Here is a 253623-nt window from a genome sequence, read left to right as displayed (position 1 = left end):
AAACTGCTATTCATGCTCCATCTGACTCTGCACATATCTCTAGTTCACGCCATGTGGTTTATTCTTTAATGCCATGCCAGTGTCACCCATGCCCAGAGAACAAAGCAGGAAAACACATTTAACTGCCGACAGACTGGGTCTATATAGCGTAGTAATTTCTTACTTGTTAATTGTGTTTATTGTTTATCAGATGCATTGTATTTACCCCAGTGAAGAAAATTCCAAATTTTAGAAGATAGTATGCACAAGACCGTAAGCCTCTTACCTGTCCTAATCACCTAAAATGTATTGGCTGATGATTTTGCTGGAGTTGCAATCTTGAGTCACTAAACTCTTAGTTTGAGACATCCTCAGGCTAAGATGTATGCAAGTTTGCAGATTAACTTGAAGCATAGTCAAGAGTTTTGGAAAATGATCTTCAGACATTTCACAACAGTCTGCATGAGCAGTTCATTATGGGTTTGCAATTTGGCTTGGTGCTGTGATTAACTTCGCACTGCTTGACTTTATTAAATAAATGACACTCAAGAACCTGCCATGTTGGTGTGGGGCTGGAGTCACATGTAAGACCAACAGGGTACGGGTGGACTGTTTCCAGCTCTAAAATGTATCAGTGAACCTGTTAGGGTTTTTTTTTGTGACAGTCGGACAGCTTCATGATCACTTCATGATTTCTTTTTTTTGATGGAAATTAATTCTGAAACACTACTGGGATTTGAACTCCTGTTTTCTGGATTATTAATATATAGACTGCGATTGTTCGTCTAATGACAGAACTATGATACTGCTATATCCATGCCTGACATGTTTGTTCTTTGCACTACTTGTTCCTGACTGAATCTCCTTGAGTCTTTACATTGTTCCTCTGGCAAACTACCATCTGATATAATGGGTTAATAGCCCGAATCACTGATTACTCTTTTGTCACTGGATCACAGTTTGGATCACAGCTGAAGGGAGCATGGAAGTAATAGAATTTCATTAATAATTTGTCACAGTTCTGAAACTACAAGGGGACATGGGATAAATGAGTGGGCAAAGATCTAGCAAATGATTAACAGCAAATTTATTTAACCTGATTCTTTCAGAAATTGTGCACTAATTTATTCCATTGATGTCAGGATTCGTTGATTAATTATTTACTTAAGTGAATTATTACTTAAACATTCAATTACAAAGCGCATATGGACCATAGCAAGGAATGGTGGGAGTGGATTGACTGGTTGGTAACTGCTTCTGGATTTTGCCTTTACTCAGCCAAATTTTACAGCACAGAAACGGGCCATTTGGCCCATCTTGTCTTTTGGTGTTTATGCTCCACATGAGATTCTTACTTGGATTACCCTACCAGCATAACCCATTCCATTATTTCATGTGCTTATCTAACTTCCCCTTAAATGTTGTTCACCAATTACTCCCTGTGGTAACACGTTTCACATTCTGGACAATGAGGTTTCTCCTGTATTCCCTACTGGATTTATTATCAACCACCTACATATACCTGGGCCCCTAGCTTTGGACTCTGCCCCCGCAAGTAGAAACAACTTGGCTGATCAAACCCCTTTCAGAATTTTAAAGACCACAATTGGGTTGCACCTCTGTCTTCTCCCTTCTAGAGAAACAATCCCCCAGCCAGTTCGGTATTTCCTGATGGCTAGAACCTCCTGTCATCCTTGAAAGTTGTCTTTGCGTTTTCACTGATGCTTTAGCAATCCGCGTTTTTGTACTGGTGCAGTTGTCTTTGTGAAAGTACTTTGGAGTGGCTGTTGCCTGTATTAGAGGTGCCATTGCCACTAAAGTTGATGGGTTCTGCCAACTTTGGTTTGTGAACATTTTAGCAGTTGTAATATGGTCCTTGTCTGAATTTTCTCCTCATTCATCTGGTTTGTTCATTTGAGTGTGTTCTCGCTGGGTTGAATAACTTCTAACCCAGACCGCAGTTACTGTCTTCATTCTGTCAGTCTCCTGCCTTGCAAACTCCACCAACATAAATAAGCATCTTTTATGTCACCGCCCATAGGCATATTCTGTACAAATTTCTGCTCGCCAGTCATCTCCATCACCGATTCTTCAATTTCGCGATCTTCATTCCTGACTAAAAGGTTCTTCTCTGGTCTCGCGCCCTCCTGCCGTTTGCAATCTATCCTTGCAGCTCTGGTCTACTGACCATTTCCCAGTCTCTTTCTCTTGTTAGCAGGAAGAATCTTTGATATCTCTCCCTGCATTAATTCACCTCCGCTCCATCCTCAAAGGCCTTCCCATAACAAAACTCTTGGACTTCCTCCCCAAGCAGCCCTCCCACTCCTCACTGCCAGCAATGGTTTTGTTACAGTAGGCATTGCTATCCAAATGAAAACTGGTGTGAACCCCATCATTATCCTTTGTTTTTCATTCATTATTTCCCAGAACGTTAAAGCAGTTAAACCACCTATTACGATTTTTAGCACCCATGTCAAATCTTCTCTTGACTGTCCTTATTTGAAGAACATTGACCACACTGTTGCTTTAGTTCCTCTGGATTGTCACTAATCTGGAGCTGGCCAGATTCCCTACCTAACGTCAATTCTGATCTTCGTTGAAAATGTGTCACAAGATAGGCTAGGTGATCAAGAGTTCTTATTGGCAAATAGTTCACTATGACGTTGATCTCTTTACATTCTCGGTGTGAAATTGAAATGCGGGGGAAGCTACATGTGGGAAATATGAAAGAAAAGCCAGAAAAAAAAATACAAGATGTACAAAGAAAAATAGGTTACCATTTTAGGTATCAAATTTTGGCATTTGATACCGAGGGATCTGGGAGCAGACCTGCCTGCAAATAATACATGGGTCGACCTGGAGGGGGCATGGGGGTAGAAGGCAGGGAATAAGTAAATATTGGACTTGTACATGCAGCATAGAAACATTCAGACCATTATGGCTGTGCCGCTTAGCTGAAAGAGTAACCTGGTTAGTTTTACGTTAGATGTACATAGTGCCTGCTGCAACTGAGAAGCAGAATTAAGTTAATTTGATATTTTTGCTTTAGTTTGTATTCATGCAGGTACAGTACTATGAGCCCTCCATATAGATACTGTTCATTTAATCTGCTGTGTACAAGTACTGTGCTATGAACCCTCGATGTACAGATATACTGTTCTGTGACCCCTCTTATGTACAGATACTGTGCTGTGGACCCTCTATGTACAGATACTATTCTGTGACCCCTCCCCCCCCCTATACAGGTACTGTGCTGTGAACCCCCTCTGTACAGGTAGTGTGCTGTGAACCCCCTCTGTACAAGTACTGTTCTGTGAATCCCCTCTTTACAGGTACTGTGCTGTGAACCCTCTCTGTACAGGTACTGTTCTGTGAGCCCAATTGCAATTATTGTGTGCAGATGTGGCCAGTGTCTATCCTTGTGTATATTTGTTTCACCTCAGTCGTGTACATTCTGTAAAGCATGTGTAAAATAAACCTGTTTCTGTAAAATATCTTGTATTTCTGCCTACAGTAAAAACAAAAGTAGGAAAAACTGAGCCATGGGTGTTTGGAGTGTTTAATCCCTCTTGTGGAATGATGTGACCAGATGAAAACTTATGGTGAAGTAGGGTTAGAAGGTAGAAAGTAATTGGCTCAGGGCACAAGGTATTTTAGAACTTATTCTAATTCATACTTCTGTCATTTATATAATACTTTGGTTTTCTTAAGCAGCAGGAAAGCTCATGATGTAGGTGGTAGCATTGTCATGAATAGAAGGTTAGCTGACTAACAGGCTAGCCATAAATGGATCTTTTTCTGGTTGGCAGAATGTAACTAGTATACTGCCAGAGGGTCAGTCCTGGGCCCTTAACTTGAAAGACTTGGATGAAGGGATCGCATGTATGGTTGCTAAATTTATTGATGATCCAAAGAAAGGTAGGAAAACAAGTTGTGATGGGGACATAACGGAAGCAACAAGGAGACATGGGATAAATGAGTGGACAAATGGAAAAAGGTGTGGATAAATGTGGAATTGTGCATTTTGACAGGAAGAACAATAGAGAAGTATATTGTCTAAATGGTGAGGGATGAGTTACAAAAGGTTTGTATGCAAGTAATTAGGAAAGTTAATCGAATTTTATTGTTTTTTGCAAGGAGAATTGAATATATAAATTTGGGGGGTGGGGGGGCAGTTATGATCCAGTGTCCAGGGCACTGGTGCGACCACATCCAGAATACTGTGATAAGTATTGGGGTGGGATTCTCTGTCCCACTGCACCTGTTTTCTGGTATGGCACGCCCCTGCCGGCAGCGGGATTCTCCGTCCCGGCAGCTGGCGAATGGGGTTTCCCATTGTGGGCACCCCCATGCCGTCAAGGTAATCTGTGTGCGTGAGTGCGCTGCCAACGGAGGATCCCGCCGATGGAAATCCATCCTTGGTCTTTATTTAAAGAAGAATGTAAATGCATTGGGAGTAGTTCAGAGAATGTCTACTAAATTAATACCAGGGATGGGTAGGTTATCTTATGCGGAGAGATTGCCTGATTAGATTTGTATCTGGTGGGAGTTTGGAAGAATCATGGGTGACTTGATTGAAACATGTAAAATGATTGTGGAGAGGATGTTTCCATTTCTGGGAGACTTTAAAACTAGGGGTCATTATATAAAAGTAAAGGCTGCCTATTTAAAACCGAAATGGGAATAATTCTTCTCCATAGGGTAGTGAGTCTTTGGAACTTCCTTCCACAAAAGGTGGTGGAATCAAAGTCTTTGAATATTTTCATGGTAGAGGTAGATAGATTCTTGATGGGGGGGGGGGGGGGGGGGCTGGTAGATGGGAGGTTACAGTCCGATCAGCCATGATCTTATTGAATGGTGGAGCAGACTCGAAGGGCTGAGTGGCCTACTCTTGCTCCTAGTTCATCTGCTCATATGGGCTTGTATGCCCTTGAGTTTAGATGGCTGAGAGGATTATTAAGTTGTTTAAAATGACAAAGGATTCAGTGGGTAGATGGAGAAATTATTTCCTCTGGTGGAAATCCAGAACAAGGCAGTAGAATCTTGAATTTAGACCCAGGCTTTGGAAAGGATTATTATACACCAAGAGTCGTAAATGTCTGCAAGTCTTTCTCCCAACCGCCTGTGAATGGCAGGGGGTGGGCAATTGAAACCGTTGAGCCTGAGATGAATAGATGTTTATATTGAGGAATATGAAGCAAAGGAGGGCAAATGTAGTTGAGGAGCAGATTAGCCAGGACCTATTTGAATGACTAAACAGCTGATTGGTCTCATGTAACGGCCATAATGAATGCAGGTTGGGAAGAGTACGGTTGGAGTCAGAGTTGACTTCTTGGTGCTTGATGGGATGTGGTGTCCCTCAGCTGGGGAGTCCAGCTCAAATTGACCATGGTCAATTGCTGGAAAGTGTGTCCATAGAAGCCTGGTGAGAAATGGAACAATGGACTTGGTTATGATTTCCTCCAGATTGAATAGCTCTGATGCCACTAAAGTACAGAATGGATACCTCAGCTGTTGCCCTTGAGGGGTGGATAGAAAAGGAGGAGAAATTTGAGGGGAAAACTGGAAACCGAAACATGAGCATGTTTGCTTCCACTACATCACATTCTCGCTCGCTCTCCTGACGATGGGGCTGAGTCAGGGCTGGTGAGCTTTGATTCACATATCATTCCCCTTTAGTAAATCTATTGGAATTCATAGATTCTTACAGCACAGGAGGCCATTTGGCCTATAAAGCCTGCACCAACCCTTTGAAGGCTATCCCTTTAGAACCATGTCTCCTGTAAATTGTTCCCTTCCAGCATGTATCAAAAGTCCTTTTGAAAGAACTATTAAATCAGCTTCACCACCCTTTAGGCAGTGCACTCCAGATCCAAAGATGTGCAGGTTTGGTGGATTGGCCATGCTAAATTGCCCCTTCGGATGGGGTTGCAGGAATAGTGTGGGGATTGGGCTGAGGTAGGGTGCTCTTTCGAAGGGTTGGTGCAGTCTCGATGGACTGAATAGCCGCCTCCTGCACTCTAATGATGCAGATCAAAACTCTCAATTAATTTTTTTCTCCTAATCTCCCCCAGATTACTTGATCAATTCTCTTCAATCCATGTCCTCTGGTTACTGACCCTCCTGTCACTCGGAACAATTTCTCATTATTTGCTCTACCAAAACCCTTCCTAATTTGAAAGACTATAAAATCATCTCTTAACAGTCTCTGTTCTAATCTAGTTTCTCTAGTCAGTGTAAATGAAGTCGCTCATTCCAGGTGCCATTCTAGTAAAACTATGTCTTATTTCTGTATTTTGGCAAGTGGATCTCAAGCTTACCACTTAACAGCGAGTCCTCTTAAATCAGTGCAATCTGCATAACTGAGCATGTTGGAAAGGGCAAATGAGCTTTCATTGTTAAAGTACCTTTCATAACCTCAACATGCCAGTGAAGTACTTCTTGAAGAACAGTCACGATTGTGATTAATGTATTTGAATTGCAGCAACTGATTTACACACAGTCCAACAAACAGCAATGATCTCATGGCCAGATCTTTTTAAAGGTGTTATTGTCCAGAACACCCTGCTGTTCGAATAATGCCATGGAATCTTTTGCATCCAATTGAAGGAGCAGATTGCTCATTCTTCCCATGAATTTTCAGAACATATCTTTGTTCTTAGGAGTGGTAAGTGGATTTTCAATGTTTCACGATCTCTCCAAACATATCACACCCACGGGGAGAACGTGCAGACTCCACACAGACAGTGACCCATGCCGGGAATCGAACTGGGACCCTGGCGCTGTGAAGCAACAGTGCTAACCACTGTGCTCCCGTGCCGCCCAACATGATGGTGGTTCTATAAAGCGTGCCTTATGAATTCTCATGGCTCATGAATTTTAAATCTGAAAGTTACACCGAACAATGAATAATATGTCAATAAGACAGTTGAGAAATATTTTCACTGAGGGTGGCGAGTCTGTGGAATTCACTTCCCCAGAGAGCAGTGGAGGCAGGATTATTCAGAGATAAATAGATTCTTTACAAATCGGGTAGGTGGTAAAGTGGTACTGAGGTCACAATCAGTTCAGCCATGATTTTATTGAATGGTAAAATCAAAGTGCAATTACAGTGAAGAGTGAGGTTTAAATGTCATTGTGACCTAAGAGTAGACACAGGAAGCAATCTGGGCCACACTACTTTTTAAAAGTACAACTTGAGTCATACTTAACACAACAGGCAGTAGTTACAAGCAGTGAGAGAGGGGCTGCATTCTTCCATGTCTTCACTTTCCAATTGATGCTAAACTCCCAAGGGAAGGTGTGATAGCCTGGTCACTGCAGAGAATTGCAGTCATTGTAAGGGTACTCAACAGGGCTTGTGGAGCATGGATTCAATGCAGAATAAGGTTGCAATCTACACTGTCCCCTTCAAGCGTTCCCCGGACAGGTAAAACACAAAGTTAAATACATAAGCTCCCTCTACACTGTCCCCATCAAACACTCACAGAACAGCGGCAGCACTGGGTTAGATACAGAGTAAAGCTTCCTCTGCACTGTTCCTAACAAACATTCCCAGGACAGGTACAGCACAGGTTTAGGTACAGAGTAAAACTCCCTGTACATATGACTATTTCAATTAGGTTCTCTGGCTAGAGGGGTGATTGTGTTAATGCAAGAAAGAATTGCTCTTTTGTGTTATTTTGGGATGTAAGGGTCCTTCCTGTTTATTCTCTTTTTCTACTTTTATTTACTGTTATCATTTTTGATCCATGGATGATTAATGGACATGTGTCTTTCAGTCAAGCAGCAAAGAAGAGTGAGGAATTCAGAAGTTACAGGAGAGAACACTTAGCTAGTCTCTGCTAGTTTGAACTTTGGGTAGTTGAGGTGAGACCCACGGGGTGAACGTGCAATTTCCAGGCTGACAGTGACGCAGGGTCAAAACCGGGTCCTCAGCGCCATGAGGCAGCAGTGTCAACCACTGCGCCACCGTGCTGCCACAATAAGACCCCATGTTGAAGACCAGAGAGTGAAGACTGCTGGGCAGGCAGAAATTGTGGCTGACGATTATGAGCTAATCCATAAAGTTAACCCTTTGTACCATCACCCCCATAATTTTGAAGAGGATAGGAAATGAGAGTAAAAGGAAGACAGGTAGCCAAGGTAAGAAATGGATAGCTGGGAATTCTCCGCCTGCTCTTCAGACCAGGGAGGAAGGTACTGAGGGTGAAGATGAGCCTTGGAAGCCTAGGTGTTACCATTTTTGTTAAATAAATGTTTTTATTCTCCATTTTCCTTCAAAATTTACACCCCACCCACAGACAGTAAACGGTAAAAAATACAAAATCAATCCCCTTAACAATAACAACGATCCCATCCTCCCACCATCCCAAACAACGGCCCACCTGTCAATACATGCATCCAATAAAATAAACCCTCCCACGGTGGAAACAAAAGACAAAGGAGAAAAAGAAAAGGGAGTCCGGGACTGCCCATGGTCACCATAGAGTCTCCCCCGTCCGTCCCTCTCCCCCCCCCCCCCCCAACACACTCAACAACGTCCAACCTCTGAAAGAGTGCCGTACATGATACCCAAGAGTTGTAAACCCACCCCCACTCCTCCTCAACTCCTCCCGTCCACTGCCTCTTGTAAAATTCCTTCCCCCAACCACTGCCTTAAGCAGTGCGGCCTCCCCTGGTGCTCCAGCCTCCATTTTCCTTGGTGACCCCACGGTGACCTTTCTATTCCCCGACGAACTTTCAGCTGTTTTCACAGCCGTTTTCTTACTGGACCTCGACATATCCCTTCCCTGTGCTTTCTCCTGGCCTTCACTGCCCCTAGGACCGGGCGTCAATCCCCGACAATGCCGTTCCCAAATGAGAGCCCTCCAACGCGCGGCTGCCTCCCGCCCGCCGTCACCGGAAGTCAGCTGTCACCGCTTCTTCAATGGCCTTGGTGAGATATTTTCTCTGCTGCTAGAATTCAGCTTTCATAAAGGCCCTCAAGTCAGCTTGAGGCCTTTAAGCTCGCCCTTCCCCCGCCTGCATGTGGAGGAGGCTTTTATCTTTGCTGCAGCTTCAGCCAAATCTTTCACTGTTTCTGCGGGTCTGATAACCAAGAAGCATACCATTCCTGGGGGGAAAGTACTCCAACATTCACCTACGCCTTTTCCTCAAAATTCCACCCCGAATTGATTAAAAAAGAGCTCTTTTCTGTCACCTTGGGCAGGAGCTGCCTTGTGTGTGACCACTTACTCCATGGTGCACACCGGAAGCCGCCTCGGTGTTACCATTGCAACAAGGCGGGACATGTTTGTTCAGCCTGCTGGAAGTTGCAATGAAAGCCTGTGGAACTTGTGGGGGTTCATAAGGAGGATTCCGAAAAGGGAACAAAAGTGGAGAATACTACAGACCAGACCAGCTTTAACTGGATTTGGGAGGCATAAGGTAAACATTGCCGTGGGAGCAGGTATGAGCGATTGAGGTAGATTAGAGATATGCCGGGTTTGTGTCTAAGGGGAAGGTCACACGATTTTCCTCAACTAATGTGGCCAAACCCATAACTATCTTAAGGGACACGGGTGCTACTCAAACTCTTAGTGGAGAAGGATTTGGTTTTCCCTCCAGAGAGCTCAATAAAAGCTGAGGTATTAGTGAATGGGATAGGTGGAGGTTATACCTTAGTTCCATTGTATAAAGTACAATTGGAGTGCGATTTAGTGTCCTGGTTCAGGAATTCCCAGTGGACGGAGTAGGCTTCGTTTTGGGGAATGATTTGGCAGGAATGAACGTTGTAGCTCGCCCATGACCACAGAGAGTCCAAGGAAAGTACTGCAAATAACATGAGATACCAATGGTAGAGCATGTGGGAGTTAGGAAAACTCATTGGGCAGTAAGTGACTCAAAGAAGGAAATGTTGAAAGATGTTGATCACATATCAAATGACAATGATTATAGTGAATCTGATTCGGTGATATTGATGAAATTATCTCGATGAGAATGATTCCTCATAAAGAATTATCAAAGATGAAATTTAGTCGAGAACCAGACACTGAAAACTCTAAGATCGAAGGTGGCCACAAGCAAGAAGATCCAAAACTATTAGTAATGACCGTGGTGAAGGGTAAGGCAAGGGTATGGAGTTTGATTATGGTTCTGATTTATGAAGTAATGATAAATAGCTGTTCCCAAATATATCTGTCACTACCTGATCTTGAACCAATGGCAAATAATTCTTCCAAAGCTAGGATGGGGACAGCAAATTGGAAGAAAGTGGAATTGGACATTTCTAATAGTAATTTGTCACAGCTTCTTGCAGTAGAGACATTGCTATTCACTTCAGATGCAAATATTTCCCAGAGCATGCCTGCCTTAAAGGAATGTATACATGATAGCATGGCATCAGATGGTCAGGGCGAGGACAGTTATGCAATACTGAGTGAACGGCTGGTTAACCCACATCCATTTCAAGGTCCACAGTGCCTCTTTGAGGTAAAGGATGCAAAAAGCAAAGGAGATGAACTAATCACAAAACAATTTCTTTTAAAAATTAAGAGGGAGGTAGGTAGAGACCATGTGATGGTTCTGCCACCATAACTGTTAACAATAAGCCGACAGTTAATGGCGGCGATAGCATGCTGTCCTCTGATTCTGAAAGTAAAGAGGAACAATTAAAATCTGGAAAACATGAGTTGTTTTAGTCTGTAGCACCAAATGGGGTTAAGGGCTGAAATTATGAAAACTCCAATGAGAAGGTAAAAATTGTAACACAAAGAATGGTGCCTATAAAGTCAACTGATTCTGAGGGGATTGAACCCTCAGATGCCCATGTTGCTGAAGGTAGCCATGTAAAGGACAAGAGGGAATGTAAAACTGGAGGCGTTGAGTGCTTATTGGTTCAAAATGAACCAAATATTTCTCTCCGCATTAACAATGCTAGCAGTTTAGTTTCAGACGATCCTTGAAATTTGGTTAAATATTCATTGGACAATCAGAAGAGACTGATTGCATTACACGAGGTAATGAAAGACTATAGACAGATGTAGGGAAACACCAGGGAGCACTCTATTAGCTACTCATGGTGTAGACGTAAGAAACTCTGATCCACTAAAGCCATTGTGTCTCGGCTAAAATCAGAGAAACTGGCTCTGTTGGATACTGAAATACAATGCACGTTGGACATGTTGCAGAGACAAGTGAAAACACAGTTGTCACAATGTCAAGTAGAGTTTGGAAGATTGACAATCGTGTTGGAGGATGAACCAGTGATGGCCGTCACAGACTTTTTCAGACCATAATTTACTTGCATTTATAGAGATGTTAAAGACCTGGAACGCAAGGTTATTTTGTTGGGGTTTATCAATGCTCTAATTCAGGCATTGTCAAACTCGGGGGCGTGACCCGCGGGCGGGTGTCGGGAGGGTTGCAGAGCTGTGCATCGCGGTGCTCCCGATTGCGCAAATCTGCACGCAGCAGCCGGCTGTTAAAAACGGCGGCTGCAAGCGGCCTTCAAAATGGCCGCAAACATGTAAAAAAAATACGGCCGCACTGCGCATGCATGCCAGATCATCGGCGTGCATGCGGGCCAAAGATCAGGCGTGCATGCGGGCCAAAGATCAGGCAGGCATGCGCAGTGCGGCTGTTTTTTTTTAATGGCCGCAGCTTTTTGTTTCACAAGTTCGGGAGGGTTTGATTCATTTTATTCATTTATTTTATTCATTTTATTTTATTTTTTACAAGTTCGGGGGGGTGGTTTATTTGATAAAACTTTAACGGAAAAAAATGCAGACTTTTGGACAGATGGAGACTCAATACTTTCCGACACCGGAAGGCTTCACCTTCATCTAACAGGTTCCATCGGAGGAGCGTGTACGAGGGCCAAAGGGACCCAAAACCACTTCCTCCATTTTTGTCAGCTGCAAACAAAGTAAGAGAAAATGGTGGGTCGCAAAGGTCAGCCGGCGCGGGTCGCGAAGGTCGGCTGGATTGGGTCCCAAAGGTTGGCCGGTTGGTAAAAATGGGTCCCCGGAAAAGAAGTTTGAAGAACACTGTTCCAATTGTACAAATTCCTGGAAAGGATAATATGATTTGGATGCTTTGTCACATGTTTAAGGACTGACTAGTTACCAATGTAGAGATGAGAAGGGAACTTGTACACCGGGGATGGATATACGTTTGTGATTTTTGTCTTGCATACCTCATAATGAAACGTCCGTCACCTGAAGTCTCATTATTTTAGGGGAGGAGGTATATTAGGGTCCGTCCTGTTCTTCTTTATTCCCTTATTTTCCCTTTTAGTTTTACGATTCCATTTTCGATCCATGGGCGTTTAATGGAAATGTGATTTTAAGGCAAAGAAGCCTCTTTCTTTAATTCAAAAAAAAAAGGATCCAGAAGATTATGCTGTTTTAGACTGGCTGACATGAGTGATGACTCAATTTAATTGATTTGGCTGGTGGCCAATGAATTGGCCCAAAGGGCTGTGCTTTGGTCGGTAACAGGTGATGATTGGATCTGATCCCACAGGAATGTTTTCAAAGTCACACGGTTTCAGTTTCATTTCACTTTTGATTCTGCAGACTGGATGGAGGGTTCCAACTAACTCGCTCACAAAAGATCCAGCTAAACTCTCCATGGGAGTTGACTCTCCCTCCAGCAAGATTGGGTGCCATTCACTCAAGACTGCAAAGGCTGGAAGTTCATCTACGAGCTGAAAGCAAGGTTTGATGTTAAATTATAGTGTCTATACAGAAAGATATAGTCCTGGATGTGGACCTCAAGCTGAAGGCCAACTTCGATAAGAAATCAAGTGTACTCCAGAAAGCCTGCTGCCCGTAAATACTGTATTGAATTAATGAATCAGCAAAGAAGAGGCAGCACAAGTGGTTAGCACTGTGGCGTCACAGCGCCAGGGTCCCATGCTCGATTCCCTGCTGGGTCACTGTCTGTGCGGAGTCTGCACGTTCTCCCTGTGTCTGCGTGGGTTTCCTCCGGGTGCTCCGGTTTCCTCCCACAGTCCAAAGACGTGCAGGTTAGGTGGATTTGCCATGATAAATTGCCCTTAGTGACCAAAAAAGTTTAGGAGGGGTTATTGGGTTGCGGGGATAGGGTGGAAGTGAGGGCTTAAGTGGGTTGGTGCAGACTCGATGGGCCAAATGGCCTCCTTCTGCACTGAATGTTCTATGTTCTAAAGAAGTCCATTACCAGCTGTAAACCAGAGGTTTTGATCAACCAGCGTGCTGTGGGAAACTCATGCTCAGAATCACCACTTTAAGCAAAGACTTATCTTTGACCTCCTTCTTTGTTATTTTTACCCTCCCCCTCCCCCTCCCTTCTGTGTTTGTCTGTCTTATGTGTGTGTCGAGGGTTGGACAGTTAAAAGGGGGTAGTAGGTTAGCTTGTCATTATCCAGTTGCATTTACTATATATTTTATCATCATTCTGGTTATACATAAGCAGTAATTGTGTTTCTACTTACAAACCTGGTGACCGTAATTATTGGGCATCCACGGGCCAAAGACTTTGGAATATTTTATACAAATTATTGGTGAATTCATTTGTGCTGTGAATTCAGGGCCTATGGGGTTGGAATTGACTGTGCATTTCCCCCCGGATTAAAATTGGCGCAGAAAAATGCCAGTTCCTAAAGGCTGGGATGGAGTAAGTTGGACTCCTCGTTAGTAGAGATATCATTTTACCATCTCCAGCTATAGACTGTTTCTGACTCCCAAAAGAATTGCTGAATTGCAGGAACATTATCAGTGATTTGATTATTTAACACAATGCCGATTCAGCTTGTGTCTTTAACATGAACACTAACACCAATCTCGGTACAACTATTGATCATTTCCCAGGTTTCTCTGCTTCAGGATCACTGCAGAACTTTTCAAATCCATCAACCTTATAGAACCCAACTGTTCAGACAGTGTTAGCTTTCTGTAGGTTATCCCTATTGTTGTCTAATCAGAAATTAAAGCACTTTGCTTTGTTGACTTTCAATAGTTAAGAAAAGTAGGTGAATGAAAAATGAAAATGAAATGAAAATCGCTTATTGTCACAAGTAGGCTTCAAATGAAGTTACTGTGAAAAGCCCCTAGTCGCCACATTCCGGCGCCTGTTCGGGGAGGCTGGTACGGGAATTGAACCGTGCTGCTGGCCTGTTTTCAAAGCCAGCTATTTAGGCCAGTGTGCTAAACCAGCCCCTGGCCAACCAGGTCCGTGATGGTCCATCAGTATTTATATATGGGATCCTCAGGGAGCATGTCAGTACTTATAGGAGGTCCACAGGGAGTGTGTCAGTATTTACAGAGGGTCACTGGGGAGTGTATCAGTACTTGTAGGGACTGCAAAGGATTGTGTCAGTATTTACAAGAGTGCACAGGAGTTGTGTCAGTAATTACATGGGGTCCACAGGGATTGTGTCAGTAACTACATCGGGATCCATGGGGATTATGTCAATATTTACAGGGGGCAAGTGGTAATTGCCAGGCTGCCCAAACCCCGAAGGGAAACTTGGACAAGCTATCACAACAATTAGCAATTTGTATTTTTTGTATGCGAAGGTATCTGTATTGAAATCTGAAGCAAGACTTTCAAATTACTTCTGGAGACTTTAAATATTAAAGTTAAGCATTTATTTTTTTTAAACATAAACACGCAATATTACACTCACACAGTTAACAGTAGTACAAGTAGTACAGAGAATTTATGCTCAGTTAAACTCAGCTCAACATTATTTCAGGCAGCAGTCCTCAGATTTTCTCCACAAAAATTCCATTAATATCGCAAACATCCACTGTTGCGACAGAGAAAGTATTCCACAAGCTTTTCTCTCTCACTCGATAATAGAAAACCACAGCTTGTGTCAAAATTTGCAGAAACAACACTTGTCTTCTCTGAGAGTGACCGCTGCTTCTCTCTCCGCAGATCTGTTTCAGCAAAAATACTCTTCAGGATTTCATGGCCATGCTTACCTGTAGAGCCTTCAACTTCTCTTTAGTATGTTTTGTACCTTTCATCGTTAAATTCATTGATTTCACATCCATTTGAGCATTTGTACGGGTCCCTGCTGTTTATTCCCTTATTTCCCATTCTTTTAGTTTTGCCGTTATTATTTGTGATCCTTGGATGATCAGTGGACATGTATCTTTAAGGTAAGCAGCAGAATTCAGAAGTTACCAAAGAGCATACTAGTTCCTGCTGGTTTGAGCAGGAAGCTTCAGACCTGTCAGCACCAGAGAGAGAGATGGGCTGGGACTCAGTTTGATTAACTGGCTGGTTGCCAATGAATGGGCGTAAAAGGCCGTACTCTGCCCGGTAGCATATGGTGATTTGATCCTATCCCGATAGAATACTTTTCAGAGTCTCAAGGAGTTTCAATTTGACTCCTGGCAGCTTAGAGAGAAGATCCTATTCTCTTTCCTCTGTGTTTCCCTCCAGAAAGCCTGTGGGTGCTGTATTTCTAAATCTGCACAGTACCTGAATGAATCTATCTACAGAAAAATCAGTGCAGACCGCAGACCGGAACGTACTACTCTCTCTCTGGAAAGACTGTGACTGCTGCACTTCTGAAGTTTCAGAGAACGTGGATGAATGAATCTACAGAGAAGACCATTACAGGCTGCAGACAGAGACTTTAGCTTGCAAGCTTGCTGTGAAGGAAAGTGTGCTAAAAACAATCATCTGAAATTTGCTTATTATTTTGACCCCTTTCCATCCTTTTGTGTGTCTGTGTATAGAGGGTGGGGGGCAAGTTAAAGTGAGGAGTTAGGAATTAATTAATATTTAGCCAGTTGTATTTACTGCATAATGCATTATGGTTCTTGTGATAAATAAATAGTCATTGTGTTTAATCTTACAAACCTGGTGACTGTAATTATTGGGCAGCCAAGGGCTAAAGACTTCGGGTATTTTTATAAGAATTATTGGTTAATTCACTTGCGTTGGTTCTGGAATTGACCGCACACCTGCTCAAGGTGACGTAGCAAGTTCCCATTCCCAGAATATGCAGAGCTTTCATGTTATTTTATATGGTTACCACTTTGGGGTAAAAATAAATGTAATACTTTGCTTTATTCATTAACGATCTGTGCCAATTGTACATTTTCCTTTTGAAATACAATGGTTAAACTTTAAGTCACTCTTCTTACCTTCCTAATGCAAATTCCCATTCATGCTGCTCACTGGTATCTCGTCTTGGCCCTGCTCCACTTCAAAACACTTGCTTTCACACCTGACCCCTTTTTGACATTTTAACCTTGCAGTCTGATTGTCTTCAGTAAAAACTAAATTACGTACACCCATATACACACAACCAAGCCTGTTTCACAACATACCACAATGATATTAGGATAATATTGAAAATTATGATACCTTGTCACAGCCTCCAGGAATTGTTTCAGTATTTGTAGAGGGATCCCCAGGCATTGTGTCAATATTTACAGTGAAACGATACCCTGGGCGAGTGCACAGTTAGTTCCAACGCCACAGACCCTGGAGTCCCAACAGAACTGAATCAACCAATAATTTATGTTTTCCTGAGATCTTTGACCCCTGACTGCTCCAATGAGTTACAGACACTAGATTTATAAGTAAAACAGTAACAAACTGTTTATTTATAACAAGAGTAAAGTTGAACATATAAAGGAAATAATTGGCACCATGGTCTACTCATCTACCTAATCATAAAACCCCATACCACCCTCCATCCAGACACACAGAAAACGGACATACGGTGAAGAGATAGGAAACGGGTTAGAATAATGGGGATGGAAGGAAAAGGTTTGTGATGAAACGTAGCTGCTGCGGTTATGGCCTCTGTAGGCACCGGTCTTCTCCGATTGCGACCCTCTGAGGATTTGGTTCTTAAGAGATTCAGCTCAGTGCGATTCTGACCTCCGCCCAGCAGACGGCCCAGTCTGCCATGTCCCTGAACTCCCGGGAGCTGTAGTGGCCTCCAAGCCCCCCCCCCCCCCCCCCCCCCCCCCCCCCCCGAATTAACCCCCCACCCCTCCTTTCCCGGTGTGGTCAATACATCTGGTCTCCCTCTGCTGAGAACAGCCATGATTCCCAACGGTGCCAAATCACACCGGCGGGTGGCAACATTGCACGGTAGCATGGTGGTTGGCATAAATGCTTCACAGCTCCAGGGTCCCAGGTTCGGTTCCCGGCTGGGTCACTGTCTGTGCGGAGTCTGCACGTCCTCCCCGTGTGTGCGTGGGTTTCCTCCGGGTGCTCCGGTTTCCTCCCACAGTCCAAAGATGTGCGGGTTAGGTGGATTGGCCATGCTAAATTGCCCGTAGTGTCCTTAAAAGTAAGGTTAAGGGGGTGGGGGGGGTTGTTGGGTTACGGGTGTAGGGTGGATACGTGGGGTTGAGTAGGGTGATCATTGCTCGGCACAACATCGAGGGCCGAAGGGCCTGTTCTGTGCTGTACTGTTCTGTGTTCTATCTCTGGAAGATTTGGCATTAAGCCGATTTTGAATATGAAAATCCATTTAAATGAACGGTAATCAGCTTCATGCTCAGCAAGGGCGTGAACCTGATTACATCTGCCTGGGAGCATCGTGAACTATTTGGTGCCTGCCGCAAATCCCATTTCAGGTCTCTCCTTGGATTTTCCCCACATAGCGGGCGGGATTTGCACTGGGTGCAATGTGACAGGAAACCCGCTCCCATTAATTTAAATCCACCTAAAACTATATCTTATTTCTAATGTTTACTAATGCAAATATAATTCCCTTAAAACTACCTTTGTTTTCCTAACAGACTCCACAGACTGAGACTCTTGCGGGCTTTGACCGCTGATGTGATCCCAAGGCAGGAAAAAGATCAAGCCACAGGCTGGTTGTACCCATTCCTCATGTGAAGAGCTCGGCTGCTGAGAGAGCAGGATCGCCACCTGCAGCTCCTTGTGTGAAACTGCACATCGCTAACCATGGCCAACAAAACTGATTGGTTTAATTGACTCCCTTTTTCAAAACTGCAGGTTCTTTATTTTCGAACCAAAAACTCAGCATCACATAATTGTTAGTTTCAGATTTACCTCTCATCGTTTTTGCCCCTCCAAATCCTTGGTGTTAGATCCAAATCCAGGGCTTTGACCCTGGGTAAAAGTCAGTGATTCTGACACATTGACACAGCCAGGCAAGAATAAAGGAGTTGAGTGAAACCAACTGTGAGAATCCCTTTAATCATTTAGCATTTGTCTCTCACAAAGTCTCCGGTCGCAGGCAGAGGGTCAGGAAGGTTCCGTGGTTTTGTAGGCTCTGAAAGTTATATTTGAAGATAATGAAAAGTTGGTCAGCGAGCAACACCCTGGCCTCGGAGTCAGATTGTTGGGCATGAGCTCACACTGAGTCCAACTGAGTCTAAAATCCAGGCTGACTTTTTCGGTGCGGTTCTGAGGGTGAACTGCACTGTCACAGGTCCCACATTAAACCCAACTGTTCCCTCTGGTAGGCATTCAAGGTCACTTCAAGCCTGTGGCTGGTGAGGATTTGATAATGACTGGCAGTGCCCCAATATCCCCTCCTTTGCCTCACTCAACAGTCCGGGATACACCCTAGCCAAGCCTGTGGATCTATCCACTTTGAAGGCTAATAAACTTGCTAAAACCTACTCTCTATGTTGATTTCCTCTAATATTTCACAGTTCTCCACCCTGATGGCCACACCCGTGCCACCCTTTTCCATTGTGGAAAGTATTCATTGAGAATTGTACCCACGTCTGCCACTGAAGATGCGCTTCCAATGCCTTGATAGATCCTGGAACATTCGGGGGGGGCATCAGGGATACTTTGATACTGCGAACCTTCAGCCAGGCATCCAAGGCATCGATGCTTACTCAAGCCAGTGGTGCTGCCTCCTTTGCAAACCATCATTAACTGAGAGCCCAACACAGAACACCAGTGACACACAATGCCATAGCGTTACACGCCTGTGCAATGTTTGGCACCTATTCAAAGCATCCAGCCAACTCAGCCCATTCAAGTAAAGAATATGTTTATGTCACTTCACAGGAACAGGAAAAGAAAATACAAATTTGCCATCCCTAACACAAACTTCAGAATAATGAATGCAAATAATGTCGCCCATGATTTTGCTGTGCTTAAGGTGCCTTCAACGTATGCCTGTGGGTGCTGCGTCTTAACCCCCCCCCTCTCCGTCACTGGCAGCAGCATTGAGAGGCAGCTGCTGACTTCGCTGTTCTGGTGGCCAGGATGACATTTGTGGTCACCCTCTGGTTGGCAGAGCCTGAGTTAGCAGTGCCTGGAAGGGAGCATCCAGCCCCATGGATGGGCACTCCTCAGTCGCCGCAGAAGCCACTAGCACAATGGTTGAGGAGCTGATGTCCTCGTCTGGAGCACCCTGAGATGAGCCTTCTGAGACAACAGGCAGTGTGTCAGCCAGTGTGCAGTACGTCTGCACCTCCCTGCTCACCAGTGACGGCTGGGTTGCCTCACCTCTCACCCTGGTAGTGACCCCCGATGACCAATGTGTGCACTTTAAAAAAATAAATTTGAAGAGCCCAATTCTTTTTTTTCCCAATTAAGGGGCAATTCAACATGGCCAATTCACCAACTCTGCACATCTTTGGGTTGTGGTAGTGAGATTCACGCAGACACGGGAAGAATGTGCAAACTCCACACGGACAGTCACCCGGGGGCAGGAGCGAACTCGGGTCATCGGCATCATAAACATTGTGCGCGCTTTTGAGTGTGTGTGTGAGTGAGTATCTGTGTGTGTGTGTAAGTTTGTGAGAGTGAGTGTGTATGTGTGAGAGAGTGTTTGTAAGTTTCTGTGTGAAAGTAAGCATGTGTAAATTTGTCTGTGTGAGAGTAAGTGTATGTGTAGGTTTGTGTGTGTCAGAGTGAGCTCATGTGGGTATGTTTGTGTGTGTGGGTGTGTGTGTAAGTTTGTGTGTGAGAGAGTGAGTATGTGCGTGTGCGAGAGTGTGCATGCAAGTTTGTGTGTGCGAGAGTGTGCATGCAAGTTTGTGTGTGCGAGTGTGTGTGTAAGATTGTGTGTATATTTTTGTGAGTGTAAGTTTGTGTGTGTCAGTGTAATAGTGAGTGTGTGTGTGTCAGTAAGTTGCCTGTGCTGCATTCCGTTACAACTGAGTAGCTTTCTCGGCCCTCTGTTCATAGGGCAATGAGGAGCCATTGCTGTGACAATGGAATCCTATTTGCCCAGACCAGGTAAGAACGGCAGATTTCCTTCCCTAAAGGACACTGGGGCCGGGATTCATCGGCCGCATCCGCCCGGCGACCGGAAATTCCCGCCCGAGGTCAACGTCCGTCCGTGGCGACCTTGTGGTGGGCGGGCGAGGCTGAGGAATCCAGCTCCCTTTCTGGCAGCCGGATAGTTTAGTTGTGACTGACATCAGCTTTTTTTATTTACAGATTTTCAAAACTCAATTGAAATTCTCAAAGAGCCAGAGTGGGATTGATGTCTTGATTATCAGCCCATGCCTCTGGTCAGCTTTCCCACGAATATAACCAACCATTTCGGTGAATTCAGAGTGTTAATTACTGCACCTCTGAATCTTGGTTTTGTGAAGATCTTTGCATTAAACAGCAGGTGGTGGTATTGAGGCTGTAAACAAGGATAAGTCACAAAATCAGATCTAAGCTGTTTCCATTGTGTGTTACCTGTAAAAGGTTTGAGGTTTTTGACCCACCCATCCGCTCCCCGGGCATGCTGGCTGTTGTTGAGGTTCAGTTTTATCATCACAGCTGTGAAGAGGAAAATGTCAGTAAGTTATTTGAATGTTAGGGTCTGGGTTTCACCCAAACAGATCCACTTGTGCTTCATTCACATGCTCAAGCTCACAGACCAATTATCAATCAAATTAATTCCTTCTCTAAAGCTAATCTTTTGGGCAGGTTTGTATCGGCTCAGTTACCGATGAGCTGAAATGTGGAATTCCAGGATTCTGAAATTCTAATAGGGGATCAGAACGTTTGATATTGAGTTGTTTCATCACAATTCTTGAGTGTCTCTGCCAAAATGTTTATCTCTGAATATTGTGCACAATCTAAATCTTCAATCAATGAGGTGATTGCAAATCACAGCAAACAGCCAGTACACTAAGATATCAGAACAGAGGAAGTCATGTGATTCATTCACCAACTCACTCACTCTCATACACACACTCACACACACTGCTCTCGTACACATTCACTCATTCACACACTCTCGTACACACACTCTCACACACTGTCGTAGGTACGCACTCTCATATACACAGTATCATACATTCGCTCTTCTACATATTGAGCCTCATACACACTCCTGTACACATTCACTCTCATGCCCACACTCTCATACACATTCACTCTTGTGCACTTTCACTCTCATTCACTCTCGTACACATTCACTTTCGTACACATTCACTCTCTTGCGCACTTTCACACTCGCTCTCATGAACTTTCACAAAGCACAAAGTCACTCTCTCATGCCCTCTCACAAAGTTTAAATATCAAATTGCAAGACTGTTTCGAAAGAGTTAATTGCTCTTTCTACCATTAATTGCTACCGTGGTTAGCACTGTGGCTTCACATGTAGGTTCGATTCCTGGCTTGGGTCACTGTCTGCGCGTAGTCTGCACGTTCTCCCCGTGTCTGCGTGGGTTTCCTCCGGGTGCTCCAGTTTCCTTCCACAGTCCAAAGACGTGCAGGTTAGGTGGATTGGCCATGCTATATTGCCCTTAGTGTCCAAAAACGTTGGGAGGGTTTGTTGGGTTACTGGGATGGGGTGTGGGCTTAGGTGGGATAGTCTTTTCAAGGGTCAGTTCAGACTCGATGGGCCGAATGGCCTCCTTCTGCACTGTAGATTCTATGTTCTGTATGCTACAACCATTTAACTTGAAAATTATACATGCAGCAGGAAGAGTAAAAGTGATCGCAGATGCTTTATCCCGATTCTAAGATATGAGAAGGATAAAAGTTCAAAGTTGGAAAAGAAAGACTGAAATGGATTATACTAATGTTTACATTTGCATGCCTAAATATAATAAATATGTATCTTATAGAGTACTCGTAGTGTTTACTAATGAATAGTGTTTAAAGGTGAAAAGTCTTTTGGAAAAATGAAGCTATCTTTTCATATTGCTCGTTCCTTTTTTTAAGGGTGAAGTGTAATGAATGTAGGAAATTGTTGTATATATTTTACCATATATCTGGCTGAGTGTAGCTCCAACACTCAAGCTTCACTCATCCAACCCACTTGATTGCTCCCCCTTCCACAAACATTCAATCTCCCCATCACCGACGAACAATGGCAGCCATGTGTACCATCTAAAAGGTGCACGGTCGGAACTTGCCAAGGTTCCTTAGACAGCACCTTTCAAACCCACGACCATTACCATCTAGAAGGACAAGAGCAGCAGATACTTGGTAACCCCAAAACCTGGAGGTTCCCTTCCAAGTCACTCACTACCCCAACTTGGAAATATATCGTCGTTCCTTCACTGCCACTGGGTCAGAATCCTGGAACTCCCTCCCTAACAGCACTGTGGGTTTACCTACACCTCAAGGACTGCGGCAGTTCAAGAAGGCAACTCATCATTGTGATGATATGCATAAGCAATCATGTAAATATAATTGTATACGACCTCCAACCACCAGGTGGTAGTAGCGAACTACGTGACTCTATACTTCAAGGAGTTGGGAGATAGTCATGTTAGTGGATAGTCATCCTTGCAGTAACTGTCTGATAATTTATTATCGTTAGTAGTTTGTAATATATTTCTCATAGTTATTTGTACCACAATCTTGTAACAGAATCCCTTCCAGTATCTGATGACAAATCAAGACTGATCAGCGATGAAAAAATCAAAGCTGAAGTCTAACAAAAGATGATAAAATATCTCCAAGATGGATGGCCGAAAAGATCCTGTTCCAACTATTGTAATGTTAGAGCAGAATTAAGTGATGCCAATGGTTTTTTTGCTTCGACAACAGAGAATTCTCATACCGCAATTCTTACGGTCAATGATTCTTTAAAAGATTCTTTTTTTTTAAATTTAGAGTTCCCAATTAATTTTTTCCAATTAAGGGGCAATTTAGCACGGCCAATCCACCTAGCCTGCACATCTTTGGGTTGTGGGGGTGAAACCCACGCAGATACGGGGAGAATGTGCAAACTCCACACGGACAGTGACCCAGAGCCGGGATGGAACCTGGGATCGGCGGCGTGAGGTCTCAGTGCTAACCCACTGCGCCACCATGCTGCTCTCTTTAAAAGATTCATGAATGGCACTTGGGAATAGAAAAGTGCAAGCAAAGAGCCAGGGCAACAGTATATTGGCCAGGCATCAATCGTTCAAGTAATGGTCGATCGATAACTGCGAAACTTGTCAAAAGTTTCAGTGCAAAGAAAGGAAAGAATCAATGCAAATGGGCGAAATCACTACAACTCCATGACAGAAAGTAAGAATGGATCTGTTTGATCTGGAAGGAAAGGACTACCAATAGTAATTGACTACTTCGCCAACTATCCAGAAGTGGCACAACCAGCAAACTCATCTGCTAGGTGTATAATCAAGCATACTAAAGACATCTTTGTGTGCCATGGAATACCCCAAATAGTCATGAGTGACAATGGCCCATGAGTGGACTGTGTTTGCATGTAATTACAATTTCAAACATATCACTTCAAGTCCTCTGTATCCTCAATCTAATAGAAAGGCTGAAAAAGGTGTTCACATTGTGAACCAGCTGCTCAGAAAAGCCATGGCTAACCGAGAAGACACTTAACTGAGTTATCGAGCAGCACCGTTAATCAATGGGCTTTCACCATCGCAGTTGCTGATGAATCGCCAACTCCGAACAGCCTTGTCATGCATTCCAAAGCAAAAACCAGTGAGGAAACTCGTCTTTCAGAAAAAGGACGCAGAAGAGGTATTATGAGAAATCCACAAGAGGGATACAACCATTGCTAAAAGATGACAGTCAAGGTGGAAGATCCAGGTGGCAACGGATGGTTGAAGTGTGCTACGTTTTCTTTTCAGGGACCCATTTCTACCAACTGGCCAACCTTCGGGACCCACGTCGGCCAACATTCGCGATCCATGCTGGTCGACCTTCGCAACCCATGCTGCCCAAACTTCGTGACCCACCATTTTCGCTTATCTTTAATGCGTCAGGTGAGCCTGCTTGGTGCTCACGATCTCCCTTGTTTTGTCATTCAATGTTACATTTCTGTTTGGGTTCTTCATTGTCCTGCTGTGGACTCTCCTGGGCTACTCACTCCATCGGGTTTAGTTTTGAGATCCCAGCCTGTTTGTGTCTCTGGCCCTCTCTCTCTTTCTTATTACAAAACAATCCATTTTAAAATTTCCAATCCAGTTGCAATCGCGCCCAGAGCACGTGACGTCAGTGTTCGAGGCACGTGACCTGCTCTCTGCCTCACTTCAGGCAGGAAGACCGATTGAATTTTAAAAATATCTTCTCCTGACACTGATGTCAGGAGGAGGCGGTGCTTCTCGCTGGGCTCCGGGCATGTGCATGCACGCATGCGCAGGCGCCCGCATTTTTAAAGCCGGTCGCAGCCAGCATTTTAAAAAGCCGGCTGCTGCAACTATTGCGCGTTAATTCCCGTGATCAGTAACGGCGCGATGATTGGCTCCACAACCCTCCCGACACCTGTCCACGATGATCGCGATCCCGACTTTGAAAATGACTGTGCTAAGTTACTGCAACAGGCAGATCCTCATTCTTATCTAATCATCACTGATGATGAAACAGTCTTAAGGAGAAACAGAAGAGCTTTGCTGAAGGTTCAGCAACTTTGTGTTATGGAACCACAAGAGGATATTGTAAGCAATCCACGGACTGTTGGACAAGAGACACCTCAGCTTACAGAGCCAGAACAAAGTGAAAATGCACAAATTCAAGAAAAACAACAAGAATCAGCTGTAACAGCAAATGAAAATAAAGCACTTCACCAGTTCAACCAGTACTCAAAAGGTCGACAAGACAAAGAAGAAAACCTGAGAGACTGAATTTGTGATGGACTGTAAATATTTGAATGATCAAAAGAATTATGCATTTCATGTATATTGTATTGTAAACCAAAGTCATGTATGTAAATAATTTACATTTCCAAAGGAAAAGGGATGTGATGATATGCATAAGCAATCATGTAAAGAGTATTGTATACAACCTCCAACCATCAGGTGTCAGTAGAGAAGTACCACATGAAGTACCACATGACTCTATACTTCGAGGAGTTGGGAGATGGTCGTGTTAGTGGATAGTCATACTTGCAGTCGCTCTAGAATCATTTATTATAGTTAGTTAGTTTGTAATATAGTTATTTGTATTACGCATTAATTTTATAATAAACACTTTAACTAGTCAAGAACTAGACATTCTATTGTGCATAATTTCTACTTGCCACGCACCAGAATTTAACAATCATCGCATTCGGAAGGGCAACTAGGGATGGGCAATAAATGTTGAGCTCACCAACGATGGCCACATCACGTAAATGAATAATCATAACTAAAATAAATCTGTTGCAGTGTTATTTTTTTAAATATTGGTTTAACATATAGGCAGGCAGTGTGTCTGCAAAAATGTAATAACTTGCAGGTTATGCACACACTCACTCTTGCACACACTCACTCTCACACACACACAGGACACATTCACTCTTACGCCCCCATCCTCTTGCATGCACTCTCGTACAGCACACACTCATTCTAACACACACACTCTCGCACGTACTCTCGTAGAGCACTCTCAAACAGCACACATTCACTCTTGCACACATTCACTCTCACACAGCACACACTCTCACACAGCACACACTCTCACACAGCACACACTCTCACACCGCACACACTCTCACACCGCATACTCTCTCGCACATGTGGTGATATGAATCACTGTAGATACATAAGGGGTTAATGTAGATACACTGGGACTAAGCAAACACTCGAGGGAGCACCAGAGAACCATGACACACAGACATTCAATCAATAGGTCAGTAAGATACAACACAAGCAATGGGCAGTCAACACACACCCAGAGGTGACACTACCACAAGGGGGCTACCCATATAAAAGGACAGGGCACACATGCTCTTCCTCTTTCCAAAGGCGACTTTCAGAGAGACAGGGGCAGATCGGAAGCTTCACACCCACGCATGGATTAGAGCAGACTGGTTAGTTAGATTGAGTTACTATAGCAAGATTAGCAGGAGAGTTGAACTCAAGTAGGAGAATTGTTAACTGTTCAATAAATGTGTTAAACCTATCTCCAAGTCTGAACCTTCCTTTGTCAGAGCATACATCAAGGAAGCAGCTTACGCTACGTGAAGAAGCCTAACATATAAGTGTTACGATCCCAGATGAGCCCCCAATTTTATTACGATCCCGGATCAGATGCCAACTGTTGCTAGGATACCGGACAGAAACACCAATATTTTATTTAATTTTTAAGACTGTGAGGAAAGGATACTTCACACCAGGAGCGATTCCATGCACTTATAGAGATATGGTACATTCAAACAAACTTTATTATTAACAGAGGATAACAGTAACTTTAACATTGTTCCAGAAATATCTTACAATTACTAGTTTAAAAATGCTTAACAATAAATTGAAACACTTTAACTTCTAACTGCTATCTTTTTATCTTCAATCAAGCAAGCCCTGCTCTGGTCAAAATCCACTTTTAAATACAGTTGGCAAACCCGGGAATACTTATTGCATAGATATGCCTTGGAGAAACTGCTTTGAGAGACAGAGAGATCCTTCAGGAAACAGCCTGCAGATTCTTGCCTGTGCCAAACTACTGTTTAACTTCCCAGAACGGGACATAAAGCTCCTGTTCTCTTCGTAGCAAGTTATTTTTACTGAAAACTCCATACCTGAGTGCTTCAGCTCATGGCACCTCCCATTAACTTACATTATCTTACTCAGGCTAAGCAACTTGTCTCTAATGATCTACTCCTCAGGGAACCTTCTTTCCATAAATAAAATTCCATTAACCCTATTTAGGTCAACACTATACATGGTTGGATTGATCTTACTTGGTGGTGAAACAGGGCTTGTGCTGTTGACGCAGGATTCTGTGCAGCAGAGGGAACATGATCTTGGACTTGTGGAATTGCTTAACAGTAGGCCGGAAACACTTGCTCGATGGCATCTCCTCTACATTCATGATCATGATGGAGTGAGCACGCGCACATGGAGAGCTCCTATATCACGGTAGCACTGGGGGACAGCACCAGCAATGGTCAGGTCCTTGTACTCCCTGCACTACGTATAATAATAATCATCTTTATTATTGTCACAAGTAGGGTTACATTAACACTGCAATGAAGTTACTGTGAAAAGCCCCTAGTCGCCACATTCCGGCACCTGTTCAGGTACACAGAGGGGGAATTCAGAATGTCCAAATTACCTAACAGCACATCTTTCGAGACTTGTGGGAGGAAACCGGAGCACCGGGAGTAAACCCACCCAGACACGGGAAGAATGTGCAGACTCCGCACAGACAATGACCCAATCGGGAATTGAAGCTGGGACCTTGGATGGGTTTCACTATGAGAGTCATAGCACAGCCAGATACCAAAGTTCTTCACTTTTGAAGGTGACTTCTCAAAAATCAATCCGCACTCAACGATTTCACCAGCAGACTTCTTCAGTTTCTTCATCAGCGAAATTAAGTACCAGAATCGAGACTTAGCGACAATATGATTTGAAGCAAAGATACACATCCGATACAGCATAGGGTCAGGCTCTTTAGTTGAGGGCAGCCACCATCCAATCTCCTTGTATTCTTTAAGGGTGCCCAAAGCCTTCATCTCACCCCTCGATCGCCTGCCACTGACAATGATGATCTTACTTTTACAATGTTTTAATTATCCCTTCTGTAGCCAAAATACTACTGCAGCTGTCACATACACACACTAACCCAGGTTTTTAACCATTACTGCACCAGCTACATATGATGCAATATATAAATGCAATTAGAGTTTCCACAACGGTGCCACAAACAACGCTCAAAACTATGCTGCTTACGGCAGGGGCTTTCTAACCTCGTCGCCACAATGGCCCAGCTAAAAGTTCGTTGACTTTCAGCAGCACTGGACATTTCCAGTGGCAAGAGGGGCTGGAAACCTCCTCCCACCCCCCCCCCCACCCCCACCCCCAATTTACAGTGCAAGTTTTCTATAAAATATGTGTGCATAAACACAAACATAAAATCCTCCGTGAGCGGCGGAGATCTGAATACGACAGAATAATTCCTTCCTTTTCTTTCTCCCAGAGAATACCCCTCGACGGATTCAAGAAGCGGTGACCTGTGCAGGTTTATGACTGCAGCTCAAAATGGGTTCAATCACCAAAAATAAGCAGGGTGTTCGATCCTCGTCCCATGATTTAAAAATTGCTGAAGAGCACTTTAAAGCATTGCAATGAGCCATTTGATAATCCAGTCAGGGTCTTAAAAATATTCACGTGAAAAACCTTTTAAACCATTTCTCCTCGTGCACAAGGGGGAAATGAAGAGCCCTGTAAACCGAGGTTAATTGATGGAACCTCACAATTTACATCTGGATGGATGTCCGGTTTCGTCTGGAATTGGCATCTCGCACCAGCACAAAGGATCGGGAAACCTGAACGGACACAGTCTTGGGTGTGATTCGCGCTTGAGCTGGGCTAGTATTTGTTGGCCATCCCTAATTGAAATGCGTGAATCGCTAGGCCTTTTGAGAGTCAACCATTGCCGTGGGTCTGGAGTCACCTGTGAGCCAGACTCGGTCAGAATGGCAGATTTCCTGCCCGAACGGACCTTAGTGAATGACAATAGGCAATGGTTTCATGGCCGTCATTAAGCTTTTGGGTCCAGATTCTTTTTATTGAATTAAAATTCCAGCATCTGCCCAGGTGAAATTTGAACCCGGATCCCCAAAGCATTGCTCTGGATCTCTACAATACGAGACCATAAATCCATAAGACACAAGAGCAGAAATAGACCACTTGGCCCATCGAGTCTGCTCTATCATTCAGTGAGATCATAACTGATAGGGTACAGTAATCCTCAACTCTCCTTTTCCGCCTTATCCCCAATCAGACCATTAGACGTAGGAGCAGATACTAGTCCAGTGACAATGCCACCACGCCAATGGACGGATCAGGCATCCAATGGTGGGTATTCTGCTGGATTGGGGGGTTTGAAGGCCTGATGATTAAAACCTCCAGGAATAATTCTGACCAGCATTGGCAACCCTGCCCCAATTCCTCAGGAGATTGAGAGATTTCCTGGGTGTGTTCCGTTGGCGGTTTCCCTGACCTCGAGCTGGATTTGGATGAGTGGGCGAGTGAGGCGGAAAGGAAATCAGTGCGTTAAATATAAATTGGAAAGAGGGCGAAGTTTCCTGCAGCAACAGAGAAAGACAGAATGAATCCAGTGACTTGTGTCTTTACAAAGACTGGCCACGAGAAAATGACAGAGGGAGAGGTTTATAATTAGCCCAGACCGGGAATGGAACCATGAGTAAACAAAGACATAATCAGAGGTTAGTGAAAGGTCAGGCGATATAACCCTCAATTGTGGCGTAGTTATAGAGTGACCTCAGAGAAATCATTCTAACTCTTACTTTCTCTGTTTCCAATAGTCAGCAAGATGCTGTCAACATTTTATCTGAATTCTGAATACATGTAAAGTGAAAATGAAATCTATTCTGCAGTGTTTCATATTTGACTGTTAACCCTTCCTTCCCCCTCGCCTCCCCCCCCCCCCCCCCCCCATCACCGCCTCCCCCCACCCCCCAAACCACCATGTGGCCTCTCTGTCTAGTCCTCAGTCCTTCTGGAAGCTAGTTCTGAACCTGCTTCTTGGACCACTGCTGTCCTCATGGTGGAAGTGTTCTTCCCAGGTGTTGTTAGGTAAGGAGTTCCAGGATTCTGGTCCAGAGACACTGATGGAACCAATGTCCGTCCTGACTTGTAGTAAAGAAGTTTGGGGGGAGTCGAGAGGATGTCAGCAGTGCACAACCGCCAGGTTTCATCAGGGGGGCTTTTGAGAGCAGGCATTTTAAGATGTTCCAGTGCTAGGTTGCAGCTGTAATGATGGCCCACATTTACAGTTAGCAACCAAGGGCTGGAGATTAATCACTTTCTCGATTATCGGCAGCATTATTTACTGACATTGAAATCACAGGGAGCAGTCATGGTGGGCGGAGCATCGAACTCGGTGAGTATAAAGTAACTAACCTCGGCGATTCACGGCCTAGTCTCCAGGGAGCAGTCATGGTGGACGGAGCATCGAACTCGGTGAGTATAAATCCGATGAGGAGGATGCGGGGAAGGTAGAGGATCGGCAGGACCTGGGGCCTGGGAGGCCGTATGGCATGTTCACTGACTGGGGGGACGGGAGGGGATGTTGTGTTTGGTCCTTTGTACTTCACAAAGGAATTCCCAAACACTTCGACTTGCCCAAACCAGAATCTTTTATTGAGTCCTACTCTGGCCTTGACCAGGGTCTGCATACTTGCAGCCATGGAGCACAGGGAGTGGACCATCTCCGTCTGGACTGTGCCACATCACTCATTGAGTGTGCCACCCCTTCTGGATTTGTGTCACATCAGCCAGTGACTGCGCCATCTCCCTCTGGGACTAGGCCACATCCCTCTATGTCTGCACCATGTCAGCCAAAACCGCCGATGCTCTCAGTCATGGCCTGCTGTGATAGGCCCACACTCAGAAACACCGCTGCAATGTCTAGGTGGCTCTGGCACATGGCTGCCTGTGAGAGGGCAGCCCTGTCCTGGGATTCGGCCAGCGCCCGCACAGAATGCACCAGGCCTTGGGCATGCTGACCCATAGCCGAAACCCTCACCCCGAATGTCACCACCGCAAACGCTACACGTGCGATGTTGACCTGGGTGGCAGACATGGTCGGCACCAACTCTTGCTCATGATTGGACTCCTCTAACTGCACCTGCAGGTGCTGGATGCTCGCCGACAACCCCGCCTGTAGCCCCTGGCTCTGTGACTGCATCTCCACAATCGATGGGACTGTCCGTTCCAGAAGCCCCAAACCCGCCTAGAGGTCAGCTAGTCCCTGGGGTTGGCCCTCCCTATAACCGTCCGCCCCCTCAGAAGTTCCTACCTCCACCTGCTGTACCGGAGCTGCTGTGTGGTGCGCACCAGAGGGTGTCCCAGGAGCATCTTCACTAAAGTGCCCAACCGAGGTGAGTGTGTCTGGGATGGTGGAAGCTGTTAGAGAAGCTGTGACGGGAAGTCCGTGTCACCCACGGACTCCAGCTCCGGGGTGTCCTGGGTTTCGGGTCGAAGGTCGGCAAATGGGGGGCACCGGCTGTGGAACTGGCTGGGGGTGGGGGCTGCCAGAAGGACCTGTCTATCAACAACAGCTCCTGCAAGATAAGATGCCTGATTTGGCCGTGGGCCAGGAGAGAGTGGGGTTGGGGGGGGGGAGGAGTGTGGGAGTGACGGTGGGGATGAGGGTGAGGGTGGTGTGGGGGGTGGGCGTTGACATGTCAGGGGAACTACAACTAAGTGGGATCTCACTTCCTCGTCCGTGACTGACCTCCACCCTGTTGATTTCCCTTTTTCTGGCCCTGCCGACCACATCAATGGCTCTCTGCTAAGCTACAGTTAGGGGCCGCAGGTCCCCGTCGAGTTTACTCCTGCTCCCGGCGGTTATGGGTGGCCTTCTCCAGTCTGTGTGTATGTGGGTGGGGGGGGGGGGGATTAGAAAACGACAGCGCTGGACGGTCCAGTGTATGCAGCCCAGGGGGTGAGTAGCCGGTGGCCAGGGCACCTGGCCATGGTGGCCGCTACGGGTGCCGGCATGTGGTGCCAGATGGAGGGGTTCAGTCGCTTTCCTGATTTTGGGGTTGGGGGGGGGGGGGGGGGGGGGAGTAATGTCACGGGTGTTGGTGCCCGGGGCAGAGTGCTGGCTGCCCTGAGGAGGTTGTGCAGGTTTTAACGGCACTGCTCGTCGGTCCGGACAATGTTGCTCTTGCCGCTGACCGTCTCTGCCACCTGCGCCCATCCATGGCGAATGGCAGCGGCTGGCAGTCTCCTTCCCAGGCTGGGGTACAAGGTGGCTTGCCTCACCTCCAATGCATCCAGGAGGGTCTCGAGCTCAGTGTCTGTGAAGCGTGGTGCCACAAACATTGCTACCATCTTGTTGTCTGGGATGGTGTGTGTGGGGGGGAAGTGCAGTGTGTGTGTGTGGGGGGGAAGTGCAGTGTGTGTGTGTGGGGTAAGTGCAGTGTGTGTGTGGGGGGAAGTGCAGTGTGTGTGTGGGGGGTAAGTGCAGTGTGTGTGTGGGGGGTAAGTGCAGTGTGTGTGTGGGGGAAGTGCAGTGTGTGTGTGTGGGGGAAGTGCAGTGTGTGTGTGGGGGGGGGGGGGTAGTGCAGTGTGTGTGGGGGGTAAGTGCAGTGTGTGTGTGGGGGGAAGTGCAGTGTGTGTGGGGGAAGTGCAGTGTGTGTGTGTGGGGGAAGTGCAGTGTATGTGTGTGGGGGAAGTGCAGTGTGTGTGTGGGGGGAAGTGCAGTGTGTGTGTGGGGGAAGTGCAGTGTGTGTGTGGGGGGAAGTGCAGTGTATGTGTGTGGGGGAAGTGCAGTGTGTGTGTGGGGGGAAGTGCAGTGTATGTGTGTGGGGGAAGTGCAGTGTGTGTGTGGGGGGAAGTGCAGTGTGTGTGTGGGGGAAGTGCAGTGTGTGTGTGGGGGGAAAGTGCAGTGTGTGTGGGGGGAGGGAAGTGCAGTGTGTGTGGGGGGTAAGTGCAGTGTGTGTGTGGGGGAAGTGCAGTGTGTGTGTGTGGGGGAAGTGCAGTGTGTGTGGGGGGGAAGTGCAGTGTGTGTGTGGGGGGTAAGTGCAGTGTGTGTGTGGGGGAAGTGCAGTGTGTGTGTGTGGGGGAAGTGCAGTGTGTGTGTGGGGGGAAAAGTGCAGTGTGTGTGGGGGGAGGGAAGTGCAGTGTGTGTGGGGGGGAAGTGCAGTGTGTGTGTGGGGGGGGGGGAAGTGCAGTGTGTGGGGGAAGTGCAGTGTGTGTGTGGGGGGTAAGTGCAGTGTGTGTGTGGGGGGGGGAGTGCAGTGTGTGTGTGGGGGAAGTGCAGTGTGTGTGTGTGGGGGAAGTGCAGTGTGTGTGTGGGGGGGACGTGCAGTGTGTGTGTGGGGGGTAAGCGCAGTTTGTATGTGGGGGGGGAAGTGCAGTGTATGTGTGTGGGGGAAGTGCAGTGTGTGTGGGGGGGGAAGTGCAGTGTGCGTGGGGGGTAAGTGCAGTGTGTGTGTGTGGGGGAAGTGCAGTGTATGTGTGTGGGGGAAGTGCAGTGTGTGTGGGGGGAAGTGCAGTGTGTGTGTGTGGGGGAAGTGCAGTGTGTGTGTGTGGGGTAAGTGCAGTGTGTGTGTGTGGGGGGGAAGTGCAGTGTGTGTGGGGGGGGGGAGTGCAGTGTGTGTGTGGGGGGTAAGTGCAGTGTGTGTGTGGGGGAAGTGCCGTGTGTGTGGGGGGGGAGTGCAGTGTGTGTGTGGGGGGTAAGTGCAGTGTATGTGTGTGGGGGAAGTGCAGTGTGTGTGGGGGGGGAGTGTAGTGTGTGTGTGGGGGGTAAGTGCAGTGTGTGTGTGTGGGGGAATTGCAGTGTGTGTGTGTGGGGGAAGTGCAGTGAGTGTGGGGGGGGGGGAAGTGCAGTGTGTGTGGGGGGTAAGTGCAGTGTGTGTGTGTGGGGGAAGTGCAGTGTGTACATGCAGCTGCAGCCTGTCAGCCTCCTGAGTGTGAATTGCGAACCCAGTGAATCCGGCCCCATTTCTCATTAGAATCGATTGTGTTACCAATGGCGGCAATGCTAGCCCCCAAACAGTCGCTGAATTTGTGCAGGTGTGGTGCTGGTTTCACTGTCATGGTCATTCACGAACTGCCCCAGCGGCAACATTTAGGTGCAATCTTCTGGAACGCTGCTGCAGAAAAGCAGCTCGCCGCAGCGCAGCGTGGCCAGTGAAAGCCGGGAGACCCCGCTCCCAGGGTCTACCCGGCTTGCAACACCTCGCGAGATTCAACGCGACCTCACGAGACGTTGCAAGGGGACTCCATCCCACAATGGGCGGATCGCTTTTTAGCAAATCTGCATGTTCCCTGTTCAAGCTCCTTATTCAATGCGGATCACGTTGAATAGTCATGTTTCTCGGCATTGCGGCTACACGCTCGGGAATTTTGCTCGCTTTTTTGGGAAAATCGAGCCCTTCGGCTGAGGAACGGAGAAACCAGCCGACTGTCACTCACACACTATTCCCATTAACTGGGAAAGAAGGAAGGGAACGGCCTGTGCTGCAGCATGTGGTTAGAAAGATGTGGAGAAAGGTTTGTCTCTCCCTACACTGCTCGCTGCCTCATTACTCATGTGAGGAGATCAGCACTCACAGGACCTGATAGGGGTCTGGCCTCAGCACATTAACAATACAAACTCCAGAGAAATCGCTGGGAGGAGGGAAGCAGCCAGGCCGGAGTACCCCTGGGAAATGGGCCCCTTCCCAAGACCTGCATTTTCTTCCAGTCTTTGTGCAACGTCAGAAGTGAAATATGCCCGACCCTCATGACTTGATTGGCTGCGAGGTGCTTTTAATCCGCTGCAAACAATGCAAATGCAAATTTAGGTGCAGATTTCGTAAAAACAAGCCGTGGAGATCAAAGAGCTCCCAGGCTGCGTATAAATTAATGAGTGGCTCACTTCCGGGTGCATTTGTACAATTCAATTAAAATACTTCACTCCTGACCCTCCCACAAGCTGCCTCAGAGCAGCACTGGGCCAGGTGCAGCCTGAGTCACGGTCTCCTGAGGAACTTTATGACACAAATCCTGGCAGGGGAGCAGCTGGTGGTAGGGAGAGGGTAGAGAGAGAGAGAGAGAGGGGGGGGAGGGAGGCCTCTGTGGCATGTGTGGCATGTGTGGAATTCAGAAGAAAATGATACGCAGCACCAGGGAATGCCAGGAGGGGGGTGTGGGAGCGAGCCTGCCACAGGCAGCTGGGGCTGGGGCTGTAGAGTTCATTCGAGCGTAGCCGAGGGCGTCAGCAAGAATTTTTAAAACAGCAGCTGGATTGGATTTGAAGGGCGGAAGACAGATTGGCTTGACAGCGCTTCCAATGACAAACCAATTAGCTCTCATTCAGTGAGCTGGGTTCTGGGGGAGTGGAATCTGTAACCAGCTCACATATCAAAACAAAGTGGAATATTTCTGCTCTTAGTGGAAAGCCAACTTAGTGGAAAGCCAATTCATCTGCTTAGGCAGCGCTGGGAGAGGGAGTGCTGCACTGTCAGAGGGGCCCTAATTTGGGTAACAAGTGAAATACAGATCCTTTCAGCTGGGGGAAGTGCACATATATAGTCCATGATTTGGGGGTGGGCTCTTTCCAGTGGGTCCACCATCCCTCAGCCAACATCACCAACTAAAACACAGAGGATTTGCATTTCTATATGAAATGAAATGAATGAAGTGAAAATCGCTTATTGTCACGAGTAGGCTTCAATGGTTTTACTGTGAAAAGCCCCTAGTCGCCATATTCTGGCACCTGTTCGGGGAGGCTGGTACGGGAATTGAACCGTGCTGCTGGCCTGCCTTGGTCTGCTTTCAAAGCCAGTGATTTAGCCCTGTGCAGCACCTATTGCAGCCCCAGGGCCTCCAAAAGTGCTTTTGCAGCCTGTGAAGTACTTCTGATTAGTAGTCACTTTTGTAACATAGGTGGTGTGGCAGCCAAATCGTGCACAGCAAGCTGCAAGATGATAATGACCAGTTACTGTTACTTTTCAATGACGTTCCTTGAGGGATAAATATTAGTCCAAGTCACAAGTGGGAACCCCCGTTGCTCGTCTTTGAATCCCACCATTAGATCTTTTATATACATCTGAGGGACTCGGTTTAATGTCTCAACCGAAAGACAGCACCTCCGACATTGCAGCATTCTCTCAACTCTCTCTAAATGTTGGAAAGACCAAGGAACTGATCATCGACTTCAGGAAGTGTAGCACGACACACACTCCCGTCTGCATCAATAGCTCCGAAGTGGAGATGGTCGATAGCTTTAAGTTCCTGGGGGTCACCATCACCAACAGTCTGTCCTGGTCCACTCACGTTGATGCAACAGTCAAGAAAGCCCAACAACGTCTCTACTTCCTACGGAAGCTAGAGAAATGCAGCATGCCTGCATCGACTTCACAAACTTCCACAGATGTGCCATAGAGAGCATCGTATCCGGCTGCATCACAGCTTGGTATGGCAACTGCTCGGCCCAAGATCACAAGAAACTGCAGAGTGTGGTGAACTCAGCCCAATGCATCACACAAGCTTGCTATCCTCCCATTGATTCTGTATACACCTCCCGCTGCCTCAGGAAGGCAGACAGCATTGTCAGAGACCCCTCCCACCCAGGCTTGGCCCTCTTCCAGACCCTTCCATCAGGCAGAAGATACAGAAGTCTGAAGACCCGCACATCCAGACATCGGAACAGCTTCTTCCCCACAGTTACTAGACTCATCAACGAATCCCCCTTGGACTGATCTGTTCCCTGTAAGAACACGATTCACGACGCACTATGCTGCTCTTGTTTAGCCCCTTGTTCCGCACTGTAACCAATCGCTATTTGTTGATGTACCATTGTCAATGTACTCTGTTGATTATTCTTTGGTCTACTATGTACGTACTGTGTAAGTTCCCTTGGCTGCAGAAAAATACTTTTCACAGTACTTTGATACATATGAAATAAATATCAATCAATCAAACACTGCAATGGAGTGCCAGTCTGAATTAAGCACACAAATCTTCGAACCCACAACCTCCAGTTAGATGGAAAAATGATACCTACTGAGCTAGGGGAGCCACGCTATGTTAAGGAATTGGACTCAATTCTTACTTCCAATCCATATGGTATGAATGTAGATGCACGTGTTTTACCATTTCTCCTTAGCTTTTTAGTAATTAATAAACTGACTCTACCTTAACTCAAGAAATCCTGTTTAAATTGGCTCCATGAATATTGGATCTGGGAAAGGGAAGCTTCTGGTCCAGTCACGATGGGCCAAATGGCCTCCTTCTGCGCTGTAACAATTATGTACAATATGGGGGTATCCCAGCTGGATGGTGACAGACCGAGGGGTCTCACCAGGATCAACAACGTTTTTAAAAATAAATTTAGAGTACTCTATTCTTTTTCTTCCAATTCAGGGGCAATTTACCATGGCTAATTGACCTACCCTGCACATCTTTGGGTTGTTGGGGGATGGAACCCACGCGGACATGGGGAGAATGTGCAAACTCCAAATGGACATTGACCCGGGGCCGGGATCAAACCCGGGTCCTCGGCACCATGAGGCAGCAGTGCTAACCACTGCACCACCGTCACACCCTCGGATCTCCAGTGTTTGGGGAACCTCGCCTGGGGCTGGTCGTAAAAAACTGGGGGCTCGTCCGGGATATTGGAACCCAATTTGGGGCTCATCGCGCTGATATTGTTCCCACAGAGGGGTAACAAATTTGGGACGGAGAAAGTAGATTGTTCCTTGAAGCTGATTTAAAGAAACTACAAAAAGTCAATTTCCTGAGTCTTCACGAATGTTAAACTGAAACTTTTAAAATGTCCACTTTTGATGCAAGTGCTTTTCTAAAGGATGGAGAGTCAAGAGGATTTAAAGGTTCTAACCCTCAGAGAGTTAAAAGAGCTATCTAGGCACTTAGGAGTAGAGGTGCTCTGGAATGAGATGTGTATTCTTACGGCATATGTTTGGAAAATCAAGTCCGAGACGTAAGGCATGGCTATGAAAAGCAATAGAATTGTTGAGAACACAGGACTCTGAGAATTGGAAAGAGAGGAAGCTTACCAAAGAGAGGGTAGAGAAAGAGAGAGAGTGGAAAGGGAAAGTGAGGAAGCTGACTAAAGAAGTCTGCAGCAAGGCAAAGATCTGGAGAGTGATCAGCGACGCCAGGGAAAGCAACTGAACCAGTGAGGGTGGGAGTTAAGGAACAGCTCCTGGGATTTTAGGAGACCAAGTTTAGGTCTGTACATTTGGCAACAGTCCAGGCGAGGCTGGTGGAAGTTAAGCCAGGCAAAAGGGTGACTGGGAAATTGAGTTTGTTGGTATATTTTTTTCAGTGTTAAATAGGGACCAGGAAAACTCTGAGACAAGTAAGGGGCAGTGAGAGAGGTTGCCTTGCCCAGCTCCAGAGTTAGTGTCACTGGAATTTCAGTGTTGGTTAAAGAGGTCCCAGGGAACCTGCAGTGTTTAAACAGGAGGATAGGAATGGGCCAATGGTCCACGCGGTAGGCAATTTCATGGCAAATTTAAATAGGGACGAGGCGAGTCCCAAAGCTGAGAAGCAGATAGTGAGGATGATGCCTCACCAGGTTGAAAAGCCGCAAGTGAGTACTGCAGGAGCCGGGCGTTCACTTGGAGATGGGAATGTTCTGGGAGGTGTGGAGCAGCTTAAGAGAACACATGTTCCAGGAGAACAGAGGGTGCTAATGACCCAGTGTTCTGTCGAACAATGGTTTCATGGCAAATTTAAGTGGGATACTGGGACATCCCCAAGTAGGCCAAGGAGGAGTGAGGGTGACTCTCCACTTTGTTGAAAAGCCACCTGGCAAAACAGTTAGGCCAGCCCCTCTGAGTGAGTGATTCTGCAAAGAAACAGGATGGAACAGAAACACGGGAAGGTCAGACCCCCCAGGCGGAACCAGTCAACAAACAAAGCCGCCCATATTCCTGCTGGGTGAGCCGGAGGCCCAAATCCAACTTTCCCAATTTGGAGGCAGACTCAGGAGATTCCAAAATAACCCCAGAGCCAGTGAGGAAAATGCCTCCCCCAGTTGAACAGAGAGTGTAGCTGAAGCTGAATGCCCACCAGAGGGCACTGATGTTCCAGAGGACATGTTCCAAAGAAAAATGCTCCGGCCAAGGGGCTGACGATTGATTCTGCTGACCACTTTATGGCAAATTTAAATGCGGAGCGGAATAGTTTCCAAATTGGCCTCGAAAGAGTGTAGGTGATGCCTCACCCAGTTGATAAGCCAATTGAGATAAAGCAAGAATTGAATCTCCACCTGAGAGTCGTAGTGTCCCCAAGTTTATGGCAGGTTAGGGATAGACCTGCCCAAACAATAGAGGAAGAGAGGAGAGTTTACCCGAAGGAAGATGATGGGCGGAAACTTGACAGAATTTTAAAAAAAAATTTAGAGTACCCAATTCATGCTTTCCAATTAAGGAGCTAAATTGCACGGCCAATCCACATTCCCTGCGCATCTTTGGGTTGTAGGGGCGAAACCCATGCAAACATTTAGAGTATCCTATCTGGCTGCATCACAGTGTGGTATGGCAACTGCTCAGCCCAAGATCGCGAGAAACTGCAGAGTGTGGTGAACTCAGCCCAATGCATCACTCAAGCTTGCCACCCGCACATTGATTTTGTATACACCTCCCACTGCCTCAAGAAGGCAGACGGCATTGTCAGAGACGCCTCACACCCAGGCTTTGCCCTCTTCCAGACCCTTCCATCAGGCAAAAGATACAGAAGTCTGAAGACACACACATCCAGACATAGGAACAGCTTCAACCCCTCCAGGTTTAGACTCCTCAACAACATCACTATTTATTGATGCACCGTTTGTCAATGTACTCTGTCAATTATTCTTTGCTGTCTTCTATATACGTACTGTGTACTCTCCCATGGCCGCAGAAAAATACTTTTTACTGTACTTTACAGTGGGAGCCTTCGGCAAACGTCTCGATGGGGCTGGGGCACGAAACCTTGTCAGTGTCCTCTACACGTCCCTGAAGCTTGGAATCTAATGGGACCCCACCCAGGGATCTCACAGTCGGCCCCTGTGCTGAGTGTGTGAATCACCTGCTCCCAGCCACTTTACAGCTGCCACTCTGGAAGGGCAATCTCTCAGCGCTGATATCGCCACAGGAGCAGGAAGGAAGGCACGGGAAGTGCTGCTTACACATCAGCCGCTAGACTCCCTTTAAAACTAGAGGCTCCCAGATATGAAGGTCTGTGAGTGACCCCTCTCCCACCCCCAGATATGCCGATACTGAACCTCTCACCCCTGCCCCAAGTTGAATTAATCGGGGTCCCCTAAGTCCTGTCCGGTGCCCCGTCCGTAACTAGCACCCTGGAAGGTGATTGTGACCTGACCAAAACAGCAGCTGGAGGTGTGCCACACTGAAAAGGATACAGTAACTGAGACAGGGCCCCTGCAAAATAGCCAGCTTTTGCAGGGACATCTACATCTGCATTTTGCAGGGACTGTTTTGTATAACGTTCTATTTATATTTACTAACTATTAGACTCAATTCTATTTCTAATCCATATGAATGTATATGCATATGCTTTACCATTTCTCCTTACCTTTTTAGTGGTTCATCTTAACTTAAGAAAGCAGGACCGGTACTAATGTCCTTGAGGGGGTACGTGCTAGAGTGGTTGGAGGGAAATTATACTAATATGGCAGGGAGATGGGAACCTATGTAAGGATTCAGAACAGGGAAAATCAAGAACAGAAAAGACAGCAAGGAGAATAAGAAAAGTGATGGGCAGATCAATCAAGGGCCTGTATCAGATAATGACACTGTAAAAAATAGCAGGGACGAGACAAGGAATATTAAACGGACTAGCCTTTGTCCCGGAACGCATGATGCAAAATAAAATGGATGAATTAGTTGCGCAGATAGATCTAAAGGGGTATGATATAGTTGGGATTACGGAGACATGGCTCCAAGGTGACCAAGGGTGGGAACTAAACTTTGAGTTTTTAGGAAGGGCAGACAAAAAGGAAAAAGTGGAGTTGCATTGTTGATTAAAGTAGATATTTATACAATATTGAGGAAAGATATTAGCACAGACGATGCAGAATCTGTATGGGCCTAGTTAAGAAACACCTAGGGACAAAAAACATTCGTAGGGGTGGTATACAGAACACCAAACTGCAGTGGTAATGTTGGGAATAGCATTAGACAGGAGATCAGAGATGTATGCGATAAAGGAACATTTGTGATTATGGGTGACTAATCGGCAAATAGATTGGACGAGTCAAATTAGTCACAGTACAATTGAGGGGGAATTTCTGGAGTGTATATGGGAGGTTTTCTGGACCAATACATTGAGGAGCCAACGAGGGAATAGGACTGGATGTTGTGCAATGAGAATGGGTTAGTTGGCAATCTAGTTTGTGAGAGAACACTTGGGAATAAGTGACCATAATATGATAGTATTCTTTATCAAGGCGGATACTGAGGTACTTGATTCTGAGACCAGGGTCTTGAATCTCAGTCAAGGTAACTATGATAGTATGAGGTATGAGTTGGCTATGATGGACTGGGAAACATTACTGAAAGAAAGGACAGTGGACAGGCAATGGCAGGCATTCAAGGAATGAATAGGTGAACTCCAAAAGTTGTTTAATCCTATTTGGCACAAGAGTAGAATGGGAACTGTGGTAAAACCATGGCTTACAATAGAAATTAGAGATAGTATTAGATTCAAAGAAGAAACATCCAAATTAGCAAGAAAAAAAAATCGACCTGAGAATTGGGAACAGTTTAAAATTTAGCAAAGGTGGACCAAGGGATTGATAAAGAAGGGGAAAATACAATATGAAAGTAAGCTAGCAGGGAACATAAAAGCTGACTGTAAAAGTTTATATAGGTACGTAAAGAGAAAAAGATTGATAAAAACGAATGCAGGCACCAGACAGTCAGAAACGGGGGAATTCATAACAGGGACCAAAGAAATGTCTGAGGAACTAAATACTTGCTTCTGTCTTCACAAAGTAAGACATGAATAATGTACCAGAGGTTCTGAGTAACACAAGTTTTAGTGAGGAGCTGAAGGAAATCAGTATTAGTAGATAAATGGTTTTGGAGAAATTAATGGGATTGGAGGAAGGTAAATCTCCAGAGCCTGATAATCTTTATCCCAGAGTACTTAAGGAAGTGACTCTAAAAATAGTAGATCCATTGGTGGTTATTTTTCAAAATTCTTTCGACTCTGGAATGGTTCCTACCGATTGGAGGGTAGCGAATGTCACCCTGCTCTTCAAAAAGGGAGGTAGAAAGAAAATAGGGAACTCTAGACCAGTGAGTCTAATGTCGGCAGTAGGGAAGTTGCTAAAGTCCATTATCAAGGATTTCATAGCACAGCATTTGGAAAGCAGGGCCGGGATTCTCCCCTACCTGGTGGGGCGGGGGGTCCCGGCGTAGCGGAGTGACGCCAACCACTCCGGCATCAGGCCTCCCCAAAGGTGTGGAATTCTCCGCACCTTTGGGGGCTAGGCCCGCACCGGAGTGGTTGGCGCCACGCCGACTGCCGCAAAGACCGGCGCCAACGGCCTTTGATGCCCGCCGCCTGGCATCGGGGCTGGCCAAAAGGCCTTTGCCGGTTCGTGCATGCGCCGGTGCGTCAGCGGCCGCTGACGTCACCACCGTCGCATGCGCGGTAGAGGGTTCTCTTCCGTCTCTGCCATGGTGGAGGCCGTGGCGGCGGTGGAAGAAAAAGAGTGCCCCCACGGCACTGGCCCGCCGGCCGATCGGTGAGCCACGATCGCGGGCCTGGCCACCGTGGGGGCACCCCCCAGGACCCCGAGGGCCCACTTGCGCCGCCAATCCCGCCGCGACCAGAGGTGGTTGAAACCACGGTGGTGGGATTGGCCTCTCAGCGGCGGGACTTCGGCCCATCGCGGGCCGGAGAATCGCCGCAGGGGGCTCGCCGATCGGCGCAACGCGATTCCCATCCCCGCCAATTCCCGGGTGGCGGAGAATTCCGGCCACGGCGGGGGCGGGATTTACGCCAGCCTCGGGCGATTCTCCAACCCTGCGGGGGGTCGGAGAATTTCGCCCCAGTAGTATAATCAGACAAAGTCAGCATCGATTTCTGAAAGGGAAACCATGCTTGACAAATCTACTAGAATTCTTTGACGATGTAACTAGTAGAGTTGACCAGGGAAAACCAATGGATGTGGTTTATTTAGATTTTCAGAAAGCTTTCGGCAAGGTCTCACATAGCAGATTACTATGTAAAGTTAAAGCTCACGGGGTTACAGTTAGTGTCTTGAGATGGATAGAAAGCTAGTTAGCAGACAGAAATCAAAATGTTGGAATAAATGGTTCTTTTTCTGATTGACAGGCAGTGACTAGTGGGGTACCTGAGGGTTCTGTGCTAGGACCCCAACTGGTTTGTTTTGAACCACTAGGTTTGGAGCACAGCTCTTTCCTCAGCTAGTGACTCCAAACAAAACCTGTTGGACTTTAACCTGGTGTTGTAAGACTTCTTACTGTGCTCATCCTAATCCAACGCATCTCCACATCAGGACCCCAACTGTTCACATTATATATTAAGGATTTGGATGAGGGAACTAAATATATTATCTCCAGGTTTGCAGATGATATGAAGTTGGGTAGGAGGGTGAGCTGTGAGGAGGATGCAGAGATGCTTCAGCGGGATTTGGACTGACTGAGTGAGTGGGAATATGCATGGCAAATACAGTATAATGTGGATAAATGTGAGATTATCTGCTTCGGTAGCAAAAATAGGAAGACAGATTATTATTTAAATGTGAGTAAATTGAGCAAGACCTTGGTGTCCTTGTGTACGAGGCACTGAAAGAAAGCACACGGGTAAGCAGGCAGTAAAGAAGGCAAATGGTATATTGGCCTTCATAGTGACAGGATTACAGTATGTGATTGGGAATGTTTTACTGCGATTGTATAGTACATTGGTGAGGCCACGTCTGGATTTTTGTGCACAGTTTTGGTGTCCTTATCTGAGGAAGGATGTTCTTGCTATGGAGGGAGTGCATTCCAGGCTGATTCCTGGAATGGCAATGGGACTGTCATATGAGGAGAGACTAAATTAGGATTATATTCATCGGTTAGAACAGGGGTGGGCAAACTTTTCCGTGCAAGGGCCACATTCAAAAATTCACAATTCACAAAGGGCCGCATAGTATATTAAGTAAAATAATTACTTCACCCAGTTATGATTCTGGGCGCCTCATATAGAACATAGAACAGTACAGCACAGATAGGCCCTTCGGCCCTCGACGTTGTGCCGAGCAATGATCACCCTACTCAAGTCAATGTATCCACCCTATACCAGTAAGTAACCCAACAGCCCGCCTCCATTAACCTTAAAAAAAATTAAAAAAAAAAAAAAAAATTTTAAAAATTTTTTTTTTTTTTTTTTTTTTTTTTAATGACTTGGCGGGCCGCAGAAATACCTTTGGCGGGCCGCATGCGGCCCGCGGGCCGTAGTTTGCCCACCCCTGGGTTAGAAGATTGAGAGGGGATCTCATAGAAACTTATAAAATTCTAACAGGATTAGATAGGATAGATTCAGAAAGAAAGTTCCTGATGGTGGGGGTGTCCAGAACCAGCAGTCACTGTTTGAGATTAGGACTGAGGTGAGGATAAATCTCTTCACCCAGAGACTGGTGACTCTGTGGAATTCGCTACCACAGAAAGTAGTTGAGGCCAAAACGTTGTAAAATTTCAAGAACGAGTTAGATATAGCTCTTGGTAGGGGTGGCCTGGTGATGCAGCGGTTAGCACTGCTGCCTCACGGCACCGAAGGCCCTGGTTCGATCCTGGTCCTTGGACACTGTCGGTGTGGAGTTTGCACATTCTCCCCATGTTTGCGTGGGTCTCACCCCCATAACCCAAAGATGTGCATGTTAGGTAATTTGGCCACGCTAAATTGCCCCTTAATTGTAAAAAAAAATTAGTACTTTAAATTAATAGAGAAAAAAATACACTGCACTGATACTCGGCATTGACACACTGCACTGTCCCACTGCATTGTCACACTGCGTTGTCACTGCACTGTCACACTGCATTGTCACTGCACTGTCCCATTGCATTGTCACATTGCACTGTCACACTGCATTGTCACTGCACTGTCACACTGCATTGTCACTGCACTGTCCCATTGCATTGTCACTGCACTGTCACACTGCATTGTCACTGCACTGTCCCATTGCATTGTCACATTGCACTGTCACACTGCATTGTCACTGCACTGTCACACTGCATTGTCACTGCACTGTCCCATTGCATTGTCACTGCACTGTCACACTGCATTGTCACTGCACTGTCACACTGCATTGTCACTGCACTGTCACACTGCATTGTCACTGCACTGTCACACTGCATTGTCACTGCACTGTCCCATTGCATTGTCACACTGCACTGTCAAACTGCGTTGTCACACTGCACTAATACACTGCACTGTCACACTGCATTGTCACACTGCACTGTCACTGCACTGTCCCATTGCATTGTCACATTGCACTGTCACTGCACTGTCCCATTGCATTGTCACACTGCATTGTCACTGCACTGTCCCATTGCATTGTCACACTGCACTGTCCCATTGCATTGTCAAAGTGCATTGTCACGATGCATTGTCACATTGCGCTGTCACACTGCATTGTCACACTGCATTGTCAAACTGCATTGTCACACTGCATTGTCACACTGCATTGTCAAAGTGCATTGTCACGATGCATTGTCACATTGCGCTGTCACACTGCATTGTCACACTGCATTGTCAAACTGCATTGTCACACTGCATTGTCACACTGCATTGTCACACTGCATTGTCACGATGCATTGTCACACTGCACTGTCACACTGCATTGTCACGATGCATTGTCACACTGCATTGTCACGATGCATTGTCACACTGCATTGTCACACTGCATTGTCAAACTGCATTGTCACACTGCATTGTCACACTGCATTGTCAAACTGCATTGTCACACTGCATTGTCACACTGCATTGTCACACTGCATTGTCACGATGCATTGTCAAAGTGCATTGTCACGATGCATTGTCACATTGCGCTGTCACACTGCATTGTCACACTGCATTGTCAAACTGCATTGTCACACTGCATTGTCACACTGCATTGTCACACTGCATTGTCACACTGCATTGTCACGATGCATTGTCACGATGCATTGTCACACTGCATTGTCACACTGCATTGTCACGATGCATTGTCACATTGCACTGTCACACTGCATTGTCACGATGCATTGTCACACTGCATTGTCACGATGCATTGTCACATTGCACTGTCACACTGCATTGTCGCACTGCATTGTCAAACTGCATTGTCACACTGCATTGTCACACTGCATTGTCGCACTGCATTGTCGCACTGCATTGTCAAACTGCAATGTCACACTGCACTAACACACTGCATTGGCACGCTGCATTAGCACACTCCATTGTGAAATGAAATGAAAATCGCTTATTGTCACGAGTAGGCTTCAATGAAGTTACTGTGAAAAGCCCCTAGTCGCCACATTCCGGCGCCTGTCCGGGGAGGCTGGTACGGGAATCGAACCGTGCTACTGGCCTGCTTGGTCTGCTTTAAAAGCCAGCGATTTAGCTTTGTGAGCTAAACCAGCCCTGTCACACTGCATTGTCAAACACATGGCGATGAAATGTCACCGTGCACCACCATGCCACCCTACCAAGAGCTATATCTAACTCCTTCTTGAAATTTTACAACGTTTTGGCCTCAACTACTTTCTGTGGTAGCGAATTCCACAGATTCACCAGTCTCTGGGTGAAGAAATTTCTCCTCACCTCAGTCCTAATCTCAAACAGTGACTGCTGGTTCTGGACACCCCCACCATCAGGAACTTTCTTTCTGAATCTATCCTATCTAATCCTGTTAGAATTTTATAAGTTTCTATGAGATCCCCTCTCAATCTTCTAACCGATGAAAATAATCCTAACTTAGTCTCTCCTCATATGACAGTCCCATTGCCCTTCCAGGAATCAGCCTTCGCTGCACTCCCTCCATAGCAAGAACATCCTTCCTCAGATAAGGAGACCAAATCTGTACACAATGCTCCAGACGTGGCCTCACCAATTTATTATACCACGTTAGATAAGGGGCTTCAGTGGGGAACATGCGGCCAAGGCCGAACACAGCCCCATTTTGTGCACTTCGAGCTTCACTGGCCGGAGGCATGATCACCAAGTGATCCCAATGCGATCCCATCCCAACCCAACCCCCCCCCCCCCCCTCCAAAATACCCACACAGGACATCCTTGGCCCAATCTCCAGCATACAAAAAAATGCCAGCACATTGTAAGTGCCCCTGCCAGTGCCACCGTGGCACCTTGGCAGTACCAGGCTGGCACCCAGGTTACACTGCCAGGATGCCACCCTGCCCAAAGGGCATGTACCTGGGGGCCTCCAACATTCTGGGCAACTCTCACGTGCGCCGTTCCGTCTGGTTCCCGTTTGTGGAGACCAGCACTGAACAGCGGTTGCCTGAGGTCTCCGGGATAGAGGAGATTGTTCCCAACCCCCCCGGGTATCTCGGGAATCTGCACAGTAAAGTGAGACTAGCTCTCTCGCTTTAATATGCACATATGCTAAAAAGTGTTCTGAGATTTGCATCGCAAAGTCTTGCGAGATCGCGTTAGATCTCACGAGGCGTTGTGAGCCGGGTAGATCCCAGGAGTGGCCACAATGTGCCGTGGCGCGCTGCTTTTTGTGCGCAGCGTAGTCATTCGATCGCACCCAAATGTTCCAACGTTAGGGGGCAGCACGGTGGCTCAGTAGGTTAGCACTGCAGTCTCACGGCGCTGAGGTCCCAGGTTCGATCCCGGCTCTGGGTCACTGTCTGTGTGGAGTTTGCACATTCTCCCCGTGTTTGCGTGGGTTTCGCCCCCACAACCCAAAGATGTGCAAGGTAGGTGGATTGAACACGCTAAATTGCCCCTTAATTGGAAAAAATTAATTGGGTACTCTAAATTTATATTTAGAAAAATGTTCCAACGTTTGACCGGGATTAGAGTGAGTAAACACATGCCAAATATTTACATTGGAGTCGGTTATAAGCCACCTGAGTGAAACAAATAATTGAACCGTCACCAACAACAGACCAAACAATAATTCAAACTGGGAGAAGTTACTCATTCAGCTTCCAAACTACAATGGTTGTTTCGATATATTTGTAACATTGGATCAAGGATAAAGTTTTATGCCCTGCAAGTCAGAACATTGTATTGTAGCAGTGGAGTGTAAACAGGAACAAGCTGTTCATTTTGAACTATTTCAGTTCAGTAATTATTAACTTCAGCTTTGTGCTCAATGCTATCAAAGCTCCTATTCCAGTTCCTGCTGTCTGGTTATGTCTTTCAGTAATCTATGATTTCCTGAGTAGTAAATACTAATATTCAGAACAGAGAATCACATCATCTCACCCTGACGATTGAGCATTGTGGAATATATCGAGTGGCGTGTAGTCTGTGTTCAGTATTTTTGTTTTACTTCCTCCTGTGTGGACTTGTACCTGTGAGCAGCTGAATGCAGGTGGACAATCAGTTATGATTTGAATTTATTGAAATAACGGTGTTTTATTCTTCCATGGGTATGGTTGTTGTTGGCTGGGCCAGTATTTATTGGCCATTCTGCTTACGGTTGCAGCTTTGGACACTGCCAAACTGTTAAAGAATTGCAACAAATATCCAGAATATTAGACACTTTTCTCTATGTTACACACACTTAATGTTGATAAACATAATGTGACATAAATATCATGTTACATTGTTACATCCACGTAATGTTACATACTAATAATTTATCTTTTTTAAAATAAATTTAGTGTACGCAATTAATTTTTTTCCAATTAAGGGGCAATTTAGTGCGCTCAATCCACCTACCTTGCACATCTTTGGGTTGTGGGGGCGAAACCCACGCAAATACGGGGAGAATGTGCAAACTCCACACAGACAGTGACCCAGAGCTGGGATCGAACCTGGGACCTCGGCGCCATGAGGCAGCAGGGCTAACCCACTGCGCCACCGTGCTACCCTATAATTTATCTTAATTATTCATGAGATGCTGGCTGGGCCAGCATTTATTGCCCATCCCTAATTGACCTGAACTAACTGGCTGGCTAGGCCATTTCAGAGGGCATTTAAGAGAGTCAACCACATTTCCTGGATCTGAAGTCACATGTAGATGAGACAAGGTAAGGACAGCAAATTTCCTTACCTAAAGGACATTAGTGAACAAGATGGGGTTTTATGGCAATACACAATGGTTGCATGGTAATCATAGAATCCCAATGGTGCCAGAGGAGCCATTCGGCCCATCGAATCTGCACCAACCCTCTGAATGAGCACCCCACCAATGCCCACCCAGCAGCCCTATGACCCCACCTAACCTCTGGACACTAAAGGGCAATTTAGTACGGCCAATCCACCTAATCTGCGCATCTTTAGATTGTGGGCTGGAGCACCCAGAGGAAACCCCTGCAGACACGGGGGGAACGTGCAAACTCCACACAGTCACCCAAGGTCGGATTTGAACCCAGATCCCTGGCGTTGTGAGGCTTTTAATTCCTGATTTTGAGTTCAAATTTCAACATCTCTGGTGGTGGGATTTGAACCCAGGCCCCCAGAGTATTACACTGGATTACTCGTCCAATGGAAACACCACTACACCATTGCCTTACATATACAAAATGTTACATACACATTATATCTTATACGTATTTCTATACAAGTACACTCTCCCAAAACCGGGATCCTCGGGATCGAGGTTGTGGTGCTTTTTGCTGGATTTTGGGTGGGGCGCAGTGGGCCATGGGTAGCACAGGCCATTCCAGGTTGTGTGGGGTCAAGGGTTACTTGGAGCACAGGAATAGACTGAGGCACAAGCAGTGAAGCAGATAACAGCCTGTAACCTCCTCTTGGGTCAGCGACTTAAATCACTGGTTTGCCGCAGTGTGACGACCTGGAAGTGCGGGTGTATGGGCATGCGCACTGAAAGCGCGCGCTGTTTAAACTTCTGGCTGGCCTTTTTCCCTGCTTGAAGCCATGCGCTGGAACTGCTGAATGAAAAATGCAGCAACAGCGCTAATGTGGACCACTTGCCCTTTTGCCAGCTGAGTTTTTACACCTTTTTATTAGCACTTTTATTTTTCAGTCTAGGATAATCAGGCAGAGGCGGGAGACATTTATTTGGTCGGTTACGTTTTATATTATTAGTGTTTAGCGTTTGTAAATATGTTCTAAATGCAAATAAAGTGAAAGGACGATAGATTTTTCTTAACTTTGGTTTGTCTAGAGGCTGTTAATTCCATTAAAAGGGTACTTTATTGTATAAAGCGAGTTTGGAGTCACAGAACATGAAATAAATAATTTTTAAAACTTTGGTTTGTCATGAGGATATTAATTCCATTAAAGGAACTATAATGGACAAAATGTGGTGATCACTCACCAACGAGTATGATTGTCCACCTAAGATATTCCGTGCTACCGGTCATGAGTTCTGTGGGTCCTTTATGGCTGATGAGCTTGGATCTCCAATCACTCATTTGGTAGAAGTTTCCAAAAGGTGGAATCAGTCCCTGACGCTAGGTCGTGGTATTCCTTTCTCAGGCTCCTTTTCTGAACCTCCTCTAGCCTCCGGGTATTCTTGAAGAATTGTGACCCTTCAATCAGGAGGTTCCTCCAAGTAGGTCTCTTCTGAGCAAAGGTCTCCCAGGCATTGAAGGCGGCTAGAGAGGAAATTGCTGAGGCCTTGACAAAAATCTTTGGATCCTCACTGTCTTCAGGTGATGTCCCGGAGGACTGGAGAATAGCCAATTTAGAACAGTACAGCACAGAACAGGCCCTTCAGCCCTCAATGTTGTGCCGAGCAATGATCACCCTACTCAAACTCACGTATCTACCCTATATCCGTAACCCAACAACTCCCCCTTAACCTTACTTTTTAGGACACTACGGGCAATTTAGCATGGCCAATCCACCTAACCCCACACATCTTTGGATTGTGGGAGGAAACCGGAGCACCCGGAGGAAACCCACGCACACACGGGGAGGACGTGCAGACTCCGCACAGACAGTGACCCAGCCGGGAACCGAACCTGGGACCCTGGAGCTGTGAAGCATTGATGCTAACCACTATGCTACCATGCTGCCTCTGTTGTTCCTTTGTTTAAGAAGCGTAGCCAGGATAATCCAGGGAACTACAGGCTGGTGAGCCTTATGTCAGTGGTAGGGAAATTACTGGAGAGAATTCTTCGAGGCAGGATCTACTCCCATTTGGAAGCAAATGGATGTATTAGTGAGAGGCAGCATGGTTTTGTGAAGGGGAGGTCGTGTCTCACTAACTTGATAGAGTTTTCTGAAGAGGTCACAAAGATGATTGATGCAGGGAGGGCAGTGGATGTTGTCTATATGGACTTCAGTAAGGCCTTTGACAAGATCCCTCATGGTAGACTGGTACAAAAGGTGAAGTCACACAGGATCAGGGGTGAGCTGGCAAGGTGGATACAGAACTGGCTCGGTCATAGAAGACAGAGAGTAGCAATGGAAGGGTGTTTTTCTAATTGGAGGGCTGTGACTAGTGGTGTTGAACAGGGATCAGTGCTGGGACCTTTGCTCTTCGTAGTATATATAAATCATTTGGAGGAAAATGTAACTGGTCTGATTAGTAAGTTTGCAGTCGACACAAAGGTTGGTGGAATTGCGGATAGCGATGAGGACTGTCAGAGGATACAGCAGGATTTAGATCATTTGGAGACTTGGGCGGAGAGATGGCAGATGGAGTTTAATCCGGACAAATGTGAGGTAATGCATTTTGGAAGGTCTAATGCAGGTAGGGAATATACAGTGAATGGTAGAACTCTAAGAGTATTGAAAGTCAGAGATATCTAGGTGTACAGGTCCACAGGTCACTGAAAGGGGCAACACAGGTGGAGAAGGTAGTCAAGAAGGCATACGGCATGCTTGCCTTCATTGGCCGGGGCATTGAGTATAAGAATTGGCAAGTCATGTTGCATCTGTATAGAACCTTAGTTAGGCCACACTTGGAGTATAGTGTTCAATTCTGGTCGCCACTCCACCAGAAGGATGTGGAGGTTTTAGAGAGGGTGCAGAAGAGATTTACCAGGATGTTGCCTGGTATGGAGGGCATTAGCTATGGGGAGTGGTTGAATAAATTTGGTTTGTTCTCACTTGAACAACGGAGGTTGAGGGGCGACCTGATAGAGGTCTACAAAATTACAAGGGGAATAGACAGAGTGGATAGTCAGAGGCTTTTCCCCAGGGTAGAGGGGTCAATTACTAGGGGGCATAGGTTTAAGGTGCGAGGGGCAAGGTTTAGAGTAGATGTACAAGGCAAGTTTTTTACACAGAGGGTAGTGGGTGCCTGGAACTCGCTGCCGGAGGAGGTGGTGGAAGCAGGGATAATAGTGGCATGTAAGGGGCATCTTGACAAATACATGAATAGGATGGGAATAGAGGGATACGGACCCAGGAAGTGTAGAAGATTGTAGTTTAGTCGGGCAGCATGGTCGGCACGGGCTTGGAGGGCCGAAGGGCCTGTTCCTGTGCTGTACTTTTCTTTGTTCTTTGTTCATTGTTCTTTGTTCCATTTCCTGAGGAAAGCCTTAAAGGTGTCTTCGAAGAGCTTCCTTTGTCCTCCTCTTGTTTGGGATCCTTCCTTGAGCTGGATGAAGAAGATTTGCTTTGGCAGTCAGGACTCTGACATCCTCAACATATGGGTGGCCCCACCATGGCCTCACTCTCTCTAACTCTGTAATCTCCTCTCGCCCCCCCAAACCCCCACAGATATCAAAGAGTATCATAGAATTTACAGTGCAGAAGGAGGCCATTCGGCCCATCGAGTCTGCACCGGCTCTTGGAAAGAGCACCCTACCCAAGGTCAACACCTCCACCCTATCCCCATAACCCAGTAACCCCAGCCAACACTAAGGGCAATATCGGCGCTCCTCTCATTCTGACATCTTACGAACGTACGAACATGTGAATTAGGAGCAGGAATCGGCCACTCGACCCCTCGAGCCTGCTCCGCCATTCTGATTGTAACCTCAACACCACATTCCCAACTACCCCGATAATCTTTCACCCCCTTGTTAATTAAGAATCTATCTAGCTCTGCCTTAAAAATATTCAAAGAGTTAGTTTCCACCGCCTTCTGAGGAAGAGAGTTTGAGAGACTCACAACCCTCTGAGAGAAACAAATTCTCCTCATTTTGGTCTGAAAGGAGTGATCACTTATTTTTAAACAGTGACCCTGAGTTCTCAATTCTTCCGTACGACGAAACATCCTCACCATATCCACCCTGTCAATACCACTCAGGATCCAAAAGGTTTTGATCAAGTCGCCTCTTGCTCTTCTAAACTCTTCTAAACACACCTAACCGCCCCAACCTTTCCTCATAAGACAACCTGCCCATTCCTGGTATTATCTAGTAAACAATCTCTGGACTGTTTCTAATACATTTACATCTTTCCTTAAAAAGACCAATACTGTACACAGTATTCCAGCGTCCTCTACAGCTGAAGCGTAATCCCTCTACTTTTGTGTTCAACTCCCCTTATAATAAACAATAATATTCTATCAGCTTTCCTGATTACTTGCAGTAGTGTCTTGTCATTCATACACTAGGACATCCAGATCCCTCTGAATATCAGAGCTCTGTAATCTCTCACCATTCGGATAATATGCTTATTTTTTATTCTACTTGCCAAAATGGACCACTTTGCATTTTCCCATATGATATTCCATTTGCCAGATCTATGCCCACTCGTTTATCTTTGCCCCTTTGCAGCCTCCTACTATCCTCTTCACAACTTACTTTCCTACCTTTCCTTGTGTCATCAGCAAATTTAGCAAGCATGCCTTTGGTTCCTTCATCCAAGTCATTTATATCAATTGTAAACAATTGAAGCCTCAGCACTGATCCCTATGGCACACCACTTGTCACATCTTGCCAGCCTACCAGAAAAAGACCCATGTATGCCAATTCCCTGGTTTCTGTTTGCTAGCCAATGTTCTATCCAAGCCATGAGCTTCTATTCTCTGCAATAGCCTTTGATGTGCACCTTATCAAATGCCTTCTGGAAATCTAAATAGAGTATAGCCACCAGTTCCACTTTATCCACAACACATGTGTCTAGATTCCTTCAAAGAAATCTAGTAAAATGGTTAAACATGATTTCCCTTTCACAAAACCATGTTGACTCTGCCTGCTTGCCTTGAATCTTTCTAAGTGCCCTGCTATAACATCTATAATAATAGGTTCTAATATTTTTGGTGGCATGGTGGCACAGTTAGCACTGCTGCCTCACAGCATCAGGGACCCAGTTTTAATTCTGGCCTTGGTTGACTGTGTGGAGTTTGCATGTTCTCCCCGGGTCTGTGTGGTGTTACTCTGGCTGCTCCGGTTTTCTCCCACAGTCCAAAGATGTGCATGTTAGGTAGATTGACCATGCAAAATTGTCCCTTGGTGTCCAAAGATGTGCAGGTTGGGTGGGTTTATGGGTCCACGGGGAGAGGGCAGGGGAGTGAGACTAGGTTGGGTGCTCTTTTGGAGGGTTGGTGTAGACTCAATGGGCTGAATGGCCTCCTTCTGCATTGTAGGGATTCAATAATTCTATGATTTTCCCTGTGACAGATGTTAGACTTGAGTTATCCTGATTTTTGTCCCTCTCCCTTTTTGAATAAAGGAGTTACATTTGCTATTTGCCAATCTAATGGAACCTTCCCTGAATCAGGGGAATTTTGGACAATTAAATCCAATGCATCAACTATTTCCCCAGCCACTTCTTTCAAGACCAGAGCCTTTGAAACAAAACAGATGAACTGATAGCGAAAATATTAATTAATAAGTACGATCTGATAGCTATTACAGAGATATAGCTTCAGGATGACGTGGATTGGGACTTTAATATTGAGTCGGGAATGTGACAATTAAGAAGTTTAGGTAGTTAAGAACAGGAGGGGTGGTTATGTAATTAATGATGGTATTAGCACACAAAGGAGGAATGACGTGAGTTCAGGAAACCAAGATGTGGAAGCCCTTTGGGTTGAGATGAGAAATAATAACGGCAAGGAGTCACTTGTGGGAGCAGTGTACAGGCTGGCCTAATTGTAATTACATGGTAGGACAGACTATAAGAGAAGAGATAATGGGAGTGTGTCAGAAAGGTATGGTGATAATCATGGGGGATGTAAATCTACATATAGATTGGAAAAATCAAATGGGCAAAGGCAACGTAGATGAGGAGATCATAGAATGTTTTCCGGATAGTTTCTTAGAATAGCACATTCTGGAGCCAACCAGTGAGCAGACCTGGTATTATGCAATGAGATAGGATTAATTGATACTCTCATAGTGAAGGCACTCTGAATTGGCCGCAATCATATGATTGAATTTTACATTCAGTTTGATAGAGAGAGGAGTGTGTCCAAGACTAGTATTTTAAACTTAAGTAAGGGCAATTATGAGGGCATGATAGCAGAGCTAGCTAGAGAGAACTGCAAATGTGCTTAAGGGATAAATCAACAGAGATTCAGGGCAGATGTTTCAAGGGAGATTTCAGAATACACAGAACAGACACATTTGAATGAGAAACAAAAATTCCAAGGTGAGGAGCCATCATCTGTGGTTAACTAAAAACGAAGGTTGACACCTGTTTACGTAGGAAGTCCCGCACCTGCAGATACCTAAATTTGTTTCAGTCGCCAACCCAAACGTCTCTTCCAGTGCCCTCGTACTCGGAAAGCTCCCCTCTATAAACATGTCCCCCATCCTCTCAATCCCTGCTCTCCGCCATATCCGGAACCCCTCCATTCATACTTCCCGGGGCAAACCGGTATTATTACAGATTGGGGACCAGACCGATGCTCCCTCTGATCCCACATGTTTCCCCCATTGGCCCCAGACTCTCAGGGCCGCCACCAGAGGCTGGTGGAATACCGTGCCGGTGGGAACGGCAGAGGCGCAGTTACCAACGCCCCCAGACTGGTGCCCTGCATGAAGCCGCCTCCATTCGCTCCCATGCCGACCCCTCCCCCCCCACCCACTTCCTGATCATGGCTATATTCGTTGCCCAGTAACAGTTACTAAAATTTGGCAGCGGCAGCCTGCCCTCTACCCGACTCCGCTCAAGCATTACCTTCCTTACCCGCGGGGTCTTGCCTGCCTAAACAAAGCCAGTGATCACTTTGCTGACCCGTTTAAAAAAGGACCGCGGAATAAAGATGGGGAGACACTGGAATACAAACAGGAATCTCGGGAGGACCGTCATCTTCACCGTCTGCACCCTCCCAGCTAGAGACAACGAAGCACGTCCCACCTCCGAAAATCGTCCTTCATTTGGTCTACTAGCTGGGCCAGATTTAATTTATGCAACTGGTCCCATTCTCGCGCCACTTGAATGCCTAGGTACCTAAAGCTTCCCCCTACTAATCTAAATGGCAGCTCCCCCAGTCGCCTCTCCTGGACCACAAATATCTCACTTTTCCCCATATTTAGCTTATACCCTGAAAATCTGCCAAATTCCCCTAGAATCCTCATGATTTCTTCCATCCCCTCTATTGGGACCGATACATACAGAAGCAGGTCGTCTGCATAGAGCGAGACTCTGTGCTCCAACACACCCCCCCCCCCCCCCACCCCCCCACCCCCCCACCCCACACCAGCCCCTTCCAGCTCCTTGCGGCTCTCAGAGCAATTGCCAACAGCTCTATAGCTAGCTTGAACAGCAGTGGGGAGAGGGGCATCCCTTTCTCGTCCCTCAAAGTAGTCTAATCTAGTCCAATGTTGTCCTATTCATTCGTACGCTTGCCACAGGAGCCTGATACAGCAACCTGACCCAGTCAATAAAGCCCTGCCCAAATCCGAACCATCCCAGTACCTCCCACAGATAATCCTATTCTACCCGATCAAAAGCCTTTTCTGCATCCATTGCGATCACTACCTCCACCTCCCTACCTTCCAGGGGCATCATGATCACGTTTAACAACCTTCTTACATTGGCCACCAACTGCCTACCCTTAACAAACCCCGTTTGGTCCACCCCAATAACGTCCTGAACACAATCCTCAATCCTGGAGGACAAAATTTTGGCCAGCAGTTTGCCTTCCACATTCAACAGGGATATCAGCCTGGAGGATGCACACAGCTCCGTGTTCTTGTCCCGCTTCAGAATCAGCAAAATCGTGGCCTGTGACATCATCGGGCGCAGCACCCCTCTTTCCCCGCCTCATTGAACATCCTCATCAACACTGAAGATTTTATAGAACTCCACTGGGTACCCGTCCGGCCCCGGGGCTTTACTCGCCTGCATGGCCTTCAGACCCTCCACTATCTCTTCCAACCTGTTTGGGGCCCCCAGCCCTTCTACCAGCTCCCCGTCCACCTTTGGGAAATTCAGCACCCCCCCCCCCCCCAAGAAGTGCCTCATCCCCTCCGGCCCCGTAGGGGGTTCCGACCTATACAGCCTACTGTAAAAATCCCTAAACACCTTATTCACCCCTGCTGAATCTCCAACCAGGTTTCCATCTCCGTCATTTACTTTCCCTATCTCCCTGGCTGCCTCCCTCTTTCTAAGCTGCTGTGCAAGCATTCTGCTGGCCTTGTCTCCATACTCATAGATCCCCCCCCTCACCTTTCGCAGCTGCTCCACCACCCTCCCTGTGGATAACAAGCCAAATTCATCCTGTAGCCTCCGCCGTTCCCTTAAAAGCCCTGCCTCTGGGGTCTCCGCATACCTCCTATCGATCTGTAGTATCTCCTTTGTCAGTCAGTCCGTCTCTGCCCTGCCCACCTTCTCCCTATGGGCCCGTATTGAGATTAGCTCCCCTCTGACCACTGCCTTCAATGCTTCCCAGACCAACGCTGCTGAAATTTCCCCCGTGCCGTTGACCTGCAGGTAGTTCTGAATACATTTCCTCAGCCGCTCGCACACCCCTTCGTCAGCCAAAAGTCCCACATCTAACCTCCATTGCAGGCGCTGGTTACTGTCTTTACTAACCTGCAGGTCAACCCAGTGCGGAGCATGGTCTGAGATTGTGATCACGGAATACCCCGTGTCCACCACCCCTGCCAGTAATGCCATGCTCAAAATAAAGAAATCGATCCGGGAGTATACTTTATGCACGTGTGGGTAGAAGGAGAACTCCTTCACCCTTGGCTGAGCTTGACCGGTCCAAGCCACGGTCAATAACTGTGTTGAAGTCCCCTCCTATGACTGACCTGTGCAAGTCCAGGTCCAGTATCTTGCCCAGCATCCTCTTTATAAACTCCACATCACCCCAGTTTGGCGCATACACATTTACTAATACCACCTGCACCCCTCCAGTTTCCCACTGACCATAATGTACCGACTTCCCACATCCGAGACTATTCTACCCACTTAAAACACCACCCGCTTATTGATCAGGATCGCGACACCTCTAGTATTTGAGTCTAGTCCCAAGTGAAAGATCTGACTGACCCAGCCTTTCCTCAATCTAATCTGGTCAGTTACTCCAAGGTGCGTCTCCTGCAACATTACCATGTCCGCCTTCAGTCCACTAAGATGTGCGAACACACATGCCCTCTTGACCGGCCCATTTAACCCTCGAACATTCCATGCGATCAGCCTAGTTGGGGACCTCATTGCCCCCCTGCTTCGCCAATCAGCCATCCCCTTTTTTGGGCCTGCAGCCCATGCTCCGCGCCTCCACTGGTCCGCCCCCAGGCAGCCTCTGCCGCAACCTCCTCTCTGTCCCTCAGCCCAAGTCCCTCCCTCGTCAGCAGAACATTTACCCCCCTCCCCCCCAGTAACAACCCTCTGTAACCCAACCCCTTGAATAAACCGAACATATGCACACCCCCCACTGCGCCTCCGTGAACTAGCCCACCCAGCTAGCTTGGTGGCCCCCATCCCTGGCGCCTGATAGTCTCCCACTGATTGTTCCCTCCCCACCGCTCATACAAACATACTCCAACATCAAACAATCCCCACACAATTGCCCGACAGAAAAATACCAAGATCTAAACAAGCACATCTCCATCCCCCAACAGTGCAACTGAAAACCTTAACTCACTCAGCTCTACGGCTGGTCCGAAATCAATGCAAAAGGCATTACAAACAGCTTCCACAAAATGAAAAACGAGAACCTTTAAAAAAAAAGAACAGAAAAACAAAAACGTTGCAGCAAAGTTCAAAAGTTCTCAGTCCACCACCAGTCCTTTCCTTTTCGCGAAGTCCAGCGCATCCTCAGGCGACTCGAAATAAAAGTGCTGTTCCTCATGTGTGACCCAGAGACGGGCCGGATACAACAGTCCGAACTTCACCTTTTTCTTAAAATGGATCGACCTAATCTGGTTGAAGCCTGCTCTTCTCCTGGCCACCTCCACACTCAGGTCTTGGTAAACCCGCAGGATACTGTTGTCCCACTTACAGCTCCGTGTCTGCTTGGCCCACTGTAGAATGCGCTCCTTATCCAAGTACCTGTGGAATCTCACCACCATTGCCCTTGGGGGGGGGGTCTTCCATTCACGGCTTCCTCACGAGCGCTCTGTGAGCCCCGTCCACCTCCAAGGGTCGGAAGAATGTCCCCGCCCCCAGCAGCTTCTCAAACATACCCGCTATGTATGCCCCAGCGTCCGCTCCTTCAGACCCCTCCGGGAGCCCAACGATTCTCAGGTTCTGCAAGCGGGACCTGTTCTCTAGGTCCTCCACCTTCTCCAGGAGCCTTTTCTGCTGGTCTCTCAGCATTCCCACCTCCAGCTCCACCGCAGTTTGATGTTCCTCCTGCTCAGCCAGCGCCTTCTCTACTTTCTGGATCGCCCATTCTTGGGTGTCCAATCTAAGCTCCAGCCGCTCAATTGACTCTTTTATCGGGTCGAAGCAGTCCCATTTCTGCTTAGCAAAGCCTTCCTGAATAACTTGCATCAGCTGCTCCATTGACCGCTGGGTCGACAAACCAGAGGTCGCGTCCTCCGCCATGCTGTCTCCCGCTACAGCTTCAGCCCAAGCCTTCTCTGTCTTTCTGTTTCTGCCTTTATGAGCACTTCTAGTCCTTCTCTCCATGCACCGATGTGGGAATTCAGTACACAATTGCCTCTGTCATCAGTTTTACAATCAACTCCGGTAGAAAATTGGGGGAAAAGGTCCAAAAGTCTGACCAGAGCGGGAGCCACCAAATGTGCGACTTAGTCCTTCATAGCCGCCACCGGATGTCCCCCTGCATACCTTTTTGATATATCTCTGAACCTTATTTCCATTTCTATTTTCTATACATTTCTAAGTTTTGCATGCATCTGTGTTGTAAACCCCTCCAGATGTTACCAGAATCTCTATGCATTACATTCTTCCAGAAATTCTGCAATTGACGCAAGACATTTAATTCATTACTCACAGCTTTTCTGCAGTGTTCATCGCATGATGCATTTGGAGTGTTAGAAAAAGTGATACTAAAGTGTGACAGGGAAGTGTTATAGAAACTAAGTGTGATACAGGAAATGTGCACATTATCCAAGATCTTCAGCGTAAGAACTTTAGTATAAAGGACTATGTGACGCTCACTGCCTGGTGCTGTTCTTTGTCTGATTCCTTTTCCAAAACCTGCACTGACCATGCATTGACATAAATCCAATGTGTCCAATTTCAATAAGTAGTCTTACAACACCAGGTTAAAGTCCAACAGGTTTGTTTCAAACACTAGCTTTCGGAGCACTGCTCTTCATACCTCTTCAACATACCTCTTCTTTCACCTGAGGAAGGAGCAGTGCTCCGAAAGCTAGTGTTTGAAACAAACATGTTGGACTTTAACCTGGTGTTGTAAGACTTCTTACTGTGCTCACCCCAGTCCAACGCCGGCATCTCCACATTATGGCTACCATCCAATTCTACCATCCAATTTCAATGACAGTTTGTTGCCCAAACATGAAGCACCTTAAATATCGGATAATGAAATGAAAAGAAATGAAAATTGCCTATTGTCACAAGTGGGTTTCAAATTAAGTTACTGTGAAAAGCCTAGTGGCCACATTCCGGCGCCTGTTCGGGGAGGCTGGTACAGGAATTTAACCGTGCTGCTGCCTTAGTCTGCTTTCCAAGCCAGTGATTTAGCCCTGTGCTAAACTAGCCCCTGCTAAACTAGCCCCTGGATAATAACCAGGACAGAAAACACTAATAATATCAATGAATAGTTGCCAATTCAATATTTTCTTTATGAATTCGTTCATGGGATGTGTGTTGCTGGCTCGACTGGCTTATTCAAAGATGGAGGTGAGCCAGTTTCTTAAACTGCTGCAGTCCCTGAGGTGTAGGTACCACTGTTACAGAGGGAGTTCCAGGATTTTGACCCAGAACAAAATTAAAATTAGAGTCATAGAATCCCTACAGTGCAGACGCAGGTCATTCGGCCCATTAAGTCTATGCCGACCCTTAGAATGAGCACTCTACCATGTCCACTCCGCCCTATCCCCATAAGCCAATAACCTAACCCACACATCTCTGGAGAGGAAAGAGCAATTTAACATGGTCAAGCCACTTGACGCATACATCTTTGGACTGTGGGAGGAAACCAGATCACCCGGAGGAAACCCACACAAGCAAGGGGAGAAGGTACAAACGCCACACAGACCGTGGCCCAAGGTTGGAATTGAACCCAGTACCCTGGCGCGATGAGGCAACAGTGCTAACCACTGTGCCACCGTGCTGATCTACAATTTTGTCCTCCAATTTTCAATTAATAATACTGGCTGGATGGGTGAGTCATATTAACTTGTAGTGAGATAAGCATATAAATAAATGGATAGAGACATTGAACCTTATGCTTCACATTAGTGCTTTGCCAGGGCTCCATGGGCTCACCTCTGGGTTTGAAAGTAATGGGTTCAAGTCCCAATTCAGAGGCTTGAGCGCATGATGTGGGTTGCTGCTGCCCGCGAGCTGCACAGGTGGAGTGTATTGTATTTTGTTTGACATGTTAAAATGGACACTTGGCCACACCCTCAGGTGGACGCACAACATTGACATGATTCAAAGAAGAGCAGGGGAGCTACCCGCAATATTCTGACCAATGGATGGGTTGGCTTAAGAGGCTAACCAGCATTTTCATCCAGCAATTCTGAGTGTGTGTCTTCCAGACAGTGTTACAGTTAACTGATAGTATTTGATACTGAGCCACATAAAAAGACATTAGGCTCAACCATCAAAACCTTAGTCAAGGAGATGGTTTTATGGAACGTATTACAGGAAAGGCAAGAGACAGAAAAAAGGCTGAGGGAGGGAATTGCGGTGCCAAGGGTCTAAGTGCTGAAGATACAGCCGCCAATTACATATATTCATTACATTTCATAGCAGCTACAGTGCAGAAATAAACAGTTAGACCACAGGTCCAGGCCACTCTTTTATTAAAAAAATGTTTTCATTGGGTTTTCACATGTTATATTTCACAACTCATAAGTGGCATATTACAAAACCGCGAAAGAAAGGAAAATAAAAAACTCAAAGAAGACAAAGAGAAATCAGCACATATATTTACAGGCAATTGACTTCTCTCCTCTGTGACTGTGCCCCCCTCCCCCCTTTAGATGGCATACAAAGAACAATGAAAAGTACAGCGCAGGAATAGGCCCGGCGGACCTCCAACCCTGTGTCGACCATGCTGCCCGTCTAACCTATTTTTAAAATAGATTTAGAGCGCCCAATTCTTTTTTTCTAATGAAAGGGCAATTTAGCGTGGCCAATCCATCTACCCTGCACATCTTTTTGGGCAGTGGGCATGAAACCCACGCAGACATGGGGAGAATGTGCAAACTCCACACAGTCAGTGACCCAGGGCTGGGATCGAACCCGGGTCCTCGGCGCCGTGAGGCAGCAGTGCTAACCACTGCGCCACCGTGCCGCCCGACTGACTAACCTAATACCTTCCACACTTCCGAGGTCCGTACCCCTCTATTCCCATCCTATTGATGTATTTGTCAAGACGCCCCTTAAACGTCACTATCGTACCTGTTTCCACCACCTCCTCCGGCAGCGAGTTCCAGGCACATCTCCTCTCAATGTTGCCTGTTATAATCCCCAGTACACCTGGAGCACGCATTCACAAGTGTCTATTTAGTTTAGTTTGGGCTTCAGCTGCCTTCAGACCAGTCCCCTGTGGCTTTGTCCCTTATCCCTTTCATTTTCTTTGCATGCCTTCATCTCCTCCTCCCCTTCCCCTCCTTTTCCTCTTTGTCCCATGGATCATTTGTGCTCCGCCCCCCTCCTCCCCACCACACCTCACCCCATTAGATCGGGAGAGATCTAAACAGGGAAAGGAACCTGGGCAGTATGTCCATTTTGATCATCTGTACTATTTTCCCTGCGAGGAAGAGTGAGAGGGGGCCCCACCTCTGCAGGTCCCTTTTAATTTCCTCCACAAGACTCATCCGATTCCATTTGTGGATCCGTGTCCAGTCGTGGACAATTTGGATCCCCCAGGTAGCAGAATTTGTTTTGTGCTTGCTTGAACGACAGTCCCCCCAGCTCTGTCCCTCCCCCCCCCCCCCTCCTTGCGGGTTCACAGGGAAGATCTCGCTCTTGCTCAGGTTGAGCTTGTAACCCGAGAGGGCGGCACAGTGGTTAGCACTGCTGTCTCACGGCGCCGAGTACCCGGGTTCAATCCCGGTCCCTGGTCACTGTCCGCGTGGAGTTTGCACATTCTCCCTGTGTCTGCGTGGGTCTCACCCCCACAACCCAAAAAGATGTGCAGGGTAGGTCGATTGGCCGCACTGATCTGGGGATTTGAGATGTAGGGGAGCAGGTAATCCATGTAGAGTGAGACTCTATGCTCTCTGTCCCCCCTTTGGATACCTCTCCAGACCTTTGCCGCTCTGAGGGCGATCGCCAGTGGCTCGATTGCCAAAGCAAACAGCAGTGGGGACAGCAGGCATCCCTGTGTCGTGCCTCTGTGCAGCCGGAAGTATTTAGAGCGAGGGGTGTTTGTCTGTATACTCTATGAGGTATTTCCGCTTGACTCTGTCAAAGGTCTTCACTGCGTCCAGGGAGATGATCACTTCTGATGTTCTCCCCCGGATAGGGTCATTATCACGTGCAGATAATGTTCGATGTTAGCTGCCTGCCCTTGACAAAGCCCGTCTGGTCCTCTGCGACTACCTCTGGCACACAGCTCTTCAGCCGCCTTGCCAGGGCCTTCGCCAGGATCTTTGCCTCTGCGTTCAGCAGGGCGATGGGCTTGCAGGACCCATACTCAGTTAGGTCTTTGTCCTTTTTGGGTATCAGTGATATTGAGGCTTGTGCCACTGTTGGTGGCTGGGTGCCCCTTACAAGCAAGTCGGCGAACATTTACTGCAGGTGCGGGGCCAATGGGCACGAATGTTTGTAGAAGTCCGCCAGGAATCCGTCTGGCTCCGGCACCGTCCCTGCCTGCATGGAGTTGATACACTCCATGACCTCCCCTAGTTTTAATGGTGCTTCCAGGCCTCAACACTTTTCTTCCCCGACAACCGGCATGTCCAGTCTGTTGAGGAACAGCTTCTTCCTCACGTCTCCCTCGGGAGCTCGGAGGTGTACAGCCCCCGGTAGAAGGTTGCAAAGGCTTTGTTGACTTTTTCCGGCATGGTGCTACCTGCCGCTACCGTCCCTGACCTGGGCTATTTCCCCCGTGGCTGCCTGCTTTCTCAGCTGGTGAGCCAGCAGACTGCTGGCTTTGTCTCCGTGCTCGTAAAAGGTTCCCCCGTGTCTGGCGGAGCTGTTGCACTGCTTTCCCCATGGAGAGCAGTCAAAGTCTATCTGGACCTTTTTTCTTTCCACTAGTAGTTCCATGGTCGGGATCGAGGAGCACCGCTGATCCACCTCCAGTATGAAGTCGACCAGCTGTTGCCTGTCCGCCTCCCCCTCCTATCTTTGAACACCTTGAATGCAATAATTTCTACTCTTATCATAGCCTTCAGTGCCTCCCAGAACGTGGAGGGTAACAACTCCCCATTCTGGTTCCTGGTAACATACCCGTCTAAGGCCTTTGATATCCGTTCACAGGATGCCTTATTGGCCAAGAGGGTCTTTTCCAGCCTCCACGTGGGGGGAGGCATTGTGCCCGGCCCGTCTCCTGCCTCACTTCCACGTCGTGTGGAGTGTGGTAGGTGATTACGAATGCGGAGGACTCTGCTCCTACTACCCCTGGAAACACTGATATCCCCACTACAAAAATGTTGATCCAAGTATATACCCTGTGTACTTGGGAGAAGAAGGAGAACTCCTCCCTTGGATGTGTGAACCTCCATGGGTCCAATGCCCCCATCAATTCCTTTGCCATGTTTGATTTTTTCCCCCTGATTTTGGGGTTTGAACTGTCTGTCCATGGGACCTCTGCTCAGTCACGGTCCCCCACCCCCATGATGAGTAGGTGTATGTCTATGTCGGGAATATCCGCCATGGTTTCCTTCATGAATTCCGCACCCATCCCAGTTGGGAGCATGCACATTTACAAGGACCACTGGTGACCTTTTGAGGACACCACTAAATATGACAAACCATCCCATAACTATCTTCGTTGGACAGCACGGTAGCACAGTGGTTAGCACTGTTGCTTCACAACTCCAGGGTCCCAGGTTCGATTCACAGCTTGGGTCACTGTCTGTGCAGAGCCTGCACGTTCTTTCCGTGTCTGCGTGGGTTTCCTCCGGGTGCTCCGGTTTCCTCCCACAAATCCCGAAAGATGTGCTGTTAGGTGATTTGGACATTCTGAATTCTCCCTCTGTGTACCCGAACAGGCACCGGAGTGTGGCGACTAGGGGCTTTTCACAGTAACTTCATTGCAGCGTTAATGTAAGCCTATTTGTAACAATAAAGATTATTATTATTGAATGCTGTCCTCTTATGAGCAGTATGGCCACCCCCCGAGCCCACGTCCGTACCTCGAATGGTAAGTTTGTCCCACCCAGCACTTTATTTAAAAAAAAATGTATTTTATTACAAACATGTATCAAAACAGATGACAACACATAAACACCCCGAGAAACATACTTCCCAGCAATCAACTATACAGTCCGTACAAATTTTTTCCCCTTTTTCACCCACCCACCCTCCCTCCACTCACCCACCCCCCTGCGATGAACAGCTCCTCAAACACTGTCACAAACATCTCCCACCTTTTCTTAAACCCCTTTGCAGAACTCCTGAACTCATATTTAATCTTCCCCAACCGCAGGAAGTCGTACAGGTCACCCAACCTAGCCGCTGCCCCTGGTGGCGATGCCGACCGCCACTCCAGGAAAATTCACGGCCGTGCAATCAGAGAGGCGAAGGCCAAGACATCGGCCTTCCTCCTCTCCATGAGCTCCGGCTTCTCTGAAGCCCCAAATATTGCCATCAAAGGGTCCGGGTACACCTCCTCCTCCACCATCCTGGCTAAAACCGCGAACACTCACGCCCACAATCTTCTCAATTTTTCGCAAAACACGTGCAAGTGATTCGCTGGCCCCCCCGCCCACACCTCTCACACTCATCTGCTACTCCCTGAAAGAACCCATTCATTCTCGTCTGAGTCATATATACCCTGTGCACCACCTTGAACGAGTGCCTTACTCCATACTCCCCAGTTGATCTCCCCTCCCAACTCCCCTTCCCATTTCTCTTTGATCTTCACCACCAGCTCTTACCCAACACTTTCTTAGCCATGTTCACTCCTTCTCCCTCAGTTGGGTCTCCTGGAGGAAGACTATGTCCGCTCTCAGACTTTTCAGATGGACGAAGACTCCGGGTTCTGTCGACACCCACCCCCACCCCTCCTGCGAGGTGAGTCAAACTTACCTTGTGGATGCGCCCCTGTACTCCACTGCTTGAAGGGGGAACCAGCACCTCCGCTACCGTCACTTTTACTGTCATCATCATTTCGAGCACTTGGAGCTCCTGTGTTAGGAGGTTCCTCCAATTATTTATGGGGGGATGGGGGGGTGGGGGGGGGGGGGGTAGCCCAGCATACATTCTGGCAGCCCATGCCATTCGGATGTGGCCGGATCCTTGTCACCCCCACGTGTACACCATCGCCTCAATCTTCCTCTCCAGACTTTTACTGACACTGTCGCCTTTTTGGCTCCTCAGGTTGTTGCTTGGCGTGCCACGTTCGTTGAGGTGGTTTCTGAGGAGGGTGGTGAGGGCATTTTTTTCCCGGGTTTAGCGGTCGATTTTTGGATTAAAAGTGCCTAACTTCAAGTTTCCAGGAGGAGAGCCAGATGTTGTACGTCTCCTCAGCACATCCCCATCAGCAGAAACCCCCAGGCCACTCTGCATGCTGCCTCTTTCCACCATTCTTCACCTCCCTGCAGGCAGTGGGTCTGAGAGTCCCTGGTCACACAGCATTGACTCGCCTCCCTAGTCATTGGGCACTGACCCTCCCTGATCAGTGGACACTGCTCCTCCACTGGTCATTGGCACTGATCCACTGCTCAGGAGGCATTGCCTTTCCCACTTCCCAGTGGGTACCGACCCTCCTATTAAGCAGCAGGTGCTGACCCTCCTGGTCAGCAGGCAATGGCCCTCCACTGGTCAGCAGGTACTGAGCCTCCCACTAATATGTGGGCTCTGACCATTCCTGGTCAGTGGGCATTGGCCCTCTGCCTGGTCAACAGACACTAACCCACCCACTTGTCAGCAGGCACCGATTCTCCAATGATCAGTAGACACTGACTAACCCACTGATCAGCAGGCACTAACCTTCCTCCTGGTCAGTGGGCACTGACCCTCTGTCTGGATTGCAGGCACAGTGTTGCTCGTTGTGTTCTCTCTTTAATTGGCTCTGTTTATGGCGGTTAATATGGTCGTCTTCCTTAATTCTAATTACGTTTGCTCAAGAGTCGCAGGTATCTTTCGATACCGCTACAACGTTCAAAACCGAATACTGATCAAAGACTCGATAAACCAGTTAGTAAGTTCGAAATCAATGCTCATTTATTTACACACATAGTCAAATATACTCATGCATAAAACTCTACCAACTAAACTATCACTACTACTAAAGCCTATACTTAGGTTCGGGTGCCCATTCAGTCAGAGGAACAATGGCTGTTGTCCGGTTCTGAGGCTGCTGGGGTTGAGCTGGTACGGAATAGTAGCTAGGAGCGTCTATCCCGTAGCGTGCGTTGACTTTGGACTTACTTGTTCTGGTGCAACTGCTAGGCAGGTCTCTCCTCGCTGAGAGCCAAGGCCAAGAGAGAGAGTCTCTCTTGGGGGATCCTTCTTATATCCAAAAGGGGCTTTGCGCGCTTTTGGGCGGGCCTTGAATTTGGTCCCAATTAATTGGACCGCATCTTGATCATCGGTATCGATTTCCTCCAATAAAGGGGTGGGTGCCCTGATTGCTGGACGGGCCCTAGGTGGCCGTTGGCCTGCTTTGTTCTAGTCTCCTCTGGCGCCGGTTTGTCTGCCTTAGTATCGTTTACCTAAATGATTTGTCCCCGGAGATGGCTCATTAGTATGGTAATGGCTTTGCAGTATCGGTCTTGTCTGGGAGCTGCAAACTCCAATCAACAGACAAACCCTGCACCTGCTTCCTTTCTCAGTATTGTCCATTTTCCCTGCGTTCTTTGCAAAGTGTCCATTTTGTAATCGGGACATGGCCATCCCAGATGGCTACAACAGACACTTCACTCCACTGACCTTCCCCTGGTCAGCGAGCACTGACTCTCACTCTGCTCAGCAGGTACCCTCTCCCTGGTCAGTGGGCAATAACCCTTTGCCTGGTCACCAGGCATTGACCTTCCCGCACGCCAGCAGACACTAACCATCCCCCTCATATGTGGGCACTGAACCATGGCCAGGTCAAGTTGGCGCTGATCCCCTCCCCTGGTCAGTGGGCATTGTGGGTGTGGTTTAGAAAGGGGGGGAAACAATGGGGCGTGGTTTAGATAGGGGCGGGTCATCAATGGGGGCTGATTTGGCTGGGGGCGGGACTGCTGATGGGGGCGAGGTTTGGCTGGGGGCGGGACTGCTGATGGGGGCGTGGTTTGGCTGGGGGCGGGACTGCTGATGGGGGCGTGGTTTGGCTGGGGGCGGGACTGCTGATGGGGGCGAGGTTTGGCTGGGGGCGGGACTGCTGATGGGGGCGAGGTTTGGTTGAGGGCGGGGTGCCGATGGGGCGTAGTTTGGGTGGGGGCGGGGCGCCGATGGGGGCGTGGTTTGGTTGAGGGCGGGGCGCCGATGAGGGCGTGGTTTGGCTGGGGGCGGGGCTGCCGATGGGAACCTGATTTGGGCAGGGGCGTGGCTTGGCTGGGGGCGGGGCTGCAGATGGGGGAGTGGTTCGGATAGGGGCGTGGTTTGGCCGGGGGCGGGGCTTGGTTGGGGCGGGGCCGTGAATCACGGGCCGACGCCCCGCCCTATCTGGCGGCTGCGTGCAGACGCGCTGACGCCACGACGCAGATGGTGCACGGGTCCCGCAGTCAGTGACAGCAGCCCGGAGGCCGGGGAGCGCGAAGTGAGAGACCGGGGAGTGGGCAGCGGGAGGCCGGGGCTCGGCCCCGAAGCCCCGCCATGTCCAAGTCGCTGCGCCGGCGGCGGCACTGGCTGAGCCGGGCCCAGGAGGCGGCCGTGTCCGGGGAGGCGCTGTCGTTGGGCGGCGGGGCCGAGTTCGGGCAGTTCCCGGTCCTTGGATCCCCGCTCGGCGGCTCCGAGATTGGCCCGAGTCCCGGGGACATCCTGCTCGAGGTCAACGGAACCCCAGTCAGCGGCCTGACCCGCCGCGATGTCCGGGCCGTCATCAGGCACTTCCCGCAGCCCGTCCGAGTGCGGACAGTACGGCCAGGTGAGAGGGGGAATAGTGAGGGGAGAGGGGGGGGGAATAGTGAGGGGAGAGGGGGGGGGGGAATAGTGAGGGGAGAGGGGGGGGGGGGGAATAGTGAGGGGAGGGGGTGGGGAATAGTGAGGGGAGAGGGGAGGGGGGAATAGTGAGGGGAGGGGGTGGGGAATAGTGAGGGGAGGGGGGAATAGTGAGGGGAGGGGGGATTAGTGAGGGGAGAGGGGAGGGGAAATAGTGAGGGGAGGGGGGAATAGTGAGGGGAGGGGGGGGGGAATAGTGAGGGGAGAGGGGGGAATAGTGAGGGGAGAGGGGGGGAATAGTGAGGGGAGGGGGGAATAGTGAGGGGAGAGGAGAGGGGGGGAGATAGTGAGGGGAGAGAGGGGGGAGATAGTGAGGGGAGAGGGGGGGGAATAGTGAGGGGACGGGGGGGAATAGTGAGGGGAGGGGGGGGAATAGTGAGGGGAGAGGGGGGGGAATAGTGAGGGGAGAGGGGGGGGAATAGTGAGGGGAGAGGGGGGGAATAGTGAGGGGGGGGAATAGTGAGGGGAGGGGGGGGAATAGTGAGGGGAGAGGGGGGGAATAGTGAGGGGAGAGGGGGGGAATAGCGAGGGGAGAGGGGGGGGGAATAGCGAGGGGAGAGGGGGGGAATAGTGAGGCGAGAGGGGGGGAATAGTGAGGGGAGAGGGGGGGAATAGTGAGGGGAGAGGGGGGGAATAGTGAGGGGAGGAGGGGGGAATAGTGAGGGGAGGAGGGGGGTAGTGAGGGGGGAGTAGTGAGGGGAGGGGGGATAGTGAGGTGGGGGAATAGTGAGGGGGGAATAGTGAGGGGAGGAGGGGGGAATAGTGGGGGGAGAATGAGGAGGGGGGGATAGTGAGGGGAGGAGGGGGGAATAGTGAGGGGAGGAGGGGGGACTAGTGAGGGGGGAAGGGGGGACTAGTGAGGGGGGGAATAGTGAGGGGGGGGATAGTGAGGGGGGAATTGTGAGGGGAGGAGGGGGAATTGTGAGGGGAGGCGGGGGGGATATTGAGCTGGGGGAATAGTGAGGGGAGGAGAGGGGGGAATAGTGAGGGGGGGAATAGTGAGGGGGGGAATAGTGAGGGAGGGAATAGTGAGGGGGGGAATAGTGAGGGGGGAGAGGGGGGAATAGTGAGGGGGGAGAGGGGGGAATAGTGAGGGGAGGAGGGGGGAATAGTGAGGGGAGGAGGGGGGAATAGTGAGGGGAGGAGGGGGGAATAGTGAGGGGAGGAGGGGGGATTAGTGAGGGGAGGAGGGGGGATTAGTGAGGGGAGGAGGGGGGATTAGTGAGGGGAGGAGGGGGGATTAGTGAGGGGAGGAGGGGGGATTAGTGAGGGGAGGAGGGGGGATTAGTGAGGGGAGGAGGGGGGATTAGTGAGGGGAGGAGGGGGGATTAGTGAGGGGAGGAGGGGGGATTAGTGAGGGGAGGAGGGGGGACTAGTGAGGGGAGGAGGGGGGAATAGTGAGGGGAGGAGGGGGGAATAGTGAGGGGAGGAGGGGGGAATAGTGAGGGGAGGAGGGGGGAATAGTGAGGGGAGGAGGGGGGAATAGTGAGGGGAGGAGGGGGGAATAGTGAGGGGAGGAGGGGGGAATAGTGAGGGGAGGAGGGGGGAATAGTGAGGGGAGGAGGGGGGAATAGTGAGGGGAGGAGGGGGAATAGTGAGGGGAGGAGGGGGGAATAGTGAGGGGAGGAGGGGGGAATAGTGAGGGGAGGAGGGGGGAATAGTGAGGGGAGGAGGGGGGAATAGTGAGGGGAGGAGGGGGGAATAGTGAGGGGAGGAGGGGGGAATAGTGAGGGGAGGAGGGGGGAATAGTGAGGGGAGGAGGGGGGAATAGTGAGGGGAGGAGGGGGGAATAGTGAGGGGAGGAGGGGGGAATAGTGAGGGAGGAGGGGGGAATAGTGAGGGGAGGAGGGGGGAATAGTGAGGGGAGGAGGGGGGAATAGTGAGGGGAGGAGGGGGGAATAGTGAGGGGAGGAGGGGGGAATAGTGAGGGGAGGAGGGGGGAATAGTGAGGGGAGGAGGGGGGAATAGTGAGGGGAGGAGGGGGGAATAGTGAGGGGAGGAGGGGGGAATAGTGAGGGGAGGAGGGGGGAATAGTGAGGGGAGGAGGGGGGAATAGTGAGGGGAGGAGGGGGGAATAGTGAGGGGAGGAGGGGGGAATAGTGAGGGGAGGAGGGGGGAATAGTGAGGGGAGGAGGGGGGAATAGTGAGGGGAGGAGGGGGGAATAGTGAGGGGAGGAGGGGGGAATAGTGAAGGGAGGGGAGGGGAATAGTGAAGGGAGGGGAGGGGAATAGTGAAGGGGGGGGAGGGGAGGGGAATAGCGAGGGGAGGAGGGGGGAATAGCGAGGGGAGGAGGGGGAATAGTGAGGGGGGAATAGCGAGGGGAGGAGGGGGTATAGTGAGAGGGGAATAGCGAGGGGAGCGGGGGATAGCGAGGGGAGGATGGGGAATAGCGAGGGGAGGGGGGAATAGCGAGAGGAGGAGGTTGGGAATAGTGAGGGGAGGAGGGGGGAATAGTGAGGGTAGGAGGGGGAATAGTGAGGGTAGGAGGGGGAATAGTGAGGGGAGGAGGGGGGAATAGTGAGGGGAGGAGGGGGGAATAGTGAGGGGAGATGGGGGGAATAGTGAGGGGAGGAGGGGGAATAGTGAGGGGAGGAATAGTGAGGAGAGGAGGGGGAATAGTGAGGAGGGGAGAATAGTGAGGGGAGGAGGGGAGAATAGTGAGGGGAAAAGGGGGGATAGTGGGGAATAGTGAGGGGAGGAGGGGGGAATAGTGTGGGGAGGAGGGGGGAATAGTGTGGGGAGGAGGGGGGAATAGTGGTGGGGAGGAGGGGGGGAATAGTGGTGGGGAGGAGGGGGGGAATAGTGGTGGGGAGGAGGGGGGGAATAGTGGTGGGGAGGAGGGGGGAATAGTGGTGGGGAGGAGGGGGGAATAGTGGTGGGGAGGAGGGGGGAATAGTGGTGGGGAGGAGGGGGGGAATAGTGGTGGGGAGGAGGGGGGAATAGTGGTGGGGAGGAGGGGGGAATAGTGGTGGGGAGGAGGGGGGAATAGTGGTGGGGAGGAGGGGGGAATAGTGGTGGGGAGGAGGGGGGAATAGTGGTGGGAGGAGGGGGGAATAGTGGTGGGGAGGAGGGGGGGAATAGTGGTGGGGAGGAGGGGGGAATAGTGGTGGGGAGGAGGGGGAATAGTGGTGGGGAGGAGGGGGGAATAGTGGTGGGGAGGAGGGGGAATAGTGGTGGGGAGGAGGGGGGAATAGTGGTGGGGAGGAGGGGGGAATAGTGGTGGGGAGGAGGGGGGAATAGTGGTGGGGAGGAGGGGGGAAGTAGTGGTGGGGAGGAGGGGGGAATAGTGGTGGGGAGGAGGGGGGAATAGTGGTGGGGAGGAGGGGGGAATAGTGGTGGGGAGGAGGGGGGAATAGTGGTGGGGAGGAGGGGGGGATAGTGGTGGGGAGGAGGGGGGAATAGTGGTGGGGAGGAGGGGGGAATAGTGGTGGGGAGGAGGGGGAATAGTGGTGGGGAGGAGGGGGGAATAGTGGTGGGGAGGAGGGGGGAATAGTGGTGGGGAGGAGGGGGGAATAGTGGTGGGGAGGAGGGGGGAATAGTGGTGGGGAGGAGGGGGGAATAGTGGTGGGGAGGAGGGGGGAATAGTGGTGGGGAGGAGGGGGGAATAGTGGTGGGGAGGAGGGGGGAATAGTGGTGGGGAGGAGGGGGGAATAATGGTGGGGAGGAGGGGGGAATAGTGGTGGGGAGGAGGGGGGAATAGTGGTGGGGAGGAGGGGGGAATAGTGGTGGGGAGGAGGGGGGAATAGTGTGGGGATAGTGAGGGGAGTAGGAGGGGGGATAGTGAGGGGAGGAGCAGGGGCGAATGGTGAGGGGAGGCGGGGGAATGGTGAGGGGAGGAGGGGGGAAGAAGGAGAGTGAGGGAGCAGGTGGAATAGTGGGGGGGAGGTGAGAGGTGGTAGAGTGAGGGGCAGAGCAAAAGGAGGTGAGAGAGGGTAGGGCGAGTGGGGTCTGAGGGTGCAGAGCGAGTGGGAGTGTGAGAGGGGGCAGAGCAAGTGGGGATCTGTAGGGGTGTGAGGGGGCAGAGCGAGTGGGGGTGAGAGGGGCAGAGGGGGGTGAGGGTCAGTGTGGGGGGGGTGAGAGGGGGAAGGGTGTGGGAGCAGATCGAAAGGGGCGTGCATAGTAAAGCGCAGAGATTGAGGGGATAGTGTCAGAGCAGAGGTAGATTGAGGGGAGAGAGGACAGAACGAGGGGTGTATGATTGAAGGAAGAGGGGGCAGAGCAAGGGGAGGAGATTATGGGGAGGGCACAAAATGAGGGACGAGATTGAAGCATGAGGGGAGGGGCAGAGCGAGGTGGGAAGATTGAAAGTTGAGGGGGCAGAGCCGGGGAGGAAATGGAATGGGCAAGAAAATGGTAACCTTGGAAACAATGATCTGAGATATATCGGGCAAAGTGAATCACTGGGAAATGATAAAGGGATTGGAATCTATAAATGAGGGAGAAAATGGGAGAGAAAGCATGGGAGGGATTCAGTGAGGAGTGACATGGGAGAGTTTGGATAAAGGAAGCTGGGGATTGGAGGAAGAAAGACCAGGGGTTGAGGGAATAACTTGGGAAGAGACACTGATCAAACCATGGTTAGAGTGTCTGGATAATGGCAACTGATTGTTTGCTTCCTTTGCTCTGGGGCTGGTACTGTACGTCTGGAATGGTGGTGGTTTGATATATGTAATTCACACACACACACACGCACACACACACTCTAATCTCAGACAGTATGTTGTGGCACGCTGCTGGATGAAGTATCAGCTACATTTCTGCAGGAAGACCATGCGCGAGGAAAAAGAAGAAAATCACCTAAAACATATTCTGCACTTTATTTCATTGGTCTGTGGTTATACTTCATTGGTCTTTGATTATAGAAAGTTGTAGAGCATCAATAGGGAAATGGTATTCAACCAACTCTTGGAATTGAGGGCAGACAAGTCCCCTACATCCTAGAGTGTTAAAGATCCATTGGTTATGATATTTGAAAATACTATGAACACGGGGAAGGTTCCAGTGGATTGGAAAAATGCTAATGTAACTCACTTATTCAAAGAGGGAGGCAGAATGTGGGAAATTACGGATCAGTTAGTTTAACACCTGTTGTTGGAAAATTGTTAGAATCAATTATCAAGGATGTAATATAAGGACATTTGGACAGCCAAAGCGCTATCTGTCAGAGTCAGCATGGTTTTATGAAGGGCAAATCATGTTTGACTAATTTTCTTGAATTCTTTGAAGATGTAACAAACAAAGTTGATAATGGGGATCCTGTAGATATAGTATATCTGGATTTCTGGAAGGCGTTTTATAAGATGCCGCACAGAAGGTGAGATCACATAGGATATGGGGTAATTTATTAGCTTGGATAGAAGATTGACTGATGGACAGGAGAACACAAGACATCGGAGCAGAATTAGGCCACTCGGCCAATCGAGTCTGCTCCGCCATTCAATCATGGCTGATATTTGACATAGAGTCGGGAAAAATGGGTTTATTGTTTGGATGGCAAGATGTAGCTAGTGGGTTCGGTGTTTAGCCCCTAGGATACAGGGACAGAAGGATCTGTAGCCAAATTTGCAGATGGCACAAAAATAGGTGGGACAGTAAGTTGCAATGAGGAAATAAGAACCATACAAATGGATATAGATACGTTAGGAGAGTGGGCCAAAATGTGGCAGATAGAGTTTAATGTGGATAAGCGTGAGGTCATGCATTTTGGTCGAAAAAATGGAAAGGCAACTTATTATCTAAATGGGGAGAGATGTCGGGATGCTCCAATGCAGAGGGATTTGGGTGTCCTCATGCATGAATTACAAAAAATGAGCATGCAGGTGCAGCAGATAATAAGGAAAGCAAATGAAACGTTGGCATTTATAACAAAAGGAATTGAGTATAAAGGTAAGCAACTATAAAAGCACTGGTAAGACCGCGCCTGGAATAGTGTGCACAGTTTTGGGGAAAGTATTTGAGGAAAGGTGTAGTGGCATTGGAGGCAGTTTAGAGGAGGTTCACTAGATTGATTCCAGAGGTGAGGGGTTTGTCATATGAAGAGAGGTTGAACAGTTTAGGCCTATACTCTGGAGTTTAGAAGAATGAGGGGAGATCTAATTGAGGTACACAAGATGCTAAAAGGTGTGGATAAAGTAGACGTGGAGCTGATGGTGGTTTGCAAAAGGTAGCAAATTTAAAACAGATTTGAGGAAAAACTGCGATTCCCAAAGGGTTGTGAATCTGTGGAATTCGCTACCCCAGAGTGCGGTGGATGCAGGGGCAGTCAGTAAATTTAAGGAGGAGTTAGACAGATTTTGAATTGGTAATGGGTTGAAGCGTTATGGAGAACGGGCAGAACAATGGAGTTGAGGCCAGGATGGGATCAGCCATGATCACATTGAGGGTGTTAGGCTCAAGAGGCTAAATTGCCAACTCCCGCTCCTAGGTCATGTGTTCGAGGGAGGAGATGCTCTGGCTGATTCCGCAATCTACCTCTTAGCCTGTAACATTGTAGGTAGCAGATGAGGAATGATGGAGTAGACTTGATGGGCTGAATGGCCTAATTCTGTTCCTATATTGTATGAAGAAATGAAATATACTATAATTTAGACATTTTTACATTAAAGGCCGATTGTTTGCATTTAATGTTGGAGCTTACTTGGAGCCGAAATTGTACTTTAATTATCAAGTGTTTGTTTAAAAAGCAACTTCTGTTGTGGCCAAGGGTTGATCTGAGGTAAGTTTTATTATCTCAAACATTCCAAGTAAAATGTAAACAATGAGAAAGAGTAGAACGTAGTGGGATAATGGGGTCTTTATGTTATCAGGCTGGAAATTTAGCAGCCATTAGAGTTTCTTCAGTGTAGATGAGATATATACCTTTGGACTGTTCTTCAATCATGTAATTCTATATTTTATTTGTAAGATCACAATGGGATAAATATTCACCCCAGGAGTGGGAATCAATTATTTCTGTTAAGAACCTGCTTTAACTCCAGCCAATACAATGTGGACCGTTTTCATAGATTTAGCTTTCAGCAGAAGCTGAGTTCCTGTGTGTAATAAGTGCTGCCAAAAATCTTCTGGTCTTTGAACTAACTCTCTGATCTCAGGCAGCTCTTTGGAATAAACCATCCTGTCTGTCAGTCCTTTGGCTGCCTCTCTGTAATGAAATGAAAAGGGCATCTTCCCACTTTCTGTGAAGGGCATCTTCTCACTTTCCATCTTCTCATCTACCCTTGCTCTCTCTCTCTCTCTCTCTCTCTCTGATGGGGAGAGACCGGCATTATTTTCTGTATCCACGTTGAGGACATCACAGCTCTCTCTCCTCTACCTCTCCCACAAGATGTGAATGGAGGGGGAGAGGGTACAGGGAAGAAACACTTTCTGTCCGATCACCCCTGTGAATAACTGGTGGGTTATGGTTTGAAGATATTGATGTTGGGCACTGAGTCAGTGATGGATATCAGTTTATGACCTGATCCTGTCTGGATGTTGAGAGACTCCTTTGCAGGGATGTTCAAAGAATTGCCGATGCTGAGTCTGTCAGCAGCACCCACAACTTTGTGGAAATCGCTGCCTTGGCGAGAGGGACAAGAGCAATTATGTAAATTGGGCATGTTCACGCTGGAGAAAAGGTTGAGAGTGTGCACTTATATTTCGGGACATATTTTGGTATCTGAGTAATTTGAGACATGATATGCAGTGAGTGTAACGTGTTCGGGAGAAACAGGTGTCTTTGGACCCATTGTTCCCAAAAGCTCTCCACCTCTGGGGGCTTTACTCAACTCCCGTCTGGCTCTGTTGGTGACTCAATGGAGGTTGATCATTGTGATTAACCAACAACTCCATTCTTGTTTCATGTGACAAATCTGGATGGTAAAGGTGAACTGGATGCACCCTGGTCTGTATTGTCTCTCAGTTCTTAGGCACTTCCGTCTCAAGTGAGCTACTAAGATTGAGTATCGAGGGTTGTATTGATGCTGAGATCCCTAATTAACCCAGTGGAATATTCAGTGTGTTACTGAGACTCGTTTGATGTTAAACATTCAGCATGTATTCAGTTAAGTAGCCTGCAGAACCTTGGAGATGTTAAAAATAATTATATGTGTACCGTTTGTGTGGTGTGCCGGCAACATGAATAATTCTCACCCTTTTCCTCGCCCTCGGCCCTACTCCCCTCTACCCTCTCACTCCCTCTCTCGGCCCCACCGCCCCCCCCTTGCCTGCCGCCAAGCAATTCATGCCCCATCCCTCATCTGCTGTTAGAATCCAGCAAATACGTTTTCTGCTTTTGTTAACAGACTGATGAACACCTCACTGTGGAATTCTGATTATTTTCCCCCTTTTCCATGCTCCCTCAATGTAACAGCAGCAGAATAACCTGCTGTGAATTGCAGATTAACACATGCTATTTGTTTTTAACGGGTTAAAAACTCCAGTAAAAGCCAATGTCTTTGGGAAATTGGTTATTTGCGCAGTGCTTTATAAGAATTGATGAGTATTTATTGACACTATGCAGCGTCACTTGCATTCAACCATGATTCCTACGCCGGAAGAAACCTGGTAATTCTGTGCCCACTGCTGTCTTGGTGAGACAGTTCTCTGTTTTTGTAAAGCTTAGCTTGGGGATGTTACACATGCCGTGAAAGGTAAGTCATCTGACTGCTTACGAAATGTAATATTTTTCTCATGGGCTGACATCCGCACTCAAGATACTTCCTCACTTCTGCCACCTGTCTCTGTCAAATACTGCCAAGGCAGGTGCAGCAAAGAGTTAGATACAGAGTAAAGCTTCCTCTAGACCGTTTTTCAAACTCTTTTTCCCGGGACCCACTTTTGCCAACCGTCTGACCTTTGTAACCCACAGCGGTCGACCTTCGTGACCCACCCAACCTTAATCTACCTTTAATGCAAAAGGGGAGCCTGCTTGCTGTTCACGATCTCACTCCAATCAGGTTCACAGGAGGTGAGGACAATGCGCACATCGGGTGCATACCTCAGCCAGTTCCTTAGTGCCGTCTTCATCTTTGTGAAAATGGAAAATACAACCGCGCACATGTAGGTCGTCATGAAGGGCAAGGGCAACAAAATGCTTACTTTGCTCAGCAGTGGATACTCCTGGGAGATGCTACTCTAGAATGCTGACAGCCTCATGGACTTCTGGTGTGTTTTTAATGTGGTATTACAGGTCAGTTACAGCAGCGTCATCTTTTAATTTGGGGTCAGCTGTAAGTTAATTACTGACTCTGGGGTCTCAACCTCAAAAATAATTTTTCACCCACCACTTCTCTTTCAAAATCTGAAACTTCTACTCTCATTTGGAAGTACTTCCCTGCATATAACACACATGGGCTTTGCATCCTTATTTGCATTGGCACAGTTGACAAAACCATCTTTATACTTCTTTGTTCCGAGTTAAGTTTCTTCTTTCTTAACACGAGCACTGCTCTGTCCTGCCCTTGACTCTCCTGCGCAGCTCTCTGAGCAGATTCAGCTGTAAAACTCTGTGCAGTAGGTACTATGCCTTTGACACCTGCCTGAGACCAACCTGCAGGTCATGACCTGCACTTGGAAAAACCCTTCTCTATACTGTCCCCAAATAACTCTATACTGTCCCCAACAAATACTCCCAGAGCAGGTACAGCACGGGGCTAGATGCGGAGTCGAGCTCCATCTACACTTTCCCCGTCAAACACTCCCAGGACAGGTACAGCATGGGGCTAGATACGGAGTCAAGCTTCATCTACACTGTCCCTGTCAAACACTCCCAGGGCAGTCACCAAAACTCACTTTTTGAGATGTTATATCCCAATTGATTATCTAAAAGTGACCATTGACTGTGGAGCACTTTTCAAAATCTTGCAAGTAGAAAAGGGCACTGTATGAATACAGGCTTTCCTCTTACTGGGTTTCCCTTGGGTGCTCCGGTTTCCTCCCACAGTCCAAAGACATGCAGCTTAGTTGGATTAGCCATGATAAATTGTCCTTAGTGACCAAAACGGTTAGACGTTATTGGGTACAGGGATAGGGTGGAAGTGAAGGCTTAAGTGGGTCGGTGCAGACTTGATGGGCCGAATGGCCTCATGCACTATGTTCTATGTACTAACACCACAGAACCATCAGGAAAATTTATAAACTTTGCTTGGATACCACAGACAATGCCTTGAAATTGTCCATAGATTCTCAACCTCCACGTGAGTTGGTGTATGGGGATAGGAGCAGTTGCGATGACATATATTGCCGGGGGTGAGTGAGCTAAGACCCTTCATACTGTCCTATTTTAGTGTATTTTGGCTGTTGGTGAGCAAGGTCTAGGGAAGTAGGCTTGGTGCTTCCTGTGTGACACTGATGGTTAGGCAGGGCCTGTACAATCTGAGGAATGTTTTGACCTGGCTCTTATCCAAGCTGCCCAACCCCTTGGAATTTGTATCGGAGTCCAGAGTAGTCTGATTGTTTCTCGAATATTTCTGCTGCAATACATTGTTTGAGGAAGCTAACTTTAACCTACATACACCCCTTGTATGCATCATCTTTGTTTCAGTCCCTCCTGTGTCTTGCATGCTGAAGTTAATTTCCCTCTTGCCCCCAATATCCTGCACAGTTTAATTACAGCATCTGATACCTGCCAGCTTTTCTCAAATAGTCACTTGTGGATTAAGAAAGGTTCTCTTCATTTGATTTGGAGAATGTGTTACCGCCTTCAGACATGAAAAGTCCCTACACTCCAATTCTTTGAACTTCCCTGCTTTCCTTGCCCCACCTTGCCTTTAGCTGCTAAAAGCTTAAGCTCTTGGGATTCCCTCCCTAAATCTCTCTCTCTACCTCTTTCCCATTTAAGAACTGTTTAAAATCGACATCTTTGACCAAACCTTCACTTTTATAATCATTAATGGGATGCGTGCATCGCTAGCTAGGCTGGCGTTTATTGCTCATCTCTAGTTGCCCTTGTGAATGCCCATCTCTGCTTGCCCTTGAGAAGGTGCTAGTGAGCTGCCGTCTTGAATCACTGCAGTCGGGGAGGCGGTGGCATAGTGGTATTGTCGCTGGGCTAGTAATCCAGAGACCCTGAATAATGATCTGGGACCTGGGTTCGAATCCCACCATGGCAGGTGATGGAATTTTAACTCAATAAAATATCTGGAATTAAAAGTCTAATGATACCATGAAACTATTGTCGATTGTCATTAAAAATCCATCATGTTGACTATTGTCCTTTTCGGGATAGAAATCTGGCATCCTTACCTGATCCAGCCTACATGTGACTTCAGACCCACAGCAATGTGGTTGATCCATAATGCCAGCAAAACTAAAGAGCTGGTCATTGACCCCTGTCAGCATCAACGGGGCTGAGGTGGAGATGGTTAGCAGTTTCAAATTCCTAGGGGTGTACATCTCCAAAAATCTGTCCTGCTCCACCCACGTCGACGCTACCACAAGAAAGCACAACAGTGCCTATACATCCTCAGGAAACTAAGGAAATTTGGCACGTCCACATTAACCCGTACCAACTTTTACAGATGCACAATAGAAAGCATCCTATCTGGCTGTATCACAGCCTGGTATGGCAATTGCTTGGCCCAGGACCGCAAGAAACTTCAGAGAGTCGTGAACACCGCCCAGTCCATCACACGAACCTCCATTGACTCCATCTACACCTCCCGCTGCCTGGGGAAAGCGGGCAGCATAAACAAAGACCACTCCCACCCGGCTTACTCACACTTCCAACTTCTTCCATCGGGCAGGGGATACCGAAGTCTGAGAACACGCATGAACAGACTCAAAAACAGCTTCTTCCCCACTGTTACCAGACTCCTAAATGACCCTCTTATGGACCGACGTCATTAACACTACACCCCTGTATGCTACATCCGATGCCGGTGCTTGTGTAGTTACACTGTACACCTTATGTTGCCCTATTATGTATTTTCTTTTCTTCCCATACTTAATGATCTGTTGAGCTGCTCGCAGAAAAATACTTTTCACTGTACCTCGATACACGTGACAATAAACAAATCCAATCCAATCCTTAAATGCCCTCTGAAATGACCAAGCAAGCCACTCAGTTGTATTCAACCACTATGAAAACACAAAAAAGGAATGAAACCGGGGAAAAAAATGAATGAACCCGGCATCGACCCAGGCACCGGAAATGACCAGGGCAAACCCAGCCCTGTCGACCCTGCAAAGTCCTTCCTTTTTTTAAAAAATAATTTTTATTGGAATTTTTTACAGAACATATAAAAATATAACAAGTATAGCAAAAAGCAGTAATATGCAACTAACAGCCCCATAACACCCACAATTCCCCCCATACCGTAACATCACATGTATCACACCCCCCCCCAACAAGAAAACTTAACCATAAATTAAAATTAGATAAATCAAATTTAAATAAAATAAGCCAACATAATCAACGTCCCCCCACCCCCCCGGGTTGCTGCTGCTACTGTCCCAGTACCCTATCGTTGAGCCAGAAAGTCGAGGAAAGGTTGCCACCGTTTAAAGAACCCTTGCACCGATCCTCTCAGGGCGAATTTAACCTTCTCAAGCTTAATGAAGCCCGCCATGTCATTGATCCAGGTCTCCACGCTTGGGGGCCTCGCGTCCTTCCACTGTAGCAAAATCCTTCGCCGGGCTACTAGGGACGCAAAGGCCAGCACACCGGCCTCTTTCGCCTCCTGCACTCCCGGCTCTACCCCAACCCCAAAGATCGCGAGTCCCCATCCTGGCTTGACCCTGGATCCCACCACCCTTGACACCGTCCTCGCCACCCCCTTCCAGAACTCCTCCAATGCCGGGCATGCCCAGAACATATGGGCATGGTTCGCTGGACTCCCCGAGCACCTGGCACACCTATCTTCACCCCCAAAGAACCTACTCATCCTCGTCCCAGTCATGTGGGCCCTATGCAGCACCTTGAATTGGATGAGGCTAAGCCGCGCACACGAGGAGGAAGAATTTGCCCTCTCCAGGGCATCAGCCCATGTCCCGTCTTCGATCTGTTCCCCCAGTTCCCCCTCCCACTTCGTTTTCAGCTCCTCTACTGACGCTTCTTCAACCTCCTGCATAAGCTTGTAGATATCGGATATCTTCCCCTCCCCGACCCAGACCCCCGAGAGCACCCTGTCACTCACCCCCTTTGCGGGGAGCGCAGGGAATCCCTCCACCTGCCGTCTAGCAAATGCCTTTACCTGCAGATATCTAAACATGTTTCCCGGCGGGAGCCCAAATTTCTCCTCCAACTCCCCCAGGCTCGCAAACCTTCCGTCAATAAACAGGTCCTTTGCAAAGTCCTTCCTATGAACATCTGGGGGCTTGTGCCAAAGTTGGGAAAGATGTCTCACAGACTAATCAAGCGACATACTCACAGTCATACCTTACTGACAATGTCCCAGATTCCACTATCACCATTCCTGGGTATGTCCTATCTCACCAGCAGGCTGGACGCAGCAGAGGTGGTGGCACAGTGGTATACAGTCGAAAGGAAGTAGCTCTGGGAGTCCTCGGCATCAACTCTAGTGTCACAGCCAGCCGTGAATGGTGATGGATATGATTCACTTCATGTGATATCAAGAAATAGCTGAAGGCTCTGGATACTGCAAACGCCGTGGGCCCTGACAATATTCTAGCAATTGTACTGAAGACTTGTGCTCCAGAACTTACCTCACCCCTAGCTAAGCTGTTCCAATACAGCTGCAACACTGGCAGTTACCTGGCAATGTGGAAAATTGCCCAGGTGTGTCCTGTACACAAGAAACAGGACAAATCCAACCCAGCCAATTACTGTCCTATCAGTCCAGTGTCCATCATCAGCAAAGTGATGGAAGGAGTCATCAACAGTGCTATCAAGGGCAGTATGGTGGCACAGTGGTTAGCACTGCTATCTCATGCTGCTGTGGTCCCAGGTTTCATCCTGGCTCTGGGTCACTGTCCGTGTGGAGTTTGCACATCCTCCCCGTGTTTGTGTAGGTTTCGCCCCACAATCCAAAAGATGTGCAAGGTAGGTGGAATGGCCACGCTAAATTGCCCCTTAATTGGAAAAATGAATTGGGTACTCTTTTTTTAAAAACAAAAGTGCTATCAAGCAGCACTTACTCAGCAATAACCTCCTCACGGCACTCAGTTTGGGTTTCGCCAGGGTCTCACAGTTCCTGACCTCATTACAGCATTAGTTCAAACATGGGCAAAAGAGCTGAATGCCAGAGGTGAGGTGAGAGTGACTGCCTTAACATCAAGGCAGCATTTTGAGGAAATGAATAAATGAATGTGATAAAATTAGGCACTAGGACCCTGAGGGCACTGTGGTCACAGACAGAACAAAGGAAAGCAGAAGTTTCATGGCTCGCGGGGGATGGTAACCTCGTGGTCAGAAGGAATCAAAGATGCTGGGGTTACAATGCAAAGTGACCAATTAGGATATAGGGCCAGGTCAGGAGGTGTATAGAATGACCAATGGGAAGCTTATATGTGAATCTTACTGTGATTTTGAATATATCAGCAGAAGCTTCTTTGTATTCTGTCTCTCTTTATTCTGGGCTCTCAGAAGACAGTGTGTGTGTCCTGAGGTCCTATGGATTAAGTCAGCCTTGCAAGTTGGTTATTATTAAATGATATGATACCTGCAAATCCATCTCAGATTTTATTGAATCTAGACTGACAGCAAATTAACCAGGAATCCACATTTGGTGCCGAAATCCGGATTTCTCGACAATTTTGCCTTTCATCTGCGAAATCAGAATTGGAATGCTCGCAGACGGTGAGAAAGGAAATGGGCCCCACGGTATTTTTATATCGATTTTCCTCTGTCTCGTATTCTGCTAACAGTCTAATCACTCGCATTTGCTCAGGTTCGATTGCCTCGACGAAATCAAAGGTCAGTCTGATGGATTCAAAGATTTTATTTCAGTCACTGCAGGTATGGTTAAGTTTTGGAATGAGGCGAACAGTTCAGTTGGTGTCTGATGGGATGTTGCCTGGTTCCTCAGTTGCATGAGGCGAACAGTTCAGTTGGTGTCTGATGGGATGTTGCCTGGTTCCTCAGTTGTATGAGGCGAACAGTTCAGTTGGAGTCTGATGAGATGTTGCCTGGTTACTCGGTTGCATGTGAGTAGCAAATTAAAAATTGGCTCTATTAAATTATACTTTAATTCGGTTAAGGTCTTTAACGGATTGATGTGATATCGCGCAACAGTTCAGTAAAAGACCGCTGATGGGATGTTGGCGCACACTTCAATTCCGTTCAATTTTAAATTTGATGAAAAAATTGGTTAAGGTCCGTACCGGGTTGATGTGATGTCGCGAAACAGTTCAGTGAAGGAAGGATCGCTGATGGAATGTTTGCGGACAGTTCAATGCCGTTCAACTATAGCTTCGCGAAGATATGGGTTGTTTGAATGAAACAGAATTGGGTTATAAATGACTTGTGTGTTGATGAATGCATGTGTACGGATGTGAATTCCTTTGTCTGAATGGAGATCTCCAATGAATGAATGAGTCTGTTTGATAAGAATGTGATAACCTCTGTTCCTAGTTTTGTGAAATGTTGTGTTTTAGGAGGTATTAAAGTGAGAGTTAAAACGGAGTAAGTATTTGAAAGTTCTTCAGAACCTTAGTAATAATGATGTTAATTAAACATAATTCTCAGGAAGAAAACAAAAATTGAAATCAAACTGTATAAATTGGGATTCGTAAATGATTAGTTGCAACTCGGCATAGTCTTGGCTGGAAAAAAATAAATAAATAAAATGAGGGAGATAAATACAAAAGTTTCAAATCAATTAGAAGTAAAATAAATGGCCGTCAAGGAGCCTTAGTTAAACTTGAGTCAATGAGAATCAGGGGGGAAACTCTCTGCTGGTTGGAGGTATAGGTTGCTAAACTGGTAAATGACTGGAGCAATATTGGGGTTCCAGGTTTGAATCCTACCATGGTAATTAGTTATATTTGAATTCTAAAATACAAACCAGAGGATGTGAAAGACACTCTTTATTCTTTGTTTGTTCCTTGAGTTACTGGATCTCTGGGCAGTAATACTGGTAACAATTGGTAATAGTGCTGAGGTTCAATCATTGATGCTTCCATAATCAAATAGCTGTTATCATTCCATGCAGGCATAGCCTCTTGTGGGAGGTAGTAGAAGGTGGACAATTACATTTGCAGGGCTATGAGGAAAAGGCCGGGCAGTAGGACTAAGTGAGTTGCTCTTGTACAGAGCTGGCATGGGCATGATAAGCCACATGACTCCCATCAATGCTGTAGTCTATGATTCTATGACCAGCGAAACTGTACTCCAACAATGTATTGTCTTCATCTTCAAGAGAATTTCTGGACAAAATTATTCCAAGGGAGAAACTAAGTTTGCAAGTTGATAGTCCACCGACAAGAATGAAATACCAGTGAATGTATGGAAATTCTATATGCTTGTTAGGCAAGCTTAGGTGGCAATTAGTCACAGGAACGGCACAGTATTCAGATCTATAATTAGAAGCTGAGCCAGTTTAACAATGGTGCAAGGGGAGAAGCAGCTTCTAACTGGCAGGCACTCCCATTCTGCAAAGTGCTATTTAGAATGAAAGTTTAATTAGCAAACAGGGATCTAAAGAAGCTCCAGAAAGATTGCGTATGCTGGTGCTCTTAGTTTCCTTCCTTTCCAGAGAAAATAAAGAGGAGTCCTTAAAATTCTTTACGAATTCAACAGAGACCCATAACTCTCCAGAAGAGAATTGAACTTGCAGGTTGTGTGTGTTGCTGGCTAGGCCAGAATTTATTGTGCATCCCGAGTTGCCCTCGAGAAGGTGGTGGTGAGCTGCCTTTTTGAACCGGTGCAATTCACAGTGCTATTGAGGAAATTCCAGGATTATTACCCAGCGCCAGTGAAGGAATGACAATATATTTACAAGTCAGGATGGTGTGTGACTTGGACAAGAAACTTTTTCTGTTGCCCTCCTAAATGTTCATGGTCGTGGGTTTGGAAACTATTAACTAAGGAGCCTGGGTGAGTTACTGCAGTGCATTTTGTAGATGGCATACACGGCTGCCACTGTTTGTCGGTGGTGGAGGGAGTGAATGTTTGTGGATGGGATGCTGACCAAGCCTTATCCTGGATTCTGTTGAGCTTCTTGAGTGTTATTGGAGCTGCACTCATCCAGGCAAGCAAAGAATATCCCATCACACACCTGGCTTACGCCTGAGATGATGGACAGACTTTGGGGAGTCGAGGTGAGTTACTTGCCACAGAATTCCTTAATTTTACCTGCTCTTGTAGCCACAATATTTATATGGTTAGTCCATTTCAGTTTCTGATCAATGGTAACACCCAGGATGTTGAAAGTGGGGTATTCAGTAATGGTAATGCCATTAAATATCAAGGGGCGATGGTTAGATCCTCTCTTGTTGGAGATGGTCATTGCCTGGCACTTGTCTGGCGGAAATGTTATTTGGCACTTGTTGGCCCACGGCTGGATATTGCCCAGGTCTTACTGCATTTGGACATGAGCTGCTTCATTGTCTGAGGAGTTGCGAAAGGTGCTGAGCATTGTGCAGTCATCAGTGAATATCCCCACTTCTGACATCATAGAAGGAAGGTCGTTGATGAAGCAGCTGAAGGTGGTTGGGTTGACGGCACTTCCCTGAGGCAGTCCTGCAATGATGTCTTGGAACTGAGATGATCTCCAACAAAGGCAACCATCTTCCTTTATGCTGGATATAACTCCAACCAGTGGATGATTTTCCCCCTGATTTTCATTGACTCCAGTTTTACTAGGCCTCCTGATGTCACATTCGGTCAAATGCTGCCTTGATGTCATGGGGCAGTCACAATCACCTCACATCTGGAGTTAAGCTCTTTTGTCCATCTTTGAACCAAGACTGTAATGAGGTCAGGAGCTGAGTGACCCTGGCCGATGATCGAGAGTAGACTGATGGGCCAGTAATTGGCTGGGTTGATTTGTCCTGTTTCTTGTGTACCAGGAAATACTTGAGAAATCTTTCACATTGCCTGATAGATGTTAGTGGTAGCTGTACTGGAACAGCTTGGGGAGCGGCATGTTCTGGGGCACAAGTCTTCAGTACTATTGCTGCAATATTGTCAGGGTCCATAGCCTTTACAGTATCCAGTGTTTCCAGCTGTTTCTTGATAGCGCGTGGAGTGAATTGAATTGGATGAAGACTGACATGTGGTGCTGGGGATCTCCAGAGAAAGAGGAAGAGACTGAGATGGGTCATCCAATTGGCAATTTGGCTGACATTTGTTGCAATTGCATTGATGTTTGGGACCTCCCATCATTAAGGATGGGGATATCTGTGGAGCCTCTTCCACCAATTAGTTGTTTAATTGTCCACTACCATTATGGCTGGATGTGGCAGGACTGCAGAGCTTTTACCTGATCCATTGGTTGTGGAATTGCTTAGCCCTGTCAATGTGTTACTTATGCTGTTTGGAACATGTTGTAGTTTTGCCATTTTGACAACTTTTCGGTATGCCTGGTGTTGCTCCTGGCATGTCCACCTGCACTCTTCATTGAACCAGGGTTGATCGGCTTGGTGGTAATAGTAGAGTGGGGTTGAACCATAGGTTACAGATTGTGATTGAGTACAATTCTGCAGCTGCTGATGGCTCACAGTGACTCATGGATACCCAGTCTTGAATTTCTAGATCTGTTTGAAGTTTATCCCATTTGGCACGATGGTAGTTCCATACACAATGGAATGTGAAGAAGGGACTTTGTCTCCACAAGAACTTTGCAGTGGTCATTTCTGCCAACACTATTGTGGACAGTTGCATCTGTGGCAGGCAGCCTGGTGAGGATGAAGTCAAGTATGTTTTTCCCCTTGTTGGTTCGGTCGCCCCAGTCTGGTTTGCCGTTGTCCGGTTTCTTTGTAGTGGTTGGATATAACCGAGTGGCCTGCTAGGCCATTTCAGAGGGCAATTGAGTGTCAACCACATTGCTGTGGGTCTCAAGTCACATGTAGGTCAGACCAGGTAAGGACAGCAGCCCCCCCCTGCACCAAAGACATTAGTGAACCCAGATGGGTTTTTACAACAGTCGACAAGCACCAGGATCCCAGTTTCGATTCCCGCCTTGGTTTTGATGTGGCAGCACGGTGGCACAGTGGTTAGCACTGTTGCTGCCGGGTCCGTTTTCCTGCCACAAGCCCCGAAAGACATGCTGTTAGGTGAGTTGGACATTCTGAATTCTCCCTCCGTGTACCTGAACAGGTGCCGGGGTGTGGCAACTGGGGGGTTTTCACAGTAACTTCATTGCAGTGTTCATATAAGCCTACTTGTGACAATAAAGATTATAAAATGGTTTCATGGTCATCATTAGACTTATTGAATTTTATTAAACTGGCCCTCCAGCGACACCATCAGTGCACCACTGCCCCCTCGACTGTCAGTTGATAGCTGAAAGAATGACATATCAAGATTATACATTTTAAAACTTTTACGATAACATGACTAAAAGCATTGTTGACAAAACAGGTTTTTTGTAAGGGCAGTGTGTACTTTAAATCACACAGCGAGATGTTCCCTTTTTATACTCTTCACCCAGCGTTCTCCCCCCGAATTACAATCCTTCGCAAACAGCCCACGTTTGCCCTGAGCTTCCAGTAGGTTCCCGTATCGCTGTTTTGCTGAGTAAGACCCGTTACCATCTCCCCTGCATCCAGCTGTGGCAGCTTGCAAAGTCGAGCAGGCTTTTTCGCTGCTGACCACACAGAACCTCTGCTAACTGTCTGACCTTAGTTCACTCAAGAAATTAAAAATCTGCACTGATTAAATATTTTAATGCTGTGTGTAATTTGATTGTTTTTGTTGCAAAGACAATTTTAAATTAATATCCAAAATTTGCAAGCGGGTGCACGAAGTGAGGGTGAGCAAGCTTTGTTTGTTTGTTCACTTTCAGCTATTGGACCTATGGCCTGGAATTCATCACATCACTGTAAAGCCTCAATAAAATTGATTTGAAAGTAATGAGTTTGAGGAATTGGTCTCCTTCTGTGCTGTACGTTTCATTCAGCCTATCATGCCGGTACTGGCTCAAGGCAAAAGCAGCCTTTTTTAGTCTCACGTCCCCTTTGTTCATCTGTAAACCTGATCTAAGTTCCTGTCCAACTCCCTTTTAAAATTAGGAATGGGATCATTTCCATCACTTCCAGGTCAAGCGTTCCAGCTCCTGACAACTCTGGTGAAAAAAAAATCACACCTCCATTCCAGATCTTTTGCAAGTGATTTTCAATCTGTGCCTTCTAGCTATTGACCTATTTGCCGGAGGGTAGTTTTTTTTAGATCTGCTATTATGAAAACCTCTTCTCATCTCAAAAACCCCTATTAGGCTACCTCTTGACCTTCTCTGTTACCGGGAGAAAAGTCCTGGGCTGGATTCTCTGCATCCCAACGCCAAATTGGCAGCCGGTGCTGGGGCGGGGAATCCAGTTTCTTGCAGGGAATCGGGACCGGTGCTGGTTCCCCGATTCTACGTGCCCCGAAAGTGCCGCGTATCGCCTGCCTGCGGCCATTGGATGCCCGCCCCGCATTCTCCGACCGGCCGAAGTCCTGAGGGCGTGGATATAACATGGTCCTGTTGGTTGGGGAACTAGCGTGGTGGTTGCGGACTCAGTCCGCAGCCGCCCTGGTTGGGGGCGGGCTGACCGGAGAGCAGCGGGAGCCTTATACGGCAGCGTGATAATTTTGGCCGGGCGGTCCGGGTCGGGCGCGCGGCCGATCGGGGGCCCAGTTCAGCGGTCTGAGTCCGCCATGGAGCATGGTGCGGCTGCTGGAGGCCACCGCCATGCACGTGCGCGGCCTCTGACCCGGAGGTGTGGGGGCCCGTATCTGCAGCAAAAGCTGCCAGTATCCCGCTGATTCACTGCTAGCCCCCTGCAGGGCTAGGCATATGTGGCCCTTTCACACCAGTTTTTCTGGTGTGAATGTCCACAGTTTTTACGATGGCATGGGGACATAGTCCCAATAACGGAGAATCCAGCCCCGCGTCTTTTCTGATGTTTCATCGTAACTGAAGGCACTGGTCCCGAATATCATATTCCCTAGAAAAAGATGAGTTTGCGTAACTTGGTTTAGATGTTCATTCAGGAGAGAAAGCAAGTACTGATTTGCAATTCCTGAGCAACATGTAAATAAAGCTGCATACATCTGTGAACTTGCACTGTGCCCTCTGCGACCTCCTGTCTGATTCCGGATGCGGTGTTGGAGCAGCGCAGTGTGTCAATGGCATTTTAGCAGGTGATGCTTGAAGCTGCTGCGGAGCTTTAATCATTGACCATCAGCCTCCTGGTGTTGCTCTGTCAGCAAAAAAAGGCCTTGCTGTGGGGGTTGGGCACCTATTGAGTGAATCCCTTACGAACATCCCCTTGCATAGCTGAACACTGATCACTGATGGATTTCTTTCTTCAAGAATGCATCAGCCAGTTCGGTGGAGCTGGTTCATCATTGTGCTGAAGGATATACTTTACAGAGTGATAGATTACCGCGTGTACGTGATGTCTGCCTGACTTTGTGTCACTCAACAGGAACACGTGAGTCTTTTATAAAACATAGCATCGTGATCCACTGATGTCTATTTCAGTCTCTGGAAAATTCACTATAAATGGCCTCGCTTTCTATCGAGGCATCAACCCCCTGACTTGTAATTGTAAAGGACATGTTGCAGAAATAAGTGCATTTACCGTGCGCTTCACAGGATTCCATGTGTGGTGCTTTCATGTCTGAAGGTGGAAGTTAGCAAAAAATAAGAAAGCCAGTTCATCTGGAAATGTGCATGGTCTCAGTGCGCAGGGATTGTCAGTTGGATTCCTGCTGCAGTGCTTCTCCAGTCCTTGTTTGATTTCTCTAGCATTTTATCTGTGCATTTCTAAGAGAAGGAAAGAACTTCTAAAGTACTCCTGGTCGCCTCAGGGTACCCTAAAACACTTCAGAGCTAACAATGCACTTTTTGCGTGGCCACTATTGTAATGTAGGGAATGTGGCAGCCGATGTTTGCACAGCAAGATCTCAGAAACTGCAAAATGGCGATGACAGATGACCTGCTTTGCTGATGCTGGTTGAGGGATGGTTGTTGGATCGGAGCCACAAGGAGAACACTGATCTTTGAAACAGTGCCACGGGATCTTTTTGCACCTGCTTCTGGGGGGTTGCCAGGAACTCGAGATTAACGATTAACGTCTCATCCAAAAGCCTGCATTTCCAACAGCACAGTAGTCCCGCAGTTCTGCACTGGGAGTGTCAGCTTAGATTTTCTGCTCCAGTTGTGGAACTTGAGCCACAGCCTCCTGACTCAGACAAGAGTGCTACCCAGTGAGAGACAGCTGACACTGATGTGGGAGCAGTAAACGCTCTGCTTATGCAATGCTGAGCAGAGAGCCAATTTCTATCAATTGGAAGAGTAAATGGATAAGAGGACACCCCCCTGTGATATGAACTTTCTTTCGTATAGATTTTTGAATGAATCCTGAGGATGAAATTGAGCTTTTAATGTGTATTTATATTTCCTGAACCGGATTGTGATGATGATGATGCCCTATTTTGAATTCCTTCGGGTAATATTAGAATAGAATCATAGAATCTTTACAGTGCAGAAGGCGGTCATTCGGCCCATTGAGTCTGCACCGCCCCTTGGAAAGAGTACTTACCTATCCCTGTAACCCAGGAACCCCACCTAACCTTTTGGACACTTACGGGTCAACTTAACGTGGTCAATACACCTAACCTGCACACCTTTGGGCTGTGGGAGCAAACCGGAGCACCTGGAGGAAACCCACGCAGACACTGGGAGAACGTGCATACTCCATACACAGTCACCCATGGCCGGAATTGAACACGGGTCCCTGGTGATGTGAGGCAGCAGTGCTAACCATTGTGCTGCCCGAATACCCCATGATGATTTTTAAAAAATCCTCCCCATGGCATTCCGTGGCATTGCCATCACTCAATCGCTCACTTTCAAGATTCTGGAGGTTACCGTTGACCAGCAACTTAACTGGACCAACCATGTTAATATTGTGGCTACAAGAGCAAGTCATGAGCTGAGAATTATGAGGTGCGTAACTCTCCTCCTGACTACCCAAAGCCTGTCCACCATCAACAAGGCACAAGTCAGCAGTGTAATGGAATACACTCCACTTGCCTGGATGAGTGCAGCTCCAACAGCACTCAAGAAGCTCCACACCATCCAAGACAAAGAAGCCCGCTTGATTGGCACTGCATACACCATCTTGAAGATACACAACCGCCACCACCGATGTACAGTGGCAACCGTGTGTACCATCTACAAGATGCACTGCAGAAACTCATCAAGGATCCTTCGACAGCGCCTTCCAAACACGCAAGCTCTACTGCCTAGAAGGACAAGGGCAGCTGACACATGCAGGGCAACTTGCAGATGGTGGCACTCCCAAATCTCTCACCATCCTGACTTGGAACTGTATCGTTGTCGCTGGGTCAAAATCCTAGAATTAACAGTGCTCCAGGTGTTCCTATATGATGTCTTCAGCAATTCAAGAGGATAGCTCAGCACAACTTTTGAGGGTAATTAGATATGAAAAAGAAATGCTGGTTTTGCCACATCCCTTAAACAAACATAAAAAGTCACTGTCTCCCGGTATGTGCTTTCAAACAGCTTTTCTCCCATTCTGTCGTCGGGTGGTGGTGGTGGTGGTGGGGGGTCCTTTACTCCCAGTTGATGATGCGTTCTTCCAGATTTCTTGATCACTACTTTCTCATCCAAGTCCCCAGGAAGTCTATTTTAGTTTTGGTCATGATAGTGTATTGGGCAGAATTCAGTGAGTTGCATCTTAATAGAGTCATAGAGTTTTAAAGTGCAGAGAGATCTTTATTTTCCCCCTCCTTTCCTCTGGTCCAGGATAAGTCAACCATCTCGATACAGATTGGGAATTCAACCAGGTAAATTGTTGGTGTGTGTTGGTTCCGATGTTCAGATTGCTGAACTCACTGATGCTTATTTAGACTGCCATCTTAAAGTGACACTTCCAGCCCAACTGGTTCTCATTGTCTATTGCTGCTAGCAGACAAGTCTATATTTTTTTATTGTACAGCGCAGAAGGTAGCAAATCAGCCCTTGTGAGCTCTGCTGTCTTATAATGAACAATCCATTTAGCCTCACTGTCCTTACTCCGTTGTTACAATTTCCCTTTTCTGGCTTACACACAATTCGTTGTTGAAAGTGACTATTGGGTCTGCTTTCCTATTGGTCAATACATTCCAGACTATCTGCCCTCTGGTTCTTTGCTAATCACATTAAACCTGTGTTCCCTGGTTACTGACCGTAGTTTATCTTCACTTATGCTATTAAAACCCTCTATAATTTTAAACAGCTCTATCCTTCATTTCTTTACTCGAAGGTGAGAAATCCCAATTTCTCTAACATACTCATCCCTGGAACCATTCTAGTAAATCATCTCTACATTTACTGCAAGCCTTGTCATAGTATCACCCATGTTTCAGCGAGGGGTGCAAATGTTTTTTAGACTGTGGGGATGGAACAGTTGACAGTAATAACTTGCATCAGTAACTAGGTCAAGTTCTACCAGGTATGCAGTGCAATTGGGCATTCCTGCCAAAATAATCAGTTATGTGGCTTATGAGGCACCTCAAAACACTGGAACCATACTATCAACGCTGTCTGCAACATATTTTGCATAGTAAGTGGGAGGACAGACACACCGATATCCGTATCCTCTTGCAAGCAGGCACTGCAACCATCGAGGCTATGATCATCCGCCATCAGCTTTGTTGGGTTGATCATCTACTCGGCTCTCAAGGCAGTCTTCTCCCAGCTCAGTCAGGCAGATGTGCCAGAGGAGGACAGAAGAAGCAGTTCAAGCATGTGCTGAAAGTCAGCATGCAGAAATGCAATATTAACGTTAACTCTTGGGAGACCGAACCAGATGGTGACAAGAGTCCATGGAAAGGATCCCAGCATTTTGAGGCTCTGATGAAATAATGAAGAGGAAAAGTGAAAGTGGCAAAAGGTCCACCATGTCCTGAATTGATGATACACAGCCAGGCATGCCACGAGAAATACCGTACCTGCCATTGCGCATCTCAAATCGGCCTCATCAGCCATGTTTGGTCACGTGGAAGCCAATAATAATCCCTAACCTGCACAGCTTGTATAGTACGAGGGATTTACAGTTTACCCAGCTGCTCACAATCATGGAATGCTGACCAAAATTCTGCTGAAACCTAACTATGACATGAGCAAGATGCAATTTTGTTATGAATACTGAAAGAGTATCACTTTTCCAGAAGTCAGATTTAAACCAATTAGGATGCCATTCCTGTTGTTTGCCTTGGCATGAGATTGGATCTCCTTTAGATTAGAAACCTGGCAATGGGGCACGGGTGAGAGTACAGTACACAAGTGGGCCTGGAATGAAGAGCGGGCAGACCACATTATGGATCAATAGTGGTAATGTGATATTGTGTTTGGATTTTTAAAGCATTACCATTGGAATACAATCTGAATAAGAGAAAAGGAATTGGGATCTAGGGACAGTTCTAGACAATAGAATCTTTTTTTTTGAAGTTGAGGAGAGAGAGTGTAGGAAAAGGTGTTTGAAGCTTGTGTGGGGCTTCCTGAGTTTACAATTATGGTCAGTTGGCAGCACTCTTGCTTTTAATTCAGAAGGTCGGGGTCCCATTCCAGAGACTTGAGCGCATGGTGGCACAGTGGTTAGCACTGCTACCTCACAGCTCCAGGGACCTTGGTTTGATTCCGGCCTTGGGTGACTGTGTGGAGTTTTCACGTTTCTCCCCCTAACGGGAGTCGGCCTGGATAGGGTGCTCTTTCAGCAGGTTGGTGCAGACTTGATGGGCTGAATGGCCTCCTCCTGCACTGTAGGGATTCTATGGATTTATAGCTCTGATGTCCAAGGCGATGTATCGCGTGTAGTACTAATAATATGTAGTACTAGGGGCTGGTTTAGCACAGTGGGCTAAACAGCTGGCTTGTAATGCAGAACAAGGCCAGCAGCGTGGGTTCATTCCCCGAACAGGCGCTGGAATGTGGCGACTAGGAGCTTTTCATAGTAACTTCATTGAAGCCTATTTATGACAAGCTATTAGTATTATTATTATTAATAATCTAATAATCTTTATTAGGTTTACATTAACACTGCAATGAAGTTACTGTGAACTTATTGGAGGAACGTTGCACCGTCTGAGGTACTGTTTCAGATGAGACAATAAAGAGAGGCCCTGCCCAAACTCGTGGGTTTTAGCAGATCCCAAGGCATTATTTTGGAGGAATGCAAGGGAGATTTCCTGTTGTCCTGGCCAATATTTAACCCTTCAGGGCATATGGGGAACTGCTCATTATCATATTGCTGTTTGTGAGAGCTTGCTGTGCACAAATTGGTTGCTTAAGTTACAGCAGTGACTCTATTACAAAAGTACTTAATTGGCTGAACTTGTGACTCGGTGCCTTCAGGGTTGCAACAAATATGTGCACCTTAGACAGAACATTGCTGCTCATGTCCTGGCTCCTATGTTTGTTTGCATCATTTTGCATAGACCCTTTGGACAGTGGCATTGGCAAATGCCATGATTTGGGCAGTGACATCTGTGGTTTCTCATTGTTTGAACTGCTTCCTTCCGTTGTCGTGAATATCTGGAGCGTGGTACGGCTCAGACAGATGTGTGCAGCTGTGCATAGTTCTAATGGATCTCTTGGTGATTGACTCTGGGTGGCAGATGTCGGTTGTTTTAACTTGAGTGCTGAGCAAAGCGCACAAGATTTTCAGCACCAAACCAGCTTTGGTGTGACAGAGTTATAACTTTAAAACCCTGTACATTTCATGTAAACTTGTTTATTGAAAAGATTAGGTGAACATTTTATTATCCGTATTTTCTCTCATCACCCAAAGGCACTTGGGTGACATTGATCTTGGTTTGATTAGAATTCTGGCAGGAGAGTGAATAAAACATTCTAAAAATGAAAAAAGTAAATGCCTTAAAATTACTGGCAGCTTGCAGAGTCATTGTTTAAAGCAGCAGAGAGGGAATTCTTCATAAATTATTCATTCAGAATCTCAACCTGTGTACTTTTGCAAAAGCTCCCATGATCCCAGTGAATTGATTTAACAATCTGCTTTTCACTTTTAATTTCTTCAGTGACCATGTCACATCTTGGGACCCATCTCCGTGTGTGTGCACATACGTTCTTATTTTCACGTGTGTGCATGCACTTTAGAGGCAATAAGTCATTTTTCAAGTATAGCCACTGTTATGATGTAGGAAATACAGCAGCTAATTGGCGCAGAGCCAGCATTCACATGCAAAAATGTGCGAATTACCTGACTTGTCGTTTCTCGTGTTGGTTGCGCCGATAAGTATCGATTGTAACACTGGGAAAAACTCCCCTGTTTTCTGACAATATTGAGACTTTTATGTTACCTGAGGCACAGATGGAGTCTCGTTTTAACAATGCATCTGAAAGAGTGCCCTTAAGTATTTCACTTGAATTGTTGGCCTGGGCTATATGTTTCTTTTGAATTTGTCCATTTTCTTCTATCAAGGCAAAAAGAAGCAGTCTTTTTTCAGTACTTAATGCACCCCTTTTAGACATTGATCAATCTGGAACCACTGGGGTAACATTGAATGAGACTTCGATTTCTCTATTGCTACATGGCTCTTGTAGAGTGCAGAGAATTCTCAGGGGTCGAACTCTCACTGGTTGCTCATCCAAGGAGATCTAATTCTGTATTCATGGTGCGGAAAAATCTCTGCTGCTGAGCTCAGAGTTAATTAAACTGTGGGTGACCTGAGAGACTGCTATTACTAATAGACCTTCAATCTCCTTTTCGCTTTAGCAGTTAAATCTCCAAAGCTGGTACAAACCCAGGAGCTGTGAACTTGGTGCCAGGAATCATTTGTGTCCGAGTGCGCCAATGAGAACATCAGTGCTTTGGTTTAATAACAACTTGTACCCCTATCACAATTTTCATGTTGTAAAAACGTCCTAAGACTCTTCACCGAGGCATTCCAGTGTCCAAAAGCTCAGTCAGAGGTGAGAGCTAGAGGGGATTTGAGAGTACGGATGCCTAAGCAGTTCAAGACGCAGCCACCAAGGATGGAATGCAGAAAATGCACAAAAAGCCAACATTGGAGAAATGCTTAGATGTCGGAGGTCGCAGAGATAGGAAGGATGCGATTTTAAAATGATGGTAACTCCCTGGGCACCATACAGCCAGCTCTAACCCATTCTCATCCTGACCTGGCCACTTATGTTGACTCTGGCTCTCAGGCCAGATCCAGCGTGCTGGTTTCTTTCTCAGTTGGAGAAGGTATTGGTCTGTGCATTGTTGCATAGCCTTGTAGTTAGTGTAACTGGCTGGAATAATGAAAATGATTTTAAGTGCATGAAGTGCAGATCTCTGTGTTTGGAAGGTGTACTGGTGTCTGCAGGCTAAGTTGGGTGTGAGAGGCATATTGGTTTCACTACCTGGAACAGAGAGTCAGGCAAAAACTAAAAACGTAGCATTTCTATTGTGCCTTTCACACCCTCTGTGTCCTAACTTTCTTGACTGCCTGTGAAAAATGTTCGAAGAGTATTCACTGTTGTAATGTAGAAACTAATTTGTGGGGGGCAGACAGGGCCTCAGTTTAACATTTCATCTAAAAAGACTGCACCTCCTGTACTGCAGCACTCCATCAATACTGCACAGGAAGTGTCAGCGACAAGTGGGCAGTGGAATAATTAATAAAGGACAAGTCCTAGCTCCACGATTTGGTTCAGTATTCCCGCTCTTGAGTCTGGGTGTTGTAGGTGCAAGTCACACTCCAGACACTTGAGCACAAAATCTAGGTTGGCACTTCCAGTGCAGTACTGGGAGCTGAACATACAGAGGTGCTATCTTTCAGGCGACATGTTGAGCTACGCTCCCATCTTCCCCCATGGGCAGACACACAAGCCCGTGGCATTATTTGAGCCAATGTGACTTGTTGGGTGCTTGAGTCTCTGGTTCCATCTGGAGTTTCTCAGGTTCCAGGTAGTGCCTCGTTTTCATCACATGGATTTGTCATTTCTCTGGGAATTCTGTAGTATTGAGGGAGGGAATTTTCTACATTCAGTTATTGGTCGTGGATAACATGGCAAGGAAGTAGCTGTGGGTGGATGTTAGCAGCAAAGCCTAAATGTGATCTAGAAATTGAAAGTATTTGTGAGTAAGGTACAGAGCACCAACTCAGCAGGTCTCTTGAAGTTCACTGATATTCATTGGCGTAACTTAATTCCAGAGGTTTGTTGTTCAGATAGTCAGACTGATGCTCCTCAACCAATCAATAATGTGTGTTTCACACTTGTTGAAAACCACCCGCTGTTGTCTTGTGGGCCGTTGTATCTGTTTGGTTAACTTCTGCTGCTAGTGTGTACGTCAACCATCAAACCATCTGCCTTCTCAGCACTTTCTTACCTGATGGCAAAGTGGGAGGGAGACGAATGTGGAGATGCTTTGGGCTAATATGCTCAGTGCTTTGGGACATGCTGTAATTGAAGATTAATAGGTGTGAGAGATTGGTCCTCTCTGCCTGTTATTGCAATTGATTTTTGTCAATTATACTGGAGGTTGTGATCAATATTCCGTTGAATATTGATTCTGGGTGGGTTTAATTGAGTAAACTGTTTACCCTGCAGTATTGGGTAGTTTAGAGCATGTCGGTTTAAAAGATTGGCACAGTTTGTGAACACTGGTATAGTATGCACAATGAATTACAGTGCCCGAGGGCAGTGCCATGGAGTGGGGACATTGTAATTGGACAGAAGAAACAAGATTAATTTTTGGTGAGTTAACTGACACAAATGGTGCAGAGAACTGACTTCAGTTGGTGCTTGATTGTGAGTCAGTGTGCTTTTAAAATTCTAGCTATATTCTGTTTATTTTCAGTCATTTGTTGAAAGAGGAGTAATTAAAAATTGTCGGATTTAGTATTTCCAATTGTGCTTCATTTGACCTCATTCTTCCGAATGCCACCCTGCTGGTTTCTTAAATGAGTTCAGAGTCCTGGCCTCTGCAAACTCCCTGCCAATCTGTTCAACTATTGATTGCGCTTGCTTGTTCTCACTCTCTCGCTTTAGAAATATTTAGTTTTCATTCATAATCATAAACCTGTTCTTCTGGCATATCTGAAACAAATTGTTTTGCATTTAGTTTCTCTGTTATGTCAAGTACGCTGTTACATCACTTGAAAGGCCTCTTTCTTCACCTACGTGCCCCCCCCCCCCCCCCCCCCCCCCCCCCCCCTTTCTCAAGCTGTCTCTCTTTGAAATCCAAAGACCGAGTTGCAGCTCTTGAGGTCGGCTGTGTCAGAGATGATCGTGAGAATCCTGTTCAGATAAGAAATGGTTTTCTGTGGGATGATTGTTCATGAGAACACTGGTTAGCACCTGCTCCATCAAAGTGGAGCTCTCAGACTGTGTGCATACATTTTAGCAGTCAATCAGAGACTTGAACATCCCATCCAAAATTCCCTCTTGACTGTGTAGCGCTTCCACAGTACTGCAGTGGAGTCACACTCAGGATTCTGAACAGTAGTTTGGCAATGCGGATCTTAATGATGAACCTGATTTGGTAGTGTGTGCCATCCACTGAAGAATTATAGGAGTTACAAGAGTTGTTGGTGAAAAGTGCATTTAGTTCTGTTCTGTTTAATGAACGTTAGGCAGGAGTTCTCATTTACTTCCAGGCACAGTGCAGGACTACAGTATCAGGAGAATTATGCCAAGCCATAATGGATTATATTGAGAATTCACTGTATAAGTTAGATTTGTATTCGTTTGAGATTAGAAGGTTGAGGGGTCACTGTCCGTGTGCAGTTTGCAGATTCTCTCCATGTCTGCGTGGATCTCAACCCCCACAGCCCAAAGATGTGCAGGGTGGATGGATTGGCCACGCTAAATTGCCCTTGAATTGGGGAAAAAAGAATTGGGTACTCAAAATGTATTTAAAAAAAAAAGAAATTTGAGGGGTGATTGAATCGAAGTGCTGAAAGCAATTAAGGGCGTTTTACAGGCAGCAACTTGCCAAGGCTCCTTCGGCAGCACCTTCCAAATCTACAACTTCAACCTCCTGGAAATACAAAGGCAGCAGATATACGGGAATTCTACCACCTGCAAGTTCCCCTCCAAATCCTGGCTTGGAACTATATCATCTGTTCCTTCGCTGGCTGGGTGAAAGCTCTGAAACTCCCTATCGGCACTGTGGAGATACCTACATGTCATGGCCTGCAACTGTTTGGGAAGGCAGCTCACCACTGCTTTCTCAAGGGCAGTCAGGGATAGGGGGCAAGTGCTGACCTAGACCAGTGTTCTTCAAACTTTCTTTCCCTGGACCCATTTTTACCAACCGGCCAACCTTCGGGACCCACGCCGGCCGACCTTCGCGACCCACGCCGGCCGACCTTCGCGACCCACGCCAACCGACCTGCGCGGCCCACCATTTTCTCTTACCTTGTTTGCTGCTGACAAAAATGGAGGAAATAGTTTTGGGTCCCTTTGGCCCTCGTACACGCTCCTCCAATGGAACTTGTTGGATGAAGGTGAAGTCTTCCGGTGTCGGAAAGTATGGATTCTCCATCTGTCCAAAGTTCTGAATTTTTTTCCTGTAAAGTTTTATCAAATAAACCCCCTGCCACGAACTTGTAAAAAAAAATAAAATGAGTAAAATAAATTAAAAAAAGAATAAAAACCCCCGAATTTATAAAAACAATAAATAAAATAAATGAAAAAAATGAATAAAACCCCTCTAAACTTGTAAATGAAATAAAATAAATAAAATAAATGAAAAAAAATGAATAAACCCCCCCCCCCCCCAAACATGTAACAAAAAAAATGAATAAAAACCACTACAGAACTTGTAAAACAAAAAGCTGCAACCGTTTAAGAAAAATAGCGGTCGCACTGTGCATGCGTGCCCAATTTGCGCTGCGTGGGGATTTGCGCGATCGGGAGCACCGCGGACAGCGGCCCGCCCGCGACCCATCCGCGGGTCGTGCCCCCGACTTTGAAGAACACTGACCTAGACAGTGATGCTCACATCTCATGAACAAATAAAAGACTGCACTTCAAAAGTAATTAGTTAGCTGTGAAGAGCGTGACAATATCTTGAGGCTATAAATGGTGCTATATAAGTGCACGATCTTTCTTTTGAATGGAGCTGTAAAAGCACGCCACCGTGGATCTATTCTGCAAGCTCCTGCTTTTTAACCTGCAACTAAAGATTGACAATAAAATGTACCTGTAGATGCATTTCTAGGGCTGACACTTCCACCCATCCGACCCCATCTGAGATTCATTACAATGTCATGAAACACTTTTGAAATTTAAAACTTGTTATGCTACTTTTATGTTGTCAAATTAAAAATAATAAATACCTATACCCTCTGGGAAATATTAGCCCGATAAATAGAACCTGTTGCCTTTCATGCCGGGGTCTCCCTTGTCTCCTTCTTCTAGATGGGAGAAGGAAGTCTTGCATTTCTCTAGTGCATTTCACTGTCTCTGAATGTTGCAAAGCACTGATGCAGCCAGTTAAATACTTTGGAAGTGTCACCACTGTTGCATTGTAGCAGCCAATTTGCACACCGTGAACAGCTCACAAATCGATTTTTTTTTTTAACTGTCAATTTAGCAAGGCCAATCCACCTACCCTGCACATCTTTGGGCTGTGGGGGTGAGACCCATGCAGTAAACTCCACAGGACAGTTACCCGGGACTGGAATCTAACCCAGATGCTCGGCGCCATGAGGCAGTAGTGCTAACCACTGTGCCACCCCACCCGGCTCACAGATAAAAAATATGCTAAATGACCAAACAACTGTTTTTTAGTGATGTTCATTAAGGTAACAATGTTGGTTAGCACTCAGTAAAATACTCCTGATCATCTTGGAATAGTAACGTGGAATTATTCATTCATCTCTGGAAGCGGTTGAGGTCTCTGTTCAATATTTCACCCCAAAGACTGGCTATGTACCATTTTATTGCCCTTGCTGCACCATGTGAATGGCATGCGCTACATTTATCGTTTTAAAAAACACATCCACATGCCATACCTATCTTGGCACCAATCTTATCCAATATCCCCTGCTGGGAATAACCCTCCATGCAATCCTCATCCCTGTTCCAGTCATCCATCACCTTGTACAAGCCTCCTTTAGAAATTATGCTCTTGCGATCCAAATCTCTTTAAATTGTATTTTACAACTTGACTGTGTCAGGCGCATAGAAGATCGGTGCAAGAGTCCTCCTTAATTGCCTTCTCCCTGTGGCTAAAGGGCTCCTCCCAATGTCACCATGTGGCTTCCACCCACTAATGGGCACAAAGGACATGATCTGAATTGAATAGCCTCTACGAGAGAAATGCAGGAACAGTACAAACCCCTGTACATGCTCCTCTTTGACCTCGCATGGACCTTCAACACTGTCAACCACGTCAAATTGTGGAGTGTATCCTCCTTTTCGGCTGCCCCTAAAAGTTTGTCACCATCCTCCAAGATGACATTCAAGCCATGACCCTGACTAACTGATCTCCAACAGACCCAATTCATGTTTGGTCAATGGTGAAGCAAGGCTGTGACATGCACCAACGCTCTTCTCAATCTCGCTTGCTGCAATGCTCCATGCCAGGGCTATGATGACACCGTGGTCAGCACTGCTGCCTCACTGCGCCAGGGACCCTAGTTTAATTCCGGTCTCGGGTGATTCTGTGGAGTTGCACGTTCTCCCTGTGTCTGTCTGCATGGGTTTCCTATGGGTGCTCTGGTTTCCTCCAAAGATATGAAGATTAGGTGGATTGGCCATGCTAAATTGCTACAAAAAGATCAGCTGAGGTTACTGGGTTACAGGGATAGGTTAGGGGCGTGGACCTTGGTAGGGTGCAGGGTTTGTGCAGACTCGATGGCTGAATGGCCTCCTTCTGCACTTGGTAATTCTATGATTCTATTGCACCCTCAGCAAGCTCCCCACTGGAGTGGTGTTAACCTACAGAACAAAAGTGACCTGTTCGACTTCAGCCACCTGCAGACCAGATCCAAGGTCATCCCATTCTCTTTCATTGAAGCACAGTGTGCAAACGATGCATACCTCTGTGTACTGAGGCCAAGCTCCAAGCCATTGTCAACATCCTCACCGAGGCGTGTGAAAGCATGGACCTTACACTAAACATCCATAAGGCCCTCTACCAATCTGTCCCTGTCACACAAATCCACCACCCAATCAGTTATCAAAATCCATATTCAGGCCATGGGCAATGTGGACCACTTTCCATACCGTGGGAGCTTACTGTCAATAAGGGCAGATATCGATGACCAGGTTTAACACTGCCTTTAATGTACCAGCCCAGCTTTCGGTCACCTGAAGAAGAGTGTGTTGAGGCCCTCAGACCCAGCACCAAGCTCATGGTCTACAGAGCAGTAGTGATACCTGCCCTTCTACAAGGCTCAGAGATGTGCACTCTGTACAGCAGGCATCTCGAAACCCCAGCATCAAAGCATTGACCGCACTTAATCAACTCTGCTGGACGGGTTCATCATCTGTATGCCTTATACAAGAGTCCTGAAACAAGCATCCTACTTGGAGCTTTGACCAAGCCTCCTTGAAAAAATGCAACACCCTCACCGACACCTGGGAATCCCTGGCCCCTTGAAGTGTAGGAAAAACATCTGGAAAGGAGCTGAACACTTAAGTTTCATTGTGAAGAGTAAACTGAAGCCAAGGGTCGATAGCACTGAGTGCGCGACAACCTGGCCACCCCATTCACCTGCTCCTCCAAGCACCATCTGCCCCACTTGTGACAGAGACTGCAGGTCATGCACTGTACTCCCTCAGTCACCTGAGAAGTCTTTTTTAATGTGGAAGTAAGTCATCCTTGACCATGCGGGATGCCTAAGAAGAAGGTGCACCAAACATTTGAACTGGACGTCCTTTAATGTTTCAGGTATCAAACTGGCCTGGATGCCCCCCATGATTATACTGATACCCTTTCAAGATCAGACTAGGCCATGCTTTTTGGCATTCTTCTTGAAAACACTTGGGTGAGTGGCAATTAGAGCCTTGTAGATTAGAGTTTGCACCTCCAGTGACAAACTGCAAGTTCAAGTGATTTCTTGGTGATGCATTTTGCGCGCAAACAGGAACTTGACATTCTATGTAAATGCATTTTAAAAAAGTCTTCAAACAGGGTGACTTGGCTCACAATGACGAAGTCGAGTTTTGTTTCATGAAATCATAGCATTCAGTGAGCCCATTCCCTGAACACCAATTCTCTTTTAAATACTGCAAATCAGTGGTCACGGAATGAGCAAAGAGAGTCAGGATATAGAGGAAAAATAACTCTGCAACTGATAATGTGATGGGGAAACATACAGCTTTGACCTCCGAGCTTTTGCAGCCAATGAAGTAGCTTGGAAGCAAAACAAATGTTGTTTTGTAGGGATCACAGCAGCAAATTCCCACAAATAGCAACGACCAAGCAATACACTTGCATGAGAAATATTGGGAGAATGTCCCATTTTTCTTCCAAAATGTTGTGCTGTGGGATCTTTTATATTCTCCCACGAGAGTAGATGGGGCCTTGGTTTAATGTCTCATTCATAAGGTGGCACCCTCCACAGTGCAGCACTCCCTCAATACTCCCTCCCACTGAATATTAGGATACATTTAGTGCTCAAGTTCCTGAAATGGAGCTTGAACCCACAAACACCTGACTCAGAGGATAAAGTGTTGAGCCATAAGATAAGCCAATGGCCTCACTCATCTGTACTCTATGATCTAGTCAACTGGGAGATGCATGGCAATTTCTAGACCACCGTTCAGGCAGCTTGTTACAGCTACAGTTTAAGATCCAGTACACAGAGGGTTAAATATAGCATGTCTGTCGAATAGACACCACAGAAAGAGAATCTCAGCTGGTCTAAGCTGCAACGGATTGTTTGACCTCCGTTCACTGAAGCGCGCAGGACAAACCATCCCAGGACAGACCAACGCCTAATACATCAAAGCAAAGTATGTGTCTCTGACAAGAGAGAGGTTCCTGAAGGATAGAACACAGTTAGTCACAGCCAATGTACTCATAACAGCTGCACTGATGACAGGACACTAAACTGATAAAATGGATTATTCAACCTTGCCATGTGTGAATTGGGTGCACATTTGCCTAAATATCAAGTTACTACATTTCAAAGGTTCATCATGGGATGCAGTACACCGTGGGACATTCCAAAGTAATGAATGGTGCAATATTATTTCAAGTTTGTCCTTGTCATTAGGCATGTAGGGAGTCATCTTTGAGATTGAAGAAAAATAGAATTGAGGAATGAGCAGGATCAGATAGTTTGGATGAGATATAGCTTGGTAGGAGCAGGACTTGGCAGAAATTCTCTTGGAAAAACTAGTGCAGGAGGGAGAGCATCAGATCTCGGAGGCATTAGGAGCGGTTCTGGGGCAGATGGGATCCATACCAGATGGATGGGTTACACCGTAACAGGCCCAGGATCAATACCCTCACAGAGATTTGCGAGTGCTATGGGCAGCTTGTCAGGAAGATGGGAGTCTGAAGGTTACGTCAAATTGGAAGGAAGTAAATCTGGTAAAGGGATATAGAAAAGTAGAAAGTGGAACTAGCAGGCAGAATAAACTAAGGCAAACATCAACTACGCTTAAAATGTGCAATAATGTTAAAAAGATAAAGTTAAGGGCAATCTACTTGAACACGCTGGGCTTGCAGCAAGGTAAATGATTTAAAGGCACAAGTAAAGGTAAATGGGTATGATCTAATAGTCATTATGGAAACATGGCCACGTGGGAACTGAATATTCGAAGGATATTCAACATTTAGGAAGGACAGGCAAACTTCAAAAGGAAGTGGCGTTGCACTGATAAGGGATTGGATCAAATCATTTTGTAAAGGAGAATCTCAGATCGGAAGAACAAAATGTGGAATCTGTTTGGGTGGAGCTACGAAACGGTAAGGGCAACAAACATTGGAAGGAGTTGTCTGCAGGCCACCAAACAGTAGTGGTAGTGTGGGGCACAGTATTAATCAGGAGATGACTGAAGCATGGGTATGGGTGACTTCAATCTGCATTTGGAATGGGTAAAGCTAATGTGACTGGAGAATCCACTCTTTAGATCTAGTACTTTGTAATGAGAAAGGGCTAATTAATAATTATGTTGTGAAACAAGGAATGAGTGACCATAATAAAAAATGTTACAATATGTTTGAAAGTGAGTTAGTTCTGAAGCCAGGGTGTGGAATTTGAACAAAGGAAATTGTGGAGGTACGAGGGGCTAATTGCTGAGGTGGATTGTAAAAATGCATTAAAAGGTATGATGGTACACGGGCAATAGATAGCTTTTTAAGAAATTCTTACATAGTTTACAGTAATTATGTATTCAAGGCAAAAAAACCTCAAATCGTGACAAGGTTAAAGGAAAAGACCTATAAAGTTATCAGATATTGTGGTAAACGTGAGGCTTGAGAGGATTTTAGAATGCAACAAGGAGGATCAAGAAACTGATGAGGGAGAATAAAATATGAAAATGAGGGGAACCACTGAGATGAGAATTTGTTTTTACTCTGGAGGTTTGTGAATCTTGGAATTCTTTACCTCAGGGCTGTGAAGCTCAATCATTGAGCATGTTTAAAGCACAGATTGATAGATTTCTAAATACCAATGACATAAAGGGATGTGGGGATAGATACCATAATAGTACAAATGTTTCTTAATTTCAATAAAAGCTGCCATCCTCCCACTGCAGTATGTATTGGCAAATTATTTTATAAGGATGATGAAGCCATTAAGAGGGCACAGAAGCTATTTGACAAGATAGAACGTACTGATTCAACAAGAACGAGACACTTTCATTATGAAGCGATGAAGAAACTGGGGTGATTTTCATTGCACAGTGCAGAAGGGGGCCATTTGGTATTTAGAGCCTGTGCTGGATCACTGAAGGAGCTATTCAATTAATTTTCTTTGCCCTTTCTTTGACTATTTGTTTTGAATATTTATCTACTTCCCTTCTACAAGCTATTGTGAATTCCATAATTTGTTTATGTATTTACATTTAAAAAATAATCATCTGTACTGTGATAAATTATCCCCCCCCCCCCCCCCCCCCCCAACCCCACCCCCACACACACACACACAAATTTCTCAATTTTGAACACCTCTAACAGATCTGTGCAGGGAAATTCTTCTGTAATTACTGTGGCCGGACTTGTCATCTTTCTTGAAGGTGGTCACGATTATGGTGTCAGAGGTCTCCTGGCATATTCACCTCTTTCCAAAATTAGGTCATGTATTCATGGCAATAATGTTTCTCTGCCATGTTTTAGTGATTCAACAAGGATTCTACCTGCTCCTTGTTCTTTAGCTGCCTGATGGCCTTTTCTACCTTATGTTTGGTTGGGATTGTGCTGAGATGGTGGCCACTTGAAATGAAGACGAAGCTCTGTTAAGGCGGTATTCAAATTGCTCCTTCCAGTGGGTGTTGAATGCCTATGTTCTTGATGAGCAACTTTCTGTTCTTGGCCAGGAGTGGGATGGAGCCTTAGGTGGTCTTGACTGCGTTAAAGAAACCTCGTGCATCATGGCTGTTGGCTATCTGCTGGGTCTCCTACTTTCTCCACCCACCATCTGTTCTTTAGATCACAGGTTTTTTTGTTGGCCCTCAGCCTTCATCCACCTGTCGAGCTGCTTACTTGCTCTCGCGTTGACTTGTTTCAGGTTCAGAAAAGCCTTGCGCTTGTGGCTTATGGACTCCTGGATCTCGTGGCCATTCTCATTGAACTAGTCTTGGTGCTTCCTGGTTGAGTGACCAAGCGTCTCTTAGCAGGTGTTGAATATAGGACCTTGAGGCCAGACCAAGCCGATGAACACTGTCTTGGGGTCATCAGGAGTTGTCAGGTTGGCAATCAGGCACTGGTTGAAGAGAGCTCTCTTATCAGGGCCTTTGAGTGCCTCAGTGGTGACTTTCCTGTGACATTGTTTCAGTTACCGTCGCTGCTTGGGGCTACATTGATGTTGATCACAGAGTGGATTATACGGTGGTCCATCCTGCAGTCGTCAACTCCTATCATGGCATAGTTGATGCGCAGGTCCTTGTGGTCCCTTGCTCAGACAATGACGTAGTTGACTCGGTGCCAGCGTTTGGAGTGAGGATGTTCTTGTCTGATGGAACAAGGCGTTGGTAATGACAAGGCCGCGTTCTAGACAATTTGTCAGGAATAGGCTACGGTTGATGTTGGATTTCCCTACCTGCTGTCTGCTGATTGTGTAGAGATCTGTGTTCTTTCCAACTCTGGCATTGAAGTCGCCAAGAAAGATCAAACCAAGGATTGTTTGAGGCTTGAGTAAAATTCCTCTTTGGACCCGTCTGTAGCTTCCAGTGTTGGGGCATGTGTAACTGCCACCTTGTTCCTTGAACTGGTCTTTGCCTTCCCGCCGGGTCTGTCTGTCCTCCAGTGTTGGGGCATATGTAACTGCCACCTTGTTCCTTGAGCTGGCCTCTCCCTGCTCGCTGGATCCAGTTTAAGATGAGGGTAATGTTGCCCTGTTCTGTTGCTTTGGGATTGTCTATGAGAGTCCTGGGCAGTAACAGCAGTACGCCATTCCAGTCTGTCGTTGTTGGGGCTATTCATGAAGACCTTGATGTTCCACATCCTGAACTTTATTTTAAGGGATGGAAGATACCTCTGCGTGTGTCCTTTTAACGTAGGATGGTCGTTGCACACCAGCTACTATTTAGATTTTAAAAAATAAATTTAGAGTACCCAATTATTTTTTTCCAATTAAGGAGCAATTTAGCGTGGCCAATCCACCTAGCCTGCACATCCTTTTGGGTTGTGGGAGTGAAACCCACGCAGACACGGGAAGAACGTGCAAACTCGATGGACAGTGACCTGAGGCTGGGGTCGAACCCGGCTCTTCAGTGCTGTAAGGCAGCAATGCTAGCCACTGTGCCGACCTCCTGTGGAGCCAGTTAGGAGACATTGTCTGGAAAGGGGAACAAGGTAGTTTGGGATATTGAATTTTCCTTCTCTGGTTCTGGATTTGTTCCTCCCAGCCAGGAATGAACTCTGTCCAATGTCCCGGGATGGTATTGAGCAGAAGGGCTTTTGAGAGTTGAAATCTGGCAGATCGTTTATTGAGCTTGCATAATCAAACTAGAGTATCTGTGCAAGCCCTGAAGTGAAGGCCAATTACTGCAACTGTACAATAGGATTCCCTTGGTTAGAGGGTTGGTGGTCTTCCAATTGAGGTCTTAATGATACAAAGGAAAAATATCACAGTTGCTGGAAATCTGTGGGCGGTGAAGGGGAACAAAATTGCTGGAAACACAACAGGTCAGGCAGAATCTGTGGAGAACAAACGGAGTTAATGTCTCCGGTCGAAATGACCTTTCATCAGAACATTGGAACAGATGCTGCCTGAGCTGAGTATTTCAATCATTGTTGATTGTTAGCAGCTTTAATGATAATAGGATGCAACAGGATAGGTGCAGAGAAACTATTTCCTCTAGGAAGTTCAGAACAATGGAGCCAAGCTGTTTAGGGCTGATGTCAGGAAGCAACTCTTCACAAAATAGTGGAAATCTGGAGCTCTTACCTCAAAAGGCTGTGGATGTTGGGGATTCATTGAAATCTTCTTGTGGAAGGATTGCTCTGTATTTGGGTGAATGGTTTTGAGTTTCAGATTGACCATGATCTCATTGGCAAAGCTCACTTGAGGGGCTAAGCGGTCTCTTGATCTTATGAGCTGATGTCAATAATGGCCTTAGTGTGTGCGGCGTCAGCGCACAGGCACGGGCACACACGTGTAATCCACCCACTCTCAACAACTCACAGCCATGTGTTTGGGTACAAGAAGCAGAGTTGAAATGTGACTGGTCAGACGCAGCGGTTTGTAACCTGGATTAGGCTGGTGACCCTAGACTAGCGAGTCTGCCAGGGGAATTTTCCGTGGGGCAGGAGGAGAAAGTGGGCAAAATAAATCTTGCAGCAATATCATTTTTAAATTGTTTCCTTAAGGTGATTATGGAATTAGACTTTTTAAAAATGCCACATTTGTTCCCAACTGGCGAATTGCAGAGCGAAGCATGACCATGGGACACATAATGTCCCAACTTTGCTGCAAAGCCCTCTATCATTGGGATATTTTCTCACTCCATTTTTATATCTTGGGTCAATATTATACAAAGCGCTGGTTGCTGACTTTAATTTGATTGCATAATTCGAGGCTCTGATTTGAATCAATCTGTCGGATTCTAGGTATAGCACGAAGGAGCTTTTGTAATTTTAATAAAATGATTTTACAGGATATGGGCATTGCTGACCAGGCCAGCATTTATTGCCCATCCCTAGTTGTCCTTGAGAAGATAGTGGTGAGTTGCCTTCCTGACTAAAATCCCTGCAGTGCACCCACAGTGCTGTTAGGGAGATAGTCCCAGGATTTTGACCAATGACAGTGAAGGGATGGCAATATATTTCCAAGTCAGAATGGTGAGCGACTTGGAGGGGAACCTTCAGCTGGGGGTATTCCCAGGTATCTGCTGCTCTTGTCGTTCTTGACGATGGTCGTGGATTTGGTAGGTGGTGCCGAAGGAATCTTGGTAAGCTTCTGCTGTGCATCTTCTAGACGGTGCTCACTGCTGCCATTGTTCTTCAATGTTGGAGGGACTGAATGTTTGTAGAAGAGGTATCAATCAAGCGGGCAGTTTGTGTTGTATGGTAGTGAGCTTCTTGTGTGTTGTTGGAACTGCACTCAACTAGGCAAGTGAGGAGTAAGTATTCCTTCACACCCCTGACTTGTGCCTTGTAGATGGTGGGCATGCTTTGGGGATTCACTCTACGCAGGATTCCTAGCCTTTGACCTTCTCATGTAGCCACAGTATTTATATGGCGTGTACAGTTCAGTTTCTGGGCAATGATATTCCCAGAATGTTGATAGTGGGGGATTCAGTGATGGTATCGCTATTGCATGACAAAGGACGATAGTTCGATTCTCTCGTTGGGAGGAATGCTCCTGACAGCTCCTAGTTTTTAGACTGCCGGTTCCCATACAGTAAGAAAAATGTGATAACTGGCATCCGTCTGAATGGCTCAGATTTCAGTTGAAGGTTTTATTTAGCAAATGATGTGAATGGGGATATTGAATCATGGTGCACCTTCTAAACAAAGAGGCAAATGTGGATGAGAGTCTTGATTGTTTTTAGGAAGAACAGAAAAAAACAGTTTTGTTATTTTGTTAAATGAATGTTTTGTTCGGAACGAGAGTGGTGTGTTCACTATGAATGTAGAATATACCAGTGTGTTTCATGAAGAGTTACAGGCTGGAATCTAATCAAAGGGCTCACATTTCACCATAAATCACAAGAACAGTGTGAGATTCAGAAATTGGAACAGTTCCAGAATTGGGAGAGAGAATGTGGCCCTTGTTCAAGAGAGGGTCAGGCTCTGGGGACTGTCTTGCACGGATTTGTTATCTTAATGTTTATCTGAACGTTAGCTGTTGCTGCATTTTATTGTATGGGCAGGACCCAAGAAATAGAGAATGAATTATAAAGAATAGGCATTGGTTTCTTGCTGCTATGTTCAGCTAAACTACAAAGTAGCCAAAACTTCATTGATGGGGAACAGCTGCGGAGGGGTTAAAAATGCTTGGGTTGCACTGGGTCGTGATTCCTAAGTCAACTGAGGCCAAGTGGGTACCACTCAACTGAGTCAGAAGATTGTGGATTCAAGTCCTACTCTGGAGACTTCAGCACACAATCCACATAAACTCGCAGTGCAGTGTTGAGGGAGTGCTGCACTGTTGAAGGTGCCATTTGATATTAAACTGAGGCTCTCTCTGCCCTCTGCCATAGTCCTTAGACTCCCATCAATTAAAAAAAATAAATAAATTTAGAGTACCCAATTCATTTTTTGCAATTAAGGAGCGATTTAGCGTGGCCAATCCACATACCCTGTACATCTTTGGGTTGTGGCAGCGAAACACAGAGAATGTGCAAACTCCACATGGACGGTGACCCAGAGCCGGGATCAAACCTGGGACCTCCGTGCCGTGAGGATGCTGTGCTGTGCTAACCACTGCGCCATCGTGCTGCCCGGCCCCCATCAATCCTTGGTTACCATCTTAAGTCTAGTCCGGGTGTCAGCTGTGACTTGATGGTACTCTCACCTCTTGAACCATAGATTGCGGGTTCATGTCCCACTCCAGTGATTTGAGCCCATGATCCAGGTGACATTGTCTGTGCAGTCCTGAGGGACTGCTGGACTGTCTGAGGCAGTATTACAGATGAGACATTTAAATATGGGCTCCTGTCTGCTCCTTGTTCCATGCTGTGCCCCTCATTGTGGATATATTTTTTTTAAATTTTAAAAATAAATTTAAAGTGCCCAATTCATTTTTTTCCAATTAAGGGGCAATTTAGCATGTTCAATCCACCAACCTTGCACATCTTTTGGGCTGTGGGGGCGAAACCCACGCAAACACTGGGAGAATGTGCAAACTCCACACAGACAGTGACCGACTGCCGGGGTCGAACCTGGGACCTCGCGCCGTGAGGCAGCAATGTTAAATACTGCACCACCGTGCTGCCCCCATTGTTGGATATGTGCTCAACTCCTCTGCCTACATAGAATCTGCATCTCCCTCTCAACATAGGATTCTCTGGGAAGCCAGGGAAGAGATTGCTGAGCCTTTGGCTTTGATTTTTAGGTCATCATTGGCTACAGGAATAGTGCCAGAGGACTGGAGGATAGCAAATGTGGTCCCTTTGTTCAAGAAGGGGAGTAGAGATAACCCCGGTAACTATAGGCCGGTGAGCCTAACGTCTGTGGTGGGTAAGGTCTTGGAGAGGATTATAAAAGATACCATTTCTAATCATCTAGATAGGAATAATATGATTAGGGATAGTCAGCATGGTTTTGTGAAGGGTAGGTCATGCCTCACAAACCTTATCGAGTTCTTTGAGAAGGTGACTGAATAGGTAGACGAGGGTAGAGCAGTTGATGTGGTGTATATGGATTTCAGTAAAGTGTTTGATAAGGTTCCCCACGGTCGGCTATTGCAGAAAATACGGAGGCTGAGGATTGAGGGTGATTTAGAGATGTGGATCAGAAATTGGCTAGTTGAAAGAAGACAGAGAGTGGTAGTTGATGGGAAATGTTCAGAATGGAGTTCAGTTACGAGTGGCGTACCACAAGGATCTGTTCTGGGGCCGTTGCTGTTTGTCATTTTTATAAATGACCTAGAGGAGGGCGCAGAAGGATGGGTGAGTAAATTTGCAGACGACACTAAAGTCGGTGGAGTTGTAGACAGTGCGGAAGGATGTTGCAGGTTACAGAGGGACATAGATAAGCTGCAAGATAAGCTGCAGAGCTGGGCTGAGAGGTGGCAAATGGAGTTTAATGTGGAGAAGTGTGAGGTGATTCACTTTGGAAAGAATAACAGGAATGCGGAATATTTGGCTAATGGTAAAATTCTTGGTAGTGTGGATGAGCAGAGGGATCTCGGTGTCCATGTACATAGATCCCTGAAAGTTGCCACCCAGGTTGATAGGGTTGTGAAGAAGGCCTATGGTGTGTTGGCCTTTATTGGTAGAGGGATTGAGTTCCGGAGCCATGAGGTCATGTTGCAGTTGTACAAAACTCTAGTATGGCCGCACTTGGAGTATTGCGTACAGTTCTGGTCGCCTCATTATAGGAAGGACGTGGAAGCTTTGGAACGGGTGCAGAGGAGATTTACCAGGATGTTGCCTGGTATGGAGGGAAAATCTTATGAGGAAAGGCTGATGGACTTGAGGTTGTTTTCGTTAGAGAGAAGAAGGTTAAGAGGTGACTTAATAGAGGCATACAAAATGATCAGAGGGTTAGATAGGGTGGACAGCGAGAGCCTTCTCCCGCGGATGGAGGTGGCTAGCACGAGGGGACATAGCCTTAAATTGAGGGGTAATAGATATAGGACAGAGGTCAGAGGTGGGTTTTTTACGCAAAGAGTGGTGAGGCCGTGGAATCCCCTACCTGCAACAGTAGTGAACTCGCCAACATTGAGGGCATTTAAAAATTTATTGGATAAGCATATGGATGATAAGGGCATAGTGTAGGTTAGATGGCCTTTAGTTTGTTTCCATGTCGGTGCAACATCGAGGGCCGAAGGGCCTGTACTGCGCTGTATCGTTCTATGTTCTATGTTCTAACACCCTTCAGCTTCCCTCGCAGCTCTCAAATGACCCCCTTGCTTGGGGTCTGCATTTTTTGAAAGACTCTGAGACATTTCTGTTCAGAAAAAGAGTGGTACATAAATGTTAGCTTGTCCCTCATTACCCCTGTCCTTTGTCCACTTGCTCTTTGCTCCTTGTATATCCCTCTTGTCTCTTATTTGTCTGTACTGCTTTCAAGTGCTAAACTGAGCAAAACAATCCGGATTCAATTGATGTTCTGTTTGTCAATTTACATTTCTCTCAGCTGATCTGGCAATGAGAGCAGACAGCTTTTAGAAGTCATGTAATGGCCGTTTGTACCACCCTGTGCTAATCCAAGGTTCACACAATGTGTCTCAAGTACCAAATCATTTCTATGTAATGTCGCCTGTCATATTGATGGGATTAATTCCCACTGGGTTTGCTGGTCAAACTGGTACAGAGTTACCACTTATAGGAATGGTTCTGATGCCTAATGGATTATAAACCTTTCCTTTGGCGTTACCACTACCCTTGATGCACAGCCCAGTATTGCACCCTCGAGTAAACTAAACCATTTCTCAGCCTGGGCAAACTAGTGGAACATCTTGTGAAGAATAAATCTACACGTGGCTTAATGAATGAATGGTATCACTTGTATGTAGCACTAAATAGGGCAGCAACTAATGCTTTGACCCTCGCCCACTCACGCAAAAATGGTGAGGGTGGAACTTGGGTAAAGGTGGAGAGAGAGAAGGCAATTTGATTGGAAGGTGAGAAATACCTGAGCAATGATGGGTCTGTTTGCTTTCCAATTGATGCAGGTGGCCATGCATTGCTCGGGGGGGGAGAAAAAAAAGGAAAACTTGCCTTTAGATATGCTCTTCATGACCACTGGAGACCCCAAAGTGCTTTACAGCCAAGTACGGACACTTCTAATGTAAGAAATACAAGCTCCAATAAACAGTATTCACCAGATCATCTGTTCTTTCTGATGTAGATTGAGGGATAAACATTGGCCTGAACACAGGGGATGTTATCAACTGAGCAATGGCTGACTGAGGATGGATGTGTCGGATGGCCACTGGCAGGGGGAGTTGGCAGGAGACCTTGTAATGAAATCAACTGGAATGCAATTAAACACATTAGGTGACCCTGTATTGTACAGCAAGGCATGCAGCTCTCCCATGCAGTTTACTCCTTTGCTCTTGGTTTAATGCTGTAATTTTTGGGGCAATTGTCTGATTAGCATTATGTTGCTCATATTGCAGGATGAGCAGAGTTTTCCATTGTGTTGCCTGGTCCAGTTTAAAAGCACGCTAATTACCGAAAGCGCTGGCAGATGCGTTGCAGATGGAGATAATTCAGCTTCTCCCCGTGGTAATGTCATGAGTAAGTAGAGAAAAATCAGTGGTATTCAAAAGAATAAACTGGGATGAGGGAGCAAAGAGAATTTAATTAACAGGCACAACAAAATATATGATTTGCTAATGAAAGGCATCTTTTCTTCCCATCGATGTAGTTGGGGATGGGTAGTGAAGGGTGGGGATGTGTCAGATGGCCAGTGGTGGGAGAGTGCGGCTGAGTGCATTTGTAGGTAACATAGTTTAGCTATCCTGCTGGATCGGTAGAATGTGGGTTTTCAGCATCATGCCCATATCGTTGGAATTCCATCCTGCCTACTCTCAGTTTCTGGGTGTTTTTCTGTTATCTTTTGAGTAATAATTCCATTATATTTCCTCCAACCATTAAGCTAATTGGTTTGTAGTTCCCTGAATGTGTTCTCTCTCCATTTCTTTTAGTGGCAATTACATTAGTTGTTCACCAGTTCTTTGGCACTATTCCCTTTTCTAATTAATTTTTTTATATACGTGATGGTGCCTCTGCTAATTCTTATGAACTTTTCATATGATTGGGTACAATCTCTAGACCAGGGTTTTATCCTCTTTGATTAGTTTCTCAATTCTCTCCTACTGTTCCAACATAAATGTCTTTAAATCCTTTTAATCTCTTCTAATGTCACGTCCACCTAGTTAATTTCCCTGGAAAATGCTGAAACGAAGTAATGATTCAATGTTTCTACTTTTTGCTGCCATTACTGTTTTGTTCATCCCTTAGTGACCTTTCAATTCATTCACTAGATGTGAGCGTCACTGACCAAGCCGGCATTTGTTGCCTTCCCCTCATTGTCCTTGAAAGTGGTGGTGAACCAAATTCTTGAAGCTGCATTCTTAAACAGTCCCGTTAAGTGTGGGTACAGTCTGAGTGTTATTAGGACGAGGTTCCAAGAATTTGACCCAGTGACAGTGAAGGAACAGCAATATAGTTAGAAGTTGCGGGGTATGGCTTGGAGGGGAGCTTGCAGGTGGTGGAAGGTGTTATTGAAAGAACATGTATGTAGAAATTTTTTTCACAAACTATCACACACAATAGCTGCCTAACACCGTTAAAGGTTCATGTAATGGTTTTGCATTCTAAGAATGCAGTCATATCTATGCAATGTCATCTGCTGGAGTATCGGCATTAATTCTTGTTGGCTTAAATGACCAGTTCTTGGTGGTGAACAAGTAGAAAGTTGGAGCTGATGGGAATAGTTCAGATACTCGATGGATTGCAAACATTTTTAATGCACAGCCCATTGTCCCACCTGTCCAGTAAATTCAATCCTCTCACACACAGTCTCAGCAACTAGTGAGTGGGTTTATCTCTTTGTGGGAAATTGGAGGCTCTGTAAATGAATAGGAGCAGGAGTAGATCACTTGGCCCCTCGAGCATGGCTTCCCCCATTCAGTAAGATGATGGCTGACCTGCTTTACCACTTGGTTCCTTCAGTATGCAAAAACCTATCCGTCTTTGACTTCAGCATACTCATGAAATGTCTTGCCTCTAACACTAAATAGGGTAACGCTTAATGACTTAATCCCCATACTACCTTGAAAAACAGTTGAGTGGGGAGATGAGACTTGGGCGGCACGGTAGCACAGTGGTTAACACAGTTGCTTCATAGCTCCAGGGTCCCATGTTCAATTCCCGGCTTGGGTCACTGTCTGCGCGGAGTCTGCACGTTCTCCCTGTGTCTGCATGAGTTTCCTCCGGGTGCTCCGGTTTCCTCCCACAGTCCAAAGATGTGCAGGCTAGGTGGAGTGGCCATGCTAAATTGCCCTTGGTGTCCAAAGAAAAGGTTGGGTTGGGGACTGGGTTACGGGGATAGGGTGGAAATGTGGGCTTAGGGTACTCTTTCCTAGGGCCGGTGCAGACTCGATGGGCCGAATGGTGGCCTCCTGCACTAAATTCTATGAAAGGTAGAGTGAAAATTTGAGTGTTGGTCTTCTATCTAACTCCCATAAACCCAGCCCAATGTAGCTGAAGGCTGTGGCTCATTCCTTTTCCTGGAGTGTTCAGGGATTGGAGATTTCTGTCCTGGCAATTTTATGAGCAAGTAGAGAAAAATCAGTGGTGTTCAAAAGAATAAACTGGGATGATGGAGCGAAGAGAATGCATGGCATTAAGGGTAAAGTAGTAGCATGGAAAGAGGATTGGTTAATTAATAGAAAGCAAAGAGTTGGGATAAATGGGTGTTTCTCTGGTTAGCAATCAGTAGCTGTGGTGTCCCTCAGGGATCCGTGTTGGGCCCACAATTGTTCACAATTTACATAGATGATTTGGAGTTGGGGACCAAGGGCAATGTGTCCAAGTTTGCAGACGACACTAAGATGAGTGGTAAAGCGAAAAGTGCAGAGGATACTGGAAGTCTGCAGAGGGATTTGGATAGGTGAAGTGAATGGGCTAGGGTCTGGCAGATGGAATACAATGTTGACAAATGTGAGGTTATCCATTTTGGTAGGAATAACAGCAAACGGGATTATTATTTAAACAATAAAATATTAAAGCATGCCGCTGTTCAGAGAGACTTGGGTGTGCTAGTGCATGAGTCACAGAAGGTTGGTTTACAAGTGCAACAGGTGATTAAGAAGGCAAATGGAATTTTGTCCTTCATTGCTAGAGGGATGGAGTTTAAGACTAGGGAGGTTATGTTGCAATTGTATATGGTGTTAGTGCGGCCACACCTGGAGTATTGTGTTCAGTTTTGGTCTCCTTACTTGAGAAAGGACGTACTGGCGCTGGAGGGTGTGCAGAGGAGTATTCACTAGGTTAATCCCAGAGCTGAAGGGGTTGGATTATGAGGAGAGGTTGAGTAGACTGGTTTTGTACTCGTTGGAATTTAGAAGGATGAGGGGGGATCTTATAGAAACATTTAAAATTATGAAGGGAATAGATAGGATAGATGCGGGCAGGTTGTTTCCACTGGCGGGTGACAGCAGAACTAGGCGACATAGCCTCAAAATAAGGGGAAGTAGATTTAGGACTGAGATTAGGAGGAACTTCTTCACCCAAAGGGTTGTGAATCTATGGAATTCCTTGCCCAGTGAAGCAGTTGAGGCTCCTTCATTAAATATTTTTACGGTAAAGATAGATAGTTTTCTGAAGAATAAAGGGATTAAGGGTTATGGTGTTCGGGCCGGAAAGTGGAGCTGAGTCCACAAAAGATCAGCCATGATCTCATTGAATGGCGGAGCAGGCTCGAGGGGCCAGATGGCCTACTCCTGCTCCTAGTTCTTATGTTCTTATGTAATTAACAGGCACAAAAAAATGTGATTTGCTAATGAAAGGCATCTTTTCTTCCCATCGATGTAGGTGGGGCTGGGTAGTGAAGGGTGGGGATGTGTCAGATGGCCAGTGGTGGGAGAGTGCGGCTGAGTGCATTTGTAGGTAACATAGTCAACACATTTAGTGACCCTGAGGTTTGAGGCGGATATTTTAACTTGCAGGACAAGGAATTCTGCTTTCCCATGCAGTTGACCCCTTTGGTCACAGCTCCTGATTCAATTTAGCAGACATTTGTCAGATTAGCACTGTGTTCTCCATGTTGCTGGATAAGCAGGGTTTCCCACTGTGCTGTGTGGTGCAGTTTAAAGGCGCACTAATTATCAGAACAACAGGCAGATTGAGATAATTCAACTTCTCCCAGTGGGTGCTTCCTTTTAATCATCAAGATGGGGTTTTTTAAACCCTACAAACAGGATTTGAGCACGTGGCCATCTGACACATCCCCACCCTTCACTACCCATCCCCACCTACACTGATGGGAAGAAAAGACATCTTTCGTTAGTAAATCATATTTGCTTTCTTGCTGTTAGTGAGATCTTGCTGTGTGTAAATTGACCTTGCTGACTTGTCTCTCCAACGTCAAAAGAATTTGATTGTGCCTGGAGCAACAAGCTTGTGAAATGGGGCGTCTTGCAGCTGCTGGCCTCTACCTCTCTTTATTTCTCCCTGCCTAGTGGTGATGGTATTTTTGAGGAAAATGGATTGCCTTTCGCTCTGGACAGTAGGCTCTTCTTATGATAGCCCCATTTCCTTTTGAAGACCATTGCCTGACTGAGACCCCGTTCTGTGATTATAGTACGGTGATCTAACACACATTCAAAGTATTCGATAAGTAAGTGTAGAAGTAATGTTTCCACTTTTGGAAAGTAGGGTCATCGATATAAGACAGCCACTAATAAAATCCAGACGGGAATGCGAGAGAATTCTTTTCAGCCAGAGAGTGGTGAGAATGTGGAACTCACTACCAAAGGAAGTCGTTCTGGCGAATTGCAAAGATGTATTGATGGGGAATCTAGATGACTACACGAACGAGAAAGGAATAGAATATCTTGCTGTACTATACTGTAATCAGATGGTATAGGGTGGGGGAGGCTCTTGGGAAGTATAAACACAAGTTGGACCGCACGGTTGTGCTGCATTTCTGAGCTGATGGCTGCTTATTGGAATGTGCTGTCATTTTATAATTGTACATTCCACACACTCCCCACCCTCCTGGATGGGATGACTTTTTATTTCTAAGTTTAATAAAATTACATCCTCAGATTTTCCGGGCATTTCTGTCAATGCTCTGCTGCTCCGCTCCAGTGTATTTAACATCGATTTTCTTGGAGTCCATTTCCTTCTCACAGCTGCTGTAAACAGTTATGTTGGCCGGTGTCCGATCTGGGTAATTTTTGTTTTAGTGCGGGGCTGGCCAAAGAGAAGGTGGAGTTGGATTCCTCACTCCTGAGAATATGGAAGGTGGGTATGTAAGGTAAAACATGAAAGATTCTGGAGCGATGAAAATTGCACCCAGCCTTAGGTGACTGTCTGGAGTTTGCATTTTCTCCCCGTGTCTGCATGGCTTTCCTCCAGGTGCTCCGGTTTCCTCCCACCGTCCAAAGATGTGCAGGTTAGGTGGATTGGCCATTCTAAATTGCCTCTTAGTATCCTAAGATGTGCAGGTTGTTGGGGCTTACTGGGTTAGGGCGGGAGAGTGGGCCTGGGTAGGGTGTTCTTTCAGGGGGTCAGTGCAGACGCAATGGGCTGAATGGCCTCTTTCTGCACTGTAGGAATTCTGTGGTTCTATGTGCCATTTAAGGTGTTGCCTTGTGACTTGCTGTTATTCCATACAACTTGAAACGTGGTTGTGCATTGTGAAGTGCTATCCTGTGTTTGCATCTGCCTTTGTAGCAGATACCCACCAACAGTGGTGCCTATCATTCTATTTTGTTGACTTCTGCATGAGAGGGGGGGGGGGGGGGGGGGGGGGGGGGTGGGGGGGGGGGGGGGTTTCTCTGAGCCCCGCGTCGGGGCGCGATTCTCTGCGGTGCGGAGAGTCGGCGCCATTTGCGCCGGCGCGTTTGACGCGGCGGCGGCCGTGGGCTACTGGAATCGGCGGGCCCCCCAATTCTCCGGCCCGGATGGGCCGAGCGGATACGACAGAGTCCCGCCGACGCCGTTCACCCCTGGTCGCTGCCAGCAGGGACTCTGCGCGAACGGTCGGGGGGTGGGGGGGGGGGGGGGGGGGGGGGGGGGGGGTGCGGGGGGGGGTTAGTTCAGATGAGGCAAACCGAGGCGCAGTCTTGCCCTCGAGTGGTGCGGGAAAAATATCCCATGAAACCATTTGAAAAGCAGCAAGTGGGGTGTTCTCTGTTCCTTGCCTAATTTCCCCTCAACCATCATAACTAAATCTGGTCATGTCGTTATCCAATTTCTGTTTGTGAAACCTGACTGTGCATAAATTGGTGACTGCTAAAGTACATTATTGGTTGTGAAGTACATTGGGATGCATTGAGGTCATGAACGGAGTTGTTAAATATAAATGTAGGCTCATTGTCCTGTTTATTTTCAACCTTCCAAAGCTGCACATTTCCTGACCGGTGAGTCTCTGACCAGCCCTGTACATTGAGATTTGTTCGTGGTGAAGACTTGCAGATGGTTACTTCAGACGTTAATATAAGCAACACCGTCACCATGGCAACGAACATGTTGCACATTTCATTTGAGGTCTCAAGCCATTTGTTGGTCGTCTTGAGGGTTCCCTGGCTACTGGTGCATCAAGTTCATGCAACACCTAATGTGTGTGTAGCACACAGAGTCTCTAATTCTAAAATGTACCGCTTCATCACCGATTCTAATGCCTTTTTGAACTGAAATACGCCAAGCGAGACTTCAAACATTCAAAGTGTAAGCGTTAAGGCAGTCTAGATTGATGAAAAATATTTGGGGTTAGACTTTGAACTGGTTTAAGACTGGTGCCTCATGCTAGTGTGGTTGCTGGCACTCGGGCCCATTTATGCAAAGCAGCTGCTGTTGCTGAAGCCTTGAATTGCTGCCATACTCAAGGTCTGCCATTCTGACCGGAGCCTGCAGTATATGAGAAGATAATGTTAGGGAGGTGGGTGTGCATGATGTGTCTCAGACATGCCCTGTCACCTAAGCAATCTTGCTGTCCCTGGAATGCCGCAAGGGTTTTTTCCCAACAGGCTCATCTTGCAAGGGATGGCAGAGATAATTTCTGCTATGTAGATCCAGTACATTTAGATATTCCTTTGAGCTCCTCTGTTCCATATGCTGTTCTGAGATGCCAGGGCCAGCCATTTTGCACTTCTAACTCAGATTCTGAAATGTGTGAAGTACTCAGTAATTGGAACATTAACCTTTCTCAACAGTCCAATGTTGTCAGGGCACTGACATGTTTTGGGACACGGTTTCAAAAAAGACTTGCATTGCTGTAGCACCTTTTATCAACTTGGGATGCCCCACAGTGCTCTACTGAAGTGTATTCGCTATTGTAATGTAAGAAATGCAGCAACTAATTTACGCATATCAAGGTCCATATGCAGCAATTCTGATGGTGATCAGATAATTTTGGCACTGTTGTCTGAGGGATAAACATTTGCCAGCGCACCAGGGAAGAGCTTCCCATACATGGTTGAAATTGGGTCAAGGGATCTTGTATGTCCAAAGGCCTTATCTGAAAGATGGTGCAGTGCAGCATTCCCTCCGTGCTGCATGACCTGGATTTTGTGCTTGGATAAATATACTGAAGTGGGGTTTGAACCCACAACCTTTTATCTCTCAGGGGGAAGTACTGATCTGTAGTGGACAGCTATTGAGTCTGCTCTGCTGATTCTGTTGGGACATTTTGCTTTTTTCTGTGTCTAACTTGAAATGTTGATGTTCACAGACCAACGATTGCATTTGGAAAGCAAAAGGTCTGATTTTACCCTGCATACAAGACAAATTCTCATTTTGCGAGCAGCTGTGTGACTGATGCATGGAAATGCTAGGTTTGGCTGTGGCTTACTGCGGTGAACACAGAAACCTATAATTTATGTGTATTTTAAAGCTGCCACTTAGTGATTTGATGACTGGTATTTTTGTTGAGGTGTGCGTACTTGAATCAGTTCTTCTGGCTTGTCTGCAGTTCTTTCTATCAAAAGAACCCTCTTCCCTCCCTGATTTTTAAAAACATCGTTTCAAGCTTCCTAGGGGAAATTGATCTCAATACACGAGTAAAATACTGTGGATGCTGGAAATCTGAAATAGAAACAAAAATTGCTGGAAACACCTGAGCAAATCAGGCAGGTCTATGGAGAGAATCACAGTTAATGTTTCAGGTCAATGACCCTTCCTCAGAACTGCAGCATAAATACTGACAAAATGGGGACAAATATTTTTTCTTTTAATTTAGAGCACCCAATTCATTTTTTTTCCAATTAAGCGGCAATTTAGCATGGCCAATCCACCTAACCTGCACATCTTTGGGTTGTGGGGGTGAAACTCGCGCAAACACGGGGAGAATGTGCAAATTCCGCACGGACAGTGACCCAGAGCCGGGATCGAAACTGGGACCTCGGCGGCGCTGAGGCGCAGCAGTGCTAACCACTGTGCCACCGTGCTGCCCTGGGACAAATATTTTGATTATTGAACCTGTCCACTCTGAATTTCAGAGTTCTGTGCAAGGTTTTTAAAAAATCCTGTTTGGGCTGTGGTGTTTATGTGACATATTGTATGGAAATTATCTCACCTTTTGGTTTACTCTGCAATTAATGTGATACAGAGGCTTCTGGTTCAACACATCCAGACAGATGCCTAGCAAACAGCTCCTGTGAAAGTTTCATCATGTAAACAATGAAAGCTGGAAAGCATGTTGTGTTTGTGAAGGATTGATAAGTTTGGTATCCTGGGCCAATTAGTAAAATAAATGTTGCTCATTGGATCCACTGCACAGATCCTGAGGTTTCTAGTCTTAATGTAAAAAAAAAAGCAAGAAGACCTGATTTCAGAAAGTGTCTGGGTGAGAGGGGGTGACTGGAGGTCAGTTGATTGATTGAGCAATTCACACAAGAGCTTTTAGTAACCATATACCAGACCAACCGGTTACGTATCTCCGTGGAATACATTTCTTGCATTGTCCTCTTTGTCATTGGAAGGCGTGTCACTAGCACATGACCTCTGTTTACAGAAATAAATCCTAGTAACTAGTTTTCTTTAGGTGCTCTGTGTACTTTGCTGGTGACAGACCTGATACTGTGACAACTCGAGCTGTGATTGTGCCCTGGTGGGTGCGCACACCTCTACATCCAGCAGGGGGCGGTCACTCACCTCGATGTGGGGTATGTATGGGTAATTATAATGGGGAAGAGCTCCATATCCATGGCAATCCACCTGCGGCATTTCACACACACAGTGGGTCGGGATCCAACACGGCCTGTCTATGGCATTCCCACTGTAACCTAGCAGTTCTGATTTAAATGTTGAGGGCACTGCCTTTCAGGTTAAATGTCAAATCAAGTTTGCTCTTAAGGCGAATGCAAAAGCCAAGAGAAGACTGGTCTTCTCTCCATATTTGTACATTACCCCCTCGAGCGCTGCAACTGGTGCAGCTTTTTATCTGTGGACCGTAAATCAAACTGCATCTGCACGACCTCCTTACCAGCCAGGAGCTCTGAGGTGACATCACTAAAGTACCTACAGGTTGAGCATCCCAATCCCCAAAATTCCAAAATCTGCACTTTTTTTTGAGCATCGATGTGAACATCATGAGTGGGAAATCACACAAGGCTCACGCGTGCCGCACAGGTGCAGTTCCCAACACGCGGCGCGCTCGCCACTCCCAGCACGAGCCACTCCCCGCGCGTGCCGCACATGCGCATCCAAAAGAAAGTCCAAAATCTGATGCATACTCGGCCCCAAGCATTTTGGATAAGGGCTTTTCAACCTGTACCATCTACCGCCAAGATCTCATCCACCAATCTTTGTTGTTCTTACCTTGCCTCCTTATTTATCTTAGATTAGATTTAGATTTATTGTCATGTGTACCAAGGTCCAGTGAAAAGTATTGTTCTGCATACAGTCCAGGCAGATCACTCCATACATGAAAACAGAAATACATGAGGATATATAATGAAAATACATAAACATAGTCAGCGGGTGAAGTATACGGTATGTGCTACATGAGTAGAGAGATCAGTTTAGACCTTAGGAGGGTCATTCAGGAGTCTGGGAACAGCAGGGAAGAAGCTGTTTTTGAATTTATTGGTGCATGTTCTCAAACTTTTGTATCTTCTGCCTGAAGGAAGAGGTTGCAGGAGAGAATAACCCGGGTGGGAGGGGGTCTTTTATTATGCTCCCACTTTGCCAAGGCGGTGGGAAGTGTAGACAGTCAATGGATGGGAGGTGGCCTTGCTCGATGGACTGGGCTGTGTTCACAACTCTATTTTCTTATGGTTTTGGACTGAACAGTTGCCATACCAAACTGCGCATATGCAGGCTTTCCTCCCCCCTCACCACTGCCGAATGGCAAAACCTCCCCATTCTTATTAAACTTCACATACTCATCGATTGCCCTTGATATAGGAGAGTGGCCAAAGAAGTGGCAGATGGAATACAATGTGGAAAAGTGTGAGGTTATGCACTTTGGAAGGAGGAATGAAGGCATAGACTATATTGTAAATGGGGAAATGCTTAGGAAATCAGAAGCACAAAGGGACTTCAGAGTCCTTGTTCAAGCTTCTCTTAAGGTTAACGTGGAGGTTCAATCGGCAGTTAGGAAGGCAAATGCAATTTTAGCATTCATGTTGAGAGGACTAGAATACAAGACCAGAGATGTACTTCTGAGGCTGTAAAAGGCCCTGGTCAGACCCCATTTGGAGCATTGTGAGCAGTTTTGGACTCTGTATCAAAGGAAAGATGTGCTGGCTTGGAAAGAGTCCAGAGGAGGTTCACAAGAATGATCCCTGAAATGAAGAGCTTGTTGTATGAGGAACAGTTGAGGACTCTGGATCTGTACTTGGAGTTTAGAAGGATGAGGGGGGATCTTATTGAAACTTACAGGATACTGTGAGACCTGGATAGAGTGGACGTGTAGAGGATGTTTCCACTGGAGGAAAAACTAGAAGAGGACCCAGTCTCAGACTAATGGGACGATCCTTTAAAACTGAGATGAAGAGGAATTTCTTCAGCCAGAGGGTGGTGAATCTCTGGAACTCTTTGCCACAGAAGGCTGTGGAGGACAAATCACTCTGTCAATACCCTTGCTACCCCCAAAGGAGCCAATGACTTTGGCTTAGACCTCTAACATGGGATTCAAAACACAGTCCCCCCCCCCCCCCCCCACACACACACACACACACACACACACACACACACACACACAAAATGAGAGAAAATTCTCGCTCGCTTCACTGCCCAACCCACTCTCTGCATATTCCCCATGACCAATCTAATCGGGGATCTCTTTCCCACCCTTCAAGTCTGCCGTTTCCACTGAGAGGGATTATCCCCTCCATCTCCCAGACACCTGATACTAGGTCCCACTTGAGGTGGAACCGAGCCCCACCCACTGGATGAGACAACCAGTCAATCTCCCCTATCCCAGAAATCCCCCAACACCTTTCTCTCAAACCATTATCTCTCCTCACCATCCCCTTCCCCCACCCCCCAACATTCACACCTTCTAGGCTCATCAAAACGTGCCTAAACAGCGCCTCCACACACCTCGCTCCCGTTTACTAGCCACGTCTGCCTGTTAGTGAGGTAGCCCAGGGCCCACATCAAAAGAGTAACAGACAAGAACCAAAACTCCCACGCACCCTCGCTAACCCACAAAATATCCGAAACCCAACCCCATCCTCCATTTGGGCCCACAAGCTACCCTGATTCTTTCCTTATTCCATATCCCAACTCTTTCCCCCCCCCCACTTCCAAAAACATATACTCCCTCAATACAGAATCATAAATTACAATTAACCATATTATATACAAAAAGCAGAAACAGTGTTCCCCAAACAGTCCCATACCAACCACCATCAAAGTCCCATTCAAACCCCCTCGGCTCAGTCCAAATCCTTGTGCTTTAACAAAAGCCTCCACTTCCTCTGCCATTTCGAAGAGATGAACCCTGGAATTGTGCATGACTCTCCGACTTGGTGGGTACACCACACCAAAACACTCTTATATAGCGCTGACTTTGGCCCGTTGATGGCCGCATGCCACTTTGTCAGCTCTGCCGCAACATCTTGGTGGTATATTCAAATACTGCTGACTTTGCACCGCACTGCTCTATTTTCTTTGACCCATTACAGGACCCTCTCCTTTGTTTGATAGCTATGAAAGCGCGCTATCACCGCCCGTGATGGCTCTCGGGGGGGGGGGGGGGGGGGGGGGGGACGGACAGCTGATCATCCTCCCTCAACAACTTTGCGAACATCGCAACAAATTATTCAGTCCGCTTCGGGCCCTCCAACCCCTCCAGAAACCTCATGATCCTGTGGTTCTGCATCCTCGACTTTAGTCCTTATACCGTTGTTCCTGTCCCCCACCATCAGCAGCTCCACTTCCAATAAGGCTATCAGGTTGCTGTGTCACGTCAGTGTCGCCTCAACCCCTTCAGCACCTCACTATGCTCCTACACTGTCTCCGAGGTCTTCCCCAATGCCTCCTTTATCGGGCACAAGGCATCCTCCACCAATTATTTGAGGGTCTCCATCACCTCCCTCGCCTACCTCTCAAAATGCTTGCCAAATTGTCTTTCAACTTTGGCCACCATTACCTCAGCCAGCTTATCCACCGTGATAGGTGCAGCCCCACCCAACGAGTTTGCCTCCGCCATATTTGCCTCAACGGACTCTGCACCTTTTCCAGTACCACTGAACGGCTATCGCTCATAATCTTCCTGCCAGTATTCTTTTTGTGTTCTTTGACATCTTCTTATAATGGGATGGACCTGTGCACAAATTACCCCCAGGAACTCGGCTAAAATGACTAAAAACCGAGGAATCTGGCGGGAGATACCTTGCGTGCGACCTTCTACATGCTGCCACTGGAAGTTCAGTGTCCCAGGATTTTGAACTAGTGACAGTGAAGGAACAGTTGATTATTTGACCAAATTAGATATTGTGCAACTGAAGAGGGGATGATGCTGCTGTATCTGAGGTGGTGGAGGTTGCATTTTGGAAGGTGGTGTTGAAACCATGATGAGTTGCTGCGGTATCTGTGGCCCATGTGAGCCACAATGACTGTGAGTGGGTGAACTTCTTGGTGCACCCGCTATAACTTTGTGAATGATTTCAGGAAGTTTATCCCTGTGGTGAGGAGGAAGGATTGTGTCAGCCGTGATTCAATGGGCAGCATACTTGTTTCTGAATCAGAAGCTTGTGTATTAACGACTCCAGAGACCTGAACACAAATGCAGGTTGACATTCGAGTGTAGTACTGAGGGAATCATACACTTTCACAGATGCTGTCATTTGGGTCACACATTAAAACAAGGGAATATCTGCTGTCAAATTCGTAGAATCAGAAAATTTACAGTGCTGAAGGAGACCATTCGGTCCATCGAGTCTGCACCAGCCCTTGTAAAGAGCACCCTACCTAAGCCCACACCTCCACCCTATCTCCGTAACCCAATAACCCCACCTAACCTTTTTGGACACGTAAGGGCAATTTAGCATGGCCAATCTACCTAACTGCACATCTTTGGACTGTTGGGGGAAACCCATGTCGACCCGCAGGGAAAACTTGCATACTCTGCCCAGACTGACCCAAGCCATGGATCCTGGAGCTATGAAGCAACAGTGCTAACCACTGTGCTACCGTGCCGTCCATACCCACGCCCCTAGAATGGGACGAGAAATCACCAGGCTTAAACAAGTCAATGAAACTCACTTCTTGAGTCTGATTGATCTAAGAAAAACCTCCTATGGCATTATTTGAAGATGAGGAGCAGATGTTCTCACTGACTACCAATATTTATCCCTCAACCAACATTGCCAAAACAGACTCTCTGGTTTTTATCACTTTGCAGTTTGTGGGAGCTTGCTGTGTTCAATTTGGCTGCTATGTTTCTTATATTAGAACACTTGACTGCATTTTAAAACATCATTGGCTATAAAGTGCTTTGGGATGTCATAAGGTTGTGAAAGGTGCTATAGAAATGCAAATCTCTTTCTTTGATATGGCCAGTATGTTTGGACTTGCTCAAATTCGTGGCACTCGGAGAGTGATGGGGCGGGCATTCATTATTGGGCTACAGAATCTGAAACAGCGTGAAGGTGACCAGCAAAATAGTTTGCTTTACAATATACAAATGTTTGGTGATTCTCTCGACCTGGGTTTGAGTGTGTATCTTGTGTTTCTGCTGTTGAAACATGAAGCAAACACGTGGGCAAGATCCAATACTTGGGTTCATTATGCCTGCACATCTTTCTTCAGTTAAGAATTATTCCCAACAATGCTGATTTCCTCTCCCCTCATCTACCCCCCTTCCTAACGCTTTTAAGTTCTTGTGTAGTGGTTTTGTTCCAAGGACGTCTCCTCAGAATACCTCTGAAAATCTGCAGGAAGTTGAATCCCCGCGGTTGACCGACCAAGCAATCCCTTTGAAAGCTTCAGAATTCACCAGACAAGGCCGCTCCTGTGTCTGCACAGAGTCTTTGAGCTTGTTGAGAACCAGTTCCTGTAGCAGAGCCAGAGAGAGAAGCAGGCTGAGACATCCCTGGACACAGCACAAAACACCCTGCATCACCCACCCCTCGATTGTGCTCTCACAGGCATTCACACTGGTGAGGAAGGAATGATTTGTATTTGGAGCGAAGCTAGAGAGGAACATGCAGATTTAGGGGCTTCACAGCGGCTTCATTGCAGTGTTAATGTAAGCCTACTTGTGACAATAATAAAGATAATAATAATTTCGATTTAATGGACCAGTAGAAAAAGTAATTTTAAAGGCTACTGGGATGTTACTTTTTGCCTTGGAGGTTGGAATGAAATGGGGTGAAGTTGTGTAAAGCTCAGGTTATACTGCGTCTGGGCTATTGGTCTGGATTCCAACCCCGAGTGTCTTGGAATGGTCTTAACTGTATCCCAGGTTGTGCCCTGGAGGCAATTTTCCATGATAAATGGTTCGTTCATCTTTACTCCCTGGCTGTCTTGGTTTTTAGTTGACTTGTGCGTTTGCTGGTCACCTCCCTATTCAGAACGTTTTTGAGGACGATTGCATTTGCACCACCATCTGGAAACTCCAAAGAATCCTGCGCAATGGTTACTGTGGAGAAGGAGGAGAGAGATGAGAACACAAATTGGGGAGGAATCATGGTAGCACTGTTACTTCACAGTGCCAGGGACTCTGGTTCGATTCCGGCTTGGATCTCTGTGCGGAGTCTGCACATTCTCCCTGTGTCTGCGTGGGTTTCCTCCGGGTGCTCCGGTTTCCTCCCTCAAGTCCCGAAAGATGTGCTTGTTAGGTGGATTGGACATTCTGAATTCTCCCTCTGTGTACCCAAACAGGTGCCGGAGTGAGGAGACTAGGGGATTTTCACAGTAACTTCATTGCAGTGTTAATGTAAGCCTACTTGTGACACTAATAAAGATTATTATTATTAGAAAACACGAGCTGAAAGGAGTTAGCCTGTGAAGTGTTGTATAATACATTCTACTCTTTTTGCTGAAGCTAAACTCGGAGTGGAATTTGTAAGCCAGTGAATTGAATTAGGATTGGTTTTGGTCTTATTTACCTTTAGCTTGCTGTGCATTGTAAAAAGTCAAAAAGATATAATGGTAACACCTATTGACAAGTCAAAGAAAATTACTCTTGTTGCATTTGAGGTTTCAGAAATATACTTTAAACATATTCTTGAGTTTTCTGTTAGGTAGTGGTCCTTTGATTTGCATGTTATTTATTTTGCTAAATAAACATGACTAATGTGTAATAACGATAAACAGTGGCAAGTATCGTGGGAAAATCTCCAGGAAGAGGTGAAACCAGAGCTGGCAACCCAAGTACTTTTTTCATTCATTAGTAGAATGTGAGCATTGTTATCAAGACTGGCATTTATTGTCCATCACTTTGTTGGTGGTAGTGATGAGTTGCCTTCTGGAATCACTGCAGTCGTATGCATCATGGTTTTTTTTGTATCCCTTTTTGACACTTACAAGGCTATTTCAGAAGGCAGCAAACTTTCACCTACATTGGGCCAGGAGTCATATGTAGGCCAGAAGAGGGTGGCAGGTTTTCTTCAGTCGTTGCAGAGTCATCATTACTGATGCTAGCTTTGTTCCGATTTATTTAATTAAAAGGATTTGAATTTCCTAACTACTATGGTGGGATTTGATTCCCCACCTCTGGATTATTACCAGAACCGTTCTGCACATTCAGTTCTGGGCACTGCACCTCGGGTTGGATATTTAATAATCTTTATTGTTGTTGCAAGTAGGCTTACATTAACACTGCAGTTAAGTTACTGTGAAAACCCCAAATCACCACACTCCGGCGCCTGTTCGGGTACACAGAGGGAGAATTCAGAATGTCCAATTCACCTAACAAACATGTATTTCGGGACTTGCGGGAGGAAACCGGAGCACCCGGAGGAAACCCACGCAGACACGAGGAGAACGTGCAGGATCCGCACAGACTGTGACCCAAGCCGGGGATCGAACCCGGGATCCTGCTGCTGTGAAGCAACAATGCGAACCACTGTGCTACCGTGCCACCCCTCGGTCTTGGAGGGGGATCGGGGCAGATTCACCAGCTAGGACTGAGATGGGTAAGTTGTGAGGACATGGTTGCATAGGCTAGGTTTGTATTCCCTTGTGTTCAGAAGATTAAGTCTTCCCAAGTGATATCGGCCTATGGGGCAGGAGGAGGAGTAGGTTTTCCCCATCACTGCTTGTTATTGTGGTTGAATTACAATCATGGTAACATTCTGTCAGCAGCAGCATGGGAGAAACTTAAATATCAACCCCTAATTCAAAAGGTAGAAAGAAGGAACAAGGTAAGGAATAAGGTGGAAGCAAAACACCCCCCAGTAGTTTGAGTCAGTGTATGAAGGCTTGCTTTATCATTCAGTTTGGTTCACTACTCGAAGGGATTATCTGTGGCACTGTATTTTGAGTGGGATGGAATTTTAAACTAGTTCAGTGCCACCAGGTGGAGTAGTGTTACTGACTGCGTTTGAATCATTGAGCTCCTACCCAATGGGGACTTTGAAAAAAATTATCACTGTGAGTGAGAGTGGCTGATGGCCAGGACTGTGAAATCCTCATGGCTTTCACTATATTGCTGGCTGACGGTGCTGCACACCGGCAGCTGGCCGACTCATTGGGGATCTCCAGTCTTGCATGTTTGCTTGATGTATAATGTAATCTGAGGCTTACAGAGAAATAAGATTAGAAAATGCTATGAGCAGCCTTCCACTACTGGAGAACACTTAGCTCAAGGAGGCTCCAGAATTGATTTCTGATGGCTTTGTGTTTGCTTGGCTCAGCCAACTCAAAATCAGACTCTAGATTAAGGCAACCTCTGGTCTGTCATGAAGATAGATGGTTGCATTGGCAGGGAGAAATCTCTGCAAGAGCGAGCTTTTCAATAGTACTTTTAAGTGCATTGGATACCCTTAACCTGCCAGATGATACTAAGATTGGTGGAGTTGCAGATAGTGAGGAGGACTATCAGAGAATACAGCAAAATATAGATAGATTGGAGAGTTGGGCAGAGAAATTGCAGATGGAGTTCAATCCAGGCAAATGCGAGGTGATGCATTTTGGAAGATCTAATTCAAGAGCGGACTATACGGTCAATGGAAGAGTCCTGGGGAAAATTGATGTACCGAGAGATCTGGGAGTTCGGGTCCATTGTACCCTGAAGATGGCAACGCAGGTCGATAGAGTGGTCAAGAAGGCATACAGCATACTTGCCTTCATTGGACGGGGTATTGAGTGCAAGAGTCAGCAGGTTATGTTACAGTTGTATATGACTCTGGTTAGGCCACATTTGGAATACTGTGTGCAGTTCTGGTCGCCACATTACCAGAAGGATGTGGATGCTTTAGAGAGGGTGCAGAGGAGGTTCACCAGGATGTTGCCTGGTATGGCGGGTGCTAGCTATGAAGAAAGGTTGAGTAGATTAGGATTGTTTTTGTTGGAAAGACAGAGGCTGAGGGGGGACCTGATTGAGGTCTACAAAATTGAGGTATGGACAGGGTGGATAGCAACAAGCTTTTTCCAAGAGTGGGGGTGTCAATTACAAGGGGTCACGATTTCAAGGTGAGAGGGGGAAATTTTAAGGGAGATGTGCGTGGGAAGTTTTTTACGCAGAGGGTGGTGGGTGCCTGGAACGCTTTGCCAGCGGAGGTGGTCGAGGTGGGCACGATAGCATCATTTAAGATGCATCTAGACAGATATATGAACGGGCGGGGAACAGAGGGAAGTAGATCCTTGGAAAATAGGCGACAGGTTTAGATAAAGGATCTGGATGGGTGAAGGCTGGGAGGGCCGAAGGGCCTGTTCCTGTGCTGTAATTTTTTTTGTTCTTTGTTCATTTGCCCCAGTGCAGCTCCTACTGTTAGTGTCTGTATTTTTGGGAGAAGGGTCCTTTGCAGGACATTAACATCCTGAAATTTGGAGGGACGATTGACATGTAAAAGGGGTGCTGTACCAAACCCAAAAGCACGATGAGCCAATCCTCTGTTTCATCCTCTGATGTTGCTGCGTGAACCTTTCTGTTAATGACTAGCTTTATCATCCAGTTTGGTTCACTACTTGAATTTCCCATTGTTCAAGTTCTGAATGTACCTTATTTCTTTAAACTCCAGCAGTTTGGATGTGGGAGAGGCGGAAGAGGGTTTTCGGAACCATGCCAAGTATTGTGGTGGTGGTGGTGGGGTTGAAATTTGTACGCTTAATTTCCTGCACTATGTTGGAGTCTTGATATGAAGAGTGCTGCAGTGATAGCAAACAGTGCTACCTCTGTGGCACTTCTCACTGTAGTCACCGAGCACGGAGAGAGGCAGTCACTCAAAATCTTACAGAGCAAAATGAGGCCACTTATTCTGGACAGCATTGTTGGTGTACCTTTATCACGTGGAGTTCAGTGGGTCAAGAAGAATATCGACCACGACCTCAAAGCTCAGGGGCATCTTGGAATGGGCAATAAATGCTGGCCTTGCCGTGACAGTCACATCTTGAGGGGGAAACGGGCACATTTCCCAGCATGCCTGATCCTGAACTGTTGAGCCTGGTGTGCACTGTGCAGAGAGACCTGTCCCTAACTCTATAATCTCATGGCTCCAAGCAGCATGTTGGTGGGCCAGGAAGCCGCTTAGTACACTATCTCTAAATGGAGTCACAGATGTGTCATGAAATGATAGTGGAACAGACTCGAGAGGCAGAATGGCCACCCCTTGCTGCTATATTCCTATGAACTGGTAGCACATGGCTTGCAATACAAGAGAGTGTGGAGTTAGGAAAGAAAAGTACTTTCATGTAAACAAACTAATGTAGAGAAAAAGTTTTGTGGTGTTTCACAAGTGTTAAGATAGATGCTGAGCCTAAGGAAATGTGAGGAGTTTAAACTTGATAGGTTTGAAGGAACACTTTTTCAAAAAAGTGTTGAATACCCAATTGTTTTTTCCAATTAAGGGGCAATTTAGTGTGGCCAATTCACCTACCCTGCCCACGTTTAGGTTTTGGGCTGAGACCCACGCACATGGGAGAATGAAGAAGATGGAACACTTGGATCAGCACAACTTTCTAATGAGCAAGATCTAGAGAACAATTAAAAAGTTGGGCAATGTAGCAGCAGGCCCTGGGATTGGAGAAATTGAGTTCGGGGGGTGTGGGGGTGTGTGTGGGCGGGGGGGGGGGGGGGGGGGTGTGGGGGGGGGGGGCGGGTGTGGGGGGGGGGTGGTTCTGGGGCAAGGGGTAGTTAGAGATCTGATGGGGTGCTGCCACAGGGCAGTTTAAGCACAAGATGAGAAATCCCTATTTGAGGATCGGGCTGGTGGACACTGATACCATATCAAACATGTCCCTTTGCCACTCCTCCCCTCTAACAGCTGATATTTCTATCTAAGTGTACGGGCTGTTTCGAGAGTTAATGTGTGTAACTGAATGTCTGATTACTGCTCCAGGGGACGTCTGGTCGGTCCTCTGTGTAATCGAATCCCATTACAGCAATTCTCTTGCTGCATCACAACCTGGCAGAGCTCAGTTTGACTTCTGTTCAATCCAGTGACATTATAGTGGAAGTATTTATTGCTTTTAGAAGCTGTGTAATGTTATAAATGGAATCGTTTGTTCAATATGTGAGATAAATCCAATGACCCTGGTGACGGGTGATTTCTGCGCTGAAGCAAACGACCGTTGTCCTTGCTGCAAATTGTCCTTTCTGTGCCTGCTGTTGCTCCTTTTCACAGGGTGTGCTGATGGATGAGGTTGTAAAAAAAAATAAAAAAATTAAACCATTGATTGCTTTTCTTTACAGGCAGAATAATAAACAAGGAGCTTCGCCACTACCTCAGTCTTCAATTCCAGAAGGGATCGGTGGACCACCAGCTACAACAGGTGATCCGGGACAATCTCTATCTGAGAACAATCCCATGTAAGTGCAGTCTGTCATGTAACTAAATGTGTGCGCGTGCGTGTCCATTGCTTGCAGTCCAGTAACATCACGGCGACACAGCTGAGTGAAGTTCAGCTTTCTGAGATGTGGCTGGAAAAAGAAAGATTGGTTTTCCAACAAGCAATTCTGGCCATGAGTGCGAACCCCAGGGCTATAAACATAAGACAGTCACTAATAAATGCAAAGGCTCGTGCTCCGCAAGGAGTAATTGTGAATAGTGTGGATGCATTTAAGGGGAAGCTAGATAAACATAAGGGAGAAAGCAATAGAAGTTATCCTGATCGAGGTGGATGAAAAGTGGTGGAAGGAGATTCAAGTGGAACATCACCAGCATGGGCCAATTGGAGCGAATGGTCTGTTTCTCTGCTGTAAACTCAATGGACTAGCTTCATGAGTAAGTTCATTGGTATGCGGGCGGCATGCAGTGCAGTGGTTAGCACTGGGACTGCGGCGCTGAGGATCTGGGTTCGAATCCCAGCCTTGGGTCACTGACCGTGTGGAGTTTGCACAATCTCCCCATGTCTGCGTGGGTTTCACCCCCACAACCCAAAGATGTGCAGGGTAGGTGGATTGGCCACGCTAAATTGCCCCTTAATTGGAAACAAAAAATAATTGGCTACTCTAAAAATTAAAAAAATAATAATTTAATTGGTATTGTCTTGAACCTGAGACACCAGGAGGGTTAGGTGATTTTGTGGGGCACCATTGACCTTTGTACCCCTGGGTTAAAAGGTGTAAAATTTAGGGGGATGCGGGGGTGGTTCCCGACAACAGTCTGAGGATCTTTGATGGAGAGTGCACATGCGTGACTGATATTTCAGGACAGCGTAGGATTGATTTCACTGGTGGTTTCCTCTGCTCAAACGGCCCAATGTTAGTTTTGGTGTAGGTGCCCACCGGAAAGGTTGGGTATTTACTGAGCTGTTCTAGGGCCACTGTTGCCTGTGAAACCTTTCATACTGGCTGTTAACTGTTCAGGAATCAAACAAACAAAAGAAAGTCATGGATTTATATAGCACCTTCGAGGGGCTGAGGGTATATCAAAGGTCATTCACTACTGTGATGTAGGAAATGCAGCAATCAATTTCTGCACAGCAGGATCCCACAAACAGCAACATGATAGTGACCAGATAATCTGTTTGGTACGGTTAGTTGAGAAAGAAATACTGGGCTGGGCCCCAGGAGGAACCTTCCTTGCCTCCCTTCAAAATAGTGCGGTGGCATCTTTTACATTGATCTGAGGGAGCAGATGTCTCTTGCACCTATAACATTGCAACGCTCCCTCAGTATTGCGCTGGAGTCTTCGTCCAGTTTCAATTTAACGCTCTGGAGTGCAACTTGAACTCTCAACATCCAGAGGTTAGCGTGTTATCCATTGAGGCAGGAATAAAGAATTGGCCAGTGTGGAGGTGCTGGTTATAGAGTTGTTCCTCAAATAGATTTTCCTGGCAACATGTTCGCAGGAACTTGCTCACCTGATGGGTGCTTTGAATTGACTCCTGGTTAGAGAAAGCCAGACTGATACCAATGGTGAGAAATGGCCAGATCGAGTCCCAAAAACAGGAGCTCACCGTTGATTACAGAATTAGCAGCACAACTGGAGTTCTCAGCTCCAATCCTTGTTAATTCATCACATCCTGTCTCAGCCAGTGCTTCGTGGCTAGCACTCCAGTCTCCTGAGTTAGAAGGACATGCGTTCATGCCCTTGCTTGAGCACAAGATTCGATTGATACTCAGTGCTGTTAGTGGTACCGTATTCCAGATGAAATTGAGACCCTGCCTGCTCTCCCATACGAGCTTCTCACCAGTGTCCCTGTCAATATTCAGTCTTCAACCAGCAACTAAATATAGATCACCTTGTCATCATCGCCTTGCTGTTTTTAGGGAACTTACTGTGCAGAATTTGCTGACACATTTTCCAAGGTTGCAACAGTAATTACACATCACAAGTGTTTAATTGCTCTAAATCCACAAAAGGTGCTATATTAATGCAAGTCTGTCTTTATCTGTTTTTAAAATTATTGATCCAACTCTTTTAATATTCTAACCTCTGTCTTATCAATCCTCTGTGGAAATGTTTTTCTTTGACTCTGTTAGTGATTACCCTGCGCCTTTGCTTCCTCAACACTGAATTATTTTTCTGCTCTGCAAACAGACAAACGCCTACTGAATCGCGGCAATATTGAACCTGAGCCCTTTCACTGCTTAAATGTCTTTTTGGCTGTTTGTGTCCTCAGGCACTACAAGGCCACCCCGGGAAGGTGAAGTGCCAGGGGTTGATTATAACTTCATTTCCCTGGAGGAATTTAAAGCACTCGAGGAGAGTGGAGCCCTTTTGGAGAGCGGAACGTTCGACGGTGAGTTTAAATCATCCTCCTCACTTCACCCGCCTCCTGTTCCAGAGCTGCTGTCCTCTGGAAAGCTCTAAGGTAAATGAGCACTCACACTGATACTCTAACTCCAAAGGTCACTTCTGCACAACTCACCCAAAACTCTTTGAAGTCACTAAAAGCAACTTGCATGCACATCACTTTTTATCATTTTAGGACATCCCAAGACACATCACAAGAGTCAAACAAAATTTGACACTTGAGTTATTGTCCAAAAGCTTGGTCAAAATGTAAGTCAGCATAATTGGTGCAGTACCCTTTACAAAGCTGCAGCGGTATTTGAATACGCAAAGAGATGAATATGTTTTACTTTACGTTATAAAAAATGTACTGTTAACTGGCATATAAATTGACCCAGTGTATAATACTACCCTGTTTATCTGGTGCCAAGATGCATGTTTAGGTCTATACTTGGTGTATAAGGTGTGTGTGTGTGTGTGTGAGTCCCTGATCTTCAGATACTAAATGCATGTTTAGGGCTCTACCTTTATTTGAAGTTGGCCTTGAATTTTCAGCTCAGACGTACATGTTTAGGGTTATACTTGTAAGTCGGTGCATGGGTCAGGCGGGTGTTACAGGCCAAGAGGGTGCACAGGATTTTAAGATGCCTCTACATAGCAAACCATGCATGGTGACTGACAAAAATGGGTCATCTTGCACCAACGCTGGTAGATCACATTTTATACTCTGGATAAAGTCAATCCCATTAATGGAAGGATTCTTCTGAAGCTTGAGGTTTAGTTAAACAGCACGATCTCTGGATGAGAGAATGATTTCTACCTGACTGTTAGTCTGCCTGGAATAACACAGCATTCCGTCTTACAACCAGGTTCCCTTAGTGCATGAAATGGAGATTGCACTCCATTAGTGAGATGGTTAAGTTTTTTAATCTGCTTCAAGTACTGTCTACTTATTCTGGTTATAGTGCTCTGGTCCAGTTACGACAGCTTATTATGGCAAATGTTGTCTAGTCGCTTTAGAATCCTAAATAAAGGCAGTCATATTACACCTCAACGTTATTATTCCTCGTCAAATTTTTCCGGCCTCAAATCATTATGGTTGTTCTGGTCTGTCCCCTTTCATTAACTGCAATATCCTCTCTGTGCTAAGGTGTCCAAAACGGTACACAATATTCTATGTACTGTCGCACCAATAATTTATAAAGTAGGAAAATCACCTCACTATTTCAGCGCAGTACTGACCTTCTAATGCATCTCAATATTTGATGACTCGCTGCCCTTGAGCTTTGTAACTAGTTAGTCGATCAGAGCCATCATCTTTCATTTTCTATGCATATTGTTCTCTTTCCATTTTAAGTAATCTCCCCTCTCTAGATCTGTAATTTCCTTCAGTCCTCAGGCACAAAGTGTCTAGTTACACCTCCATAACATTGAACTACATCCCTGCATCAGCTTATTGGCCACGAAGCCCATATCCAATTCCTGCCTCTAATCTTGACTATTCCAACACAGTCCTGACTGGCCTTCCCAAGTTCAATTTGCTGTCAACTTCAGGCCATCCAAAACTCAATTTCCTGTGTCCCAACTGGCCTTCACGCACGGTTCACATGCTTAGATGTACGTGGGCTCTCATAAGATAGGTGGCAGAAGGTGTAGAGGTGACTTGTGGAAGAACGTTTTTGTGCAGAGGGCAGTGGGAGTCTGGAATTTGCTGCCGAGTTGGTGAAGAAGGCAGAGTACCTAAACACTTTTAAAAGGGTTAACCTGTACCTTAAGCGCTCTAAGCTACAGGGCTATGTACCAGGTGCAGGAAGGAGGCATTAGAAAGGGCACCTCGGTGTCCTAGGGTTGGCATGGACTAGGTGGGCCGAATGGCCTCATTCTGTGCTGTACCCTTTCTATGATAAGAAATAGGAACAAGAGTAGACCATCTGGCCCATCAAGCCAGCTCTGCCATTCAATGAGATTGTGGCTAATCTGATTGTGACCGTACCTCAATTGTCCTGCCTGCCCCTCCCCATAATCCTTGACTGCCATATTGATTAAAAATCTATCTAACTCAGCCTTGAATATATTCAGTGACCCTATCTCCACTACTCTGTTGAAGAGGATTCCAAAGGCTAATTACCCTTCAAGACAAAAGTTCTCTTCATCTCCGTCTTAAATGGGAGATCCCGTATCTTTAAATCGTCCAGCTGGCCTCGGGTGTTTTTGCTTCACACAAGCCTTTTCCCGCCCATCCTCATCTCGTATCCAATCAGCATATCCTTCTGTATTTTTCTCCTTCATGCACTTCTCTATCTTAATTGTAGCTACACTATTCACCTCACCACTTCCTATGGTAGCGAATTCCACTTTTTGGGTAAAGAAATTCTCCTGAATTTCCTATTCCATTTATTAATTAATGTCTTACTTTTATGGCTCCCAGTTTTGAAGTCCCCTACACGAAACATTTTTCTGCGTATACACTAGCAAGCACTCTAACAACAACCCGCAAATGCCCACGCTTACTGATGACGTGCATATACATCTTTGTGTGCACACTATAACATTTCTCCCCCCCCCCCCCCCTTAATTTTGATCCCCCTTTTACATTCTGTAATCCAAACATTCATACATAATGACTCTCATGTCTCAGCTGCACTCAGTCTTTCAGGAGCTTTGCAACTACACTGTCACCTGCGAGTACCCCTGGTGTCTCCATTGACATTGGTGAGTCTTGCCCTAATGGAGCTGCGTTTGAGGGCGCAGGAGTGGGTTGGTGTCTGTGAATGAATGTCCCTAACCCTCCTGGGGCAGAAACCACTAGATGCCCCTGTTCATCAGGCACCATTTTCTGTTGGGTTTCTACAGTAGCATTCCCTTTTGCCCGTGTGGTCTGGAAGCTTGGTTGTTCACCTTGGCACTGACGAATGCGATCGTGGCGCCTGTGGATGACTCTTCCATAAATTACTCCAGGCAGCCAGCATTGGTTACTGCCGAAACTTCTCTTACAGATGCAGTTATTTGATTTGAAATCTCTCTCCCCATGATTTGTGGTCATGTCTCTCTTTCTGCATTTCCTGTCTCCTCCCCACTCTCACTTTGACATCCGGATGAAGCAGCTCCAGGTGAGATTTTGGACAGGCCCCTTCGCCTGTCATCCTTTTTTCAATGTCTGCACAGCTCTCTCTGCTAAACCATTTGAGGTGGGATGAAAAGGAGCAGTGCGCACCTTGCGTTTTCCATTTCTCTGCACAATCTCCTGGAACAAGTCACTTGTAAACGTTGTGCCATAATCGGAGATGAGGGAATCCGGTAAGCAATGAGTGGCAAAAACTTGGCGCAGTTTCTCTATCATAGTAGGAGCATGTTGGGTGCTTCCAGTGCTTCCAACCACTTAAGAGGGTGTGTACATTCACCCTGTCTGCGTGGGTTTCACCACCACAACCCAAAAGATGTGTAGGTTAAGTGGATTGGCCACACTAAATTGGAAAAAACAAATTATCGCGTACTCTAAATTGAAAAAAAAGAGGGCGCTCCAGAATTATTAGAAACATCCAACCCATGAAAGGCCCTGCAATGTCCATGTGAAGCCTGGACCAGGGACGGTCAGGGCACTCCCATGGATGTAGTTATGCCGGTGGCGCCATCTTTTGGTCAATCTGACACAGAACAGGATTTTACCTTTTTCTCAAAGTCCTGATCCATGCTGGGCCATCAGACATATGACGTTTGATCCGGGAGGCACTGGGGTGAGCCTTATGATCTCATCCAAGACCTGTGAATGCCCAAGGGGTGGGACGACCACTCTGGACCCCAAAGAATGCACACTTAGTTCAGCTTTCCGTCTTGCAAATGGTCTCAGATCGTCATCCGCTATAACAGGAGGCCAATCCTGCATAATGAATCTTTTCAGCTGAGACGTGACGGGGTCGTGGTCTGTCCACTATTTGATTTGCTTTGCATTCACAGGAGAATTTGAAAGTCTCGAGCAAGAAAATTCCCGTTGGAGGAAACAGTGTTGTGGTGGGCATTCTGGTAACGGAAAATGACTCAGTGGGTCTACGTTTGCATTGTCCTTCGTGGCATAAGGCACTGTCCTAAGTTTGAAAAAGCGAGGTATAGCCTGAAGGTGTACAAACACCTTCACTGTAGTGCCCCACAATTTGCCCAGTTCGTCTTTGAAAACCTCCGGAAATTTCTAAATAACATCCTCTGTCACCCGTGTGTGCTTTTTATCACCGCAGTTTAACTAGATTTTACTGAGCCAGTCATGCCCTACCAGACTAGGCCCATTCCCTTCTACTACCAGCAGCCGTGTTCTTGCTTATTTATTGTTGTATGCTATGTCCCAAGAAATAAATAATAAATGGTATGTACTCTCTGGTGTACCTCCATAGTTTGATCTCTGTCTGAGTGAGGGTGGGTACTTGCTTAGAGTACCAAGTTTTTCTGTAGATCTCCTCACTACTGACAGATACAGAGGCTTCCATGTCCACCTCCATCTTTTTTTCCACCGACCTCCACTGTAGTATAGATTGGCTCGCACATGCCTCACTCACATTGATCATGTTGTAGGAGCACTCCTCTTCCTGCCCTGTGCTACCCAGGTGGTGCGCAGCTGACTGAGACTTCTTTGAACTTGAGTTTGCCTGCGCAGCCTTTCACTTGCTCTCAGCACCCCTGCACTTTCTATCCAAATTTCCCTTTTTGTCGCAATTGTGACAGACAGCATCAGGAATTTGCAGTTATTTGCATAGTATGCTCCTCACACCTGAAACAATACACCCATTAGTTTGCTGTCTCCTTGCTCATTTGATGCACTGCAGCCCCCTGTGCCCCACCATTTTGAATATCTTTGGCATTGTTTGCAGCCATTTCCATTCCTTGAGAAATTTCCAGGGATTTCTTGAAAGTCAGTGTGGCTTCTCCGAGCAGGCGGCGCTGTATGCTGCCCTCAATGCCACAGACTTATCTGCCCGGATTATGTTCTTTAACACGACCCCAACTCTCAGTGCTGAGAGAGTTGACATAATTCAGCAGCAAAGTTAGCTACTGACTTTCCTGCCTTACAAAAATGACTATGGAATTTAAAACTTTGGACAATCACTGAGGGTTTAGGATTGTGGTGACCCTGAGCGAATGCAACTAAATCCCCAAATGAAATGCCCGCCCAGTTTCTGTGGTATTGCTAAATTCCCAGTTTCTGTGGTATTGCTAAATTCCTCATTAGCTGATCAGTTTGTGCACACACACACACACACACACACACACACACACACACACGAGAATTGATCACTGTTTATCTTCATCTGAAGTCCATTCGCCAAGTTCAGTCCAGTCCTCGGCCCCTCCACAAACTCACTGACCGATCTCGAGCATAGCCATGGTGCCGCTGACTTATTTTTCATTGGCTTACTTTCATAGCTGTGGGTCAGCGCCCACTTCACTGCCGCACACGTGACAAACCAGCTCAAACTAACTGTATAAAATATACAGTGCAGCAGGTGCGCACAATCTGGCAGCAGTGATGAACAGGTCCTTCAACCAGCCTTCATGAACTACAACAGCAACTTGGGCATTACCGTGCTTACTGATGATGTCACGCTTTTACTAATGACGTCAGATACCTTTATATACATATTAGTGGACACAGTATAACAGGTTAGCGTTACTTTGTGCAGTGTATGCTCTGGTTGATTTTGAACTTCTGTAGCTCCTCTTACTGAGATCGAACTCTGCATAGACCCAGGATCACACTGAGCAATCTGGCTGCCGAGCTGAAGGGAAGCTTTAGCTTTGAGGAATTTTTAATATGTGGGAAATGTGTAATTGAATCTTATTTATTTATTGAATATAAATTTCAAAAATGTGAAAAGTGTGATATAACTGAGAAGCTCACCTGGTCTTCGTGTCCCTCCTTATCCCTCCTGATATTTGACAGGTAATTTCTATGGAACGCCAAAGCCTCCCGCAGAGCCCGGTCCCTTTCAGCAGGATGTAGTGGATCAGGTTGTTCTGGACGATGGCTCAGAAGAGGCACAAAGGAAACGAACAACATCTGTGAGCATGATGCAGCGAGTTGACACCATGGTCCCAGATGAAGAGGAAGATGACGAAAGGCCCACTGCCAATGGGACCGGTTGCCCAGGTGAGGGAGAGTGGAATCACAGATGTACTTTCACATCGTTTTGGCTCCGCCCAGTCTGTATCATTTGCTCTGCTCGCACTCTTGTTTGGAATGTTATGCAGTAATCCATCTCTAAGGGAACTAAAACTGATGCTCATCTTTTGCCAGGGTTTCCTTTAAGAACAAAGCAAGGTGAGAAAAGCAATTAGTTAAAGTAGCTGCAGTCACCATATCCTGCAGCCAGAACTGAAGGCATTATTCCACATGAGCTGATCTAAGATCTTGTACAAAGCCACTCCATCATCCTTTTTGTTTTATATTGCCCCAGCTTCGCATCCTAGTATTTCATTGTGCATTTACAGATAATGGCCTGAACAGACTTGGATTATCTGTCTGTCTGGATTAGCAAAAATCTATTATGGTCAAATGAAAATACTCAGACTTGTACAAATTGTCCCACATGGTTTTCACTTACTGATATAAATAATGTAATAGGGTTAACTGATTCTACAGGACCAGGGCCCAGCCACACGGATGCGGTGGCAGAATTCAGGTACTTGGATCCGGTTACCAGGGAAGATTTGGTCGAGCCGTTGCCAAGCAATTGGGAGATGGCCTACACTGACAGTGGGATGATTTACTTCATCGAGTGAGTATCCATCTCCAAACATGTAGGGTTGTTTGTAAAACTGAAAAATAAATTGTCTTGTTTTCCCCAGCATTCAGCAACAACAGCTTGCATTTGTCTAGCATCTTTAACATAGAAAGACATTCAAACTATTTCACAGGAGCGCCATCAGAAGACAATTGAACTGAACCACATTAGGAGATGTTAGGACAGGAAACGTTTCAAGAAGATGAGGGAGGGAATTCAGACTGAGGTGATGGGTTCTGAAATTCATAGTGAACACAATTCCATTTCACAAGGTTTTCTTAAATAAGTCTGTTTGTAGCACTCACAAAATTACCTGGGCAGCACAGTGGTGCAGTGATTAGCACTGCTGCCTCACGGCGCCGAGGTCCCAGGTTCAGCCCCAGCTCTGGGTCACTGTCCCTGTGGAGTTTGCACACTCTCCCTGTGTTTGCGTGGGTTTTGCCCCCACAGCCCAAAAGATGTGCAGGGTAGGTGGATTGGCCACACTAAATTGCCCCTTAATTGGAAAAAATGAATTGAGTACTCTAAATTTATTTTAAAACACCCTAAAAAGGATAGGAAAGAACTTGTGTTAATATAGTGGCTTTCACTGCCTCAGGGCACCACAAAATATAGCAAATCATTACTGTAGTGTAGTGACTGTTGTGGGAAATGCGGCAGCCCATTTGTGCACTGCAAGCTCCCAAGTTCAGTTGCACCCAATGTACCCAAGGAGTGGGGTGAAAACCAGACTTGACCATCATTGAAAATGTGCCAAAGGTGCCCAGCCTTTTCCGAGTTCTAGTGTTTGCACCGCCGTATCATCGCTATGCCGCCGCCGCCGCCCCCCACCCCCTCCAGCCCTCAGTCCTATACCATCATTATATCTTGCAGTAATCTTAACCTTTCTTTCCCCAATCCTGCCCCATTTCATTCCTCTGCCACCAACCCACTCACCTCCTGTAGTACCTTGTTATCTTTTGTATTGTAGTAATCGTTCTTTCCTTTCACAGTCACAATACTAAGACAACTACATGGCTGGACCCTCGTCTCGCTAAGAAAGCGAAACCCCCAGAGGAATGTGGCGAAGGTGGTAAGTAGTAATGCCACAATTTTCTCTTTCAAAATAAGTATTTTCAACCAAAGATGCAAATGTGTTTCCACTTAGTTAATGTGCAGTTCAGTGCAATTTGGCACCCGGGATCACACACTATCTCAATGCAGTGCAGAGTGAAAGATACATGTGTGGTGGCCCCACCCCACTCACCTTTTCAGACTATCCAAAATGGTGTAACCTGTTGGTTTGGGATGAGGGGAGGTGTGGGAAGTATGAATAATGGTCAGTGTTTCTATGTTCTATGTTGTGCGTGTGGCCTGCTTTGGTAACCTGCTGCAGCTGTGTTACAAGTGTGCATTTACAGGTGTTTACACAGAAATCCCTCGATGTAACAGGAAACTGAAAAAACTGAATACTGTAAACCTGACATTCAGACTAGAATGCTGAATGTACAGAGCAGGCCTGTCAGCATCTGTAGTAGTGCTGAGATTGGTTATCACTAGTGTGTAACTTTATCAGAAGAGCAGCACAAAGGTTGTAGCCTACACCGTCCAAAGGTGTGTGGAGAAGTTAGCTTTTGGATGGGTTAAATTTTCTGAAGCCTGAAGTTCTAAATGTGTCATCGTGGTTAAGGCAGATCAATTGAAGCAATCACAATTGGAAGCTCTATCTTATTAACCTTTTGCTTTATGTCAGATTCTGCAGGTAATTTATTGAATATTGCTTTAAAAATCTGAATGTAGGCAGCTCTGTTCTATTGTTATTGACCAACAACACCTCACTTTACATGCCGTAGATCAGTTGGCCCAAGTGGCCTTTATCCATGCTATTTATAGTACCAGGATAGGAAGAGAAGCCAATGACAGATGCTCAGACTACAATTGGACAACTAAGTGTATGAAAATTCCTCATTTTAAAGTAAAAGACATGAAGGGTTTGAACCACCTGCTCTGTGGAGAGAAGTGAAATGGGGAGTGGCTATGTAGCTTGGAGGGGGCTGGCTGTTCTTTTAGAGCATGGAAGTGGTCCACATCATGAGATGGGGTTTGTCTATACCCAGCAAAGAATAACCTTGCCATGAGTTTATGACAACATGTGCTCATTTTGATCGATGCCATATCCTTTGTGTCCATTGGTCTCAGCTTGTATCCTTCAGAAAACATTGTCTCACGCAGGCTGTTTGCAAGTTTATCTGCAGCTGGCAGACTGCAAAACCCTCTCTTGTGCAGACCTCTACTCAAGTTAACAAACAGAACCTCTGTTGCCCGGAAAGTCTGATATTAGCTGAGAGCATCAGCGGCAGTCATTTGATTGAGGGGTTCTAACAGCACCCCATACCAGCAGAGGGAAACCTGGGTCTAGAGAATTCTGGATGCCCTGGGACACTGTCTTGTCCCTTCTCATTTTGTATTGGCTTCCAAATACACGTAAAATATAACCCATGACTTGGTTAGAGGTGTCGCAATAACATTCTGACCGTGCGTCAGCGGCTATTTTGCTGCTGAATGAGACAGTTGTACGATTGGCACAAGGTGTCATGTCGAGAATCATGGATATGTGTAATGTTTACACGGTGAGATTTCACTGAGGCACCTGAAACCAGGCTCCCAAGTCACGAGGGTAAAGTTCAAGCAGCTAATGACCTGCGGGTGAACACTGAGATTACATCACAGCCTGAAGCTGCTCCCTCGTATCTATTTTCTTCCTTTTCCCACCAGTTTTCTCTCTTCCTTTCCTGAAGGAGCTGACTCCTTGCTGGAGCAAGGTTCCACGGGCACCGGTTGCCCTCCAGTACCTCGCCCAAGTGGCCAGTCTACATCCATGAGCCTATACGGTGAGTGTCGGCAGCCTTTTCAACTCTAGAGTCTTTGTAGACCAGTCCATCCTGATTTTGTCCCAACACCCGCCCTAGGTTGCGGGGTGGGGCTGGTGCACGGTGGTGGTGCGACCATCTGGGAGGTGAGAGCTACCTGGGCACAGTGTGGGATATCGAACCAACAGATTTCCTGGTCTGAATTTGCTACCTTGATATCAAATGGCCAATATATATATATCTATAACTTTATTTCTGGTAATGACATTCTATAGCACTTTTCATAACATTAGGTCATCCTGTAGTGCTTTGCAGTTAAGTAGTTCTGAAATGCTGTCACTGTTATAATGGTAAAGAAATATAGTTTTAAGTTGAGGTATTTGCAGTGACTAATGGACCCAGTTTCTTCTTTTGATTTTTTTTTTTATTGATTCATTTATGGGATATGGCCTTGAGGCTGGGCCAGCATTTCTTACCCATCTCTACTTGCCCTTGAGAAGGTGGTGGTGAGCTGCCTCCTTGAACCGCTGCAGTCCTTGTGGTGTAGGTACACCCACAGTGCTGTCAGGGAGGGAGTTCCAGGAATTTGATTCACAGACAGTGAAGGAACGGCTATATATTTACAAATCAGCGATGGTAATGCCACTGAAAATTAAGGGGTGATTTAGATTTTCTCTTGTTGTAGATGGTCATTGCCTGGTTCTTGTGCGGCACAAAATGTTACTTGTGACTTGTCAGCCCAAGTCTGGGTATTGTCCAGGTCTTGTTGAATTTGGGTATGGACTACTTCAGTATCTGACGAATCGCGATTGAATATTGAATATTGTTCAATCGTCAGTGATCATCCCCACTTCTGACCTTATGATGGAAGGAAGGTCATTGATGGAATAGCTGAAGATGGTTGGGAGGAGAACACTTCCCTGAGGCACTCCTGCAATGATGTCCTGGAACTGAGTCGACAACTGACATGGCACTCAAACTGGAATGTAGATGACAGAGAGTTTAGGGATTGGGAGTGGAAATTGCAAGAAGTTAATCCAAGTCATTGTAAATGAGCAGAGAATATTCTATGTGTGAAATCTGTAATACACCAGAATGGCAGAAGTGTTATGAATTGAAAGAATGAAAGAAGTTATGTTTGTATAACCTTTCACGATTTTGAGACATCCTGGTTCAGTTGAATTTTCAAGACTCCACTCAATAGATTTTTGTTGGGTAAATTTATTGAGGAACGTAGGGAGAAGGCGGTAATTTAAGTTGAGGTATTGATTAGCCAGTACCAAATAGAAGGAAGAAGTCTTACAACACCAGGTTAAAGTCCAACAGGTTTGTTTGGAGTCACTAGCTTTCGGAGCGCAGCTCCTTCATCAGGTGAGTACCTGTGCTCCGAAAGCTAGTGACTCCAAACAAACCTGTTGGACTTTAACCTGGTGTAAGACTTCTTACTGTGCCCACCCCAGTCCAACGCCGACATCTCCACATCATGGCTATCATAAATAGAATGATGGAATAGGCTTGGGGCAGATAGTTACTGTTGAGGCATAGTTACTTATGTAGAGAGATGCAGCAAACAGTACAAAATACTCAAAGGGTTATACAGTATCAGCGCAGATAGGATGTTTCCAGGGGGGCACTTTCAAAATAAAGGGGATGCTACTTGGGACTGAGATGAGATTTTTTATTCTGCATGTTGTGAATCTTTTGAACTCTCCATCTCAGAGGACTGTGGATGCTCAGTCATTCAGTATGGTTAAAGCAAAGATTGACAGATTTCTAAATGCCATCGATCTAAAGGAATATGGCGATGGTGTAGGCAAAAGGCATTGAAGCAGATGATTATCCATGATTGTATTGAATGGCGGAGCAGATTCGATGGGTTAAAAGGCCTACTCCTCCCCCTATGTTCCAATTTGCAGAAAAATATTCCATAAACCGCAACGGGATAAATTGCCAGTTAATCTGTTTTTTGCGCTGTTGGTTGAAGGATAAATAGTGGGCAGCACGATAGCACAGTGGTTAGCACTGTTGCTTCACTGCTCCAGGGTCCCGGGTACGATTCCCGCCTAGGGTCATTGTCTGCGCGGAGTCTGCACGTGTTTGCATGGGTTTCCTCCGGGTGCTCCGGTTTCCTCCTGCAAGTCCCGAAAGACGTGCTGTTAGGTAATTTGGACATTCTGAATTCTCCCTCAGTATACCCAACCAGGCGTCGGAATGTGGCGCCTAGGGGATTTTCGCAAGTAACTTCATTGCAGTGTTAATCTAAGCCTACTTGTGGCAATAAAGATTATTATTATTATTAGTGGTCAGGACACTGGCAAGAACTCCCTTGCTCTTCAGGTAGTGTTATGGAATCTTTCATCCTACTTTGAACATTCAGGCGAGGTCTCTGTTTAACATCCCTTGAAAGAGATTGAACCTCTGACAGTGCAGTACTCCCTCAGTACTGTGATGATATCTCGGCCTTGATAATGCACCAAAACCTCGGCGTGAACCCATGACCTGGTTCAAGTGACGGTGGCATCTCTTGTATAACCTGGATAAGTACAGAGCAGCACAAACTTTCATGACCTTGTTACAGAGATTACAGGAATACAGTCGTCACACCCTGCAGGACTAAATTCAGTATGTTGGGTGCAGGGGATTCAGCAAGAATGAAGTAATAAAAAAAAATGTACACTTAGCACTTCTTGCTGAAAGCTTTTAGAGTGCTTGAAATAATTAATTTTACAGTGACAGGATAAAAGCAAATGCAAACTCTCTATGCCAGTAAACTTCAATGAGATGAATGAGCAGTCAATTTATTTTTGTTTTTGTGTTTTGAGTGAAGTGTTGGCTCATACACCAGGAGCACTCCACGCTCTTTAAGTAGACTGCCATGGGATCTTTGGCATCTATCTGGGCTTCCAAAAAGTTGGGACCTTAGTTTCACATCTCCTGTCGGAACACTAATGTTCGTTATCCAATCCATAGACCGTCCTTCCCCCGAGAATAGAGTAATGTCAATTGAGCCAAGCTGGGATTGAGGAGAGGTGACTGTGTTCAAAATAATTTGGAAATTCAAGAAGCTGAACTGATGCAGACACCAGATGAAATAGTTTAGATTGAGCTATGCTGGTGAGGGCTGAATGGTAGTGGACAGTCAAACAACTCACTGGAGGAGCCAGCTCCACAAATATCCCTATCCGAAATGCTAGGGTGCCCAGGATATCAGTGCAAAAGATCAGGTTCATGCATTTGCGACACTCTTCAGCCAGAACTGCTGAGTGGATGATCCATTTTGTCCTCCTCTCGACCCTAGCATCGCAGATGTCAATCGTCAGTCAATTCGATTTGCTTCACGGATCTGTGCTCCAGGACTGCTTCGTCCTGAGCCAAACTGTTCCAGTACAGTTATAACACTGACATCCACCTGCCAATGTGGAAAATTGACCCGGTATGTCCTATACGCAAAAAGCAGTCCACTCTCAATCATCAGTAAAGTGATGGAAGGGATGATTTTTAAAAAATAAAGAAATTTAGAGTACCCAATAATTTTTTTTCCAATTAAGGGGCAATTTAGCGTATCCAATCCACTTAACCTGCTCATCTTTGGGTTGTGGAGGTGAAACCCACCCAGACACGGGGAGAATGTGCAAACTCCACACGGACAGTGACCCAGGGCCGGGATTCAAACCCGGATACTCAGCACCTTAGGCAGCCGTGCTAACCACTGCACCACATGCCTCCCTTGTGCTGGAAGGGATCATGATAGACTTCATCCTATGGTCTTAAAAGAAGTGGCTAATAAGAGGGTTGTTGCAGCAGTTACATTTTCCAAAATTCACTAGATTCCGGGAAGGTCCCGTTAGATTGGAAGATGCAAATGTAACTCCGTTATTCAGGAAGAGGGAGAGACAGCACGTGGGAAACTGTAGGTCAATTACCTTTACATCTGTTAAAGTGATAATGTGAGCAGCTATTAAAGAAGCTATAACAGGGCACTGGATAAGTTCACGGTAATCAGGCACAGTCAATATGGTTTTGTGAAAGGAAAATCATGTTTAGCCAAATTATTGCAGTTCTTTGAGGAAATACCATGATGTGGATAAAGGGAAACCAGTGGGTTTAGATTTCCTGAAGGCTGTTAATAAAGTGCCACATCAAAGGTTATTATGGAAAATAAAAGCTCATGGTATGGGGGTAACATATTGACATGGATAGAAGTTTGGTAGCTAAGAGGAAGCAGAGAATTGGCATAAATGAGTCTTTTTTTGAAGAGATGTAATGAGTGGTGTGCCATAGCAATCAGTGCTAGGACCTCAACTGTTTACAGTTGATATAAATGACTTGGATGAAGAGATGGGCAGGATGGTTGCCAAGTTTGCTGATGCGACAAAGATAGGTAGGATAGTAAATTGTGAAGAAGACATAAGGAGGCTACAAAAAGATATAGACAGGTTAAATGAGTGGGCAAAGATTTGGCTAGCAAAGTATAATGTGGGAAATTATGAATTGATCCATTTTGGCAGGAAGAATAAAAGAAGCATATCTAAATGGTGAGAGATTGCAGAACTCGGAGGTGCAGATGGATCTGGGTGTTTTAGTGCATGAATCACAAAAAACTAGTGTGCCAATGCAACAAGTAATTAGAAAAGAAAGTAAAATGTTATCATGTAATGCGAGGGTGGTTTAGAACATAGAACATTACAGTGCAGTACGGGCCCTTCGGCCCTCGATGTTGCGCCGACCTGTGAAACCATCTGAAGCCTATCTGACCTACACTATTCCATTTTCATCCATATGTCTATCCAGTGACCACTTAAATGCCCTTAAAGTTGGCGAGTCTACTACTGTTGCAGGCAGGGCGTTCCACACCCCTACTACTCTCTGAGTAAAGAAACTGCCTCTGACATCTGTCCTATATCTACCACCCCTCAATTTAAAGCTATGTCCCCTCGTGTTGGTCATCACCATCCGAGGAAAAAGACTCTCACTGTCCACCCTATCTAACCCTCTGGCTATCTTATATGTCTCTATTAAGTCACCTCTCAGCCTTCTCCTCTCTAACGAAAACAACCTCAAGTCCCTGAGCCTTTCCTTGTAAGACCTTCCCTCCATACCAGGCAACATCCTAGTAAATCTCCTCTGAACCTTTTCCAAAGCTTCCACATCCTTCCTATAATGTGGTTTATTGTGAGGGAGGTTATCCTTCAGCTCTGCAGGGCACAAGTGAGACCACATTTGGAGTACTGTGTACAATATTGCTCGCTTTATTTAAGGAAGCAGTTCAGAAAAGGTTTATACCAGACTACTACCCCCCAAACCACGTTCATATGTTTTGGGAGGTGATTTCAAAGGTGGTACATGTGAGAATAATTTCAAAGGTGGTACATATTCGGGGTATTGGATCGGCTGGGGTTAGAAGCGGGTGCAGAGCCAGATGTTTTAGCCTTCGCCTTGCTGATCACCTGAAGGCAGATCCTGTTGGGGTGGAGGTCAGTTTCTCCACCCTGTGCCGTGGCGGGGGGGGATCTGTGGGAGTTTTTAACATTTGAGAAGGTGAAGTTTGAATTGAGGGGAAGGATGGAAGGGTTCTACAATTCATGGGCTTTGTTTATTATGCACTTTCAAGCTTTCAATGACATCAAACATTAGGGGACAGGGGCGTTGGAGTGGTGTGGTGTTGGGGGGGGGGGGGGACGGGGGACGGTTTGGACTGTGTATGTTGTTTGTGACTATGTATGGGTGGATCGTGGATTCCTGAATCCTTTTCTTTGATTGTATTTAAAATGTTGAGAGTTGTTTGGGGGTTGGTGGGTGTAAACTTGGATGAAAATGTGCAAAAGGAGAATAAACTTTTTTTTAAAAAAGTCGGGTTTTCAAGAGCATCTTTAAAAAAGGAAGAAGCAGGTAGAGAATATAGGCAGCTGAAGGCAGTTGCCAGTAGTTGAATAATTAAAATTGGGTCTGCTTAAGAGGCTATAATTGGAGGAGTTCTCTGTTGTAGGGCATGAAATTACAAAGAGATGGAAGAGAAAGGCCATGAAATCAAGGATGAGAATTTAAAAAGCAAGATTGTGCTTAACTGGGAGACAGTGTGGATCTGTGAGCACAAGGGTGTTGATGGATCAGTGGGAAGACTGGATGGGATGCGCACAGCAGAATTTCGGATGAGCTCGAGTTTACAGAGAGTAGAATGTGGGAGGCTGGCCAGAAGCCCATTGGGATAGTCAAATCAAAAGGTAACAAAGAACACGGATGATGGTTTCACTAACTGGGCCCGATTCTTTATATACTGATATTCAAAGGGGATCGGTTGGCTTAGTTGGCTGGACGGCTGGTTCGTGATGCGGAGCGACGCCAACAGCGTGCGTTAATTTCTTGTATCGGCTGAGATTATCTATGAAGGCCCCCGCCTACTCAACCTTGCCCCTCACGTGAGGTGTGGTGACCCTCCGGATAAATCACCGCCAGTCAGTTCTCAAAAGGGAGAGCAACCTATGGTCCTCTGGGACTGTGGCGACATTTACATTTTTACATTTATCCTGAGATTCTGAAGGAGATAAGGCTTTGGAGCTGTGCAAGCAAACATGTATAGTCTCTGAATTTAAAAGAGGGACAAGTCTGTCCCAGACAACTAAAGGTCCATTAGCCTAAATATCTATAGCCTGAATAGATGAATATTGGAAACTAAACTAGGTACCACATTGGAGGTTAACGTGTAGAGTACTAACTAGTGGTCAGAACTGAGTTACAAGCAGAACATTTTGCTTAACAAGCCTTGCCATCTTTGTCAATATTACAGATTGTGTCACCCCCTATAAATAGTGAAAGAGCTTGCATTAATATAGTGTGTTTCATGTCCTCAGGATGTTCCGCACGCATAAGCTGTTTTTAAGTATGGTTACTGTTCTGTATGCAATTATAACAGCCAATTTGTACACACAACGTCCCACAAATAGCAGTGGGATTACTAATCGGATTATCAATCTCTGGTGATGAAAGGGTGCAGGTTATTCTTGGCACTAGGGACAACTTCTCCCAATAGTACCATAGAATCTCCTCCATTCATCTAAACAGACGGGTCTCCGTTTCACATCCCATCCAGAAGATAGCACCTCTGACAATGTAACATTCAGAACTGCATTGGAGATTTAGCTTGGATTTTTTTGTACTGAAGTGAGACTTGAAACCAAATGAGCCGGTTATCACTGAACCAAGCTGGAACCTGGTACAATATACTTCATTTGGAATTTCAGAAATGTATTGAAATGTTCTAATCAAACTGAAAGCCTGCAGAATGGTGCTTTTTGAGGCAAATAATGAAGGTATCTTAGAGAAGTCACACTAATGAAGAGGTGTTAATAAATTCTGAGATCAAAAGAGCTCTGCTAACTAAGATCAGGAAGAGAGTTGGATTTTTTTGTGCACTTAAATCAGAAATAATGATTTTGGAAAGTCTGATGCTGATGGGAAAGATTGACGGTAAAAGAGGTTGAAGTAGACTGGAGCCTCACAAACTGGATGAAGATAACCCATGCCTTCATAGGCGATTAACATGGTCGGCAACGCCTTCATAGAGTCCGGTATCTGAAGAGCGGGAGAAAAGCCACAGAAATCTGGCGTGGGTGGTTCCACAGACCTGATAATCTTTATTAGTGTCACAAGTAGGCTTACATTAGCACTGCAATGCAGTTACTGTGAAAATCCCCTAGTCGCCACACCCTGGCGCCTGTTCGGGTACACAGAGGGAGAATTCAGAATGTCCAATGAGGAAACTCACGCAGACACGGCGAGAGCGTGCAGAGTCCACACAGACAGTGACCCAAGCCGGGATTGAACCCAGGTCCCGGCCGCTGTGAAGCAACAGTGCTACCATGCCGCTGATTATAAAGAATGGAGTGTACCTGCCTGATCAAGAGGTGTTGGAGCCCAACAGGCAGGCTGTGCTTGGTCCTCCATTTCTATCTTGCCTACCGTTCTCAAGGATTAGAGACCGCAAGCTTGGCAACTGGGAAAGTAAGTATTAAAGGATTGTGGAGGCCTTGTCACGTTCTCTTCTTTGGTACTGGTGGATTTCCCTAATGAACTGCTTACTGTTAGTCAAGGTCATTATTTCTCACCATTTCAGAGTCTATAACTGTACTGTGCAATGTGTTGGCTATCCGTAGCTCTGTGTCTCAAGGCCTTGAGGTGTAATTGCTGTGCTTTCCTCAAGTCTTTGAGGCTGATTGATGGGTTTTGGCATCAGTAAGAGATTTTCAGAATTTGTTCTCTGGAAGCAGGTGATTTTGGCAAGGCTGCATTTATTGTACATCACTAGACAGCTGTTAAATGTGAGATCTGATTCGCATATCGGCCAGACAAGATAGGGGTGCAATTTTACTTTCTTGAAGGACATCAGGGAACCATTTAGGTTTTTACAAATTGAGATTTATTGAATCCAGTTAGAATTCAGTGAACTCCATCTCTGGGTTTCTCGGGCTAGAACCAGATCATCAGTCTGCTTATTTTATCACCATAGGTGTGACAGATTTGGAAATATGCTTAGCTCCTGACATCATTACAGCCTTGTTCAAACATGGACAAAGGAGCTGAACTCCAGAGGTGAGGTGAGAGTGACTGCCCTTGACATAAAGGAGCCTGAGCAAAACTGGAGTCAATGGGAATCGGGGCGGGGGGTGACTCTTCACTGGTTAGAGTCATACCTAGCACAAAGGAAGATGGTTATGTTTTTTTGGAGATCAGTCATCTTAGTCCTGGGACATCTCTGCAGAAATTCCTCCGGGTAGTGTCCTATGCCCAACCATCTTCAGCTGCTTCACCTGTGACCTTCCTTTCAAGGTGAAGCCAGATGTGGAGATGTTTGCTGATGATTGCACAATGGTCACCATTTGCGGCGTCTGAAGCACTGAAGCAGTTCCAATGCAAATGCAGCAAGACCTGGACAATATCCAGGCTTGGTCTCACAAGTGGCAAGTAACATTTGCGCCACACAAGTGCCAAGCAATGGCCATCTCCAGTGAGAGAAACCATCGCCTCTTCAATGTCCAATTACCACTATCAACATCCTGTGGGCTTACCGTTATCAGAAACTGAACTGGACTAGCTGTAAATATCATGGCAACAAGAGGTCGGATGCTGGGAATCCTACGCCGGGTAACTGGCCTTCTGACTCCCTAAAGTCTGTCCTACAAGGCACAAGACATTAATGCGATGGAATACTCCCAACTTGCCTGGATGAATGCAGCTCCAACACTCAAGGAGCTCAATACAATCTTACGACGAAACAGTCCGCTTGATTGGCACTCCTTCCACACAAACATTCACTCCCTTCACCACCGACTCACAGTAGAAGCAGTGTGCACCATCTAAAAAATGCATTACAGGAACTCACCAAGGCTCCTTAGGCAGCACATACCAAACCCATGACCATTACCATCTAGAAGGACAAGAGCAGTAGATACCTGGGAACCCCACCGCCTGGAAGTTGCCCTCCAAGTCACTCACCATCCTGACTTGGAAATATATTGCCGTTCCTTCACTGTCGCTGGGGCAAAATCCTGGAACTACACCACATGGACTCCAGCAGTTCAAGAAGGTAACTCGCCCCAACCTTCTCAAGGGCAATTAAGAATGGACAGCAAATGCTGACTTAGCCAGCACATGGCCGTAAAAATGAATAAGAAAAAAAGTAACATCTGAAGTTTGACAAATGCATGCTTACATTTTCAAAAATGCTCAAGACCACTCATCTACCAGTGTGGGCGGCACAGTGGTTAGCACTGTTGCTTCACAGCTCTGGGTCCCATGTTCGATTCCCGGCTTGGGTCACTGTCCGTGCAGAGTCTGTACGTTCTCCCTGTGCCTGCGTGGGTTTCCTCCGGGTGCTCCGGTTTCCCCCCACAAGTCCCGAAAGATGTGCTGTTAGATGAATTGGACATTTTGAATTCTCCCTCCGTGTACCTGAACACGCGCCAGAATTTGGCAACTAGGGGCTTTTCACAGTAACTTCATTGCAGTGTTAATGTAAGCCTACTTGTGACAATATAGATTATTATAGTATTACCTACAGCAACCTTTCCCCTCTCAATGGTTCCAGCACAGAGGAGGCCATTCAGCCCATCAAGTCTGTGCTGGGTCTCTGCGAGAGCAATTTAAGCTCACCCCACTCTCCTGCTTTCTCACTGTAAATCTGCATTTTTTCCCCTTCCAGTCCTTATCCAGTTTCCTTTAGAAAACTGCAATTGAATCCATCTTTTCCACCCTTTTTAAGCAGTGCATTCCAGACTGTAATCATCGCTACATGAAGTTTTCCCTTATGTTGCCTTTGATTTTTCTCCAATCACAATTGTAGGAGCGTTTTGCAAGGCCTGAATATTGAGCCAGCCTTTACGTGGGGTTCCTCCCTCATTGTTCGGCCGTAGCTTAATAAACAGAGCAGACGCACAACCTGGCTAAAATGGCTTTATTACCCCAAGATTGATTTCGTGTACACGAGAGATGGACCTGGATAATGCCAAGATCGATCTACTAACCACTGATAAAAACACATCAATTTTACGATTTCCAAAAATCAATAGCCCACCCCAGTTGGACTCGATCCAATCCTTGAAGCTGTCATGTTCAAACTATCCAGTAAAATTGTGACCAGCCCATGATTTAACCCCACCCTGTCACCTGTTGTTTACGAAGAACCTGTGCCTGTTTTAAGTTTTTCCCAGACATTCCCATCCTGGTATCGCAGTCAGACCCTGAGGATTGCAGAATCCTGCAGATTGTTCTTGGCACTGGGGCCAACTTCTCCCAATAGTACCATAGAATCTCCTCCATTCATCTAAACAGGCAGACGGGGTCTCCGTTTCACATCCCATCCAGAAGATAGCACCTCTGACAATGTAACATTCAGTCAGATCCTGAGTCAGAGGAAATGGGCGAAGTACTAAATGAATACTTTGCATCAGTATTCCAAAGAGAAGGAATTGGTGGATGTTGAGTCTGGAGACGGGTGTGTAGATAGCCTGGATCACATTGAGATCCAAAAAGACGAGGTGTTGGGCGTCTTGAAAAATATTAAGGTAGATAAGTCCCCAGGGCCGGATGGGATCTACCCCAGAATACTGAAGGAGGCTAGAGAGGAAATTGCTGAGGCCTTGACAGAAATCTTTGGATCGTCACTGTCTTCAGGTGATGTCCCGGAGGACTGGAGAATAGCCAATGTTGTTCCTTTGTTTAAGAAGGGTAGCAAGGATAATCCAGGGAGCTACAGGCTGGTGAACCTTACGTCAGTGGTAGGGAAATTACTGGAGAGAATTCTTCGAGACAGGATCTACTCCCAGTGGGAAGCAAATGGACGTATTAGTGAGAGGCAGCATGGTTTTGTGAAGAGGAGGTCGTGTCTCACTAACTTGATAGAGTTTTCCGAAGAGGTCACAAAGATGATTGATGCAGGGAGGGCAGTGGATGCTGTCTATATGGACTTCAGTAAGGCCTTTGACAAGGTCCCTCATGGTAGACTGGTACAAAAGGTGAAGTCACACGGGATCAGGGGTGAGCTGGCAAGGTGGATACAGAACTGGCTAGGTCATAGAAGGCAGAGAGTAGCAATGGAAGGGTGCTTTTCTAATTGGAGGGCTGACTAGTGGTTTTCTGCAGGGATCAGTGCTGGGACCTTTGCTGTTCGTAGTATATATAAATGATTTGGAGAAAATGTAACTGGTCTGATTAGTAAGTTTGCAGACGACACAAAGGTAGGTGGAATTGCGGATAGCGATGAGGACTGTCAGAGGATACAGCAGGACTTAGATCGTTTGGAGACTTGGGCGGAAAGATAGCAGATGGAGTTTAATCCGCACAAATGTGAGGTTATGCAGGTAGGGAATATACAGTGAATGGTAGAACCCTCAAGAGTATTGAAAGACAGAGAGATCTAGGTGTACAGGTCCACAGGTCACTGAAAGGGGCAACACAGGTGGAGGAGGTAGTCAAGAAGGCATATGGCATGCTTGCCTTCATTGGCCGGGGCATTGAGTATAAGAATTGGCAAGTCATGTTGCAGCTGCATAGAACCTTAGTTAGGCCACACTTGGAGTATAGTGTTCAATTCTGGTTGCCACACTACCAGAAGGATGTGAAGGCTTTAGAGAAGGTGCAGAAGAGATTTACCAGGATGTTGCCTGGTATGGCGGGCATTAGCTATGAGGAGCAGTTGAATAAACTGTTTGTTCTCACTGGAACGACGGAGGTTGAGGGGCGACCTGGTAGAGGTCTACAAAATTATATGGGGCATAGACAGAGTGGATAGTCAGAGGCTTTTCCCCAGGATAGAGGGGTCAATTACTAGGGGGCATAGGTTTACGGTGCGAGGGGCAAGGTTTAGAGGAGATGTACGAGGTAAGTCTTTTTACACAGAGGGTAGTGGGTGCCTGGAACTCGCTGCCGGAGGAGGTGGTGGAAGCAGGGACGATAGTGACATTTAAGGGGCATCTTGACAAATACATGAAGAGGATGGAAATAGAGGGATACGGACCCAGGAAGTGTAGAAGATTTTAGTTTAGACGGGCAGCGTGGTCGGCACGGGCTTGGAGGGCCGAAGGGCCTGTTCCTGCGCTGTACTTTTCTTTGTTCTTTGTTCACTCATTGTCCATCCAGGGGCAGGATTCCAGAACTGGCTTCCACTTTTACTCCATGGATTGTTTCAGAGGATATTGGGGCCACTGTGTAATCTGACCATACATCTCGTGTGTCTCAAAAACATGGGCAAGTTAGCTAGCCTAAATCCCATCATGCATTGTGGCCACTGCTTGTAGCCAGAGCCTACATGATTGTCACTGCTATGTCCTAAAATACAGGTTTAATGATTACTGGGTCTACTTTCTATGATTAATCTCAATCCTTAATAAACTAACTTTTGTAGAACTACTCTAGTGTCATCCTAACTATTCAGTTTTAAGAGGTCTCATCTCTGGACACCACTTCAACAACCATTTCAATTGCAATGTCCGCATATTATAATTTGAACTGCTTGTGTAAACTTGCCACTCCTGCCAGTCCAATCCTCTTGCCAATGCATGAACAGAGGCGTCATAGCAGTAATTAGCAGTAATTATGATATAACAATTTGCATAAGCATTTTGAATTGTAAATAAGGATGGTGGCACAGTGGTTAGCATTGTTGTTGCACAGCTCTAGGGACCTGGGTTCAATTCTGGTCTTGGGTGATTGTGTGGAGTTTGCATTTTCCACCCATGTCTGTTCTGTAGGGATTTCTATGATTCTATTGAAGTTCATAATGGAAATATAAAGGCACAGCAGAATGGATGACTTGAAAATGGGGACTGAATATGTGCACTGGCCCAATTGTTATCGGAACAGGAGTAGGGCATTAAGCCAGAATAATCTGTTCGTTCACCGATTATTAGTATATATGGTGAAAGGTTGAGGCAACACACCTGTCATATCCTGTCCGTCAGAGAACATTCATTGCCCTTATCTTTGATATAAAAGCAAAATACTGTGGATGCTGAAAATCTGAAACAAAAACAGAAAATGCTGGAAAAATCCACGTCTGGCAGCATCTCTGGAGAGCGAAACGGAGTTGACGTTTCAAGTCCGTATGATTTCTTCAGAACCCTTAACTTTAATCTTTGTCTCTCACGTCCAAACTGAATTACGGTCCATCTCATAGGCTTGCTCCCAATTCCATGAGTTCGCATTCTTGCAACTAATCTCTTATGTGGAATTTTTATTAAGTGCCTTTCAGAAGTCCAACCAATCAACATCCATAATCACTTCCCCAACTGAGCATATAAGTGACCTCAATGATTCTGCTATATTAGTCTTTGCTTCCACAAGCTGACTCTTTGATCAAATGTTACCTATTCAAGAACCCCAGCATGTTAATCCAGGACTGGAAGAGCAGTGTAAATGAAAAGCCATTTCCCATCAGACAGAAGGCCTGGTCTGTGTGCTTGCTGTGTGCTGTAGTATGTTGCTATTGTCTATACTTAATGCAGAGTTTACTCGTCAGTTGTGGTATTGATCAGAATGTTTTTCGTTTTTCAAATTATAGAGCTTCCGTATGGTTGGGAAAAGATCAGTGATCCAGTCTATGGTTTCTACTACATTGAGTAAGTATCCCCCACAAGAAAAGGTAAAACTAGATCAGTTCGCAGCTGGGTTTGTCCCCGTGTTTTACACATCAAATTTTCTGCTGGAGTTTTCCTCTACTTATGCAATCATTGCTGCTTGTTGCAAGGGATGAATGTGGCATTTACCCAAGTTGGTCAATAAATGGCTGCTGATTTTCTCCAGTTCAGTAATTTACGTCCATCCCTCGGGTTTTTATGTTTAGATAATAAATCGTCCTGTTGAATTGCATTTGTTGCATCATATGTCCTCTGCCTATAAACAGAAACCCCTTCTGTTTCAGGAAAAACATCTTCCCCCTTCTCCTTTTCCCCTTGTCGCACCCTCTATAATTCCAATTTGTCCATTGCACATACCCTTCCCCGCATCCCTTACTCACACCCTAAAGTAGCTCGCACACATATGATTCTACCACCCTGAGCCACCACCTGGCAATTTGCCCAACTGACCAAGCAGCCTGTTTGGTGAAAGGCGGATAAACATTTGGTTGATGCTGGTTGGTTGCAACTTAATCCAGAATAATTTAATCCCATTACAAGCCATCCAGTTACCTGAGTCCCTGACTCATTATGGGTGGGATTTTTCTTTATTCTTTCGTGGGATATGGGCATCGTAGACAAGGCCAGCATTTGTCCCTAATTGCCCTCGAACTGAATGGCATTTTAAGAGTCCACCACATTGCTGTGGATCTGGAGTCACATGGAGGCCAGACCAGGTAAGGATGGCAGATTTCTTTCCTTAAAAGACATTAGTGAATCAGATGGATTTTTACTACAATCTATTCATGGTCATCATTAGACTTTTAATTGTTTTCATTGAGTTTTTACTGAATTCAAATTTCACCATCTGCTGTGGTGGGATTCGAACCTGGGTGCCCAGAGCATGAATCTGGGTCTCTGGATTATTAGTCCAGTGACAATACCACGATGCCACCTCCTCCTGTAATGGTGGGGGAGGAATGTCGTGCACAATGCTGCTCAGAACTGAGTTAACTTCCCCTCTCTCCTGTCCACCTCTTTCTTGTTTGCCTACAGCCACATAAACCAGAGGACCCAGTTCGAGAATCCTGTTATTGAAGCAAAGCGGAAAAAGCAGCTGATTCTTCAGCGGGACAGTCAGCGAGGGGTGCATGGAGATCAACGACCAGGTACAGGAACCCACATTCAAAAAGAGAGAACTTGCATTTCGACACATTGCTTCATCACCTCAGGACATCCCAAAGCACTTCACAGCCGAAGAAGTTCTTAGCATATAACCGCTTTTGTAAAGTAGGAAACACAGTCAATTGACACACAACAAAACTTTCACAAATAGCAATGAGATAAATCACCAGAGGTTTTGTCTTGGTTGGGGGAAACCAGGCAGAGCATCAGACTTCAGAATCCTCCCCAGTATCCTGGCCGGTATTTGTCCCTCAACGAACAGTTGGAAATTAATGACAATACATCAGGGGCTCGATTCTCCGCCGGCGGGGTACTCTGTTTTGCCGGCAGCCCGGGGGTTTCCCGATGGCGTGGGGCTGCACCACAATGGGAAACCCCATTGAGCAGCCGGCGTAACGGAGCAGCCCGCTGGCAGGGTGTAACAGAAATGTGGTGCGGCGGGGCAGAGAAACCAGCCCCAGATCTCTTGGTTGCTTATATTACTCTGTTGGCTTCAGATTGACTCGGTGCAGATTTCATAGCTTTCTGAAATGAAATGAAAATCGCTTATTGTCACAAGTAGGCTTCAAATGAAGTTACTGTGAAAAGCCCCTAGTCGCCACATTCCGGCGCCTGTTCGGGGAGGCTGGTACGGGAATTGAACCTTGCTGCTGGCCTGCCTTGGTCTGCTTTCAAAGCCAGCGATTTAGCCCTGTGCTAAACCAGCCCCTCCTATAGTGGGATTTGAATACACCATCTCTGGGTCGTTCTAACCCAACACCAGAACCAATTCACAACTGCAGCCAACATCAACTGCTCAGAGCAAGCATATTTCCTCCGTGTTTAAAGCTACAACTTGCCTGCAAAAAACTGAAGTTAAACATCAACTTACTGCTGATACCACATCTGTTATTCTCACATTCCTCTGAACTGGAAATCTAGAGAGAGCACGTATAGAACATAGAATGCTCGGCACAACATCTAGGGCTGAAGGGCCTGTTCTGTGCTGTACTGTTCTCCATTCAGCTAATCTCTCTCCCATTTCTGTCCTATTTTTTCCCAAAGTAGCTCATAGAATGGACCTGGGAGTATGGCAATGCAGTGTAATATCTCATGTTTCCTTCTCTCTTCCCTTTACAAATGTGTTATTTGCTTACACCTGCGTCTGTACACACGTAGTAATGACTTCCCCGCCCCCAATGCCTGTGTGTTATATGTAACCTTGCCCTATTTACAACCAAAGAGCCCTTGCTGTACAAACAGAAACTGCAGTGAGGCATGCAGGTACATGAGGTATCAGGTCCACGGTGGTTTTGTAAACATTTAAGGGCCCCGAGCGATCTCTGATATTTCAGGCGGAACAAATGAGTGATACTGGCAAATATTTGTTTTAAATTAACCACTTAACTGCTAATCCAGGAAGTAGATTGCCACCCTGAGCTACCTTTACACTCACCCCCTCTCTCCCTCTCGAATATCCTCTTTCGTCTCTCACCACACCCTGCCATTGTAACTCTCCTGCTCCAACCCATCAAACCTGTTCCACCATTCAGTTAGATTGTGATCTGTGTCTCTGCTCCATTTTACCAGCCTTACCTAATAAATCTGTCCATCACCAGTTGAGCCCTGGCATTTATAGAGAGTGTTCCAGATTTCCACTGTCCTTTATATGAAGAAGCTTTTTCTGATTTCACCCCTGGACAGCCTGGCTCTCATTTTAAGGCTATGCCACCTTGTCCCAGATCACCAAAAATAAGAGGAAATAATTCATCTCTCCACCCTATCCAATCCCCGAAACCTCGACCGTCTAAACTTGTCGCAATACAAGCAGAGTTTACTTTAAAACTTCCAGTGTCTTTGAACATCCCGGACACTATGGCCGATAGATTGGAAGTTTTGATGGATCAAGCCACCATTTTTTTATTGTTTCTCTATTCTGCCTCCCTCCCCACTTCAGAGAGGCCTATGTTTACTCGGGACCCCTCCCATCTTCAGGGGATGCTCATCAGGACCACATTGCAGAAGAGCACCATGGGGTTTGGATTCACAATCATCGGAGGGGACAGCCCAGATGAGTTCCTGCAAGTGAAGAATGTGATTCAGGATGGACCTGCAGCTCAGGATGGGAACATGTTAGCAGGCAAGTGATATGTTTCCTATTGAAAGCTACTGGACGTTTACAGACTTAGCACTATCAAAGAATGTCCCCCCACAATAGCACATCAGGTGCAGGGTAGAAGGTGCTAGGGTGAGTGAGACTGGGGAATAATAAACCACGGGGGAATGGTGGCAGGTGCTGGTACTGGAGCTTGCTTCAGTGAGATGAATGTCCTGAGACCCCTTTGGGTAGGTGCAGTTGGATGTGGTAATGGGGCAAAGAACTGCTTGGAGTATCTCTGGAAACTGGTGCCAGTGGGTGGGCAGGTGCCTGGGGCAAACATCACATTTGGTTTCCACAGATTCAGAATCACCATGGTATTTATTGTAGTGGAGATAATGTTCTGGCATTGCCTTGAATGCAGCCATAGCAAATTCAAAGTTAGGTATGTGTGGTTCTGGTTGTGTACTCAAATGGTTAATGTGCGCGCTGTGTAATCTTATCTACAGGTGATGTAATAGTATATGTGAACAGCACCTGCGTCCTTGGACAGACTCACGCTGATGTCGTGCAGCTTTTCCAGTCCGTTCCTATTAACCAGACAGTGAAGCTGATTCTGTGTCGCGGTTACCCACTTCCCACCGACACCCAGGTGCCAGCTATCGACGTAGTTACTGCTACTCCCATCCTGGACGGACTGCCCATAGTAGGGAAACAAGCTGCCACTAGCCAGAGTCTGCAGACAGTTCCAGGGCCTCCAGAACACAACGGCAACGAGGTCCCTGGCAGTGGCGGTGTTGAGCGTTTAAATGGACCTTACTTGGGTTTGACCGAGGATCGATCCTCAATGACCTCGTCGGCTGGTTCGCAGCCAGAGGTGCTGACCATCCCTCTGCTGAAGGGGCCGAAGGGTTTTGGCTTTGCCATCGCGGACTCGCCAACCGGACAGAAAGTCAAGATGATCCTGGACAGTCAGTGGTGCAAAGGTCTACAGAAAGGTGATGTTATCAAGGAGATAAATCAACAGAGTATGCAACAACTGAACCACACCCAGGTGGTGGAGATCCTAAAGGACTGGCCTGTGGGGAGCGAAATATCGCTGCTGGTACAGAGAGGAGGTTTGTCACCTATACATTAATTATTTTCATCTCTCTGTCTCTGTGTACTCTTGGCCTTTTATTTTACAAAGGATGTTCAGGCACTGGAAAGTGCAAATAAAATCCGTAAGGCTGATAGCAGAACTGAGAAGAGAGGTTCCAACTACCAGGAAAAACTAAACAGGCTGGGATTCTTTACCAAAAAGCAGGCTGAGAAATGACTTGATGGAATCTTATGATTATGAAAGGCTTTGTTCGGGTCGGACTTGGAGAAAATGGTTTTCAGGCGGCACAGTGGCCCAGAGATTTTCACAGTAACTTCATTGCAGTGTTAATAATAATTTGTAAGCCTACTTGTAATGCTAATAAAGATTAGCCCTGCTGCCTCACGGCGCTGAGGTCCCAGGTTTGGTCCCGGCTCTGGTCACTGTCTGTGTGGAGTTTGCACATTCGCCCTGTGTCTGCGTGGGTCTCGCCCCACAACCCAAAGATGTGCTGGGTAGGTGGATTGGCCACACTAAATTGCCCCTTAAATGGATTTTTTTTTTAAAAAAGCAAATGGTTTCCACTTGTTACAAGACCAATATCAGTGCTCATAAAAATGCAAGTAACTAATAAATCCAAAAGGGAATTCAGCAAGAAGCATCTTATCCAGTGGGTGAGAATGTGAAATCGTTACTATAGGATGTAGTTGAGAAAAATAGTGTAGCTGCATTTAAGCGGAAGTTGGATGAGCAGGAGGAGGTTGGAATAGAAGGTTATGCTGTTCAGATGAGATGATGGGTGGGAGGAAGCTTTGAGGGCAGCACAGTGTTTTGCACTGTTGCTTCACAGCGCCAGGGACCCAGGTTCAATTCCTAGCTTGGGTCACTGCCTGTGTGGTGTCTGCACGTTCTCCCGGTGTCTGCACGTTCTCCCTGTGTCTGTGTGGGTTTCCTCTGGGCGCTCTGGTTTTCTCCCATAAAGTCCTGAAAGACATGCTTGTTAGGCAAATTGGACAATCTGAATTCTCCCTCTGTGTACCCGAACAGGCGCTGAAGTGTGGCGACTAAGAGATTTTCACAGTAACTTCATTGCAGTGTTAATAATTTGTAAGCCTACTTGTAACGCTAATAAAGATTATTATTATTGTGTGGAGCACTAACACCACCATGGACCAGTTGGATCAAATGGCCTGCTTCTGCGCTGTGAATTCTACACATTTGCTCTGAGCTCCAATTGCAGTTCTCAGTCTTTCCTCTTCTGTTATATTGCAAATCTGACCTTTTCAGCCAACACGTGTCCAAAGAGGGAAAACATCTTGGAGCCCAGTGACATACAACATTGAATGAAATTATGTTGGCAGTGTTGGGAGATAGTATTGTAGATCCACTGTTGCCTTTCTAACTTTGAACCACTGACCCCACTGCGTAAAGCCGCCCATATTAGTGTGTTGCTGAAAGCTGTGCTGCATAGAACTGAACTTAGAGTGGAATCGTAGAGGTTTTATGGCACAGAAAGAGGCCACTTGGCCCATTGTCTCTGAAATGGCCAAAAAAAATCAGCTATCAGTCTAATCCCACTTTCCAGTATTTGGTCTGTAGCCCTGAAGGTTACAGCACTTGAGATGCATATCCAGACACTTTTTAAAATGAGTTGAAGCTTTCTAACTCCATTACCGTTTCAAGCAGTAAGTTGCGGACACCTACAGTCCTGTGGTGAAACATAATTTTCTCATCTACCCCTCCAGACCTTCTGTCAATAGTTTTAAATATATGCCCCTAGTCACTGACCCCTCTGCTAACATTAATAGGCCATTCTCATCTCCTCTATCAGGCCCCTCACAATTTTTTACATCTCGTTCAAATCTCCCCTCAGATGTCTCTGTTCCAAGGAGAACAGCCCAGCCTATCCGCTGCAATTTTCCAATCCTGGCAACATCCTCTTAAATCTCCTCTGTACCCTCTTTAGTACAATTAACTCAAGTACTCACTAGTGTTCTATATAGTTCCAGCATAACCTCCATGCTCTTGTATTCTGTGTCTCGGCTAATAAAGAGAAGAATTCCATTTGCTTTCTTAACCACCTTATCCATCTGTCCTCCTACCTTCAGGGATCTGTGGCCATTCACTCCAAGGTTCCTCACTTCCTCTGCACTTCTCAAAATCCTCCTATAGAACCATAGAACCCCTACAGTGCAGAAGGAGGCCATTCGGCCCATCGAGCCTGCACCGACCCTCTGAAAGGACGCCCTATCTGACCCGCTCTCCGCCCTCTTTGTAACCTTTGCCTTGTTTGACTTCCCAAATCATCACCTCGCACTTCTGTGGGCTGAATTCCATTTGCCATTTTTCTGCCACGTGACGCCCGCTCTTTCCTGGATGGCAATTAATTTTCTTTGCGTTTTTTTTTACACAGGTCCTCCTTCACCTGCTAAAGTTATAAAAACGGTAAGTTTTCCTTTTCTTTTGTTAACACTGGGAGGGAGAGCAAAGGTTTTTTTTTAGTGTTTATACATGTTCTTTCCAGTAGAAGGAACTGGACTGTTAGTGCAGTTTTGGATGCACAGCATCCCACAATCTAACCAAAACCCTTCTAGAATGTGAAATGTGAGCCATAGTTGCATCAACTAACACAGGTTTAAAGTGCTAGTTGTGTTCTTGCCTCTCAGTTGTAAAGTTGTGCGTTCAGGCTTCACTCCTGAAATTGAGAACTAGATAAATACTGAGAATCTTGACGAGGATCCATGGGGTGAAACTGAGAAAAAACAAATTTCTCATCAGATCAGGTTTAGGTTGCTTAGTGGAGGCAGAAACCATGGAGCGATTCCATCTACAATGGGACGCAGGGACACTACATCTTTCTGAACTACGAACGTCAGTGGTAGGCAAATGGATGTGATAACAGGACACTTTGAAAATAATGGTAGAATTTTCAAAGTCAACATGAATTGATGAAAGGGAAATCATGTTTAGCAAACACATTGATAAGGGGCACCCAGTGGATGAGGTGTATTTGGATCTTCGGAAGGCTTTTGATAAGGTCCCACATAGGTTAGTAAGCAAAATCAAAACACATGAGATTGGGGATCATATATTGGCATGGATTGAAAATTAGTTAATGGACAGAAAGCAGTAGGGAAAAATGGGTCATTTTCAGGTTGGCAGGCTGTGACTTATGAGTACCGCAAGAATCAGTGCTTGGTCCCCAGCTATTCACAACTTAGATGTGGGTGGCAAATGTAATATTTCCAAGTTTGCTGATAACACAACACTAGGTGGGAATGAGTTGTGAGAAACATGCAAAAAGGCTTCAAGGGGGCAAGCGAGTGGCCAAGAACGGAATATCATGTGAAAAAATGTAGTCATCCACTTCGGTAGGAAAAACAGAAATGCAGAGTATTTTTTTTAATGGTGGGAGCTTGGGAAGTATTGATGTCCAACATGTAGGTGCAGCAAGCATTTAGGAAGGAAAATGGTGTGTTGGCCCTAGTTGCAAGAGGATTTGAGTATATAAATAAAGATGTCTTGCTGCAATTGTGTTCAACCTTGGTGAGACTACACCTGAAGAATTGCGTGCAGAGTTGGCCTCCTTACCTATTAGAGAGCATATATTTGCTATAAAGAGAGCGCAACAAAGGTTCACCATACTGATTGCTGGGGTGGCGATTTGTCCTATGAGGAGGCTCGAGTTTAGAAAAATGAGCTGATCTCATTGAAACATGCATAATTCTCACGGCACCCTATAAAGTAGATGTGGGGGTTGGTGGGAGGATATTTTAGGTCGATGAGCTATCGTCAGAATTAACAGAGCAGGGAGAGAACAAAGGGGAAGGTACCTGTGCTCAGGTTACAGGCAGGAGTGATGACACCAGGGATTCTGGTGCAAGGCAAAACAGGATGCTACTGGGGCATTAACCCCTTGGATCGAGAGGGGGTGTATACGGTCACTGCCAAATAGCGGAGGGCGAGGGCAGCGTGAAAAAGCTGTCAAAAAGAAGACTTGCATGGCTTGGGAATGTGATGGTTTTAGGTCACATTCTACCTGCAAAGGTCGTGGGAGTTGATTCCAGAAATAATTGTCAAAGTGAGTTGGGCAGGTAATTGAGGTTGATAAACTGTCAGGGTTATGGACAAAAGGCCAGGGAGGTGGGACGATGTATTAACTGCGCTTTCAAAAGAGCCAGTACAGATGTGACTGTCTGAATGGCCTCCTTCGACGCTGTAAGATTGCAGAAGATAGGGAAACTCCAAGATGTGAACTTGCAATTACTGTCTGGTATTAATGCTTTCTACATTATTCCCTTGCATTTTGTAGAATTTTTAATAATCTCTTTTCCGTCCCCCGCCCTGACTTGTTTTCCTAGACTTTAGAGCAAGAGGACAGTCAAGCAAGTTCTCAGAACCTCTCCCCTGGCATCCCCATCCCTCAACCCATGCCCTTCCCTCCGAATGCTATGAGACCCTCATCCCCCAAACGTGACCCAACCGAGGTGTACGTACAATCCAAGACTATATTCGACAACAAACGTAAGTGAAGTGCGGAGACACTGTGAACTAAATAGTAAATGGTGGTGTTGTTGGAAATCCTTTACTTCTCTGTATCAGTGTTGTGGGATTGTGGTTGGAAACTGTCACCTGGGGAAATGTGATGGGATCTTGTTCAGTTCCATATTTATAATGGACCTGGCTAACGGGAATGAAAATAGACCTTTACAGTGTCTCGTGTTGGGAAGCAGCAAGGTCAATTGAACAACCGATCACTGGAATTGAAAAGGGATTGCGTGTGAGGGTTGATTGTTGGTTACAAGATGTTGCTAAAACTCACTCTTATTGCCCTAGGTGCCCTAAGATGTTAGTGTTGGGTGCTCTTCTTGAGATCATTGTGTTACAAGCTGGTCATTTTACATATCTGCCCATACTGAACTCATTGGGTTGGAGTGACAGGTTCTTTCCCTCCCCTCTAATGATGTTGGTGAATCAGTTTATGACAATCTGGCAGTTTTAATGGTTGTATGACTGCTGCCACATAACAGCAGGAATTTATTACATTTCAGAACTTGACCTGGTGGGATTTGAACTTACGACCTTAACAGTTGTTAGTCCAGCACCCAAGCCATAAGAATCCTGTGCCCAATAACTCGAGCTGCCAGAGTTCACTGACTGGATGTCCTGTCTGATTCATCTTTATTCATGTTTAGAATTAAATGCTCTCCCTAAGAATATGGGTGGCAAAGTGGTTAGCACTGTTGCCTCACAGCGCTACAGACCCGGGTTCAAATCCTGCCTTGGGTGAGTGTCTTTGTGAAGTTTGCATGTTCTCCCCGGGTTTCATAGAACATAGAACAGTACAGCACAGAACAGGCCCTTTGGCCCTCGATGTTGTGCCGAGCAATGATCACCCTACCCAAACCCACGTATCCACCCTATACCCGTAACCCACCCCCTCAACCTTACTTTTTTGTTAGGACACTACGGGCAATTTAGCATGGCCAATCCACCTAACCCGCACATCTTTGGACTGGTTTCCTCTGGTTTCCTCCCACAGTCCAAAGATGTGCAGGTTGGGTGGATTAGCCATACTAAAAATTGTCCTTTAGTGTCCAAAAGATGCGGTCGGGTGAGATAAAGGGGTTATAGGGATAGGGCGGGGGAGTGGGCCTAGGTCGGGTGCTCTTTCAGAGGGTCGATGCAGACTTGATGGGCCGAATGGCCTCCTGTACAGTAGGAATTCTGTAATTCTGTCTTGTTTTTCTGAAGCCTCAGTATCTATGCTGCGCAGACCCAAGGAAAGTTGCAGCTTTCACCCCTAGATGATGCTGAGCTCTCCTGTCTAACAGAACACCAGTGGTTTTCTGCAATTGATCTGAATGCCCTTGGGGATAGAGAAGAGGACATCAGTTTAGAGCGCCTGATCACAATCCATTGACTGATGATGGTGTCAAAAAAAATGCTGACACTGCCATCCGAGGTCGATATTTGGACAACTAATGTGTCTACATAGTGAGGACAGACGGTAAAAGAGGGGGGTAGAGAACAGCAATCATTGTGAGTTAATCAACAAACAGTCCCATCTATTGATCGCCTCTGCTAAAACAAGTTAAGTTTTAAATGGGCTTTTCCCGCACAGTTGTGTGCCTGACCTCGGGGAGTTGACCATAATTGGAGGTCAGTGTCGCACAGAACAGTGCCTGGTCATCCTGCGGGCCTGCAGATACTGAGGAACAGGGAAGCTAGGCAGTTGCCTGATCATTCTGTGGGTTGCGGACTGAGTAGCTTGCCGTCTAAAGCTGAGCCTTATACAGTCTGTTTCTGGATGTGCTGAGGCAGGCTGTTTCAGGCTTTACTCTGAATCCAGGCTGTAAATGCAGGACTATCTGTCATTCTGTGCTGTGCGCTAGCAGATGAATTCGAGGAGGCAAAAGGAAATTCTTGTTTGGCCGTACTGTATAAATATTGATTGCTTTGCAATTTAGTCTGGCCACTGCATCACCTCTGACCCTCTTCCTGTTTATCATCCTTTAGCCCTGAATACAAAGGATATTGACATCTTTCTGCGAAAGCTGGAGAGTGGTTTTGGATTCAGGGTACTGGGCGGAGATGGGCCGGACACACCTGTAAGTTCCCTTTAACTCTTGAGCTCTTGCTCTTGATTTCACATTGCTTTCTCTTGCAAACTCAGTGGTGACAGGAAGGGGAGGGTGGGGTGTGACAGATTGTTATTTGTGCTGGATGCTGAGTGGACACTTTGCTGTGATGCTATTGCATTCAGTTGATCCTGCTTGTGAAAGTAACTGCAAAGTGTAATCATGCTGCTATGATCACCTAGTGTGAGTGATTCATAAGAACATTAGAAATAGGAGCAGGAGTAGACTATACAGTCTGTGGCGCCTACTGCACTATTCAATACCTTGGGCTTCAATTCCATTTTCCTGCCGCTCATATCCATTAATTCTTTGAGAGACCAAATTTCTTTCTATCTCAATCTTAAATATTGAAATATTGAGCATCCACAACCCTATTGGGTAGAGAATGCCTAAGATTCACAACACTTTGAGTGAAGAAATTTCTCCTCGTCTCCGATCTAAATGGTTGCCCCTTATCCTGAGATTATGCAGCTGTATTATAGATTCTCTGTAGCAAAAACTCTTTATCCTTGTGCTCCAATCTCCTTCAGTAAAGGCCAATATGCCAAGATAAACATCCTCTCAGTATCTACCCTATCAAGCCCCCTGTCAAGTCCCCTCAGAATCTTCTGTTTCAGCAAGATGATCTCTCGTTCTTCTAAATAGTAATGGGTATAGGCCCAACCTGCTCAACCTTTCCTCAAAATAAGACAACCTCTTGATCCCAGGAGTCAGCCGTTGTGAACCTTTCCTGAACTGCTTCCATTGAAAGTATAGCTCTCCTCAAGTCAGGAGATCAAAACGTTATACGGTACTCTAGCACTTTCACCAATGCTTTTTATGATTGCAGCATGACTTCCCTACTTTTATAGTCCGCCACCTCCCTTGCTGTAATGGCCAGCATTCTATTTCCCATCCTAATTTAATTGACCGATGATGGCCGACTGGAGCTCCAAGGTGTTAGGAAACACTTCTTCACACAGAGGATTGGAAACCTAGAATTCTCTCCCTCTAAAAGCTGGGGGCCAGTTGAAAATTTCAATGCGGAGTTTGATGGATTTTTATTGGATAAGGCAATTTGGCGATTAAGGAGCCTAGGTGTTCAGACAGAGTTAAGATACAGGTTGGCAACCCACCAAAGAGAGAGAGGAGACCAAGTTCACCGAGCTCAGTGGCCTCCTCCTGTTCCTATGTGTTAGTCAATGGATCCAATAGTCAGTTATTGCATTAGTCACTTTTTATGTAACCTGGATGCTGTTCATCCAGTGACAACAGTTCCTGGGTAAGGATTGCGTGATTTAAGTGACAGAGTAACAGACACAAGGGACTAGAGACTTGAAGGCTGCGTGACTGCTACCATAGTAATCAGCAACCTGTTTTGATGTTACAGAATTTCACAGCACATGCTGCAGTCTGTTTACATCCATGGGGGAGAAAAAAGCTAACGTTTCGAGTCCGATGACTCTTTGACAAAGCATCATCGGACTCGAAACATTAGCTCTTTTCTCTCCCTACAGATGCTGCCAGACTTGCTGAGATTTTCCAGCATTTTCTCTTTTTGTTTCAGATTCCAGCATCCGCAATAATTTTCTTTTTATCCACTGTTTACATCCATCCCTGTTTAATAATAATTACCCCATGAAAAAGTTTGGTTGGAGTGATAGAAATGTTGCAAATCATGTAGACTTGGGATTAAAGTGACCTCTTATTCCTACCCCTCATATCAGGTTCTCATTGGAGCGATAATCCCACTGGGGGCTGCTGAGCGAGATGGCCGGCTTCGTGTGGCTGATGAGCTGCTTTGTGTTGATGGGGTCTCAGTTAAGGCGAGGTCTCATCGCTTTGTGCTGGATTTGATGCAAAACGCGACTCGAAATGGCCAGGTGATGCTCTCGGTGAGGAGGAAAGTCCTGCCAACCGGTGAGTGTGACAGCTCGCCAGAATGTGTGGGCAGGACCTGTTCAAACCTTCACTGCTTCCGAGAGAGGAAGATGTCCCTGTTTCGATGGTCAATTGAGGCTTTCATTGTGCAGAATGAGTCTCTACTTTTAGCGACTTCAGTCCTGCATAGATGCTTAAAGTTTAGAGGGCTAGAAGCATGGTGATGTGCAGTACAAAAGGAGTCCTTTCGGCCCATTGCATCTATGCCAGCTGTTAAGAAAATCCACCTGGTCCCACTTCCCGTCCATCCACTATACTCCTCTAAATTAATAGAATTGTTTTAGTCTCCTGAATTCCCCTATTATCTCACATGTCATCCCAACTTTTTTTTTATTCGTTTATGGGATGTGGGTATCGCAGACTATGCCAGCATTTATTGGCCATCCCAAATTGCCCTTGAGGGGCAGTTACAAGTCAACAACATTGCTGTGGGTCTGGAGTCACATGTAGGCATGACCAGGTAAGGACGGCAGATTTCCTTCACTAAAGGACATTAGTGAGCCAGATGGATTTTTCCGACAATAGTTTCATGGTCATCATTAGACTTTTTAATTCCAGATATTTTATTGCGGTTAAATTCCATCACCTGCCGTGGTGGGATTCGAACCCAGGTACCCAGATCATTATCCTGAGTCTCTGGATTACTAGTCCAGCCACAATACCACTATGCCACCGTCTCCCCCACTTGGAAACATATCAGCTGTGTCCTCGGTGTCGCTGGGTCAAAGTTTTGGAACTCTCTCCCTAACAGCACTGTGGGAGCAGCTTCAAAGCATGGTTGACCACACCAGCTTTTCAAGGTAAGTAAGGCTGAGTATTAGAGAGAAGCAGATTCAATAATAGCTTTTAAAAGGAATTTGGATAAATACTTGAATGGGAAGTGATTACGCGGCTTTGGGGGAAAGAGCAGGGGAGGTGGAATACTCTTTCAAAGAGCCAACATGTACTATTCTCTACTGTGTGATTCTATCAAATGTGGATGTCCATATCCTGAGAGAAAATGATAGAAATAAAATACTTTAATCTACATGTGAGCTCACTATGAGGATGCAGGCTGCTTCATGTTAGGCAGGATCCACACACGACTCACTCCCCATCCTATCTCCATGTGATGAGTCCATCCTCTCAGTAACGCTCCTGTTTTCCTACAATAGAGGATCAGCATGACACAGGCCAAGAGGAGAGTTCTGAAGCTGCGGAGAATGGTTCTTCTGGGCTAAATCACACGGATCTCATGAATAAACCACAGCAAGCTGTCAACACAGCTGAGTCCGCACAGTCATACGACATTGTCCTGCAGCGAAAAGAGACGGAGGGATTCGGCTTTGTCATCATCACCTCAAAGAACAGGCCGCCCACTGTGGGTGAGTAAATAGGTGGTTGCAGTGGGAAATGGGCTATAAGGATGACACAGGCTGAGACAAATCAACTCAGAGCAAATGTGATCAGCAACACCGGTACTGCACCTCACTGAGGTGCAGGCTTCACACACTGACTCCCACTGAGGTACGGATCCCACACACACACTGACTTCCACTGGGGTTGTCCTGGGGTACGGGTCCCACACACACTGATTCTCACTGGGGTATCGATCCCACAGACACTGATTCCCACTGGGGTACCGATCCCACATACACTGCCTTTCACTGGGGTGCAGGCTCCACACACACTGATTCTCACTGGGGCACGGGTTCCCCACACACTGACTCTCACTGGGGTGTGGGTTCCACACACTGATTCTCACTGGGGTGTGGGCTCCACATGCTGATTCTCACTGGGGTGTGAGCTCCACATGCTGATTCTCACTGGGGCACGGGTTCCACACACACTGACTCTCACTGGGGTGCAGGCTCCACACACACCGATTCCCACTGGGGTGTGGGCTCCACGTGCTGATTTTCACTGAGATGCAGGCTCTATAACAGCCTCTTTCACTTGGGTACGGATTCCACACACTGACTCTCACTGGGGTACGGGTTGCACACACACACACTGATTCTGACTGGGTTGTGGACTCCACATGCTGATTCTCACTGGGGTGCAGGCTCCATAGACACTGCCTCTCTCACTGGGGTACGGGTTCCACTCACACTGACTCTCACTGGGGTACGGGTTCCACGCACAGTGACTCACTAAGAACGGAGATTGCAGAGCGACCTGATTAGAGGTTAACAAAATTGAGGTTCATGGACAGATGCTTTTTTCCCAGGGTGGAAAAGTCAATTACGAGGGAGCATAGGCTTAAGTTGTGAGGGGGAAAGTTTAGAGGAGATGTGCGAGGAAAGTTTTTTTTTAAACACAGAGGGTGATGACTGTCTGGAATGTGCTGCCTAAGGAGGCGATGGAAGCGGATATGATAGCAACGTTAAAGAGGCATCTTGACAAATACATGAATAGGATGGGAATAGAAGGATACGAACCCGGAAGTGCAGAAGGTTTTAGCTTAAACAGGCATCATGATCGGCGCAGGCTTTGGAGGTCCGAAAGGCCTGTCCTGTGCTGTACTGTTCTTTGAGATTCCAGCACTTTCTCAGTATCTGATTTCAGACTAACTGGCCTGTAGCTCCCTGTTTTCTCTCCCCCACCTTTCCTGAATAATGGTGTTATATTTTCTAGCTTCCAGAACATAGGCAATTTTAGAAAATCATAGTTAACTGCAGGGATGGTGGAGACACTATCGCTTTTCAAATCCTAGGATATAAGAACATAAGAACTAGGAGCAGGAGTAGGCCATCTGGCCCCTCGAGCCTGCTCCGCCATTCAATTAGATCATGGCTGATCTTTTGTGGACTCAGCTCCACTTTCTGGCCCGAACACCATAACCCTTAATCCCTTTATTCTTCAAAAAACTATCTATCTTTACCTTAAAAACATGTAATGAAGGAGCCTCAACTGCTTCACTGGGCAAGGAATTCCATAGATTCACAACCCTTTGGGTGAAGAAGTTCCTCCTAAACTCAGTCCTAAATCTACTTCCCCTTATTTTGAGGCTATGTCCCCTAGTTCTGCTGTCACCCGCCAGTGGAAACAACCTGCCCGCATCTATCCTATCTATTCCCTTCATAATTTTAAATGTTTCTATAAGATCCCCCCTCATCCTTCTAAATTCCAACGAGTACAGTCCCAGTCTACTCAACCTCTCCTCATAATCCAACCCCTTCAGCTCTTGGATTAACCTAGTGAATCTCCTCTGCACACCCTCCAGCGCCAGTACGTCCTTTCTCAAGTAAGGAGACCAAAACTGAACACAATACTCCAGGTGTGGCCGCACTAACACCATATACAATTGCAACATAACTTCCCTAGTCTTAAACTCCATCCCTCTAGCAATGAAGGACAAAATTCCATTTGCCTTCTTAATCACCTGTTGCACTTGTAAACCAACCTTCTGTGACTCATGCACTAGCACACCCAAGTCTCTCTGAACAGCGGCATGCTTTAATATTTTATTGTTTAAATAATAATCCCGTTTGCTGTTATTCCAACCAAAATGGATAACCTCACATTTTATGTACATTGTATTCCATCTGCCAGACCCTAGCCCATTCACTTCACCTATCCAAATCCCTCTGCAGACTTCCAGTATCCTCTGCACTTTTCGCTTTACCACTCATCTTAGTGTCGTCTGCAAACTTGGACACATTGCCCTTGGTCCCCAACTCCAAATCATCTATGTAAATTGTGAACAATTGTGGGCCCAACACGGATCCCTGAGGGACACCACAGCTATTGATTGCCAACCAGAGAAACACCCATTTATGCCAACTCTTTGCTTTCTATTAATTAACCAATCCTCTATCCATGCTACTACTTTACCCTTAATGCCATGCATCTTTATCTTATGCAGCAACCTTTTCTGTGGCACCTTGTCAAAGGCTTTCTGGAAATCCAGATATACCACATCCATCGGCTCCCCGTTATCTACTGCACTGGTAATGTCCTCAAAAAATTCCACTAAATTAGTTTGGCAGGACCTGCCCTTTACGAACCCATGCTGCGTCTGCCCAATGGGACAATTTCTATCCAGATGCCTCGCAATTTCTTCCTTGATGATAGATTCCAGCATCTTCCCTATTACCGAAGTTAAGCTCACTGGCCTATAATTTCCTGCTTTCTGCCTACCTCCTTTTTTAAACAGTGGCGTCACGTTTGCTAATTTCCAATCCACCGGGACCACCCCAGAGTCTAGTGAATTTCGGTAAATTATCACTAGTGCATCTGCAATTTCCCTAGCCATCTCTTTTAGCACTCTGGGATGCATTCCATCAGGGCCAGGAGACTTGTCTACCTTTAGCCCCATTAGCTTGCCCATCACTCCCTCCTTAGTGATAACAATCCTCTCAAGGTCCTCACCTGTCATAGCCTCATTTCTATCAGTCGCTGGCATGTTATTTGTGTCTTCCACTGTGAAGACCGACCCAAAAAACCTGTTCAATTCCTCAGCCATTTCCTCAGCCATTTCCTCATTTCCCATTATTAAAACTCCCTTCTCATCCTCTAAAGGACCAATATTTACCTTAGCCACTCTTTTTTGTCTTATATATTTGTAAAAACTTTTACTGTCTGTTTTTATATTCTGAGCAAGTTTACTCTCATACTCTATCTTACTCTTCTTTATAGCTTTTTTAGTAGCTTTCTGTTGCCCCCTAAAGATTTCCCAGTCCTCTAATCTCCCAGCAATCTTTGCCACTTTATATGCTTTTTCCTTCAATTTGATACTCTCCCTTATTTCCTTGGATATCCACGGTCGATTTTCCCTCTATCTTCCGTCCTTCCTTTTTGTTGGTATAAACCTTTGCTGAGCACTGTGAAAAATCGCTTGGAAGGTTCTCCACTGTTCCTCAACTGTTCCACCATAAAGTCTTAGCTCCCAGTCTACCTTAGCTAGTTCTTCTCTCATCCCCTTGTAATCTCCTTTGTTTAAACACAAAACACTAGTATTTGACCATATAGACCATCAAGTCCTGGGGATTTGTCGGACTTTAGTCTGAGATTTTCCAGTACCGTTTCTCTGCTGCTATTAATTACCTTAATTTCCTCAGTCTTATTAGCCCCCAGTTTAACCTCTATTTCTGGTACATATCTTGTGCCTTTACTTTTTTTTAAAATTTAGAGTACCCAATTTGACAATTGGACATTCTTAATTCTCCCTCTGTGTACCCAAACAGGCGATGGAATGTGGCGACTAGGGACTTTTCTCAGTAACTTCATTGCAGTGTTAATGTGAGCCTACTTGTGACAACAAAGATTATTATTATTATTATTATTATTATTATTTCACTTTTTCCAATTGAGGGGCAACTTAGTGTGGCCAATCCACCTACCCTGCACATCTTTGGGTTGTGGGGACAAAACCCACACAAACACGGGGAGAACGTGCAAACTCCACACGGACAGTGACTCAGGATCGGGATCGAACCTGGGACCTCGGTGCCTTGAGGCAGCAGTGCTAACCACTGTGCCACCGTGCTGCCCCAACTTGTGCCTTTACTATGATATATGTATTTATCATACTAAATTTTTGTTTAGTTTCTAAATTGATGTGTATCGATTCCCCATTACCAGAGGTTGGATTAACATCGTGAGAAGGGCGCTGGGGAAAGGGGTTCGTGAGCGACGGTGTGAGAGAGCTGAAAGAACAACAGCTTCTTTCCATATAGCACCTTTGACATAATGAAACATCCCTAAATCACAGGAGCTTATAAAACAAAGCATGACACCAAACAACACACGGTCAGATGACCAAAAGCTTGGTCAAAGTGTTTTGTTTGAAGCTTATAGGAGGAAAGCGAGGTAGGGGTGTGTTGGGAGGAAATTCCAGAGCTTAATGCCGAGACCATTGAAGCACAGCCAGCAATGGTGGAGAAGTTTAATTGGGAGTGTACAGGAATTGAAGCAACAGAGATAGATGTCTTGGAGGGTTTGTGGGATTGGAGATTGCAGAAATCAGAAGGGTCAAGACCATAGTGGGATTTGAAAACAAGGATGTGTTTTTTTTTTCAAATGAGGCATTGTCAGGCCGAGAACCAGTGTAGGCCACAAAGAACAGGGCTGATGGGTGAATGGGATGTTCTGCGAGTTAAGATATGGGTGGTAGAGTTTTGGATGACCCCGAGTTTACGGAGGGTACAATGGAGGAGACACCAAGGAGTGTTGGAATAGTTGAGCCTAGAGGTAACTGAAGCTTCAATAGGGCCGAATTGGCATCAATAGAGATGCACTCTGTAACGCTAAGCTAAGTTTACACTTAAGTCAGGTACTGTTGAGTTCCATCAATCCTCACAATGAATTCTATTCTGTTCTATTTTGGTTTGGGTTCAGTGAACTGCTTCTAATTACTCCAAACCTGACATTTCTTTACTCTGTGCATTGTTTGTTGCTCGTTCACTCCCGGTCTTTATAGGGGTTTCTAGCTGCATTTAGGAAAGTTAGGAAACTAATTTTGTCTTGGGTTAACTTATTTCAAGTCTTTTCCATTCTCTGAAGAGTTCCAGTGCAGCCTGCTATCGAATGGTCAGGGGGCAAGACTTGCCTATTGTGTTCCAAACACCCTCCATGAGTAGGGAGTGGCAATAATGAATTTCTTGCCCCTCATCCTTCCCTCCCCGCTCAACAACATCCCCCACCCCAGGGTGTTGTGATGGTCAAACCCAAGAAAAGCTGAAGGGTGAAACAATTCTAAAAGGAAAGTGGGGGGGTGCAGGGAAATCCCTACCTGAGGAATAATCTCCTCTTCTCATTGACCATGACATGAAAAAGATACCATCCAGCCCCTTGAGCCTGTTCCACCATCCAGTTAGATCATGGCTTATCTGTACATTAATTAGGTTTACCCACCTTGTTTCCAAGAAGTGCTCCTGGCATCACTCCTGACCAGCTCCACTCTAATTGCTCCCTTTTTCTGGACTCCCATCACCAGAGGAAGTAGTTTCTCTCTCTTTCTACTTTTAGCAAATCTTTTAATCATCTTGAATGACTCAATTCGACCACCCATAATATTCAGGGGTACAAGCCTAGTCTGCACATTCTGACCTCAGAGTTGAGTTTCGGTATCATTCTGGTGAATCTGTATGTACCCTCTCAAAGGCAAAAATATCCTCTGAGGTGTGGTGCACAGGACTGAACAGTTATTCCAGGTATAGTTTGATCTTCACAATTGTAGTGTAACTTTCCTTTCGTAATCAAGACTCTTTGGTATAAAGTCGAACATCCCATCAGCCCTTTTAACTGTTTTTGAACCTGTCTACTAGCGTTTAATGATTTCTGTACTCTGATCCCTAAATCTCTTCGCATTGAATCTGATTAATCCTTGCCCGTTGCTTGTTTCTCCACAGCGGTGCCACACAAAATTGGCCGCATCATTGAGGGGAGCCCGGCCGATCGCTGTGGGAAACTGAAGGTGACTGACCGTATCTCAGCAGTGAATGGCCAGTCCATTGTCCAGATGCCCCATCACGATATTGTCCAGCTGATTAAGGATGCGGGTCAGACGGTCACTCTCACAGTCACTCCTGAGGAAGGTACTCAAAAAAAAAAAAAAAAAAAAAACTCGTTTGACTCGGGACACGCTGTGATCTTCATGGTTTGTGCAAGCGATAACTTTGAGAACTGCAACTAAAGTGTAAATCCCAGGTTTGGGCTAATTGCAGATATCGCCTATTGCTGATACTAACACATCTTGGGTTCTGATTTAGGAATTATCCACCAGTTAGCCACAGCACCAAGTATAGTCCATTTTCCATGTAATTGAAGCTGGGCAAATCAGTGAGTGAGAAATGTCTGGATAAATGCTCCGAAGTAGAGTCTGGCCAGGTTTGTGTGTTTATCAAGGTCATTAGGGATGAGCTATAGATGCTATCCCAGTCCCAATACCCACGTCCCATGGACAAATAATTTTTTAGAAAATCACTGTGATGGAAAAAACTGTTCCAACCTGGACACAGCTCATTGCCCAGTCATAGAACTCCTACAGTGTAAAAGGAGGTCATTCGGCCCATTGAGTATGCACCGACCCACTGAAAAAGCATCCTATTCTGCCCTATCCCTGTAACCTAACCTGTACATCTCTAGACCCTAAGGGACAATTTAGCATGGCCAATCCCTCTAACCGCCCATCTTTGGACTGTGGGAAGAAATCGGAGCTCCCGGAGGAAACCCACACAGACACGGGGAGAAAGTGCAAACTCCACACTCACCCAAGGCTGGAATTGAACTCGGGTCCCTGGCAGTGTGAGGCAGCAGTGCTGACCACAGTGCCGCCCAGTCATGGCTGGGTGCGGCCTGCAACTTTCACTATGCTAGCTTCAGCCCTTTAGAGAGAGAATTACTGAGACATTGTGACCTGACTCTCTCTCTCTCAGTCTAAATGTTGCTGTTCCAAAGCTATCTTTTTACTTACTGTACTCTTCAGGGTTTAAGGGGCCTTGATGCTGGGAAATGGGACACTTTCAGACAGCCGGGAGTTTCAAAGTTAGCAAAACCAGAGGCAAGGGCAGGACATTCCCAAACACCCTCAGGACATTCCCAAACACTTGACAGCCAATGAAGTACTTTTCAAGTACAGATCACTGCTGTGATGTAGGAAACATGGCAGCTAATTTGTGCACAGCAAGCTCTCACAAACAGCATGCAACAAGCACCTGATAACCTGTCTTTGTGATGTTGGTTAACGGATAAATAATGGCCTGGACACTGGGGAGAACTCCCTGCTCTCCTTCAAAATATTGCTGTGGGATTGATTCCGACTGCCTGAGAAGGCGTCTGTCTAAAGTGTCTTTTTCAAAAGACAGCATTAAATGCTGGCCTAGCCAGCAAAGCCCACATACCTTGAATTAATTTTAAAAAACCCTACAACATTGCAGCATCCCCTCAAAACTGCTCTGAAGTGTTGACCTGGATAACGTACCCAAATTTTTGACCGGAGAAAAACTCCCTAACGAGCAGCCTCAGCCCTGATACCCACCACAAATGCAGCAGTGTTCCCACTTCACACATTAACCACCGTTGGGTCTGTCTCTTCAGGGTTTAAGGGGCCTCAGAAATGTTTTTCATTTTCTGTGTATCAGTCTTTGCTCTATTAGATTGTTGTCGCAGTCTCATGCCAGGAGGAACTGTATTGAGATGTTTCATACTCATTCTCCATGGCACCCTTGGAGCCAGACAGACAGATGCCACCCATCGGTCTCGGCTAGGTGTGAACAGGTCCCAGAGGTGACAAACTGTTGCCTTAAACCCAATCAAAGATAGTCCAGTGAGCCAGTAGAATGAAGCATGGCCCTGCTGTGCGGAGCAGGATGCTAGGAATTGGCATCCTGCAGTCTAACCCAGTCTCGGACTGGGGCTTGGGGCAGGCGCTGCTCACTGATGAGCATCTCACCGTGGCTTGTTGTTGTGTCGGATCCCCACATTGTGACACCTGCAATTGTGGAGCACGGAGTCTCGAATAGAATCCCTCTGATCATAGGAGCACCATGCAGTGGATGACGTCTGTCTTTTAACTTGTTTGTTTCCTTTCTTTGAGATGTGACTGGCCCCCCGTCAGGGGACAGCTCAGCGAGACAGAGCCCGGCCCTGCAGCACAAACCCATTGGACGGACACCAGTATTGAACGTTCCATTGGCTGACAACAGGTGAGAGCATGTAGCTGTGAGGGATCAACTGGGTGGTTAGAACATAGAACATAGAACATAGAACAGTACAGCACAGAACAGGCCCTTCGGCCCTCGATGTTGTGCCGAGCAATGATCACCCTACTTAAACCCACGTAACCCGTATACCCGTAACCCAACAATCCCCCCCTTAACCTTACACTACGGGCAATTTATCATGGCCAATCCACCTAACCCGCACATCTTTGGACTGTGGGAGGAAACCGGAGCACCCGGAGGAAACCCACGCACACACGGGGAGGACGTGCAGACTCCACACAGACAGTGACCCAGACGGGAATCGAACCTGGGACCTTGGAGCTGTGAAGCATTGATGCTAACCACCATGCTACCGTGAGGCCCCTATTGTGTGGGAGGAGGGAATGGACATTGTGAGAGTGGCCGGGGTGGGGGGAATGGATGATGTGTGGGCGGTAGGAACAGATGGTATGTGGGCGGGGAGAAGGGGAATGGATAGGGAGGGAGAAACGGGCTGTGTGGACAGAGAGAACAGATGGTGTGAGTGGGGGACAGATGAGGGCGTGGCAGTGATGGGAGAAAGAGCATACTCCATTTTACTGCCGCTGGTTTTGGGTAAATAGGGCTCTGCACAGGTATTGATGGTTGGCCGGCAATTGTGTTTTTGATTTCCCTGGTGGTGAAGTGCTCATTGTGACTGGGGTTGAGGGGATGGGGGAAGCTGGTGAGGTTTGGGGGCCGGGGGGGGGGGGGGATGATGATGTGCAGGGAAGGAATGAGCAACAGAACTCACGTAAGCTTTCTGTTTAACAGTAAGACTGACGGAGATGAAAGGAGCAGTGGGCAGTCTCCAGTATGTGATTACGCGAAACCACCATCTTTAGACTACAGACAGCCTCCATCTGAACAGTACGTTCAGCCAGCTCCTGACAGAGAGACGTGGACCGCAGGCAGCAGAGTCTCCCAGGTATGCGGAAACTGGATTTTTCCACAGTATGATGTACATGAACAGCAGAGGAGTTGAGTTCAGTGTTTGAGGCCCACTGAGATTGAAACATTTTCTTCCAAATTTCATTCTTTCGGTATCCTCTCCAAATCCAAGCGCTCTGCTGTATGTGATTTGACGCCACAAACAAATCTAGCTTCAACCCTCCGAATATCCTAGCCCAAAAATCCTGTTTTCTTCCGTGAGTGATTCTTCAGTAAAATGGTCCAGGAAAAGATACAGAATCAAGGAAATTATTTTCATTTTTCTAAATCTCTGGTAAGGCCTCAGCTGGAGGATAGTGTTCAGTTCTGGGCCCAACGCTGCAGGAAGGATATCTAGGTCTTCGAGAGGGTGCGAAAGAGATGTATTCAAATGGTGCCAGGGATAAGGTGAGAAGCTGTTATTTTCCTCAGAGCAGCAAAGGTGAAGGGGAGATTTAACAGAGCGTGTTCAAAACCATGAATGGATTTAATAGAGTAAATATAGAGGAAGTGTTTCCACTCGTGGGAGGGTTGGTAAGTAGATGAAATATAAGGGAATTGGCAAAAAAAAATGCTTTTATGCAGCAGGTTGTGATCTGGAATATGCTATGGGTGGTATTAGAAAGCTCAGTGGTAGTTTTCAAAAGGGAATTGGATACATTCTTGAAGGGAAAATAAATTTCAAGATTAAGGAAAGAGCCGCAACCTAGCCCCAGGCACGATGGGCTGAATGGATGTCTCCTGTGCTCTGCTCTTCATAGAATTTACAGTGCAGAAGGAGGCTATTCGGCCCATCGAGTCTGCTCCTGCCCTTGGAAAGAGCACTCTACTTAAGCCCACGTCTTCATCCTATCCACGTAACTCCACCTAATCTTTTTTGGACACTAAGGGCAATTTAGCATGGCCAATCCACCTAACCTGCACATCTTTGGACTGTGGGAGGAAACCGGAGCACCTGGAGGAAACCCAAGCAGACACTGGGAGAACGTGCAGACTCCACACAGACAGTCACCCAAGCCGGGAATCGAACCTGTGACCCTGGAGCTGTGAAGCAATAGTGCTAACCACTGTGCCATCGTGCTACCCACCTGTGGTCCATCAGCAGCAGCAGAATTGTATTCAATCACAATCTCTATCTCAAGGCCTGGCACATTCCTCTACCATTACTACCAAGCCAGAGATTCTACCCTGGTTCAATGAAGAATGCAGGAAGACATGCCAGGAACAGCACCAAGCGTACCAAAAAATCCTGATGCACTGCGTCATATTGACAGCTTCCAGTTCCCGGGCCCTAACCGCATTCTATTCACCATGGATGTGCAATCCCTCTACACCTCCATCCCACACCAGGATGGTCTGAGAGCTCTTCGCTTCTTTCTCGAAAAGAGGCCCGGAGAGTTCCCATCCACCACCACTCTCCTCCGCCTTGCTGAACTCGTTCTATCTCTCAACAACTTCTCCTTTAACTCATCTCACTTTCTCCAAATCAAAGGCATAGCAGTGGGTATCCGCATGGGTCCTAGTTACGCTTGCCTTTTTATGGGGTATGTGGAACATTCCTTGTTCCTGGCCTATCCGGGCCCCCTCCAACAACTCCTTTACCGATACATTGATGACTATTTTGGTGCCGCGTCGTGCTCTCACCCAGACCTGGAAAAATTCATCAACCTCGCTTCCAGTTTACACCCCTCCATCACTTTCACCTGGCCCATCTCAGGCGCTTCCCTTCCTGTCTCCGTTCCTGATCTTTCTGTCTCCATTTCCGCCAATAGACTATCAACTAATATCCACTACAAGCCCACTGACTCCCACAGCTATCTGGACTACAGCTCTTCGCACCCTACATCCTGTAAGGACTCCATCCCTTTATCTCAACTTCTTTGCCTCCGTCGCATTTGTTCCGATGATGCCACTTTCCAAAATGGTGCTTCAAAAATGTGTTCCTTCTTCCTCAACTGTGATTTCCCACCTACAGTTGTTGATAGGGCCCTCAACCGTGTGCGGTCCCTCTCCCGCGCCACTACCCTCGCCCCCTGCACTCCCTCCCAGAACAAGGATAGAGTCCCCCTCGTTCTCACATTTCATCCCACCAGCCTCCGTATTCAAAGCATAATCCTCCGCCATTTTCGCCAACTCCTGCATGATGCCACCACCAAACAGAGCTTCCCTTCACTCCCTCTGTCAGCATTCCACAGAGACCATTCCCTCCGGGACAACCTCCTCCACCATACCCAGTACCTCTCCCATCACCCATGGCACCTTCCCATGCAATCGCAGAAGGTGTAACACCTGCCCCTTTACCTCTTCCATGCTTAACATCCCAGGCCCAAACACTCATTCCAGGTTAAGCAGTGTTTCACTTGCATCTCTTCCAATTTGGTCTATTGCATTCGCTGCTCCCAATGTGGTCTCCTCTATATCGGAGAGACTAAACGCAGACTGGGTGATCGCTTTGCTGAGCATCTTTGTTCTGTGTGCATTCAGGACCCTGACCTTCCTGTTGCTTGCCATTTTAATCAAAGACCCTGCTCCCATGCCCACATGTCTGTTCTTGGCCTGCTGCAATGTTCCAGTGAAGCTCAACACAAACTGGAGGAACAACATCTCATCCGGTTAGGCACGCTACAGCCTTCCGGCCTAAACATCGAATTCAACTTCAGATGATCAGCTCTACCCCACCTCAACCCATTTGTTTTCATCCCATTTCATTTTAACTGTCATTTATCATTTCTTTCTTTCTTAATATATATTTAATTCCCCCCCAATCTTATCCACCTTTCCTTCACCTTTCTCCTCTTTGCTTCCCCCTTCCCCTCCCCGCACATCTACAGTTCATTCTCTGATGTTAGTTTCCCTGCTGTTTGACCTTTCACATCTTTTGTCCTCTCTGGGGACTGCCATTAGCGCTCTTCCCCCTTGGTATCTGTGGCCATTAGCACCCGGTTTCCCTGGGTTTCTGTGGCTATGACTCATCTTTCATTCTCACTCCACAGTATAAATATTTCTCACTTTCTCTGTATGTTAGCTTTGACAAAGAGTCATCGGACTCTAAACGTTAGCTCTTTTCTCTCCCTACAGATGCTGCCAGACCTGCTGAGATTTTCCAGCATTTTCTCTTTCATTTCAGATTCCAGCACCCGCAGTAATTTGCTTTTATACCAAAAAATTAGGTGTCAACTTGGTGAATCTACAGCACAGGACTACTTGTGTGCCAAGCATAAGTTGCATGCGGTAGACAGAGCTAAGCAATTCAATAACCAATGGATCATATCTAAGCTCTGCTGCTTCGTTGTTCTTAACCATGAACACAATCTTGAGAAGGGCTCCGATTATGCAGTAGCTTTTACTGGACTAACCCAGAGAGCATTGAGTTTAACACCCACCGTGGCGAATTGAGAATTTAATTTGTTTTTTTTCTAAATCTGATTACTATTAAAGTAACCCAAAGCTGTTGGATTGTAAAATCCTCACTGATTCTCAATTTTTTTAGTGAAGGAAGTCTGCCATCCTTGCCTTCACAGAGCCTGAATGTGACTCCAGAGGTGGTTGATTTGTAACTTGACCGTGAGGCAGCACGGTAGCATTGTGGATAGCACAACTGCTTCACAGCTCCAGGGTCCCAGGTTCGAATCCCGACTTGGGTCACTGTCTGTGCGGAGTCTGCACATCCTCCCCGTGTGTGCGTGGGTTTCCTCCCACAGTCCAAAGTTGTGCAGGTTAGGTGGATTGGCCGTGATAAATTGCCCTTAGGGTCCAAATTGCCCTTAGTGTTAGGTGGGGTTACTGGGTTACGGGGATAGGGTGGAGGTATGAGCTTGGGTAGGGTGCTCTTTCCAAGAGCCGGTGCAGACTCGATGGGCCGAATGGCCTCCTTCTGCACTGTAAATTCTATGAACTTCTATGACCTCCGAGGCAGCCTAGCAAATGGGGTGACTGGGGCTGGCTAATAAATGCCAGTGACCCCAGATCCTCAAAATAAATATACATTGGGCCTCTTATTGTGTGAGCTGCAGCTTGCCACCCAGTGAATTTCTTGTCTTATGGGGTTTTCTGATCTTGTGGTTTGTGTTTGTTTCATGTTTCCAAACAGAACCCTGATTGCTTCTCTGTGGAACTGGAGAGAGGTCCCCGAGGGTTTGGGTTCAGTGTCCGTGGAGGCAAGGAGTACAGCATGGGCCTCTTCATCCTACGCCTGGCAGAAGGAGGTCCTGCATTACTCGACAGCAGAATCCATGTAAGTGCCCCTTGTTTATAGCAGAGCCATGCCAGGTATGGAGGAAGGCATGTTATGGCAGTGCCACTTGTGTATTAAGGTTCTCATTTCAATAATGTTACTATGAGATGGGAGAGAGCAGGTCATATGCTACCTGGATGGAGAAGAGAGGGCGCCATCTTTCCCCTCACCAGCAGAGAATGGGGATCAGTGTGGGGAGACATGAGGAAGGTGTGAGAAGGAATGTCACTGAAGTGTGCAAGGTTTTGGATATCTTATTTTGAGTGGAGGTTGGTGGGGGGGGGGGCAGCAGATTTACAGCACAGCTGACCCCCAATATCCTGCATCTGGTCTCAAACTGAGCTGTCCCTCAATCTGCTGGTGTTTCCCCTCTCCCAGCTTGAGATGTGATTATTATTTTCTGTCCTCCTTCTCCTGCAGGTTGGCGACCAGATTGTTGAAATTAACGGAGAATCTACTCAAGGGATCACGCACAAACGAGCTATCGAGTTGATTCAGGCTGGAGGGAGGAGAGCGCATCTTGTCCTGAAGCCAGGCATAGGTCAGGTTCCTGACTTTGGTGGGTTTCCCTATGAGTCTTAATTTTACAGACCAAATTACTGTAATGTTTTAAGTGATGGGGAGGGTGAGGGAGGTGGGGAGGGTAATAGTGAACCAGTAATTATGCCCACACCACCATCCAAACCCAACTCCTGATATGGGGCTGAATCCTGCTTCCATTATGTGGCAGCAAATGTTGTAAGATTCCGTTTAAGACCACTCTAAATCACTGCCCTCCCTCCGTCCCTTCCCCTCAGTCTGTGTGTGTCTGTCTCTTCGACATGCTCTTGGCCACTGGCTTTGCAGAATTGTAATCTTCTGTGGAACTTATTTTTTATTCTCATAGTTACATTTAGTCCTAGGCTTCTCCCTCCTCCCCCTCTCTAGGAATGGCACCTTGCAGCCTCTCCACTTGTACAACTCACGAGCAGCGTTGAGGCTTCCCATCTCCTCTCATCTCTCCTGGGACCTGGTAAATCTGCACGTCTTCTACTTGGTTTTGTTCAGACTTTCAAAAACATTTTTTTTTTTTTGATTCAGTCGTGTACTTCTCCCTCTTTCGCTCACTCTCTCTGCCTTTCTTTCACTCGTCTCACTCGCAGTCTCCGCATCGCTCGCTTGCGCGTGCTCCTACCCTACCTTCCGCTTGCTTGCCTCCCTCCCCCCCCCCGCGTGCTCTCTGGCAGAGTCCTGCAAGTCAGTTTGAAACTCGGTAGCTGCTGAGAGTTCTATATTTCCAGTGTATACTCCAGTTAACTCTCCAATATAGCTGAAGGACTAACTTGCACTTTGCATGCCACGTTTCTTGATCTTTGAATGTTCCAAAGTACTGTACAGCCAATAAAGCACGTTTTTGACGTGAATTTGAGAAACGCATCAACAAGCTCCCACAACATGACGATGACCAGAAAATCTTTTTTCCTGTGATGTTGTTTGAGGGGTAAATATTGGTTAGGAATGCCCTGCTCTACAAAGTAAAGGCATGGGCTCTTTTCCAGGCTGGTGGCAATGCTGCAGTGCTAAAGTGAATGCAAAGATGATGTTTTCACCCACAGGGCTCATAGCCAAAATAAAAGATAAATCCAGTCAGACGTTCAGGAGAAACACCTCCTTTCCAAGAGTGATTAGAATTTGAAACTTGTGCAAAAGGTGTGGCTGAGCCAAATACTATATATATGTTTAAAGAGAAGCTGGATAAACAGATGAGGGAGACAGAAGTAGAAGGATATGGTGAGATGCTTGGGGGGGGGGGGGGGGGGGGGGGGCTCCTGTAGAGCATAAACACCAGCACGGAGCAGTTGGGCTGAATGGCCTGTATCTGCGCTGTAAACTCTTGTGAACAATCTCGACGCAGACTCGATGGGCCGAAGGGCTTCTTCTGCATTGTGTATTTCTGTTAACAGTCCCCTCATCTGTAGCGTTGATTGACACAGCACCATTCACACAACTCCTGTCTGTCATTATTGTAAAATGTCTTCACACGTGATAATCGAGCGATGTCACATTGAGACGTTACTTGAGGCGTGGCATTCGCTTGTTCCCTCCCGTTTCTTTAGAGCCTAGGGGTCAGAGTCCCGGTAACTACGCACCTGCATTAGCTCCTCTGCTGCAGAAACCTTCAAATATGCCCTTTGTTACCTCCAGATTTGACTATTCCAGCACACTCCTGACCCCTCATTTTCCACTCTCCTCAAATTTGAAATCACCCAATACTCTGCCTATTTCACAACTCATACCAAGTATCATCCGTGCATAACCCACGTGCTTGCTGAACTACACTGGTTCCTGGCCTGATAACGCCTCAATTTTAATATTCTTATCTTTATTTTCAAATTCCTTCATGGTCTCACTCCTCCATATCTCTGTAACTTGCGACAGCCCTACAACTGTCACAGATGGCCGCATTCCTCTAATTCCAATCTCTTGAGCCTCCGTGATTTTATTTGCTCCACCATTGATGGCCCTAAACTCTGGAATACTTTCCCTAAACCCCTTCGCCTTTAAGATCTACAAAGCTTTTAGTCACTGGTGATATCTCTATGTAGCTTGGTGACAAATTGATTTGATAAAGTTCCTGTAAAGTGCTTTGGGACGTTTTGCATGATATCGTACCTTTAACATAGTAAATTGCTTTAGCTCCAACGGATAGAATTTTTAGAGCACGGAATAAACTAAACCAAACTACACACTCTGGAAATATAAGATCGAGCTGCTATTTTGAGATTTGCATTTCCATTTAATTCCTTAAGCCTGCTTTGCACATGCAACTAAAAGATGCAGTTGCTATTCAGTGCTGGATTAATACGTTCATTTAAACTCCGATTGAGAGAATGTTTCATCGAGTTGTTTTGCCATTCTCTTTTTTAAATTAATTTTAGCGTACTCAAATATTTTTTTCCAATTAAGAAGCAATTTAGCGTGGCCAATCCACCTAACGTGCCCATCTTTGGGTTGTGGGAGTGAAACCCACGCAGACACGGGGAGAATGTGCAAACTCCACACGGATAGTGACCCAGGGATTGAAACCGGGTCCTCAGCATCGTGGGCAGCAGTGCTAACCACTGCGCCACCGTACTGCCCTTGGTTTGTCATTCTCATAGTTCTCCAAATTTCTCTCTGAATTGGTCCTTGAGGCACAGGCGTTGATGAGATCTTATTTTAAAAAAATTTCTAAATTTAGAGTACCCAATTAATTTTTTCCAATTAAGGGGCGATTTTGCACGGCCAATCCACCTACCCTGCACATCTTTGGGTTGTGGGGGCGAAACCCACGCAAACACCGGGAGAATATGCAAACTCCACACGGACAGTGACCCAGAGCTGGGATTTGAACCTGGGACCTGGGTGCCGTGAGGCAGCAGTGCTAAACACTGCGCCACTGTGCTACCCCTCGATGAGATCTAATTTAATGATCATTGTTTCACAATGCGGATGGCTCGCCAGGGCCACTTTAATGGACAAGCATATTGTGGAACTCCAGCAACGGGTTTCCTTTTCCTGAAAGATGCTCATGTACCAGTTGGGCTTTTATGACAACCCGACAGCGTTTTGTTGCAATTTCCCAGATAAATTATATACAGAAATATGATTAATCAGATTAATTTCCATCACCGTGCAGTGGTAGCATTTGAACACTTGGTTGGTGGAATCCTTGGGCGCTCTCACTACTTTTCCCATATTGACTGCAGTCTCTAGTCTCTGTTCTCTCATCTCATATCTCTTTCTCTGCATTATGCGTGAGCTGGGATGGGGGCTTGACATGCATGCGGAAGTGGGGAGGGTATGGAATTGTGCATCATGCAAGAGGGAAATTAGTATATAGTTGTGGTTAATGTATTTTATTAACTGCTTTGCTTTGCTTATTTTCTAGACAATGCGGATACCCAGAACACTCCATATTCTAGCCTCCAGGAACTAAACACAGCTGCTGAAAATCAGCTATCACCATCCCTTTCACATCCCACCCCCCATCTCACTGACCCTGAAGAGATCTTCGACAATGAGAAGTCGTGGAGAGAACGGGAGTCACCCGCCAGTGCTCAACAGGGGCTGGAGTCGCCCGACAGTGCCCAGTACTGGGCAGAGGCTGGATCTCCAAACCGAGCAGGCAGCCATAATGCTGAGGAAGGTGAGCCTGAAATTATGAAGGGCGGAACGACAAAACAAGGTGGACAGAGTGTGTGCAGTCCAAGGAGAGAGCAACTGGCTGGAAATGACAAGGTGCCAGCCACTGGCTGTGAAAGCACGACACTGAGCCCACACAGAGGTGGTGGAAAGCAAGCCGCTGGGCAACGGGAGCGGTCAGTGAGCCCAAGGAAGACTGAGAAGAAAAGGAGAGAGAAGCTGGATGAATCAAGAAGCCCAAGGAGGGGCGAGTTCAAGAAGCCATCGGATAACCACAAGGGCAGCTCCCGGGAGGTTGATGCAAAGGAAAGGCCAACAGGAGGCATGGACAGGTCACGCAGTCCAAGGAAAATCAGCAGGAAGGATCGGAAAGGAAGTAGAGAGGAATTGGAGAGTGTTGCTCAGGAAGAGATGGCTGAGAGCAAAGAGCTTGGGTCAAAGCCAGTTAAAGAGACTCATTCCAAAGGAGTAGCTGAGCAAATCGGGAGCCCAAGGGACAGACGTTGCAACAGGAGAAATGCCCAACTCTCCTCTGGTCCAGCCGGCAACATGGATCATTTGGCCGGTATCCCTCTCCAGGGCAGTGAGGCCCTGGGGAAGACCAGTAACATGTCCCCAAAAAAGAGACAAATGTCTCACATGGTAGTGCAAGAAACATTCACCCCTTCTGAGATGGGCCAAGGAACAGGCAGAACCATGCACGACAGCTCCCACTTTCCAGCACTCGAACAACCCAATGCTGTCAGCAAGAATAGCAATCGATCAAAGAGCCAGGAACAAAGGAAAGCAGAACACAATGGGGAGAGACACAATGAGGGAGACACCTCACCACAAAACTCCAACCCAGAAGCCAGAGCTGTATCTGCTCCAAGAAAAACGCAAATAACCCCCGGACCCTGGAAGAAACCAGATGCTCAGAGACCCATGTAACCGAAAGCAAACACAAGTTAAATATGTTAAATTATTTTTATAGACTTTTGGTTTCTGTTAAGTGTCAATTACATTTTATTTAAAGTTGTGTAGTTCAGTCGAGGTTTTCTGCATTAAAACGTTTTGGTCTAAGTGAAGGATTGCCCTGTTTACTCTGCTGTTGGACAGACTTGTCTGAAACTCGAGGCTGTGCGACTCCTGCTTTGAATTGACATTGTTAACTGTAGCTGAGTGTGAGATTTACACTTTGTACAACAGCAATTTGTGTTCTCACCCTCTGGCACACGTCCCTCCCATCATAGCTGTTTTTCACAGTCCAGACTCCCTTCAGTCGCCAGTCGGAACCACAGAATAGTAGAGCGGGTGATTTTCTACGAGAGCTGCAATATTTACCTTCAAGTCTCTGCCTTTGACATCACCCATCCCGAACAGGGTTCGAGATTATTGAGCAGTGAATATTGCACCGTGTTTCTGTGCAGATCTGAAATCAACACCTCGTTCACCAACCAGGGCAGCTATTTGTGTTGTTGTTTGGGCCTTTAGCTTTATCTGTAAACCTTTTGTATTCAAAAATCTGCCTCACATCTGCCCTAAACCAGCTCAGTGTCACATGGTGAATGTGTTCCTCTTTGATGTTTTCTGATATCAACATCCCAAAAATCTCTCGCTGTCGGTTGGCGCAGCGTTCCGACTGCAAGTGATTTATAATTCCTCTCTTCCCTGCGAGTTTTGTATCGTCACTGGGCTTCTCTTCAAGTTGATTATAATTGCTACTCATAGGGTTCTGTAAACCTGTGTTTTGTGTGTTTCACTGTTCATCAGACCGACTAATCAGTGCAGAATATTGGTTTAGTTTTTGTGATTTCAATGCTGTTTGTAAACATCTTCAGTATTTCAGTGATTGTTTTTTTGTAAAAAAATTAATATTTTTTTAAATTTCCCCTCTCCTGTGCCATTGTGTGTTGGCGATTCGCCCCCTTCCAGCTTCAGATCGCCTCATTCTGCGCACTCCTCTGGGATCAGTGCTGTGGGAAACACTTTGCCATTTACATTTTATTCTCTGTGATGGAATATTCTGGAAACGAGCACGGATGTGTGAACTGTTCATTGCCTGTCAGTCATTCCCCTCCTCCCCAAACACTTAATGTGAAGCAAGGTGCATTCTCCAATCATGTTGTTGAACTTTTTATATCTTTAATGCACCACTTGGACTGACCTCCAGGCAGGTGCATTGCCTAGAACTTGTTCCTGTAACCCTCTATACTGTAAACCCTTTCTGCTAAGAGTCTGTAGGAGATAGAATGGAGACCCTGGACTGTGAGTGTGGTGCAGGCAGTGTCTTGTGACCACTTTACTGCTGTATTTCATATCCTGTTAATGCCAAAAGTGGAGTCTGTATAAAGGTGGTTTGAAATTTTGAGTGGTTCAGACACTGGTCAGCTCCAGTTTTCACCCCACACTGTTATTGATGTCTGATTTTGTTACTTCCTTGTTGGTGCAGTAGACTAACAACATTGTTCCATCCCATCAGTAGCATCCACAGCATCTTACAGACTGTACAGTACTCATGGCATGGGTGCAGCCTGAGTAAAGCTGAACAAGCCATGCGTGTGTTGGTTGTAAATTTTTATACTGTACAGTCTCTATAAATACTCATTAGGGCGAGATCTGTAAACCCTCATATTTTTTTATGTATGACATGAGAAATGCAAATCCTTTGTCATGGTGTTGCACTGTAAAATAAACCTTAACTTTCAAACTCAACCTGTGTTTCATGAAGTACACCTTATACTCCAGTGCTCATAAGAATTGCCCCTTAATTTGAAAATAAATAAAACAGGGGCTGCTGTGACCTAAGGCACTATATATAAAGCAAGTCAGGATAATAGCTGTCCAACTTAAGTTAATTATCAATTAGAGTTAAGGGGTGTGGTTAGCACTGCTGCCCCACAGCATGAGGGATTGGCTATGCTAAATTGCCCCTCAATTGGAAACAAAAAAGTGCAAACTCCACACAAGACTGGGTTGGGGGGGGTCTTTCGGAGGGTTGGTGCAGGTCAAATGCCTGTCTGCACTGTAGGGATTCTATGATAATCTAGGCTGACAAGGGAGCGCTGCCTTTGGGGGGAGTCTCCTTGGTCAATGTTCAAAGACCCAGGTCACTGTCTCTGTGGAGTTTGCACATTCTCCATGCTCACCCCTACAACCCAACCATGTGCAAAGGGTAGGTGAATAGAATTCAAAACCCTACTCGGCCCTTTGTAAATGCAAGTCCTCCAATGAATGAAAAATACTCAAAGCAGTGAGTGGAACTTTACTTGGAAAGAAATGTAATTACACACACGCGGCAATAAACTGAAGATTGCTACACAATAGCCAACTCCTAATAAAATTAACATGATTTTTAGCAACAATTTGTCCTTGGATATAATATTTACATTGTCAGCCTCAAGTTCCAGCTTGGGGCTGAGGCAGATGCAGCTCAGGTCTCTACCCACAACAGGAGATATAGGTTGTTGGGGAAAGCATAGGCAATAACAGGAAATACTCATCACCTGTCAATGTATCAGGTCCAGGAAGATAGAATGTTTTGTGCAATTTAAAGGATGGGGAAGGGTCCTCTACACAGTTGCCTGACTGGAGTTTTTATGGCCATTTCCATCACCTGGTGTGCATGGTGGGGGTTTCAGCCAGCATTCAGCAAGATCATGGCCGCTCTGCCTCAACTCCATTCCAATGTTCTGATAACTTAGCAGTAGGACAAGGAGACATTGCTGGTCGTAGAAGACCCCTCTCTCTCCTTCAGCAAAATGATGTGTCCTCTTCCTTCAACTTCCCTCGGTCATTTAATCTTCCACAGCTGGGAAAAGGGAAAGAAAAATAGATAATTAAACTTTTTGATTTGTCGGGTCAAACCTCTTGTGGCTGCTTGTGGGGTAACTCACCCGGAGATTGAAGCCCAGCAGATCGCTGATCACTCCAGATACCGCAGACAGAATGACGACCCGTGTAATGTTGTACAGCAGTGGATTCATAGTCAGTCCGTACACTCTAAAAGGAGAGTCCAGCTCCTGTTGGGGAAAGAACAGCATGGCTCAGAAAACATTGCCCCCATTTCCAATTGTTCCATCACTCACTGACACCCTTCAACTGGGTGGGCCTGTTTTCTCTCCCCTCCTCAAACCCTCTGGTAGATGGTGTCTCTTCTGGACAAATAAAATCCTCAAGACACCTACCATGAGAGGATATTCTTCAGGTGAGTTAGTAAATGCCAATGGGCTGTTCATAAGGCAAAAGAACACAGCCCTGCTCCTATTCCCGAGAGGCATTTACAGACGCACTGGCCAGGATTCTCTGTTTGAGACTACATGTTTTACGCCAACACAGAATTCGTGAACTTTCAAGACAGAAAAACTGCCACCACACCTGAACCAATTCTGCTGAACATGGAACATATTCGTTCCAATGAAAAATCGTGCATGATTGACACTCTGGAGGCTGACAAAGTGCAGCCACACATTACAATCCCCACACACTCATCCCAGTCAACAAGAGCTGGGCTAAGAAGTGGCAGATGGAGTTTAACCCTGACAAGTGTGAGATTGTCCATTTTGGAAGGACAAATATGAATGCGGAGAACAGGGTTAACGGTAGGGTTCTTGGCAATGTAGAGGAGCAAAGAGATCTTGGGGTTTATGTTCATAGATCTTTGAAAGTTGCCAATCAAGTGGATAGAGCTGTGAAGAAGGCCTATGGTGTGCTAGTGTTCATTAGCAGAAGGATTGAATTTAAGAGTCATGAGGTGATGATGCAGCTGTACAAAACCTTGGTAAGGCCACATTTGGAGTACTGTGTGCAGTTCTGGTCACCTCATTTTAGGAAAGATGTGGAAGCTTTGGAAAAGGTGCAAAGGAGATTTACCAGGATGTTGCCTGGAATGGAGAGTAGGTTTTATGAGGAAAGGTTGAGGGTGCTAGGCCTTTTCTCATTAGAACGGAGAAGGGTGAGGGGCGACTTGATAGAGGTTTATAAGATGATCAGGGGAATAGATAGAGTAGACAGTCAGAGACTTTTTCCCCAGGTGGAACAAACCATTACAAGGGGACATAAATTTAAGGTAAATGGTGGAAGATATAGGGTGGATGTCACAGGTAGGGTCTTTAATGCACTGCCTGTGGAAGTAGTTGAGTCAGAAACGTTAGGGACTTTCAAGCGGCTATTGGATAGGTACATGGATTATGGTAGAGTAATGGAGTGTAGATTAATTTGTTCTTAAGGGCAGCACGGTAGCATTGTGGTTAGCACAATTGCTTCACAGCTCCAGGGTCCCAGGTTCGATTCCGGCTTGGGTCACTGTCTGTGTGGAGTCTGCACATCCTCCCAGTGTGTGTGTGGGTTTCCTCCCACAGTCCAAAGATGTGCAGGTTAGGTGGATTGGCCATGATAAATTGCCCTTAGTGTCCAAAATTCTATGATTAACCTAGGACAAAAGTTCGGCACAACATCGTGGGCCGAAGGGCCTGTTCTGTACTGTATTTCTCTATCTCTAACAAGATGGCACTGGTTGTCCTGGAGCACGCCAATACAGCTGATGGGTTGGTTGGGGCCAGAGGGCACCAAGTTCAAAGTGGGCTGTTAGTGGTGTGTACGGCTGCCTTCCGGCTGTGGCAATGGCGTTCCGTGTCCATCCCGACTTCCAACCCACCTCCTGGCCACCCCCACTACTCCCCCAGCCCTGGCAGAAGCCCTGCCCCCGGCTAGCAGCACAACTGTCAGTGAAATATGGCGATGTTTGACACCTTCCATACCCCCTCTCCCTCAGCAGGCGCCACGGCGATTTCAAAGATTTTTAAAAGCATTAGTGAACCTTGCCGTCGGGAACTCAGCCCATCGGAGGTGGAGAATCGCGGAGGCCCCGGAAAATACCGGGGCGGGCCCGCTAATGATATGCAAACGGTGTTTACTCTACATGCGTTTCAGAACGCAATAAACACTACTGTCGAGGTCACGGAGAATCACGATTTCAGCGTCCAAAGCAATTCTCTGCCCAATCACCTTTCCCGATTTCGGCATCAGCTAATGGAGAATTCCGCCCGCTGTTTATCCAGTACAGTGTGAAAGAGTGGAAGCACGAGTACGGCAATCATCTCGCCTAAAACTGCACCGCCAATAATCCAGTGCGGTACTTTCTCAGGTGAGAGTGAAGGTGTGAGTAAGGGAGAAGTAATGGAAGAAAAACAGTGCGAGAGCTTCTCACCTTCAGTAACTTTGTAGCAAGCTTTAGCACATTATTAACAATTGACAGCTGATCCTTCTTGTTGGGTTTTGTCTCCATCTTAAGATACAAGTTAATCTATTGGCAAAGAAAAAGCACTTAAGATTTCAGCATGGTCTGCCAAAGCCACCGTTCTCTATTTCCCTATAATTTTCTGCAAATTTGCCCATGGATAAAAACAATTCCTGGATAAGAAACAGGTATGTCAGATGTATGGAGGTCCAATTTATGCAGGCCTACAAATTATCAAAATCTTAACAGGATCCCATCTACCCAATTAACAGGCTCCACTGATTAAACATTTGGCACATACCTGTTCTGTGAGCAAGATGGAGACATTATTGTATTTCCTGCTGACCTCTGAACCCAGTGTGACCAACCTCAAGAGGAAAACAGCCAGAGCGGCTCCCCAGATCAATAGTTCCCAGTTATACAAAGAATCCAAAAAGCTCATGTGGCCATGAAGGAACTGAGGATTGAGAAAAATGAATTGTTTGTGTTATGGAAATGAATCTCTGTGATAACTAATATATAGACACCCCCATCTTAATTCGTTACATAAACAAACCCAGCCTCCTGGTGTAATCATTACCTCCAGCCTTCACTAAACAGAAGTTTCTTAGCACGTTTCATGACTTCAAGGTGTCCCAAGTCAATTAAGTACTTTTTTGAAGGGTAGTTACTGTTGCAATATAGGAAATGCAGCAGCCAATTTGTGCACAGCAAGCCCTCACTAACAGTAACGTGGTAATGACCACGGGAGCAGCACGGTAGAATTGTGGATAGCACAATTGCTTCACAGCTGCAGGGTCCCAGGTTCGATTCCGGCTTGGGTCACTGTCTGTGCGTGGGTTTCCTCCCACAGTCCAAAGATGTGCAGGTTAGGTGGATTGGCCATGATAAATTGCCCTTAGTCCAAAATTGCCCTTAGTGTTGGGTGGGGTTTCTGGGTTATGGGGATAGGGTGGCGGTGTTAACCTTGGGTAGGGTGCTCTTTCCAGGAGCCGGTGCAGACTCGATGGGCCGAATGGCCTCCTTCTGCACTGTAAATTCTATACCATTGTTTGAGGAATAAATATTGGGCAGGACACTGTGGATAAATCCCCTCCCTCTATTTGGAATAATGGCCGTGGGATCTTTTGCATCCAACTTAGGGGGCAGGTGGGATTTCATTTTAACATTCGCATCTGAAAGAATGCACCTTCCAACAGGGCATCACTCCCTCAGTACTGCACCGGAGGGTCAGCCTGCATTGCGGTCCCAAATCTCTGGAGTGAAACCTGAACCCATAAGTTTCTGGCACTAAGTTATTTCATGAAGGTGATGTTTGCGTGTTCCTGGGTAACTTACCAGCTGCCAGCATGGGGTGGGGAGGGGGGGACGGACGTATGAGTGGGAATAACACTTGGGGTTAGGGTTTAAGGACTGAAGGGTTCAAGTGACATCAGAAGTTGCAGAGCTGGCACTGACCATCCATCATGAATTCCCTGAGGGACAGGAGACAAATGTGTATCACCTTTCCTCAATAAACTGAAACAGGTTCTGAGTCTTACCTGAGCACAACAGGCAAAAGCGATGGACAGAGTGAGTAAGAACGCCGATGAAACAATGACATCAACCGAGCGCTGTGGACCCCGTCTCTGTAATAGTGGGAAAGAGATAAAGAGCGAAGATTGCAAGAAAAGCAGGAGTCCCACAGATTATGGGGTAGGGTCAGAAAACAGTGAGTGGCAGAAAGAGATAGAGAGAAAGGGATGTTAATAAATCAGACAGCTGGCTTTTTATTTAAGTTTGAACTGCAATGATCCAGTTGAGGTTTCGGAACATAGAAAATAGGAGCAGGAGGAGGCCCTTTGAGCCTGCTCCACCTTCAATATGATGGTTGGTCATCCAACTCTATAGCCTGAACCCACCCCTCCCCACATCCCTTGATCCCCTTGGCCCCAAGTGCTTTATCTAACTGCTTCTTGGAAACACAAAATATTTTGGCCTCAACTACTTTCTGTGGTAACGAATTCCACAGCCCACTCTCTGGGTGAAGAAATCACCACCCAAATACTTCTCTGGATTAAGCTATCTCACAAGTCCACTTTCTGAGGTATCTTTAAACCCAGAAATGTTGGAATCTGGATGGGGGACTGATGTTTCAATTGAAGTAGTTTTTAAATCTTGTTCTCTCAGTCTGCCAGGCCACTGGGCAAGTCTAAGGGAACAAAAGTAAATATAAGACATTTGCTCAAAAGGTTCGCTGAATATCAACACTTTGCTGATGGACGTCTGTTTAAGTTTTCCTCTGAACAGATCTGCTCCAAGGCAAAGCAGCTGGTTGGACATCGTCAGAGTGGCAGCCGTGTGTACCATCTACAAGATGCACTGCAGCAACTCACCAAGGCTCCTCAGACAGCACCTCCCAAACCCACGACTTTATTACCTCGAAGGACAAAGGCAGCCAACCAATGTTTCCTCACATTAGAACATAGAACATAGAACACTACAGCGCAGTACGGGCCCTTCGGCCCTTGATGTTGCGCCGACCTGTGAAACCATCTGAAGCCTATCTGACCTACACTATTCCATTTTCATCCATATGTCTATCCAGTGACCACTTAAATGCCCTTAAAGTTCGCGAGTCTACTACTGTTGCAGGCAGGGCGTTCCACACCTCGACTACTCTCTGAGTAAAGAAACTGCCTCTGATATATCTATCACCCCTCAATTTAAAGCTATGTCCCCTCGTGTTGGTCATCACCATCCGAGGAAAAAGACTCTCACTGTCCACCCTATCTAACCCTCTGACTATCTTATATGTCTCTATTAAGTCACCTCTCAGCCTTCTCCTCTCTAACGAAAACAACGTCAATTCCCTGAGCCTTTCCTCGTAAGACCTTCCCTCCATACCAGGCAACATCCTAGTAAATCTCCTCTGAACCCTTTCCAAAGCTTCCACATCCTTCCTATAATGTGGTGACCAGAACTGCACGCAGTACTCCAGGTGCAACCGCACCAGAGTTATGTACAGCTGCAGCATGACCTTGTGGTTCCGAAACTCAATCCCCCTGCTTATAAAGGCTAGCACACCATATGCCTTCTTAACAGCCCTATTAACCTGGGTGGCAACTTTCAGGGATTTATGTACCTGGATGCCGAGATCTCTCTGTTCATCTACACTACCAAGAATCTTGCCATTAGCCCAGTACTCTGCATTCCTGTTACTCCTTCCAAAGTGAACCACCTCACACTTTTCCGCATTAAACTCCATCTGCCACCTCTCAGCCCAGCTCTGCAGCTTATCTATGTCCCTCTGTATCCTATAACATCCTTCAGCACTATCCACAACTCCACCGACCTTCGTGTCATCTGCAAATTTACTAACCCATCCTTCTACACCCTCTTCCAGGTCATTTATAAAAATGACAAACGGCAGTGGCCCCAAAACAGATCCTTGCGGTACACCACTAGTAACTGAACTCCAGGATGAACATTTGCCATCAACCACCACCCTCTGTCTTCTTTCAGCTAGCCAATTACTGATCCAAACCGCTAAATCACCTTCAATTCCATACTTCCTTATTTTCTGCAATAGCCTACCGTGGGGAACCTTATCAAACGCCTTACTGAAATCCATATACACCACATCAACAGCTTTACCCTGATCCACCTGTTTGATCACCTTCTCAAAAACTCAATAAGGTTTGTGAGGCATGACCTACCCTTCACAAAACCGCGTTGACTATCGCTAATCAACTTGTTCTTTTCAAGATGATTATAAACCCTAACTCTTATAACCTTTTCCAACATTTTACCCACAACCGAAGTAAGGCTCACAGGTCTATAATTACCAGGGTTGTCTCTACTCCCCTTCTTGAACAAGGGGACAACATTTGCTATCCTCCAGTCTTCCGGCACTATTCCTGTCGACAAAGACGACATAAAGATCAAGGACAAAGGCTCTGCAATCTCCTCCCTGGCTTCCCAGAGAATCCTAGGATAAATCCCATCTGGCCCAGGGGACTTTTCTATTTTGACATTTTCCAAAATTACTAACACCTCCTCCTTTTGAACCTCAATTCCATCTAGCCTGGTCGACTGAACCGGAGTGTTCTCCTCGACAACATTGTCTTTCTCCAGTGTAAACACTGACGAAAAATATCCATTTAACGCTTCCCCTATCTCCTCTGATTCCACACACAACTTTCCACTACTATCCTTTCTCTTTGTACTGGACAGGCTTCAAACTCCTCCGAGCATCAAGCGCACGGGCAGCTTACCCCAAGTGTAGTGATTGGTGAGCGGCCCGTTTACTTCAATCTGCTGCACATTTTATTGCTCTGCAGCTTTGCTCATGTGCACCTTGGGGGTGGGGGGGGACCATTTCTTGTCTTCATTTTGGAAGGTTTCATTCAATCTCTCTCACCTCTCTTTGTCCACACATGGCCTACGAGTTTGCATTGCTAGTAGGATAGATGTAATGTGGACGGGAACCTTCAAAATTAACCTTGTCAAACACTGAAACAAAACTCACAATCAGCTCATCTATTATCCATTAACCCACACACCTTCAATTAACCTGCCATTCTGTGCTGGTGTATGTGGCTCAGTCAATGCTAAAGGTTTTGGCAATATCGGCTTGCTCGAGAGAATTTGGTGATTGATTATTGAGACTAAATCCACTCATCAGCTACACCATGCTGTTTTTCAGGCCACGTAGGTCATGCCCACTCAGTTTGTGAACTTTAGCTGCTGCTGGTCTTTCTGGACCAGTTCCAGGTTCATCCCAACGGGCAGCAGTCCCGAATCTCACTCTCATCCAGAGCTGGCAACTCCTGGGGCCCCCTTCACTTCCATCTGCCTCTGGCTCTCCACTCACAGGCCTCCCGGTTACCAGGGAATTTCCTCCCAGTCTCTTCCCCACCCACGACCTTTGGCCAATGGATCGGCTGCACCTTCTGAAGCTCAGTCCCTCCCAGGGGTTTGTCCTGGTCCTTGCCTCCTACCGTTCTTGCCACATACTGCTCACCAACTCCATTGTGGGTGTACTTACACCACAAAGACTGTGGCAGTTCAAAGAGAAGGCTCACTACCACCTCCTTAAGGGGTAATTAAGGATGGGTAATAAATGTTAGACTTGCCAATGTTGCCGCAATCCAATATATTTAAAAAAAATTAATTGCAGACTTTTGTGGCAACAGGCACACTCATCACATCGAGAGTAATAGAAATAGATCTAGCACAGGCACATTGGAAAAATTACCTCCTTCTCATAGAATGATTCATTCAGCACAGGAGACCATTCAGCCCATCATGCTGTGCCTCTTTGGTAGGGCCATTCAATTATATCTACATCTCTGCTCTTGCTTACTATCACTGCAGATTTATTCCCTTCAAATGATTTATCTTTGAGTTTTGTTGAACCTGCTTCCACCGCCCTTTCAGGCAGCACCTTCCATATCGCAGGAACTCACTGCATAAGAAAATGGTTCCTCGCGTCAAATCTGGTTCTTTTGCCAATCACCGTAAATCCGTGTCCTGTGGTTGCTGACCCTCCCGCCGCTGAAAACAGCTTTTCCTTATTTAATTGACCTAGTGTGCTGTATCATTCAATGATTCCCATACTGACCTTCAAGTAAGAGCGCAGTGACAACCACATCTTGATGTTCTGCACCTTCTTCAACCTAAAATGAGGGATCTCGGACTTGCGAGCCTTCCTAGCTGATGTCAGATGGCTGAAGAGCTTGGCAAACAGGAATCGCTGTGCAGACATCAATGAACAAATTGAGGTTTTATTCTTCTTTCAGAGAGGCAGACCAGCATACCCAACAGGAGAGAATCCATCTCCCCTTGACATTCAATGACATTACTATTGAAGAATTCTCCACCATCAACATCCTGGGAGTTACCACTGGCCAGAAACTGAAATGGACTAGCCATATAAATACTGTGGCTACAAGAGCAGGTCGAAGGCTAGGAATCGTGTGGCACGTAACTCACCTCCTGATTCCCCAAAGCCTGTCCACCATCAATAAGGCACCAGTCAGGAGTGTGAAGGAATACTCTCCACTTGCCTGGATGAGTACAGTTCCAACAACACTAAGCTTGATACCAACCAGGACAAAGAAGCCCACTTGATTGGCACCTCATTCACCAACTTAAATATTAACTCCCTCTATCACCGACGCGCAGCAGCATCTACGAGTTGTACAGCAGGAATTCACCAAGCCTCCTTAGACAACACCTCCTCCCAAACCCACAACCTTTACAACAAACACTTGGGAATACTACCACCTGGAAGTTCCCTTCCAAGTCACTCACCATCCTAAATTGGAAATCTATCGCCGTTCCTTCACTGCCATTGGGTGAAATCCTGGAACCCCCTCCCTAGCAGCACTGTGGGTGTACCCATATTATACAGGGGCTGCAGAGGGTTCAAAAAGGGCCTTCTCAAGGGCAACTAGGAAGGGGCAATAAATGCTGGCCTAGTCTGTGCTGCCCACAACGTGTGACCAGAGAGTAAAATGTCAGAGCAAGACTCTGCTGCCACTCACCTGTTTGTACGTTTTCTCTGCCACACACAGAATGAAGAAAACCATCCACATTAGGCAGAACCGTTCTAAAACATTAATGAGCACCAGGGCGATGAGCAATCCATCAGGTTTCGCACCACAGGCAACAGTCAGTAGCTCTGTGATGGAGTACGTGGCCAGCTGTTCCAGGTCCTGCTGGAAGAGGCGGAACGCAAAGGGTAGCAGAGTGAGGACTGTAGTCACCAAGTATCCCAGGATCCGGTAACCATTCTCCTGCTCAAAGGTACTGGCCTGTTGAGGAATCAGGAGAAAAATATGAGTGATGGGAAGGATCCCACAGAGGCTGCAAAACTCTGAAAAGGTGAAGGCGGAAAAATTTACATTAAATCACCTCCCCTGGGTCACCATTCCTGATACCACAACCCAACTCTTCCCCTGTTCGGATTTCCTTCCCCAATCCCTGCCCCTTCTACCCTTGCTACCCTCCCCCGAACTCTTTCCTTCCTACCCTTGCCCCAGGTTCTTCACCTCACTCCCTATGAATCTCTCTATTCCAGGTCTGTCCCCAAGTTACATTCAAACTCTCCTCACTGTCCGGCTCCAGTTTTGTCTCGAGTCTGGAAACGCACCCGCTTCATAATCATTCCGCTAATCTCCAGAACAGACATGTCGAATTTTTTACAGTCGTTTCCTTCCCAGATGATGGCGCTGACTCGCTGCGAGCTCGAACTGGTGCTAGATAGCCAGTGCAAGTGGTTCTGAAATCAAGATAAAATGCATTTAGTTCTAAATACAAGCTATCGAAATCAAGCAGGATTATTCTCCAAGGAAAGAGAGCAGAGATTTTGGCATGTTGTAGGACTGGAGCAAGATAGAGAGATCAGGGGCCCCATGGAAGGATTTGAGAAATTTGAGGAGCCAGGGTAGGTTAGCAATTAAGAGATGTTAAAAGTGTGGCACAATGCGGTGATCCTGCATTAATGTACTTTTACTGGTGGGTTACTCACTCACTGGTGAGCATTAGAGGGAATTCATTACAACATCTTGTATCAACAGCTCTCAAACTGCCCCTCACTCTGGTAATGTGGGTGTCTGTCCCACACTTTGAGACAGGGTGTAGATTCAGTTGTAAATTCGACTTCAGGACACCCCGAATGCTCCACGAGGTGCCTTATCAGACGGCAAGGCTTAGAGAGTGGGTAGAGAAGCTGGTATTCAAGGCTACACTGACTATAGTGTATCAGATGCAGAGATGTGGAATCATAATATGGTGGGTACAGTGACATACTGGTCATGTTAATGGATGAGTGACCCGAGAGATTAAGGAATATAAAATGCTGCAAATACTTAGCCGGTCCGTTGGTATCTGTGGAGAGAGAAACAGAGTTAACGTCTCAGGTCTGTGAGCTTTCAGAATCTGAGCATTTCCAGCATTTTCTTTGTTCTTGTTTCAGATTTCAGCGCCCGCAGTGTTTTGCTTTCGTTGAAGCAGTCCGGAGGGCCGGTCTAATGATCCCAAAACGAGCTCAAATCCCGCAAAAGCAGCTGGGGAATTTAAATAAATCTGGAATAAAAAGCTAGGCTCAGTAACGGTGACCAGATTGTTGGAAAAGCCCATTTGTTTCAGGAAGGAATTATGCCATCCTGAACTTCAGGGGCAGCACGGTAGCATGGTGGTTAGCATAAATGCTTCACAGCTCCAGGGTCCCAGGTTCGGTTCCCGGCTGGGTCACTGTCTGTGCGGAGTCTGCACGTCCTCCCTGTGTGTGCGTGGGTTTCCGCCGGGTGCTCCGGTTTCCTCCCACAGTCCAAAGATGTGCGGGTTAGGTGGATTGGCCATGCTAAATTGCCCGTAGTGTCCTAAAAAGTAAGGTTAAAAGGGGGGGGGTTGTTGGGTTACGGGTATAGGGTAGATACATGGGTTTGAGTAGGGTGATCATTGCTCGGCACAACATCGAGGGCCGAAGGGCCTGTTCTGTGCTGTACTGTTCTATGTTCCCTCTGATATGTCCGAGCAAGTCACTCAGTTATGTTCAGAGCAACAGCCCACCATCGACTTCTCAGTGGCAACATGGGCAACAAATGCTGCCTTTACCAGTGATACCCACACCCCAAGAATGAAATTTCTCCCCCTCCGCATCTGTTCTGGTGATGCCGCCTTTGAAATAGTGCTCCTGACATGTCTGCTTTTTCCTTGACTGAGGTTTTCCCTCCCACTGTGGTTAATAGGGCACGCAACCAGGTTTGAGCCATTTCCTGCACCTCTGCCCTCATCCCTTCCAGATCCTTAATAGAATCCCCCTTGTCCTCATTTTTCACCCCTCTAGTTTCCGCATCCAAAGGATCATCTTCCACCAACTGCAGTATGATGGCCCCACTAAAATAATCTTCCCCACCCCTCCTGTCAGCATTCCGCAGGGACCAAACCCTCTCTGGTCCACTCATCCACCATGCCCAACTCCCCATCCCACGACATCTTCGCCTGCAATCGCAGAAGACGCAACGCCTGTCCCTGTACCTCCTCCCTCCTAACCGACCAAGGCTGCAGACACTCCTTTCAGGTGAAGCAACATTTCACTTGCCCCTCATTCAATTTGGTCTGCCGTATTCACTGCTCCCAATGGGGGCTCCGCCACATGGGTGAGGCTAAACACAGACTTGGGTGACCGGTTTGTGGAACACCTTCGTTCAGTCCGCAAGCATGTCCCCCCCCCCCCCCCCCCCCCCACCCCTCCGGTTGTGTGCTATTTTAACTCAGCACCTTGCTCTCGTGCCCACATGCCAGTCCTGGGCCTGCTGCAATGCTCCAGTGAAGCCCAATACAAGCTGGGGGAGCAGCATCTCACCTTCAGCTTGGGCACGTGGCAGCCCTCGGGACTCAACGTCGAGACGGCAACTTTAGATTTTGACCTTTCTCCTCCACCGTAAACCCCCCTTTCATGTCTCTACTTAAAAAAAATATATCCCTCACATGTACTGCCTCAATGCAAAAGACCCCCTCCCCGTCACACCAGATCATCCATTGTTTGATCTTAAAAGTTGCTACTTTTTGATGCAGTTTCGTTTGCTCTGACATTCTCCCTCCTTTCAGTTCTGATGAAGGGTCCAAGGCCTCGAAATGTCACCTCTGTTTCTCGCCTGTTTGACGCTGCCGGACCTGCTGAGCATTCCAGCCTCCTCTGTTCTTTGTTTCAGATTCCAGAATCCGCAGTATTTTGCTTCTCTAAATGAATTCACCCCCCTGGCTTATGCTAGCTCTTTGATTGATAACGCTCCTGTGAACTGTCTTTGGATGTTTTAACACACTAAAGGCACAATATAAATACAATTTGCTGAAAGAAACGATGGCCAATCAGCAAAGCCCACCTGTTGGTACGGCTCTTCCATGGATGTTTTCTTGGGCAGAGTCACTCTCTGGACACCCTCACACTCGCTCTCGCTGGTGTAGGAGGAATGGCACCGCGGACCATTCAGGAGGTCGTCCCACAGCATGTCCTCGGTCTCCGAACCGTGCTGGCTGCTGTCCGAATCCTGCCGCAAGGTGCTGCAGCTCAAAGAGCTCAAGTTCACGTAGGACTTTGAACCACCCTGAAAGAAACAAAAAGAAAAATATATCTACAAAACAAGAGGTTGCGCAGGCCTGTGAAGGCAAACCCCACTGATCTCACACACACTGGACAAGAACCTGTTCCACAATAACCAGATCTGGAACCAGTAACTGTCTGGAGTTCCCCTTGATCCCAATCAGATTGTTAGAAAGACCTACATTTATTACTTATAGATGGACCAACGTGGTAGCCAAAGCAACATCCCACAAACAGCAGGAACGATGACCAAACATGTTTTTGGCAGCGCTGATTCAGAAATAAATCTGGCAGCACGGTGGCGCAGTGGTTAGCACTGCTGCCTTTGGCACTGAGGACCCGGGTTCGATCCCGGCCCCGGGTCACTGTCCATGTGGAATTTGCACATTCTCCCCGTGTCTGTGTGGGTTTCACCCCCACAACCCAAAGATGTGCACGGTAGATGGATTGGCCACGCTACATTTCCGCCCTTAATTGGAAAAAAAGTAATTGGGTACTCTAAATTTATATAAACAAAAAAGATTCAGAAATAAATAAAAAGCCAGACCCGAAGAGAATCCCCCACACTCTTCTTCCAATGTTGTCCATGGGATTTATCACCTTTTGCTGTTAGCCAGTAATGTCCGCTTTCTCGTTTGAAAGAATTAAACGTTATAAATCTCCTGTTTCTGGTACTGTCCCTACAAATCTTGTATCGCACATTCTATCCAGGAATCCTCTCAGCTGGAAATTCATTGTGGACACATCTCCGCACATGCAGCTGCTTTCACTCACTGATTCAGGGGGCGCTCACCTTTCCAGAGTAGTTTCATCGCTTTCTACCCCCTTTCAATGACCTTGTTGAGGGGGCGAACACCCACACATGACGGGGCTTCAATGACAGGTTCCCTCGCCCCTGATCCTGTGTAAAGCTTCTTGATAAACCCAGAGGTGGCTCTTTGTACCTGAGTTGGGGCTGCAGATTCGATCTCAGAGTCCAGCAAACTGTCAGAGTCTCGTTTTGGAATCTCCCATCCTGGAATTATTTCTCCGCCCTGTAATCCCGTGGGGAAAGAGATTGCGGTAAGCAAGGCTGGACTCACAAGTTTGATTTTCAGTGTGTGGATAGTATGGGTTTCAGTCACGTTTCTAACATGCGACCAGACGGGTGAAGACACATTGGCCAACCAACCTGCCCCACGCAATTGTGACACCTCATGCACCACTGCACATGCATTCCCTCTCCAGCGCACCCAGAAACATCATTCCCAGGTGAGGCAGAAAACTAGATTAAAAACCCAAGTCAATTTGAGAAAAGAACCAGGGAAATTCCTCTCCGGCCCAATGAAGCGATCAGAACTAGTCCAGATGATCACTCCAACCCTGGAATCTCTGCAGTACCTTTTGTAAGCAGCCCACACTCGTTTGAGAGAATTAAACATCACTCCACGGTGTGCGATTCAAGAGGTCTGAATTTCAGCAGGAGCGTTACCACAGAAATGAAATCACAGCGACAGTGAGCAAGTGAAAATAATCCCAGTTAACTCGCAAGCGAGTGAAAATAATCCGAGTTAACCCGCAAGCGAGTGAAAATAATCCGAGTTACCTCTGCTGCTCCCCGAGGTTTACCCTGTGGCCTCCGTCTTAGCCGGAACATACAGTCGTTCAAAGTCACTTCCCGGTTTTGCTGACGCAACAACCGTCGCGACTGGCTCTCCGTGTCCTCACTGGAATTTTCATCCGAGCCCCGGTTTGCAGCGGCCTGGGGACAACCCACCACAGTGAAATGAGCTTCTCCCAAGAAGTATAATTGTGCTTTTCAGTGAACCCGTAAAACATTACTGTGAGCGAGAAGGCTGTGCCAATGAATCCACGCATTATTAACCAATCTCCTGGATAGTTCTGTATCATTCGCCAATCTACTAATTAATACAAGCACCAGTAACCAATCTACCTGATAATTCACGCACTTTTAACCAATCTTCTAGTTAATCCTGTGCAATTATCTAGCCTGGTTAATCCATGCGCTAGTCACCAAACTGCAGAGCAGCCGATCTACAGGTAAGGGTGTGTGGGGATATGATGCAAAGGAGGGTCAATGGGGTTCGGGTGCACAACAGCCATGAGCTGATTGAATGGCAGGACAGACTCAAGGGGCTGAATGGCCTTCTGCTGTTCTTAACAGACGGTGAGAAAACTTACTCTTCCAGAGTTAGGTCCAGGGCCTATGGTACACCGACCAACTTTCCTCGACAGGTTTCTCGTCTGCGTTGCCCTTAGAAAGAAGAAAATTGCACCATTAAACTAGTAAAAATATACCAATAAAGAGGTAAAAATACACCTTTAAACATGTAAACTTTATGCAATAAAATGGAGCAACAGCACTTCCGAAACTTAGAAGGGATTTCTGTGATGTGGGATGTTCACTGTTAGAAACTTGTACCTCAAGGTGCATGGGATCAAAGTCCATCAAGGCTTGTCATAATAACCCTTTAGTCCAGGAGCACGAAAGTCATGACATGTCCAATCACCACAGGCTTCAACAGAGAATGTGAATTAAATGCTGAATTGCATCATTGGGGGATCAATTAGGTGTTTGTAGACTTCATACTCAAAACTGCACCTTGAGCACTGTGTCCAGTTCTGTTTCAGTCCCACCTTAATCACCGTGTCCAGTTCAGTTTCACGCCCACCTTGAGCACTGTCTAGTTCTGTTGCAGTCCCACCTTGAGCACTGTGTCCAGTTCTGTTTCAGACGCACCTTGAGCAGTGTCCAGTTCTGTTTCAGACCCACCTTGAGCACTGTATCCAGTTCTGTTTCAGACCCATCTTGAGCACTGTGTCCAGTTCTGTTTCAGTCCCACCTTGAGCACCGTATCCAGTTCTGTTTCAGTCTTACCTGGAGCGGTGTGTCCAGTTCTGTTTCAATCCCACCTTGAGCACCGTATCCAGTTCTGTTTCAGTCTTACCTGGAGCACTGTGTCCAGTTCTGTTTCTATCCCACCTTGAGCACTGTGTCCAGTTCTGTTTCAGTCTTACCTGGAGCACTGTGTCCAGTTCTGTTTCTATCCCACCTTGAGCATTGCGTCCCTTTCTCATCGCTGCAAACGAGACACACATTCAGGCTCTGGATACAATGGAGCATGAAGCCACAATCCCAATCCTGACATGAAACAGTTAATATTGAAGGAGTTCAGGTAGTGGGCCAGATTGTCTCCTACTCAAACCAATGCCCATCCACCTCGGTGCTTGCTGATCAGCCCACCTCCCGATCCTTGCAATGCCTTCAATTTAAATTCCAAATCCCTCCATGGCATCGCCCTAAATGCTGACAGCTTTTTATGGTGGAAAGAAAATCGACATGGCTGAACATTTTTTAAAATTCAATTTGAGAATTACAGAAGGATTCGTTGTAAGTTAAGTTGCGTCACTGCGTCGTAATTATCACCATCACAAGGCTCACCTCCTGCATCTGCCTCCGTTTGAAGGTGAAGCAGTATGTCGCTGGGTTGAGACTATCTGACAATGGACTGTGCCCAGCAGCAGCATCAGAACCATCGGGCTGACAAGTTCACTGACGTACAAGGCCGGCACCAGCAAATAGAGACCGACCGCCACCACTGAAAGAACAAAAATAGGCAACACAATCAGTCTCACTTCAGACAGAATCGTTACAATTGAAGTGAATGTTCCATAACGTTTTTTTGCAAAGCACCTTCCAAGAGGTAGAGGATCAGTAGCCATGTGAAGGTACCCAGCGAGGTTACCTGGATCCACCATTGGTAAAAGAGCGGAAAGAATAACACTCGCACTATCCCCTTCCGGGTTAAAGAAGTCCAGGGACTTTCCGGTTTCGCTTTGACAAAAGTTGATCCTGGATAATGAAGACAACCGGTTAAAATGATATACAGGAAATTGTTATCTTTACAAGAATGGTAACAAAACAGAGAGATTAATTTTAATCTTTCATGGGAACACACTAACCCTATCCCCAATTGCCCTGAGCCGAATGGCGTGCTAATCAACCACATTGCTGTGGGACTGGAGTCAGACCAGACCAGACAAGGACGGCAGATTTCCTTCCCTAAAGGGCAGCAGTGAACCAAGTGGGTTTTGACAACAATCAATGATGGTTTTCACCATTACGGAGACTAGCTTTATATTCCAGATCTATTCATTCAATTTAAGTTCCACCAGCTGCCTGTGATGGGATTTGAACCGTGTCCTCACTGGATTTGCTGGGGCATCTGGATTGCTGGTCCATTCTTATTACCACTATGCTACATCCCAGGTTAGAACTATCGGAAAGGCGAAACAGGCTGGGGCTCTTTTTAACCCTAGAAAAGAGAAGGTGGGCAGGTGACCTGATGTTCGCCTTTCTGGTTGGAGTCCAGAACTAGTGGGTGATTAATATAAGACAGTCACTGTTAAATGCGGCGGGGAATTCATGAGAAATGTCTTTACCCGGAGAGTGTTGAGAATGTGGAACTCGCTACCCCGGGGAGTGATTGAGGTGAATAGTATCGATACATTTAAGGGGAAAGCTGGATAAACACACAAGGGAGAAAGACATGGAAGGATTGGGTGACAGGGGGAGATGAAGCAGGGTGGGATTGGGCTTGGGTGCAGCACAGACCAATTTGGGCTGAATTGTCTCTTTCTGTGCATTCCATGCGTCTACCTAATCTGCTGTGGTCATGAACAAAATGCAACTGTATTATCAAATTATGTCCCTTGCCTCCTTTCATCATGTCCTGCCCTCAAACCTGACTAAGCCCTCATTGACAAGGCCAATGTAAGGACGGTTTACCCACTGGACCTTCCTTGGGTGTGGGACCATCAGCACAGAACACAAGAGTCCCTCCAAAGTTTCCAGCTCCTGTGTGCTCAAAGCTATGAGAGTGTCCAGCACGAAAACAGAAAACTGGCCCGCCCAATCTACATCAGTGTTTATGTACCACAACCCCGCTATTCAAAATGGGAGGTAGAGAGAAAACAGGGAACTCTAGACCAGTGAGCCTAGCGTCAGTAGTAGGGCTAGAGTCCATCATCAAGGATTTCATAGCACAGCATATGGAAAGCAGTGGTGTAATCAGACGAAGTCAGCATGGATTTATGAAAGGGAAATCATGCTTGACAAATCTATTAGAATTCTTTGAAGATGTGACTCGTACAGTTGACCAGCGAGAACTGGTGGATGTGGTTTATTTAGACTTTCAGAAGGCTTTTGACAAGGCCTCACATCGCAGATTACTATGTCAAGTTAAAGTTCATGGCATTGTGGGTTGTGTTTTGAAATGGAGATAAAGCTGGTTAGCAGACAGGAAGCAAAAGTTGGAATAACTGGGTCTTTTTCTGATTGGCAGGCAGTGACTAGTGGGGTACCGCAGGGATCTGTGCTGGGACCCCTACTGCTGACATTATATATTAATGATTTGGATGAGGGAACTAAATGTATTATATCCAAATCATCAATATATAATGTGAGCAGTTGGGATCCTAGGTGATACAAAGTTGGGTGGGAGGGTGAGCTGTGAGGAGGATGCAGAGATGCCTCAGCGGGGTTTGGACTGGCTGAGTGAGTGGGCACATGCATTATAATGTGGAAAAATGTGAGATTATCCTCTTTGGTAGTGTGGAATTCACTACCGCAGAAAGTAGTTGAGGCCAAAATGTTATGAAATTGCAAGGAGTTAGATATAGCTCTTAGGGCTAAAGGGATCAAAGGAAACGGTGGTGGAAGGTGGGGTTTGGAGGCTGGATAAGGGCATTAAACTGGATCAGCCATGATCATAATGAATGGCGGAGCAGGTTTGAAGGGCTGAATGGCCTTCTGTATGTTTCTCCAACACATTATCTATAAACGTACATAATTACTGAAGCGCAAGAATTGCGACGTTGGCCATTTTGCCAACAACCAATCTTGGACTCCACCAATGGATGGTAGAGTGTCATTACAGCGTGACATGTTTACATTGGCAGTTTACATTACAAGTATGGGCGGATGGAGCCAAGATACAGATCAGCCATGATTTAACTGAATGGTAGAAAACTCGAGGGGCTGAATGGTCTACTGCAGCTCAGAGAATGTACAGTGCAGAAGGAGCCTGTTCGGCCCATCGAGTCTGTACCAACCCTCCGAAAGAGCACCCTACCTCGGTCCACCCCGCATCCTATCCTCATAACCACGGGGCAGCACGGTAGTGTAGTGGTTAGCACTATGGCTTCACAGCACCAGAGTCCCAAGTTTGATTTCCATTTGGGTCACTGTCTGTGGGGAGTCTGCACGTTCTCCCCGTGTCTGCATGGATTTCCTCCGGGTACTCCGGTTTCCTCCCACAGTCCAAAGATCTGCAGGTTAGGTGGATTGGCATCGCAAAATTGCCCTTAGGTTAGATGGGGTTGCTGGGTTAAGGGGATAGGGTGGAGATGTGAGCTTATGTAGGGTGTTCTTTCCAAGAGCCGGTGCAGACTCGATGGGCCGAGTGGTCTCCTTCTGCACTGTAAAGTCTATGATCTATAAAACCCACTAAACCTGTACACCTTTGAACACTAAGGGGCAATTTAGCATGACCAATCCTAACCTGCACATCTCTGGACTGTGGGAGGAAACCAGAGCACCCGGAGGAAACCCACAGACACGGGGAGAAAGTGCAAACTCCACACAGACAGTGACCCGAGGCCGGAATTGAACTCGGGTCTCTGGAGTTGGGAGGTAGCAGTGCTAACCACTTTGCCACCGTGCCGTTCCGAAGCGTCGTACTACGTATGAACACTCTGCATGAAGTGATATTGTTGCTATCTGCTGCACTGCCGAGCTAGGTTAGAAAGACAAAACGTGATTAATAAATGGTGAAAACTCCCTCGCTGCTCTCACCTCTCACAAGGTCGACATCTATCAGGTCAGACTTTATCCGGCCTGTCTTCTTTGGTTTGCTTCGCAGTCCCTGAAGTTAAATATTTACAGGATTGAGATTAGCGTGGTTTCTTGGTTTTCCTTGGTGAAAGGGGTGTAAACATTCTCTAATCCCACGTGTCCTAAAGTGGCTCTCATTAACCTGTCTGTTGACACTGACCCGTCTGTACTCGATATACACACAGATTAACTGATGCCTTTTGCACACACAGGCACCAATCACTGAGGGTAATTACTTATTAGAAAGGATTTTGAATTTAAAAAAAAAATCTCAATGCCTTGTTTAAAAATAGTCTCCAGAATTGGGAACTGTCATGGGTCCCTTTCAGCCTTCTGGCTTGGCAAGAACAGATCCACGTGATCCTCAGTGGAAAAACCACCGGATCAATTTGTAGCAAATGCTCTAACCACCACTGCGATTAATGCATTAATAGCCCAACCTGAACCACTCTGCCCACGGTGCACCCTGACCCAGGTCTACAAAAAAAATAAGTGAGGCTCTCAATCAGGGGAAAGAGGCAAGAAGCATGGAGCTGTTACTCCATTTGCACAGCCCACCTTAATCTCCGTTTGCTCGATGGACTTTTCCCAGATCTGTTGATCGTACGCTCCAATCTGAAACAGAACAATCCCAATCAGATAAATTACTCAACGAAAGAATGATGGAAACTTCTCCTCGTTCTGTTTGTTGTAGCAACAATTATACGAGGATTGTGATTCTATTGCCATAACTCACATAATTAACTGGAGAGAAACAGGGTATGGAGGGGTACGTGTGTGTGTGCGGGAGGGAGCGAGCAAAACACAAACAGCCAAGAGCAGTTCCTGTGATGCAAGTACGATATTGTTCTAGGAATTCTCAGCTGCAGCTCGCTTTTCACCCCAGGTACTGGGTACATACCTTCCTTTGGTACCATGTTATGGTGTCAGTTGTTTTTGAGGCCATTTGGTGCTCTGTCACCAGCGACTCATCTTATCTGGAAGAGAAAATCGAAATAAAGCAGTAAGTGAATCTCGGGTTTACGACTGTTGCAAAAAAAGGGAAACACCATTGCTGCTGATTTTAAATCAGCGTCAACAAACCCACCCCCAAAAATTTCCATTACATAGAGATGGTGTGATCAATGGCAGTAATATCAGAGTTTGGGGCATCAAACCGAGAACCTGGTGAATCATTTAACCCCCCCCCCCCCCTCGTATCTATCTCCCCCTCCCCATTATATATTCACACACCCCTATATACAACATGCTCACACCATGTAACCAACATTTCCTCATTTACTCCAAGCTCGGCCATTTATCCCACACTTTTTCCTTCACCTTTCACTTTCTGAATACATCGGAAACACCCACAATTATTGAATTTTTTCATCGAATATAGAATTTACAGTGCAGAAGGTGGCCATTTGGCTATCGAGTCTGCACCGGCCCTTGGAAAGAGCACCTCACTTACGCCCCACACCTCCACCCTATCCCCATAATCCAGTAACCCCCACCTAACCTTTTTGGTCACTAAGGGGCAATTTATCACGGCCAATCCACCTAACCTGCACATCTTTGGACTGTGGGGGGAAACCGGAGCACCCGGAGGAAACCCACGCAGACACGGGGAGAACATGCAGACTCCGCAGACAGTGACCCAAGTGGGAATTGAACCTGGGTCCCTGGCGCTGTGAAGAAACCGTGCTAACTACTGTGTTACCTTGCTCTTACCTTGTCCTGAAACCCCTTCCAAACCGGAGGTTGCCCTCTAATCCCCAGCCCTTTGTTCCAGAAACACTCAACTTCCACAAGTCTTCCCTCCAACACTGGGACCGCCTCAATCTTGCGGAGACGCTCCTTCCAAGAACCCCCATCAACCCCCAAGAACTCCTTCCAAGAACCCCCCATCATACTACAAAGCATCCCTGGGACACTGCCCAGCCCCGCCCCCGACCATCAGTCTCCCCAAAAACCCACAAACCAATCAAGACCATCACACCCTCTCCGAAACACCACCAACCCCCGCAAGGCATGACCAAACCCCCCGAGCCCCTCACCAAACCAGGGCCCCTCTATCTGCGAAGCTCTCTCCACCTCACTGCGACCTCCCCAACACCTCCTCCACATCACCGTGAAGAACCCCCCCTGAGACCACAACCAAACCCCCCCCCCCCCCGAGACCACCACAACCAAACCCCCCCCCTCCGAGACCACCACAACCAAACCCCCCCCCTCCGAGACCACCACAACCAAACCCCCCCCCTCCGAGACCACCACAACCAAACCCCACCCCCCCCCCCGAGACCACCACAACCAAACCCCCCCCACCCCCCCCCGAGACCACCACAACCAAACCCCCCCCCCCGAGACCACCACAACCAAACCCCCCCCCCCCGAGACCACCACAACCAAACCCCCCCCACCCCCCCCCCAAGACCACCACAACCAAACCCCCCCCCCCCCCCCCCAAGACCACCACAACCAAACCCCCCCCCCCGAGACCACCACAACCAAACCCCCCCCCCCCCCGAGACCACCACAACCGAACGCCCACCCCTAGAGACCCCACACAACCAGAGTACAACCCCACCCCAAGAGCCCCACAGCAAACCCCCCCCCCAAACAACCCCCCACCAAACACCCCCTCAACCAACCCCAACCCCCCAAACACCACCACCCTCCCGAGGCCCCCCCAATGAGACCCCCTCAACCAACCCACCCCCCTCCCCCGAGGCCCCCCCCCATGAGACCCTCACAACACCTGCACCCCCACAATGGGACCCCTGCCCCCCCAATGAGATTCAAGCCCCCACCCCATGAGACCCCCACACCACACGCCCCTCCCAATGAGACCTCCCCCGCCCCCCCAATACAACCCCCACACTCCCCACGCCCCCAATGGGACCCAGCCCCTCCAATGAAACTCCCACACCTCCCCAATGAGACCCCCACTCCCCCCAATGAGACCACCACTCCCCCATGAGAGCACCACTCCCCCATGAGACCACCACTCCCCCATGAGACCACCACTCCCCCATGAGACACCCACAGCGCCCACCCCCAATGAGACTCCCACAAACCCCACCCCCCCCCACAATGAGACCCCCACAACCTCCATCCCCCCATATGAGACCCCCTGACCCCCACAACCCCCCCCCCCCATATGAGACCCACACAACCCCCCCCCCCCTCCCTCCCTGACCCCCAAGACTCCCGCAACCCCCCCCCCCCCCTTCATGTCACCATCAAATCCTCTCACCCTCTCCCACCCCCAACCCCGGGTCCCGCCGCGGGGCTGTCTGTCCCTGTCCCTGTCCCTGTCCCCGGGGATTTGGAGCCTCTCGGTCGGTTCCGCTCTCACCTGAAGCCGCCGCCCGGGCCCGGGAGCTGGGCCTCGGCCTCAAAGTGAAGCCGCTGCTGGACCTGAACATGGAGCAATTCCTAAATATTGACCCGGAGCAGGAACCCAGAACCAGGGCGGAATATTCATCACCTCCTGAATAATTAATCAGAGCGGCCACGCCCCCTCCCCCGGCACCAATCACTGAGCAAAGAAGTGAATGAAGGGAACAGCAAGATCCCATTAACCATTTCTGCCCCATGGACCTCAAATAAGATTCAGAAAACCACTGAACCTCCCTCCGAGCCCCAACCTGCCCAACCCCCCCAAACCCCAACCTGCCAAACCCCCCCCCAACCTGCCCAAATCCCCCGAACCCAACCTGCCCAAACCCCCCGAACCCAACCTGCCCAAACTCCCCCAAACCCCAACCTGCCTAACCCCCCCGAGCCCCAACCTGCCCAAACCCCAACCTGCCCAAACCGCCGAACCCCAACCTGCCCAAACCCCAACCTGCCCAAACCGCCGAACCCCAACCTGCCTAACCCCCCCCCCGAGCCCCAACCTGCCCAAACCCCAACCTGCCCAAACCCCCCCAAACCCCAACCTGCCCGAACACCCTGAACCCCAACCTGCTCAAACCCCCCGAACCCCAACCTGCCCAAACCCCCCAAACCCCAACCTGCCCAAACCCCCCCAACCCCAACCTGCCCAAACCCCCCCAACCCCAACCTGCACAAACCCCAACCTGCCCAAACCGCCGAACCCCAACCTGCCCAAACCCCTACCTGCCCAAACCGCCGAACCCCAACCTGCCCAAACCCCCAACCTGCCTAACCCCCCCCCCCGAGCCCCAACCTGCCCAAACCCCAACCTGCCCAAACCCCCCCAAACCCCAACCTGCCCGAACACCCTGAACCCCAACCTGCTCAAACCCCCCGAACCCCAACCTGCCCAAACCCCCCAAACCCCAACCTGCCCAAACCCCCCAACCCCAACCTGCACAAACCCCCAACCTGCCCAAACCCCCCGAACCCCAACCTGCCCAAACCCCCAACCTGCCCAAACCCCCAACCTGCCCAAACCCCCTGAAACCCCAACCTGCCCAAACCCCCTGAAACCCAAACCTGCCCAAACCCCAACCTGCCCAAACCCCCAACCTGCCCAAACCCCCAACCTGCCCAAACCCCCTGAAACCCCAACCTGCCCAAACCCCCAACCTGCCCAAACCCCCAACCTGCCCAAACCCCCAACCTGCCCAAACCCCCTGAAACCCCAACCTGCCCAAACCCCCAACCTGCCCAAACCCCCTGAAACCCAAACCTGCCCAAACAAACCGAACCCCAACCTGCCCAAACCCCCAACCTGCCCAAACCCCCTGAAATCCCAACCTGCCCAAACAAACCGAACCCCAACCTGCCCAAACAAACCGAACCCCAACCTGCCCAAACCCCCAACCTGCCCAAACCCCCTGAAACCCCAACCTGCCCAAACCCCAACCTGCCCAAACCCCCTGAAACCCCAACCTGCCCAAACCCCAACCTGCTCAAACCCCCAACCTGCCCAAACCCCCAACCTGCCCAAACCCCCTGAAACCCCAACCTGCCAAAACCCCAACCTGCCCAAACCCCCTGAAACCCCAACCTGCCCAAACCCCAACCTGCCCAAACCCCCAACCTGCCCAAACCCCAACCTGCCCAAACCCCCTGAAACCCAAACCTGCCCAAACCCCAACCTGCCCAAACCCCCAACCTGCCCAAACCCCCAACCTGCCCAAACCCCCTGAAACCCCAACCTGCCCAAACCCCCAACCTGCCCAAACCCCCAACCTGCCCAAACCCCCAACCTGCCCAAACCCCCTGAAACCCCAACCTGCCCAAAGCCCCAACCTGCCCAAACCCCAACCTGTCCAAACTCCCGAATCCCAACCTGCCCAAACAAACCGAACCCCAATCTGCCCAAACCCCAACCTGCCCAAACCCCAACCTGCCCAACCCCCCCAAACCCCAACCTGCCCAAACCCCCCAAACCCCAACCTGTCCAAACCCCCTCAAACCCCAACCTGCACAAACCCCCCAAACCCCAACCTGTCCAAACCCCCTCAAACCCCAACTTGCCCAAACCCCCCAACCTGTCCAAACCCCCGAACCCCAACCTGCCCAAACCCCCCAACCCCAACCTGTCCAAACCCCCTGAACCCCAACCTGCCCAAACCCCCCAAACGCCAACCTGCCCAAACCCCGCGAACCCCAACCTGTCCAAACCCCCCAAACCCCAACCAGCCCAAACCCCCCAAACCCCAAACTGCCCAAACCCCCCGAACCCCAACCTGCCCAAACCCCCCGAACCCCAACCTGCCCAAACCCCCCGAACCCCAACCTGCCCAAACCACCGAATCGCAACCTGCCCAAATCCCCCCGAAACCCCAACCTGCCCAAACTCCCCAAAACCCCAACCTGCCCAAACCCCCCGAACCCCAACCTGCCCAAACCCCCAAACCTGCCCAAACACGAACTCCCAACCTCCCCAACCTGCCCAAACCCCCCGAACGCCAACCTGCCCAAACCCCCCGAACCCCAAGATTCCAAACCCCCCAAACCCCAACCTGCCCAAACCCTAACCGGCCCAAACCCGCCGAACCCCCAACCGGCCCAAACCCCAACCTGCCCAAACCCCCCCCCCCAACCTCAACCTGCCCAAACCCCCCCAACCTGCCCAAACCCCCCAAACTCCAACCTGTCCAAACCCTCTGAAACCCCAACCTGTCCAAACCCCCCGAACCCCAACCTGTCCAAACCCTCCGAACCCCAACATGCCAGAACCCCAAGATTCCAAACCCCCAAACCCCAACCTGCCCAAACCCTCCAACCTGCCCAAACCCCAACCTGCCCAAACCCCAACCAGCCCAAACCCCCCGAACCCCCAACCGGCCCAAACCCCAACCTGCCTAAACCCCCCAAAACCCAACCTGCATAAACCCCCCAAACCCCAACCTGCCCAAAACCTTAAACCTCAACCTGCCCAAACCCCCCCAACCTGCTCAAACCCCCCAAACCCCAACCTGCCCAAGCCCCCAAACCCCAACCTGCCTAAACGCCCCAAACCCCAACCTGCCCAAACCCCCTCAACCTGCCCAGACCCCCCAAACCCCAACCTGCCCAAATCCCCCCAAACACCAACCTGTCCAAACCCCCTGAAACCCCAACCTGCCCAAACACCCCCCAAACCCCAACCTGTCCAAACCCCCCGAACCCCAACCTGCCCAAACCTCCCAACCCCAACCTGTCCAAACACTCTGAAACCCCAACCTGTCCAAACCCCCCCAAACCCCACCCTGTCCAAACCCCCTGAAACCCCAACCTGTCCAAACTCCCCCAACCCCCAACCTGTCCAAATCCCCCAAACCCCAACCTGCCCAAACCCCCCAAACCCCAACCTGCCCGAACCCCAAGATTCCAAACCCCGCAAACCCCAACCTGCCCAAACCCCCCAAACCCCAACCTGCCCAAACCCCAACCTGCCCGAACCCCAAGATTCCAAACCCCGCAAACCCCAACCTGCCCAAACCCCAACCTGCCCAAACCCCAACCTGCCCAAACCCCCCAAACCCCAACCTGCCCGAACCCCAAGATTCCAAACCCCGCAAACCCCAACCTGCCCAAACCCCCCAAATCCCAACCTGCCCAAACCCCAACCTGCCCAAACCCCACCACCTCAACCTGCCCAAACCCCCCAACATGCCCAAACCCCCCAAACCCCAACCTGCCCAAACCCCACAAACCCCAACCTGTCCAAACCCCCTGAACCCCAACCTGTCCAAACCCCTCGAACCCCAACCTGCCCAACCCCCCCAAACCCCAACCTGCCCAAACCCCAACCTGTCCAATCCTCCCAAACCCCAACCTTCCAAACCCCCCCAAACCCCAACCTGCCCAAACCCGCTGAACCCCAACCTGCCCAAACCCCCCAACCCCACCCTGTCCAAATCCCCCCCAAACCCCAAACTGCCCAAACCCCCCAAACCCCAACCTGCCCAAACCCCCCAACCCCAATCTGTCCAAAGCCCCTCAAACCCCAAACTGCCCAAACCCCCCAAACCCCAACCTGCCCAAACCCCCCCAACCCCAACCTGTCCAAACCCCCCAAACCCCAACCTGCCCAAACCCCAACCTGCCCAACCCCCCCAAACCCCAACCTGCCCAAACCCCCCAAACCCCAACCTGCCCAAACCCCCCAACCCCAACCTGTCCAAACCCCCAACCCCAATCTGTCCAAACCCCCTCAAACCCCAACCTGCCCAAACCCCCCAACCTGTCCAAACCTCCTGAACCCCAACCTGCTCAAACCCCCCAACCACAACCCGTCCAAACCCCCTGAACCCCAACCTGCCCAAACCCCCCCAACCCCAACCTGCCCGAACCCCAACCTGCCCAAACCCCAACCTGTCGAAACCTATCCCAACCCCAACCTGCCCAAACCCCCTGAACCCCAACCTGCCCAAACCCCCCGAACCCCAACCTGCCCAAACCACCGAATCGCAACCTGCCCAAACCCCCCCGAAACCCCAACCTGCCCAAACACCCCAAAACCCCAACCTGCCCAAACCCCCAAACCTGCCCAAACCCCAACCTGTCCAAACACGAACTCCCAACCTGCCCAAACCCCCCGAACCCCAACCTGCCCAAACCCCCCGAACCCCAAGATTCCAAACCCCAACCTGCCCAAACCCCAACCTGCCCAAACCCCAACCAGCCCAAACCCCCCGAACCCCCAACCGGCCCAAACCCTAACCTGCCCAAACCCCCCCCCCAACCTCAACCTGCCCAAACCCCCCCAACCTGCCCAAACCCCCCCAAACCTCAACCTGTCCAAACTCCAACCTGTCCAAACCCTCTGAAACCCCAACCTGTCCAACCCCCCCGAACCCCAACCTGTCCAAACCCCCCGAACCCCAAGATTCCAAACCCCCCCGAACCCCAACCTGCCCGAACCCCAAGATTCCAAACCCCCCAAACCCCAACCAGCCCGAACCCCCAACCAGCCCAAAACCCAACCTGACTAAACCCCCCAAACCCCAACCTGCCCAAAACCCCCAACCTCAACCTGCCCAAACCCCCCCAACCTGCCCAAACCCCAACCTGCCCAAACCCCCCCAAACCCCAACCTGTCCAAACCCCTTGAAACCCCAACCTGTCCAAACCCCCCCCCAAACCCCAACCTGTCCAAACCCCCTGAACCCCAACCTGCCCAAACCCCCCAAACCCCAACCTGCCCAAACCCTAACCTGCCCAACCCCCCAAACCCCAACCTGTCCAAATCCCCCCCCAAACCCCAAACTGCCCAAACCCCCCAAACCCCAACCTGCCCAAACCCCCCAACCCCAATCTGTCCAAAGCCCCTCAAACCCCAAACTGCCCAAACCCCCCAAACCCCAACCTGCCCAAACCCCCCCAACCCCAACCTGTCCAAACCCCAACCTGCCCAAACCCCAACCTGCCCAACCCCCCCAAACCCCAACCTGCCCAAACCCCCCAAACCCCAACCTGCCCAAACCCCCCAACCCCAACCTGTCCAAACCCCCAACCCCAATCTGTCCAAACCCCCTCAAACCCCAACCTGCCCAAACCCCCCAACCTGTCCAAACCTCCTGAACCCCAACCTGCTCAAACCCCCCAACCACAACCCGTCCAAACCCCCTGAACCCCAACCTGCCCAAACCCCCCCAACCCCAACCTGCCCGAACCCCAACCTGCCCAAACCCCAACCTGTCGAAACCTATCCCAACCCCAACCTGCCCAAACCCCCTGAACCCCAACCTGCCCAAACCCCCCGAACCCCAACCTGCCCAAACCACCGAATCGCAACCTGCCCAAACCCCCCCGAAACCCCAACCTGCCCAAACACCCCAAAACCCCAACCTGCCCAAACCCCCAAACCTGCCCAAACCCCAACCTGTCCAAACACGAACTCCCAACCTGCCCAAACCCCCCGAACCCCAACCTGCCCAAACCCCCCGAACCCCAAGATTCCAAACCCCAACCTGCCCAAACCCCAACCTGCCCAAACCCCAACCAGCCCAAACCCCCCGAACCCCCAACCGGCCCAAACCCTAACCTGCCCAAACCCCCCCCCCCAACCTCAACCTGCCCAAACCCCCCCAACCTGCCCAAACCCCCCCAAACCTCAACCTGTCCAAACTCCAACCTGTCCAAACCCTCTGAAACCCCAACCTGTCCAACCCCCCCGAACCCCAACCTGTCCAAACCCCCCGAACCCCAAGATTCCAAACCCCCCGAACCCCAACCTGCCCGAACCCCAAGATTCCAAACCCCCCAAACCCCAACCAGCCCGAACCCCCAACCAGCCCAAAACCCAACCTGACTAAACCCCCCAAACCCCAACCTGCCCAAAACCCCCAACCTCAACCTGCCCAAACCCCCCCAACCTGCCCAAACCCCAACCTGCCCAAACCCCCCCAAACCCCAACCTGTCCAAACCCCTTGAAACCCCAACCTGTCCAAACCCCCCCCAAACCCCAACCTGTCCAAACCCCCTGAACCCCAACCTGCCCAAACCCCCCAAACCCCAACCTGCCCAAACCCTAACCTGCCCAACCCCCCAAACCCCAACCTGTCCAAATCCCCCCCCAAACCCCAAACTGCCCAAACCCCCCAAACCCCAACCTGCCCAAACCCCCCAACCCCAATCTGTCCAAAGCCCCTCAAACCCCAAACTGCCCAAACCCCCCAAACCCCAACCTGCCCAAACCCCCCCAACCCCAACCTGTCCAAACCCCAACCTGCCCAAACCCCAACCTGCCCAACCCCCCCAAACCCCAACCTGCCCAAACCCCCCAAACCCCAACCTGCCCAAACCCCCCAACCCCAACCTGTCCAAACCCCCAACCCCAATCTGTCCAAACCCCCTCAAACCCCAACCTGCCCAAACCCCCCAACCTGTCCAAACCTCCTGAACCCCAACCTGCTCAAACCCCCCAACCACAACCCGTCCAAACCCCCTGAACCCCAACCTGCCCAAACCCCCCCAAACCCCAACCTGCCCGAACCCCAACCTGCCCAAACCCCAACCTGTCGAAACCTATCCCAACCCCAACCTGCCCAAACCCCCTGAACCCCAACCTGCCCAAACCCCCCGAACCCCAACCTGCCCAAACCACCGAATCGCAACCTGCCCAAACCCCCCCGAAACCCCAACCTGCCCAAACACCCCAAAACCCCAACCTGCCCAAACCCCCAAACCTGCCCAAACCCCAACCTGTCCAAACACGAACTCCCAACCTGCCCAAACCCCTCGAACCCCAACCTGCCCAAACCCCCCGAACCCCAAGATTCCAAACCCCAACCTGCCAAAACGCCAACCTGCCCAAACCCCAACCAGCCCAAACCCCCCGAACCCCCAACCGGCCCAAACCCTAACCTGCCCAAACCCCCCCCCCCCAACCTCAACCTGCCCAAACCCCCCCAACCTGCCCAAACCCCCCCAAACCCCAACCTGTCCAAACTCCAACCTGTCCAAACCCTCTGAAACCCCAACCTGTCCAAACCCCCCGAACCCCAACCTGTCCAAACCCCCCGAACCCCAACCTGCCCGAACCCCAAGATTCCAAACCCCCCGAACCCCAACCTGCCCGAACCCCAAGATTCCAAACCCCCCAAACCCCAACCAGCCCGAACCCCCAACCAGCCCAAAACCCAACCTGACTAAACCCCCCAAACCCCAACCTGCCCAAAACCCCCAACCTCAACCTGCCCAAACCCCCCCAACCTGCCCAAACCCCAACCTGCCCAAACCCCCCCAAACCCCAACCTGTCCAAACCCCTTGAAACCCCAACCTGTCCAAACCCCCCCCAAACCCCAACCTGTCCAAACCCCCTGAACCCCAACCTGCCCAAACCCCCCAAACCCCAACCTGCCCAAACCCTAACCTGCCCAACCCCCCAAACCCCAACCTGCCCAAACCCCAACCTGCCCAAACCCCAACCTGCCCAACCCCCCAAACCCCAACCTGCCCAAACCCCACCCTGCCCAACCCCCCCAAACCCCAACCTGCCCAAATCCCCCAAACCCCAACCTGCCCAAACCCCAACCTGTCCAATCCTCCCAAACCCCAACCTTCCAACCCCCCCAAAACCCCAACCTGTCCAAACCCCCTGAGCCCCAACCTGTCCAAACCCCCCCAAACCCCCACCTGCCCAAATCTCCCAACCCCAATCTGTCCAAACCCCCTCAAACCCCAACCTGCCCAAACCCACCGAACCCCAATCTGTCCAAACCCGCCCAAATCCCAACCTGCCCAAATCCCCCAACCCCAATCTGTCGAAACCCCCTCAACCCGCAACCTGCCCAAACCCCCCAAACCCCAACCTGTCCAAACCCCCCCAAACTCCAACCTGCCCAAATCCCCCAACCCCAACCTGTCGAAACCTCAACCTGTCCAAACCCCCCGAAACCCCAACCTGCCCAAACCCCCAAACCGCCCAAACCCCCCGAACCCCAACCTGCCCAAAACCCCCCCGAACCCCAACCTGCCCAAACCCCCCGAAACCCCAACCTGCCCAAACCCCCAAACCCCAAACTGTCGAAACCCCCCGTAACCCCAACCTGCCCAAACCCCCCGAACCCCAACCTGCCCAAACCCCCCCGAACCCCAACCTGCCCAAACCACCTGACATCCCAACATGCGCAAACCTCTGGTGATTAAAATCAGGACCTGTAAGAAGAGAGCAGAAGACACGGGAGGATTATGGGGCTGAAGGAGGTTTCGGAGATGTTGGTGGGGGGAGGGGTCATGGAGAGTTCTGAAAACAAGTGTGCGAAGTTAAAAATGAATGAGTTTGGCCGGGCCAGGAGCCAGTAAGCACAGAGTTGATTGGTGAACGGGACTTGGTGTGAGTGTGGTTCTTCAAGCTGGGAATTATGTCCAAATTCTGCCATCGCCATCTTTTCCTTCCTTTCACATTTGTCACTGCTGTTGGTGATTCAGAGAAATGGAAAAGGCTCCTGGCTGAACAACCAGACTGAACCTTTGGAACAAGTTGATGAAGTTGGTGGACGTGGGCCGTCTGGTCAGGCTTTGACAAAGTTCCACACACAAGAGCAGGCTGTGTGCTTACTAGCCTGACTTTATTGGGGTTGAGTAAGGAACATATTGGTTCCACGATCACAGGTGGAAAGTAGTTATCGGTGGTAGTGATTCTGTGTGGGCACCGGTTACCACTCTTTGGTGTGGATGATGCCAGTGAGACGGGCATTCTTTGCCCGTCCCTTTGTTGTCACCTACACAACTAATTGACTTGCCGGGTTAACCAACTCTGAGCATCATCTACATTGATGAGAGACGAGAGTCACTCAGGTATGGACAGCAGGCCTCTGTTGGTGAACACGCTCCGTTTTGTGCCAATATTTCCTGGAACCTGACCCCATAATTTGAGATCTGTTGCTCTCCGCCATTGCTATTGAGGATCTGGATGAAGCATCAGAGAAATGATTGCAGGTTTGTGGCTACGTAAAGATACTTGTGGGCTTAAGGATTTGGGGCTGGGTCAGGGAATTTCAGGGCTCTGCTATGACCAACTCAGCATGAAAAACGTGGCAACATGAGTTTTAAAAAATAGTTTTTTTCTCAAATGTCTGAAATGTCCAGTTCATTCTTAATAAAGAATATCAGATATGGACGTAAAAATGATCTATTAGGGAGAGGGCTTAGATGGATTGACGACTCGGCAAAGGGGGTTTAAGAAGACTGGATAAGGGGTTCAGGAGCTTCGGGTCTTGGGAGGGGTGTGAAGCGGGTTGGGGATTCGGGGGGTTGGGTAGTTGGGTTTCCAGAGGGATTGGGTAGTTTGGAGTTTCTGGGGGTTTGGCAGGTTGGGGTTTCGGGGGGGGGGGGGGAGTTGGGGGGTTTGGGCGGATGGGAGTTTCGGGGGGATTTGGGCAGGTTGCGGTTTTGAGGGGGTTTGGGCAGGTTGTAATTTTGGGACATGGGGGGGTTTGGGCGGGCAGGGTGTTTTTGCAGGTTGGGGTTTCGGGAGGTGGGGGGAGGTTGTGCGGATTGGGGTTTCTTGAGGGTTGGGTTTCTTGGGGGTTGGGTTTCTTGGGGGTTGGGGTTTGAGGGGGGTTTGGCGGGTTGGGGTTTTGGGGGTGAGGTGTTTGTGCGCGTTAGGGTTTATTGGGGGTTTGGGCAGGTTGGAGCTTCGAAGCGATTTGGATGGGTTGGGATTTCAGGGGGGTGGGGTATTTGGACGGGTTGGGATTTCAGGGGGTTTTGGCGGGTTGGGGTTTCGGGGGGTAGAGTATTTGGACGGGTTGGGATTTCAGGGGGTTTGGGCGTGTTAGGGTTTGGGTAGGTTGTGGTTTCAGGGGAGGGGTTGATGAGTTGGGTTTTGGGGGGAGGGGGTTTGGGCAGGTTGGGGTTTCGGTGGGTGGGGGGGTTTGGGCAGGTTGGGGTTTCGGGGGGTGGGGGGGTTTGGGCAGGTTGGGGTTTCGGGGGGGTGGGGTATCAAGGGGTTTGGGGGTTCAGAGAGTTTGGTCAGATCGGACCTCCTTTAGTGCTGTTAAACTATGATACATGATCTGGTATCAAATTATGTTTGATAATGCCCTTTAACAATGTTAAAGGTCTTGATCTACATGTTGGAGTTGAACTTTAAAATCCAGGTGTTGGCACCACTCTGCAGCAAGTTATCTAAACCAGTTGGATTAAATATTAAACCGAGGTCCAGTCTGCCTCCTCAGGTGAATGTAAAATATTTCACAGCCATATTTTGAAGGGGAGCAGGAGGAGCAGGGAGCTCCCCCCAGTGTGCTAACCAATATTTATCCATCAAAGAACATCACGACACATTATCTGGCCAATTATCGCATTGATGTTTCTGGGAGATTACTGTGTGCAAAACGGCAGCTGCATTTCCTCCAACAGTGAACACGCTGTGAAAGTATTTCATCGGCTGCAAAACACTTTTGGATGTTCTGAGGCTGCAAAAGGCGCTATGTCAATGCAAGTCTTTCTCTAAGTTTAAGGAGCATTTACGGTGCTCATTGCTGCCCTCCTATGTCAAGATCTTGTAATTACCGTGGACTCTTGGTTCTGTGCTGCAGCAGTTAGCAACTGGGCGCCTGCACCACACATCAATGCACAAAAATGGATTTCAGGTGAGGGTGGGGAGAAATGTTCTACATTTTGTTTCAAGGGGAAGATAAATCACAAGAACGCCAATTTACTTGATGGAAGATAGAGATACAAATCCAAGTATTAACCACAAGATAGGCTCTCTAGTAATGACAACGTTTCACAGATACTGGGGTCTGAAAGAGGAACGAGTGAGACTCATTCTTAGCCATTGATGCACTATTTAGCCACAGTGAAAAGAGATCATGGACCTGTTTTGGAAAACAATAAGTGGATGAGATAGGAAAAATCAACTAACCATTCAGGATAGTTTGATCACTGACATTTGAACTCGCTGAGGAGTGAGTAATGAACAGTGCAGAGGGCGCTTTACTCTGCACCCTGTGCTGTACCTGTCCTGGGAATGTTTGATGGAGACAGTGTGTATGGACGGCTATGTAGCTCAGCGGTTAGCACTGTTGCTTCACAGCGCCAGGCACCCGGGTTCGATTCCCAACTTGGGTCACTGTTTGTGTGGAGTCTGCACATTCTCCCCGTGTCTGCGTGGGTTTCCTCCGGGCGCTCCAGTTTCCTCCCACAAGTTCCAAAAGACGTGCTTGTTTGGTGAATTGGACATTCTGAGTTCTCCCTCATTGTACCTGAACAGGCGCCGGAGTGTGGTGACTAGGGACTTTTCACAGTAACTTCATTGCAGTGTTAATGTAAGCCTACTTGTCGCACTAAGGAAATTATTATTATTAAAGGAAGCTTAACATGTATTTAACCCTGTGCTGTACCTATCCTGGGAGTGTTTGATGGGGACAGTGTAGAGGGAGCTTTACGCTGTATCTAATCCTGAGCTGTACCCTGTCCTGGGAGTGTTTGATGGGGACAATGTAGAGGGAGCTTTACTCTGTAGAGAGAAAGTAGGGAAATATAGACCAGTCAGCCTGGTGTCGGTTGTGGGGAAAAATTATTTAAAAAAACATTTAGAGTACCAATTAATTTTTTCCAATTAAGGGGCAATTTAGCGTGGCCAATCCACCTACACTGCACATCTTTGGGTTGTGGGGGCGAAACCCACGCAGACACGGGGTGAATGTGTAAACTCCACACAGATAGTGACCCAGAACCGGGATCGAACCTGGGACCTCAGCACCGTGAGGCAGCAGTGCTAACCACTAGGCCACCGTGCTGCCCGTGGGGAAAATTATAAATTCCATTATAAAAGATTTAATAGCAGAACACTTGGAAAACAGTGGCAGGATTGGACATAATCAGCATGGATTTACAAAAGGGAAATCGTGCTTGACAAATTAATGGAATTTGTCGAGGATGTAACTAGTGGAATTGATGAGGGGGAGCCAGTGGATGTGGTTTATTTGGACTCTCAGAAGGATTTCGACAAAGTCCCACATAAGAGATTAGCGTGTAAAATTAAATCACATGGAGAAGGGGTAGCGTTTTGAGATGGTTAGAAACCTTGCTGGCAGATAGGAAACAAAGAGTAGGAATAAGCGGGTATTTTTCTGAATAGCAGGCAGTGACTAGTGGGGTACCGCAGGGATCAGTGCTAGGGCCCCAGCTAGTCACAACATATACTGAGTTCGATGAGGGGACAAAATGTAATATCTCCAAATTTGCAGATGACACAAAATTGGGAGGGTGAGCTGTAAGGAGGATGCAGAGATGATTCAGTAAGCTTTGCACAAAATGAATGGCAGAAGCAATATAATGTGGATAAATGTGAGGTTATCCACTTTGGTAGCAAAACCAGGTAGGCAGATTATCTGAATGGCCTGTGGTGGCTTCGCAGATCTAGGATTCTGCCTCAGTGACTGATGGGCCCAGTCCAACTCAGGATGGGTCGGAAAGGCCCACTCCCCCACCAACCTTCCGAACATCTTGGACATTGTAGTCCGTGGATGTTTTTTCTGGGTGATGTTGGGGTTTGTATATTGTATTGCTGGAGGTCCTTTGGAGAGGAGGGGGGGGGGGATGTTGGGTGTTGGTTTACCTCTATTGTTCTGCATTACAGTTTGGTTTGGGCATTGGGGTGCTTGTCATTGATGTACTGTTTAGTTCAGGGGTTTTCAAACTCAGAGTCGCGATCCACGGTTGGGTCATGGGCAGGTTTTGGGAGGGTCACGGTGCTCTCGATCGCGGGAGGTACGCCCAACTTTAAAAACACCAGCTGGGATGGACTTTTGAGATTGCTGGCCATCCCTGGATATAACACTCGGGGAGAATGGGATCAAAGGCTAGGGGGAGAAAGCAGGATTAGGCTATTGAGTTGGATGATTAGCCATGATCGTGATGAATGGCGGAGCAAGCTCGAAGGGCCAAAAGGCCACCTCCTGCTCCTATCTTCTATGTATCTATGTATCCCGCGCATGGGTGCCGGATCAAGCAGTGCGCAGGGCTGGAGCCCAGCGGGCGGACTGCCTCCTCCTGATGTCACTGTGCTGTCCAGGGCCAGTTTTGTTCAGAAAACGAGGGAGTCCTCCCACCGAGAGCGGCGGCAGAGAGCAGGTTGTGCGCCCGGTGCACTGACAGCATGTGTTCTGGGCGCGAGTGAGATTCCTCGATTTTGCAGCTGCCAGCAGTGCTGGAGTGAACTCCAGGGCCTGTGCTAAACAACCCGTGAACAATGCTGACAACAGGAACAAAGCAGCATAAAGATGATTACTTGAGGTGCGGGTTATTAATTTTTCGACTGCAAATCAGGATTCAAAGTCCATGTGTGTGATATGCAGGGAAGCACTGGCAAACAATAACTTAAAACCCTCAAAACGTCAAAGATATTTGAAGACTAAACATGGCGAGTTTCAGGACAAACCTCTTTTTCTTTAACAGACGCAGTGAGACCGTAAATCATCAGCTGAAGTCATTATCAGAACTGTAACGTTGATTACGGTGCAGTGGTGCAGTTGTTAGTACTGCTGCCTCACGGCGCTGAGGTCCCAGGTTCGATACCGGCCCCGGGTCACTGTCCGTGTGGAGTTTGCACATTCTCCCCGTGTTTGCGTGGGTTTTGCCCCCACAACCCAAGGATGTGCCGGGTAGGTGAATTGGCCACGCTAAATTGCCCCTTAATTGGAAATAATGAATTGGGTACTTTAAATTTATAAAAAAACACAAAGCAAGTAACACCCTGAGTGTCAAGCAGGCTCATCTGCAACATTAAAGGTAAGTAAAAATGGTGGGTCGCCAGGGTTGGTCGGCGTGGGTCACGAAGGATGGCCAGTGGCAAAAATGGGTCCCGGACAGCAATTTGAAAAATACTGGTTTAGTTGACCTTGATTTCCACCCTGGGCGGGGGCCACCCTGCTGGCAGCATAGCTAGTTACTGGGAGCAGAGAAGGGGAGATTCTGCAGCTTGTTACCATGGCAGTGTTTTTTTTTAAGGGAATGAGCTTGGGCTTTTTGGTTCTGTTTTGTTTGGGGACGGGGGGGCTTTTGTTCTTCTGTTGGTTGTTTGTTTGGTGTTGAGGGTGGGGTGGGGGAGGATGGTGGGGGGAGGGGCGGACTCCTGGCGGTGACGGTTCCTTTGTTCAGGATTGGCTTAATGGGGGATATGGTGGCCATTTTGGGTGAGCCTGGAGCTGGCCCAGGGTGGGGCACCCCTGAAATGCCTCACAGGGTAGATGTGACTGATCTCGGGTGGGGGAGGAGGTCAGAGGTCCAAGGTTTATCACTTGGGTTTTTATTTTTAGGGTGCGGGGGGGGCCGTTGATTAATAACAGGGTGGCTTATTTTGCAGTTAATACATTGGCAGATTCAGGTGGGAGGTATGTCAGTAAGTCACTGGTGGGCACGCCGGTGGTTTATGTACTGAACTGGGATGACGCGGCATTTATAAATAAGATGTTGGCATCTATCCCGGAGAGAAGGCCACTCGTCTGCTGGCTCACCAGTTGAGACGGGAGGCTGCCTCCCTGGAGAAAGTGCAGGTCAGGGACTCGGGTGGCAGGTTGGTTTCTGCCCCTGAGAAGGTTAATGAGGAGTTTGAGGCCTTCTACCGTGCGTTGTTTGAGTCAGAGCCGCCGGAGGAGGGTTCATCAGAGGCGATATTTGGATGGGTTCCCCGTTGAATTTTACTAACAGTTTGCTGGTCAGTTGGTCCACCTTCTGCTGGATATGTTTAATAATTCCATGTCCGGGGTTGTTGCTGGCCACGCTGAGGCAGGCTTTGATATCTTTGATCCTGAAGAAGGACAAGGATCCCATGGAACGTGGGTCGTATCAGCCTATTTTGTTGTTAAACGCTGGCGCGTTTGGCAATGTGTTTGGAGCACTGCCTACCTGGGTTGATCTTGGAGAAGCAGACTGGACTGGAGTTGTTAAGGGACGGCAGTTGTCGGCCAACATTAGGAGATTGTTAAATGTTGAGTTGTTGCCCTCTTTAGGGACCGAATCAGAGGTGATTATTTTGATGGACGCAGGGATAGGGTTGAGTAGTGGTACCTCTTATGAGATCTTTGGGCACATCGAAAATATGGGGGAGATACTGGAGTTGCTCAGGAAGTTTTACTCCTTTTCACGTATAAATTGAATCTGGGTAAGAGTGAATATTGTCTGGTTAAAGCTGATCTGGGGAGGCCGCCATTTTGTCCGGCCAGGACAAGTTTCTGGTGTCTGGGAGGCCCATGACTGTGCCAAGCTCCATAAACTTAAACTTTTCTAGTCTGGTGGATAGGGTCAAGACCGATTTGAAAAGATGGGACACCCTCCCTCTGAACTTAGCAGGAAGGGTACAGATGGTGAAGAGGAAAATTCTCCTGAGATTTTTGTTTCAGTGTCTCCCAGTCTTTCTTCCCAAGGCTTTCTTTTGCAGGATTAATAAATTGGAATCTACTTTTGTTTAGGCTGGTAAGACTGCTCAGGTTCGTGGGACATTTTTTCAAAGGGACAGGTAGTTGGGGGTTGGCACTACCTAATCTATTGTGATACTACCGGGCGGTAAATATTGATAAGGAGGTTCAAGGATCTGGACTCTGTATGGGGGTGGATGGAGGCGGTTTCGAGCATAGGGTAAAGTCTGAGGGCCCTGGTTACTGCACCAGTCCCATTTCCCCTGCTAGAGTCTCTTCGTGCCCAGTGGTGTTTTCACTTTGATAATTTGGAATCAGCTTAGGCAGCATTTTAAACTGGATTCCACCTCACTGCTGACCCCAATTTGCAGGAACTATAGGTTTGTGTCCTCAGGCTTAGATTGTTGAGGACATGGGAGAGGGAGAAATTGGAGGGATTTAGGGACATGTTTCTGGAAGGTAGGTTCGCTGACCTAGACGAGTTGTTAGAGAAGTTCCAGCTTCCGAGAGGAAGTGTATTCAGGCATTTTCAGATGCGCGTTTTGTTTTGCGCAAGGAGCTTCCTTCATTTCCCCTGATGCCGTCGCCTTCGCTTACGGACAGGGGCCTGTCCTTGGCTGAGTTAGGAGAGGGTAAGATTACAGATGTCTGTACGCAGATGCTGGCGATGGAGCAGGCATCGTCAGAGGAAGTGGGAGGGTGAGCTGGGTTCGGTCAGAGGGGGGAATGTGGAGTGAGGTTCTTCATCGGGTCAACTTCGCATCATGTGCGAGGTTAAATTTAATCCAGTTTAAGGTGGTGCATAGGGAGCACCTGACTAGGGCGTGTACGAGTGGGCTTTTCTTGGGGTGGAGGATAGGTGTGAGCGGCGCTCTAGGGGGCCAGCGAATCACACAGCGCTTTAAAAGCCAGCAATTTAGCCCAGTGTGCTAAACCAGCCCCTTTCTCCCTCTCTCCCTGCCACCCAATATTCCATCTTAGCTCTTTCACCCAAATGCTTTATCCCAGCTGCATCAGCTCTTGATGACAGCAATGGTGAACAGTTCAGGAAAATACTTTGCTCAAGGCAAACTCGGTGTCGTCATTGACTGTTTCTTCCCATTACCTCAGCCTATTCCACCACTGATTGGTAGAAGAGAATGGTAACCACGAAATTGTGGCTGGAGTTATAAATGTTGATATTAAGCAGTGGTAACTGGGCATTGTTGTACTTGTCTATACTCATTAGTGCCTTGTGTACGAGGCGTAATCTCAGATACTTTCCAGAGCCTGCACCCAGCAATACATTTGACTCTTCTTTCAACATCCATTACAAGACTATTGCACCCACTGGAATCAAATGTAGATTTATAATAACCATTTGCTGTAAATTCAATTAGACCAGGAGATCTGATCACATTTACCTTGATGTGCAACTCGATGCCAATTCAAAAACTGCCCAGTTTTAATTTCATTTCTCAGGGAGGCTACAGAATCGGGTGGAAAATGCTCTCCACAAAGTCAGACTGCGAAGAGTTCCAAGTTCCATTTCCCGATTTAAGCAGATAAGCATTGTGTATTGAAGGCATTTCGATCAGATCATTTGAATCATGTAAAATGACACCTGGGGTTAGAAAAATTGAGTTAATTAGGTAATTGGAATTAAGTGATGTTGAGTTTGTCGAGTGCAATCTCGGCTGATGGGATACTGGAATTTCAGAGGTACGCTCGCAGACCTATTACTATAGTTCATAGTTCAAGGCACGGTGCAAATGCAAGCTGTTCTTGTGCCATCCTTTGCGTGGGACAGGAGGCTGAGGGACTCCCTCATGTGGATGGAAGCGATCCTATGGCATTACCCAAAGTTTGTCCCAGATCCAGCAGAGGGCAGCAGAGCAGAGCTACTGATCAGCTGTTCTGGGGGAATTTGCAGACGTGCAGTGCGGTCAGCCTAAGTTGAAGGTGAATCTGCGAAGTAGACCCGAGGAGTTTGAGTGAAGGCAATCATCCAGCAGAGGGCAGCAGAGCAGAGCTACTGATCAGCTGTTCTGGGGGAATTTGCAGACGTGCAGTGCGGTCAGCCTAAGTTGAAGGTGGTTTGTGGAGAGGCTGTTGGCAAGTGACAGTTAAACCCGAAACACTTCGTGAGTGTTTCCCACCCTACCTCCTCCTCTAACCAACCCCCCCACCCCACGGTGGTTGGGAAGCGGGAGCAGGGGCCTGTCGTGAAGGTGAGTGAGTGCCTTTAAATTTGCTTACCTTTCAGCGGGAGCAGGGTTTGAGGTAATATCAGGTAAGCTCTTCTTTCTTTTTCTTTTTCTTGTTTTTTTTTAATCTAGAGGTGATGTCAGGGAAGGCAGTACAATGCTCCTCCTGCAGAATGTTTGAGGTGAGGGACGCCGTCAGTGTCCCTGCTGATTTCATCTGTGGGAAGTGCACCCAACTCCAGCTCCTCAAAAACCGTGTTAGGGACCTGGAGCTTGAGCTGGATGAACTTCGGATCATTCGGGAGGCAGAGGGGGTCATAGATAGGAGCTTCAGGGAAGTAGTTACACCAAAGACTGGAGATAGGTGGGTAACTGTAAGAGGGAATGGGAAGAAGCAGTCAGTGCAGGGACCCCCTGCGGTCGTTCCCCTGAGTAACAAGTATACCGTTTTGGATACTTGTGGGGGGGACGACTTACCAGGGGTAAGCCATGGGGTACGGGCCTCTGGCACGGAGTCTGTCCCTGTTGCTCAGAAGGGAAGGGGGGAAAGGAGTAGAACATTAGTAATTGGGGACTCAATAGTCAGGGGCACAGATAGGAGATTTTGTGGGAGCGAGAGAGACTCACGTTTGGTATGTTGCCTCCCAGGTGCAAGGGTACGTGATGTCTCGGATCGTGTTTTCCGGGTCCTTAAGGGGGAGGGGGAGCAGCCCCAAGTCGTAGTCCACATTGGCACTAACGACATAGGTAGGAAAGGGGACAAGGATGTCAGGCAGGCCTTTAGGGAGCTAGGATGGAAGCTCAGAGCTAGAACAAACAGAGTTGTTATCTCTGGGTTGTTGCCCGTGCCACGTGATAGTGAGATGAGGAATAGGGAGAGAGAGCAATTAAACACGTGGCTACAGGGATGGTGCAGGCGGGAGGGATTCAGATTTCTGGATAACTGGGGCTCTTTCTGGGGAAGGTGGGACCTCTATAGACAGGATGGTCTACATCTGAACCTGAGGGGCACCAATATCCTGGGGGGGAGATTTGTTAGTGCTCTTTGGGGGTGTTTAAACTAATTCAGCAGGGGCATGGGAACCTGGATTGTAGTTTTGGGGTACGGGAGATTGAGAGTATAGAGGTCAGGAGCACAGATTTGACTTCGCAGGAGGGTGCCAGTGTTCAGGTAGGTGGTTTGAAGTGTGTCTACTTCAATGCCAGGAGTATACGAAATAAGGTTGGGGAACTGGCAGCATGGATTGGTACCTGGGACTTCGATGTTGTGGCCATTTCAGAGACATGGATAGAGCAGGGACAGGAATGGTTGTTGCAGGTTCCGGGGTTTAGGTGTTTTAGTAAGCTCAGAGAAGGGGGCAAAAGAGGGGGAGGTGTGGCGCTGCTAGTCAAGGACAGTATTACGGTGGCGGAAAGGATGCTAGATGGGGACTCTTCTTCCGAGGTAGTATGGGCTGAGGTTAGAAACAGGAAAGGAGAGGTCACCCTGTTGGGAGTTTTCTATAGGCCACCTAATAGTTCTAGGGATGTAGAGGAAAGGATGGCGAAGATGATTCTGGAAAAGAGCGAAAGTAACAGGGTAGTTGTTATGGGAGACTTTAACTTTCCAAATATTGACTGGAAAAGATATAGTTCGAGTACATTAGATGGGTCATTCTTTGTACAATGTGTGCAGGAGGGTTTCCTGACACAATATGTTGACAGGCCAACAAGAGGCGAGGCCACATTGGATTTGGTTTTGGGTAATGAACCAGGCCAGGTGTTAGATCTGGAGGTAGGTGGGCACTTTGGAAACAGTGACCACAATTCGGTGACCTTTACGTTAGTGATGGAAAGGGATAAGTATACCCCGCAGGGCAAGAGTTATAGCTGGGGGAAGGGCAATTATGATGCCATTAGACATGACTTAGGATGTGTTGGTTGGAGAAGTAGGCTGCAAGGGTTGGGCACACTGGATATGTGGAGCTTGTTCAAGGAACAGCTATTGCATGTTCTTGATAAGTACGTACCAGTCAGGCAGGGAGGAAGGGGTCGAGCGAGGGAACCGTGGTTTACCAAAGAAGTGGAATCTCTTGTTAAGAGGAAGAAGGAGGCCTATGTGAAGATGAGGCATGAAGTTTCAGTTGGGGCGCTTGATAGTTACAAGGAAGCGAGGAAGGATCTAAAGAGAGAGCTGAGACGAGCAAGGAGGGGACATGAGAAGTCTTTGGCAGGTAGGATCAAGGAAAACCCAAAAGCTTTCTATAGGTATGTCAGGAATAAAAGAATGACTAGGGTAAGAGTAGGGCCAGTCAAGGACAGTGGTGGGAAATTGTGTGTGGAGGCTGAGGAGATAAGCGAGATACTAAATGAATACTTTTCGTCAGTATTCACTCAAGAAAAAGATAATATTGTGGAGGAGAATGCTGAGACCCAGGCTATTAGAATAGATGGCATTGAGGTGCGTAGGGAAGAAGTGTTGGCAATTCTGGACAAGGTGAAAATAGATAAGTCCCCGGGGCCGGATGGGATTTATCCTAGGATTCTCTGGGAAGCCAGGGAAGAGATTGCTGAGCCTTTGGCTTTGATTTTTAGGTCATCATTGGCTACAGGAATAGTGCCAGAGGACTGGAGGATAGCAAATGTGGTCCCTTTGTTCAAGAAGGGGAGTAGAGATAACCCCGGTAACTATAGGCCGGTGAGCCTAACGTCTGTGGTGGGTAAAGTCTTGGAGAAGATTATAAAAGATACGATTTATAATCATCTAGATAGGAATAATATGATTAGGGACAGTCAGCATGGTTTTGTGAAGGGTAGGTCATGCCTCACAAACCTTATCGAGTTCTTTGAGAAGGTGACTGAACAGGTAGACGAGGGTAGAGCAGTTGATGTGGTGTATATGGATTTCAGTAAAGCGTTTGATAAGGTTCCCCACGGTCGGCTATTGCAAAAAATACGAAGGCTGGGGATTGAGGGTGATTTAGAGATGTGGATCAGAAATTGGCTAGTTGAAAGAAGACAGAGAGTGGTAGTTGATGGGAAATGTTCAGAATGGAGTTCAGTTACGAGTGGCGTACCACAAGGATCTGTTCTGGGGCCGTTGCTGTTTGTCATTTTTATAAATGACCTAGAGGAGGGCGCAGAAGGATGGGTGAGTAAATTTGCAGACGACACTAAAGTCGGTGGCGTTGTAGACAGTGCGGAAGGATGTTGCAGGTTACAGAGGGACATAGATAAGCTGCAGAGCTGGGCTGAGAGGTGGCAAATGGAGTTTAATGTGGAGAAGTGTGAGGTGATTCACTTTGGAAAGAATAACAGGAATGCGGAATATTTGGCTAATGGTAAAATTCTTGGCAGTGTGGATGAGCAGAGGGATCTCGGTGTCCATGTACATAGATCCCTGAAAGTTGCCACCCAGGTTGATAGGGTTGTGAAGAAGGCCTATGGTGTGTTGGCTTTTATTGGTAGAGGGATTGAGTTCCGGAGCCATGAGGTCATGTTGCAGTTGTACAAAACTCTAGTACGGCCGCATTTGGAGTATTGCGTACAGTTCTGGTCGCCTCATTATAGGAAGGACGTGGAAGCTTTGGAACGGGTGCAGAGGAGATTTACCAGGATGTTGCCTGGTATGGAGGGAAAATCTTATGAGGAAAGGCTGATGGACTTGAGGTTGTTTTCGTTAGAGAGAAGAAGGTTAAGAGGTGACTTAATAGAGGCATACAAAATGATCAGAGGGTTAGATAGGGTGGACAGCGAAAGCCTTCTCCCGCGGATGGAGGTGGCTAGCACGAGGGGACATAGCCTTAAATTGAGGGGTAATAGATATAGGACAGAGGTCAGAGGTGGGTTTTTTACGCAAAGAGTGGTGAGGCCGTGGAATGCCCTACCTGCAACAGTAGTGAACTCGCCAACATTGAGGGCATTTAAAAATTTATTGGATAAGCATATGGATGATAAGGGCATAGTGTAGGTTAGATGGCCTTTAGATTTTTTTTCCATGTCGGTGCAACATCGAGGGCCGAAGGGCCTGTACTGCGCTGTATCGTTCTATGTTCTATGTTCTATGATCTTGGGCAATATTTTTCCCTCAAACAACACAAATCATCTTGTTGTTATTGCGGTTTGCTTCCTGTGTGCCACTTGGCTGCCACATTTCCTACATTGCAACCGTGACAACATTTCAAAGGTATTTCACTGGTTGTGAAGCATTTTGGGACATTGAGGCTGCGAAAGATGCTACAGAAACACGAATTGTTGCTGGTTTGTTTTCTTCTGATCCACACACGGCTATGAGCTATATATAAAGGTGTGGGGCGCTGCCTACAAAATCAAACCAGTCAAAAAAATAAATGAATACATTTGGGACAATCCTTGCCGGTGATATGCCTCAAACGGTTTTGTCCTCCTTCATGTACCGTGCCTGAAGAGAGTGTTGGCAACCATGGACTTCCATTGGATTGCTCCATGATTATGTTTGGTGGAATACTGCAGTGGTTTGCTGTGGCCTTCAGCAGTATGACTGCAGAAAACCCTCCCACTTTTGTTTTAAAATATTTTTATTCAAACAAGATTTTCATTATAACAGCAATACAGCGAATCCCAACCTGTATTATACCCATAACCCCCCTCACCCCCCATAATGAAAACCAAACTATAACAAAAATAAAAAAACAACAACCCCTCACCATATACTTGATCTTCTCAAGGTGCAAAAATTCCATCAGGTCCCCCAACCAAGCTTAGACGGCACTAGGGACCTCCACCCAAGTAAACCTCGTCCCCGAGTGAGGCAAAGGTTATCTGACCTCATCCCCGGAGAGTCCGATGCTCCAAACATGGCCACCAACGGGCACAGCTCCAGCTGAACGCCCCAAATCCCTGACATTGTATCAAAAAAGGAGACCCAGAAACTAAGCAGCTTGGGGCAAGACCAAAACATGTGAAATGAAAATGAAATGAAACGAAAATCACTTATTGTCACGAGTAGGCTTCAAATGAAGTTACTGTGAAAAGCCCCTAGTCGCCACATTCCGGCACCTGTTCGGGGAGGCTGTTACGGGAATCGAACCGTGCTGCTGGCCTGCTTTCAAAGTCAGCGATTTAGCCCTGTGCTCGCTTTAGCTCGCTGAACGTGCATCCTTGCTTTCTGTAACTGGTGCACCAGGACAACATTCAAATAATCATCATTTAAATAGTACTCTGCCATTTGGTTTCTAAATAGCTCTTTCAAAAACCTAGTACAGGCAAATTGGGCAAATATGCTTCTCTGCTGTGTCGATTAGCACAGGGCTAAATGGCTGGCTTTTAAAGCAGACCAAGGCAGGCCAGCAGCATGGTTCAATTCCCGTACCAGCCTCCCCGAACAGGCGCCAGAATGTGGTGACTAGGGGCTTTTCACAGTAACTTCATTGAAGCCTACTCGTGACAATAAGCGATTTTCATTTCATTTCATATACAATCAGGGAGAAAGAGATGGGACAGGAAGAGAGGCAGGGGGCGGACGGGGTGAGACAGAGGGAGGAACAGAGAGGAGATGGGAAGAGAACTATATTGATCAACTTGCAGTCAATCTCACTACTGTTAATGGGAACTTGCTGTCCACAAATAGGCTATCTTTGCCTTGGTAACACCAAATTTTAAAGTAATCCAATGCATTTGAAGTACTTTGAGATATTGGAAATGTAATATGGTGTTCTCTAAGAGAATCTCCTCCCCTCACTCCCATCCTTTCCGATAAGCCTAGCACATGCAGTGCAAGCTTTTCAGCATGTATTCCGATGCAGTTCAGTGAATCATCACCAACGGAACATTTAACCAGGTTTGCCCCACAGCTGGTATAAAATCTTCCACAGTATGGAATGCATGCACAGACACCAAAATAGATGTAGTTATGTTTGCACATATAGAATAATCCAAACCCTGGGCCATAATTATAAGGCGTAATTCCAATAGGGAACTCAGGAGAAACTAGAGTGTGGCTTGGGTGAGACCACATGGTCAATTCTGAAGAGCCGTATTGGAGACTCAAAACGTGAACTCGCGTTTCCCTCTCCACAGATGCTGAGTTTTTCCAACAATTTGCTTTTAGATAAAGAGGGATGGGAGGAGGCTCATGTGGCTCATTAAAACCAGCAGAGATCAGTTGGGTTGAATGGCCTGTTTTGTTGCTGCAAATTTCATGTAATTAATTGTTCCCACATTTGAAACATCGCAAGAAGAAAGGACAACTTCAGCACTTTTTCCAGTTTATTTAAAAAAATACTCCAAAGAAATGTTCTATGTATTTCATCGGCGCGCTCAAATTTAAAATCTTACAAAGCAACATTTTAAAAGGTTAAAACATGCTTCATATAGTGAGCTAAAGAAATTCACTGAGCAACGAGTTAATATCACGTAAAGGTTTATTTATCTTAAAATGTACCATCTGCTCACACTCTGCGTCATTAAAAAGTTATTACACCCTTCACTGAAACAAGGATTTATAGGTTTTGCGATAGAACTAAGGCTAAGCAAAGCTTACTTCCCAAGCAAATGCCATTCCGAAATCTTATTTGCAGGTAAGCTTCTCATGAATAGTTTACTCAATGGACCGCTGGCTTTGCACAGAGTTGTGAGTGTGTGTTTTCAGCAGTATTTTGCACCGTGAGTGCAAGGTTGCCCGTCCGCTAAGTGAGGTGACAACAATCAAGTTTCCAAGCTGGATTAGCTCGCATGGAGTACCCAAATGCCCCATGAATTGTGAATCGTACAGGGTGGGTGAAATGCAAGTCTTCCGTGGAGTTGACTGCGGAGAGTACACTTTCCAGCAGATGGCACTGGATAAGGAGTCCTGAGAGATTCATTCCCCAACCTATCCCATGGGTTCTGAAGCCAATTGGAATATTACCATCTTTGGCCTAGTTGAAATCAGTGGACCAATGACACACCCAGAGCACTCCGATGATCTTTGTGTTTCAGCGACTCAATGAACCCACCTAGTGGATCCTCCATCCAAATCTCCAATGATATCCAGTGTCTTTGACATTCCTGCAGTCACAATTGTGAATATTTAATACTCAACAGGTTCGCAAACAAAATCTGGTCAACTGCAAGCAAGCCCTTATCACTTAGTTTATATTCTCGCAGCTGGAAAGAGCGCACTTACAAAGAACATTCCACTTTGGGTGGAGGGGAGGGGGCTTAATTTTGACAGTAGTGGATTCATCTCAATGGGTGGAGTGCATAATGGGCAGATGATCCACAACCACCTAACCCCCCCTTCCCCCCTGAAATAGGAAGCTCCACATGTAGTGTGACACTGTTGAGCTTTCTTGGATCCAGACAATGGGAGATGTACATACAATATGACAATGTAGTGATCCCAAGAATAGAACAGGCACACTTGCAGCTGGACAGTGCACGGACACCCTCCAAGAACAGACAAGCACACTTGCAGTGCGACAGCACGTCACAGTATTCTGAAGATTTATAAGTCAATGATGTCAATAACACATGCAGACTGGCTGAAAAGTTTACATTAATGTAAATATACTCAACAGAAATACAAAAATACAAAACCCTCCTGGGCATTAACTCTGCTACACTGATAGAAATGTTCAAAAATAAAGTAGATGTCTTCATAAATTACTGCTAGATACACAGAGGCATTTCAATAATGCTGACTATTGGTAAATTAAGATAAACCTGAAGGAATTCTCCCGCAAGCTAACGATATTACAATATCTTAAAGGAGCCATACTTTTGTTTTAAAACAATTTACAAATATAAATGGATAAAAAATTACAAATACAATAAAGTGAATAGAAAATACAAGTGCCTGGGAAGCAAGTTTTACTCTGAATGACCAAATTTAACAATAAAAATCATCTTCGGGACAAGACAATGTACACAGTTCCTCTCGTTAAAATTGGAGAACGGGTTTGTGGAATTCCTACCTCCCCATTTGTCCGGAGGATGAAATTATTCTTCAGTATAAAGGCTGTCCATCATATTGGCAAGTGCTCATTGCCCGGGAGCCCTGTTTACACAGATTACATCATTTGATTGTTAGATTAAAATCTACAGGTTTCAAAATCAGATATTGCCATCTGCTCAGTTCTCAGTTATGTCTGCTAAACTTAATTGGCCATTTTGTTGGAATGGGGCCAGTGATACATCAAATGTTCTGTGCTGTACTGTTCTATCTAAATGGGATCAGATGAGGAATTAGGTACAAGATGCCAATCGTTTGTTTATCAGGAGAGCAATCCTGGGAAAAATGGATGCGGAGTGTGGTTCCCCGGGGATCGACCACCCACTGTTTCTAACTTGGTTTGACCACTTGGGATTTAGAAAGCGGTCAAAATTTACAGGTGGTTCAGGCAATATACAAAGCCTACATGGGAAGACAGTGACAAGGCAAAAGGTGTACAATGCACCCCCATGTTAGGTAGTCTTTTCATACAGACGGAAAAAACTTGAGGGACTGATTAATCTACTCCTGTTCCTATGCTCCTGAAGGATAATATGTACAGTGAACCGCTAGGTACTGGTGACAAAAAGTGCAGAATTATTTGCAAGTGCTTATATATCACAGCAGTGCCACCGGCTTGCCTCAAGTGTAGGTGATATGCAGTGCAGCCGAGCTTGCAAGCCAAACTCAAAAAACGATCCACTGAAACTGCCCTGGGCAGGTTAGTTTGAATTCACTGGGCAAGAACTGTGTATGGGGGAGCTGTTGCGACTTGTAAGGGTTTCATAGAATAAAAAAAGGCACCATGAGAAAGACAGCTGGACACTGAAATGTTGGGCCGAAGTAAACAAAGCAAGATGGGCCAAATTGATTTCTCCCCTTGTGACTAGATGATCCATTAATTCTGACACCTGGTTTCACAGCTTCTGGAGGAGGATCGGGAAAATTTCTACCTACAGGCTATTTAAAGCAGCATTTTAATTAGCACCCATCCACGTGATGAGTAACTAAATTTCAAGAGTATTTAATTGGCTATTAAGTATTTAGGATGTACTGGGTTTGAGAAAGGTACTATTTAAGTACAATTTTTAAAATTGTTTTTCCAATTAATGGGCCATTTAGCATGGCCAATCTCCTACCCTGTACATCTTTGGGTTGTGGGGGTGAGACCCACGCAGACACGGGGAGAATGTGCAAACTCCACACGGACAGTGACACAGGATCGAACTCAGGTTCTCAGTGCCTGAGGCAGCAGCGCTAACCACTGCGCCGCCCATGCAAATTATTTTTTAATCCTTTATCGCAGCCTGCAAGGTTTCCTATCTCTAAATTTCTCCCAGCAATATAATTACCTCCGGTAGAACAAAGGGCCATTCAGCCCCTTAAGCCTGTTCTGTCATTCAATGAAACAAAGGCTGAACTTTAGCTCAAGCCCAACTTTAGCCCATATCCCTTGATATTTTCCTCAATAAAACGTCTATTGATCTCAAGTCTTAAATGTCAACTGATTCCCAATATCACAGTTGCTTTTATGGGGGAGATGGCTTCAGATTTCCACCGATAAAGTGCTTCCTGATTTCACTCTTGAATGGTTCAACTCTAATTCAGGTCTCTTTGTGCCGGATTCCCCACCATGGGAAAAATGTTTCTTTGTATCAACCCTATAGGATAGTTTTCATTTTAAGCACTTCAATTAAATCACATTTAACTTTCGAAACTCGAGGGGTTACAAGCCCATGTTTAAGCAGCCCCAAAATTACACAAGCTTCTTCCTTCACAAGCAAAGCTTTAATTTGACCAGTTGAACTCTGGCATGTCAGTCTGAAGATCCTGTGCTGCTCTAGTTCTGCTTTCTACACAAGGACTTTCTACATGAGGACTTAAGAGTGCTGCTTCCAACAATTCAAATCATTCTATTACTGAATTCAAAAACACCGTAGTGTATGTCACATTTTGGGCGGCCTCCCTGGTCATTTGTCATTTTAAGACAGCACATGATTCCAACGCAATAATCCCTGGAGACTGATGCTCTTGATGGCACGTAGTGACGTGGGAATCAAGAGAAGATGAGGAGTTCGAAAAGAAAATCTTAAGAAACAAGACTTGATTTACATAGCATCTTTCGTGACTACCAGTCTCAAAGTGCTTTACAACCAATGAAGTACTTCAGAAATGTAATCACATTTGTAATGTAGGAATTATAATTCATTAAATTATACAGCAAAAAAAAAAAAAGGCCATGCCTCCCATCTTGTCCACTGCTATCCAATTAATCTCACGTCCTTGCTGTTTCATAAGAGCATAAGAAATAGGAACAAAGGGCAGCATGGTGGCGCAGTGATAGCCCTGCTGCCTCACAGCGCTGAGGTTCCAGGTTCGTTCCCGGCTCTGGGTCACTGTCCTTGTGGAGTTTGCACATTCTCCCGTGTTTGCATGGGTTTCGCCCCCACAACCCAAAGATGTGCAGGGTAGGTGGATTGGCCAAGCTAAATTGCCCATTACTTGGAAAAAAATAATTGGGTACTCTAAACTTAAAAACAAAAAAAAGGAACAGGAGGTCGTAAGGTTTCTTGACCCTGCCACATCATTCAATAAGATCTCCCACCTCAACTTCATGTTTACAACCTTTCCCCATAAATCCTGATTCCCTTGATCCTAAAAATTCTACCATAGAGTCAGAAATGATTCAGCATCAGGTATTTATCCTCATGAAAATTACTAAATTTGCTTCACTTTCAGGCAACGCATCCTGGATCACAACAGCTCACCATGTCAAGGTAACAATTTTTCATCTTCCCTCTGGCTCTTGTGTTATAGGATTTACAGTGCAGAAGGAGGCCACTCGGCCCATTGAGTCTGCACCGGCCTTTTGGAAGAGCACCCCACCCAAACTCACACCTCCACCCCACCCCCGCAACCCAACCCAACCCTTTTGGACACCAAGGGCAATTTGGCATGGCCAATCCACCTAACCCGCACATCTTTGGATTGAGGGAGGAAACCGGAGGGAACCCACACAGACATGGGGAGAATGTGCAGACTTCACACAGACAGTGACCCAAGCAGCAATTGAATCTGGGACCCTGTAGCTGTGAAGCAACTGTGCCACCCCACGGTATCAATTATCTCAAGTCCATGACTCAACCCTCCAGCAACTGGAAACTGTTTCTCCTGATTTAATCTCTCATTTAATCCCTCAGAAATTTGATTGGATATTCAAAAATTCAATTTCTGAGGTTGCCAGTCCTTTGCTGAAGTGGGCCACTGACAGCAGGCACAGGATCAGGTTAGGGAGAGTGTAACACACTCAGATGGGAGAGAGACCCAGAAAGGCTGCCGTTAACAAGTAGCACCTTCCTAAACACTCAGGGTATGTTCATGTTTGAGTCTAGCATTGCCTTCATTAGCAGTTTCCATGCTCCTTAACATGTTGCCTATGCGATATTAAATTAACCCATAAAAAACAAACTTGGCAGTAGGCAACACAATGATATTATGACGACTTAGCCCCAGAAATATTTTGACTTTGCAGCGACTGGCTCAAGCTGTATTTATTCTGCTAAATAATGGGTTACTAAATACAGCTGGGAACAGACACATTTGCACTGAGCTAATTAACAAGCAGCAAGGTCACATTTCAGTCCCAACCAGCATGCTCAAACAGAGGGCGAGAGAAACTGCCAACAGAAATGCCCCTTTCCCAGCTAATCCTACTGCAGAAACCTGGCAGAAAATCAAATGATTCATTTCACGTGGGTAGGGATTGAGACAAGTGGTGGACTTTATCCTTCACCTAAAACACTGCGGAGATGAAAGGATCTTCGATTAGGCCAACGCTACCAGTTTAGCAAAGCTCAGCAGCAGATGCTATCACAATTCACGTCCAGCATTGACCTGGACACTGGCTGTTGGCTAAAACTGGTATCATTGCATACCAAGGTCAAGAACAGTAACAATAATCCTCACTCAGATCTGGGTCAAGTTGATGAGGAAGGACCTAGCTACTTTGTAATCAATCTCTCGGAAACAACTGCAATCCCATAACATACAAGACGCCTCAGCATGCACTTGGTTGGTCTCAAACGTAAAATCTACCCATCCACCTCTGGAATTTGCCATCAATTCAATGCAAACACCCCAAACTTCTGTGATACCGAGTAAATTTTTGGAGCTGCAGGCTGAAAAGAGCCCGAGTCCTGGTGGACTTTAGCCTAGGGTCTTCGAAGAAATGTCTGGTGAGATAGTTGATGGATTGGTTTTAATTTTCCAAAGCTTCCGAGATTTGGGGAAGGTCCAATTAGATTGCAAGATATCAATTTATTCAAAAAGGGGAGACAGAAAGCAGTAAGTTACAGACCAGTTAGCTTAACATGGCAGAGGGAAAAAGTTAGAAGCTATTATTAAAGTTATAGCAGGACTGTTGGATACTTCAAGGTAATCAGGCAGAGTCAACATGGTTTTGTGAAAGGGAAATCATGTGCAACAAACTTATTGGAGTTCTTTGAGGAAGTAATGTGCTGTGGGTAAAAGGGGACTGGTGGATGTACTGTACTTAGATTTTCAGAAAACATTTGATAAAGTACCACATCAAAGGTTATTGCGGAAAATAAAAGCTCATGGTTAAGGGGTAACTTATTGGCATGGTTAGAAGATTGGCTAACTAACAGGAAACAGGTTGACATAAATGGGTCTTTTCCAGGTTGGCAAGATGTAACAAGTGGTGTGCCACAGGGATCAGTGCTGGGACCTCAACTGTTTACAATTCATATAAATGACTTGGATGAAGAGATTGAAGGTATGGTTGCCAAATTTGCTAATGACACAAAGATGGAGTAAGCTGTGAAGAGGACAGGAGGCAACAATAAGATATAGATAGCTTGAGTGGACAAAGATCTGGCAAATGGAGCATAATGTATGGAAATGTGCCATTGTCAATTTTGGCAAGAATAAAAAAAGCATATAATCCAAAAGGTGATAGATTGCGAGCTCTAACGTGCAGAGGGATCTGGGTGCCCTAGTGTGTGAATGACAAAAGGCTAGTATGCAGGTACACCAAGTAATTAGGAAAGCTAATAAAATGTTATCATGTATTGCAAAGGGACTGGAATACAAAGTAGGGAGGTTATGCTTCAGTTGCACAGGGCACTAGTGATACAACATCTGTTCAGCATTGGTCAACTTATTTACAGATGTAAATGCATTGGAAGCAGTTTGGAGAAGGTTATCAGACTAACATCTTGAATGGGTGGATTGTCTTATGAGGAAACGTTTGGACAGCTGAGTTTGTATCCGCTGGTGTTTAGAAGAGGAAGAGGTGACTTGATTGAAACATATAATTGAGGGATATTGACAGGGTGGATGTGGAAAGGATGCTTCCTCTTGTGGGAGAATGTAGAATTTGGGGCCACTGTTTAGAAATAAGGGGTTGCCCATTTAAAACAGGTGAGGTGAAATCATTTCACTCAGTGGTTTGAGTGTCTTCGGAATTCTCTTCCTGAAAAGGTGGTGGAAGTGGAGTCTTTGAATATTTTTCAGACAGAGGTGGTAAGCAAGGGGGTTATCGGGGGTAGGCAGGATGCAGATTGGAGGTTACTATCAGATCAACCATGATCTTATTAAATGTCGGTGTAGGTTTGAGGGGCTGAATGGCCTACCCCTGCTCCTTTTTTGTATGCAGTATTTGATCCCATCTTACACTTGCGTTACAGAGACAAGCTTAAAACATGGGGTCAATTATTTTTTTTTAAAAGAAAAACACAAGACTCTGGGAGAGATCTGACTGAGATGGTTAAATAGTGAAGGGAGCAGACCAGGCATTGTCAAACTCAGGGGCGCGACCCACGGGTGGGTCGCAGGCGGGTGTTGGGAGGCGTCCGTCACGGCACTCACGATCGTGCAAATCTGCGTGCAACAGCCAGCTTTTAATTATGCCAGCTATGAGCGGCCTTCAAAATGGCCAGGAACAGATTAAAAAATTGGGCCGCACTGCGCATGCGTGCCCGATCATCGGTAAAACTATGCGCATGTGCACCGATGATCGGGCACGCATGCGCAGTGCAGCTGCATTTTTTTTATATGGTCGCAGCCTTTTTTTCCCCCAAGTTTGGGGGACCAAAGGGACCCAAAACCATTTCCTCCATTTTTGTCAGCAACACACAAGGAAAGAGAAAATCGTGGATCGCACAGGTCGGCCGGCGTGGGTCGCAAAAGCTGGCCGGCGTGGGTCGCAAGGGTCGGCCGGCGTGTGTCGCAAAGGTCGGCCGGCGTGGGTCGCAAAGGTCGGCCGGCGTGGGCCGCAAAGGTCGGCCGGCGTGGGTCGCAACGGTCGGCCGGCGTGGGTCGCAACGGTCGGCCGCAACGGTCGGCCGGCGTGGGCCGCAAAGGTCGGCCGGCGTGGGTCGCAACGGTCGGCCGGCGTGGGTCGCAACGGTCGGCCGGCGTGGGCCGCAAAGGTCGGCCGGCGTGGGTCGCAACGGTCGGCCGGCGTGGGTCGCAACGGTCGGCCGGCGTGGGCCGCAACGGTCGGCCGGCGTGGGCCGCAACGGTCGGCCGGCGTGGGTCGCAACGGTCGGCCGGCGTGGGTCGCAACGGTCGGCCGGCGTGGGCCGCAACGGTCGGCCGGCGTGGGCCGCAACGGTCGGCCGGCGTGGGCCGCAACGGTCGGCCGGCGTGGGCCGCAAAGGTCGGCCGGCGTGGGCCGCAAAGGTCGGCCGGCGTGGGTCGCAACGGTCGGTCGGCGTGGGCCGCAACGGTCGGCCGGCGTGGGCCGCAAATGTTGGTCAAAATGGATCCCCGGAAAGAAGTCTGAAAAACACTGGAGTAGACTACATTCATAGCAATAGGTTATGTTAGGTCCAGAAGGACAGGGGAGGGTTTTGGGGAGGCAGGCCTGTGTACAGTCATACATTACAAGGTATACAAGGGTACTGCTAGTTTACATGTGAGCAAGTTCCTAATCTC

The 253623-nt window shown here is 47.1% G+C and overlaps 2 protein-coding genes and 1 pseudogene across 9 annotated transcripts; 1 reads left to right on the top strand and 2 right to left on the bottom strand.

Moving 5' to 3' along the window:
- Positions 1 to 26997: 26997 nt before the first annotated feature.
- LOC119978839 lies at positions 26998 to 27778 on the bottom strand (annotated as a pseudogene).
- Positions 27779 to 69168: 41390 nt separating this feature from the next.
- On the top strand, positions 69169 to 196772 carry magi3a (membrane associated guanylate kinase, WW and PDZ domain containing 3a). Of its 5 annotated transcripts, none has more exons than XM_038821103.1 (23): positions 69169 to 69567; positions 135973 to 136089; positions 138348 to 138467; positions 144387 to 144593; positions 145086 to 145221; positions 146220 to 146299; positions 148005 to 148097; positions 162127 to 162184; positions 163238 to 163350; positions 165303 to 165485; positions 165953 to 166561; positions 168938 to 168969; positions 170886 to 171048; positions 173044 to 173135; positions 174872 to 175064; positions 176240 to 176449; positions 182420 to 182605; positions 184606 to 184714; positions 185525 to 185678; positions 189771 to 189914; positions 190335 to 190455; positions 190842 to 190926; positions 193825 to 193961. In XM_038821103.1, exons 1-22 carry the CDS (start codon positions 69297 to 69299, stop codon positions 190889 to 190891), a joined length of 3441 nt encoding a protein of 1146 aa, XP_038677031.1. In that variant the 5' UTR covers positions 69169 to 69296; the 3' UTR covers positions 190892 to 190926; positions 193825 to 193961. The 5 variants fall into 5 exon arrangements, with proteins under 5 accessions (XP_038677031.1, XP_038677030.1, XP_038677028.1 ...); XM_038821102.1 differs by having other exon boundaries at positions 190335 to 190473; XM_038821100.1 differs by lacking the exon at positions 190842 to 190926 and having other exon boundaries at positions 69170 to 69567; positions 193825 to 196772.
- Positions 196773 to 197302: 530 nt separating this feature from the next.
- Positions 197303 to 220785, bottom strand: LOC119978418 (protein PHTF1-like). 4 transcript variants are annotated; one of them, XM_038820050.1, is made up of 18 exons: positions 220627 to 220785; positions 218185 to 218260; positions 217842 to 217898; positions 217245 to 217314; positions 214083 to 214241; positions 213831 to 213987; positions 212570 to 212642; positions 211974 to 212129; positions 211333 to 211422; positions 210171 to 210392; positions 207434 to 207562; positions 206826 to 207095; positions 205901 to 206032; positions 201837 to 201923; positions 200597 to 200752; positions 200266 to 200361; positions 197954 to 198079; positions 197303 to 197868 (listed from the first exon to the last, which is right to left on the bottom strand). In XM_038820050.1, exons 2-18 carry the CDS (start codon positions 218227 to 218229, stop codon positions 197851 to 197853), a joined length of 2043 nt encoding a protein of 680 aa, XP_038675978.1. In that variant the 5' UTR covers positions 218230 to 218260; positions 220627 to 220785; the 3' UTR covers positions 197303 to 197850. The 4 variants fall into 4 exon arrangements, with proteins under 4 accessions (XP_038675978.1, XP_038675979.1, XP_038675980.1 ...); XM_038820051.1 differs by lacking the exon at positions 220627 to 220785 and adding an exon at positions 218997 to 219135; XM_038820052.1 differs by lacking the exon at positions 220627 to 220785 and adding an exon at positions 218986 to 219008.
- Positions 220786 to 253623: the final 32838 nt, after the last annotated feature.

This window comes from Scyliorhinus canicula, chromosome 15 (genome assembly GCF_902713615.1).
Source record: "Scyliorhinus canicula chromosome 15, sScyCan1.1, whole genome shotgun sequence".
NCBI classification, from domain to species: domain Eukaryota; kingdom Metazoa; phylum Chordata; class Chondrichthyes; order Carcharhiniformes; family Scyliorhinidae; genus Scyliorhinus; species Scyliorhinus canicula.
Note: the sequence above shows the minus strand (reverse complement) of the source record. Positions and strands in the feature narration are given on the sequence as shown.

Coding starts and splice junctions, on each gene's coding strand:
- magi3a (XM_038821099.1), top strand. CDS start 69,297: ATGTCCAAGTCGCTGCGCCGGCGGCGGCACTGGCTGAGCCGGGCCCAG. Junction 166,562..168,937: donor GCTGCTGGTACAGAGAGGAG/GTTTGTCACCTA, acceptor TTTTTTACACAG/GTCCTCCTTCACCTGCTAAA. Junction 182,606..184,605: donor CACAGTCACTCCTGAGGAAG/GTACTCAAAAAA, acceptor CCTTTCTTTGAG/ATGTGACTGGCCCCCCGTCA.
- LOC119978418 (XM_038820050.1), bottom strand. CDS start 218,229: ATGGCCTCAAAAACAACTGACACCATAACATGGTACCAAAGGAAG. Junction 214,242..217,244: donor AGATGTCGACCTTGTGAGAG/GTGAGAGCAGCG, acceptor TTCATTATCCAG/GATCAACTTTTGTCAAAGCG. Junction 200,753..201,836: donor CTTTTGCCTGTTGTGCTCAG/GTAAGACTCAGA, acceptor CTCAATCCTCAG/TTCCTTCATGGCCACATGAG.